The sequence below is a fragment of the Medicago truncatula genome, chromosome 5 (genome assembly GCF_003473485.1).
Source record: "Medicago truncatula cultivar Jemalong A17 chromosome 5, MtrunA17r5.0-ANR, whole genome shotgun sequence".
Lineage (NCBI taxonomy): Eukaryota > Viridiplantae > Streptophyta > Magnoliopsida > Fabales > Fabaceae > Medicago > Medicago truncatula.
In genome coordinates this window covers 30,692,332-30,925,590 of record NC_053046.1, presented here as the reverse complement: position 1 = coordinate 30,925,590, position 233,259 = coordinate 30,692,332, and the positions used below count along the sequence as shown (strand labels likewise).

At 32.7% G+C, this 233,259-nt stretch overlaps 19 protein-coding genes, 2 long non-coding RNA genes, 6 other non-coding genes and 3 pseudogenes across 32 annotated transcripts in view; 15 read left to right on the top strand and 15 right to left on the bottom strand.

Moving 5' to 3' along the window:
* Positions 1-2,599: 2,599 nt before the first annotated feature.
* On the bottom strand, positions 2,600-9,246 carry LOC11409380 (ATP-dependent zinc metalloprotease FTSH 9, chloroplastic). Its single transcript, XM_024785151.2, has 13 exons — positions 8,342-9,246; positions 6,916-6,981; positions 6,690-6,824; positions 6,474-6,539; positions 5,960-6,145; positions 5,781-5,867; positions 5,574-5,687; positions 5,344-5,468; positions 5,137-5,245; positions 4,824-4,949; positions 3,926-4,249; positions 3,722-3,845; positions 2,600-3,210 (listed from the first exon to the last, which is right to left on the bottom strand). Exons 1-13 carry the CDS (start codon positions 9,134-9,136, stop codon positions 3,086-3,088), a joined length of 2,382 nt encoding a protein of 793 aa, XP_024640919.1. The 5' UTR covers positions 9,137-9,246; the 3' UTR covers positions 2,600-3,085.
* Positions 9,247-10,801: 1,555 nt separating this feature from the next.
* LOC11406293 (F-box/kelch-repeat protein At3g23880) lies at positions 10,802-11,917 on the top strand. The gene has a single exon (XM_003615534.2). It carries the CDS (start codon positions 10,802-10,804, stop codon positions 11,915-11,917), a length of 1,116 nt encoding a protein of 371 aa, XP_003615582.2.
* Positions 11,918-24,119: 12,202 nt separating this feature from the next.
* LOC11406291 (beta-glucosidase BoGH3B-like) lies at positions 24,120-29,052 on the top strand (annotated as a pseudogene).
* A 14,193-nt stretch (positions 29,053-43,245) lies between these two features.
* LOC11410915 (transcription factor DIVARICATA) lies at positions 43,246-45,993 on the bottom strand. Its single transcript, XM_003615530.4, has 2 exons — positions 44,899-45,993; positions 43,246-44,419 (listed from the first exon to the last, which is right to left on the bottom strand). The coding sequence occupies exons 1-2, from the start codon at positions 45,315-45,317 to the stop codon at positions 43,915-43,917; spliced, it is 924 nt and encodes a 307-aa protein (XP_003615578.1). The 5' UTR covers positions 45,318-45,993; the 3' UTR covers positions 43,246-43,914.
* A 7,556-nt stretch (positions 45,994-53,549) lies between these two features.
* Positions 53,550-57,862, bottom strand: LOC11409888 (laccase-4). Its single transcript, XM_003615527.4, has 6 exons — positions 57,672-57,862; positions 57,036-57,187; positions 56,549-56,793; positions 56,298-56,426; positions 54,526-55,449; positions 53,550-54,014 (listed from the first exon to the last, which is right to left on the bottom strand). The coding sequence occupies exons 1-6, from the start codon at positions 57,765-57,767 to the stop codon at positions 53,884-53,886; spliced, it is 1,677 nt and encodes a 558-aa protein (XP_003615575.2). The 5' UTR covers positions 57,768-57,862; the 3' UTR covers positions 53,550-53,883.
* A 4,004-nt stretch (positions 57,863-61,866) lies between these two features.
* Positions 61,867-63,048, top strand: LOC11410603 (uncharacterized). Its single transcript, XM_003615525.4, has 3 exons — positions 61,867-62,043; positions 62,172-62,259; positions 62,408-63,048. Exons 2-3 carry the CDS (start codon positions 62,217-62,219, stop codon positions 62,848-62,850), a joined length of 486 nt encoding a protein of 161 aa, XP_003615573.1. The 5' UTR covers positions 61,867-62,043; positions 62,172-62,216; the 3' UTR covers positions 62,851-63,048.
* Positions 63,049-67,946: 4,898 nt separating this feature from the next.
* LOC112422348 (small nucleolar RNA SNORD25) lies at positions 67,947-68,032 on the top strand. Its single transcript, XR_003012710.1, has one exon. It is a non-coding gene; the product is annotated as a small nucleolar RNA SNORD25 (small nucleolar RNA).
* An 84-nt stretch (positions 68,033-68,116) lies between these two features.
* LOC112422296 (small nucleolar RNA snoR31) lies at positions 68,117-68,201 on the top strand. Its single transcript, XR_003012664.1, has one exon. It is a non-coding gene; the product is annotated as a small nucleolar RNA snoR31 (small nucleolar RNA).
* Positions 68,202-68,481: 280 nt separating this feature from the next.
* On the top strand, positions 68,482-68,617 carry LOC112422292 (small nucleolar RNA snoR83). Its single transcript, XR_003012660.1, has one exon. It is a non-coding gene; the product is annotated as a small nucleolar RNA snoR83 (small nucleolar RNA).
* A 539-nt stretch (positions 68,618-69,156) lies between these two features.
* On the top strand, positions 69,157-69,253 carry LOC112422281 (small nucleolar RNA Z157/R69/R10). Its single transcript, XR_003012649.1, has one exon. It is a non-coding gene; the product is annotated as a small nucleolar RNA Z157/R69/R10 (small nucleolar RNA).
* A 105-nt stretch (positions 69,254-69,358) lies between these two features.
* On the top strand, positions 69,359-69,444 carry LOC112422282 (small nucleolar RNA R11/Z151). The gene has a single exon (XR_003012650.1). It is a non-coding gene; the product is annotated as a small nucleolar RNA R11/Z151 (small nucleolar RNA).
* Positions 69,445-69,539: 95 nt separating this feature from the next.
* On the top strand, positions 69,540-69,651 carry LOC112422283 (small nucleolar RNA Z152/R70/R12). Its single transcript, XR_003012651.1, has one exon. It is a non-coding gene; the product is annotated as a small nucleolar RNA Z152/R70/R12 (small nucleolar RNA).
* A 4,087-nt stretch (positions 69,652-73,738) lies between these two features.
* LOC11410601 (acyl-coenzyme A thioesterase 13) lies at positions 73,739-76,868 on the bottom strand. The gene is made up of 3 exons (XM_003615523.4): positions 76,572-76,868; positions 75,393-75,533; positions 73,739-74,014 (listed from the first exon to the last, which is right to left on the bottom strand). Exons 1-3 carry the CDS (start codon positions 76,770-76,772, stop codon positions 73,871-73,873), a joined length of 486 nt encoding a protein of 161 aa, XP_003615571.1. The 5' UTR covers positions 76,773-76,868; the 3' UTR covers positions 73,739-73,870.
* Positions 76,869-78,536: 1,668 nt separating this feature from the next.
* On the top strand, positions 78,537-86,694 carry LOC11409887 (probable anion transporter 4, chloroplastic). Its single transcript, XM_003615522.4, has 9 exons — positions 78,537-79,058; positions 80,340-80,566; positions 81,257-81,617; positions 83,436-83,480; positions 83,580-83,726; positions 85,234-85,371; positions 85,463-85,496; positions 85,991-86,170; positions 86,327-86,694. Exons 1-9 carry the CDS (start codon positions 78,639-78,641, stop codon positions 86,332-86,334), a joined length of 1,560 nt encoding a protein of 519 aa, XP_003615570.2. The 5' UTR covers positions 78,537-78,638; the 3' UTR covers positions 86,335-86,694.
* Positions 86,695-95,209: 8,515 nt separating this feature from the next.
* LOC11410912 (calmodulin-binding receptor-like cytoplasmic kinase 1) lies at positions 95,210-98,870 on the top strand. Its single transcript, XM_003615519.4, has 6 exons — positions 95,210-95,523; positions 95,841-96,085; positions 96,516-96,681; positions 96,917-97,006; positions 97,616-97,911; positions 98,222-98,870. The coding sequence occupies exons 1-6, from the start codon at positions 95,286-95,288 to the stop codon at positions 98,555-98,557; spliced, it is 1,371 nt and encodes a 456-aa protein (XP_003615567.1). The 5' UTR covers positions 95,210-95,285; the 3' UTR covers positions 98,558-98,870.
* A 1,433-nt stretch (positions 98,871-100,303) lies between these two features.
* On the top strand, positions 100,304-104,206 carry LOC11406288 (receptor-like protein EIX1). Its single transcript, XM_003615517.4, has 2 exons — positions 100,304-103,499; positions 103,866-104,206. Exon 1 carries the CDS (start codon positions 100,747-100,749, stop codon positions 103,456-103,458), a length of 2,712 nt encoding a protein of 903 aa, XP_003615565.2. The 5' UTR covers positions 100,304-100,746; the 3' UTR covers positions 103,459-103,499; positions 103,866-104,206.
* Positions 104,207-105,109: 903 nt separating this feature from the next.
* Positions 105,110-106,045, bottom strand: LOC11405791 (uncharacterized). Its single transcript, XM_003615516.3, has one exon. The coding sequence runs from the start codon at positions 106,043-106,045 to the stop codon at positions 105,116-105,118; it is 930 nt and encodes a 309-aa protein (XP_003615564.1). The 3' UTR covers positions 105,110-105,115.
* Positions 106,046-115,816: 9,771 nt separating this feature from the next.
* Positions 115,817-116,436, bottom strand: LOC11410911 (uncharacterized; annotated as a pseudogene).
* Positions 116,437-127,392: 10,956 nt separating this feature from the next.
* Positions 127,393-127,905, bottom strand: LOC11407037 (uncharacterized). Its single transcript, XR_003012267.2, has 2 exons — positions 127,753-127,905; positions 127,393-127,671 (listed from the first exon to the last, which is right to left on the bottom strand). It is a non-coding gene; the product is annotated as an uncharacterized lncRNA (long non-coding RNA).
* Positions 127,906-139,015: 11,110 nt separating this feature from the next.
* LOC11410600 (uncharacterized) lies at positions 139,016-139,712 on the bottom strand. Its single transcript, XR_003012285.2, has 2 exons — positions 139,599-139,712; positions 139,016-139,488 (listed from the first exon to the last, which is right to left on the bottom strand). It is a non-coding gene; the product is annotated as an uncharacterized lncRNA (long non-coding RNA).
* A 690-nt stretch (positions 139,713-140,402) lies between these two features.
* On the bottom strand, positions 140,403-142,699 carry LOC11416516 (transcription factor GTE1-like; annotated as a pseudogene).
* LOC112422142 (transcription factor GTE1) lies at positions 142,498-145,462 on the bottom strand. The gene is made up of 4 exons (XM_024784925.2): positions 145,286-145,462; positions 143,896-144,072; positions 142,625-142,702; positions 142,498-142,509 (listed from the first exon to the last, which is right to left on the bottom strand). The coding sequence occupies exons 1-4, from the start codon at positions 145,406-145,408 to the stop codon at positions 142,498-142,500; spliced, it is 390 nt and encodes a 129-aa protein (XP_024640693.1). The 5' UTR covers positions 145,409-145,462.
* Positions 145,463-146,593: 1,131 nt separating this feature from the next.
* Positions 146,594-151,928, bottom strand: LOC11415514 (zinc finger protein CONSTANS-LIKE 9). 2 transcript variants are annotated; one of them, XM_003615507.4, is made up of 6 exons: positions 151,765-151,928; positions 151,485-151,537; positions 150,018-150,613; positions 148,820-149,053; positions 147,793-148,091; positions 146,594-147,426 (listed from the first exon to the last, which is right to left on the bottom strand). In XM_003615507.4, the coding sequence occupies exons 3-6, from the start codon at positions 150,585-150,587 to the stop codon at positions 147,297-147,299; spliced, it is 1,233 nt and encodes a 410-aa protein (XP_003615555.1). In that variant the 5' UTR covers positions 150,588-150,613; positions 151,485-151,537; positions 151,765-151,928; the 3' UTR covers positions 146,594-147,296. The 2 variants fall into 2 exon arrangements, with proteins under 2 accessions (XP_003615555.1, XP_024640281.1); XM_024784513.2 differs by lacking the exon at positions 151,485-151,537 and having other exon boundaries at positions 151,765-151,926.
* Positions 151,929-169,764: 17,836 nt separating this feature from the next.
* Positions 169,765-182,030, top strand: LOC11409378 (ribonuclease E/G-like protein, chloroplastic). 3 transcript variants are annotated; one of them, XM_039834189.1, is made up of 15 exons: positions 169,765-170,066; positions 171,020-171,126; positions 171,916-172,097; positions 172,478-172,730; positions 172,808-173,074; positions 173,171-173,952; positions 174,066-174,383; positions 174,515-174,556; positions 175,569-175,693; positions 175,894-176,041; positions 177,775-177,847; positions 178,340-178,452; positions 179,891-180,010; positions 180,299-180,454; positions 181,280-182,030. In XM_039834189.1, the coding sequence occupies exons 1-15, from the start codon at positions 169,972-169,974 to the stop codon at positions 181,421-181,423; spliced, it is 2,925 nt and encodes a 974-aa protein (XP_039690123.1). In that variant the 5' UTR covers positions 169,765-169,971; the 3' UTR covers positions 181,424-182,030. The 3 variants fall into 3 exon arrangements, with proteins under 3 accessions (XP_039690123.1, XP_003615550.2, XP_024640129.1); XM_003615502.4 differs by having other exon boundaries at positions 169,766-170,066; positions 172,808-173,952; XM_024784361.2 differs by having other exon boundaries at positions 169,770-170,066; positions 172,797-173,952.
* Positions 182,031-182,607: 577 nt separating this feature from the next.
* Positions 182,608-184,786, bottom strand: LOC11406287 (uncharacterized). Its single transcript, XM_024784055.2, has 3 exons — positions 183,666-184,786; positions 183,366-183,572; positions 182,608-182,894 (listed from the first exon to the last, which is right to left on the bottom strand). Exons 1-3 carry the CDS (start codon positions 184,188-184,190, stop codon positions 182,754-182,756), a joined length of 873 nt encoding a protein of 290 aa, XP_024639823.1. The 5' UTR covers positions 184,191-184,786; the 3' UTR covers positions 182,608-182,753.
* Positions 184,787-185,091: 305 nt separating this feature from the next.
* Positions 185,092-187,541, bottom strand: LOC11405790 (uncharacterized). Its single transcript, XM_024784054.2, has 2 exons — positions 187,273-187,541; positions 185,092-187,091 (listed from the first exon to the last, which is right to left on the bottom strand). Exon 2 carries the CDS (start codon positions 187,052-187,054, stop codon positions 185,354-185,356), a length of 1,701 nt encoding a protein of 566 aa, XP_024639822.1. The 5' UTR covers positions 187,055-187,091; positions 187,273-187,541; the 3' UTR covers positions 185,092-185,353.
* Positions 187,542-191,577: 4,036 nt separating this feature from the next.
* On the top strand, positions 191,578-192,642 carry LOC11405789 (F-box/kelch-repeat protein At3g06240). The gene has a single exon (XM_024784924.1). It carries the CDS (start codon positions 191,578-191,580, stop codon positions 192,640-192,642), a length of 1,065 nt encoding a protein of 354 aa, XP_024640692.1.
* A 4,909-nt stretch (positions 192,643-197,551) lies between these two features.
* LOC11408570 (DExH-box ATP-dependent RNA helicase DExH10) lies at positions 197,552-205,703 on the bottom strand. The gene is made up of 16 exons (XM_003615496.3): positions 204,774-205,703; positions 203,979-204,293; positions 203,788-203,892; positions 203,620-203,688; positions 202,191-202,358; positions 202,034-202,105; positions 201,816-201,929; positions 201,368-201,547; positions 201,097-201,255; positions 200,606-200,695; positions 200,412-200,510; positions 199,930-200,083; positions 199,679-199,827; positions 199,507-199,602; positions 198,569-198,661; positions 197,552-197,865 (listed from the first exon to the last, which is right to left on the bottom strand). The coding sequence occupies exons 1-16, from the start codon at positions 205,701-205,703 to the stop codon at positions 197,755-197,757; spliced, it is 2,904 nt and encodes a 967-aa protein (XP_003615544.1). The 3' UTR covers positions 197,552-197,754.
* A 5,501-nt stretch (positions 205,704-211,204) lies between these two features.
* On the bottom strand, positions 211,205-216,899 carry LOC11408569 (U-box domain-containing protein 15). Its single transcript, XM_003615494.4, has 2 exons — positions 216,548-216,899; positions 211,205-212,370 (listed from the first exon to the last, which is right to left on the bottom strand). The coding sequence occupies exons 1-2, from the start codon at positions 216,865-216,867 to the stop codon at positions 211,638-211,640; spliced, it is 1,053 nt and encodes a 350-aa protein (XP_003615542.1). The 5' UTR covers positions 216,868-216,899; the 3' UTR covers positions 211,205-211,637.
* A 10,107-nt stretch (positions 216,900-227,006) lies between these two features.
* LOC11410599 (DEAD-box ATP-dependent RNA helicase 10) overlaps positions 227,007-233,259 on the top strand; it is a 6,429-nt gene continuing 176 nt past the window's right edge. The window contains exons 1-16 of one of the 3 annotated variants that reach the window (XM_003615492.3): positions 227,007-227,139; positions 227,250-227,374; positions 227,463-227,598; positions 227,683-227,752; positions 227,829-227,891; positions 227,976-228,050; positions 228,182-228,304; positions 228,533-228,574; positions 228,969-229,043; positions 230,557-230,703; positions 230,801-230,938; positions 231,199-231,301; positions 231,393-231,481; positions 231,791-231,841; positions 232,189-232,230; positions 233,041-233,259. The exon at positions 233,041-233,259 is cut by the window's right edge and continues 176 nt beyond it. In XM_003615492.3, the coding sequence (XP_003615540.1) occupies positions 227,260-227,374; positions 227,463-227,598; positions 227,683-227,752; positions 227,829-227,891; positions 227,976-228,050; positions 228,182-228,304; positions 228,533-228,574; positions 228,969-229,043; positions 230,557-230,703; positions 230,801-230,938; positions 231,199-231,301; positions 231,393-231,481; positions 231,791-231,841; positions 232,189-232,215 (1,254 nt within the window). In that variant the 5' untranslated portion in view covers positions 227,007-227,139; positions 227,250-227,259 and the 3' untranslated portion in view covers positions 232,216-232,230; positions 233,041-233,259. Of the gene's footprint in view, positions 227,175-227,249; positions 227,375-227,462; positions 227,599-227,682; positions 227,753-227,828; positions 227,892-227,975; positions 228,051-228,181; positions 228,305-228,532; positions 228,575-228,968; positions 229,044-230,556; positions 230,704-230,800; positions 230,939-231,198; positions 231,302-231,392; positions 231,482-231,790; positions 231,842-232,188; positions 232,263-233,040 lie in introns of all 3 variants that reach the window. The other 2 variants (XM_003615493.4, XM_024784629.2) reach the window with 2 other exon arrangements.

The following is a 233,259-nucleotide window of genomic DNA, read 5'->3' as shown; positions in this document are numbered from 1 at the left end:
TATGAGGAAGCCTCTGGGTACTCCCAATCATGTGAAGACTCCTTATTATAAGCTAGCCAATAACCAGGAGGGGTTACAAGAATTCACTTGTTGATTAAGCTATTTACCTAGCTGACCCTTGAAGTCACAATCCGCAAATAAAATGATTGTGATTCCATGTCATACGCCAAAACGAAGAGCTTCTATCTTTTCCATTATACATTGTTACAAAACCATCGGAATCACTGCCAGTATTGGGATTTTGTCAGTAACAAAGTTTATCATTCCAGCTCCACTAAATGGGATTACAATTTCTGAATTGTCACCGCCACACTTACTCAGTATAGGAGCCTTCACCAACAATCAGAAATTCAGAATTGCAGCAGAAAATTAATTGCATTCTATGATATCCGATGATGCCTACTGCTAGTAAATAACTCGTGTTTCATGTTCCATGGCTTCCTTAACTGCTAGTGAAAGATATTGTTAGTGTACAACAAGAAACACAATAGAAAGAATGTAAATAAGTAGAAACAAGTTAAATTAAATCATTGCTCTTCAAACATGTCTACTTATTCATTCCCATAAATATATATTTCTAGAATGTGTGCTATCTTGTACCAATCCCCCTGTTCCTTCACATTTTTCCTTTAATATTGAGCAACCACAAATTTTCAGAAACTCAAGTGAAGTGGTGTGCCCATACCTTCCGGCAAGCAAGGATCTCAATCCTCTACATTGAAAAATATTCACAGTTTGAAGGGATTGTTGACCTTTCGAAAGTTTCTCCTGTAAATACTTGAGGTCATAGCATCCATCGATAAAAATGCTCCATTCAATGAATTTAGTTGGCCCTTCTCTAACCGTACCACCCTCTCGTAGAAGAAACTTTTTCTTACTTTCAAAAATTTGATCAAATCTCCTTGTAATCTCTTTCAACCTGTTGCAACGTCAATGTGAAACGCAATGTTCTAGGGGTTGAAAGAGGACGGCTCCTAAGTTGAGTGAATTGAATGGATCATTGATCAAGAATATCATCGAGCACTACGTAAACTGCATCCTTGAATTGTTGTAGCCATACCTTTATAGAGCCATCTGTGATTTGTTTGTGCTGAGCATCTTCAAGAAGGGCCTTGATTATATCTAATTTGCTTGAAATCAGAGTGTGTTTTTGGTGCAATGAGCAAGTTGTCCACCTCTATATTTATATAGGTTTTTATAGGGGGTGTGTATCTCTTTAAACCCCTTTCAGGTTTTAAAGAGCTCAATTTGACCAAATTTTTTTCGATTATATGGAAACTCAATTTGACCCAATTACGAAAATATACTCCAACTGGGTTTGCAGAAAAATAGTTAGACTGAATCCGTTTAAACGTTTGAGCAAAAGTAAGTACAGGTAGAAACATGACCTGATTATATACATAAATGCAGTTAAACAGAGATCGCATAAAATCTAAAAACTCAATTTATTGGAAAAATGTGAACTGAATTCGCTTGTACTTCCCTGAACCGAGTTAAAAACTGTTGTACTTAAGTTGGTGTAAAGAATCCAAATCCCTCTTTCCATCGTAAGCCATTTGCAAAGCTCCCCCAATAGTCAGGTTAAAGACAAAATTGGAAATTCCATAAAACCTTATTCTCAAGGTTATTTCTTGCATCATCTCATCACGTGTTATTCTTCTTCACCCTTAGGTCTCTATTTTTGTTCATATTTTTTTACTTTCACATTTTTGGTAAGATTTATTTTTTCCACCAACAACTCATCAAAATAATTTGGTAAAATTTAGAGTTGTGTGAAACACATAAGTAACGCTGTATTAGATATAATACAAAATACACTCAATCTAGTTTGATTTCCACAACTCAATGCTTGGAATTTAATTTATACAGACAGGATACAGGATTGTCATTTATTTTGAGAACTAAAGCTCTTTGTAATGACATATCTCTTTTGATTCTCGATTCTCGAAACTTTTTAAACAATCTCTTGTAAATGCTATGCACATACTAGTCAAGGCTTTATATAGTAGGTTAACCCCTTTCCTGAATGATACTATGGCCAGAGTTTTTAACCATTAGATTGCCCTCAACACCGCCACGACCAGTCGGCTGTCCCACCTATATTTCTCCACATCCAGCTTAATTTGATCAAAGTTCTGAGCATAAGGATGAGATAATATTGATTAACAAGGACATGACTGTGACATTGTTTGTAACTTACCAAAAGAACAAAGAAAACTAAGCCACATAGGACACTGGTTCACCAGATCCACATTGCAAGTTAGCATGATATTGCTTTTTCTTCAATTTAAAATTACAAAAAAGTTGCTACATAGAGAACTGTATGTTAAAATATCAGAAACATACTAATTCATATTCATCCCAATCATTCACACAATAAACCACACGTGGATAAAGGACTAGAAACTATCCACTCTAGCCAAAGTGATAAGATGATGATGCAGACTCAATAAAAGGTGGGGTCCACTATTCCATTATCATTTATTTTCCACCCAAAAGAAGCCAAAAATAAAATCTTTCTCTGTTGTAACATGCTTGCTCCCATTTGGTATGATTATCCGATCAGAAAAATTTACTATGATAACAACAAATCCCAATGTAACTAGTTTGATAGATAAGCTTGATTTGATGGGGGGAATTTGAAAACAGACTCAACCAACCATGTTACTTGCAATTTCAATAAAATATTTTGGTGTAACATGAAGCAGGACCATATATTTCACAGAACCATTAATGTATACAACTACATATTAATTACATTTTGTGACATGACTGAAATAATAGTCTATACAAATTAAATTACCATTACTCATGTAGTTGTATTGAAGAGAGGCACTAATGTTATGTATTTCTTCATTTTTCTATTTTGCCTGTGGCTTCAGTTGAGTGAATGGTGAGTAAATACAAATAACAAGTTGGCATGTGCTAAAAACGATGCCAAAGTTCACCTTACAGGAATATACAATGTTGTAAGGCATGCTATTTTGAGATATAATTTCACCAGCTTTGGTTGAACCATGTCAAAAATCATACCTCAAGTTCCAATTCACACCGGAAACACATAATTGACAACTCTTCAACAGTTTCAGGAACCGGTCTGCAAAGGGAGAAGGGTCTGTTGCTTGCCTTCCATAAAAATTGCAAGTTCTGTTGGTGCAACTACCAATCTTAACCACTTCTGTAACTCTTCACCCTCTACTTTCTCTTCCTCTGAAGAATACAAGTAATAAAACACTATTACAACTTACAACACTATTACAACTTACAAGTTATAAAACATTGGTTTGGCATCATTAAGTGATGAATAATGCCTATATAGAGTTGATAGAAGGATACAACATCAACATTTTCACATCATTTTACTATATAAGACTATAATATTTAGCTAGGGTACAGTTGAAAACCAAAATCTAACTTTTCTATGTAAATTCAATTAGTATCGTGAAACAGTATATATGTAATTAAAAAAAAAACAGCATGCTTGAATGCACCTAGAAGTTATCGTATTTTCAAATTAGCAAAATGATAACATATTCCACCCAGGAATTTAATGTGAATCTTTGCGGGGAAGGATAGAGACAAGAACAACATCTCTTATGAAAAAAGATAGAGAAAGGAAAAATCACCAAAAGAAATGTAACTCAAGTATATAAAATGATGAAAACAAGACAGCAAAAACACTAAACAGCGGTGCTATATATAATACAAAAATTATAGTTACCTTCCAATTGAGCACCAAGACCCTCTACAACAGTAGGATTAGCTCGTACAATGGAAAGTGCTACTTCCAGTGCAGACTGAAGCAATGCTTTCACTTCTTTCTGAACAAGATCAACAAGTTGTCCCTGTTGTTTTCATATTATTAAAATAAGCATACAGAGAATTTTGAATAGAAGAGAATCGATAAGTTAATGAAAAAGTGAACCTGATCCCTTCCCCAAGGAACTGATCTCCCAGACTCATCAGTTCCGCCATTAGAAAGAGTGGAAATTGACACAGGGCCTATTGTCTGACTAAGACCATATTCAGCAATGGCTTTGTATGCCATGTCAGTTGCTCGACGTATGTCATCAAGTGCACCTGTAGACACTCGACCACAATATACAACTTCTTCTGCAGCACGTCCTCCAAGAAGAGTAACCAGGCGGCCGCGCAATTCATCAATGAAAAGCAAGTATCTGTCCTCATTTGTTGGAGGAATATAAGTAAATCCCAAGGCCCCTCCCGACCTAGGCAATATGCTTAGTTTCTGGTAACATACACAAGATAGTAACTTCATAAGGCACTGAAAAATCCCTAAAAGAGATCATTTGGAGGGTGAACTCATTATAAATTCAAAAATGAATTTCATCTCCATCCATATTTTATTTGTTCAGTTTTTATCATAAAGATGAGTTCAGTGTGTTTTATTGTAAAGAAAAGAAAAGAAAAATGAAAAGATGAAGAAGTATCACAAAATTGAGAATAATAAGGAGATTAAAACAATTGATATTTATCAAATTAACAGATCTGTATAATTAATACAAGGAATATTCATAAAGATCAAAATTATTAGTTACTAGTTTGACAAGGAGGAACTACTACTATTCAATGAAAGGTATTTTCTGAAAAGAAAGTATAAATCGGTAGGACAGTAGTAGGAAAAAATAGGAATGGCAATAGGCACGCCCATAAAATGCTAAATGAATAACATTTAACAAGATGCTTTGATTTGTAACTTGTTTTATATTTTCTGAATCAAGCATAAAATCAGCATGTCTTTATTGCCAGCAGCATATTCAAATAGCCAGTATATAAAGAATAGAGTATCTTCCATGATCCACCTGAACACGTGGCTGTCCCGAAAGAAGACTTGCAACTGCAGTGCCTACTACAGCATGACCAGCTTCATGTCGTGCAACTACACCCTTCTCACTTCCTTGTAACTTGGCAGTCTTCTTTTCTATGCCCTGAAACAAGTAATTTGGTTATTTATCACAGTTGGCAAAGTAGGGTCCCATTTACATAACTAAATTTTCCAATTTAACATTGTGATTTGACAGAAAAATCTGACAAAACTAAAGGTGTAAATTACGAGTGTACATGCCAAGAGAGATTGTGGATGAAATCAATATTATCCAAAAGAAATTTACTTACAGCTATTGACCTTTCCACAGCTTCAATGAAATCAATTTTCTCCACAACAACTTTGTTTTTTCTTCCTGCCAATAAAGCAGCCTCGTTTACTAGGTTTGCAAGATCCGCCCTTCAATGATGTGTACCATGTGTCAGGTCAAACTTCCAATCTTATCAATGTATTTAAAGGGAAGAAACAAAACAATATGGAGGAAATAGCACAATTACCCTGTGAATCCGGTAGTCATAGAAGCAATGTCACCAATGTAAACATCCTTGGCAAGAGGAAGTTCTTTCTTAGAAACATGAACTTTCAGGATGGATTCTCTTCCGATCCTATCCGGCGTTTCCACCTAAGGAGAAAACAAGGCATTTTTTAAAAGATATAAAACGTTGAGTTTTTCTTAATATACTATAAAAAACCAAATGAGGAAATGCATTAAAACTTGAATCCAGACCATAACTATTCGATCGAATCTTCCTGGTCGGCGAAGCGCAGGATCTAAGACATCAGCACGATTAGTTGCCGCAAGAACAATCACTGCTGAATTGCTGTCAAACCCATCCATCTCCTGCAATGCAGTTTCGACATATTAACCTCATTGTGGAATAATCCCTCCTCCCTAACAATCACATGAAATAAATAACAGAAGAGGAGTACTAACAGTAAGCAACTGGTTCAAGGTCTGTTCTCTTTCATCATTGCCTACAATGCGAAATTTACCATCACGACTTTTAGCCACGGCATCTATCTGCATACCAAAATAAATTTTAATTTGGTAGAATATTAAATAGTAAATGCAAAACTAAACATCTTACACAATTAAAGAATCTATACTCTTACCTCATCAATAAATATTATGGATGGTGCTTCTTTCTTTGCCCTTGCAAAGAGATCTCTCACCCGGGAAGCACCCATACCAACATACAACTCAACAAACTCACTAGCAGAACAGCTTATAAATGGCACATCAGCTTCTCCGGCCACAGCCTTTGCGAGTAAAGTCTTACCTGTTCCCGGAAGACCTACCTAAAATACAAGTTAAACCAAAAGATATTTACTCCCTGCATGTCGAACTAAAACATTAACAATATGAATGTAGTATAACTTAGGCATAAATAGTCCACATATGAAGTACAAGCACAAACATGCAGGAGAGGTGCAAGTGGAAATTGACTAAAGACTTATTCCTGGAACAATGAATTCAAAGACTTGTGTAAATATTAGAAAGTATGGTCAATATCATACAGCAGAAAATTTAGTTAGATTTAACATACAAAAAAATAAAATCCAGAAGAGACATTTCCTATACTTGATCCCTTCCCCTAACAAACATATATTCCCGACATTGACTCACCAAGAGAACACCTCGCGGAGGACGAGCTCCAAGTCGTGCATATCTATCCGGATTTCGAAGAAATTCCTGGCAAGTGAGCATCATCACAACCAAAATTATTTCCCTATATCACCAAGAAAAATCTGAATGAAAATAGAATATTATTATACAATAGAAAGCCTCATTTCCACCCTAAAGATTTTAAGTGCTAATTGAGCTGAAGAGAGTCCAGCTTACCACAATCTCTTCTAGCTCTTCTTTAGCCTCGTCAACACCAGCAACATCAGCAAAAGTGATTGTTTCACCTTTTTCAGATGATTTTGTACCAGCCGACATTCCTGATTTGCGGCTCCTAAACTGTCCAGGAGTATTCTGCCATAGCATGTGATTACTCAGAAAACTTCATTTCAAAGGTTTAGGAAACATAAGTTGAGTAGACCAAAGGGGAAGAAATCAAACTCACCTGAGAAAAGCTTACGGGGAATCGATGGATAAGCCCCGCCAATAAAGCAACATAAAACATGGCTATCTGTGAAAATGAGAAACATAATTAGCTTGTCACATGATATACTGTTAATGCAACAAACCAAGGAAGTTTATAATGAACTGGAATAGGTCATCAGATATCTTACACAACTGATACGTTTTAGCAAAATACACAAAAGCAAATACGCTGGTAAAAGAGACACTTATCTGGTAATATATACAACTACAACATAGGGAATATTTAGCAAATTTTTTGAAGGTTTTTTATACTCTAAGCAAGTTTACTTCATGAAGCTGATATAAACATTAACTTCTATTAATCAACTTGAAGCATTCAATTCATATATGAAATTATTATTTCAAATTCTCATGGTGCAGAATCTACTGTATCTAACTAAACTTAATCATGTAAATTATAATTTGTCCAGCTTGATAATTTACACCGACAATAATCAGAAATAAGGTACTGTCAGAACTGCATTTTTCAAAATTCGCATCCAAATAAAGAAAGCAAGAAACCAAGAATCTGCCATCCTTATCAAAGTTAAACATAGACACCATTGAAGACAGCAGATGGAGAAAAATAGGATTTCCAACACTTGGAGGGGGTTGGTTATGTTTTTTCAAAATTATCTTTATTAAATGGTATCATAAGATTTGGCACACAATGGAGGTACATCAAAGTTCACAATGGCCCTTCAGAAAGTAAGAGAGACTTAAGGAGATATCGGTTGGTCCATAACCATTGAGCAGTCATACAATTTTAAGTAATTTGATGAAAGATAGTAATCGGAGAAACAATGAAATACCTACAGCACTTATTTCTCCTTTTGGGTCTCCAAAGGTTTGTCACATCTAAACAGCTAAATATATTGGAATTCACATTAAACCTCAAATCACGAGCCTCCTACCAACATCAACCTAAGTAGATTTAAACATTGAGGTATAATAACTAATCATTTGAGCTTCACTTTCCAGCACAATAATAGTGCAGGTGAGCAACATCACAATAATCACATTACATAATTGTTGAGAGCCCCGCATTAGATCATGAAACGGCCTTAACAATGATTATAAGTATTGTACATCCCTCATTTAACAGACCGACTTTTGTGGGGTTGAATTCTAATATTACTGCTAATATTACTAGTATTAGAGTCTGTCCTAAGTCCGTTAAAAAGCACATTATAGTGATTATAAGTAATAAGTGACGGTCATTTTTCATCTTACGGACCGACTATGTAGAGTTAAATTCCTAATGTTACTAGTATCAGAGTCTATCCTAAATCCGTTAAGCTGATCGTTATAGTGATTATAAGTAACAAGTGACAGCCCTCTCTCATCTGTAGAGCTGAATTCAAATATATTAAGAGTAACAAACCACAAAATCACAAGTTTCTTACCAAAGCGGAGTTAAAGAATCCGCCAGACCGTCTATCGGGTGATCTAAACTCCACTTCATTCTCCAACATCTTTTCATAAGGAGTTCTAATATCACTAGGCCTAGTCGTTGTATAAACAATCCTCTTTGTCGGCGCCACACTCTTAACCAAAGCCTCCGATTCCTGCTGCAACCTACCACTACTACCATCACTACCAGCAACCTCACCACCCTCCAAATCAGTCTTCAACTTAAACATAATATGAACCCCATCAACCTCCACCTTCAAAACCTGATCCCCATTAATCTTACTCAAAAAATCACTATAAGGAACACTCACAAACACCGTCGAAGATCGCGACTCCGAACCCGGTAACGGAATCCCAGGTCTAAGCAACCTCATAACAAAAATCACAATCCCTAATTGAAGTAACAAAACCCCAACTTCTTGTGCATTCAACATGGGTTGCCATTTCCATCTCCACCATCCACCTTTCCCTTGCTTCTCCTTCCTCCGGTTCGAACCACCTGAACCCGGTTCAACTTCAACCCCTTTCCCCTCTTCACTCTTCTCCCCAGAATCACTCTCCTGACCACCACTGCTAGCAGCAGTTCTAAGTCCATCGAAATTGCTCAATTTAGTGTTTAATCCTTTCCATAATTCGAATTTTCCGAAATTGTTGAGAAAAATTGAATCTCTTAAAACCCTAATTGAAGGTGAATTGGGAATAACGAAACGACGTGCGTTTCGAAAGTGATGAGAGTGAAGAAAGATTGTAGCGTGTGTTGAAGGTGAGAGATAATCTAAAGCGGACATTGAAAAGATAAGAAAAAGGAAAGATTAAATTAAATTAAATATTTGAATGTTTTGTTTTGTTTGTGTGCATGTGTTTGTGGTTTATGGATTTTATATATACTACGTGTGAGGTTTTTTTGAGAGATAAGCTTGTTGTTGTTGTTGTTGTTTATATGGTGAAGTGTTAATGGTGGGATGAGAGAGAAAGGGACAAGGTGATATTATATGAAATGTGACTCGTTGGATTGGAAAGGTGTGTTGAGATCTTGACCGTTGGTTACTTTAGTTTAATTTGTGTTTTTTTTGTTTGGTGTTTGAATAAACAGAAATAATATTGGTACAATTATATTATTATAACTTTTTAACAAATTTTTTCACATACTCATATTTTGTACAAATATTATTACTCTATATAAGAGATGATGGTATGAGTATCTTATTTTGGTGGTAAGAACAATTTTTTGAGACAAAAACAACTTTAAATTTTTGAAATGGAAAGATTATGAAATTCATGCAAATCAATATGCATTATCAAGAGTAGAAAATGGTAAGTGATCAAGTGATATTTGTCTAAGACTAAACATAAAATAAAAACTAATAAGTTGTCTTTCATGTAGCGTTTTTTTAACGTCATTATCTTCACGTTTCAACTAGTGTTAGGGTGATTTATATAAAAGGAAGAAAATCTCCTCCTCCTCCTCCTTAAGCTAAAGAGAAAAAGTGATGAGATATTTAGTTGTATGCAACCTTTAAACAATTGTAAACATACCATGAGATTTAAGGCTATATTGTTAATTCTTATAATCATCTATAAAAAAAAAAAAAAAAAACATGTCATCAATTTTTATGTGTACGGAATACTTCATGAACCCAATTTGAAGTTAAAGTACTTGGATCAACTCCATGTGCAAGGAGGGCTTGGTCAACATTACGCCTACGACGACAAACCTTCCCTCCGCGAATCTCTCTCAATACTTCCTTCAAATGTTGTCATTCCTCATACTCTTGCGGCACCACATCACTGCATATAACAACATATACATGGTCTCTGATACGATTCAACCTTCCTCCCAGATCCAAGAACATATGCTCTCCATCCTCCTCAGCAGCAGTCTCATCAAGGGCCTCCTGCTCTTGTGGTCTCGGGACATGAACATCCTGCACTGGAAGAATCATACGTGGATGTGAGGTGTTATAATATCATCTGATGTATCCCTCTTCCGCCTCCACACCCTGCAGTGTACGGTGACCCAACTGTTGATGTGTCAGCACATGATTAAGATGGTGCTAAAAGCGGTAGGTGATATCCAAGGTTGCATGGGGAGGTGCACTCTCATGTGGGATGTCTAGGGATGATCTCCAATTAAGCCTTTTAAAAAAGACAAAAAAATTTCTATCCAAAACAAAATTAATTTTTTTTGCCTAAGGTATATTATATATTAGATTTTCCTCTCAAAAAATAAATAAATTATATATTAGATTTTACATGGATTTAATTGCTACCAAAGATATATACACTATATTTAATTTGTTTTTGTCCCTATACTGCCGCATTAGGGTTTAGCAGTCTTCTTCAACTCCAGCAAATATTTGATGAATATCCAAAACCCCAAGTCGCGGAACTCAATCGAGTCATCGAAAACTCATCAAAGAACTCGATCAAGTCATGGAAAACTCCATCAAGTCATGTCGGGCGTATTCCTCCCTGATGAACTCATCGCAGAAGTCCTTTCATTCCTTCCTGTGCAATCTCTGATGCGACTAAGGTGTGTGTGCAAGTCATGGAAAACCCTTATATCTGATAAATCATTTGTCAAACTACACCTTCAGCGACCTTCCAGAAAGAAACACATAGCAGTAATCGAAACAGAAGCAGGTTACAATGTGGTAACTTTTCCTTTGAATCATTTATTGGAGAACCCGTCGGTAACCATCGCCACCAACTCTTACTACCGATTGGAGTACAAGGATTGTAGCCGAGTTGTTGGTTCATGCAATGGATTGCTTTGTTTGCTTGGTTATTCTTACCTAAGGAATCATGATGAAACAGTCTTCTGGTTCCATATCTGGAACCCGGCTACAAGGATAATATCCAAAAAATTAGGAACTTGTCACCAACCTTGCAGACCAGGCAAGCTAACTTTTTCCTTCGGGTATGATATTTCAACTAGAACTTATAATGCTGTGGTTTTGTGTTCTAGGGAGGTGAAAGTTTTCCGTTTCGGTGATAATATTTGGAGAAAAATTGTAAGTTTTACTCCTTATAACCTTCTTGATACCCTTGGCTGTAGTTATGTGAACCAAGGAGTGCATTTGAGTGGCACTGTTAACTGGATATCCATTTATCTGAAGGATGTTACTGTTGAGAAATTTGTGATTATCTCGCTTGATCTTGCTACTGAGACATACAGGAAATTGTTGCCCCCTCCTGGTGCTGTTAATTTAGTGTCACGATATACTGAACCAACTATTGCTGTTTTGCTGGACCGCCTTTGTTTTTCTCACCATTTCAAGGAAACTCATTTTGTTATATGGCAAATGATTGAATTTGGAGTTGAACAATCTTGGACTCAATTCCTTAAAATTAGTTTTCAAAATCTACAGGTAGATAATTTTTCGGAATATTATCTCTTCCCATTCTGTCTTTCTGAGAATGGTGAAACATTGATATTCGCAAGCTATGTAGGACACAAAGCAATTCTTTATAATTTGAAAACAAATAGAGTAAAGAAAGCTATTGGTAGTGCAATAACGTGGTGTTATTCCAAGGATTATGTTGAAAGTTTGGCTTCGATTTGTTGAAAGTAAGTTCTTTAGAATGATTTACTTGTTCGAATTTATTTGAAATCCATGTCATTTCATAGTAAAAGATTGCTTATGTTATTATATTGCTAAATGATTACCTATTGCCTACTCCCAAGTGTTTGGTAATATCTAGATTGAATACAATTGTTTTGTTTTTATATTAATGTAACTGGAATATTAGTCTTTCAAAGGTTAAAGCAGGAAACATGTCAATGGGAAAGTGAAATATTTCCCATTTAGACTTGGAAATATTTGTTTTTGATAGAAGACTTAAAAAGATTTATTATCTATAAATCATTACTGAGATGAGAAAAGGAAAAGCCAGAGTTTTTTTATTTCTTCAAACTTATATTAATTCAATTTGCTTCAAAATTTGCAAATGGTGAGCGTTTTGTATCGTATTGAAGTTTAAATTTGTTTGCACAAATTTACTTCGTTACATACTGAGCTCTTGCGACTGATGCATTCATTATTTTCCTGTATAATCCGGCTCCTCTTTGAATTATAGGCCAACAACCCAATTGCAAGCACATCATGAGTTATTGGTGGCGGATGGTGGCATGATGGGAAGAAAGGAAGAAATAGTTTTACTACGATCATTTTATATTAGATGGTGGCCTGATGTCTCTTTTGGATTTCTTTGAAAGTGTTGACTAATTGAGTTTAATATTGACTTATTGGCTATGGATAAAAATGTACTCCTCTCATTAATTTAGTGACTTTTGGTTATTCCCCAATGTTTTGTTGATTGGTAATTCTCTATCAATCTTTGAATTATTTCTGCTAATTTCAGAAAGCTAAACATCAAGAGAATATAACATGGTTTCTACTTCTGTAGTGTGAAAAGCACATATGCTCTTATTTAATATCTTAACAGTTTCTTTTGTGCTGTTAGTCATATGCTTGCAGTGGTTCATTTTACAATCTAGGTCCACGAGAACCCTAGTGTAGTGACCGAAAACCCGATTCTCTGTACCAAAACCCCTAGCAATCTCAAAAATAATCTTTGTCCTCGATTACTCCGGTGGAAGATCCATGTTATGTATTCATACATGTGCATGTGTTTGACACTATTTGTAAATTGAAGTCCAACGTCCACTTGGACAACCTTAGCATCCCTAGCTTCAAATTCAACGCACCAACTGACCATACCTTTTGTTTCTTTTCTGATTTTAAAACTGAAACTCATAAAAGCCACAACCAAGTGAGATCAACATCCATTTTAATATCCTTCCGTAAAGAACTCAACTTAATAGTAAGTCACATGCTAAGAAAGACACGACCGTGGAGATTGTTGCGACAATTTTCTAAACCCATAAAATACACTTCTTATGAAATATTTATGCTCACAGAATCACCCTTAACACACAATTTTGAGAGATGACTCAATTGCACATCATAGAAACCAATAAGCGCATCAGCAAACGATAGAGGCTTGCCAATATTCTTAGTTGGTGTTTCATTAAGTGTGTTCTAGGGACGTTGGTTAAGAAATCTACAAATAGAATTTTTGTCATGGAAATATAAATTAGAAGAAGAGAATAATGACGGAGAATCTGAGTGCTATGGTCCATGGATGTTTAATTTGCAACACAAAAACAGAAATGGTAGGAAAGTTTCCAAAACCAACAGTAGTGATGGTAAAAGAAGACTAGTAAAAAGGCCAGAATAATTAGTTTCCTACATATAACAAAGGGGTGGATTCTAGCGTGAGGGTTCAATTAAGTCCCTCACCAGTGTACCAGTTTATTTGACCATTAGATTAAATAAGACTATAAGATCTCATTATTTATAACCATACTAGATAAAATATCCTATAACTAGTAGTTCTTTTCTCGCCTATTTGGCCGCAACACAACCACCGTCGGCTCCAGGCTCTATTTGTTACACCACCAGATACAAATATTTACTACTGATTTCACACGTAAACCCTTTCATTACGTTATTGAGTTGTTCAACAATGTTTCTCCTTGGCTTTTGGTTAGGATACTAAGGGTAGAAGCTATCAATTTCATAAACAACAAACCATACATGACTAATACAAAAACAAAAAAAGCCTAAATCCTACGTTTGAATTGTTTTCTCTTATTCCTATTTCATATAAATACTCATTTGAAAACATATTTTTACTTGAATTCATCGACGGAGTAACACTCAAAATCCCTCTTTACTTTCTTCAATTTTTTTCTTTCTTAAAATTTCCCTAAACGTCTTTTATTTGATGTTAGTTTGTATTTTCTTTCCAGTTTTTCGATTGAGTGTTGGGCGAAATAAGACCTATTTAGGCAAGAGAAAGAACTGGGTTGTGAAGATGAAATATTAGATCCAATGTGGTCACAAATAATGAGTTCATATGGTCTTATTTAATCCAATGACCAAATAAAGTGGTACATCGGTGAAGAACTTAATTGAACCCTCACCCTAGAATCCACCTAACAAAGGACATAATAAACAAGTTATTATTGTTGAGAAAAAAATGGAGAAAAGTGAGCAAAGTAAACTACTTGATAAAAAAGTAACATTTAAAGCTAGTTTGGTAGATGAAGACGCAAGGGCTAGAAGTAACATCAAAAAGTAACATTGAAAGTCAACATTTCTTGGCTAAAAGATTTCAAACATTAATATGCTATGTTTGTTATGATTTTTATTTTTAAATTTAAATAATTTTGAATCCAATATGCTTATATGTGTGTGTTACCAAAGATGTGTACACTATATTTAGTGTGCGTTAATTTGTTTCGGCTTTAAAAAAATATATTTTAGGTTAAAAGAATCTAATTTTTTTTTTAGAGATTTTTTTAAAAAATCTAAAACTATTTATGTTTTTTTTAGGGAAAAACTATTTATGTTTGTTTCCTAACATAAAAATTATTTTTTTAATATTTGAGTTTCTTGTATTTAGAAGAAAAAAAAATAGATTTTGTAAAAACTATTTGAAATAGCTTTTCATTTGGAGGCTAAAAATGATTTTTTTTAACAAAATGGATTTTTTTTTTTTAAAAAATTTAAACAAACACTACAAAATTAAAAATAAAAAGTTGTAACCAAAAAAACAAAAATAAAAAAAAGTGAGTTTTTAGTTGAAAAAATAGATTTTTTTTCAATAAAATCTCAAACAAATGGGCCCTTAATCTCAAAATTTGGTTTTGTCCCTATACTGCCGTATTAGGGTTTAGCAGTCTTCACCTTCCACAAAGTTTGGATGAAACATTGATATTCGCAAGCTATGTAGAACACAAAGCAATTCTTTATAATTTGAAAACGAATAGAGTAAAGCAAGCTTTTGGTAGTGCAATAATGTGGTGGTTTTCCAAGGATTATTTTGAAAGTTTGGCTTCGATTTCTTGAAAGTAAGTTTCTTTACAATGGATTTACCTGTTCAAATTTATTCAAATTCATGCATGTTATTTTGGAATCCATGTCATTTCGTAGTATAAGATTGCAATAATATTTTATGCTAAATGATTATATGTTTCCTACTTCCAAAATCAAATTCAATTTCTCTTAATTAGACTGAAAGGTTAAAGGAGGAAACATGTCAATGGGAAAATGACAAGTACATTTAGACTTGGAAATCTTTGTTTTTGGTAGAAGACTTAGAAATATTTATTATCTATAGATCAATTACTGAGATGACAAAAGGAAAAACAAGAGTTGTTTTATTTCTTCAAACTTATATTAATTCAATTTGCTTCAAAATTTGCATTTCATATTGAAATTTAAATTTGTGAGCGTTTTGTATCGTATTGAAGTTTAAATTTGTTTATACACACATTTCCCTTGTCATATTGTGGCTCTGAGCTGTTGAGAATTATGCATTCATTATTTTCCTGTTATTTTGTATTTCAATGTATCACTCTCCTGTATTATCTGGCTCCTTTTCTCACTCTCCTGTATAACATGGATCCTTTTTGAATTATAGGCAGACAGGCCTAAATGCAAGCACATCAAGAGTTATTGATGGTAGATGGTGGCATGATAGGAAGAAAGGAAGAAATAGTATTATTACTCATTTTATATAAGATATATAGTTATGGATCTCTTGATCTCTCTTTTGGATTTCTATGAAAGTGTTAGTGTTCACTAATGGAGTTTAGTGTCTTTTGGTTGTTCCCCTAATTTTTGACTTAATTGCGGTCCACACCAAGCCGCCCTAATTGGAGAAAGTTTATGGGTGCGTTAATTGCGGGATTTGGGGTTGTGTTTAGTCACCTTACAAACGGTTTATTGGTTTGGTCAATCTTCATCTTACAAGTTGATTTTGTAAAGTTGAATTAAACCTATCTCAAACTTTAAGAACATCTTATATAGTCCCTTTTTAGTCGAACAAAATGGATAAGAAACACATACGAAAATTTTGTAGAGTTTAATTTTCCCTTCTTAATTAATATATCTATATACATTTAGTCCCTTTTTAGCCGTTATCAAAATGGATAAGAAACACATACTAAAATTTCTAAATTATAGGATCCTAAGAAATTTTTAGCCAAACAAAAGAGTTCCCAAAAAAAAAGAACTAAATTGCTATACTTCAATGGCTAACCATTTGTTAGGGAAAAAGACAATCAACTTTTTCACTAGTTGATCTATTTTCTCTCTTTATTCTTTCTTTAGCATTTTTTTCATGATGGTTTCTATGGACTCGGTAAAAAACGTCACATAAATTTTCTATGGTTGATCTTCTAGTTTGTTCTTCACCTAGAACACAAGTTACATTTTCATTTCATATTACATTTTTAATTTCAGCTTCCTATCCCAAACCACATTTTTTTTAAATGTTTATTCAATGGGGATTTGTCACAAACATGTTAATCCCTTTTAATTATTACTACTATGATGATTATAATTACTTTTTTGAATCTGGTTATGGCTAATTAAAATACCCTCCATTTGAATATTCCATATTATTGGGTTGTGACATGTGACAAATTCATAAAATACATACAACTACGACCTTAAAAACATTATAGTTTATTCTTTGTACCTACATTCATAGAATCAAAGATGGGTTTGAATGCAAGAGACGTTCAACGTCATTTGTTCAAAGTTCTTCATCTTTCAGTTGAAAAGAGCTATATTTTGATGAAAAAGCATCCAAAAGTTTCATGTGCTTTGTTAGTCTTCATCATCATGTATATATTTCTTTCTTGTATATACAATTTCTTGGTTTTCTTGTCTCCATTTATTGTGTTCACTTTAATTTTGGTTAAAATATTTTGGAGTTCGGAGGAGAAACTTGTTCGATGTGTGGAGAAAAAGGAAGATGAGAAAAAGGTTGAAGCGAATAAACCACCTAAGGTTCCTAAGAACGAGAGACGCGGATTGCTTTATAAGTATCCATCACAAAATGCAACAAGTAGAAGAAGAAATTTCACCGGGAAGAAATTGGATGTATATGGCGATTTAGAACAAAAAGCTAAGAATTTATCAGCAGCGTTTTGTAACGAGTTCACTAGAAAGAACACCGAGATTAGATCAGGATTTAGATATTTTGAGAAAGAAATTGATCCTTTTGATTATAAATTTCCACCAAGAAAAGTTGATGGAATGGATCCTTTTGATTATAAATTTCCACCAAGAAAAGTTGATGCTATCGATCCTTTTGATTATAAATTTCCACCAAGAAAAGTTGATGCTATGGATCCTTTTGATTATAAATTTCCACCAAGAAAAGTTGATGCTATCGATCCTTTTGATTATAAATTTCCACCAAGAAAAGTTGATGCTCCTAAAAATCAAATATTGCTTTCAGAGCCTTCAATGGTTGACCTTGTGACTTGCGGTACAAGTTATTATGATTGTCAAGAGAAAAGCACAGAAAAAATGGAAGATGAGAAAAAGAAAGTTGAGGATAACAGTACTAATAAAGTTATAGATTTAAAAGAGGATGATCATAAAAAGCTAATGGATCTTGGGATTTGTGAGATGGAAAGCAACAAAAGGTTGGAGAGTCTTATAGCTAGAAGAAGGGCAAGAAAACTATTGAAGTTGGAGATTGAGAATGGTTTAATTGATATGGAATCAATTACACCTACCCAAATTGCACCATTGTTTATTGCAGCAAGAATTAACCCTTTTGATTCTCCAAGATATTTCGATGACATAGAAATACCTGGTTCTGCTCCATCTGTTTTGAGAAGTCCATTTGATATTCCTTATGAACCTTTTGAGGAGAGACCAAATCTCAAATGGGATAGTTTTGATCAAGAATTCACAAATGACATGCTATTAGAACTTAGACAAGACCTTCATGTTAGAGAGAATAGAATACCACATTCAAGAGTTAGAAGGCTTTCAGGTAATAATCACTTCCTATTTTCGCTATCCTTCTTTTATATTTCTCCCCTTTGAGTAAATAACAAAGGAAACAAAGGAGGATATGTCTATTTGTGTTAATTTGAGAAATAAGCTCAGTTTGGATAAACAACTTTATATTTTATGATAGATAAACAATTTAATTTGGTGATTATAGTATATGCTATTTCTATAACAAAAGATAAAATAAAGTCAACTTATGAAATATCATAAGCCGTTTCCGTAAGCTCTCCCAAACAGTTTCAATAGTGATTTGGTCAGTTGATAGGCTCGAATAAGTCAATCCGACCAGTTCATAAATTGAATGTATTTTTCTCATGTAGGTATGGGTAATCATGATACGCTCTGTAGGAGAGTTTATGGAAATAAGTTGAAAACAACTTATGGACAAGTCATAAGTTTTGTCCATAAGCTAACTCAAACAGTCTCATAGTGCTTATGTCTGTAGATAAGCTCAAATAAGTCAAGTAAAACAGTCTTTAAATTGAATATATTTTGGTCATGCAGGTAGGCGAAATCATGATAAGCCTGAAAAGTTAAACTCCAAAGAAGGAAGTGAAAGTGAATTACAAGCTCCAAGTCCATCAAATGGAGAAGAGGAAACTACACATGAAGAGGAGGAGAAATGTAAAATTGACATTGATGGAATGAAAGGTGAGGAAGTAGACAATAGCGATCCAACAAATGCCATTTCAGATCATGCAAGTGAACCAAACATAATTCCAACAACAAAAATTGTTGAAGTCCTTGATTTTCCAATATCTAGTACTGATGTTAGTAACATAAATGATTCTTTGTATGATTCTCTTTCAACTCCTGAAGATAAGAATAAGGAAAACACGTTGTTTACAAATGGGCTAATTCTTCATGCACCATCAGTTTCCTTAGCTTCTGATTTACAAGTCGAGTTTTCTGAAATTGGTTCACCAACATTGACAACTGATGAGAGTCATGAAGATCTGTGGGGAGAAAATGAAGTTAGTGAGCAAGATGATATTTTAGAGGCAGACAATTGGAGTGACATTGGTTCTTCGTCTATTTCTTTACAAAACAATGATGAAGAAAATGCAGCTCATGTGAGTTTTATGTCACCAACAACTGATATTCTTGACGACTCTCCAACTTATGCAATGAGTAGTGACCATAACATCCATGGTAATGTGAGACAAACTACTGGTGTATCTCAATATTCTTCGGATGTGTTAGGGCGTTGGAAGCGGTTGATGAGGTTGATGGATACTCATGTTGAACATTTACCACAAGAAAGGCTTTCAGAAAATTTGGAGGTGAGTCGTTTTGGTGATACTATAGTTGTTGAAATTGAGCTTTATAATCAGACATTTTGTGAATTCATACTTGAAATTCATGGTTTATTTGTATTCATTAATCATACATTGAACACAATTGTTTGCATATTTGAACTGTGGTAAACTGTGAGAATACGACACTTGTAAAAAATTTAGGATTCTTCTTTTTCTTATAGGGATGTAACCAGACAGAGAATTTAATGAACAATGCACAAGTTATGAACGATGCGAATAACTCAGCAGTCACCGAGCAAGAAAATACAAAGGACTTAAGGAGGAATGAAGAGACTGGTGCATCAGGAGCGCGGCAAGAAGTGGTTGATGAAGTCTCAACTATCACAAGTTCATCGTCATCATCTTCATCATCACCAAGGTCTGTATTGCCAATACCACATAAGACAGAAGCAGACCAAGAGATAAACCTAGGTGTTCAACAATCTGACATGGAGAATGTGATACAAGAATCAGTAAATGGTGAAGGTTCACTTGAATCCATGTCTCAAAATGTTCAGCCTTCCATCGATGATTCAACTGATGAATCACATAATGGTGACTTGATTCATTCTCAGGTGTGAGTTCTGCTAGATTTTTGTTATTTGTTTTTAATTTATTTAAAAAAATCTCGAACAATGGCATATCATAATTAAGAAATATTTCATTTAATATGATTTATAGGGTACTATGATGCCTATGCTTAAAGGCTTTGTGGCTTATCGAGTGGCATAAGCATTATTGAGACTGTTTAAGAGATCTTTCGAAACAACTTAAGATATATCCATAGGCTATTTTCAGCTTATTTCCATAAACTCTTCAACATAGCTTACGAAAACACTTTATAGCTTATATGAAAACAATTTTCATTATTTTATATTTTGTTATAGAAATAGCTTATACATAAGCACTTATATAAAAAGTGTTTATGCTATAAGCGCTTAATTATTTGTTTATCCAAACAGGGAAACTTAGTGTTTACATATTCGGAAGACACGCCAAAACACAATAAAAAATCACAATATCATTTAAACATGCTTGTTACTTGATTTTCCTTTCCATAATGAACAAAAATAGGAGTGCTTCAAACCTTGACTATAGTTTTATTTGACACTGAATAGGAGGGAACTACTCTCTTGGAGAACTCCATTGAAGAATCAAATATGTCCAGCAACATGAATGATGCAGAAGTTTATTACCAAGAAGATCAAGAGTTAAAGAATAATGAAAACAGTGAAATCAAATTTACTTCCCAGGGTAGACAGGATACTTCAGCAGAACCATATATACCAGCAGAGGTAATGACTTTAGACGATACGGTTGAGAAATCAATAAAATCATTTGAGAAAAAAAATAAAACTTGCATCTTTAAGTTCAATATATTTTAGTAGATTAGCCTTTTCACTAACAGAGAATATATTTCCTTTGTAACTTAATAGGTGCCATTGATTTCTCCAATACTAGAATCATCCTCAGAAAGTCACATAGAGAATGAAGGAGAATCCCAAGCATCATTGAGAGAAGAGGCTATCACACAACCAGTTATCAATGCTGAAGTAGTAGACACAAGTTCTGCTAAAGATTTTGAAGGAAAACACAATGACTTGAATGAAAATCAAACCGAAAATCATAGCTCAAAAGAAGAGAACTATTTAAAAGGTGAATCAAACCAAGTGGTTAAAGATCACATTGAAAAGGATCAGTCAGACAAAGGTGACATCTCTCAAGATCCTTCACTACCAATGGTCAATGAAGTAACCAATTCTGAAGACACATTAGGAGAATCTGACAAGATGGACAAAAATGAAGTGGCTGACGAAGAATTGCACAAAAATAATCAAACCATGGCTTTATCTGAACTAGAAGGAGAAACTGATAAGGTTACCGACATAGTACATATGAATGATCAAGAAAGTACTTCATCTTGAGGATATGACCTTAGCTATGTAGTACTGACACTTCATATTAAAGGCGAGACCCACCTCTGACATTGACATATGTGGTTACATTTAATCACTTCCATTTTCTTAAATTATTACCGGTGTTTACGTGACAGTGCCAATACTTCATAATAGCTGAAAAGGAAGTAGAGTGTTTCTGAACGGGAAAATAGTGATAGTGATGACAATGAGAACTTTCTTCAGCCGAGGATCACCGAGCCAACAATTCCAAGCTAGGAAGAAAAGGAAAACCTTGCTTAGAATTTGTCAAATTGTGCAAAGTCCATTTAGAAAGTTAATTTGCTGCAGCCAAGGATCCCAGAAAGTGAAGTTTGCATTATTTAATTTTCATCATCAGATGACAGATGGGGAAAAGTCATAATTTACCAAATTGAGAAGACTAAACTCAGATATAGATGCACTAATCAATTTTTAGTATATGGTTCCCTAGCTAGATGTTCATAATTGTATTCTATTAGTCACACTGCACATATGTACTCTATCATATTCACAATGTAGGAACTAAGAAATGTAGAAGTTCATTTGTATATCTTTTTACCACATTTTATTTCACTCAAACTCAAATCACAATCATTGTTTTTCTGTGGCTCCTATTATATATTTTTTCCTTTTATGAAAAGCTGAAAAATATTGTTGTTTCTGTTATGAAATTTTAATTTCTAGACCACTGATTGAAAACATATTTGTTGAATGATATACTGTTATATTTTAGACTTTGGAGTATTATTTTTAATTTTTGGGATGCTGAAAATACGTGGTAGACTATGGAGGATCAATCTTTTTTAATTTTTTTTGAGGGAATTAATCTTTTTTAATTAGTAATTTTAGTTTTGACCAATGAGGACTAGAGCTGGATTAGCCCGTCCGCGGATGATAATGAGTCGTGATATGTTGATTTAAGTCCGCCTTGCTGTGATGTCCAAGGTTAAAAGAGTTGGCTATTTACAACGAACAATTCATTCCCGAAAGCATCACGTTGGAAAAACAGGTCAATCACAATCTAGTGCTTAGCAGAATACATGGGTGTGGTCGGACAATATGAATGTCAAAATAAACATCCAATGAAAATAGTCCATTTGCATCGTGATGGATTCACAAGTCTAATAATTCGCGATCAATAGCATTTTCCACGTTAAATAGGTTGATTCGTGGATCATAACAAAATTACATTTTGTGTCAAAACACCAAAAAAATTGGTAATTTAAAAACTGGTGTTTTAGAAGAAGAAAAAAAAATTGAAAACTACTATTGTTATAATTTATGCTCCAACCAGTAATTCCTATGTACAAGATAAAAAGTGTTCAATGCAATTTTAGTGTTCAAATTTTTTTATCAAACCGAAATTCTGCTCATCTTATTTTTAACATTATAAACCAGTAAAAAGAGTACTTATAAACTTTAGTTAGAATATTGTCTCGTTGAGGGCACCAGTTACCAGGTATAGAAGGACTCCGAATCACAGATGTCCTCTTTCAGGATCTCATGACATTGAATTGGTTCAGATGCTAGATTGCATAAATGCCTTATTCGTCAATCAAATAAGGCCTTTTGTATTCAAGGTCATTTTCTGAGGATGGCCTGCATTAGATTGGCAAGCCGTGCTAATCTCACATTATTGTATCTTGTATTGTCCATAAATGTCAAAATTATTGACCTTGTTGGCTGTGAACTTGTTTATTCCAAATTATTGGTTTCAATCAAACTGCAATTCAATTGTGTCATCCAATGGGATATGATGCACCCACTTTCTGTCATTCTTGCTTCTATCTTTAACAAGCTTTATTTTTTCATTCATGCTGTACATGAAGATATGCAGATTTAGTTCAAAGATTGTCTTGTGTTCAACATGTGACGATGTCGAGTCTGTGTATATGTTTATTCACAAAAGTTATGTCCAACATGTGACAGGGTCATGTCCGTGTCTATTACAGAACCTGCTGTGAACACAGGAAAGTGGTAAAGCCACTTTTGTTGAATTGTTATCACATGGCAGTAAAACATGTTGGCATGTAGTTTTTATGTTCACATGGAAAGTTACTATGCAAAGTTGAAAATTCACACGCTGCCATAAATGCAATTGGTTGGGGCATGGCTCTTTCACTATTTGTACCATTGTTCCACACATCATCCCAAATCAGTAACAACACAACAACAAGTAAAGCTTGTCTAGAGTAGTGAGAGGAAAAATATAGAGAGAAAAATTAGTTTCTCCTGTGAGGTTTCTCCTAGTTTGTATTAGTTAGTATTCTCCTATTTATAAGAGAGAGTGGTAATTGTACTCTCTTTGTAGTTAGAGAGAGGTCCTGTAATTTCTTCCACTTAGTGAAAGTTCTCTACTCTTGCCCCGTGGTTTTTTCCCCTTATTTGTTGAGGGGTTTCCACGTAAAATATTGTGTGTTCAGTTCCTCTTTTCTCGTCTCTTATTTTAGCTGCATGATAATATTTTGTTACTCTGATACCTAACACCTGCTTCCCCACAGATTCCCTACTATTTATTCATAAAATAGGTAACAGTATTTTCAGCTCTTAGCTCCACACCACCCAAGTGCTTCACTGCAAACATTCACCTTCATTTAAATTAAATACTATTATATCCTAATTCCCCTTTGTTTAAATACTAATATGTATCCTATTGTTCATATTAATTTTTCACCATGAACCACCTTTTGAGATGGTGGACCATAAAAGTCACTAACTCCAGTAATCAAATACTTACATGCAGCCGAAAGTTTCTTTTTATTAAAATGTTTAATCAAAGTACGTTCCCCCTGAGGCTAAGTTCATAAATTAGAGTTGTTCCATTTCACCATTTGGATATCAAATCTGCAGTAACAGTAACTGCAAACAAGCATCACAGTGTTTATAGCAAGAACTCAGTCAGTTGCATGGATTCTGTGTATATGAATCCCGCTGAACCGGTTGAAGCTCGAATCAAAAACCTTCTTTCTCTTATGACTTTGAAAGAGAAGATTGGTCAGATGACTCAAATTGAACGCTCTGTTACTACTCCTTCTGCCATAAAAGACTTCGCCATTGGTACTCTATCATATCTACATTTTTTCTTCTGATTCCTTTTACTATCATATCTTAGTAACTTGTCTCTAATTATTTTCTCCTTGTCTTTTTTAACTTAGGGAGTGTGTACTGTGCTCCACCAAAAAATGCAACTTCGGAGAAGGAAGTATCATCTGATTGGGCTGATTTGGTAGACGGGTTTCAGAAGTTGGCCCTTGAATCGCGGTTAGGCATACCAATCATATATGGGACCGATGCTGTTCATGGTAATAATAATGTCTACGGTACGACCATATTTCCTCACAATGTTGCCCTCGGAGCTACAAGGTTGGTGGTGTTCCTTTTGTTTTGTTTTATTTTCTTAATACCCTTAAGTTGAATCTTTCTGTCCAAGGTTTTAACTAATAGTCAAAGTCGCGTCATGTGTGTTAATATTGCAAAAATCGTGATCAGATACGACTGATACAACCACAATGGTGGTTGTGTTGCCGTTGCGAAGAAAGACATAAAAAATTATGATGATGCGGTCATGTTTTCGGTCGGAAACCGTCTTTTAAAACACTGCTCTAAATATCGTGTCAAATCCTTCCATGTTTGACAAGTAAATTTGGTTTGTACTTTATGTTAACAAATAATTTTGTTATCTTGAAAAAGCTTTGATTCTACATTTGTGGTGTGCATGTAGAGATGCAGATTTAGTTCAAAGAATTGGAGCTGCAATATCACTTGAACTTAGAGCAAGTAGAACTCACTATACTTGTGCTCCTTGTGTGGCTGTAAGGCATCATAACCAACTTCTGAATTTGCTACGTTGATTAACTACAGCTTTCTGTTAATAATTTTTTCTTATTATATTGTGCATAAGTACTAAAGCTTTCTTGAAAGAAAATTGTTGAGAGAACCACATTGAATATGATATGGCCTAAAAAATGTTTATAAGTGAGAAATATCCCTTACCTTACAAACCGATATTGTGAGGTTGAGTTAGGTCCAAACCAAAATTTAAGATAATATTAGAGTTCATTCGTAATGACACTTGGATTATGCTCCAGATTTTCCATCCTTGGCATCTCTAGGTTTATAGTGATACTCACTCAACTCATTCGCAAAAAGGGATGTACACTCTTTCTATGGGACTTCAACTTTAAAGCTTAAAATTTCCTGGATGATTATGTTATGTGTTTTGTTAGGATTCTTTGAGGCAACAAGAGAAAAAAGGGAATTATTCGTCCCTGGAGTTTGTACACAAGAGAGATTACTCTTTTCATGTTGCGTTTTTTTTTTTTTTTTTTTTTTTAATTTACACATCCTAAATTCCCTGCTTAGTAAATAGATAAACATCAGATATAGAACTTACAATTTGCATATGTGAATGGACAGGTCTGCAAAGATCCCAGATGGGGAAGATGCTATGAGAGTTACAGCGAAGACACTGAAATTGTCCGAAATATGACTTCTTATGTTTCAGGTTTGCAAGGCCAACCTCCAGAAAGACATCCAAGGGGTTACCCATTTGTGGCTGGGAGGTAGGCAGAAGCCATCAATATAACTTCTGTCGGTCATAAAATTTAATGTTGTTTGAAATTTTGAATCATTGAATAACTAATGCTGTTTTATAATGTGATAAACTGATGGTTTCAAACCTTCAAACTATTAAATTAGTTACATATTGATAATCCAAAACAAATATTGGTACACATTGTTCCCATAGGGATTCCTAACTAGTAACCGCTTTTTTCAAAAATCAATACTTAGTTAGTATCCATACATACATCTTTATCAAAGTGATTTAACTGCAACTATTTAGTACTTCAGGAACAAAGTTATTGCTTGTGCCAAACATTTTGTTGGAGATGGAGGCACAGAAAAAGGTGTAAATGAGGGGAATACAATATTATCATATGAAGACTTAGAGAAGATCCACATGGCTTCTTATGTGGATTGCATAGCACAAGGTGTTTCAACCATTATGGTCTCATATTCCAGCTGGAATGGAGTCAAACTCCATGGTCATCATTTTCTGATTAATGATATTTTGAAAGAAAAGCTAGGCTTCAAGGTAAATTTTCTTTGGAAATTGATCTTTGTTGTTTGTCAAAATTGTCAAATTTGTTTGTCAATGATATTCATTTGTTGTTTAAGAATAAAGGTTAAAATCTAATAATGCTCCACTGTAGGGTTTTGTGATTTCTGACTGGGAGGGAATTGATGAATTATGTCAACCATATGGTTCAGATTATCGTTATTGCATTTCCACTTCCATTAATGCTGGAATCGACATGGTAGAAAACTTCAAATCCAATAATGTTTTCTCATAGATTGCTTGATTTCATTTTAAATTTATATATTTATGAACATGTGTGCAGGTGATGGTTCCTATAAGATATGAAAAATTCATGGAAGAGTTGATGTCTTTAGTTCAATCAGGGAAGTACCAATATCCAGGATTGATGATGCTGTTGAGAGGATTTTAAGAGTGAAGTTTATTGCTGAACTTTTTGAATTTCCTTTAACTGACAGATCTTTGCTGGATATTGTTGGTTGCAAGGTAAGTGAAGTTTAGCTGGTTGCAATATATATGCTTAAATATTTTTAGAAGATTATAAATTTAGATTCAAATTTAAATATATTTAAGATTTAAGATAAGATATTATTATGACTTACTCACAGTAAATAGTTGTTTTGTTTTTCCATCAAATTGTGTTGTTTTTGGAATTTGAAAATACCTTGAAAAAATTATCAGCGAAGAGATTATCGGATTGAGTCACTACAAATTCGTTACAATTAAGACGTTTCACGACATTGTCCAAAGTTGCGTAAGATAGACTATCAACCACACCGTCTTCAAAATAAAACGGTTTAGTTCACTGTTACGATTTACTATGCACTATATAAAATCGTTCAATAATTACACCATCAAATAAAGCTATTATGGCCACTCAAATATAGCACGTATACTACTTGAAACCAAAAGGGGCGGAAGAATAGAGAATAAAAGAAAAACTCATTAACACAAGCCAAAGGGAGAAGAAGAAGAAAAGGATTCAAAGAGAGAATAGTTTACAACTGATATATGAGAAACTTAATGAACAAGGATAACTTGGATCATATCAAGTAACGAAACGACTTGGTAAAACTCATGACACATGTTAGAGTGCTTTAATTAATTTAACAATTTTGAGTAATAAAAAATATATATTATTTAGCTCAAGCTCCGGCACGTAAGATATATATTCCGTTCACAAAAGTAGCAGGAATCCTACCATATTAGAGTGCTTTAATTAATTTATTGAGTAATAAAAAATATATATTATTTAGCTCAAGCTCAGGCACGTAAGATATATATTCCGTTCACAAAAGCAATGGAAATCCTATTATGTATTTTCATGACTTTTCATTCAATTCATCACATATTAGATATTCCCCATGCTTATTTTATAGAGTCACACTCCTTCTATATAAACACTATCAATGTATGTGATCTATCCCATGTGGGGTATTTTTACAATTCACACAACACAAACAATTTTTTTTTTATGGGCACACAACACTAACACTAGTTATGCTTCTATCCAATATGTGGGACTTGGTGTTTAGTCTTCCAACTTTCAATTGCAACACTTGTGTTCTAACAATTTGTTTTGACAGATACATAGAGATCTAGCACGCGAAGCAGTTCGAAAGTCCTTGGTTTTGTTGAAAAACGGAAAGGAGCCTAGTAAACCTTTCATACCATTGAATAAGAACGCCAAGAGAATCCTTGTTGCTGGAACTCATGCTAATGATATCGGCTATCAATGTGGAGGATGGACATTTACTAAGTATGGATCTAGTGGCCAGATCACAATTGGTTAGCCTTTTCTTTGCATCTTTTTGTTTTTAATGTTTCTTCATTGTGTTATTAATGTGTTCTTACAACTTCAGGCACAACTATCTTGGATGCTGTTAAGGAAGCTGTGGGACATGACACCGAAGTTATATATGAGAAGTGTCCATCAACAGAATTCATAGAATGTAATGAATTTTCTTTTGCCATTGTTGCTATTGGTGAAGCACCCTATGCTGAGTGTGGAGGTGACAATAAAGAACTTGTGATCCCATTTAATGGAGCTGGAATTGTAGACATAGTTTCTGATAAAATCCCAACACTTGTGATTCTGATATCTGGAAGACCTTTGGTCTTGGAACAAAGTTTGTTGGAAAAAACAGAAGCTCTTGTTGCAGCATGGTTGCCTGGTAGTGAAGGAAAGGGAATCACAGATGTAATCTTTGGGGATCATGACTTCAAGGGTAAACTACCAATGACTTGGTTTAGAAGAATTGAACAGCTTGATGAACCTAGTGAGGGAGTGAATTCATGTGATGACCCCTTATTCCCTCTTGGTTATGGGCTAGCTTGTAATAAGTAGAACTCACATGATTTAAGTACTTTGGTTACCAATGAGTCAATGACTTGCATAAGAATTCAATGTGAAGTGAAGAGATTATGAACATATCATTACATTCACTAACAACAATATATGAATTCCATTACATTCACTAACAACCCCTTGTTCTGAATAATATATGCAGGGACTAAAGGTTTGAACCCCGAACACGCCACTTCTCCATTTCCAACTAGATTTTGAATTCCATAGAGTTTGTGTTGAGTTTGAAATTCCATTATAAACTTCACTTGTAATCAATTATTCTTAGACATCATAAGCACCCAAATATCAACAATATGAATTTTTTGGCATTAACGCTTTCTCCTCTTGAAAAGTTTTTTTCTTTACATTGAAACAAATGTCTATATCCGCAACTAACACGATGTAAATATTAAACAATTTTTTTAAAATAAAATAAACATTTAATATAAACACTAATTTTGGTGATTTAAAAGTGCTCATTAGATTTTAAAAATTTTATGATATAGACAAAACTAACTTTTTTTTTAAGAAACAAAAATGGTATATATATAATCACATAAACAGAGACACCTCTTTGACACAAGGCATACCAGAGAGGACTCTCAAAGAAACGAAGTATTTGTTAAAAAATTACAAACCAAGCAGTCAACCGATACCCAAACAAATGATCGGAAACATTACCCTGCAAAATAACGTTAGAAAGTAATATCCTACACTCCGCTAACAACTCCTCCTCCCATATCCACAACATCCTTCTCCATTGCCAAGCCTCACCCCCTCCCCCCATCCTAGAGAGAACATAGTAGCAACTAAAGACAACATGTTCTCCGCTAGATCAAACAACAGCCTAAAACGCTGACAGAGAAGCACATCTCCTAACCACCTATCAAACCAAAAGAAAGTGTCAGCCCCATCTCCCACCTTACGGGACACCATCTCCGGAAACCACCCAACAATCTCATAGCCCACTCCAGCCCTTATTTTAGCCACCTCCGGCCCCCAACCTCCAACCTCTCTGCCTCCTCACCATACCTAGCAGCCAACACCCTTTACCAAAACCCACATCTGTCAACTAACATCTTCCAACATCATTTCCCTAAAAGAGATAAATTAAACTCCCTTAGTTACCTAACCCCAGACCTCCAGACTCCTTGTTGAGACAAATGGTATTCCAATTAATCCAAAGAATTTTTCTATGATCCTCACTCCCTCCCCAAAAAAGAAAAAATTAAGCAAAGATTCAAAGGAAGAGATTATACTTGACAGAGCTTTGAAGAAGGAAAGTGCATAGACAGGCAGAGAGGTCAGAACAGATTTAAGCAAAGTCAAACGGCCCCCGAAAGAAAAGAAACGACTTTTCCAACCAGACAATCTAGATCTTTAAGTTATGCAACACATGGTTCCAGACTAACCTACGAGGATCACCTCAAATGGACAGACCCAAGTACAAAAAATGCACTTTTCATTACATTCACTAACAACAATATATGAATTCCATTACATTCACTAACAACCCCTTGTTCTGAATAATATATGCAGGGACTAAAGGTTTGAACCCCGAACACGCCACTTCTCCATTTCCAACTAGATTTTGAATTCCATAGAGTTTGTGTTGAGTTTGAAATTCCATTATAAACTTCACTTGTAATCAATTATTCTTAGACATCATAAGCACCCAAATATCAACAATATGAATTTTTTGGCATTAACGCTTTCTCCTCTTGAAAAGTTTTTTTCTTTACATTGAAACAAATGTCTATATCCGCAACTAACACGATGTAAATATTAAACAATTTTTTTAAAATAAAATAAACATTTAATATAAACACTAATTTTGGTGATTTAAAAGTGCTCATTAGATTTTAAAAATTTTATGATATAGACAAAACTAACTTTTTTTTTAAGAAACAAAAATGGTATATATATAATCACATAAACAGAGACACCTCTTTGACACAAGGCATACCAGAGAGGACTCTCAAAGAAACGAAGTATTTGTTAAAAAATTACAAACCAAGCAGTCAACCGATACCCAAACAAATGATCGGAAACATTACCCTGCAAAATAACGTTAGAAAGTAATATCCTACACTCCGCTAACAACTCCTCCTCCCATATCCACAACATCCTTCTCCATTGCCAAGCCTCACCCCCTCCCCCCATCCTAGAGAGAACATAGTAGCAACTAAAGACAACATGTTCTCCGCTAGATCAAACAACAGCCTAAAACGCTGACAGAGAAGCACATCTCCTAACCACCTATCAAACCAAAAGAAAGTGTCAGCCCCATCTCCCACCTTACGGGACACCATCTCCGGAAACCACCCAACAATCTCATAGCCCACTCCAGCCCTTATTTTAGCCACCTCCGGCCCCAACCTCCAACCTCTCTGCCTCCTCACCATACCTAGCAGCCAACACCCTTTACCAAAACCCACATCTGTCAACTAACATCTTCCAACATCATTTCCCTAAAAGAGATAAATTAAACTCCCTTAGTTACCTAACCCCCAGACCTCCAGACTCCTTGTTGAGACAAATGGTATTCCAATTAATCCAAAGAATTTTTCTATGATCCTCACTCCCTCCCCAAAAAAGAAAAAATTAAGCAAAGATTCAAAGGAAGAGATTATACTTGACAGAGCTTTGAAGAAGGAAAGTGCATAGACAGGCAGAGAGGTCAGAACAGATTTAAGCAAAGTCAAACGGCCCCCGAAAGAAAAGAAACGACTTTTCCAACCAGACAATCTAGATCTTTAAGTTATGCAACACATGGTTCCAGACTAACCTACGAGGATCACCTCAAATGGACAGACCCAAGTACAAAAAATGCACTTTTCATTACATTCACTAACAACAATATATGAATTCCATTACATTCACTAACAACCCCTTGTTCTGAATAATATATGCAGGGACTAAAGGTTTGAACCCCGAACACGCCACTTCTCCATTTCCAACTAGATTTTGAATTCCATAGAGTTTGTGTTGAGTTTGAAATTCCATTATAAACTTCACTTGTAATCAATTATTCTTAGACATCATAAGCACCCAAATATCAACAATATGAATTTTTTGGCATTAACGCTTTCTCCTCTTGAAAAGTTTTTTTCTTTACATTGAAACAAATGTCTATATCCGCAACTAACACGATGTAAATATTAAACAATTTTTTTAAAATAAAATAAACATTTAATATAAACACTAATTTTGGTGATTTAAAAGTGCTCATTAGATTTTAAAAATTTTATGATATAGACAAAACTAACTTTTTTTTTAAGAAACAAAAATGGTATATATATAATCACATAAACAGAGACACCTCTTTGACACAAGGCATACCAGAGAGGACTCTCAAAGAAACGAAGTATTTGTTAAAAAATTACAAACCAAGCAGTCAACCGATACCCAAACAAATGATCGGAAACATTACCCTGCAAAATAACGTTAGAAAGTAATATCCTACACTCCGCTAACAACTCCTCCTCCCATATCCACAACATCCTTCTCCATTGCCAAGCCTCACCCCCTCCCCCCATCCTAGAGAGAACATAGTAGCAACTAAAGACAACATGTTCTCCGCTAGATCAAACAACAGCCTAAAACGCTGACAGAGAAGCACATCTCCTAACCACCTATCAAACCAAAAGAAAGTGTCAGCCCCATCTCCCACCTTACGGGACACCATCTCCGGAAACCACCCAACAATCTCATAGCCCACTCCAGCCCTTATTTTAGCCACCTCCGGCCCCCAACCTCCAACCTCTCTGCCTCCTCACCATACCTAGCAGCCAACACCCTTTACCAAAACCCACATCTGTCAACTAACATCTTCCAACATCATTTCCCTAAAAGAGATAAATTAAACTCCCTTAGTTACCTAACCCCCAGACCTCCAGACTCCTTGTTGAGACAAATGGTATTCCAATTAATCCAAAGAATTTTTCTATGATCCTCACTCCCTCCCCAAAAAAGAAAAAATTAAGCAAAGATTCAAAGGAAGAGATTATACTTGACAGAGCTTTGAAGAAGGAAAGTGCATAGACAGGCAGAGAGGTCAGAACAGATTTAAGCAAAGTCAAACGGCCCCCGAAAGAAAAGAAACGACTTTTCCAACCAGACAATCTAGATCTTTAAGTTATGCAACACATGGTTCCAGACTAACCTACGAGGATCACCTCAAATGGACAGACCCAAGTACAAAAAATGCACTTTTCATTACATTCACTAACAACAATATATGAATTCCATTACATTCACTAACAACCCCTTGTTCTGAATAATATATGCAGGGACTAAAGGTTTGAACCCCGAACACGCCACTTCTCCATTTCCAACTAGATTTTGAATTCCATAGAGTTTGTGTTGAGTTTGAAATTCCATTATAAACTTCACTTGTAATCAATTATTCTTAGACATCATAAGCACCCAAATATCAACAATATGAATTTTTTGGCATTAACGCTTTCTCCTCTTGAAAAGTTTTTTTCTTTACATTGAAACAAATGTCTATATCCGCAACTAACACGATGTAAATATTAAACAATTTTTTTAAAATAAAATAAACATTTAATATAAACACTAATTTTGGTGATTTAAAAGTGCTCATTAGATTTTAAAAATTTTATGATATAGACAAAACTAACTTTTTTTTTAAGAAACAAAAATGGTATATATATAATCACATAAACAGAGACACCTCTTTGACACAAGGCATACCAGAGAGGACTCTCAAAGAAACGAAGTATTTGTTAAAAAATTACAAACCAAGCAGTCAACCGATACCCAAACAAATGATCGGAAACATTACCCTGCAAAATAACGTTAGAAAGTAATATCCTACACTCCGCTAACAACTCCTCCTCCCATATCCACAACATCCTTCTCCATTGCCAAGCCTCACCCCCTCCCCCCATCCTAGAGAGAACATAGTAGCAACTAAAGACAACATGTTCTCCGCTAGATCAAACAACAGCCTAAAACGCTGACAGAGAAGCACATCTCCTAACCACCTATCAAACCAAAAGAAAGTGTCAGCCCCATCTCCCACCTTACGGGACACCATCTCCGGAAACCACCCAACAATCTCATAGCCCACTCCAGCCCTTATTTTAGCCACCTCCGGCCCCCAACCTCCAACCTCTCTGCCTCCTCACCATACCTAGCAGCCAACACCCTTTACCAAAACCCACATCTGTCAACTAACATCTTCCAACATCATTTCCCTAAAAGAGATAAATTAAACTCCCTTAGTTACCTAACCCCCAGACCTCCAGACTCCTTGTTGAGACAAATGGTATTCCAATTAATCCAAAGAATTTTTCTATGATCCTCACTCCCTCCCCAAAAAAGAAAAAATTAAGCAAAGATTCAAAGGAAGAGATTATACTTGACAGAGCTTTGAAGAAGGAAAGTGCATAGACAGGCAGAGAGGTCAGAACAGATTTAAGCAAAGTCAAACGGCCCCCGAAAGAAAAGAAACGACTTTTCCAACCAGACAATCTAGATCTTTAAGTTATGCAACACATGGTTCCAGACTAACCTACGAGGATCACCTCAAATGGACAGACCCAAGTACAAAAAATGCACTTTTCATTACATTCACTAACAACAATATATGAATTCCATTACATTCACTAACAACCCCTTGTTCTGAATAATATATGCAGGGACTAAAGGTTTGAACCCCGAACACGCCACTTCTCCATTTCCAACTAGATTTTGAATTCCATAGAGTTTGTGTTGAGTTTGAAATTCCATTATAAACTTCACTTGTAATCAATTATTCTTAGACATCATAAGCACCCAAATATCAACAATATGAATTTTTTGGCATTAACGCTTTCTCCTCTTGAAAAGTTTTTTTCTTTACATTGAAACAAATGTCTATATCCGCAACTAACACGATGTAAATATTAAACAATTTTTTTAAAATAAAATAAACATTTAATATAAACACTAATTTTGGTGATTTAAAAGTGCTCATTAGATTTTAAAAATTTTATGATATAGACAAAACTAACTTTTTTTTAAGAAACAAAAATGGTATATATATAATCACATAAACAGAGACACCTCTTTGACACAAGGCATACCAGAGAGGACTCTCAAAGAAACGAAGTATTTGTTAAAAAATTACAAACCAAGCAGTCAACCGATACCCAAACAAATGATCGGAAACATTACCCTGCAAAATAACGTTAGAAAGTAATATCCTACACTCCGCTAACAACTCCTCCTCCCATATCCACAACATCCTTCTCCATTGCCAAGCCTCACCCCCTCCCCCCATCCTAGAGAGAACATAGTAGCAACTAAAGACAACATGTTCTCCGCTAGATCAAACAACAGCCTAAAACGCTGACAGAGAAGCACATCTCCTAACCACCTATCAAACCAAAAGAAAGTGTCAGCCCCATCTCCCACCTTACGGGACACCATCTCCGGAAACCACCCAACAATCTCATAGCCCACTCCAGCCCTTATTTTAGCCACCTCCGGCCCCCAACCTCCAACCTCTCTGCCTCCTCACCATACCTAGCAGCCAACACCCTTTACCAAAACCCACATCTGTCAACTAACATCTTCCAACATCATTTCCCTAAAAGAGATAAATTAAACTCCCTTAGTTACCTAACCCCCAGACCTCCAGACTCCTTGTTGAGACAAATGGTATTCCAATTAATCCAAAGAATTTTTCTATGATCCTCACTCCCTCCCCAAAAAAGAAAAAATTAAGCAAAGATTCAAAGGAAGAGATTATACTTGACAGAGCTTTGAAGAAGGAAAGTGCATAGACAGGCAGAGAGGTCAGAACAGATTTAAGCAAAGTCAAACGGCCCCCGAAAGAAAAGAAACGACTTTTCCAACCAGACAATCTAGATCTTTAAGTTATGCAACACATGGTTCCAGACTAACCTACGAGGATCACCTCAAATGGACAGACCCAAGTACAAAAAATGCACTTTTCATTACATTCACTAACAACAATATATGAATTCCATTACATTCACTAACAACCCCTTGTTCTGAATAATATATGCAGGGACTAAAGGTTTGAACCCCGAACACGCCACTTCTCCATTTCCAACTAGATTTTGAATTCCATAGAGTTTGTGTTGAGTTTGAAATTCCATTATAAACTTCACTTGTAATCAATTATTCTTAGACATCATAAGCACCCAAATATCAACAATATGAATTTTTTGGCATTAACGCTTTCTCCTCTTGAAAAGTTTTTTTCTTTACATTGAAACAAATGTCTATATCCGCAACTAACACGATGTAAATATTAAACAATTTTTTTAAAATAAAATAAACATTTAATATAAACACTAATTTTGGTGATTTAAAAGTGCTCATTAGATTTTAAAAATTTTATGATATAGACAAAACTAACTTTTTTTTTAAGAAACAAAAATGGTATATATATAATCACATAAACAGAGACACCTCTTTGACACAAGGCATACCAGAGAGGACTCTCAAAGAAACGAAGTATTTGTTAAAAAATTACAAACCAAGCAGTCAACCGATACCCAAACAAATGATCGGAAACATTACCCTGCAAAATAACGTTAGAAAGTAATATCCTACACTCCGCTAACAACTCCTCCTCCCATATCCACAACATCCTTCTCCATTGCCAAGCCTCACCCCCTCCCCCCATCCTAGAGAGAACATAGTAGCAACTAAAGACAACATGTTCTCCGCTAGATCAAACAACAGCCTAAAACGCTGACAGAGAAGCACATCTCCTAACCACCTATCAAACCAAAAGAAAGTGTCAGCCCCATCTCCCACCTTACGGGACACCATCTCCGGAAACCACCCAACAATCTCATAGCCCACTCCAGCCCTTATTTTAGCCACCTCCGGCCCCCAACCTCCAACCTCTCTGCCTCCTCACCATACCTAGCAGCCAACACCCTTTACCAAAACCCACATCTGTCAACTAACATCTTCCAACATCATTTCCCTAAAAGAGATAAATTAAACTCCCTTAGTTACCTAACCCCCAGACCTCCAGACTCCTTGTTGAGACAAATGGTATTCCAATTAATCCAAAGAATTTTTCTATGATCCTCACTCCCTCCCCAAAAAAGAAAAAATTAAGCAAAGATTCAAAGGAAGAGATTATACTTGACAGAGCTTTGAAGAAGGAAAGTGCATAGACAGGCAGAGAGGTCAGAACAGATTTAAGCAAAGTCAAACGGCCCCCGAAAGAAAAGAAACGACTTTTCCAACCAGACAATCTAGATCTTTAAGTTATGCAACACATGGTTCCAGACTAACCTACGAGGATCACCTCAAATGGACAGACCCAAGTACAAAAAATGCACTTTTCCCACTTTACAGTTCATAATGGACGTTGCTTCAAATGTTTACACCAACTAGCAGACTCATGTGAAAATTAACCTTCAAACCAGACAAAACTAACTTATTATAAATACAAAACAAATTAGATGAGAGAGACATTAAAGAATGTAGCAAGTTATTTTCCAACTGCAATCATTTGTGGAAGGAGTTTACATACAGTATATTTTTTTTAATAAAATAACAAAAACAGAAAATTAAAAAAAAAACATAATTTAAATGTATATTACTAATTTGGATTTTGTTTATGGGTCATGCTAACGGATGTCCTAAGCACATCGGTTAAGAATACTAAAAAAAGAAGTTTTTTTTTTCGACAAAAAAGAAAACTTTTTTTTATTTTTTATGAATTGATTATACAATTTTCAATGCAATAAATAATATATAATTTTTCAATTTTAGTATCCTTAACTACGGATGGGAATAGGCCAGGCCGGCCTACAGGGGCCTACGGCTAGCCTACGACAGGCTAGGTCAGGCCAAACTTTATTCTTAAACAGAGAAGGTCATGGCTTTTTTACCAGCTTATTTAGCTTAAAAGGTCAAGTCACAAGCCATTCAAAAAGCCTCTTAGGCCTATTAGGTTCGCCTATTTAAGTAAATGTGAATACTATTATTTCTTATTATATTATATTTTGTACTTTCAATTAAAATAAAATAAAATTAACTTTTTCAGTAATTTAAGTTTAGTATTATACATTAATTTTTTTATCTATTTAAATGTATTATTATAAACTACAATTGAAATATGATACAATATATAGTTAAATTCCCTAAAACTCATCCTAATTATCAAAAGAGAGTTTAATCTTCCTTAAAAAAAAGAGTTTAATCTAATTGATATATTAGTTCGCTAGTCTATTTAAATTGCTTATTTGAAGATGTTCATATAAAATAGGCTTTTAAACGAGCTAGCAGCCCGTATCAGGCTTTCAGAAGGTCAGGTTCAGGCCTAAAAAGTAAGTCTATGACAGACCGTAGGCCAGACTTAAGCCTTCAAAAAATTTGACAGATCAGACTCAAGCCTTGCAAAGCCTACCTCAACCTAGCCTATTCTCATCCATATCCTTAACCAAGGGACCAATGCCCCTGAGACGTCGGTTAGCATTTTATTATTATTATTATGTTAGGGTAACTTCCTGATCAGAGTCGTCAGAAGTATAAACATTTCTTTTCTTTTTTTGGTACATGAAGTATAAACATTTCTATTCATGTAAGTTTTATTATATGCAACAATTAGATTTTTTTTTTTTTTTGTGCGAGGAAATATGCAACAATTAGTTATATTCTTAGAATACCAAGTGGGAACCACACTCTTGACTTGTGATTGGGTTAAAGTGACAGTTTATCGAATTGTTTGACTTTAATAAAGAATTGGGTTAATAACCTTAGAAACTAATTATAACATATACTCTCCATCTCACAATATTAGTCGTTTAAGATTTGTGCACGATTATTAAAGAAATGATTAATTGTGTTGATTTTAATGTTAAAATTATTAGTATTTGCTAAAACACCTTTATTAATTGTAGTTAATGGAATAGTTAAGTTGGATGAAATTCAATAAATAAGAGTATAATAGTGAAAAGAAAAAAATAAACGTTGTATTGGTATTGTAAAGTGATAATTACTTTAAGAAAAAAATGCTAAAGAGATAATAATTGTGAGACGGAGGGAGTACAAAACAAATTGATTTTCAAATTAATTATGTGAAACATTAGTTTTTTTAGATCAGACAAAAACAATGGATTAAAAGGCATATATAATAGTAAAAATATTAATTCTATGATACTATACAGAGATTGATGTGATTATATGGTTGAGCTTATATATCCTACAAATGTGTGACTGCAAACAAACTCTCCCAAGTCCCAACCAACTTACCAAAATCAGTTACACAAACCTCAACAAATCTTCATATCCTCTAAAGTTCAAAAAATTTATAACTTTGCCACTCACACTAACTTTACTACCAAAGTTCAAATTCAAATCCAAAAACAAAAAAGAAAACAATCTAGAAGAACGAGTGGTCTACAGATTCAACAAGAATCCATTTTGATCCCTCACAAACACAAACAATCCATGATTATTCCAACATCATCACACTCACAACAACTCTGTCAAACGCCGTTCACCATCATCATCATCTGCTCACCAACTATCATCCAAGAAGCATTCTTCCGACGCAAGCAATCTCACCCGTAATGGCTTCTCCGCCATTACACTTCCTTTCAGTCTCCGTGGCAATGCTCTTCACTGCTGTGTATCCGAATTATCCTCGTGAACATAGCTCGGTTGATAAGAGACATTGCATAATATATTTAATGAGTGAATTTCAATCTTGAACTTCCCCCTTTGTTCATGTAAATGTCTAACCACTTAATTACTTGATAAAAAAAAATTGACCAAATCAATGCATTTTCATTTGCACATTTTGTAAGAGCCTTTTTTTTTAAAAAAAACTTTTTAACTTCACATTTCATTATATACTTTACCAGATAGTCAAAGTAGAAAGTAACTTGTTATTTTAATTCTAAACTGACATTATGCAATGCAGACTGAAAAATTTAAAGAGTATTTTTAGATGGTTGTGAGGAATACCGATCATTATACGAAAGTTTCACATATTCTAAACAACTGTCATCAAAACAAAGGAGTTCGCGTTAAAATTGGGACGAGTTCGACCAAATACCTACTTAAAAAAATGCTAAATCTGAACATTAATTTTTTACTTCTACCGTACAATTCTGTACTTGAACTAATATTATGATATATATGATGAAGAGTGAGGTCAATTCTTGATATCCTAAGAAGACACTTTCACAAAGATGTTTTGTATGAATGTTCCGAGTTGTGAGATGGTAAAAAATTTCAATAGCCTTGTTCAATGTCCGTGTCCTTTTAACATCAATTTAGAGTTGTGGACAGAAGGGGCAAAAAGATTCATGACCAGCCAGAATCCATTTTGGTTCAAGTTGTATATCTCTCAAATACAAAGCATGTAAAATTTCTTTTCTTTTAAACATTTTGATTGGATTTTGAGGACAGAAAATAAAAATAGTAATAATAAAAATATTAATTCTATGATACTAAATAGAGATTGATGTGATTATTTGGTTGAGCTTATATATATCCTACAAATGTGTAACTGTAAACAAACAAACTCTCCCAAGTCCCAACCAACCTCCCAAAATCAGTTACACTTGAAAACCTCAACAAATCTTCATATCCTCTAAAGTTCAACATTTTTATAACTTTGCCACTCACACTTACTTTACAACCAAAATTCAAATTCAAATCCAAAAACAAAAAAGAAAGCAATTCAGAAAAATGAGTGATCTACAGATTCAACAAGAATCCATGTTGATCCCTCACAAACAGAAACAATCCATGATTATTCCAACATCATCAATGCTTCATCATCATCATCATCACACTCACAAAAACTCTTTCAAACGCCATTCACCATCATCATCTTCTGCTCACCAACTATCATCCAAGAAGCATTCTTTCGACGCAAGCAATCTCACCCGTAATGGCTTCTCCGCCATTACACTTCCTTTCAGTCTCCGTGGGAATGCTCTTAGCCGCTGTGTCTCTGATCCATGCACCTTGCCGGATCAATCCATGCCGGTAAAAGGGCTGTCAACTGCTTTGCAGCCTCTGCCTCCGATCAGTAGATGTATATCTGAAGTTATTGATCCTTCTGAGGTTAAAGAAGCAGTTGCTCGTTATTTGAACTCTGCTGAAAAAACCACCCCTGAATCTGATTCATTGGTATGTGTTGAAACATGTGTTTCTTGCTAAAAAAGTAATCTTTTTTTTATTTTGGAATAATGGGTTTTGTTTGTTTTTTCTTTGTAGAGGCTTAAAAGGATGAAGGATCGGTTAAAAGAAATGAAGAAAGTGTGGGATGAAGTTATGGAAGACAAGGAAGAAAATGAAAGCGAACAAGAACAAGAAGAAGAGCCCTCTCCTGATGTTGAAGATGAAAAAGATGAAAAAGAACAAGAACAAGAGCACTCTCCTGACTCTCTTGTTGCTGAAGATGAAAAAGTCATATCTCAGGTATATGTCTTGAATCTTGGACTGTGACTGTCTTTTCTATTGTAATCTTCAATGAATTTGGTTCTTTAATTGCTACTTACAAGTTATGCTCATAAAGTTATAAGTTTTTCCTTATTGATATGTATCTCCTAGTTGTACTTGCTTGATTATGTAGGATCTAGGAGTTATGGGAAGGTATTGAATTTGATCATAGTTGCACTTGTAATCCTAGTTTATGTGCAACAATTTTAACAACTCAATTATGTAGGATTTGGGATATATGAGAAGGTATTGAATGCTTCCTAGCTTGTTCACATAATTTCTCTTCCGTAGTTAAGCAATAGTCATATACATCAATGCTAGTAAGTAGCAAAGTTGTCCTTCACAGATCACAGAAAGTAGTGGTTTGTTCAAATTCGGATACGCTGCAGTACTGGTAACATTTTGTACTAAATTGCATATCGCAGAATAATATCTATTCACACCTGCACAATCGTGTAATTGGTTATATCAGAATATATCTGCATAAATAATGTAGTAGGATGTAATAAGTAGACTTTCCCTTATCAATATATACATATCTGAAGTAAAAAGATGATTGATCAACTGTGTAGTGTGCTTCCCTCCACTGCATTTTTCCTTTTGTTTTTATTTACCGGATCTAGGTAAGAATAAATACTCTTCCTTTCAAGAATTTTGTTGCTAATATGCTAGAGGCAGCATGTTAAAGGGTTTCCTGTGTAGTGTAGGCTCCTTTATTCCTATGTTAGAATGTTTATTGCTATAACACTACCTAAACTTTTGGCCTCATTACAACTTCAAGTGTGGTGAAGCCACTTTTTTATGTAGGATCTGGGGGTTTGGCTTAGAAGCATAATGAATTGCTGATGTGATCATGGATTCACTTATAATCATTGTTTCAAATTGCTATTGCAGTCGCACTTGTGGTCACGCTGTGAACTTTTACATTGTCGGAAAATGTGGCCGATGTGACTAAAATTGTGTTTGTGACACCCTTGTAGAGACCTCAAAACCCTCTAAAGTGCGGCTGTAAACCGCAGTTTAAAACCATGTTTGTGGTGATTCTTGATATTTTGTGGAAAATCACAAAGTTTGATAAATGCAGCTACAGTTGCGTTTGCGATGTAGTTATATCGACAACAAGTTAAAACTGTATACATAATGACTTTCAGATTAATTGCTTTTTCATACTAAATGAATTCATTTATGTTTTTGCAGGATGAATTGGGAAATGATTATGAAGAAGCTGTTAGTGTAGAATGGATTGATGAGTGTTTAAGCCTTACTTTCAAGTGTCCATGTGGCAAGGGATATGAGGTTCTAATCTGTGCAAACAATTGTTACTACAAGTTGGTGTAAAAGAATCAAAATGTTTTAATTGATTCCTTCTAATTTGGGGATGGATCACTTTTGTTTTCATTTGTAGCAGCTTTTGGTTGTCACTAGAAGAACCAATGTATATATTTGAACATCACTTACATTTGTTATGTAATAAATTGTTATGTACAATCTATCACTAGAATTACAGGTTTAATCATGCATTCACCAAATATTTTTCCACTTTTTTATCATCTGAACTGTAAATACAGTAACATCAGATATTATTTCTTGATTGACTTTGAGACTTATTTTCTTAAAGATGTGGAGAAACAGTAAATCATTTAAAAATTAATGATTAATAATAGGTAGGCTCCGTACATATAGAATCACAAGGACTATGATGCTTTTGGACTAATGTGTACACAGTAGTATTATAAGAATATATTATCTATTTAATCACACTTTGAATCCTTGTTTATTACAATATAATCACTTTTGAACCTCATTCTAATAAAATAATTAACAATCAGTCTAGAAGGAATATTCTCTTTGAGATTCGCTTATAAAAGAAGATCTCATGTATTCTCAATGATTAATTTAACAAACAAAATTTGAATATGACATTGTTTTGCTTGCAATATACAAGAATAGGATTTGAAGTACATGTCCATATCAAATTATGCTTTCACTCTCATGTATGCCTCGCTAGTTTTAAATTTCAAAGTGCATGTATTAAGTTGAAATTCCATAATAAACTTCACTAGAAATCAATTATTATTTAACATCATAATCACCCAAAAATCAACACTATGGACTTATTGACATTGCGGCTTTCTCCTCTCATAAAGTTTTTATTTGTTACATAAAAGCAAATGTGTACCTTCCTATAAGTTGGTATGCCAAGAATTAAACCAAAATTTTAACATATGTTTTTGAGTGGACTTTTGGTCTGACCCAAGCCAAATATTACCTCTTCGGACTATATAAGTCTTAGATCATCGTCAATCAAGGTATGACTCATTCTCAGCTTCTCATCCACCTCAATCATTATACTGACTTGAGTGTTAAAGTGCGTGCAGGTACACTCTCATCATTATGCACCATCAACGCGCCCTACCCTCAATCCACCATAACAGTGAGATCCTACTTCTTTCTTGCATAATCACTGAGACCTTGGGAAAATTCAGACACTCGAAGCAATATTGAGTTTAAGAATTCACTACAATGATCCTTTATGCATGTGAATAATGTTGTGATGAATGTTGCATTTGGAAAACCATGTTATGTGGATAAGAAGACTCATGAACAAGACCTTTATGAAGATTTTGGTCTTGCATTTTAACCTCATAGGAGTTAAAACCATGAGGATCCATGAAAACTTGTTCATGAGTTGGATTGAAAGCCATAGCATTTTGTTGATTATTCCTCCAACGAAAATTTGTCGCAGTCGAAGTTTGTTGTTGCTGCTGCTGGTGTGAAAGTAAGATAGAATTTTGTGGTGAAGTGGATCTATTACTGGTGTCTTCTGAAGAACAAGTTCCAATTTTTTCTGAAAGATTAACTGTTGTTATGTCATGTATGCTTGCTCTCCTCTTGTCTTTTCCTCCTGAAAGTTGTCTTATGAAATACTTTTGAGCATGGCTTGCTACTTGAGTTGGTGTTCTCGTGATGACGAAATTGCGCGAAATATTTCTCCAATCACCTTTGCCATACTTCTTTAGGCCTAGTAGAAATAATCTGCAGGAAATGTATTCTAACTTAAGATGGCAACACAATGTTTTAGTCTAAATCAGCCCTACAAAACCAACTTATATCATAACATATTCTAACGTAAGATGATATTCGAGGATTTTGACCTAACTCGACCTTACAAAATCATCTTGCAGTGTAAGGATTGTCTAAATTTTATAAGCTTTATTTAGACTTATCACTAGCCTATGTGAAAGCTAAAAAACATTATTCCTACCTCCTAGGTCTAAAATTACCTTTGTAAATTCCATCCTTTAATCCTATACTTTCTTAAGCGCACGATGTTTCAAACATACATACATTCTTCTATATCTATCTAACACTAGTAGCTCAATTGGTTTGCGCTAATCGTTAAAGGTTTAGAATTTAAACCCTAGTAAAGAAAAAAAATACTAACATATCAACTAATATACTATTGTTTTTCTTCATAAAACAATAACAACAAAAACAAAAGGTAAAAAAATTACTTGTGTTCCTCTTCAGTCCATGGCACTCCTTTCTTCCTTTCCTGCTCAGGAGCTCTAACTAAAGAAGATCTCTTTCCACTTCCTCTGAATTCATCATAACCTGAACTGTTCACCCAATCTAAGGTAAAGGGTAAAGTAGGAGTGTTATAACCAGGAACTGGAATCAACCCAGCTTCTATATTACAAACATCATCTTCTAATTCCTTATATTGTCTCATCACATCACCGACCGTCTTTCCTGGTATCATTTCAGCTACTTTATGCCATCGATCCGGCGTATCTTTATCATGAACTGCAAGAGCATTTTCAAATAGTTTGTTCTCTTCTGGAGTCCAGTTTGTGGCCATGTTATCTTCCATACACCAATTGGAGTTTTGTGTGTATGATGCAGGAGGTAGAACTTCCATTTCCCACTTCATCTTATCAGGTTTTTAAAAGATCAAACTATTGTTTTATAGAATCAAAGTTGAGACAATTCACCTTGATTTATGGTTCTAAGCCCAAAAAATTCAATGAAAAGTCTAAAATTTGATGAAGGAAACAGAGCAAAACAGAACAAAACAGAGGAAAACAGAGGAAGATAAAGCAGAATTTTTTGAAAGGAATCAGAATACCCTTTTTTTATGAGTGAGAAAACTCATCACTAATAACTACTAAAGAATCTTGAAAAGACCCACTTGATCAAAAAAATGAGAGAAAATTTACCAAATTTAAAGAAAATTATTATCTCTTATCTAATTGGTCTTAGAAGAAAAATACTTAAAACCCTTTTAAGATCTCAAATCAATTAACTTCAATTGAGAAAAATAGCAGTAACCCGAAAAATAAAAAAACTATAAATTGCTTATAATTTTAAGTATAGCAACAAAAAAAATGATTTTTTTAGTGAGAAAATGGTTTTTTTCTTTCTGCAGCTTAACTTGAAAACTTAGCCCAATTTGGAAAACAGTTGAGAAGGAAGAAAAGGATAAGGCAAACACAAATGAATGTGAAAACCAATTAGAAAACAGCAGAGAGAGACAATAATTTATGTAGCAGAAAAGCAGGTTTAAAAAAAAAAAAACTGTTATTTTTCCTTTTTTATACCTTAGCAACAAAAAAAAGAAAGAAAACAAACAACAATAAAAATAAAAATAAAATAAAAAATACCAACTCAGCATACCAAAAAAAAGGTAAGATCTTCAAATAGAAATGAGCCAATAAAATGAAAGTAAGTAGTAGTTTTGAAGAAATGAAATTTGGTAGTAACAAAAAGGAGCTATCAATAAATAAATGAAAGTGATGAAGGTGGTGATGTATGATTGGATATATGATGTGTTTGTGGGCACACCTTACAATTATAACAAAAGTTCTATTAATTAAATAATAGACAGTCTCGGTTTTGTGCATTTTTTGCATAAATATATCATAGAATAATTAACTATATAGTTTTGCTTATGTGACTTGCAATGGTTTATTTATTCAATTCATTTGATTGAATGTGTTTTATTATACTTTTATTTCCTTCATTTTTTTGGTTGTTGGAGTTGTCAACAAGAAACAAACGAGGATTGGCAGCTCATCATGAATGATGGAAGCTCACCTGCTACGCACTATTAGATTCACCTTAGTGTATGTGTTGATTTCTCTTATAGGGTCCAAGCATGTTGAGCCAAAGTTTTGATTTCATTTCAAAGAGCTACTAAAAAAAATTAAGACAATTTATACGGGACACTCTAAAATTCAAGACAAGTGTATATGTGCACTTGATCTTTAAATTAATAGTTAAATTGTTTAACGGTAAGTTTTAATTTAGGAGACCGTAATTTATATGTACATGATGTGTCAGCTTGTAGCATTTAAAGTTGGGTTTAAATCACTTTGAAATGGTTGTAAAATAACTTTTTTTTTTTTTTTTTCTGTCATGAGGATTCTAGTGTCATTTTAATTAGTTAATAATTTAAAGAAATTGTATATACATCTCATTATAGATTTATTTGATCAAGTGATATTTATTCTAGTTAAGATGGAATGGATTGAACCTCTTCTTGATGTTGATACCGGAGAGGCGTTAGGATTATTCGCGGCTTTAGAATGGGTTCATAAGCTGCAATTTAATAATGTCAACTTTGAGCTAGACTCCAAACATGGTGTGGATCATTTTCATAGCAAGCATAGTAACGTCTCAAACTTTGATGCTATTATTAGTAACTATAGACATGCTTTTTCTCTAATTTATGCTTTTTCTACATCCAATTGATTTTGCTAAAACAACTAGATTGTGAGCAACTAGATTACAATAGTTGAACCTTAGATCCATATTTTTGTTGAATTTCCAACATGTATATGCAATATGTTACTCAATGAATCTAAAACGTAAATTGTTTCTTATAAAAAGCAGAAGAGAGAGTAATTGTTATGTTAATATTTTTCTCTTTATCAATAGTTGAACCCTGAACTTTTAACTCATCAACTCCTTTAATTCATTAGTTTCACAATCATTTTAAATAAAATATTGTAAATAAATATGTTATATGGGATATAATATAGGGATTTTTTTCTTAGACTCTATGATGCCTTGTTAATCTTCAATTTCCGTGTTTTTTTTTTTGTCAACTAGTTTAGTGGTTAGAATTCACCTTTTTCAAGATGAATAAGTGGGATGTCTGGGGTTCGAACCCCGGCCCCTGCACTGCATATAACAATGCATGTCCCTGCGAAATGAGCTATGCTCGCGGGGACTTTTGGTTTTTTTTTTTTGTGGTGGTCGGGATTTGAACCTTAGACTTCGCATATATTACACATTATTCATATCAACCGAGTTAAGCTCACGATGACGGACTTTCAATGTTAACATCGTATAAAACAATTTGAGTATTACATGTAATTAATTTATACTCCCTCTATCCCATATTATAAGTAATTTTCACAACAACAAAAAAAATCTCATTTTATTTTGTATAAGGAATCGTTATTTTTATCGACGTGTTTTTTTTCTTTTTCAATGTATAATTAATATAAAAGATAAAAAGATCATATTAGTAAAATTTATAAATAAATAAAAAATTATAAAATCAACAATATTAATTTACTGTCCTTCTAAACAAATATATCTATTTTTTTTACGTGTACAAATATATCTATTTTTTTTCTTTCCAAAAAAAAATATATATCTATTTTAAACTGCTGCGAAGGTGGACATGTTGGTCCCTTCGCCATGAACGACTTGCACAAATGACAAATTTTCTTTTCCTTCAAAAAAAAAAAAATGACAAATTTTCTCAACAACTCTCAATTTCTGTTCCATTCATTCTCCTCCTAGTTTATTTTATTTGAATTTTTTGTTTTTTCATTATATGAGCGAGGTTATTAAATTTCAATCCATACAAAGTTCAGTGTAAGTTATTAAATTTTAAGGTTTGTTTCGGTGAACTTAACTCAATTGGTAACAACAATGTATAATATATGCAAGATTCGAGGTTCGAACTCCGAACACCCAAAAAAAAAAAAATATTGTAGTTTGAATACAAATAAATTTAAAGTTGTCAAAAGAAAATTCAAATAATTTATTTATTTGATAGAAAAATTCAAATAATTTTGTTGACTTTATGGAATAAAATGAACAAAATATTTGAGGCATGCATGAAATTGAAAGGCTGCAATAAAATTATCTATTTTATTTGATCAAGTCCTAAAGAAAATGTATTCAATAGTATGATTATGTGAGTACCCATTGAGGTAGAGAGAGAGAGAGAAAAAAAAAAAAAAGAAGGTATTTATAAAATATAAATCATATAGACCATTTATTCAATAAATCTAAAAAGTTGTTGGGTATATTTGAAACTAAAGGATGTAACATTTACCCATCGTTTATTTTTTGAGGGGATTTACCCATCTTTTTTTTATGATATAAGAAAGGGTCGAAACCTAAAAAGATTACAACTTAACCAAGCATAATAAGACCCCATTTAATCAGCAATTAAAAAATAATTAATTTGAGTTGGACAAACTTCATAAATCATCAGATCATGCCCCAAATTAAACCCAATGTTTACCAAAGCATCAACACAACTTTTAGCCACGGTACAAATGTTTTTTTTTAAAGAACCTCGCGGTACAAATGTTGAACCTTCACCAAGTGGTAGAATATTTGAAACAATCATTGAATCCACATGTAATTCCACTACATTAGGATATACCCATCTTTAATTGATTGTATTGTGATTAACATCAAAACGTGTCTAGATATCACTGAAAAAATGCAGTATCTCAAAACACTAGTTAAAAAAAGGCTTAATTGCATTTATGGACCCCTATCTTTTTAAAAGTTGCGGTTATAGACCCCCTAACTAATTTAAATACAAAACAGCCCCTTATGTTTTGATTCTTTGGCAGTTTTGGACCCCCAAGGCAAAAAAAAAAAAAAAAATTGACACGTGGCATCCTCACTTAGGATGCCACGTCAGCGTTGACCGAGTCAACAATGGACTGGGGATCCAAAACTGCCAAAGAATCAAAACATAGGGGGCTGTTTTGTATTTAAATTAGTTAGGAGTCCATAACCGCAACTTTTGAAAAGATAGGAATCCAAAAGTGCAATTAAGCCTTAAAAAAACTAAAAAATAGTACTCCATTGTTTCAAAATACATGTTGCAGTTAACCACTTCACATTCTGATGAACACAAGGTAGCCATCAAAGGAACGGTTAAAATGCAGCAGTACGATGGGGGTGGTAAATGGCACAGACCAGCGCTTCTCCAAAAAAAAAAAAATGGCACAGACCAGCAAGTTGATGCTGTGGGTCCCATTTACGGTTATAACATAACTATTGTCGTTTTCTGATTGGGTAGCTCCTTTTATAATTGTAGCATTTTTAGTATCTCTAGGTTCATGTCCCTACCCTATTTGAATGTGCACGTGTCTTTCTTCTGCTGGCTTTAATCACTTGACCGCCATACTCCCAACCAACCAATAATAACCCTCTAGACTTATATGGCAAAGTTAACATGAAAATTGTTCTTGAAAATTGTGTATGATCATAAAAATCATCAAACTTGCATAACTAATAAGCAGAAACATGCTTATATTTTTTGGTGTAAAATTCTCTAAAGGACCTTTGTAAATTATATTTTGATTGCAAAATAGTAAAAGTCAACATAAACTATAAATAAAATTTTAGAAACATGCTCCAAGTGAGCATGTCTTAAACAACATATGAACTTGTTATCTTTTACTCTGGTTGACAAACATATTAAGGAGATTATTACACTAAAAAGTTTTACATTACTTGAAAAGTTAGATTGAGAGAAATTTATAAACAACACTCACATTATTCTATCCATCAAGACATCATTTATAAAGGGCAAAATCGTAAGGATTTACACAAGACCCAAAGGAGACAGTAGTTTGGCTCATAAATGTAGTGTTGCGAGCTTGAGGTCGGAAAATGGTCTACCAAGTAGAAGTCAAACATATTTCATACGCTTCATAGCTTACAAACACTCTAGTCCCTTAGATTCGATCAGTAGTTATTGTTCCGCTAGACCAAAACTTTAAGTCTCATATTGTTTAAAAATTAAATGTAAATATAGTTTATAAACAACATTCACACTCCTCTAACATAGCTCATTTTACAAATGACAAAATGTTAAAGCATACACAATGTATATTACTTCGAAAAAGGTGCAACACATATATACTTGAGGTTAAAAGAACCCTTATTTTATCATTGCTAGTAGTTCATGATATCTGACGTATATGTGTCTATTGTGCACAAACTTGAGGATGTTTACGGTGAATACTCCTGCATAATAATAAAAATAAGCATGTTATTTTCTCATCTTGAGCATCCACAAAGAGACATCCATTTTTTTAGTACTTAAATGAATCACATGTGTACACATCACTCATTTACAATTTTTTAATAATAGTACTAATAAGCACTTAATCTCTTCAACTCAGCATCTCACACAAATTTCTTAAATAAGATCTAATAATCAACTATCAATAATTTTATATCATTACATTTTAATTTTTAAAGAAATGTTAACGAATGCTCTAAAGACATTCTTTAAGGACTTTTAATAATAAATTTTTATGAAAAATATGAATCTCACTTAAGATTGAAGGTCTTAAATGAGATATTGATTCTTATATGATTCCAACAACTTTTCTCACTAACAGGGGTACCTGGTAGCTACCAAGTCTTAAAAGTTTAAAACTCCGTTAGAATGGTTTAGTGTATAAAAGTTGTATAATGGAGTAAATTATTCAGTGTCAGTACATGTCCCTTAATGGCCCTGTAGGGCTGGATGGGCATGAATAGTTGTTGGAACGCGGGAAAGAAAATGACCCTATAGAAACAAAGAATAGACCAAAAAATACAGAAATGGAAAAGAAAAGGAATCATAAATAATTAAAAAATTCAGTAAATGCGATTTCTCATAACTCACCACCAAATCATTTCCAATAATGGAAAGATTCTCTGCATAATAATGGGAAATAAATAAAAGTCAGAAAATGTGAACTGGGTTTGGTTTAAAACTTTTGCTTACGTGCAAATCCAGCCAAGATGGACCCATATGCTTGCTAAGCTACTGTCTTTGTCTACCACACTACACTACCAATGCATTGTTTATCTGTTTTGCAAATACTATTTTTAATTTCTTATATCAAATGATTGAAAATAATGACAAAGAAAAAGTCCCATTTTTTCTAACTTTGTATTTTTTTTATTAGGGTTATGTTATCTTGTGCCCTAAGAGCACATGTTAAGGAACCCAAAATGAGCAACTTTGTATTGGAAAACATGATAATTTAACTTTTAAAAATTTAACTACACGACTTTTGATACATATATTTCTATAATAAATTCTTTAACATGCGCGCTTGAGGGTACAAATTAACATTTACCTTTTTATTAATACGATGATTTCACTACTTCTATTGTCTTTCGATTCTTATGGAAGAAATAATGTGTATGGTATACAGTGCAATTGTGAGGTAAATCGACGATATCACTCATATAGAAATCATAAAAGTTCCTTTTATATTAGATAAAACTCGTGTAGAACTCGTAACTTAGAAATGCGTCTCACATATAGCGGTGAGATTTAAATATGTTTCATCCGATGAGTGAGTGAGTATTAGAGTGTTGAAAAAAGGATGTTACTAACACATTTTCAAACATTTTATTCGTATATATAATTTTCAACTCTTATCTCTCATGCTTTTAACGACTAACGCTCGTGCAATTTGTTTTATGGCATGTCTAGTGGTGGAGGGGGTGCAAGGGGGAGCCTTGGCACCCCAATTTAAAAATAAATAAATAAAATTTATACTTTGAAATTTACTATATTGTTTCATTTCTCAATTTCAACCATTCTTGTTCATTACACATTGTTAAATTGAAATTGATAAATTTGTTTCTTTGAAGCATAAAAGTTAAGATGAAGAGTCGAAAAATCGATTTGTTTTCAAGAGGAAGGCCGAAATTTATTACAACTTAAATTTGTTGTATGCAACATGATTTTTATCTTTTGGTTTATTTTGATGGCGGTCACTCCAAACTTTTTTGTCTGGCTCTGCCACTGGCCATGTCATTGATAAAAAGCCTCAATTATTGTAAATATTGTAAAACTAGGTTTATATTCATATTTCTTGTAGTTTTACTATTTTTTTTCAACACGATGTGAAGTTAATTTGAACAAGAATGAAAGCTGCAAACATTGAACTAGAAAGAGGAATATCAAGTCTTCACCCAACCAAGAAAGTGTCTCATCCAACAAACAATGACGTCGGTCTAAACCATCGAACTGAAAACTCACCCAACAAAGTATAGTACTTCACTTGCGGCCATGTACGTTCCATGTATTTCAATGTTTTTATCTTGTGAAAGTGTTGGAAACACTCTCTTTCCAACATAAAAATTCCTTTTATATTAGATAAAACTCATGTAGAACTCATAATTAACATAGAAATCCATCTCACATATAGCGATGGGATTGAGATATGTTTCATCCAATAAATGATTGAGTATTGAAGTATTACACACTAAGCACACAGATGAAACTAATAACACTTAGAGATTGATAACTTGCAATGCAAGCAACCTCTCCTATACTATTAGATTGTACTTTCAGCTATTGTGTAGTACAACTAGATTAGTGTAGTACAATTAGTTTGCCTATATACTGATTCTAACTCTCTCATTTGTTAATAATGAAGATTCATTTTAGTTTTCTATTGTTTCATAATATGAAGTGTTGGAAAAAGGATGTTACTAGCATATTTTCAAACATTTTTTTCTTATATATAATTTTCAACTCTTATCTCTCATGCTTTCATATATGAGTGAAAAAAACTAATTATGGATTATTAGTATCACCGTAAGTTAATAGACTAACATGTTAAAGCTAGATCATTGCCATACAGGGGAAAGATGATATCAATTTAAAATTCTTGAATAATTTGAGTTCATCTTAATCCTTTTCCACATGTAACGAAATATTCTAGCTGATTCTTTTTTTCAGTAGAACAACACTTATGATATTTTCTTTCAATAAAAAAACATTTATCATCTTTAACTATTATACATAAAGTTTGGGGATAATGCATAATATATATAAGGTCTGGGTTCGTACGTTGGACATCACAACAACAAAAATTCTACGTAAAGTCTAAATTTCGTCCACTTTTATTATATTGTATAATCAATGAGAAATGTAAACCAAAATTTTGATTAGCATTGTTTTCAATAATCCAAAATTATTCTTCAAGAAGGAGAAAAAAAATGATATACCAACAATACAAAAATTAAAATATAAAATGAATGGAAAAAAACAGAGAAATTGAGGACATGTTAATTTAATAGGTCTTATTCTCCAAGAAAATCTTGTTATTATCTTTGATAGTTTACTTCCTTTGGATTGGAATGTATATATAGTTTTCCTTGCATGTTTCCACTCTTCCTTCTTAAGCAAAGGTTGTAAATTAGTATTAATCTTCTCAACACTTGGGAAGGTCACTTGGAGGTGGTAGTAAAGATTCATTTGGTCCTTTACCATTGTCCACAACAAATGCCATCTTCAATCCCCAAGTTGTGTGAATTTCCAAATGACAATGCATAAACCATACCCCTGAAAAGATTAACACAATATATCATATAAGAAAAAATTGTGACACCAAAATTCAACTCTTTTTTAAAGAGTAATTACATTAGTTGGTCCTTGAAATTCCAGGAATGTGTCAATTTAGTCCCCAAATTATTAATATTTCAAAACAATTCATGAAATTAAAAAATATTAATGAATTTTGACGCTTGTTTGAATATGTTATCAAATACATCTCTGACATTATTTATTTATTTTCAAATTCATTCATGATATTACCAACGTTATGTCATTCTAGTCTCTATAAATACCATTATAGCGTTGAATTTTTTTTTTGTGGTAATCGGGATTCGAACCCCGAACCTTGCATGTATTATGCATTGTCCTTTACCAACCGAGCTAATTTCAGTGATCATTTTAAAATATCAATAATGTGAAGAGTAGATTCATACAAAGCTACGATATCATGTACCAAACTTAAATATTTACTCTTGTATAAAAAAGAGAAAAATACCCTAGGGTTTTCAAATAACATTACCTGGATTATCAGCCCTGAATCTGATAGCAGTCCATCCACCAGATGGAACACCAACTGTATTTCTCTCCACAGGATCAACCAAATTAAACTTTTTAGTATCCTTTTTAGGATTAAAATTCCCTTGTCCCTTACCAACTACAAAGAAATTGAATCCATGTAGATGAATAGGATGATTCTCAGGAGCTATCATTCCAGTATCTTGCAAAATTAATTGAACTGTTGAATTATAAGCAAGTCTATAAACCCTAGTCCCTTTATTAGTCCTAAAATTTGATGGCTGTTTATTCCCAGTAAAATCATATACTATTTCAGGTTTTCTAGGAAAATCATCAGTAAAAATTCCACTAATGTTAAAAAAATGTGCTTGAAGAAGTGAAATTTTAGGCATGACAAATGTTACATTATTTATAGCTGCAACAACTCTACTACCATTGGGACATGTAGCACAAGGGTTAACACCAAGACTCACAGTAAAAAACAATGAATGGTCAATTTTTTTAGGGACTCTAGCAGGGTATTTATGGGAATTCAGACTTTTTAATGAGTCAGTGAAACTGTTAGCTATTTTTGTTGAATTTATTGGAGGTAGTGAAGTGAGTGTTGTGATTGTTGAACCAAGGGTATTTGGGTAATGTAATGTGGCAGTGGCTGTTACATTGTCTATTGCAATTGGTGCATCCATGAATGTTGAAGCTGCTACCATGTATTTGCCACTTGCATGGTTGGTTTTGAGAAGTACATTTGTTGTTTGTCCTGGTGTTATTACTATTGTGTCTGTTTTGAATGGTTTTGTGTATGCAGCATCAACTTCAACAACAGTAAATTTGTGTCCAGCAATTTTGAAGAATAGGTCTTCATTTAGTGCTGCATTGATTATTCTTAGCAAGTAGGTTTTTCCTGGTTCAACTTGGAATTTGAATCCTTCTGCATAATTGAAAAATGAAAATGTTGTTAAACCTCATTTTATGTTACTTCGAAGAATTAATAATCTTTTTTTTTTTTTTGAAATTTTGTGTGTTTATTTTTTTGTTGTAATCTGGGTATCCTCCACGCACAACTGCAGAGACTAATCTCTTGAGCATTCTGGGACCCAAATGGACGACAAACTCTCCCTAAGAGTTTTAACGCGACAAAGTGTGTCATCTCATATAAGCACCTTTGGGTAAATTATTTGTGTTTTTCTTTTAATTACATAAATTATTCATTTATAATTTATTTCTTGGTAGGAAATATTTTTAGAGTTAAAAAATTAGAGATTGACATGGTAATTGGTATATGGTTTATGTAAAATTTCAATTATATTTCACCATAATATCATAATGTTATTTTCTAATATATTTGTACAAATACTCTTTAAAAGAAAATATATTTGTACAAATACACACACAAGATATAAATGAAATTTTGTGCAAAAAATAGTAAGAAATAACTATAATGAAAATAACATGATTTTTACTAGAAAGATAGTTGTATTTTTATTACTAAAAAAATTATTTAACCCGGTTATAAATGATTTTTATTAAGAGCCCCTTTTACCACCTCATACATTTTCGTTCGAAAGTATACTATTGAACAAGCAATTTTTTGTATTTTTATCTGAAAGTTTTTGAAAACATACTTCAGAAGTAATTTTTGGGTGGGAAAAGAAGTTCCTTTTTTCTCTCTCAATGTTGGGCTTTGTTGAATTATACATGAGAAATAAAAATGGAGTTTCTTTTCCCACCCCCAAAATCCGAAGTATTAACATTGAAGGTTAATTTTGTAGATTTGACCTTGTGAAGCACAATGTTGAACAGGCCCTGGATGACCATTGATAGTGTGAGCATCAGAGACATTTGGGGCCAATCCAGATTTCAAAGCTTCATTTATTATAGCCTCAGTATCTGATTTCCACCATTCACCTAAACAAAATTGAAAATTGTAAGGTTTATGAACCATGATCCCTATACCATTTAAAAAAAAAACTCTATGAAGTGATGTATTTATTAGCAAAAAATATAAAGGAAAAGGTAGAAGAACTAACTCAATATGATAACTTGTTCCATGTGGGGTCTAGGAAAAGGGTAAGGAACTCCAAGCTTAGGCAAAATGACAATAGCACCATGTACAGTTGCTCTAAGCCAAAGTATATGTGCATGCCACCAAAGTGTTCCTCTTTGTCCTGTGAGGGTAAAATTGTACATATAGACCTGGCCTGGTTGAATTGGGCATTGGGTTATGTATGCTGGCCCATCAGCCCAACCTGTTCTCAACTGTCTGATTCCATGCCTATCGATCAATTTTAAGGGCAATGGTTAAGGAAACTATAAATAGAAAATTTGTTTCGTAAATATAAATTTTGACATTTGATTAAGTAATATTACACTATATTTTATAAACAAATTACTTGTTTTGATTGTTTAACCAATGCATTGAGGACTCTGTTTAACATTCATATTGTATAAGATTAATTAAGGTTAAATAGCATATTTAGATAATGTATATGAAGTAATGAATTGTAGCACACTCACCAATGGATGCTAACATTGTATTTGACATGGTTAACCACCTTAACAAGAACAGTATCATCTTCTCTAGCATAGATGGTGGGGCCAGGGAAATTCCCATTTATAGTTACAATGGGTTTGGTTGAACACAATCTTGTGGCATTCTTCATCACCACCTGAATTAACAATAATAATAAAACATTATCAACCTTAATGGTCATGAAGTAGATATAGGAGTCAACAAGAACAAAAATAAAGTCTAAGTGCATGACATGTAACATCTACCAAACTTGAGTGCCTTGCATTGCTCAAAAATTAATACAATTTGAAGATGACAATTGGTAGACAAACTTAACAGAACAATGGTTTGGTACATATTAGTATAATTTTTTTTGAAAAAAAGTTAATGATATTTTTATACAGACAAATAGATAAAAAATAGTAAAGAGAAACCAAAACAAAAATATCCCTAGGATTCTTGTATGCATGCATGTTTTTCTAAGCATATATGCAATTTGATGTCGTATTTATTTTCTCTAACTTCATCAAGTTAATAAATTAAACTTGAATATTAATATAGCATTATCTTGTTTTTTTTATCCCTGATAATAAAACTATGACTAATAATAATAACACCAGAATTGTAAATAATGCACGTACGTTGAACTTGTAGTGGCGAACCATGGCATCCACAGATAGAGGAAGCAAGCAATAAGCAGCTAGTAGAAATATGATTCTAATACACATAATCCCCATAATCACTTATTTGAATTGTCTCTGCCTCCACACAAACACAGAAGCTCTATATATACCTAGCTTTCCCTTTTGTAGCTAGCTATACTTTGTGTGGAGCTCACTATGCAAATTGAGGAGAATGGAACAACCTTATATATGGTACTCTTTGTTGTCAAGTCCTTTTAATAAGTTGGTTGAAAAATATACATAACATATTATAACAGTGTTTCGAATTTAACAGTGTTTTGAATATAGGCCACGATACAGAATCGTTGCAATTGCATCGTGATTTTTAACATTGCGGAGAATTTTGGTCAAATGTGATTGATGTGGTTAGAATTGCAGTCGCAATGCGATTATTTATTTAAATATGTCGCGGTTAATTATATTTATTGAAAACCTGAACATATTTAAAAAAAATATATCATATAAATAATGGACACTTTAAAAATATTGTACACTACTAGAGAAAATAAAAGTAGTAACAATTAGCTATTGAAAAAAAAAGAAACATCTCTCTAATATTATTTTTTTGAAGGGAACTCTCTAATTTTATATATTATCATAAAACTAAGTGACTGAATTAGAGAGATATTTTACATGTTTTATCTCTAAATTTTACTCGATCATTTAATCTTTTTTTGGTAGTGTCATAAGCACAAACAAAAAGTAAAATAAACGGTCTACACAAAAATAAAAACAAAAAGAAGCTGGCCAGAAAGTTCTAATATTTTTCTTGTTGGTCACATAAAGTTGTTATCCATCAACCAAAGACACTTTTTGAAGCTAAGATTATTGAACTTCACTTATTAATGTCACAATTTTATTTCCTTTTTCTCTCTTTTAGACTTGGTGACCACATCAGATATTGGGTTTGGTCCAACTATTTTGTGTAAAGTACAACGATTCCATCTAACATATGTACCAATTAATCAATGGATTGGATGCACAGTAATCTGAATCTACCTGTTTTAAGTCAAAGAGATGACATATACGCCACAACAAATTATGAAGAAATTGTAAACTTAAAGTTTGTCTTTGGAATTTTGGTAATTGGTCATTTGATTGGTTGTTAGCAAACTTCTCCATCACAAAATTCTTCTACAATTTTAAAATGAATGGTATGTTTGTATAGTTTGTAATTTGTCCTCCATACGTGTGTCTTTAGGATATATGTTAAGAAATTACACGTAATAACTCTACTATGAAGAGTGAGGGTGTTTAAAATATATTAAAAAAAAATAAAGAAGTTTTAAGGCCGGGTAGAAACTACTAAGAAATCCGATAAAATCGGGTGCTTGTCGTGATAGAGAATTTTACATTGAAAATGGATCATGACTAATCTCTGAAAAATTTATACTTTTATCATATATTAAAATTATTTAAAATAATAATTTAATTCGTATATATTGTGTAAATTTATACGTGCATTCGATCATATTTTACTATCGTACGAAAAATATCATAATATTTTACTATATATAATGTCATTTAACTTGTTTTATTAATTCATAAGGTATCTTCATAAGTCTTGACCAACAAAAATGTCGTCACGATTATTAACAAGCTATATGTATTAATTGTTTAGACTAAAAATAATTAAAAGGGTGCTTGTATTTTTTGTTAGATCGACGAAATGATAAGTAACCGTTAAAACTCACATACATAAATGGAAAGATCGAAGTTTGAGCTTCAATCATAACATCCGTCCTAACAATTTCAGTATTATCATCGGTTTAACTATAATTTATGGTCAATGCTTGCATGTTTTAAATGAGATAAAATAATCGATAGCTTTTAATTATCAACAAAAGCACTCACGATAGGACGAAAACAGTGGAGATGGTAAGTTAGCCCAACAAAAGTTTACTGATGAAGAATGGTTTTCAGTAATTGCTGGTACTGGTGAGAGATTATTTGATCAACAGAAGCTTCCCCTACCTAGCCAAAAATTTGAGGAGTTGGTAGCAGTTCATCTCATTAAACTACTCAGGTATTTTATTTTATTTTTTTGAATAAAAACTACTTAGATTTATGCACTCCTGTTTTGTTTCCATAGTTTATTATTCTTTTTGTGGTAAGAAGTTCCCGTTAGTTTGCAAGTGTGAGTTATATGTTCCATATCAGATAAAATAGTAAAGGATGAACACCATATAAGTAAGAAGACCCATAAACACATTACCTTAAGGTTTTGGATAAGAGTGTGGCGTCTCTCTTGCTTATGTGGTTGTTCAAAATTCGATGCGAGCGGTCGCCCGAGCTCCCCAATGACCCAGCGGTCCCATAAGTTCATCTTGTTGAAAAAGACTTGTAGGTTTATTAATTCATTTCAATTAACGCACATTTTACTAACCCCTGCCGCCATTTTATTACACAGCCTATTCCATTTTCTCCTAATCCCCCAAAGAAACTAATAAGACATCAGACATTTTCATACATGACCAAAATTATGACATTTTTAACTAAATAGATTTATAAAATGTCATAGTTTTGTCTTTTTTTTTAATTTTTAAATCTAGCCCTACTTAAGTCAGTCATGAGTTGGTATTATAGGTCTGAAAATGTTATCTTATACTCTTACATTTACATTTGTATCTTCACCTTTACAAATTATAAAAAATGTCAATTTTGTCATTTTATAATTTAACTTTTTACACTTTATTTTTCACCTCACTTTCAACCTTTTTCGATCAACTTTGAATTCACTCCCACATGAGATTTCTGAATGCACTCTGATTTCCAGTTTCATAATATTCCCAAAAAACGTTTAAACACATATCCGGTTTGTAATTATATTTTTAGATAACATAAATATAGTTTTTCGGTTTATTTTTATGTGATAAGTGATGAACATTAATCTTGTTGGATTCTAGACTTTTGAATTTTTGGGTTTATGTGATGAAGGTGATGTTGAAGATTATGACGACGATAGAAGGAAGAGGATGCAGATTGTTGAGTTTATGAACAAAATAGTTCTTTTTTTATAATGTGGACCTACCATGTCAGTACTTAACTGCTACCTCAATTTTTTTTAACGAAAAGGGTAACGATGCAAACAATTGATGAGTTAAAAGATTTATGTGTGAACAAAATAACTTCGAGGTGATTGGGAGCATTTGATGCTTAAAGTTTTGTCTATAGTGAAGAATATTATTTGCCGTGTGTGCATGAATGTGTTGTTAACTCGTAGATTACATTTGAGAGAACGCAGTGTTGAAACTCACCTTTGTGTGTGGAAAGAAATGGGAGAAGATTCTTTTCACCTATTTTCAATGTCATAGGAGTGCAACTTTCTAGCAAGAAGGGGGTTTATGGGGTGAATTTTTAAATTTTTCGCAGGTCCAGGAACAAACATGCATGAGGAGTGCAACTTTGGAAGAGTCACAATCTACATGATTGAGAGGATTACTTTGAGGCTTACCAATAACATTTTTGAGCGCTAGCTACTCATTTAATGAACAAATGGTGGAGCATGACAGTTAAATTTCATAATTAATTTTTGTTTAAAAACTCCATAATTTTTTTGTGTCTTTATGATTGAGAAACAAAATTTGATTGTGTATACTTTTTTTTTCGGTTAAGATTGTGAATATATAGTTACTTGGAACAAAATTGTTATTTTGCACACTTTAATTCAAAAATCAAAATTAACCAAGGCGTCTTCGAAAATGCAATGAAACTTTACATCCTTTATGTATTTTCACAAAAGTTACAACTAAGAATGATGGTCTTGGTTGGTTACCTAATAATTAAACTATGGTAGACTTGATTATTTTTTCCGGCTTTTGTCGGGGTTGAGTGGTGTGAGCTTTGTCGCGTTTCTTGTGGTGTCGAAGTTTTGTAAACCGATTGGCCTTATTCTAAAAACAATGTAACTAAGAAGAATCAGAGCATTCCATTAAAGTGGTTATTGAGTTTCTTTCACTTAAATCTCTAACATATTATATGCCATGTCATTGTTAAATTTGTGACACATTATCACTTAATAGAATTATTTAATGTCAGGGACTAAAACTTTTTTGGAAGTAAAATTTACTCGAAATATGTTAGAAGGAGTAAAATTTAATGTCGGGAGGGAGTAAAATTTTCAGTGAAGTGATCAAATTAATTAGCTTATGAAAACTTTGGAAGTATATTTACTCGAAATATGTTAGACAGGGAAGGGATGAAAATAGATCTCAAAGACAAAGGGGTTTGATAAAATTTGCTTCGACTGTAGTTCGTATTCCCCGCGTAGCAGCTTTTATACAATTCCTTTGCAGAAACACTTCTCATTTTCACTCATTCCCAATCCCAGGTATCTTTATTTCATTTCAATGATTTCACTATATACTTTGATTCTATTCTAATACGTAGTAACTACAATAATCTTTCAAATGTTTTTTTCTAATCCCTAACTTCAAATTCAATCTTATTTCCCTGCAGTAAAACACCATCATCGTTCCATATTTACTTCACTTCGTATTCTCGATGCCTCGTAAACGCTTCTTCGAAACACCGCAACCCAAAACAGGTACGCACCTTTCTAACTATCTTAAAACACTTGTTAAACCAATTACACTTACTATTACACAATCCAACATTGCACACAAGGTGTTCGATGAAATGTCTCATCCAATAACTTTTTACATTTTATATAACTTTTATGCATCTTAATGCAGGTTTAGAACATGCCCAATATTTTCTGAAGAAAATTGGGTTGGGGCCGAATAATTACTACTTCTGGAAACAAATGGGGAAGGCTTTGGCATGCACATATGCAGTGATGGGTGCAGCATGGTTATTCAACGAGACATCGCCGTTGGGTTGGTGGACGTTGAAGCCAATGCCGAAGGAAGAGAAAGAGCTGGAGCATTTGTATCAGCGGCGTGAGTTTCCGTATCCGGGAGACGAGGAAGCTATGGAGGAGTTTATTAAAAAGGGGGGGATGATTGGAACAACTATTGGACCTAAAGGGATGGTGGAGAATGATATGGATGAGAGTGATTATAAGAAAGAGCTCAAGGATAAGAAGTTTGAGCAAGAGGCTCAGAAGCTTTGGTTTAGGATGAGGAATGAAGTTATTGGTGAGCTTCAGGAGAAGGGTTTTGATGTAGATCAATGAGTGCGTTGAATTGAATCCTTAATGTTGAGGACTAAAATACTACATTTGTGTTGGTAAATAATAAATATTGAATGTTATGTTTTTAATAAATTACAGTAGACTTAAAAGACTAATATATTTGTTGTTCTCGGATATGAGGTATTAGGTATTATTTGTATGTGACTTATTTTTTCTTATCGGATTTGGCTTTTTTGTGAATATTTCCATTTACTATCTGAAGTTTTGAATGAAATGCCTACTGGCATCTATCATGATTTTGAGATTCAATGGAGTTTGGGACCTGAGTCTTTCTTTTCTGTGGTGCATGAAAAAAAGATTCAGGTTTAAGTGCTTAAGTATTGATAGCTAAGAGTACCTCTGGTCAACTTGGTAACATGTCTTGCATGAATGATCAAGGAATGTATATTGTCTTTGAAGCATAAAACACACAAAAAATCACCTGACCATACAACAAAAAGTTTGAAAGCAAAAAAATCAATAGAAAATGTGGTTTTTTTAGCTGGTTTACTTTCTTTTTTTTTCCCGAATAACAAATGTTTGTATACCTTAGTATTTATGTTGGGGTGGGTGGGAGCCGGTTTACTATATAGGAGGAACTTCTTTTTTCTTTCATAGCAGTCTGAGTATGCACACACCAGCTGCTACCCAAAAATGTGATGCATATGAGGGTGATGGGATTGTTTAGAGGGTGATTGTTGCTTTGTCTGTAAAGATCAAGAGCACATTAGCCAACTGTGTTTATGTATGTGTTTTGGAGTAGTTTATTTGTGTGATTAAGAATTAAAACAGTTACTTATTGTTTTGTCAAGGATTCAAACAGCTACTATGGTTGAAAACTGTTTTTGCTAACTAAATATATAGTAAAATTAAGCTTAAGTAAATGTGTACAGTCTTAAAATTTAATGTCAATTACAGAAAAGCTGCATTATTTTTTTACCCAATGCAGGGTGCTGCAGGAAAGATATGGCAGGGTGGATTCTTGCATGAGCTATGATCTTAAGATATAGTAGTAGTAGTAGTAGACTATATGTCAAGGGAAGTTTACATACAGTAGAAAATTTCTCATGTTTAGATTTTTTGTTAATCCTCGACCCTTTTGAGTAGGATATATATGATCTCAAATTTTTGTTTATTATCTTGCTATACAGCTATTTTCTGTAGCTTTACTCTTCTGCATTTGCAAAGTTTGTTTTCGTTAGTGTAGAGGAGCGTGACCAAGATCTACCGACGTAGGTGTCAGCATCGTTTTCCAGTCCAAACGTGCAGTCCCTGCAGTCAATTCTACTTGTATGATTTGCATCTGTTTGTATGGAAAGTAGTGATGAAACTGAGTACACACACTGGCTTTTGTTTGGTTTCCCCATCAACTTCATTGTTATGATCTGTTTTACTGAACTCTAATCACCTTTGGGTAGCTGATATTTGCTAGTATTGCGTACATCGGTTTTAATTCTTTTATGTATTCTCTCAAATGTTGTCTATTCTGGACAGATTATTTTATAGGGAAATTGAAGTATATATATTTTTGGCTGTACTATTTTAGTATTTTGTCTGGTTTTAAGGCATTATAATTTAAAACTTTATAACTGAGTTTGGTTACAACATGAAATTGGTGATGAAAATTCAGGATGGGTTTCTATCTATTTTAAGAAAGTCTTTTTCTAATGACACGTGACGGAATTTCTAATAGAGAATCATATGATAAGCAATTATATACAAATTTGATTTTTTAAAATTAGTTTTTTTATTAAAAGAGACTAATTTCTAGTTAATCCTGCAATAGAGAATCTCATGATAAGAAATAATTTCTAGTTCATCCTGCTATAAAATAAATGCATAAACATATATCAATGTGCATATGATTGCAAGAATGCACGTTGATACACACAGTAAAAGGAAAGAGAGTTACTAAGTACAAAGAACCCAATTGATGCACGTCGATAACTTGGTTGTACTTGTGGTACACAGAACCCAGTTGAACATTAAGTCCGAGGTAAAGCCAAAAGCTTAGAACAGGTTCTGCGTCAAGTGTTTGCACTAAATACACATCAAAGAACAAAGTACAAAGCTTGAAGTAACCATAACAAATGGGTATACCATATCTTCACATAAGAGACATTAGATTGTTGCAGGCTATATAAGTGAGTAATCTTAACAATATTTCAGGATCATCATACAAACTTTCTCAATGCTATTGGTATAGAAACTAGTGTACTAAGTGTGGAAATGGTAGATAAGATGCATGGTTTAAAAATAAATATGAGATTAAATATTAAAACCGTGATTAACTAACAATTCTATTGAATCATTTGCTATTTGGTAGACCATTACAGATACATGGACAAACTTTTCATCGGTAGAAGGAACTTGCGATAAAAGATACTTGTGATTATTACAAAATACAGTAGTTCTTTATGCGTATCTAATTCCACATGTCACGTGTTGGATTTTCATGAAAAGAAAATTTGAATTTTTTTCTTCTCATCACTTGTTAGAAAAATACTTTGGTGACATTAGGGTGCCAATAAAATAAGTATGAAATTAAACATTAAAACATTTGCTATGTGGTGGATGTAAGTACATGAACAAAACAAACTATGCAAAAATTTGTGTTGTTTGAAACCTTTTTTCACCATGAAAGGAACTTGCGATGACATATGTGCTTATTGTAAGAGGAATCAACTCTTTATATTAAATTATGAAGGATTTTTAAATTTGGACATTCAAAAGTTATATATGACGGTGAAACATTTAAACATATCCAACAAGCCATTTTTGGGAGTCAAACCGAGAACCAAGCTCTTGCTAAACAAATGTTCTTCCACTAAACCGTTGTAAGTTTATATGTAAATAGGTGATGCGCTAAGTATATACTCAATATAGTTGTAAAAAAAAGGTAATAATCTTGCGTGGTTATTTCTTCAAAAAAAAAAAAAAATCTCGTGTGGTTGTAGCCACGCCATGTCTTATGGTGGGCCTGCCCCTGCTTGTTTTGTGGTGGACCCATTAAAATACATTGATAAACTTTTTGTATATCTTTTAGGGTGTGTTTGTTTCAAGTTTACCAAATTTATTCCTAGGAATAACATTCCTTGGAATATAAAGATGGGAATTTTATTCCAAGGAATTTAGAAAAAATATGTTTGGTTAGCTTTATAATATTCCTAGGAACCATAAAAATAGGGATTATAATAGGTAAACTATTTATGAATTTATTCTCATCTCCATGGGAACTTTATTCCCACCCTTTTTCATGGGAAATTTTTTCTATTCCCAGGAACATTTTATACCCGGGAATAAAATTTAGTAAACTTGTAACAAACATAGACATATACATTCCAATCATTTTATTCCCAGGAATCAACAATTATAACTTGAAACAAACACACCCTTAGGTTTTTGAAAGAATTATTGTTGGAATATTTAGAATATTATAAGAATATGTTTAAAAAAATTTAACATAAATTAAATATGAATTTTTAAATATAAAAAATATAAAATTCATATTTAACTATTAATTAATGTTTTATTAGAAAAACTATTTTTTTTAGAATATTTTTATAATATTCTAAACATACCACAACAAAAAAATTCAATATTTCATTTTGTATACATGAGTTGATTTAAAAGACCAAATATTCAATATTTAAAACTATACACATGAGTTAACTTAAAAACCAAGAAGGATGATAATTCTTTTTGGAGGATTAATAGTCATTTTTTTAAAGAGAATTAAAACAAAAAATGAAAATATTTATGCCTCTGTTTGGTTTGGCTTTTGCAAAGCCAGAATCAATTCTGGAGCATTTCAAAAGCAATTCTGCAATATTTAACATGTTTGGTTTGGCTTTTCAAAATAGCTTTTATCCTCCAAAAGCAATTCTAGTTGAAGCTACAATTCCTAGCTTCTTACTTTCCTAGAATCAATTCTACACCCTCAATTCTATTAATTCCATCCCTGCCCTCATTAATTTTTCTAACCCTTCTCCAACCGAATTTTTTCTTTCTGCAGTCTTATTAAAATAAATGTTGGTGAAGAGAATAACATTTATTTTCTGCAGTCTTAACTCTCAATTCTATTAATTCCATTCCCCCTTCACAGTCCACTTTTCTCATGATGATAGCTCATCTAACTTGGATCAATCACAAGTTTTAAATGTAGTTTCATCGTCAGAGATGGATCGCGTTCGAAACATAATCCGCAATGAAATTATTGAGCACAGGCAAAATAATTAGTATTGTACTTTAAATTATTATATCAATATTTTAGTACTATAATACACATTATGTTAGTTTTGTAATAATATTTTAATACTCTATTGCACTTTAAATTCTATTATCTATTTGTAATTTTTATTTTCATGATGTTAGTATTGTAATACCTTATATTTTAGGACTATATTGCACTTAATTATCTTAATTTAGTAATTTCTATTTATTTGTATTTAACTATGTCTATTTTGGTAATTATACATTCAAAAGTAATTTTGATCAAAACTATCCAAACAACAATCATTCTGTTTAATCAATTCTGCATTATTGCATCCAAACATAAATCAATTCTGTCAGAATCAATTCTGTCAAAATCAATTCTTTCAGAATCAATTCTGTCAGAATTAATTCTACACACCTCAGAACCAAACACACACATAGAGATGAATCAAAATCTATTTATTTATAAAAAAAATAAAAAAATAAAAAAAAGGGAAAATCATAGATTCATTCATTATATAAAGAGGCACACAAGAGCTAATTTGTCATGCGCCGTTTCCATCCACTTTTTCCTTCCCCCATTTGAAATCTAGGGTTTTCCAATTTTCTCACAATCTTGTTCATTTCTCTTGTTAATTTTTCAATTCATAATGTAGTAGTAGTATGCTTCACTATCTAGTCATTGCGGATTAATTCAATTCCCATTAGACTCGTTCCCTTGAAGCAATATTAATATGTGTTGTTCTTTCAATTCACTTCCAAAACCCCCTTTTTTTGGTTTTGGGAGAACGCAAGAACAACTAAATTCTTAATTTCTCTTAAAAATCGTTTTTTTATTAATGGGTTTTCGCTTTTGGGTGATTTGATTAAATGGGGCTTCACTAGTTAACTGTGATGAGTCTTTAACAGACCTGTAATGAATTGCGGGTATGATCGCATTTTTATTGAACATCTAAGGGACTGAGTTAACTAGTTATTCTTCCACTTTTCTTAATTTGATGCTTATATAGTTATTTTGTTGTTTATAATTTGATTTGAAGTGTTTTTACTTTGGTAGATAATGATGAAGCAAAATATATAATCCAACACTTGATCTGATATAGTGATGCCAAATATATCTATTACGTTTCTGAATCTACATTTTGGGCTATAATGGCAATGTTTTGCTTTTAGATTAATTTTCATCAAATGTTGTGTTAATTTATAATTTGTAAATATTTGAGGAGTTTGAATTTGCACTATCATGTGATGAGTTTGGAATAAATCTTAGGACACCTTCCTACACAACATATGTTGTGGATGAGATGAACTTTCCATTCTGATGATGTGCATAATTCATACTTGTCTTTAATTTCTTATTTTCTAACATCATGTTAAATTTTGATTAGCCCTATGTAACTTTTTTATTTGGCCTTCATAATCCCAGTTAAGATTGAATATTGAAGTTCTTAAACTGATTCATGGGAGGCCAAAATTAAGTGTTGGAAGTTTCGCTGATAAATGCCATATTTGATTATTACATCAAGGTGTTTACTAGTAACTATGCCGCATATTCATTTTTCACTCATCTCTTAGGTCCCTTTAGGGTTGGTTTTCAGTTTTTATCAAAATTGATTTCTGTTTGTTTGATTTCATGCTTTTCTCAAACAATGTTTGAATATCTGTTTTCTGTTTTGTAATTGTATACATATGTTTCTGATATTGTTTTCTCAAATGTTTTTGCATTACTTTGATTTCAAACATAGAAACCGAAATTGAAGTGGATGGGGCGATGGAATTGACATTATAGCAACTAAAATATCATTGGACTTTGCATAAAGTTGGAACATCTTGAAGCAGGCTCTTCATCTAACATTCTGGAACACTTTTAATCTCTAAATTGTTTAAATTGCATTTGAGGTTTAAGGTGTTTGAGAATGTTAGATACGGAACCAGCTTACAATTATGTTAGTGGGGTGGGGGTCTCTGATAAATTGACCTAGTTTTGCGAGCTGCATCTTCCTAACAGTGACTTTGATTATCAAATTATGAATCTTAATTTCAATTAATTTTCTTTTTGTTGTTTTTTTTATTGTATTTTCTGTTAAATATTAGTATTGTGCTGTGATGATACTTATGTGGACTAGAGTTTCTGATCTGGGAATCTTCACCCAGAATCTGATTACAACCCCTTGGCTGTCTGAGCACACAATTTTCAAATATCATGATAATTTGATCTTGATTCTTCTCTGTTAATTTTTTTCTGAAATTTCGTTATTTTTGCTTTATAATTGCGTCTAATAGGTGAATGCTTATTTGGCTTATGATGATAATATACTTTATCTTAGCGGATTTCAGTGAGATTTTATATCTATGATCTGAATGTTACACACACTGAAGCCATTCTTTTATAATTTTTGTTTCATAGTTTGTTTTCTATAATATTGTAGCTCTGATTCATTTGTTTTTGTTCCTCTGATTTAATTTATCTATTAATTGGTGCTATGATGAGATAAAAACACCAAGGAAGTGTTTATGGGCAGTGGACAAAATCGTAAAGGTTTTGCCGTGAGCTTTTTTTTAAAACGACTTCTCCTTCCACTGAGCACCGTAAAATTTCAAATTTTTTTGGTCTATCAGCAGAAGTATTTAATATGATGCATATTGAATTTATTATTTGTTTAGCGTCCATTGCTGATGGTAAATCAGTGCAAATTGTTGTTGATAGGAATGCTAGTAAATTAAAATCAATTATACATCATGATTTTTTATTATTTTTTCATTGAGTATGTATTACAGGTTCTGGATTCAATATCTCATAGAATTACAACATGGATTTTTCAGTACAAAGATTCATTCTTTGCACTAAATAGTCCATGCTTATACATCTATGTTGTGGAAACTTCAATAATCAATTTAATTTACTTTCTCAGTCATTAGAAACAATTTGCACAGTTTTATGTTAAAAAAAAACCATTACTTTGAAACTAACAATCATTCAGTTTTGCTTAACAATGATCACTTGTTGTGTATGTAATGTATTGCGTCCATTTACCAATTTTGAAGGAAAAATTCAGTTTTGCCAAACTGATTGTGTTGTGTCCCTGATTGATGGGTTTTATTCAAGGTGCCGTTTAGCATGGACTTCTGTAAGTATTGGTCCATAATGGACCAATATTTTTATAGCCATTGGATTATATGCAAGCACAATAACACAATACACCTCACACATCTAATTATTTTCATTACTCTATAAAAAAATCTTGTCATCTCTCTTTCTGTAATATCTGGATTAAATCTTCTTCAATGCTTTCTAAAATAAATTCATGCCTTCTCTCTCTTTATTCAAATACCATTTGGTCTAGGAAACGCCTCATTCATTCCTAATTAAATATATAGCTTTTAATAAATAATTGTTGGTTTTTAATGAAAAGTTACTTCTTTTAATTGCATTAACATTTGTACTATTGCATATAGACAAACTCTACTTTTGGTCCTTTTAGTTTTACAAGATTTCCAAGTTAGAGTTTTGAAAGGTTAAATTATGTCTTTTTAGTTTTACAGAATTATGTTCTTACTAATTTGGAAATTTTGTAAAATTAAAAAGACCTTATTCTGTAAACTAAAAGGACTTAAATGTTGTAAAATTTAGTATTTTGACAAAATTTTGGAATACCTCATTTTTTTTTATTTAATTCACTTTTGTTTTATTTTTAACATTTCTTTTACGCCTTTAGGTGTTTTATTTTATTTAACATTTCGTCCATAGGTCCTTGGTCCAAATTTTTTCTCCAAGGCGTGTTTTGCTCTCATTTTGCATTGGATCCCTTTATTACATATTTTTGTCTTTTCTCTGAGAAATTTGATTTTTAGTTGTATTTAATGCCCCTCCTATTGCACTCTCCAATCAGTCAGTAAAACGTTGCAGATTACAAACACGAAATTACTTCTCTCCTACAGTTTTGGATCAAATCTCACCTTTTTTTTCAAAATTTGGGAGAAATTGTTAGGTATGATTCAAAACTGTATCAGAGATGAATATTTTTTCGTGTTTGTAATAATTGCTGCTGCTGAATTCTGAAGCCTTCTTTGACTTATTTGGACAGTGCAATAAATTGGATTTTAAATACCACTAAAAATTAGGGTTTCTCTGATAAAGATAAAAGACCAAAATATCCCTCAAGGGATCTAATGCAAAATGGCAGCAAGTTTGGACCAAAGACCAATAGTATAGTGACACATGGACATAAAGAATGAGATCAAAGACTAAGACTAAAATAAAACGGCTTAAAAGAAAATAAAACAAAAAATGAAATATAATTTATAGTTAAATAATAAAAAACGAAAATACAAAATAAAACCTTGACGACCTGCCAAAGGAAAATACTTGGATGACATTGGTAACCTAATTCTTTTAACTTTCCTAGGGTTGAGAAAACTACCAAACTCCCATGGATAACACACTCAAATCGTTGGTCCATCTATTTTAAACCATTAATTTAAGAAAGGAATAAACCTTAATCAAATATATGCACAATATTCGAAAAAAAAAAGGCTCATAGACAACACAACAGTATAAAACCCTAGTTTGACTAACATACAGACAAAAATTGCCTTAATCCAAATCCATGCATACAGAACCTTAAAAGGTAAAAAAATCGTTGAAATGTTCAAAACCCTAATCAAAACAAACATTCATTTTTGAACTTGCGATTCGTGACGAAGAAGAGGAAACCTACCTGGATTTGAGTTTCGAGTTCTTCTCCTTGTCTTTGTCTTCATATTTCCTTTCTTCATCCTTTCATTTCTTCTTATTCTCTCTCTTCGTTTTATTCACATTCTCCCTACATTTTCTTCTCTGTATCCTCATTCTCTCTCTAACTTCTCAGTAATGTAAGGGTTATGCCACGTAACAAAGCCACCTAGACAAACTTAATGTTTTTTGAAGAAAAAAAACTAATAGAAATGACCATATTTGTAAACGGAGGAACACTTATGAGACTAAATTGTGAAAACTTAAAATAACTTAGGGAATCAAATGATGTATTAAGCCTTCAATTTATGTGTATGGGTATGTGAAAGTAATTTCCATTGAAAACTAAATTGTTTTGTAACACAAAAAAAAAAACGAAATTTGTTCCCCAACTTTGCCCTCGTTGTCGAATTTTCATTACCTCCTCTGATATTAAATATTTTCTTGCGCAAGGTCCATGTGTTGTTGCACACATAACTCAAATTCTGAACATGAGGTCCAACATTCAATGGTGACAGACACTTTAGTTTGCACGCTTGTGCAAGGGTGGTATAAGGAAGAATTTCAACTTATGTTTTGCATTGCCGTGCGACCCGAGTAGCTCGCATGTGTGAGTGATGTTTACGCGGAACTCACGTTTGTATCATGCATCATATGCGCTGCAATGTGATTGACCTGTGTGATGGCGTTCATAATTGCACACTATTAAGGGGTTTTAAACGATCAATGGTTTTCCTTAAACCTTTTTTCTAAAATTTTGGAGTGCCAAGCTCGCCTCTTACAACTCTCCCTCAATCATCCAAAAACTCTCTTTCCCCAACTCCTGATCAACCTTTTGCAACCTCAAGTGTTAAAAAAGTGATTTTAACCTTAGAAATTTCCCTTTCCCAATTTCCAACAATTGAATAAGCCTCTTTTCACTCCTAATGTTCTTGATTCTTGCTCTAAATTCTATTCACTCCTAATGTTATTGATTCTTGCTCTAAATTCTATTTTGGACTTCAATTTTGATTCTATCCTTCTTTGGTAGAGTTTCACAATTGATTTGTGAGGACTCAATTCAAAACTCTTTTTTGTGAGCAAATCATGTATAAACCAAGGTAAGGGGTGGATAGTTTGATTGATTCATGTATTTAGCGATGTGTAGGACGAACACGACTGTCTAAATTATAGTGCATTGAATCCCTCATGTAGGAAACACTACATTTGCGGTGGTAAATATTGAATGTCATGTTTTCAATAAATCATGGTAGATGGAAAAGACTAATCAGTTTGTTGTTCTTTGATGATTGGGTATTATTTATGTTACTTGTGTATGTTACATTGCACTTTCTTTTATTTAAGTAATGGAGTGCAACTATATCATTGTTAATAGGGTGATTGTTGCTTTGTATGTAAATATCAAGAGCACTTTAAGGAAGCTTGCTTATTATGTATTTGGAGTAGGTTCTTCTATGATTAAATTAACTACTTGTGTTTCAGATATAACTTCTGATTGAAAAGCTGTATTTGCTGAATAAATAAGTTAAAATTAAGCTAAAGTCAATATGTACTGTCTCGAAATCTAATATCAAGTATAGAAAAACTGCAAAAATTTCACTCAACAGGGCACAGGAAAGATATAGAAGGCTGGATTCTTGCATGAGCTATCTGAAGATATAGTATATATTTTTTATTACATATTTCTCATGTTTAGTATATATTTTTTAGTTCTTGACCCTTTTGAGTAGGACAGGATCTCAAATTTTGGTTTACTATATTATTGTTCTGCATTCGGAAAGCTTGCCTTCAACAGGGTAGAAGAGCTCTGTGTGAAAACCATGCATTTCTTATAAAGATGTAAAATCAATTTTCTTGAGAACAACAGATGTAAAAATCAATTTTTACTTCTAGAATCATCTATCACAAAAATGAATCCAAACATACACTAAACACACCACACCATCATCACATGGAAATTTTGTTTCATTTTTTTATATACAAAATGCCAATTATGTGCTCATCCATTCCAAATATGTTTCCAAAAGAAAACCCTGATATTATTGCGTATATTTATGTACATCTACAATATAAGAATTACATTTTGCTATTATGCCTACCAAATAGTGAATGTCGGCCTTCTGCTATTGATTCTCCAGTAGCTTTATTTTTTAGAAGAACAATTGTTCCGGAATAACCTCCTTTCCTTCCTAATAGCCTAGAAGTAATTTCTAGTTCATCCTGCAATAAAATAAATGTATATATTTAACACACAACAATTAAAGTATGCAAAAACATATATCAAGGTTCATATGATTACAAGAATGCACGTTGATAAACACAGTAGAAGGAAAGAGAGTAAAGAAGAGCATATAAATTCGTAATTGGGTTTAGGATTGTAGTTGTGGTAAAAAGAACCCAGTTGAACATTAAGTCTGAAGCCAAAAAACAGAGAACAGGTTTTGTGGCAAGTGACTACAAGCAGCACACATTAAAGAACAAGGTACAAAGTCTGAAGTAACCTTAAGACGCAGGCTAACAATAATTTGGAAGGAAATAAAATACTACACCGTTGGATAGTATATCTATAAAAGCATTACATGCAGGATATACAAGTGAATAATCTGAATAATATTTCAGAATCATCAATTCACAAACTTTATCAATGCTATTAGTATAGAAATTAGAAACTAGTGTACTATGTGGTGGCTTACTCAGGGATGAGAATGGGAGGTGGATTAGGGGTTATACTTATACGCGCAAGTTGGGACATTGTGAGGCATTAAATGTTAACTGGGTTGGAACTCACTTGGGAGTCTGCCAGTCTGGCTTCAAGCAAGTTTTGGCGGAAAGTGATTCTCAAACTTTGGTGAGTTTGGTGACTAACGGGGACTGTGATTTATGAGACTACTCTTCCGAAGTTGGGTGTGAAGATTAGGAGGCTAATAGCTCACAGTTGGAGGATTCAAGTGAAACATATCTGGCATGAAGCTAAACGGAGATCAGGTAAGCTGTCATCTCTCAGCTTGTCCAACATTTCTTTTGTTACTCTAGTGCTTAATGAGCTTGAGCATGCTTTAAGTAGTTTTCTATTTCATTATTTGTCAGGGTCATCCCTGTCTAGGAACATTATTTTAAGTAGTTAGTTAGTAAGTTTGTCTTGTTTGGGTCTTTGACCCTTTTTTATAACCAAAAAACAAACAAACTAGTGTACTAAGTGTGGACTTTGTGCATAGTTTGATACAAAGTCATTTTTATATTTTCAACTTATAATGTACTAACATGTCTACCCTAACAAACAGTTTGAGAAAATGAAAGTGACTGGATGTAACCACGCATGTCAGTGTTAAACACCAACAAATGTCCAACACTGAACACACCTTCAATCTGAAGTGTTTGTGCTACAGAGTTTCCAACTTATACAACTTGTAAAAATTATATATGTATCCTGATGGAATGCAGGGTTTAATTCACATCAACTGTTGATTTTCACCCTTTAAGTTCACTTTCACTATTTTAAGTATAACCAAGCTCAACCTGGCAAAAATAGTATATAACCAACCTAGACTACAGAGCATGACATAAAATCACCTAAAAAAAGGTGTTTCGACAGACTTACATTAACATGAGCAGTTGAAAGAAAAGAAATAGACATGTCGACTGAAACATTCATGGGGAGACCCTCTTGATGGACTAAAGCACCTCCAACCTCATCCACAAGAGTTGCAATTGCACCATTACCCATCTTCCCAGTGCTGTCCTGTAATAGAAGCAAATCCAACATGTTCATACAGAAGCATATCACGCCAGAAATGGAAATCACATGTTTTTAGACCCCCCTTTCGCTTCCCCCTTAAAAAGATAACACCTAAACAAATAAATAAATTTTAACGAGAAAAACAAAGACATGCGATTTTATTCCGTAATACCAAGATGTGATAGGTGAAAGGAACAAATTTGTTCATCCTATATAGATTAATCATGACTTGTTTTCCTTAATTTAATATTGAACATCCAAGTAAGACTGTATGACCTCTCAGACTCTTAGTAAGGAGAAAATTCTATTTCTCTAAACTGTAGACCCTGCTCGCTCACACGAAAACTATTTTCCTTAACTGTTTCATACTAAAACATAAGCATAACTACCAAGTGTATGTTTGTTTGGCATCACGGTGGCACCATAATTTTGCCAAACTCACGGCGATACCAAACAAGCACAAGTTTCACAATTACCATGAAAAGAGTATATACATACTTGACAAGATATGTGTTTGAAACATCCATTTAAAACTTTATACATACAAAATTAGCAATTTCAGTTACACCGTGCTTTCTCACTCTAAGTTTATACATTCCATAAACGCAGGCGTGCCTGCACACGTTTAGTTATTGTAGTTACATATCCAATATTCTCTATGATCTCAAATGTAAATAAAAAAGACTCATATATGATGGTCTCACATATAAGTAAATTTAACTACTTTCACTCAATAACCAACTTGGGTTGGTCCGGTAGTGTTGGCTTAGGATCAAAGTCTGCTCCTCTCGAGGTCTCATGTTCAATTCTCCCCGAACCAATTTCAGTTTGCTGGTTTGACTTTTTCAAAATAAAAAAATAAAACTACTTTCACTCAATTTATTAATGTCATTCTTAAAATACTCAGCAACTAATCTAAGTTTCATAAGATTAATTGTACTAAAGATGATTAAAACAAAGTTGTTAGAATGAAATTAAAAGAAATGATGATGATGAAATTAAGAAGAGATGAAGGAAGCAGGATTGAGGTGAGTGAGTTACGGTGAGACGAGGAGGAACTATGAAAGAGCATGAGATGAAACCAGGTTGGACTTGTTCAACTTTGATTCCGGTGAGAATGAAATGTTCATAGAAGCTTGAGTTATCGCCGGCTCTTATGGCAGGAACCGATTGGAGTCGTGACAAGGCTTCCGTTTCTTGTTGGCTTAGCTTCCGTTGCAGGATTTCCTTCGTCTTCTCCATCTTTGATTTGATTGCGTTTCTTTCTCTATTCAGATTCAGGTTATTACTTTCATTTCATTACCCATTTTTAGTTTCTCTGCTTAGTGGATTTACCATTTTCATTTTTTTATTATTCAACACATTTTATATGAATAAGTATCTATTTTCTTTAGTAAATAAAATAAAGGCGAGTTTTGTACCATAAAATAAATAAATATAGGTGAGTTTAACTTTAGAGTTCTGGTATTTTAACAACTAGTTGTTTAACAACTTTTGAAGCACTACATCGATGATTATTATATTGAAATAACAAAGTTTTAATTTATATTAAAATAAAATAAGGTTAAATTACATCATATGTCTTTAAGTTATTCAATTGTAACAAATTGAACCTTTAAATTTTTTCGTATCACTTAGCTTCTTTATGTTAATTAACTGTAAAAAGTTGGTCATTTAAGTATTTTTTGTATCAATTAGGTTTAAGTTAGTTAACCGTAATAATTTAGAATATTTTAAATCTTAAAAATTAAGTTATTCGGGACCTAAAAATTACAATTAAATAACTTAAATGACGTAAATGATACGAAAAAACTTAAAGGACTAATTTATTACAATTAAATAACTTAAATGACATCTCATGTAATTTAACCAAAAAATTAATATGAAATATGTATTGACTAATCTTGATTTAATAACAACTGATGTAACGATAGTGTGGGAAATTAAAGCAACAGTTTTTGCTTTAAAGTTTAAACAAAGAAAGTGCATAACGATAGTGTGGGAAATTAAAGCAACAGTTTTTGCTTTAAACAAAGAAAGTGCATCTGGTTTGAATGGCTTTGGAATGCTATTTTATCAAACTTATTATTGGGTGATAGTTCAAGATGTCATCAAAGTTGTCCTTGAACTTTTCTACTTTGGGATGGATACTTCCTCGTTTTAACTCAAACATCGTAGCCCTCATTCCCAAACTTCCAAATGCAACATCAATAGATCATTACAGATCTATAGCAATGGAAAATTTTAAGTTTAAAAATCTTATCAAAGAACATTGCAAATAGACTTGCTCAAGTTATGCCACACATAGTTTTTAAAATATATACTTTTATTCCTTTAAAAAAATTACTTTTAACGCAATCATATGATTTTTCCATTATGTAACAAGTCATTTATATATTTATGTTATCATTTTACTAATTATTATTAGAATAAACAATAAATGATCGTTATTTTACTTTTATTTTATATACAGACAAACTAAAATACATTAAGTTGATAAATAATTTTGTTATATGTTTCGACAATAATTTATAGATAAATTAATGTACCGATAATTTTTATTAATAGTTAGAAATTTAAAAATTGTAATCAAAATTATACAAACAAACGTAATGAAATATACAGTCTTTCTGACAACAGTCGTAATAATAATAATAATAATAATAATAATAATAATAATAATAATGATAAATTCTATAGTATCATCTTAATTTTACGTAATGATGCATATGTTTCTTTTTTCGGCTACATTCATCGTTCATCTGTAACCTAAATTATATTATGTTTATTAGGATCTGCTTCTTGTCAAGGACTTGATTTTTTTGTTGTTGTTAAGTAGCCTAGTGGGTAAAGAAATTCACCATTAAGATATAAATGTGGTGTCCGGGGTTCGAACCCCGGCCCCTGCACAAATTGTGCATTATCCTTTGTTCCTTTCTTATCCTTTTCATTTTGTTGTTTTTGTGTTTTATTAGCTTTGTAACACCAATAATATTTTTTGCTAGCAAGGTCATTTCGGTAATTCAGAACCAGCACACCATCCTAACAACCCGATACCAGTGCCACAGTCACAGAAAAACCCGTCAACTACCGCAACGAACTCCGTCGATGTCCTCCGCCATCATTTTCGGCGGAGCAACCGCCACTAAACCACCAACATTACCCAAAAACCACCGCACCATACTCTCCAACTTCCACTCTCCCAAGCTCAACCTCACCCGTTCACCATTTCCGAATAAAATCCAATTTCCCAATGGCGGCTCTACCTCTCTCCGCTCCCTTCTCCGCCTCCGTGTTTCTTCCAACGACGCTCAGTTCAACTCACTTCCCGAAAACAACCACCAACACCAACAACAACAACTTCAACCGAGTTTCACTGAGTTCATCACTTCTGAACGAGTCAAAGTGGTGGCGATGCTCGCTTTGGCTCTTGCTCTCTGTAACGCTGATCGTGTAGTTATGTCTGTTGCCATTGTTCCTTTATCTGTTGCTAATGGTTGGACTCGCGCTTTCTCTGGAATTGTTCAGGTGTGTTTTTCTCACACACACACACCAACTGTTTGATGAATGGACTGTGTTATTGTTATTGGCTTTAAATATGATTTTAGACCTTGCAAATTGTTGCATTTATAGCGATTTTTGGTTTTAGGCTTTTAGCGCTGTAAGTTTTTGTTTTTGTTTGGATTCAGTCCCTGCAAATTCAAGAACGTTGCTTTTATGGTTTGTTTGTGTTGACATACTTGAACTTATCTACCGTCATATGTTTTGTGATACTGCTTGGGAGAGTTTGTGAAAATAGCTTATGATAATTTTCTTAAGTTATGTTCGGCTTATGTAAGCTTATTCATTACTAGTGTTTATGATGATAAGCGCTTGTGCTATAAGCCGCGAATAAGACGTTTATCCAAACAGACCCTTAGTCCTTGATGTCAGCTTATTGGGCCATGTGGTTTGATTTTATTGGGCTACGTATGACGTCACGGATTAAAAGCTACATTTTTGAATTTGCAATTACGGAATCTAAACAGAAAATGCTTAAACACCTTTTTGGTCCCTTATCTTTATTTTGGTGTTCATATTGGTCCCTTATTTAAAAGAAAGTGCAAATAGGTCCTTTAATTTGTTTCATTGGTACCGCATTAGTCATTTTCATCCATCAAAGACTAAAGACGTTAATTTCGGTATACTTGGCATATAAGTCAACATCTCCTCCTTCCCAGTTTACCAATTCCCCTATAAATCAAAATTAGGGTTCATTGAAACCCATTTTTTTCCCAAATTCTTCACCCCAAATTAGAGTTCATTGGAACCCATTTTTTTCCCTAAATTCTTCACCCCAAATTAGAGTTCATTGGAACCCATTTTTTCCCCAAATTCTTCACCCCAAATTAGAGATTGCAACAAATCTTCTTCCCCATTTGAGCTAACATGTCGAATTCACGAGGTTCCTCATCAGCTTTCTTTTTGAAATCGTTGAACAATGGTGCAAAGGGTGCATCCAACATAAATTCACATGGATCTCGTACTTCAAAACCACGAATTCGCATGGAAAGGACCAACGTGGTACCAATTAAACAAATTAAAGGACTTACTGCACCTTTTTATTTTTATTTTTAATAAGGGACCAATATGAATCCCGAAATAAAGATAAGGGACCAAAAAGGTGTTTAAGCCAACAAAAAACTTACAAGGACTAAATCCAAAAAACACTGTAATTGCAGGGACTGAAATCATATTTAAACCTTGATGAATAGACTGTGTTATTGTTATTGTTGCATGATGGTTTTGTGGTTTTTGATTTGGATGCAGTCTTCTTTTCTGTGGGGGTATTTGCTTTCACCTATAGGTGGAGGAATGTTGGTGGATAACTATGGTGGCAAAGTGGTAATGGCTTGGGGTGTGGCATTGTGGTCACTTGCTACTTTTCTTACTCCCTTCGCTGCAGAGACTTCTCTTTTGGCTTTACTTGCCGTCCGTGCTTTGCTTGGTCTGGCTGAAGGTGTGGCTCTTCCTTGCATGAATAACATGGTGGCCAGGTAGTCAAATTTTGGTTGTGTTCTAGCAAAGTTTGACCAATGACATGAGTAGGGTTTAGAGATCAAGTCTAGCCACTAGCTAGTGTGTAGTTTGTCTTTCCATGCATTATTATAGCTGCTGCTTTTAATCTGTGAAAGACGTGAGCCTCATTAATGTTGGGTTAGGGTTATGGAATATGTTGGCTTGATTTCATTTGGTATTATTGATTAGGGATATTAAGGTACAAGTATGTAGTAGCTAGTGATTCTCCATATATGCACCAGAAATGTCTGCGTGTGATTTATTCCCTTGACTTAGTTCCAGTTGGTTGTGTGTTTGGCATATCATATTTCCAACGGTAATCACTCTAGCTCTAAGCCATTAGGCGAAAGAGCTCAAAGCCTCAAATTAAGGCTAGGGTTTAGACGGATATATCTTGGACAGTATGGTATTGTTTGTACAGATTTAAAGTTTGAAATGGTAACTAGAAGTTTCAATATGGTTTTTGTTTTGGACATATGGCTTATATGTTTTTTTATTATGCATACATATATATATATATATATATACGACATGCCCTTTGGTTACCATTATTATTTTAAGTTGCTGGAGCAAGAACGGATTGATAGTTGAAATTGATATGACTAATATTTGAGTTTGGCTTCTTCAGAAAAATAAGGACATGACTAATATTTGGTTGTTCCGTATAGATGGTTTCCTCAAACTGAACGGGCAAGGGCTGTTGGAATTTCGATGGCTGGATTTCAGCTTGGATGTGCGATAGGGCTCACACTTTCTCCCATTCTCATGTCGCAAGGCGGTATATTTGGCCCGTTTGTGATTTTTGGTTTGTCTGGGTTTCTTTGGGTGTTGGTCTGGTTGTCAGCGACATCAAGCACTCCTGACCGAAGTCCTCAGATATCAAAATATGAGCTGGAGTATATATTGAATAAAAGACAAACATCTTTTCCGGTGGAGGCAAAGAAAGTTAATGTCGTCCCTCCTTTCAGACGCTTACTTTCAAAGATGCCAACATGGTCTCTAATCGCTGCAAATGCCATGCATAGCTGGGTAATGCTTCACATTCATAACATCTGTTTAATTAATTGTCACTGATGTTGTAATTGGAGCTGACAATAGTAATATGTTAGTAATAGGACTCCTAAGGGCAGCAGTTATAGAATAATAGTAGTTTACTTAATAATATTATAAATAAGTAACTGTTTTGTGTGTAGTAATTGCTGTCTACTAAACTTCTATGTAACAGCTATTGGACTTAGTATTTTAAATAAGATGCAGAGGAAAAGAAAGGTATTCAGGGATTGGGATAAAGGATTGGTAGGGAGAGACCAAGCTCTTGAATTCTTGGAGGGGGAGAGAACCAAGACTCTCGAATTTCTTGGGATTATATTGTAATCTTACTATTAGTTTATATTTTGATATCTGTTCCTATCAACTGGTATCAAAGCAGTTCTGATCCAGGGCAAGAAATTCACAGTAGAGGGAAAATGGACATGCCACAATTTGATGGCAGCAGTGACGCTTATTGGTGGTTGATTTGTATTGAGAAACATTTTGATGTCGTGGGAACACAGGAGGGTGAGAAGTTGCTGGAGGCGGTGAAAGCCTTGCGAAACCGTGCTCTCGTATGGTGGCAGTGGTGGAGTTGATGCCATCTGCATGCGAGTTGGCAAGCATTTCACATTGCACTACTTTGGCATTTTAAGCCAGAGTATAGAGACGTTCTACCTATATCTGATGAAGAAGAAGAATCTGGATTGGAATGGGAGTCATCGACGCCTCACACATTCAGCCTTCAATCAGAAGAAACTGATCAAGGAAATTCTGAACTCATTCAGACAGCAGAAGAGAAAAATGAGGAAAAGGTAGAGAATGCAGAAGAAAGGGATGCGGAAAATTCCTCCGTGAATGTCATCATTGTGGAAAAGCAACAAGAGACCAAAGCAGATCTGCGCAAATTTCTTGGTATCGACAGACTCTTTTATGAACATGGTATGAGTAGTGTGTTCGAATCGAGGGCGAAATTGCCTAGAAAAACTATCGGAGAGGGATGGGTTTCACTCGAGTTGGGCGGCCTACCTCCACCGCCGCCAAAGCCGCCAGATCCAGACGTGTTTGTGGTGAAGGGTGGATTATCCTCTGGTTTGATCGAACTGGCACTGTGCCTATTGCTGCCAAAAATTCCTCCCCAGAAGAGAGTGTCTGATGCATGCATTAGTTATCATGTTTCACACCTTGCTCTGACACTCTACTTCAAGTTATGGGACCCTGGTGGACACTTATGTCATCCTTCACCTTGAGGACAAGGTGAATCTTTAGGGGGGGAGTATTGTTAGTAATAGGACTCCTAAGGGCAGCAGTTATAGAATAATAGTAGTTTATTTAATAATATTATAAATAAGTAACTGTTACTTGTGTTGTGTGTAGTAATTGCTGTCTACTAAACTTCTATGTAACAGCTATAGGACTTAGTATTATAAATAAGATGCAGAGGAAAAGAAAGGTATTCAGGGATTGGGATTAAAGGATTGGTAGGGAGAGACCAAGCTCTCGAATTCTTGGAGGGGAGAGAACCAAGACTCTCGGATTTCTTGGGATTATATTGTAATCTTACTATTAGTTTATATTTTGATATCAGTTCCTATCATAATAATTGATAACAAATTGCCATTTGTTATGCCCCAACTGGATTCACTTATCATATTGCATGAGGTAATGCTCATCTTCTATTCCCATTTCTCGAATAGGAAATTTAATGCATGTTTCTTAAATGCGACGCAGGGATCTGTATCATGCAGTGTTGCCATTATTATTCATGCAAATTCACGTTTGTTTCCATTTTTAACTTCATTTTTCATTATTTCACAGGGGTTTTTTGTTGTTCTTTCTTGGATGCCCATATACTTCAACTCAGTAAGGCTTATTATTTATAACTTTGTGATTGTCAAGTTTCAAGATCTAAAAATATTTAGAATCAACACATTAACGTGTATAAAAGAAATCCCATTATAGGTATATCATGTGGATCTCAGGCAGGCAGCTTGGTTTAGTGCTGTTCCATGGGTTGTGATGGCTATCATGAACTACCTTGCTGGCTTTTGGTCAGATATGATGATACAAAGTGGTACAAGTGTTACATTGACTCGTAAGATTATGCAGGTATGTTACACACATTGGAAAAAAAATGAGAGGCTGTAATTCAAATTTATCCCTTGATTTGAGGAATTGTGAAATTGTTAGTTACAAATTATGTCAGATTTTGGCTGTGTTTGGTAACACAAAAAAGCTAGCTTATAGCTTGTTGGATTAGCTTATAAGCTCGTTAGAAGAAAACGTGACGTGTTTGGTAACAAGCTTTTTTCATGAGCTTATAGCGTTTTTTGAAAAGCTATTTCAAGTAGCTTTTTAGCTTATAGCTGGTAGCTTTTTATATTTTCTTCCAACTTTAACCTTATTAATTTAATTAATTATTTTTTAATTAAATAAGTACCCATGTTCATCTTTATAACCGCCCCATTTTTTCCTTAAATAAAATGCCGTTTTTTTTAAGGAGCACTTTATATATATATAATATTTTTTTATGGAAATGCTTTATATTTTGTTATAACTAACATGTCGTACACCACACAAAAAATAACTAGCCTATTTTTTTTTTAAAGGAAAAAATAACTAGTCTATTGTACGTTGTAAAATTTTATATATTCTACCTCACATTTTGTTTCCACATTTCTCTTATTTTTGGGACTCATTAAGCAGAGATCAAAATTGTTAGTGAATTTTTTTTTAGGATTAAAGGTCGAAGAATTTTTTTATGGAGACTAAGACCAAAAGTTTGAATATTTATAGGGACCAAAAACATATTTAACTATAATTAAAAATATTAAAAAATAAATACATTACAAAAAAAATGTGTGTGTCTATATGTATATTAAAAAAAAACATGTCCTTTTATGTCATTTTATATTTATCAGCCACTTCAACAGCTAATTTTACCAAACACATTATTTTTAATAAGCAAGCTTTTCAGCTATAAGCTATCAGCTATCAGCTACCAGCTATCAGCTAGCTTTTCAGCTATCAGCTAGCTTATCAGCTATCAGCTAGCTTATAGCTTCTTTTTACCAAACAGAGCCTTTGTGAAAAATAAAATCTTTACTGTTGTAATGTTGAGTTGTGAAAAACTGTACGAAGAGTATCTTTGGGAGAATTTGAGATAGAGGCCAACCTTGAGTGGTTATGTATCTTTGTCGTTATCTCAATAGTCAATTTTAACTTCTTCCAAGTTCTGACGTCATTCTTCTTTCTTAATCTGTAAAACTTTTAAGATTGTCTTTGCTTAAATTTCATCTTTTAAATGTAAGAGCATCGAGAAATAATCTGTTAAAGCATCAGTTTTCTCGGCTATTGGTTGTTTAAAGCAATGGGAATTAGGTACTTCCGAAACACGAGAGCACTTGGTTGTATATGTAATATGTTAAAAGTTTGAGTCTTTGGTTTTGGACGAAGTACAGTGATGTCTTTAATAATGTAACTGACTTCACTTATTAGAGTAAAGCTTTGGTTGTTATTGTTCTAGTTTTCGTTACTCATTTTACAGTCTCGCTTTGATTCTTCTCACTGTGTATTAGTTGTAGTGGATAATGCTAATTCTGCTCATTCACTGCAGTCCATTGGTTTTGTTGGTCCTGGAGTTAGCCTCATTGGTTTAGCTACTGCAAGGAACCCCTCTGTTGCTTCTGCTTGGCTAACATTAGCCTTTGGCTTGAAATCCTTTGGTCACTCTGGATTTCTCGTGAACTTTCAGGTTTCTGATTTCAGTCATGTAAAATTTATCTATATATAAAATTTTCTTTAGAAGTCTTGTCGCTCTAATTTATATTCATTTTTCATCGCAGGAGATCGCACCACAGTATTCTGGTGTTATACACGGTACGATTTCCACTTTATCTTGCAAACCTCCTGATACTGTATCTAATGTGGCAAATACACATTTAATAACTTTTGCAGAACATTTTTCATCGGTAAACACTTAAAATTGTTTTGAACCTGTATTATGTTATCTCTGTGTGGCAAGTGGTAAAAGATAAATCTGGTAGCTATATGTTTGGTCTAGAATTTAGTAGTTCCATTTGCTAGTGTGGGAACTAAAATTGATAGCTTCTACATTGGACTTCTGAACCTATTTGAATTTAATTGGCCAAGCTGTGCTATGGTGGTATAAACACCTGGCGGCGAAAACGTTCATGGAATTTTATGAAACTGGGGCTAATACAACACTTTGGATTTGACTATTAAATTAAATGGATTTTTTTTACTTCTTGGTAGTGGGATGTATAACTATGGGTATAATAGGGTGAAATACCTGTCTTTGTACCTAGATTAAGATTTCTTATGATGAGTACTTTCTTGATTTCTTGTTTTAGGAATGGCAAATACTGCTGGAACACTTGCTGCTATAATTGGAACAGTTGGAGCTGGCTTTTTTGTTGAGCTAGTTGGTTCATTCCGAGGATTTTTGTTGCTTACATCAGTCCTATATTTTCTTGCTGCCCTTTTCTACTGCCTATACTCTACAGGAGAAAGAGTAAATTTTGATGATCCTGGTGAGTATAAATGTACACACACATACATGTTTTACATAATGCTCTTGTTATGTTTAAAAAATGCTTTACACCGGTTTCCATTTCACGTTGTAATAGTTGTTTGGTCCTGTTCATTTATATATTGCTAATGAAATGCATCTCTAATTTTATGTACAGTTGGTTGACTGGTACCGGAAGCTAAATAGAGTACAATTGTACAGCTCGATTACTTGTATATGAGAGGAGGTTAAAGTGACAAATGACAGAGATATTTTACATTTTCTAACTGTCATGTTCTGTTGTATAAGAGACACCAGCCATCTATATTGAGTGTAAAATTGATGTATTAGTTTTTTTCTTTTTTTTTCATGTACATTGAAGGTCTCTTCTACTTCCATTTGGACTTTTTGGTATTCTAACCCGTAGAGAACGTATTAAAAGAATAGTTCTTATTGTTACGACTTACAAAAGAAATTTCGCAAGAACTGCAAGAATCTTATGTGACAACATGTAACACTTGCAAATAATAACTACTTTCTCTTCCATGTATGGCGAGCCAGAATTTGATTGGAAGATTGGTCAAAAACCTCATTTTTATGCATGTCTTGTGTTAATCATTCGTAACAAATAGCGTTACTTATATTGAAAATAGAAAGAACAAGGACAAAATATGGGAGAATATGGGATGGTTTAAGGTGCACCAGATTTAAGTGATGCAACGGTGTACCTTTAATATTTACTTTTAGGAAAATGATAAAGAGTGTCCTTAAAACACTAGTTAAGAAAACAAATATATAACTATTGTATTTGAAAATGGTGTATTCAACTTTGTAGAAGTTTAAATATTGTTTAATAGTGTTCTTGGGTACTTGTTAGCATAATGCTTACTTTTATATCACTATTCTCCCACCTCCTCTCATATTTTGTCCACTCTTTCTAGAATCTTCCGCTTAAGAAGAACCAATTGCAGTTACAAATAGGAGGGAAGACGCGATACTTGGCGATTTTTGTGGTGTGGTCAATCAAGAGGAAGGCAAGTTAAGGAGGAACTTGGCGGTTGACTGCGGTGGTTGAAAGAGAAAGTGGTTGAAGCAACAATCGGTTAACTGCGGTGGTGTGGTTGGAGTAGTTGGTCTTAGTCGTTGCTGCTTTCTTGCAAATCAAAGTGAGCTTGGCCCTCACTTTGTTAAGGTGTGTGAAGAGTCGACCTCAAGTGTGATGATCTTAGTTGCTAGAGTTTTCGTGATTTGCAAGTCTCACAATTGATGTGAAGATCTTGGTGTCTTTGTTACAACCTCCAAATAATGGAACTAAAGTGCAGGTAGTAACATGAGTGCAAAATATAAGCTCCTGATCGTGTGTTCATGTGTTGTTTGCATCCAAACATACAAGAGAAGAGACCTAGTTTGAATTGTTTTCTACAGATCATTTGTTGCAAAATAATTTGGGAATTTTTTTTTTATATTTTATTAATAATATATTAATTAACAACTGCAAACTTTAACTCCCCTTAATTTTCTTCATTATCATTATCATCTTGAACGCCCATCAATGCATCTTATTTCTGTACACCTAAACTATAAAAAAAAAGCAACAAATTTACAATATTTATGCATCAAGATTCAAGACCCAATAAAAATAAAAAGGGTTAATAGGTCTTTACCCTCTTGTAAATTTTTTTTTTTTAGATTCCGTCCTTGTAAAATGAAGATTCTTCACGATTGCCTCCTAAGCCCAATGACTCAGCAGAATCTTTGATGTGGCACCTACATGGCTTTTTATTTTTATTTTTTTTTGCTTGCCACGCGTAAAAAATAGTTTACACGTCATTTTTATTTAAAAAAATTCAAATATAAAATAAAATTTAAAAAATCGAAAATCATTTTTTAAAAAATCTGAAAATTAATTTTCAAAATTTTAAAAAATCTGAAAAAAATTCAAACTATTTTTTTTGATCGAAAAAATATTAGATTTTTTTTCCAAAATATAAAAAAAAAATTAGATTTTTTTCCGAAATAGAGAATTGTGTTATATTTTTCGAAATTAAAAAAAATGCAGATTTTTTTTTAAATAAAAAGGTTTTTTTAATTTTTTCTACAAAGAATGAAAATTCTGAAAAAAAATTTAATTTTTAAAAATCTACATATAAATGTTTTTAAATTTTTTAAAAATCTAGATATAAATGTTTTTAAATTCCAACTATATAATCTGAAAAAAAATTGATTTTATTTATATTTTTAAAATCTTAACTTCAGATTTTTTTTCGAAAATTTTAAATTTAGAATAAATTCAAATTTGTTTTTGAAATTTTTTATAAAATCTTGAAATATTGTCTTAAATTTTACAAATTTTAAAAATCTGAGAATATTTTCCAGATTTTAAAAATTTAAATAAAATCAATTTTTTTTCTTCAGATTATATAGTTGGAATTTAAAAACATTTATATCCAGATTTTTAAAAATTAAAATATTTTCCAGAATTTTCATTCTTTGTAGAAAAAATTAAAAAAACTTTTTTATTTTGAAAAGAATCTGCATTTTTTTTCATTTCGAAAATGATAAGACAATTTTCTATTTCGGAAAAAAATCTAAATGTTTTTTAATTTTTGGAAAAAAAAATCTAATTTTTTTTCGATTTAAAAAAATAGGTTGAATTTTTTCAGATTTTTAAAATTAATTTTCAGATTTTTTAAAAAATGATTTTTGATTTTTTAAATGTTATATTATATTTTAATTTTTTTAAATAAAAATGACGTGTAAACTAGTTTTTCCGCGTGGCAAGCAAAAAAAATGAAAAATAAAATGAAAAAGCCATGTAGGTGCCACATCATAGATTCTGCTGAGTCAATGGGCTTAGGGGGCAATCGTGAAGAATCTTCATTTTACAAAGACGGAATCTAAAAAAAATAAAATTATAAGGGGCAAAACCAAAAGTACCCTATATTACAGGATAAAGATCTATTAACCCAAATAAAAATAAAACATATAAAGTTGGCAATGTATACACACAATGGCCACTTGTTCATTATGAACTCTAATTCACAATGAGACTATACTACTTATTTATAACTCGTTTGCTTCTCTAAGTTTACCAAAACCTCCAATGTGGACTTCAAGACTATCTTATTTTTTTTACTTCTCTTCAAGATTAAACTTAAGTTCAATTGACCCACCACTTAATCCAAATTGCCTCTCACGTCTGTTATGTGCACCTTTCTACTGGTGGTGCAAGCCTCAACTGCTTCTCAACCTTCTCCGGTTGTCCTCTTCGACGTCGTCGATTTTACACCCGGTAGATAGTTGGTCTCTCTTATACAACACATGACAATTAGAAAATGTGAACTTTAGTTGTCATTCTTCACTTAATCTCCCACCAAGTAATGGAGCTATCCAATACTATTCATCAAAAATATAATATCCCCTTTAAGGCCTTCACTGTGTATAGTCTTGGAATACTCAAACCCCGTGTGTGTATTTGATTGCATTTTTGTATCAGACAAAAATGATTTAAGAGGTGTAACGTTGATTTTAAAATGTTTGATTATTATATAGTAAAATTGATTAAAGTTTATTTTTATTGCACTAGTTTATTTTAACTTAAAGTAAGAATTATAAACTTTTGACTTTAGAATAGTATTTTTAGCATAAATTTTATTCTTCAACTCATTTTATGTTTCTGCCTTGGTCACTTAAATTATTACGCCACCATCTCGTTCACAAATATTCATCCGGAATTTGGCGGTTAAAGAGGAAGGCAAGTGCTTGAAGCATCAAGAGGAGTCTCTCTCCTCAACCTTTAATGTTAAGGTATATTTTATTTCTTTTTGTATTATGCCTTTTATTTTTACCATGAGTAAGTAAATACCTTTTCATTAAGATTTTAAGATGAATATATTTTTTTGTTGGATTTTATTAATGCAAGTGTTTTATTCAGTTAAGATTTGAGATCTATTTAATTATTATATGTATCATGCAATTTAATGCTTTCATGTCTTAAGGTGACATATCTTGTCAGCGTGATTGATCATCATAGATTAGGGCAGATTGGTGTCAGGCTTATATCAGATTCGTTACAAATGAATTATATCCTTCTTTCTCTAATAAACTAAGGTTATTATTATTTCTTTAATCAATTAGGGTTAATAGGGTATGTGGTGAAATTGTAAGATTTGTAAGAATTCCAACTATGATACATTTCAATTACATGTAGCGTAAGTCCCTGCCTTAATAACTATCCAACTGTGTACGAAATTTTAGAGGATTGACGAGCTTGTACCCCGTATTGCACGTATGACCTTTAAGGTTATTAGGGGCAACATGACTTCTGAAAGGACGTTAGATCCCACCAAACTAACAACTTAAATGAGAATCCTTATTTAAAAACTGGTAATTGTATTTACATTCATTCCTAATCGTCGCTAAAACTCTAAATCAAACTTTTTATGCCCCCCCCCCCCCCCCCCCCCCCCCCACACACACACACACATCAAATTTATTGCTTTTAATAGGTTTAGCTAGTTGCTTCGTCGAAACGACATCCATGTGGAGACGATTTTACTTACTACTTTATTACATGGAAACAATTTGGTACACTTGCCAAATTTAGTCATCAATAAACGCGTCCTTTTCATACTTAAAAAATAAGATAAGCGCGTGTTCGTTAGAAAGATGGATGCTTTGTGCTAGCAAAGACTATTTGTTTCTCGCCGCTGTGTTAAAAGGACGTTAGGGAAGCGTTGGGACTTTATCATGCCATTTTATAGGTGTCTGACCTTCATCAGGATAACATACATTTTGTTCTAGATTCAAGGAAAGTGGCTGATTAGTTTCAACATGGAAACAATGATATCACTGAATTTGAAAGAACTATGTATGGATTTAAACAAATTTTTTATTTTTATTTTTATAACTTCCATGTTTAGTTTAATCGAAGGCAAACTAATGAGATTGTTCACGTCTTAGTGAAGATAATCCCATCTTTAGATAGCTTCCATTTGATTCTTATGTACCACCATATATTTGCGATTTGATCGCTAATAAAATCATATAAGCAAGTTCCCTTAAAAAAAAAAGTTTAATGGTAATAACACATCAATACTTAAAAAAATAAAATTCAAAAAAGATAAATGACAAATCTAAAACTTTAATAATTATTATAGGATGTATATAGTACCGCAGTGTCTCTGTTAACCTTGGTAGCAAGTTTGTGGTTGGAATCTTGCGTGGTTTGGGAGTTTGTTCTAGCATAATGGCTGATTTATGGGCTACCATTATAAGTAATGAGTTTGTTCTCCTATGAAATATCACATGTGTCATTATTGAATTAGTTTTAAAGTTACTGGAGTTCTCTCTAAGTTGTCTCGATGCAAGTTAGAATACGTTTTTTGATAGCCTAATCATGTTGCTGACTCTTTACCAATGTTTTATTTCCACCAAATATGTACAACAAAATACATAGATCGAGAAACTCCTTCAAAAAAAAAAAACATAGATCAAGAAATTATAATTTTGGAACATGAAATTTCCTCTTTATTTTCCCCTTTATTTTAATCTAAATAAATAGTTTTTACATAGTTCAAATATCTCTTGTGTTTTTTTCCGTGATTTCATGGTCTGAGTAAATCTTATCTAATTTTTTAGATTGTTGTAGTGTTCTTTTGGTTGGTTCCTATTGAAATATCAAATTTGATTAAGTACATATTCAATTAATGATTTGTGCGTCAACATTGTAGATTTGAAAGTATGATTATTTGATCAATATTTTTTGTTTAAAAGAGTACAAAAACCCAATATTTTAATAATTTTATTATTAACTTGAGTATTGTGAGTTTTTTGCAGATTAATATTTAGATCAATTTGATTGAATAAGTGTGTGTGTATGAAGCCTCGTGTGAATTTATTTTACTTTTAAGTTATTTTGTATAAAAATTGAATTAAGAGAAAGAAAAAAAAATCTATTTTACTTTTTATACACCCCCTAAAACTATCATATTTTCAACTTCTAGCTTTCCCTCTCACACTCTTCTCTAATCTCTCCTATCTTATTTTACTTTAACTATCTCTTTCTATTTTCATGGTTTAGAACTTTGAAGCACCAACACTTTTAATTGAAGGCGTATCTATTGTCTAACTGTGTCATGTCCGATGCCAACATATGTAATTACATTCACTTATGTAATTTTTTTTCTTCAAATTATTACAGTTGTTGACTTGTTAGTGCCGTGTCACATGTTTGTGCCTGTGATTTATAGTATGTTTTTCTCTTTTGAATAGCTAAAATGAGTAAAAAAAAAATTCTTGCCCTTAATATGAGGTTTTGATTCTAGCAAGTGTTCAATGAATGTGTGAATTGGGTAATTATTATAGAGAGCGTTCTATGAATTACTATTCATTGGAGGTATTATACATTTTCCACATTCTAACTCATTGTGCTTATATTTGATCAATTTATTCAGCTGGGTCCAATGATGGAAGTTGCGTTATCTGGGATTTTGAAACCAGGGGCATTGCTAAAGAGCTTCGAGATAATGAATGTTCTTCTCCCATGACAAGTATTTGTTGGTCAAAATGCGTTAATCGGATTCTTGTATCTGCTGCTGACAAGTCGCTATTACTGTGGGATGTTATGAATGGTAAAGTTATAAAAAGAAAAGTTTTGCAAAAAAACCCTATGCAAGCTTGTCTTTATTCAGATTCCAATTTACCATACAAATGATGCCGAGGGAACACAAATTAAAAGAAAGCGAAAACCTTCGAAGAAGGTGTTGGAGTTGCAAGTAGAAAGTGTAAAGAAAGCCTCAAAGTCTAGCAAGTCATTAAAACCAAAAGGTAAATATTTAATCTTCTAAGTCGTAAGGCGTTGACAATATTTATTTTGTAATTTGTTATTTTGTTGTTGTGCACGTGGTTTGTGTTTGTCAACCTCATTGGAATTAAGATTTATTGTACTTGCTTATATTATTATGAGGGAAATACATCAGAAAGGGTATAATATAATTTAACCCCTTTAGGTTTTCATGCAACTCCCAATTTAGAATACTATGTTCTTATTGTCTAAGACATTTATTTATGCTATCTGTTGTGGCGGACTTTGTTTTATGTTTTCTATATGTTATGTTTAAGATAAGTATGTAATTTATCGTTAAGTGTGAAATTGTAGACTTGATATAATGTATCTATATCAATTTCTGACACCTCAAATAAATTAAGAAAGATATTATATTTGGTATCAAAACATGGTTTCGACCGAGGGTTCTGTGGGTTATGGGCCCACCACACTTTTGTTGTGCATTTGAAGCATTGTATAAGGCATGAAGTGCAAAATGCCTTTGTGTTTGTTAGAAGTCGGGGACAAAGAAATACTTCTACCTGAGATAATTCAAGAGACTACTAAAAAGATAAGGTTAATTCAAGAAAAAATGAAAATATCTTTGAATAGGCAGAAGAGTTATGCAGATAATTGACATCATTAAGTACTGTTGATCCTAGTGACTTTTGTTTGGAGAAAATTGAAGCAAGCGAGGAAAGAGAAAAATGCGAAAAATATATGTGATTTAATGTGATTTGATAGAAGTGAATATTCGATTTAGATCCTCTACTTCCTCTAATTCTATCATTCTCCCTCCTTCACCAAGTTGTATCTATCTCTCTCTAAATTAAAGAGAGAAGATCAAGAGAGAAAGAAAATAAAAATATAAGATCAAAATATAAAGAAAAGATTAAGAGAGAGGGAGAGATAGACACAAATTGAACAACAAAAGAGAATGGGGGAATGAGAAAATCCAAATTGGAGAATATGAGTGGAACCACGAGATCTAGTACAAATAATTGATGCAAACAATAAAATGTGCATCGTAAATTTTGGAGTATCAATTTGATTCATACTCAAGAACAAAAGAGCAAGTGATAAGAAATAGAGAAGACAAAACTACTATATTTTTGAATTAGACACGGACATCGTCCAACACATTCACCACATTTCTCAGCAAAGATAAAAATAAAATTTTATCATAAAGGATCATAAAATATATAAAAAAAAAAAATTGTTAGAAATCCTTTCAAATTTAATTGCATCTTAAATTAATGTCAAATAGTCACTCCAATTCTTCTCTTCTCTTCTCATTCTGTCTCTCTCACCTAACTACTCTCAACAAAGTAAGGAGAAATGACCCTATCGACTTGTACAGCCGTCCTTAGCTGTGGGACTGAAATAAATGATCATATTGGCCAAGGAATCACAGTTGGAGATATGATATGTCGGTATTTATTAATGATGTCCAACTACTATAGCATATTGACCTGGTATTCATTACAGCAACATTGATTTGGTTTTTATTTTTTCCCACTTTGACTTTGTGCCTAAGATTAAAAATTTGGCACAATTTAGAATTCCTCGATGATTAAAAACACTTTATTTTTTTGAAGGAAAATGTTAAAAACACTTGTTAAGAAGATAAAAAAAACAAAATAATTAATGAAATAAAAATTAATCTTTAAAGTTACAATAAGACAAATGTACGGTTTATTTCGTAACAAATGCATTTAGTAGTATTTCTCTTTTTTATTTTAAAGAAAAAACCAACTTTTGTTTCTATTCTGTGTTTAAATATTAATTAACTTTGAGTAAAAATATTGAATTATAGAGAACATTCCACAAAATCTATAGTACAATTTATAGTTTATTAACTTATTTAATTAAATTTCTATGTGATTTAATTAAATTATATAATTCCATTTTTTTTAATTTGATAATAAATTTAGGAAGTATCATCTTTAAGGTGATAAATAATTTGAATAAATTAAAATATTAAAATTGACAACCATTTAAAAAAAAAAGAATTATAAGGTGACAAAGTATATTTTGCTTCTATTAGTATATTTGTCATGGGGGCCAAAAGCTATAAATATTTGTACGACTTTGACTTGTAAAATGTTACCTAAACAATAACATAACATTTAAAACAAGTATTGCAAGCAACTCATTTTGGTTGGACTGAAACAAAATCTCTTTGAAGAAATGGTCTTAGAGAAATAAATTATAAGGGAAGAAAAGACCAAATGCAATGATTGCATTTATCTTAAATTTTTGGTACAAGAAATGATCTTTGGATCTTCAACAACAGTTTTGGCATCAACAAATGAAGAAATCAGCAAGCACCAATTTGCAATATCAGTCTAGTCAAAGAACAAAGAATTCTAATTTTCAACATAGTTCAGAAATTGATTCAACAAAGAAGCAGAATTCAGCACTGAAAAGTTTCAAATCTGTTGTCAAAATATTTGCTTTGATTTTCTCTGGCAGAAGAAAAACAGCTTCAAAAGTTATTGGAAATGATGACAGAAAAAATACATCAAAACCAAGATTGATGTTATCATGTAAGTATGATGAAAAACAATATTTTTTTGCTTTTTAGTTTATTTGAAATGTTTTTATTGTATTCAACCTCTCGGCTGAACTTTGGATTATCAAGGTCATTTTCCTCTGGCACGAGAGGTTTCAGAGTTAAGACCAAAAATAGATTATGCTCAATCCTTTATGTAAAACTATGATCAAATCATGGAAAAAAGTACATGCATGCATAGTCATTTCAATATGTACACTACCATAAATTAGTCATATTGTGACGGTATATAGACCGGAAAAAGTAAGTTGAGATTTTCCAATATTGATTAAGATGTATCTTAATTTGCAGCTTCAACTGATTTATCATCCGAAAGTAGTAACAAGAATTCTTCAAAATGGAGATTTTCTTCTTCCTATGCATCATCTAGTACTACAAGTGAACAGCTTGGAACTGGGAATTTCACTTTTGAAGAAATTTACAAGTCAACTGCAAAATTCTCTCAAGATAATCAAATTGGAGAAGGTGGATTTGGAACTGTCTATAGAGGAAAGCTTAATGATGGAACAATTGTCGCTGTGAAGCGCGCCAAGAAGGTATTTAGCATTGCATAATATTCATCTATTCAGTTTAGTAATCTCCATAACTTGTTCCATTTGTAACTGTAGATGATGAAACTATGCATTTAGGTAGATACCAAGACTCTGTCTGCTTAAGTTATAGCGTCAACTCTAATCATACAAGTGCTTATGAATAAATATTTCTATAACAAACGATAAAAGAAAGGCAAAAAGTTTTCATGTCGCTGTAAACTATTTTCATATGCTATCCTGTATAGCTTCTTTAATAAGCCTACAAACGTAATAAGTTGTTTCAAAAGTGTTATGTCAGTAGATAAAGTAAAATAAGTTAGTCAAAACAAACTCGAGAATTTTACTAGCATATGTCATTAGACAGACATTTTGTGTGTTTCTTTTGTGGAATTTTTTCCAATGTAGTGAAGTTTGTTTCTGTGTTTTTATACAGGAAGCTTTGCAGAGTCACCTATATGAATTCAAGAATGAAATATACACTTTATCGAAAATTGAGCACCTGAATCTTGTGAGGTTATATGGATATTTGGAACATGGAGATGAGAAGCTTATTATTGTTGAGTATGTTGGGAATGGAAATCTTAGAGAACATTTAGATGGTAAGTTCTGGTTTTGTAATACAGTACAAAGGTGTTAGGGATAGCTCATAGTTACTGATAAATAAATGGGCAGATTTAATAAAATATGGACCGTAGTATTTACTTAATAATTGGCCGAACTTAGTTACCAAACATCGTGTGCTAACTTTTTGCATTTTCCGTATTTTTATTCTTTAAACTGGAGTTATTTTGTTCCAACAAAAGGAGACCTAAAAGTAGTCAATTATTGATGCAGGTATTCGGGGTGACGGACTAGAAATTGGTGAGCGTCTAGACATAGCAATCGATATAGCTCATGCAATAACTTACCTTCATATGTACACAGGTATGTCACATAGAAAACAATAATATGTTACAACATATCTGAATTGTTTATAAATTTTAGTGTATCTGACTGTAATATCTGGGAAGGCTATTAGCAATATCTGTTCAAGTAACCTTACATTGTCTTGTTCATTCTATCTCAATTCCTAAAATTGTTAATATAATGGTATAAATAAAATCTTAAATGGTTATCAAATGTAGATTCAACATATCGTGAATCGGAAGAACTATTTTCTGAATTGTGAATAGAATCTTATTATGAATAGTAAGATACATTTGTAAGTAAACACTAGTGACAGTTATATAAAAATTCGATATATCATGTATGAACCTCAAAGTAATTGAAGATACAAAGTTGAATAAAATAAGTGGCTGAGTACCTCAAGTTTAAGTAGTGATTCATATTGGAATAAATCGAGATACATCATAGTGACTCGTTATTCGCCATAATGAATTGGGATTCAATATGGTATTCATGTTAACTATCAATACACATTAGGGATTCATATAGATTGAGTTCGACTTTGTATTGAAACAAGATAGAACTCACATGTATAGTAAGATGCTGATAACCATTGAATGTCTGAATTTTGTGTTGTTTAATTGACAGATAATCCAATTATACATAGAGATATCAAAGCATCAAACATCCTAATTAGTGAGAATCTAAGGGCTAAAGTGGCAGACTTTGGTTTTGCAAGATTGTCCGAAGACCCTGGTGCAACTCATATTTCAACTCAAGTTAAAGGAACAGCTGGATATATGGATCCTGAGTACTTGAGAACTTATCAACTCACAGAAAAGAGTGATGTTTATTCATTTGGTGTATTGCTTGTTGAAATGATGACAGGAAGACATCCAGTTGAACCAAAGAAGAAAATTGATGAGAGAGTCACAATCAGATGGGTATGCATGTTAAATCTCCCAAAAACATTACAAAAAAATATAATAGTACTTTTACAACATTTTTTATATGATTAGAGATCAAACCTTTTCCTTCGGTGAAGTTTTATCGATTGCGGACCATGGTGTGGCGGGGTGTGTGGAGAGTCCTATATTGGATAATATATGGCTTCGAAAATGTTATAAGTGTCAGACATACTTGACTTTACAAGCTAGTTTTGTAGAGTTGAATTAGCTCCGAGCCAAATTTTAAAAACTAAATGGCTGCATTTATTAGATTTTATCCAAACATAATTTGCATGTATGCATGCAGGCAATGAAGATGCTCAAGAACGGAGAAGCTGTGTTTGCAATGGATCCAAGACTGAGAAGAAGTCCAGCCTCCATCAAGGTAGTGAAGAAAGTTTTCAAGCTAGCTTTTCAATGCCTGGCACCTTCAATACATTCAAGGCCACCTATGAAGAATTGTGCAGAGGTTCTGTGGGGAATCCGTAAAGATTTTAAAGATGAAACCACTCCTCTTCCTACCTTACCTTCTCATCAATCTGAAAACTTTCCTCAAAGAGAAAAGAATAAGCATATAACATTTGGTATTGAAGATGATGACAGCTACAAATTTTCCTCTGCACCTAATCACATTCGTTCATGAAATTTGTTTATTGTTTGAATTGTTCTGGTTTTAAATTGCGGTTGCAGTCGTGGTTATGCTGTGTACCTTTATACTGTGGTAAAAGGCAGACGTGGCCGTAATTGCGGTTGTGATGCCATTGAAAAGGCCTAAAACTGTTATACTGTGGCCACAATTGCAGTTGCAGACCGCAATTTACAACCATTGTTTTCATAGTCAATGGTGTATGCCAGTTTGGCTTCAATATGATTGTAGTTTTTCTGACCTTTTGATTATACCCTACTGATTGATATCAAATATTTAATAAATAGAAAAAACATGAATTTTTTTATGAGGTTTATGTGGAACAATATGGCATATATAAGAGGAGAGATAGTTGAAGGTAAAAGACTGATAAACATTGGGAAAAATGAAAACCTTCTGACAACAAGTTTGGATAAACATTTCAATGAACACTTGGACAAATTAGTAAAAAAATAGTTGAAATCATAATGAATATAAGAATAAGGATGAATATGACATTTTGTTAAACTTTCTGCAAAATAATTGTCTTGTGAGTGATGCTAAAAATACATGTTCATTGTGGCTATACGCACTTCTTGAATTTGTTGGTTTGATCAGTTAAAATTTCATCATTTATATGTATTTGCTAACTGACTGCAGTGGCATGGACATGATAAGTTGGTATTTAACATGTTGGATATTTTGTGAATCCATTGTGTCTAATGCATTAGAAAAGAATAAACATATTTTCATTGTTGTTCATGCTTGTACATTTTTTGAACAGATGGATGACTTATAGCCTATGAAGCACAAACTCTGACACGAACACTAGACACGACGTGTAGGCACCATGGATCATTAGTACAATCTCATCATTACTAATCATTAGTACTATTACCTGTTAACCTATCAACAACAATCTCATTATGTCTTTTCTTCTCATTAAACCTTGCCTTTGTAGAGAAACTTTTCTTCCAGAAAATGTTTACTTTCTTCACAAGAAACATCGCCTTGACAAGTGCAGGCCTAGATTTTGTTCTTTTCTATGCCTTTTTCTTGAAACAGCGGAAACTAACGCTATGTAGTAATCGCTACTCGGTTCAGGACTACCGGTGAATTTCGTGTACCGAAGATCCCAATCAACATCCACTTGGTTTCCTTCGACCTCAAATGTTTTGTACCTTTTTTAACTCCAGAAGGGCAATGGCTTCACATCAATCTTACAGCTGAATTGTGAATCGCCTCTTATGCTATCGACAGTGACGTATAACAGATGGTTGATACGATTTTTGCACCATAAAACCGAGACATTTCTTCAAAATCCAGCTACAATTGCTTGGTAGAAACATGTGACCGTTCTTTGTGAAACTTTGCCTGGAACAAGCACCTCTGTTGTTTTCTGTGCTAAATCATATGATCCTTATTATTTAAAAAAATTTGATTTTGCAAAAGTGGGAGAATGTTAGAAATTTTGCTGATATTTTGTGGGCTACGATCAATTATTGGTTATCTTTTGCTGTCATGGAAATAATAATGTACTTTGATTAGCAGTGTGCACTACACCCTTTTGACCGTTTGATTATACTTAGGATGAATGCCTATTCTTATGCACTAATTATAAAATGAAGGGAATTTATTTGAATATTTCCTGTGACTGTCTTTTAATAGGCATTGAGGTTTTGTAGTTTTTCAAAGCAAATGATGGCGCTTCTGTTCTGCTATCAAGTTAATCCATGTGATGCCTGTTACAAGCCTATCAAAATAACTATTAGATTAGTCATAAGTCATTTAATCTTTCTTCATTTACACAATTCTAAACCAATTATGTTATTGGTTTTTGCAATTTACTATGAAATGGGTCCACAACAGACCAATGACCCCAACTTTTCCAAATTCGGCCACCACCTTCTTTTTAAAGAAAAGTAGATGCTTTCCGTATTTGGATATGAAAGGACCACTTCACAATATGACTTCAAATAAGATGGAAATAGTGCAAGAATTTAGAACCTGTACATGTGCAATGTACCTTAAAAAAAAGTGTACAATTTCGTCAAAAATTGAATAGCAGGAAGCAGCTTGGAAACATCGCGGAAATGACGTAGTGCTAATTGACCTCACGCATATTATTCTTATTTATCTGTGTGTGTGTGTTCTCTTCAGAGTATACTTTCTATTGAGAAACTCAGTTTTATTTTGTTGGTCAAATTATGATGAGAAACTATATGATTCTTATGTTCCATGCATTGTTTGTGTTATTCTTCATTGTTGGGTTCAACTCTGCAATGGAGAATGATGAAATGAAGTGTGAAGAGAAGGAGAGAAATGCACTCCTCAAATTCAAAGAAGGCCTTCAAGATGAGTATGGCATGTTGTCCACATGGAAGGACGACCCAAATGAAGATTGCTGCAAATGGAAGGGAGTTCGATGCAACAATCAAACAGGTTATGTTCAAAGACTTGATCTGCATGGTTCGTTTACATGCAATTTGAGTGGTGAAATTAGTCCTTCAATAATTCAGCTTGGAAATCTCTCACAATTGCAACACCTTGATCTCAGAGGTAATGAACTCATTGGAGCAATTCCCTTCCAACTTGGAAATCTCTCACAATTGCAACACCTTGATCTCGGCGAAAATGAACTCATTGGAGCAATTCCCTTCCAACTTGGAAATCTCTCACAATTGCAACATCTTGATCTCAGCTACAATGAACTCATTGGAGGAATTCCCTTCCAACTTGGAAATCTCTCACAATTGCAACACCTTGATCTCGGCGGAAATGAACTCATTGGAGCAATTCCCTTCCAACTTGGAAATCTCTCACAATTGCAACACCTTGATCTCGGCGAAAATGAACTCATTGGAGCAATTCCCTTCCAACTTGGAAATCTCTCACAATTGCAACATCTTGATCTCAGCTACAATGAACTCATTGGAGGAATTCCCTTCCAACTTGGAAATCTCTCACAATTGCAACACCTTGATCTCAGCAGAAATGAACTCATTGGAGCAATTCCCTTCCAACTTGGAAATCTCTCACAATTGCAACACCTTGATCTCAGCGAAAATGAACTCATTGGAGCAATTCCCTTCCAACTTGGAAATCTCTCACAATTACAACACCTTGATCTCAGCTACAATGAACTAATTGGAGCAATCCCTTTACAACTCCAAAATCTTTCATTGTTACAAGAGTTAAGGTTATCGCATAATGAGATTTCAGGCTTGTTACCTGACCTTTCAGCCCTTTCATCTTTGAGAGAGTTGCGTCTATATAACAATAAACTAACTGGAGAAATACCCACGGGCATCACATTGCTTACGAAGTTAGAGTATTTGTACCTAGGCAGCAACTCTTTCAAAGGTGTCCTCTCTGAATCTCATTTCACTAACTTCTCCAAATTACTAGGCCTACAGTTGTCTTCTAACCTGTTGACTGTGAAGGTTAGTACTGATTGGGTTCCGCCTTTTCAATTAAAATATTTGTTACTAGCATCTTGTAATCTCAACTCTACCTTTCCTAATTGGCTTCTTAATCAAAATCACTTATTGAATCTTGATATTTCAAACAACAATATCATCGGCAAGGTTCCCAATTTGGAACTTGAGTTTACCAAAAGTCCTAAAATAAATTTGAGTTCAAATCAACTTGAAGGTTCCATTCCTTCCTTTTTATTTCAAGCAGTTGCACTGCATCTTTCCAATAATAAATTTTCAGATTTAGCTTCCTTTGTATGCAACAATAGTAAGCCTAACAATCTGGCAATGTTGGATTTGTCAAACAATCAATTAAAGGGTGAGTTGCCTGATTGTTGGAATAATCTAACCTCATTACAGTTTGTTGAACTGAGCAATAACAACTTGTCGGGTAAGATTCCATTCTCAATGGGTGCTCTTGTTAATATGGAGGCTTTGATTTTAAGAAATAACAGTTTGAGTGGACAATTTCCTTCCTCCTTGAAGAATTGTTCAAACAAATTGGCTTTGTTGGACCTTGGAGAAAATATGTTTCATGGTCCAATACCTTCATGGATTGGAGACAGTTTACACCAGTTAATAATCTTAAGCCTTCGACTCAATGATTTCAACGAAAGCCTGCCTTCAAACCTATGTTATTTGAGAGAACTTCAAGTCTTGGATTTGTCACTAAATAGCTTATCAGGAGGAATCCCAACATGTGTAAAGAATTTTACTTCAATGGCTCAGGGCACCATGAACTCAACTTCATTGACGTATCATTCGTATGCAATCAATATTACTGATAATATGGGAATGAATTTTATATATGAATTTGATCTATTCTTGATGTGGAAAGGTGTGGACCGACTCTTTAAAAATGCAGATAAGTTTTTAAACAGCATTGATCTCTCAAGCAACCACCTTATAGGAGAAATACCAACAGAAATTGAGTACTTACTTGGATTGACATCCTTAAATTTGTCAAGGAACAATCTTAGTGGGGAAATAATTTCAGACATAGGAAAATTCAAGTCACTTGAATTTCTTGATCTATCAAGAAATCATCTATCAGGCACAATTCCTTCCAGTCTAGCTCATATTGATCGCCTCACTACGTTGGATTTGTCAAACAATCAGCTTTATGGAAAAATTCCAATTGGAACGCAGCTGCAGACTTTTAGCGCTTCAAGTTTTGAAGGAAATCCTAATCTCTGTGGAGAGCCACTTGATATAAAATGTCCAGGAGAAGAAGAGCCGCCAAAACATCAAGTGCCAATAACTGATGCAGGAGATTACAGTTCAATATTTTTGGAAGCATTATACATGAGCATGGGGCTAGGATTCTTCACTACTTTTGTTGGCTTTATAGGGTCAATATTGTTCCTACCATCTTGGAGAGAAACCTATTCCAAATTCTTGAATGCTTTGATATTGAAAGTGTTCATGTGGTGGAAGCAGTGAATACATGTCTAGTTGTTCTAAACTGGATGAATGCTAAGCAGGTACTTCTGTTCTTTCCTACTTAGTTAGTTTCACTTTTATGGTTTAACTGAATCATGAAAACTTTTAGCAATGGGATAGTTGCTTTATTAACTGCTGTAATTCGTTAACCATGTGACTGTTGATATATGTGTAACTAAACATTTTCTACAATTTGTATTGCATTTCTCAATGTTCAATAATCTGTCATCAAAGACAGTATCAATCTCATAATATACATCATCGTAGTTTTCATAGTCAAGTTAATCTATACATATCACATGTCCTGATCAAATGATTAGTTACTTGTGTTTATGTTTTTTCTTGTACTAAAATTGCACTGATTTTATGACATTTTCAAGTACTAAAATTAATTCTTATTTTTGCAGGATCTCGTATTCCTAAAGCATGGGATGATTACATCGTTTTCTATTATAGAATAATTTAGATTGGTTAGCAGTGTGGAGTTCACACTCTTGACTGTTTGGTTAAGAGTAGGAATAGGAAAGGATGAATAAATGACATTTTGTTAAGACTTTAGTGTTTTATTGTGTTTGTTAGGCTTTCAATTTCAAGTTTGACAGTTTTTGTATGGAAATCTTCTGTTGTCAACTTAATAAAAGAAGGTTTTCAAATTAGCTTTTCAATACCTTGCACCTTCCATACATTCAAGGCCACCTATGAAGAATTGTGCAGAAGTTATGTGGAGAATACGAAAAGATTTTAAAGATGAAACCACTCCTCTTACTGCCTTAACATCTCATCAATCTGAAACTTTTTCACAGAAAAACGAATAAGCATATGTTATTTGGTATTGAAGATGAGGACGGCTACAAGTTTTTCTCTGCACCTAATCATATTCACTCATGAAATTTGTTTATTGTTTGAATTGCTTCAAATCATGGTTTTAAATTGCGGTTGTGGTTAAACTGTGGACCTGAATATTATGGTAAAATACGATAGATGTGGCCACAATTGCGGTTACAGTGCTGTTATGGAAACCTCTAAAACCGTTGCATTGCGGCTGCAAATTTGATTGTAGTCCACAATTTAAAACCATGCGACACACATTTCTTGAATTTGTTTGCTTGATCGGTTAAAATTTCATCATTTATGTATTTGCTAACTCACTACAGGCATGGACTTGATAAGTTAGTATTTAACATGTTGGATATTTTGTGAATCCATTGTGTCTAATTCATTAGAAAATAATAAACCTATTTTCATTGTTGTTTTAAACAGATGGATGACTTCTAACCTACAAACCGCAAACTCCGACACGGACACTTCACACGACACGTAGACACTGCTGATATACATAGAACACTGACACCAACACATATATTGAATAGCATTGAAATGATGTAAAAAACAAAAACTAACAATTAGAATTTTCTCATTCTGAATGGATGAATGATTCTGTCAAATACATATCATGAATCACTTCTATGATCGATCTTACTTACATCGTCTGCAACAAAAACATACAATGTAGCAAGGTCTTCCAATTAAATTAGCAACAATAGTTGCAATAATATCCATTCCAACCTACTCAAAAATGAAACTAGCTAAAAAAAAAAAAATCATGCTACTAATTAGTGACCCTCCACTATCATACATTTTTGGTTTCTTAACTCTATTACTCAATCTTATAAGCATATAGAACAAGACAAAACTCAAAAGTAGCATTATTAAGAGTTGAATGATAACCAAGACTACCATCATCACTTTCGCAACTTTGAACAGCACTACCTTCCTTTTCACTTTCATCTTCAACAGGCCCTGGTTTAAAAATGAAAAGTCCAGGTCCTGAACCAGAACCACTAAACAACCAATCATGAACATCCCAAAAAACTTGCACAGGTTGTTTATTAACCATAACAGTTTGATTCCCTCTAAATTTCCACTGCAAATTCTTAACATGAATCAAAACAATTCCATCAATGCTAATCCACATTTCAGGATCATTAGTACTATTACCTGTTAAACTATCAACAACAATCTCATTCTCTTTTCTCTTCTCATCAAACCTCGCCTTCGTAGAGAAACTTTTCTTCCCAAAAACGTTTTCTTTCTTAACAAGTAACATCGCCTCGACAAGTGCAGGCCTAGATTTTGTTCTTTTGTATGCCTTTTTCTTGTAATCTCCCAACAACAAAACAACCTCTTCGTCCAAAACTAACGCTACGTAGTAATCGCTACTTGGTTCAGGACTACCGGTGAATTTCGCGCTCCGAAGATCCCAATAAACTTCCACGTGGTTCCCTTCGACCTCAAATGTTTTGTACCCTTTTTTACTCCAAAAGGGCCATGGCTTCACATCAATCTTGCAGCTGAATTGTGAATCACCTCCTACGCTATCGACCGTGACATGTAACGTATGGTTCATAAGATTTTTGCACCATAAAACTGAGACATTTCTCCAAAATCCAGCTACATTTGCTTGGTATAAACATGTGACCGTGCTTTGTGCAACTTTGCTTGGAACAGGCTCCTCTATTGTTTTCTGTGCTAAGTTATACGCTCCTTGTGTTGATACTGATTGTGATCTAAAGGCACGAAAAGCCATTAAAATATTCTCTCTAACAAGATCAAATCATCAAAATAAGAATTCAGATTCTAATGTTCTTGTTGTAACTCTCATTATGGTGATGTTAGGTTCTATGAGTGAATATGATGAAATTTGATTAACTTGCAATGGCGATGGTATTGGTTTTTTTACAGAGAAAAATTTGTTTGGCTGAATTTTGGGGTGAGAAAGAGAAAGTTTGTTGTTTTGGTTTCTTTGTTTGGAGAAAAAGTCTCCATCTAGAGGCTAGAAACAGTATTTTACCCGAAAGATAAGGGAGCATAAGGAATGTCCTTTTAGTTCTCAACTCTCAAGCTATCTTTTTACTAACTTTCTTCTAATCTTATTCTTGGAGATAGAAAATTATAAGTATTTATTTTTAGGGAGAAATCTGAAAGTTAGTTATCTTATAAATATGAAAGTTAGTTATCTTAGAAATCTGAAAATCAAATCACACAACAAACACCAATTATAGCACAACAATATATTCATCTTCATACAATACAATTTATGACATCAAAATATGTTCTATGAAAAGAAATCAACAACAGCTGCCAAGTACGTACTATAAAAAAAATTGAACAACAAATGCATAAAATATTCAACAAGAACCAAGTACGGTTCGACATGCTAGCATATCTAATCTAATCCTTAAAAATGGAAAAGGTTAGTATTCATTTTGGTCTTGAATGTGTTAACAACAAGTAGCCACAATAATCTCTTAATGTATGAGAATTTTAAAATAGATTGTGTACTTCGTTGGTCAAAATATTTTTTTTAAGGAATTAATCAATTAACATTAAAATATTTCGTTAATATTGTCGTATTAGTTTTTCAATATACTTGTTTATTTTCATACTGTCATATTAATCTTTATATAAAAAGAATTATAGTGAGCATTGATGATTATTTTAGCGTTAAAGACAATTTGGACTAACGTAGTGTATAATTAAGGATTATTTTAAAAAATTTGATATATTAAAAGACTATCGTGGCTATTTGTTACACATTCAGGAATTAAAATGACTATTAATGTTACCATATCTAAATTAATGCAAAATAATTTTGTTCTTCAGGTTTTTTTAATGTCATACATTTTATATTTTACACTAGGAAATGTTATTGAATATATTATATCTTTATATGACATTCTATTATTTAAATTGTAGTTTTTCAAGAGTCTATAATTCATTGATAGATGTATGTATTATGAGTCCTCGTAAGCTTAATTCATTTAGTTGGTATAGTGCATAAAATATGCAAGGTTTGGTGTTCAAACCTCGATCACCGTCAAAAAGATGTATGTATTACCAACCGAGAATAATTTTTACGTGGTAAAGAACTATTGTTTGACTAAAAAGAACCGACAAGACGTATGTCGTCCTTAATTTTGGTCGTATTTTTAAAACAACTCTGTGTATTTATCTAAAAACATATAAAAATTACTTCTCTAAATGCAGGACAATGAAAAAAGCTCCTGATTCAAATAATGTTTTTGATCTCCCATTAAACAATATTAAGGATGACAAAATATTAGGATTAATGCCAAATATTTTGTTGGGGAATATTTGAGTACATTTTTTTCAAATGTTTTTACAATTTAGTTTGTCGTTTTTCGATTTGGTAAGTAGGGTGTTTTGATCTTGGTACTTTGTTCTTTGTATTTGGGGTGTTCAAATCTAATCCAATTTAATATATTAGTAAAATTTTAAACTGCTAAAAAAAACCCGTAAAAAAAAAACTGAATATTTTTTAAAGCGTTTGGATGGTGTTTTGTAAAAACTATTAGGATCAAATTAGATTTCAGATCACTTTTTTTTTTAAAACTAAATTGAACCGCAAAAGTAAATTTTAATGTTTATTTATTATTTTATTAGTATTTTTTTGTTTTGTTTGGATAAGACAAGAAGTAGGGGAGGCATCAAGGAGCCCAGAGACATCCCAACTACGTTGGCACCCCACTGGAACTCCTATCCTATACCAACTACTTCATATATATTAAAAAGAAAAGAAAAATATAAATACAAAGAAGGGGGACTAGGCCGTTACCTTCAAAAGAAAAATATGAAAAAAGGAAGCAATAAAAAATCAGAAATCTTAAGGAAAGCGGTAATTAGGCAAGTCATTTCTATCTCTAGAGAAGTCGAAAGCCAACAGAGGAGGTAATTTATCAAACCAGGAGTGTCAGACTATAAGTTTTATTAGTATTGACTGAAACTATATAAGTTTTATTTGCAAACGAAAATTTAACCAAAATAAATGTATATAAGGTGAGTTATTATTTGCATTTAACAAGTAAAACATGTCTTAACATACATTTTTGTTAATCGATGAAATAAGAAAAACATTAATCAAATGCAAATTATATTGAGTGAATAGGTAAAAAAAACTCATGAAATTATAATTTTCGTCAAAAACTCCCCATAACTTTTAAGAAAGTTCAAAAAAATCCTTGAAATTGTCAAACGTTAGTCAATTACCTTCTCCGTTTGTTTTGGTTGTTAAATGACTTTTTATGGCTTTCTTCATCTTCTTCCTTCCACTTTTTTCATCATCTTCATCAATATTCATAAAAAATCTAGAAAAATATTTAAGAAATAACAACCATTAACAACATCATCATCATCTCATTACTACACATCCACCACCATCAACAACAATAACACCTCCCAAGTTAAAGTTATAAATCTAAAGTTGTTTTCTCATAGAAAGCTTGTTTTCTCAAAAGTATTAAAGTTGAATGCAAGGGACATGTTCACTCATTCACTCATAAGAACTTCACAATTTTCATAGAAAGCCTATTTCTTTAAATTAGAGTTGGAATGTGACCCTAGTCTAGTGTTGTTAGATATAGAAGCAGATTTAATTTTTGTAGAAATAGCATAATCAGTTCTTTAAATTAGCACATTTATAATTAGTTCTTGATGTATATTAATGAGATGATGATGTTGTTAATGGTTGTTGTTTCTTAAATTGTTTTTGAAATTTTTTATGAATATTGATGAAGATGATGAAAAAAGTAGTAGGAAGAAGATGAAGAAAGAAAAAAATATTAAAAAATAGTCATTTAAGAGCCAAAACAAACGGAGAGGGGTAATTGACTAACGTTTGACAATTTTATGAGAGGTTTATGAAGTTTCTTAAAAATTAGGGGGATTTTTAACAAAAGTTATAATTTGAGGGTTTTTTTTTTGTGCCTATTCACTCAAATTATATTAGTATATAACCAATGAAAAATGATATTTGTACAACCAATTTAAAGTTGGTTAGTTAAAAAAAATAACAAAGGTGTCACCTGATGCACATTGCATTGCATGAAATTATGGTCCCACAAAATAAGATGGGACCCATACAATAAACTTATGAGGAATAATATTTTGACATCCGATTTTCAACAACTTTTGTGACAACTCTATTTTATACTCTCATTATACTTTTATTATTTTTCTTCCTTTTTCTCTCTCTATTGTTATCATCCAATAAGAATTGAGGAAAAAGATTATCCCTAAAAATTGTTAAAAATTGGATGTCAAAATATCATTCCTCTAAACTACATGCATATTTCAAGGTTTTTGTTTATTGGTAGGGATAACAATAAAAGGGATGGAGTTCATGTGATTACAAGTCACGGTCCGGAGTAGTTACTTTTTACCTTAATTGGCATTTTTATATGTTGATTCCTTAGTTATTTGTTACTTTGTTTTAAGAATTAATCCATATACATGTGAATCAATTATGAATGACGTCACTGTTTCCTTTTTATCAATGTTTGCTCAACCATAATTTTTTTACAACAAACCATGTGTTAAGATAAACAATGTCTCTATTAGAATAACTATTAACTAATAAATAATTGTTTCTTTAGGTGCAAAATCCTTGAGATCCAAGTTTATCAATGATGTTTTTTTTCTTCTCAAGTATCCTAGTGGTTAGAGCTTACACATTTTAAATATGGAGAGGTAGGGTGTTTGGAGTTCGAACTCCGACCCCTGCATATAATATCTAATATCTCTACCAACTAAGCTAAATTTATGAAGATTTCTCAATGATACTTAAAAATTAGTCTTTCACGGAGATTTCTTAATGATACTTAAAAATTAGTCAAATTCTAACAGAATAAGAACAACTCACTCTGGACAAAATGAACACTACAAAAAGTTTATTTAATTTTATCTGTTAAACATATTTGATCATCGTATGTGCCGAAATTGGTATCAATGCAATTAAGCGCAATATAAAAAAAAATAGACGAACATTGTACCAAAAAAAAAAAAAATAGACGAACATATTAGTGTCTTTTTTTTTTACAGGAAATAAGCTTCATTCATTGAAATGTTAAAATATCAAAACTGTAATCAAAATGATCATGGGTTGGAACATTCCCCATTCATATTTTACTATAAGCTAGCAACACTCTAATGATACATTATTGAACTTTTAGAAGACATTGAGTCATTAACAAAACCAAATTAAAATTCTAATAACCAAACTAAAATTTCAATGACCAAAGGTCAACAATAAATCAAGATCCACAACCTTTAAATTCATCCAACTTCGAAAACAATATTTACAAGTGTTCGTCCAAATTGATTATAGGTGGTCTTTAGAATGACCAATTCCATCACATATGAACAAGACATTTGCAAAGTCAAGAGAATATTAATGTCTGTCTTTCTGTTTGTATCAATAAAAATATGAAAAATAGCTAAAGACACGATCACATTTACAAGAGCACAAACAACCCTATCGATTGGTCTCCTAACAAACTTAAAATGGGAGTTTCTAAAGGAAGAATTTAAAACAGGCCGACAATAACCAATTATGTCACCTAATTACAAATTTAGATAAATAGACACATTTTTTTCTTTTTAAAATATCATTACAGACCAAATTATCTTATCAGTAATAATATTTGAACAATCATTTGAGACAAATTTTATGACAACTTATTTTCTCTCTCTTTTTATTAGTCAAAAACAATAGAAAATAAAAATAAAAACATAATATAAACATGAGAGAGTTGTCAACCAATTGTCATAAAGTGGTTGTAATATCACCATTTCTCGCATCATATCATATAAGGAGTACGAAACTGCCTTTCTGCCGGTGACATGTGGTTAGAATAACTAGAAGCTTCTTTGTGTCAGGTGTAACAACTTAATCCCACATTTTATTTTTATAATAAAAATGTATTCAAAATAAATAAACATGCAAGGGTGTCACATATCTTCATAAAAATTCAAACAATTTTATTTATAACTTCAAAAATATCGCAGCTGAATAATTCTAGAAAGAAAAAAAAAACATTAATAAAATTGTCACATCATTAAGAATCTTCAACAAAGCTGAATTCAAATTGAATTCTAAAGCAAAGGAAAGACTAAAAACAAAAACAAATCGTCCCGACTCCGGTGTTACTAATCAGAGCATTTGAATCTATAACACTCCAACAATAGTGACTAAATAAATGGGTAAGCGCCAACGACGTCTCCAACTACTCAATGCTACTTAGCTTCTTTTTCCTGCAAATCTACACCACAAGTGTGTAGGCGCCCAACCCGCCACTAGAGGGTGAGAATATATTCAACATAAGAAATGCATAAACACATGTATAGATCCATAACAAAGAACTCATCATTTACATTTAGGCATGTATACATCACATACGAATAATATTCACATTTAAATATAAACCTTCGTTTTATAAAAATCAATATGCATGAATCAACATCTTATACAACATACAAGTATCAACACCATTTAAGTATATCAAGTACACATTTAAAAAAATACAGATCATTCACACATAATCATATAGAAGCACATCATTGAATATCACATCTTAAAATAGTTACACTTATTTAAATAGAACATAAATTAATTTCACATCTTTAAATAACAGATCAATTACACATCGTTAAATGCCACATTATCAAATAATTTACAAATTACACATCATTAAATATATAATCAAATTCACTACATCTTTAAATATTTTGGATATCAGAGGTATATTATTAATTTATATCCACTACATCTTTAAATATACTATATCTTCAAATATGCTTGACAGTGAATACAATGTCGCTAACTCGACTATATATGCATGTGGTACCAGTTTTGTATATCAGAGGTATGTTACTGATTTATCCCGATCTTTAAATTAGACTGACCATGAATGCATGAACACCAAGTAATGACTCAACAATGCACATCTTTATATGACTCGACAAATACACATCTTTAGATAACACATCTTTATATGACACATCTTTATATAACACATCTCTAAATCACACATCTTTAAATAACACATATTTATATAACACATCTTTAAATCACACAACTTCAAATAGCACATCTTTATATAACACATCTTTAAATCACACAACTTCAAATAGCACATGTTTATATAACACATCTTTAAATCACACAACTTCAAATAACACATCTATATATAACACATATTTATGTCAACACATCTTCAAATAACTCATCATTAAATAATACATCGTCGAATATTTTATCTTGTGCACATCGTTAAATAACACATCGTCAAATAACACATCAATACACATTATTAAATAATACATATGATAATAACACATAATTATTTATGCCAATTAAAAAGAGAAGAAAATTCATAGTAATGTGATTAAGATGAATATACCAAAATAGAAATGTGGTGTGGTGCATCATTCATGTGACTGTTAGCAATAGAGTTGAAGTTGAAAATAACATAGTTGAAAATGAAATGATGATCATTGATGGCCCTTCCAAATTGTTTCTATCATTTACTTATCCTTTTTTGTTGATTAGTATGTTATTTTCTTTCACTATTAGTCTCTTTTACTTATCCTTGCATTAAAAATTAAATGGTGAGAAGCTAAAATATAAATTAATGTAACATACAATCTTAAATTTCTAATGAAACAAGATTTTGTGAGCTACGAGCAAATTATTTTATACAAAAGTATTTAATACACACATCTATGGTTATAAGACCAGCTAAATAGTCTTTGAGCGAACACACGTAAATAAATTATTCTAAAAATATTCAATCATTTTTTTTATCAATTTCATTTTTACTATTGAAAATGCTTCTTTATATGTGTGTGCAAACACTATTTATTTGGTGTTATGACCATATTAAAATTCCTCCTACCTCAAGAGCTAATAGAATAAATTAATTTAACCAAAAAGAAAATAACTTACCATTGTCAAAACTAGGTTTCATTACTTCTAAAATTAATTAGTCTTGTCCAAGCTAGCACTTTATTCAATCCTTTGGAACAATTGTTATACCAACCTCTTTTGTGGAATCATACATATGTAATGGTATGCGGTCCTAAGGTCTTTCTTATAGTGCAGTCACATGTTTATGTTTATATCTGGTCCCAACCTCTTTCTTGCCTTGCAGTCATATGTTATGTTATGCACACAAATCGTTTTCTCCGGTCCTATTCAGTCCAAGTGATCTTTGGAATAATAAGAAACTTCCATATATTGTGTTTTCTATTGTTTATTACTATGATACAAAATTTTATTATTATTTTCTTAAAAGCACAAACTAATTCACTGAAATTAGTATCGGAAAAAATCACTTTGTTTCTTACGATTTGTGTTGTTCCATACGATTTGAGTTCTACTAACGCAAACTAACTCTCATAAATCGTATTCATGTTATGACTTGTCTTTTAGTGAAGTTCATTAACCACTTAACTCTAATCACTTTGTTTCATTAATAAAAACCCACTAATTCATTTTTTCTTAATGGTAAGAAACAATAGAGAGAAAGAGGAACATGATATGAGTATAAAAGATAAAAATTGTCACAAAATAATTCTACAAAAATTATTTTTCAAATAATTTTATCATGTAGAAATATGATTTTCCAATTTATTTGGTATTGTCTCTTTTTTGTTTTTGTTTTGTTTATGTTATTAAATAAATGCACAATAATAATAAATGTAACAAAGATTAAAAAAAAAAACAGAGAAACTGTTCCATTGAAAGGGTCTCACAAAACAAAATGGGACCGCCCATGCATATATTATGACTCGGTTAAGTTTTTCATCTTCTTTCTTCAAACAAAACAACACATACCTCTCTCTCTTTCCTCTCATTTTTTGTCATTTTTCATTCTATCTGTAACACACCTCCCCCCATGCATATCCTCTCACTCAATCTCTCCATTTTCTTTCTTTTCTTCAAATATGACATGAAACTCACTCACTTACTCTCACTTTCACTCACTTATGTTCATCAACGCCTTTTTTTTTTTTTCTTCTCATTCTTCTACTTCCTCTGATTTCACCATGTGAACAAATCGGTATTTATTTAAGTTTTTTTCTCCACAACTACTACCGGTTGAGTGTGGTGTTGGTTGCACCATCCTTCCTTCACCCTCCGCCTCCGTCGCCGGTGGTGGAAGTGAGCTACTCTCCTGCTAGAATAGAGAAGCATGGTGATGGATATGGGATAATGAAATTTCTTAATTTTCTTCTGATTTTCTCCCTTTTCGTACAAATTACTTTCATGTCTCACCGCCTATACCTTTTCTTATGTTATGTTTATTAGCCTTTTTCTTATGTTATGTTTATTTTATTAACTCTAATTCGATCAATGACAATATAACCATCTATTAGTTATGTTTATTAAGTTATGTGTTTCTTAAGGTTACTTGAACAGATATTGCTAATAGCCTTCCCAGATAGTACAGTTAGATACACTAAATTTTTTAAACAATTGAAATATGTTCTAATATATTATTGCTTTTTATGTGACATACTCGTGTACATATGAAGGTAAGTTATTGCATGAGCAATATCGATTGTTATGTCTAGACACTCACCCCGAATGCCTGCATCAATAATTGACTACTTTTAGGTCACCTTTTGTTAGAACAATAACTCTCATAAGCTTATGTTTTTCTTATGTTATGTTTATTAACCATAATTATCTGTTTTAATGTGACTTCAACACTATATTTCTATGTTATTATTTGTAACTGAATTACTAAGATTCATGTTTTGTTGGAATAATTTGATCTTGGTCACATTTAACATATCAATGGGAGAGGACTAATAGGAAGCAGATCGAATTCCGTCTTTCACACCAATATATATATATATATATATATATATATATATATATATGTTTTTCATTCCTAATATTTGGTTATGTCTCCTTACGTGTCTTAGTTGTCGATGAGAAGTAAATAAAATAAAGTACAACTATTATGAATTTTATAGTTAAAGAAATGAACTTAATATACTGATACATATATGTGTGTGTATGTTTGTACATATATGTGTGTATGTTTGCGTGCGTGCGTGCGCACATGTATTACTTAATATTTCATATAGTTTCATTTATTTTTGAAAGATTTCTTATACTTTCATAACTCTATCCTCCTTCAATCCTAAATAGTAAAAACAGTTATCTTCTTTGTCTTAAAATTATAAGCAAAAAATACAAATTTTTACCCTATTTAATCATGTTTAGAAAAACAACTTTCTAATTTTTTTTACTTATTATGATAAAATTGAATGCAAATTATATTCAATTTACACTCTCTCCTATTTTCTCCATAACCAATAATCAATAAAAATTGTTTATACTTATTTGTGTGAAACTAATTCAGAGCAGAACACAAAAAGCTATACTCCAAATTATTATGTTTTGGTATTTTTATTAAGTGATAATTGATTGCTTTTTGCTTATAATTTAAAATGGAGGGGGCATGTTAACATAGAGAATGAACAATGTTTAACAGTTAACACCCTTTGAGTTGGTTGTGTGTTTTGACCGTATGAAAATGTAATATTTGTTTTCTAACTTCTCATCAAACCTCGCCTTCGTAGAGAAACTTTTCTTCCCAAAAATGTTTTCTTTCTTCAGAAGTAACATCGCCTCGACAAGTGCAGGCCTAGATTTTGTTCTTTTGTATGCCTTTTTCTTGTAATCTCCCAACAACAAAACAACCTCTTCGTCCGAAACTAACACTACGTAGTAATCGCTACTCGGTTCAGGACTACTGTGAATTTCGCGTTACGAAGATGCCAATAAACTTCCACGTGGTTCCCTTCAACCTCAAATGTTTTGTATCCTTTTTTACTCCAAAAGGGCCATGGCTTCACATCAATCTTGCAGCTGAATTGTGAATCATCTCCTACGCTATCGACCATGACATGTAACGTATGGTTCATAAGATTTTTGCACCATAAAACTGAGACATTTCTCCAAAATCCAGCTACAATTGCTTTGTAGAAACATGCGACCGTGCTTTGTGCAACTTTGCTTGGAACATGCTCCTCTGTTGTTTTGTGTGCTAAGTTATATGCTCCTTGTGTTGATACCGATTGTGATCTAAAGGCACGAAAAGCCATTAAAATATTTTCTCTAACAAGATCAAATCATCAAAATAAGAATTCAGATTATAATGTTCTTGTTGTAACTCTCATTATGGTGATGTTAGGTTCAATGAGTGAATATAATGAAATTTGATTAATCTGCAATGGTGATGGTGTTGGCTCTCAAGCTTTCATTTTATTAAGTTTCTTCTAATCTTATTCTTGGAGATAGAAAATTATAAGTTTTTTTTAGGGAGAAAATTGAAAGCTAGTTATCTTATAATTGACTAGAAACAGTATGTTACAACATGTGTATTTCTATCCGTTTTTTCTACTATCCTTAATTATATACTCTTTTTGTCCCACATCGAATCATCTAGTTTCACTATGTGTATTATTTACGAGACATACATTGACCATATTTTTTGACTAAAATATAAAGATAAATGGTAGCATATAAGATATTGTCAGATTTGTCTTCATAAATATTTTTGAAACATCAAATTTTTAATAATTTTTTCTAATAAATAATTAAAAATATTAAAGATCAAATTTGTGTATTGGTATATATGAAACAGTCAACTGAGTCGATCATTATAGAACGGAGGAGTATCTATTTTATCGTATACGCTTGTTATCAACGCTTAAAATTAGTGATACGCACTAACACATGTTGAGTCTAGCGAATAAGGCTAGTCTCTCGTGCCGTCTCAGATCATGATTTGAATCCCAACCTATAAAAATATCCATATATAATGTCAAACGCGACTTGATTAAGATTATAGAAGATACACTTTCTTTATAGAAAATATATTATAAAATAAACGTTGTCTAACAAGCATAAACAAAATGGTCTTGCATCATGTGTTTTTATCACCATTGTATCAATAAGCCACGTCATATTTTATTTAATTAAATGGAGAGATTTATTGATGTATTGATGGAAACTAACTTATTCATGATTCAAGACTTTGTCTCATTTGTGCACTATAGAATTGACCTATAAAATATATAAATCTTTTATAAATTAATTTAAAATTTCTACACTCTTTAAAAGAATTGTTATTACATTTAGAAACACCCTCGTTTTTCGATAGATAGATTAAAATCAACAACTTTATTTGAAAACAGATTGAAAAAATATTTGAAAACAAATTCAAATAAAAGATAAAACACTTATTTGCAATTTTGGCATCTCTATTTTATCATATTCAAATGAAACTTGATTCCCATTTCAAAATCAAACATTTTAGTCCCTTTACTTTAAGATGCGGAGCCAGGATTATTGTAAAGCCCGGGCAAAAAAAAAATTGCAACACATTTATATGTGTTTGCATAAGAAATTGCAAGCAAATAATCAAAAAATTTAAAGAATTGTCCAATTTATAGGGGTTATATAAGAAATTCATAGAAATTTACATAAGAAATTGCAAAAGATTTGGGCTGAAGCCCGGACGAGTGTCCGGGGTCGCCGGGCCATCGAACCGTCCTATTTTGACCCCAACCTTAAGTTTGGTTCCTAAACACTATGATGTGTCACCTTTTTTTAATGAGTTGACATGAAAAGTGTTTATGTTGTAATATACATGTAGAGATATCACTGTCCACGTTGATTAAATAATAATTTTAAAATTGGAAGAATAAAGCTACTGAAAAACCTGTTTTTTTTTTTAAGGAAGCTATTGAAAAAACTGTTATTCACTTAATGTGTAAGTAGAGATGACAAGGTTTAATTTCTAAAAAAAAAAAATATTGAAATAGCATATCATGTCTCTCGATATGAGCTAGATGTCCATCAGGAAATTCTAATCTGGATACGACCTAGGTGTACATCATGATAAGATAAGAAAATTATTTATTTATTTACCCTTATAATCCACACAAAAAGTAGTTACATGTTTTCTTCCCTGCATTTCCTAAAAATAGTTACATGTTTTCTTCCCTATAAAAAAAATATGCACGTGGTTTACTAGTTTTTAAAATTGTCTCTCCTTTAAATTTTAAATACGCGTTGACTTAATGAGTATCACATTGAATATAGAATAAAGATAGGTTGACATCTTAATGTGTAAACATCTTTGTACCGCTCTAAAAAAATTTGGTTAACCAAATGTATGGTATGTATCACCATATTTTTTTTAGTTGCCGTTAAACATAACCAAGTTATAATCAAATTTCACAATATCGAACATAAATTAAAGGGTTTTAGCTCTTAGCGAGCAAGGCATAAAATAGACACAATGAGCTTAGATACATATCCATTACAATAATATTAAAGTAAAAGATAATAACCTAAGAGAAAACTGATTATTTTTTAAGGTGCTTCGGGGTGGTGCAATTCCTCGCGTCAGTCTGCATTGTACAACAATGGTGACAAATATAGTTGGGAAGGATACTTCACAATCAGCTCATCAGTACACAAAGATATCACAATTCTTCACAACTTGGCACACATTTGTCTCGTGATGCGACACCATACATCACCACAACTAAACCTTGCACACAATCATGTTGTGAATTCGAACTATAGGTTTATCAATCCATGTGGAGGTTTTGGTTAGGTCCCTCCTCATTTGTGAACCACCTTTTTCTTTAGGTTATATATTTAGGAGAGCTTTAGCACACTACTAGGTTTCCTTCTTTGCTTAAAAAAAATAGACGGTAGGACTGAAAATAAAATTTAATATGCCTAAATTGAAGGTCATTTCGATATATTTGAAATCAAAGATACAAAAGACAAAATTTAAATAAGATTATTTGCTGCCTTATTTCATTTCAATATCATAATCTTAGAGTACAAAGCCATAACTATATGGTTCATAAAATTAGAAAGAAAGAAAAAATCAAATTATTAGTTGTCTACACAATAACTAAATGGCAACTCATGAAATATTCTTGCATGACATTTGTTTGCTCTCTTGGTTTTGGCACTAAATACATAATCATGTGCAAAACTTACTCCTAACACATGCACATTCACCGTAAAAACACATCCTTTGCATGGGAGGCTGGCATATATTTGCTGGACAATCAGAATCTTCAACACATGTCCAACCTGACGTAATAAAAAAAAGAATAAAAGAATGTAACTAAAATGGAATAAATATTGTGTGCGAAGTAAATAGGAAATTAGAAAATGATAAAAATGGCCTACCATTGACGTTCTTTGCAACAAGAAAAAGGGAAAAAAAGATAGCCAAAACATAAACAAACTTGATAATTTTAGCCATATTTCCACCCTATGCCTATAAAAAAAACGATTTTATCACTTTATAATTTATAGAACGTATCCTCTCCTTTATCAACTAAATAATTTTTAGTGTTTATCAAATCATAAAAGAAAAACCCTTGTAAAATTATAATAGTCATTAAATGTCTCTTAAACACATCAAACGTCATACAAAAATTTTACCAATCATAAGAGATCATTCTCGTTTTATTTTTTATTTTTTTTTACTAAATTTCAATTATTTATAACCTTTCATGATATGAAAGGGAAAATAAAAGAAAATAATAATATTATTTGACAATTGCAAATTTTTTTTTAGAAATAATACAACAAAGTGACAATATGTTTACCCATTAATTGAGTGTATTATTGGATACAAAGTTACTTACCAAATGAGATATTTCTCTAAAATCTAGCTACATTTGCTTGGTAGAAACATGTGACCATGTTTTGTGCAACTACTAGATAAATTTCTTTTCGAGACCAAAATATCATTCTAATGGTCACTAACTTGGTATTTATAATTGGTCCATAAATCGGTCTCTACTTTATGTCATGCCCAAATTAATCACACAACAAAAAAAGTTACATGTTTTAAGTCCCTACTATTTTTAAAAATTGTCTCTCCTTTAAATTTTAAATACACGTTGACTTAGTGAGTATCACATTAAACATAAACTAGTTATAATCAATTTTTTTTTTTTAAGAATAAAAAATAGAATATATTAACACTGGCGATGGATCCTCTAAAGCACAAGGTGTATTAAAGAGACCACCCCAAAAACAAATAGTCACTGTATAATTACAAAGGAGAGGCCAGTCGATACCCAAACATAGTACGAGTCCGACCACCAGTTATAATTGCCATAAACAAAATTGGCGTTTTGAGCATTAAGCCACCACAGAGATTGATATTTAACCTTTTCTAAAAGATCTGTCGTGGTAGTTTGAGTATTCTTGAATATTCTGTTGTTGCGTTCATTCCAAACTATCCACACACACAATAGCCACAAAACTGCTTAAAAGAACGTCGTTTTCGTGACATTCCAATAGAGTTAGTAAACTAAAAGAAATGATCATGTAGAGTAAGCGGATCAACTCCTGAAATGCCCAACTAATTTCTTATATGCTGCCATATGGAACCGAAAGATGCACAATAGAGAAACAAGTGTGTTGCAATAATCAAATTCAGCTCTTGATACATATCTATTACAATAATATTAAAGTAAAAGATAATAACATAAGTGAAGAACCAAAGAGAAAACTGATTATTTTCCAAGGTGCTTCGGGGTGGTGCAATTCCTCGCGTCAGTCGGCATTGGACAACAATGGTGGAAAATAGAGTTGGGAAGGATACTTGACAATCAGTTCATCAGTGCACAAAGGTATCACAATACACAACTCTGCACACATTCGTCTCGTGACGCGACACCATACAATGTCACAACTAAACCTTACACACATTCGTCTTGTGAATTTGAACTTAAAACCACATCAATAAACTTTAAATGTGTGGAGCAAAAGGAAATAACATCCCAATCAAAGTAGCTTTAAGCAACAACAACAACATAACAAAATATAAGTGTGAAGTAAAACCACAAGCTTATTCAAACAACAAAGATAATAGAGAAGAGAAAACAACACACAAAAATTTGTTAACATAGTTCAACCCTCAAATCGAGTGATACAACGAAATTACAAGAAATTAGATCCTAAATCACATAAAACAAACCCTAATTTCTATCCATTTTTCACTAAGAAAATGAGAGAAAACTTTTTTATCCTTTCTCTAATGGGATCTCACTATCCAAATTGTTTGTGAAGTGCTTCTCAACCCAAGAATATAACCCAGAGACATTAAATCGTTAGTCTAATATGAGTTTCCTCCTTTGGTTTTTCAAGAGTGTCAAAAAAAAAAAAAAAAAGCCTACGTAATGTCATTTCGACGAAGTCGCACCGCGAAATAGCATCACGCACGATCTACAGTTCATACACAATATTGATGAAGCCGAATAAACAACTTTTTTCAAAAGATTAACGCAATTGGATCTTATAGGGCTATATTAATTAAGGTGTTCCCTTTTAAAAGATTTGGGTTTGTGCTGTACTTTTTGCAAGTGGATCAAAAATATCTTCATCATAATTTAGGAAAAACTTCTTCATTTCATAAAAAAAAAAAAAAAAAAACTTACAATTCATAGAGTTCTTTGCTCTAATATCATTTTTAGATTTGAAATAACAACCATTAAGTCAAATCTAAAAAGATTTTCAATTAACATATTATAACTAAATTTAAAAGAAAGCAAATAAACAAATGCAAATAAACAATTAGTAAATGACTGATAACCCCAAAAAAAATAAGTAAAGGACAAAAAAAAAAATCTCGTGAGCCTGTTATACGATCAGCAACCATCTCATATTAGACATGGTGTATATTTAGCCTTCAAGCAAGGACTAATTATTATCAACCAAAGTCAAGTAAAGTTGTTTATTATAAAAAATATTACATTTCGATTAAATCTTAAGAAAAAAATTGTTTATTATAAAAAACAATTAAAATTATTATTAACCAAAGTCAAGTAAAGTTGATTTGTTTCTATAGGATATATCTTTTCTTCCTCGGTAAAGTTTTGGTTCATTATTTTTTGAGAAATATAGCAAGTATGACACGATGAAGTCAAATTAACCTGCTAAAATTGACATCACTCCAAGGTTTCAAGTCAACACATGTTAGGGAATTAAATAAAAAAAATGAGATTGTACCAAAAACAAATGAGATGATAATTTGTACAGAAAAAACCAAATGAGATGATAATATATTTTCATTTGCTTTAAATTTTTTTGATGACTTGCTTAGTCTTAAGAAACTTTGCGGTAAATAAAAAAAGAATATAATTTTGAGTAAAAAAATCAACTTTATATTGCATGAAGGAATCTAGAATTAATTGATACATGGATATAGCATACAGATATGAAAATAACTACTCTCTCCGATCACTATTATAAGCAAAATCTGACTTTTTAGATACATTGAATAATTAATATATTTAGTCTTTATCATAAACTAGATACATTAATTATTCAATGTATCTAAAATGTGAAATTTTGCTTATAATAGTGATCGAATGGAATATGTTCCTACAAAATCATTGCTTACACAATTTTCTTAGTATGTTAAATGCTAATGTTGTTTGTAGCATATATTTCTTTCACCGACATGGTATTACAGTTACACACTTTGTGTCCAACGTCACTCGTATTTACTCATAAAATGGAAAGTGGGTTTAGTATATTACTTTTTAAAGTTTTCGTTAAGTTATTTATCAAAAGTCTATTTTTCTTTTCATTTTAATTAAATACATGTTAAGAAAAAGTGTGCAGAACATTCCAAGTAAAGATAAAAAAGGGAAAGATTTTTTTTTTTACTTTTCAACTTACCCAAACTTGAACCCAGGGGACACTTGGGAGCAGGTGATAAAAGGGAAAGATGAAAACACACAATTATTCCTATATAAGTTTACAATTGAAAAATTGCTACATCCAGTACTTCCATAATAAAGAGGTTTGTTTTATGTCTTCGTGAGTTTAACTCAGTTGATAGGTACAAAAAAAGAGGTTTGTCTTATAAACTTGATGAACTTAATCTATTAATTAATGAATCAAAATTAACCAACTCGCCTAAAATGCCCAAAAGCACCAACTCGCATAGCCAATGCTCTTTTGAGCAAAACTAAATCCCGAGAATACTTGAATCCAAGCTAGCAGGACCTAAACCAAGACAGTTCCTTGGAGAGCCAACAAAACACTGATGGATTCAAAAGAATAATGAGTACATGCACCAGCCAACCCAGTCTTGAAATCAACCTAGACCGGAGCGAGTCTAGTTAATGGAGAGGTTCCAAACCTAACGCCTCACAAACAAGGATCAACAATTTAAAATTAACCAAACACCATTGGAACATCGATAGTTTGAATAGTCGTGGTGAAGCCATCGAAAACCCCAACGTGGAACTTAATCAAACAACAACTGAATCCAGAACCCAACCTAGATTGAAACCAAATAAGCAATGAACCACGACCCTGCGATGACGACCAAAGGCATAAACGATCAAGAACAAGGAACATGACGTCGTTTCAAATATCTCTCATCAGGTACAAGACCCATCCTGGTTTGAACGTGGTGTCATGAATCCAACTGAATCGATCGCACCACCACGGAATAACGTCTTGACAGTGGTGGCATACGAGATGTTGTCTTAGAGAGAAGGGAGAGGAGATTTATGAAGAGAGTGAAAAACTGATAAGGTTAAACATTATGATAATATAAGAAAATAATTTCCTCACCCTCCCTTAAAAAGTTTAATTTAAAATATAAATAAATAAAATATACTTTTATATTAAATAAAAAATACTTTTTTGTTAAACTAAAAAATAAAATTATTTATAGTGTTAAAAATATGTATAATATATCACAAGGTAATTTTGTTATTTATAGTATAAGAAAAATATATAAATATATATATATATATATATATATATATAAACTAGAATTTTAAAATAAATAATAATTAAAAAGTTATGAGAATTTGAATTCAAATTTTAATGAATTAAATATATTTTTACAAGAATAATTTTGTCATTTACATAAATTATAGTATATCTTATAGTTGGCATGATTAATACATGTATAGTTATTGTAGTAGATTATTATAGTTTTGTAGTAAAATTCTAGTTTTCCATATTTTTAAAAAGCGAACAAAGCTTGTGTAGCTTTTAAAAAATTAAAATGTAAGAGAAATATAAATTGAAGTATGAGAAAAATCATAAATGTAACAACATTATGATATAAATATAAAATTGGACATAGAAGTAACATAATAACTATTTTTCGACTTTACTATTAAAGATATATTGATTAACTTGAGGGTTGGAACAAAAACTTGATATCCCTGAATTGAAGAAGACCATGTGGATATCTTCGAATTTAAGAGAGTAAAATAATGTAAATTATATTATTTGCATACTTTTTCTAAAAAAAAAAAAAAATATTTGATGACTTATTTCGTTTTATTACCATCATTTTGTAGTACAAAGTCGTAACTACAAAGTTCGTGAAATTAGAACAACAAAAAAAATCTAATTATTGGATGTCAAGACAATAACTAAATGATAACTCATTGAATATTCTAGCAAAATATTTGTGTACTATATTGAATCTGGCGCTAAATGTAACACCCCGAATTTCTATTTTATTAAATTAATGATGTTAAATAGGTAGAGTTTTAAATATTGTTATGATGATAGTGCAATCAAGTATTATACTCTTATCAAGAAAAATAGGATTGTGATAGTGATTGATAGGTGATGCGGATTAGTATGATGAGAAAATAGAAGTGGGAGGTGCAGAGTAGAAGTAATAAAATAAGTGGGGAAAGAAGAAGTAAAGTTATGGTAAGTTGAAGAGAGGAAAATAATAATACGTGAATAGCCCAATAATCTAGTATAAATAGAGAGATAGAAAATCAGAATAAACATTCTTGTTGAACATGAGAAAAGAATTGAGAAGAGGGGGAAACCCTAGCTAAGGAGAAGAGAGCCAAGCACCACAAATTTGGATATTTCGAGGTAAGGGGGATTGCTTTCACTTTATGGTACCTTATTCTATGATGGGGGGTTGTTTTAGCCCTTTAGTTGTTAATGTTGTTATGATGTGAATTTCGATCAGAAAACAACGATGAAGGTGCATGATGATGATGTTGAAACATTAGAATTGAAGAGAATTAGTGTAGGGTGTTATTTTTGGAATTGGCCTTAAAAAGAGTAGATAATCCGATAGGTTAATGAGAAATTAGGGTCAGAATGATAGGGTAATCTTACGGTGATGATTTAGGACGAGTTTAGGGTCGAAAACAAAGTTAGGAAAGGTTCCCTAAGAAAATTAGAGAGAGTTGTAAAAGGATTACTCGTGAACTAATAAAGATGAAAACAATAGTAAACTAGAGTAAAGGGTAAATGTAGCGACAAGACTATGTGAAGAGCGTGAACTTAGGAAAATTGCAAATTAAAGAGAAAATGAGTCAAGGTAAATGGTAATGATGAAGATACGATGAGGCGTAGGTAAATGAGGATAGAGAGGAGTAGATGAAATAAAAGGATATGGTGAGAGATGTTAGTTGCGGTAAGGATGAATGTAGAGTTACTTATGAATAATGAGACAAGGCCATAACGATGTAAATAGCGAGGTCGAACTTAGAGATTTGATGACGATAAGGGGATTGTCAAGGTGAAATGTAAATGAAGATAGGGAGTTGTGTATGAAGTAAATGAATGACATGAGGGGTAGTAAGAGAGGTGAGTCATGTTAGGAATTGATTAGAAGAGAGTGAGATAAATGAGAAAAAAGATAAGGGATAAGTGAAGAAAGGGGGATTGTTTTAGGACTAGTTCATAAACAAGAGACGAAGATAATAGAAGAACCGTAGATTAAAGATTGAGTCTAATAACATAAGTTAAAATTAAAGAGTAAAATACCTAAGTAGAACGAATATATGATGTTAGTGGCCTAAGGTAATAGACGACGATGAAGATGAGTCAATATGTGAAGATAGGAATTTATAAGTGGAAGTAATGATGAGGTAAGGGATTAAAACTAAGACGAAGCAGAGAATACACCGCAGAGGGTAAGGTGTAGTAAAAGTGGAGTGAGGAATTCTATAGGTGAGGATGAACGAGCAAGGGATGAAAACGTTATATAAGAATGCATATAATATGTTGATTAAAAAGGAGATGTTATATATGTAAGATGGGAAGTAAATGGTGATATATTAATTCATGTAAGATGATGATAAATGAAGAACTAGATGATGTTTGTTAAAGACGACTAAAGACAAAAGATGTAGTTAAGACGAATAAAGACAAAAGACATACTTGTTCTATAATGACAAGTAAAAATACGATGATGAATTATTTGTTGCAAAGATGATATGTTGAATGACGTGTTGATGATGTATTTTCTATATGGTGATTAGTGAGTCTGCATGCATCATATCATATTGCATTAAGACGAAAGACGAAAGATAGGTGTATGTTCAGAAACACAACCCTGGCATAGATCATAAAGACGATAGGTTCCGGTATCGGTCTGCATATAGGTCTAGGAACAAAGTGTATTTGCATATGGCTCATGTTAAGTGTATATGATGTATATGTGATATATGTGGTGTATGTGATGTGTATTGATGATGTGCCTATGATGTATATGTGTCATATGTGATTTATGTGCTAATGAAAAGAACTACTAAAGCCAAAAAATGTTGTAGTGATACTTGCTAATCATAAGTGTATGATGTATATGTTGAAGATGTGTAATCTAGATGAAGTTATGAATAAGAAGTGAATGGAAATCAATGACGATATGAGTGTTTATGTAATTGATTAATGTATCACAATTAAATGTTATGATGTGTATTCTTACCCCTTTGTTGTCGTTGTATTTATGGTGTTTGTATCCATGGGGTACAAATACTCAGGATGAGAAGTTCTAGTTGCGGGACGCGTAAGAGGTGGTGACGGGGATTTAATTTTGTTGTTTTTATTTAGTGAACTTATGTAGTTGATGAATGTATGCTCTGATCTGTAACACCAGGGTTGAGGTTAAAATGTTGAAATTTAATTTCCATTTGAGTTAGAGTCTTGTGAAACTTTTGTCATTCCCATTGTTGATGTTGAAGACATGAATATTTTTCTTAAAATGACAAGTTGAATTATTTTCCGTTGTTGAAGTATGAATTATTATTGCTTTATTGAATGACAGATGATGAGTTTTGTAACATCCTTTTATTTAATAAATTAAAGTCTGGATTTAGGGTGTTACACTAAATACATAATCATGATGTAACAAAAAAAAAATACATAATCATGTAGTCACGTAATCTAAGCAATCGTATCCACACCACATTTACACTGAAGGAAATAACACATTTCTTTTAAAGGAGACGGACACATCTCGTCTGGACAATCAGAATCTTTAAAACAAAAAGAACCTGATGAAAAAAAAAATCAACTAACATGGGATAAATATTGTCTATGAATAAGGAAATTTGTAAATAATAAAAGTAACTTACCATCGTCATTCTTTACAACATGAAAAAGAGAAAGAAATATAATCAAAACATGAACAAACTTGATAATTCCAGCCATGTATCCCCTCTTTGCATGTAACAAATGATTTTATCATTTTATAATTTATAGAGTTGGCATTCTCCTTACACCAACAAAATAGTTTTTAGCCTTATAAAATTGTATAAAAAAAAAATAAAAAAAAAACCCTTCATAAAATTAGAATAATTATGGAATCTCTCTCAACTACATTAAATTATTGTGTTTGTCACTTTAACACACTTTGTAAAAAGATCACATAAAAAAACTTATCAATCATAAGACTTCCTTCATTTTATTATTTAATAAATTTCCACTATTTTATAACCTTTCATAATAGAAAAGAAAAAATCACAAAAAAGGAATAATATTATTATTGAAATTCTATAAGCATCTTTTTAAAATAAAATAAAAAAAGAATAATATTGTTGTCCCTTGGCAAAGTTATTTGTAGAAATCATGCATCATTAATAGATGACAAAATTTATGCATTAATCGAGTGTATTATTGGATCAAATCAAAGTTAACTACAAATGAGACATCTCTCCAAGATCAAGCTACATTTTCTCTATAGATACACATGACGATGCCTTGTGCAATTTTTCTCTCAACAAGCTCCTATGTTATTCGAATTATATGATCATTGTTTTGCTACTTAAGGTTATGAAAAACACAAGAAATGGATGGTTGAAACTATGTTTTTACTTCTAACAATTTTCCCTTAAGTTATTTTTGAATATATTTTCTTCTCGTTCAATTAAAACGTTTAATTAAAAGAACTTGAAGAAAATACATAACTCAACACTACCTTATTAACTACGTCTTCATTTGGGATAGTTTTACCTAAACCATTTCACTTGTTCACAAAGTCTTACATGGGGAACACAACAATATATTCATGAGCTCGATGTGTGATACGTAAGGAATGTTTGTCTCATTGTATTAGTTCTTCCTTGTTTATTTGGCAGAATAATCCATCATCTTGAAATCCACAAGTAATTCTTGTGTGACAGACATGATGGTTTTCTACTGCCTTCTTCAATTGAGGGACATGGAAAATAGAATGTATGTGTGCTGATGAATTAAGGACCAAGTAGGTACCATAATGTCTTGTTGATGATTTAGGATTATTCCTAGTATAGTAGGAATGAGTCATGCGATCTTGATTGATGAGCCTAGCTCTGATAATAACTTATAATTATTGAAACATAATTTATATTTGTTTTCCTTTTTATGATATATTTTTGAGTTAATATTTCAAATAGTCCAAGTAAAGGATTAAAAAATGTATAAAAATAGCCTTGTAACAGGTTAAAATATGAAGAATAAAAAAATTATACCATTGAAATTTGTGTCTTTTTACATGGCCTATTTTTACACCTTGCCCAAATTAGAGGGGTTATTTGAGGTATTAACCCTATATTTTTTAAATATAAAATTATTTGTCATTAAATTTAATTTTTCTTATATAAAGTACACCAACAATCATGCATTTCGTATCATAAAAAATAAACAATCATGCATTTCAATTAGTACGGGTTCAACTAGTGACCCACTACCTTGACAGGATCGATAATTGACCCTTTTCTTAAAATATAGAACTGAATAAGAGCTAATCTTGAATTCAATTGAAATTTAAAACGTGCAAATTTAGAATTGTACCTCAGAAACAATTGCAACGTAAGTTTGAGTATTTTGTTCATCAATATATTAAATTATTTTTTCAAAATATTTATTTAAATTGGAACGTGGGATTTCTGTTATTATTTAAAGAAAATAATAACAAACATGATACATAATTAAGATTTAATAATTTGAAAACCATATTATTACAATATTTAAGATAGTGTTTAATTAAAAGATAGTATTAAAAATTAATAAGACAAATCAAATGAACTACGATGAGACTTAACTTGTGATCAAATAAGTTGTGGTTAGTTCATTGGTCAACAAAAGTTTGATATTTTTTATGAATCGGATGAACTAATTTAAGGCTTAACTTGTGATTGATTAAATTGAAGTTAGTTCATTGATCGATAAAGATTCGACCTCTCCTCTAATTCAGATGACCTACAATTAGACTTAATTAGTTATTGCTAGATTGAGATGACGAACTATTGTTACTTTACATCTCTATTGGCTTACTCAACAGAATGGGGTGGAGGGTAACATGCATGGAATCAAAGTGTGTAGAGTGAAGTCTATCTTCTAGGTGTATATCATATCATAAAATTTACAATAAACATTGAATGAAGTAAAAAACACAAGAATCCATACATTAACATACACATAAATTCGGTCAAAAACAAAACATACACATAAATTTCCACAAATAGTTGCAGTTCTTTAAAAGAGGGTTTGCAATTGAAGTACACAATACAAACATTGAACCAAACAATACCAACAAAACTTCTACCAATACACGTTCAACCTATAATCATGATAAATTACATCATATTCTTTACATAACCTTCAAATGTACAATTTTCATCTAAGTAACTATTTAGCAATTACAACTCCATCTACATGTATGCAAAACAAAACATTATTTTCTACAACAGTGACACTTGTAACACCCCGTTTTTCCAATATACAAATTTCTTAAACATTTATCAGAGTAAAAACCATAAACGGGATATCACATAGAAACGTAATCCAAAAAAACAGTTAAATAATAATTTAACTTTCACATAATATCTTAACATAGCAGCGGAATATTAGTTCATTAACCATAAATCAGTTTGGCACGCAGGCCCCAATAAAGTATCTCAAAAGAGTTAATCAAAACAGAAATTATCATAGCAGTTCACGTAAAAGAATGAAGCATGTTATAGCATATAACCCCATCCCGTTACGTATCAGAGCGACCTAGACGACACAGAGAAGGCAAGGCCACTCACGACGGCAACTGCACACTAAGCACGATCACCTGCAAGTTACCCATACGAAGAGCAACATTTTCAAGCAGAAGGGGTGAGATTTCATAACAAAATAACATTAATCAATGTAACTGCGAATCATAAATTAACATCATAATCATTTCTTTAACAACATTGCATAATTGCTAAACAGTTATTGCGTAATCATATATCCAATTATCATGAACAACATAACATAATTGATAAACACTTATCACGTAATCACATATTCAATCATTATCAACAAGGCATCTTAATCATGCCAATGTGACAATGCTCTTAGACTCCTTATATGCATGTGGTACCAATCGTCATCATAAGTATTAATATACTTTAATCGTGCGGAGGACAAAGCTCCTATAAAACGTGCGGAGGACAAAGCTCCTAATAAACGTGGTGAGGACTAAGCTCAATGATATGTTATGCATGGACTCTTAACAACAAAACACCGTAATTCAACATATCAACATGCATCCAATAATTTGGAGCTAAACTTCATCATATACCATATGCACTTAGTTAAATAACGGAAGCAGCATAAACAAGTCACATAACAAGATGATATCATTATATCAACAGCCAATCATTTGCATCATAATTAACTTTCATATCTTACATGATTGTACAATACATTAATCATGCTTAATTAACGACAACATGTCTTAAAGGCTTTACAGATTGCATTAAACGTCATCATTAGGTTTCATTACCAATTAGGGGTTCACTCTTGATCAACACGTGCGACACAGATCGCACAAACACTCAAGCATCTAAATTCTAGTTGTGCTCGCGAGGCGAGAGTTCTTACTCGCCATGGCGAGTACCACTCATCTCCCAAACTAGTGTTGTTATGGGTTCAATCTGATCCTACATTCATTCCTAATCAAAACTAGGTATGTTCAGGCACTCTAAGGCATCCAAGGTCCAACTAAAAAGGTCGAAACACAAAATATGACATGCTCTCTGCCTAAGCTCGCGAGGCGAGGAAGGGTTGTTCGCCGTGGCGAGCGATGCCAGAAACGCTCGCGAGGCGAGAATCATCCCTCGCCAAGGCGAGCGATGAACAGAAGCTCGGGCAGAATACGGGTTTTCTCGAAAATCCATCAAATAACATGGTTCAAAGCCTAATATTGATTCCATAATCCATCCTAAACATGTTCTAAGATTATAGGACGGTTTCTACATCAATCTAATCAAGTTTTACCGTTTGATCATCAATTTTTAGGGTTTTGACCTAATTCCAAAACTTTTCTAAATCAATCCTAACTTTGTCAATTAATCATCAAAATTACAACAATCAACGTTATTGAATTATTAGTCTCACCCTTACCTTGTATGAAGAAATCGCAGCCCCCTCTCTTGGTTTCTCTTCTCTTGGCTTTTTCTCCAAAAACGTACGTACAACAATGTTTTTCTAAAAATTAGGTCTTCCCTATTTATATCTCTTCTTAATTACTTATCTTATCTCACTTTCTCCCCCAAAACTATCTAGAATATCAAAACAGCCCTTAACTAAATATTTTATATTATTTTCAAATCTTTATTTTATTTAACAATAAAATAATTCTCATATCCTTATCAAATCTTCCAAAACTCATAACTCATCACGTCATCGATCAAATCATCATAAATCATCAAAACATATCAAAATCATGCATATATTATATAATTATAATATAATCACCTAAACTCGATTAAATAAACGATTAAACGAAAGTGGGCGTTACAACTCTCCCCCACTTAAAAGATTTTCGTCCTCGAAAATTTACCTCAAGCAAACAACTCTGGATAAGACTCCAGCATCTTACTCTCAAGCTCCCACGTCAAGCTTTCACCAGTCGCTCCCGTCCAAACGACTCTCACGATAGGTATCTCCTTGCCTCTCAACGTCTTCACTTTACGATCATCAATCCTCACCGGTAAAGTCTCTACCGTAAGGTTGTCTCTAACTTGCACATCGTCACTTTGGATTACATGAGATGGATCCGAAACATACTTTCGAAGTTGCGACACATGGAAAACGTTGTGCAAATTCGAAAGATGCGGCGGTAAACCCACTCGGTAAGCCACCGTTCCAACTCTTTCCAATACCTGATATGGACCAATGAACTTCGTGGTCAACTTCTTTGACTTCAAAGCACGTCCTACATCCGTCATAGGAGTGACTCTCAAAAACACGTGGTCTCCTTCCTGAAACTCAAGATCTTTTCTACGCTTATCATGATAACTCTTTTGTCGATTCTGTGACGCCTTCATTTTCTCTTGGATCATCCGAACTTTTTCAGTAGTCTGTTGAACAATCTCTGGTCCTAAGACCACTCTTTCACCTGACTCAAACCAGCACAACGGAGTTCTGCATCTCCGACCATATAAAGCCTCGAAAGGTGCCATTCCAATACTTGAATGATAACTATTATTGTATGTGAACTCGATCAACGGAAGATGACTATCCCAAGTTCCTCCTTGCTCAAGAACACAAATTCTCAAAAAATCCTCTAGCGACTGAATTGTCCTCTCCGACTGACCATCTGTCTGCGGATGATACGCTGAACTCAACCTCAACTTCGAACCCCAAGCCTCTTGCAAACTTTTCCAAAATCTAGAAGTAAATCTTGGATCTCTATCTGACACAATGCTCGAAGGAACACCATGCAACCTCACGATCTCCTTAATATAAATCTCTGCCAATTGGGCAACAGGGAAACTAATATTAATCGGTAGAAAATGAGCCGACTTCGTCAATCTATCAACAATAACCCAAATTGCGTCGTTCCCTCTAGGAGTATTTGGCAAACTCGTCACAAAATCCATGGATATACTATCCCATTTCCATTCTGGCACATCTAAAGGTACCATCATTCCAGCAGGTTTCTGATGCTCAACTTTCGACTTCTGACAAACTAAACATGAATACACAAACTGTGCCACATCTCGTTTCAAACCAGACCACCAGGAAATCTTCTTTAAATCATGATACATCTTCGTAGCTCCCGGATGAATACTCAAGCTACTTCTATGACTCTCTTCAAGAATCATCTTCTTAATCTCTTCATTGTCTGGGATACAAATTCTTCCTCGGAATCTCAACACACCTTGATCATCGATTTTAAAATCACTGTCTTCAGTCTGATCTCTAGCAACCAACAAGTCTACAAACTTGACATCAACTTTCTGCGCTTCCTTGATACTTTTCAGAAATTCACTATCAATCTTCAGCATACCCAGTTTCACACTCTGAGGTGACCATTCGCAAACCAAACTCATATCTCTAATCTGTTCAAGCAATTCGAACTCTCTGACCATCATAGCGGACATATGCAATGTCTTCCTACTCAAGGCATCTGCAACAACATTAGCTTTACCTGGATGATAATTCAAACCAAAGTCATAATCTTTCAACAATTCAAGTCATCTTCGCTGTCTCATATTCAATTCCTTCTGATCGAACAAATAATTCAAACTCTTGTGATCACTAAACACCTCAAATCTCGAACCATACAAGTAATGTCTCCATATCTTCAATACAAAGACTACGGCCGCTAACTCGAGATCATGCGTAGGGTAATTCTTCTCATGAATTCTCAACTGTCTTGAAGCATAAGCTACCACTTTACCTTCTTGCATAACTACACCTCCTAAACCCAGTTTGGACGCATCACAATAAACCACAAAAGGTTCATCTGACTTCGGCAAAATTAACACTGGAGCAGTCGTCAAACGCTTCTTTAATTCACTGAAACTGTTCTCACAATGGACGTCCCACACAAAAGTTTTACCTTTACAAGTCAACTGCGTTAGCGGAAGAGCTAACTTAGAAAACCCTTCAATAAACCTTCTATAGTAACCAGCTAAACCGAAGAAACTTCTAATCTCAGTAACTGACTTAGGAGTCTCCCACTGTGATACCGCTTCAACTTTAGACGGATCCACTGCAATACCATCACCAGAAATAACATGGCCTAGAAAACTCACTTCTTTCAACCAGAATTCACACTTCGATAATTTATCATAAAGTTTCTTCTCTTTCAACACTTGCAAAACAATCTTCAGATGCTCAGCATGTTCTTCTTCAGTCTTGGAGTAAATCAAAATATCATCGATAAACACAACCACAAACTGATCCAAAAATGCATGAAAGATGCGATTCATATACTCCATAAACACTCCAGGTGCATTGGTAACACCAAAAGGCATAACTTTATATTCATAGTGACCATAACGCGTTCTGAAAGCTGTCTTCTGCATATCTCCATCCTTTACTTTAATCTGGTGATAACCTGACCTCAAATCAATCTTGCTAAAAACACGTGCACCCACTAACTGATCCATCAAATCATCAATTCTCGGAAGTGGATACCTATTCTTGATAGTTACCTTGTTCAACTGCCGATAATCAATACATAACCGCATACTACCATCTTTCTTCTTTACTAACAAAACTGGCGCTCCCCAAGGTGAAACACTTGGTCTAACAAACTTCTTCTCAAGCAAGTCTTCCAACTGTTTCTTCAACTCAGATAACTCGGAAGCAGACATACGATAAGGTGCCATCGAGACCGGCTTCGTTCCAGGAACAAGATCAATAGAAAACTCAACTTCTCTCTCTGGAGGCACATCAGGAATCTCATCTGGAAAAACTTCAGGAAATTCACACACCACCGGTAACCTATCAATCACTGCTTGATTCTCAATAGATAAAGTAGCCATTAACGAAAACATCAAGATATCGTCGCGTTCCAGTTGCTTCAGCTGCTTAGTAGATAAAAACTCTGCACCACTTTCCTCTTCGACGGAAGAGAAATGCACTGACTTGCTAAAACAATTAATAAGAACGTGGTTGTACTCTAACCAGTTCATACCCAGAATCACATCCATACCGCTCAAAGGTAGACAAACTAAATCCATTTCGAAATCACGACCAAACATAGACAAAGGACATTTCAAACATACGAGAGAAGTAGTCACCGAACCCTTAGCTGGAGTTTCGACAACCATTTCTCCATTCATATCAGACAAATCAAGACCCAAAGCAGAAACACAATCGAAAGCAATAAAACAATGCGTAGCACCAGTATCAATAATAGCAACTAAAGGAGTATTATTAATATAGCAAGTACCTCTGATCAAACGATCCTCGTTCTCTGTCTGAGTACCAGTCAAAGCAAAGACTCTACCAGTAGTCGGCGCCCTCTTAGGCTGAGTACACTGTGAACTAATGTGACCCTCTCCATTGCAGTTAAAACACACAATGTCCGTACGCTTGCATTCAGCTACAATATGACCTTTCTTGCCACATCGAACACACTTCTTGATTTCTTCAGGGCAGACATTGCTTTTGTGGCCTTTCCCACCACAATTGAAACACACAATCTCTGTAGCATCCTTCTTCTTAGGCCGCCTATCATCGACCATCCTCTGTTTCCCTTTATCAGCGGGGACACTGTACGGCTTAGGACGACTCTGCTGTCCCTTGCCCTTCCTCTCATTCACTACCTTGTAGTGAGCATTCGTATCCTCTTCATAGATCCTGCAGCTATTAACCAAATCCGGAAAAACTCTTAGCTGTTGGTACCCAATCGCCCTCTTGATGTCGGGCCTCAAACCGTTCTCGAACTTGATGCATCTCGAGAACTCAGCATTCTCAGCAGTATAGTGCGGGTAGAACTTTGACAGCTCCACGAACTTGGCAGCATACTCTGTCACAGACATGTTTCCTTGCTTCAACTCAAGGAACTCGATCTCCTTCTTCCCGAGAACATCTTCCGGAAAGTATCTTCTCAGGAACTCTCTCCTGAAAACAGCCCAAGTCACAACAGCTCCCTCCTGCCCAAGGGTAGGCAGAAGAGCAACCCACCAGTCATCAGCTTCCTCGGCTAGCTGATGAATACCAAACCGCACTTTCTGATCCTCAGTGCACTGCATAACCCGAAAAATCCTCTCAATCTCCTTAAGCCACGTCTGGGCTCCATCAGGGTCATAACGTCCTTTGAAAGTTGGAGGGTTCTTCTTCATGAAAGTCTCCAACATCCTAGCTTCAGCATTCGCACCAGCATTTGCGTTAGGTTGTTGTCCCACAGCTTAGGCAACAGCTTGTAAAGCAGCAGCTAACGCAGCATCGTTTCTTCCAGCCATTCCTGATATTCTACAAAAGTAGCAACAACAACATAAGATAGTAATATAAATATTACTAAGACTCGACACGACTCTCTAATTGACCGGACGGACCGACCTGCTCTGATACCAATTGTAACACCCCGTTTTCCCAATATACAAATTTCTTAAACATTTATCAGAGTAAAAACCATAAACGGGATATCACATAGAAACGTAATCCAAAAAAACAGTTAAATAATAATTTAACTTTCACATAATATCTTAACATAGCAGCGGAATATTAGTTCATTAACCATAAATCAGTTTGGCACGCAGGCCCCAATAAAGTATCTCAAAAGAGTTAATCAAAACAGAAATTATCATAGCAGTTCACGTAAAAGAATGAAGCATGTTATAGCATATAACCCCATCCCGTTACGTATCAGAGCGACCTAGACCACACAGAGAAGGCAAGGCCACTCACGACGGCAACTGCACACTAAGCACGATCACCTGCAAGTTACCCATACGAAGAGCAACATTTTCAAGCAGAAGGGGTGAGATTTCATAACAAAATAACATTAATCAATGTAACTGCGAATCATAAATTAACATCATAATCATTTCTTTAACAACATTGCATAATTGCTAAACAGTTATTGCGTAATCATATATCCAATTATCATGAACAACATAACATAATTGATAAACACTTATCACGTAATCACATATTCAATCATTATCAACAAGGCATCTTAATCATGACAATGTGACAATGCTCTTAGACTCCTTATATGCATGTGGTACCAATCGTCATCATAAGTATTAATATACTTTAATCGTGCGGAGGACAAAGCTCCTATAAAACGTGCGGAGGACAAAGCTCCTAATAAACGTGGTGAGGACTAAGCTCAATGATATGCTATGCATGGACTCTTAACAACAAAACACCGTAATTCAACATATCAACATGCATCCAATAATTTGGAGCTAAACTTCATCATATACCATATGCACTTAGTTAAATAACGGAAGCAGCATAAACAAGTCACATAACAAGATGATATCATTATATCAACAACCAATCATTTGCATCATAATTAACTTTCATATCTTACATGATTGTACAATACATTAATCATGCTTAATTAACGACAACATGTCTTAAAGGCTTTACAGATTGCATTAAACGTCATCATTAGGTTTCATTACCAATTAGGGGTTCACTCTTGATCAACACGTGCGACACAGATCGCACAAACACTCAAGCATCTAAATTCTAGTTGTGCTCGCGAGGCGAGAGTTCTTACTCGCCATGGCGAGTACCACTCATCTTCCAAACTAGTGTTGTTATGGGTTCAATCTGATCCTACATTCATTCCTAATCAAAACTAGGTATGTTCAGGCACTCTAAGGCATCCAAGGTCCAACTAAAAAGGTCGAAACACAAAATATGACATGCTCTCTGCCTAAGCTCGCGAGGCGAGGAAGGGTTGTTCGCCGTGGCGAGCGATGCCAGAAACGCTCGCGAGGCGAAAGGAAAGGGCTCGCGAGGCGAGCGATGAAGTTCATCACTCGCGAGGCGAGAATCATCCCTCGCCAAGGCGAGCGATGAACAGAAGCTCGGGCAGAATACGGGTTTTCTCGAAAATCCATCAAATAACATGGTTCAAAGCCTAATATTGATTCCATAATCCATCCTAAACATGTTCTAAGATTATAGGACGGTTTCTACATCAATCTAATCAAGTTTTACCGTTTGATCATCAATTTTTAGGGTTTTGACCTAATTCCAAAATTTTTCTAAATCAATCCTAACTTTGTCAATTAATCATCAGAATTACAACAATCAACTTGATTGAATTATTAGTCTCACCCTTACCTTGTATGAAGAAATCGCAGCCCTCTCTCTTGGTTTCTCTTCTCTTGGCTTTTTCTCCAAAAACGTACGTACAACAATGTTTTTCTAAAAATTAGGTCTTCCCTATTTATATCTCTTCTTAATTACTTATCTTATCTCACTTTCTCCCCCAAAACTATCTAGAATATCAAAACAGCCCTTAACTAAATATTTTATATTATTTTCAAATCTTTATTTTATTTAACAATAAAATAATTCTCATATCCTTATCAAATCTTCCAAAACTCATAATTCATCACGTCATCGATCAAATCATCATAAATCATCAAAACATATCAAAATCATGCATATATTATATAATTATAATATAATCACCTAAACTCAATTAAATAAACGATTAAACGAAAGTGGACGTTACAACAATTATCATGCCATCTCTGGCGGTTCTACATACATTGGCTTCAATTAGTGTGAAATTAACATACAAACCGTGAACAATATCGTGGCCAAAGGACTAACAATGAATTGTGCATTAGACTAAAATCAAGAACCATGATTTGCCACATAAAAGGAATCAAAATTCAAAGCACAATGCTTGAAGGGGCACTCTGTTACATGTTCAGCTGACATCACAATTTGGATATCCTTCACGGTGAAGGACGCATTCCCTTCCAAGTTTCAAGCTTACTTCCAATTCATTGGATCATTGGATTATGGCTTTGGTACAACCTTCTTTCTCTTATAGGCCCGTACACACCACATACACACTTGATGAAATAACACATTTCTTTTAAAGGAGACGGACACATATTGTATGGACAATCAGAATCCTTAAAACATAAAAAACCTAATGTAAAAAAATAAAAAATAAAAATCAACTAACATGGAATAAATATTGCGTACGAAATAAGGAAATTTGTAAATAATAAAAGTAGCTTACCTTCTTCAATAAAAGATAAAAGTAATTTATTGTCGTCATTCTTTGCAACATGAAAAAGAGAAAGAAAAATAATCAAAACATTAACAAATTTGATAATTATAGTCATGCATCCCCTCTTTGAATGTAACAAATGATTTTATCATTTTATAATTTATAGAGTTGGTCTTCTCCTTACACCAACAAAATAACTTTTAGCCCTTATGAAATTGTAAAATAAAAAAAATAAAAAAAAAACCATCATAAAATTAGAATAATTATTGAATCTCTCTTAACTACATTAAAGTATTGTGTTTTTTTTTTTAAGGAGTTAAAGTATTGTGTTTGTCACTTTAACACACTTTGTAAAAAGATCACATAAAAAAAACTTATCAATCATAAGACTTCCTTTTGTTTAATTTAATAAATTTCGACTATTTAACCTTTTATGATAGAAAAAGAAAAATTATAAAAAAAAAAGGAATAATATTATTAATGAAATGCTATAAGCATCTTTTCTTTAAATAAAAGAAAGGAAAAATTATATAAAAAAATAATAATAATAATAATAATAAAAGGAATAATATTGATATCCGTTGGCAAAGTTATTTGTAGAAATCATGCACCATTAATAGGTGATAAAATTTATGCATTAATCGAGTGTATTATTAGATCAAAATCAAAGTTAACTACAAATGAGACTAATTTGAACTACTGTTGGTTTTGTTATCATCAGTTTTGGTTGCAATTTTGATTCATAGGTCTTGCATTTAGTATATTGTAGTGACAATTTCTTCAAAACTTGTACATGTGAAAGTTCAAATGGTATTTCATTTGGTCAAGGAATGTTTGTCTCATGGTATTAGTTCTTCTTTGTTTATTTGGCCCAATAATCCATCAGCTTGAAATCCACAAGTAATTCTTGTGTGGCAGACAGGATGGTTTTCTACTGCCTTCTTCAATTGAGGGACATGGAAAATAGAATGTATGCGTGCTGAAGAATGAAATTGTTGTTTAAAACCGGTGACAATTTCTAAAAGTTAATGAATTTCTAAGAATGCATCAACTATTTCAATATTTATTTTCCCTCATCAAGTGGCATAAATTTCTCTACAAATATGTTCAATATGTTCAAAAAATATTGTCAAACAAGAAAAGGTTAATGTTGTCTTCATGCCTCGTTGAGCTTACAATGAAAGGTTTCAAAAGACCTACCGGCATGTCCAACCTATAAAGTTTTTGAGCATCAACCTCGACCAAAACTAAAACACTACCTTATTTCTCGCACAGCTGAATCACAAAGTATGTAATTTTTTGTCCTTATTACATGTCTTCGGCAAGAGAATCACACAATTCTCCTCTTTTTGGCATTGTTTTTCATTTCCTCGATGTTGTCTTCATGATTAATAACGCTTGTTCCTTCTTGAACTTCTAGTGTGTTTTTAACAAACATATGCAATCTAAACAATGTGTAGTCGCTCTGTAGTATAATATGCTAATGAAATTAGTAAGTAGCTAAATAACACTTGCTAAACAAAATCAAAACTTTTATAGATAAGATAAGACAAACAAAATTAAAAAATTAATGAAAGCAAACAACATCAGTAATTCAGTATCAATATATAATATGACAAACCTGAGAATCAAGGTCAAGGGTCACCATATCAATACGATCTTTGAAATTTGGATTGCTCTCTTTAACTATCTCCAATGCCTTGACGATGTTATCAGGAGACAATTTGGTGAAGGCATTCGCAAGTATTAATTTCTCCGGATGTGACAGTTTCCTGAAGTATTGTCAACCACCGAACAATGCATAATAAGCAACATAATTTCATAACATCACCAAAAGGAAATCAATAACGAATTCTCAGTTGTCTTTAGAGGAACAAACTAATGGGAGACTAGGTGCTATAAAACTCATCCTGATTTCTTGCAACAAGAGAATCACCTATTTGAAGCAGTCATGCAACCAGGACCGTCAGATCAATCATAGTTTCAACTCTGTAATCCAAGACTAAAATATAGAGTTGAAATGAGGACCGCCTGATCTTAGCTAGACAATTCAAATCGATGACAGCGTGACTGTGTGGATGCATGAAATCTAAATCCACAAATCTCCTATCATAAGGGGGTTCAAGAATCATTCATTGCGGGACTAAGCACTAAACTAACAGATAATATGTAGCACTAAACTATCATTCATCGAGTGACTCTTTACAGACCTGCACTGTGAAATCGCTGTTGTTTTGAGACTTCTCAAAGCCATATCAACCTTAGACAGCTGGAACAACAAAAGTTAAATGCACAAATTAACCGTCTGAAATACTTCTTCCAAGTAACATACATCATTAGATTTTAAACACAGCTCTGAAAAAAAATAATGAACCAACCTCAGTGCTTAATTCCCTAGTCATATTGGCATAAGTTGCTTCTTGAGCAAGCCTTTTATTCAATTCCTCATGTGCTTCTTCCTTTGATAGGTCACTCTCCTGAAATAATCAAATAAAGCAAGTTAATATAGTTACAGAAAAATATTGCATAGGATGGCTGAAACCACTGTTATTTCTATAAGTGCAACCTCTAGAATTGTACATAAGCAAGTTTCATTCATCAAAAACAAAGGAAAGTATTTGGAAAAAAAAACAAATTACCGCCTTAGCAACTTTAGGCAAAAAATGCAGCCATTACTTCTCAAATTTTTCCAGCAAGGTCTTAGCCATCACATGGACATCATTCTTTTCATCATTGTACTTCATTGCATTCTTAAAAATCAGCCTTACATCAGCATATATCTCCCTCACGTTCTTATAACCAGAGCCATCTTTAGCCTCCATTCTTATTTTTATAGTACTAAAATCCATAGGCTTCTCAATGATCTAGGAAAAGAAAAACAAATGAATTGTTTTTGGTATAAGACTGATCAAGAAAATATCTAAACCATTTCTCAAAAGATGTTCAAGTTTCAAATGTCATTTATGTAATGTAATCAAGATGTCTATAGTCCAAGTCAATGGAAAAGCTTAAAAATGGAATGAAAAGAAAATTACCTGATAATAGTCATACAGCCCAAGACCTTCAACATCTACAGGATCCAAAAATGGCCACGCCCATTTATCCTTAGCTATCTGAGAAAAAGAAAAGGCATCGCTATTGAGATTTTAAAGAAACTAGGTGAAATACTTCACAAGATTCAATTGAAAAGAGAAGGTTAATCATTGCAAGTGAAAAGTTAACAAATCCCTGCTTTATTATTTTTAATGAAAGTAGCATTGTAGAAGATAATAATCTTATCCATAAAATCAATATATCTTCTTGCAATAATTTATTTATTTATGTACATATAATGGTAAATCAGCGTTGTCAATCGCGGATCCTGGAAAATAATGGTTTGTTCAAATTCCGCTACATAAAAGTGCTATACTACTATAACTGTTATTTGACATATTTTGTACTAAATAGCATATCACAAAACGATGGTGATATGTTCAAATTCCACTCCACTATAGCTACTATTTAACAACACCGGATAAATATAGCTGAATGATAGAGGCTGAAGTAATATATAATTGGTCATGGCAAGCAGCTTCACTACTGAAGATTTTGTATGCAGTGGACAATTAGGTGATCAACGAAAAAAAAAAGATACTCTAAAAAACTCCTGATACATTTACACCTTAAACTAACTTGCTCATATATAACCCTTGTGACATGATAAACCACAAAATGCTGTCTACCACTGAAAGCTGGTCATAGTTCTTACAATACATCATACAAGTTTCAAATGTCATTTATTGAAGTAAGGTTTTTTCCTTTCAATTCTGAGATATTGAAAATGTCAAAAGTAATCAGTACCGTTTAAACATAAAAGTTTGAGTCTGTTAGGAATCCAAGAATTGAATGGAATAGAAAGAACACTTTATTTAAGAAATATGATAGACGAAAAGAGAATCTCTCCTCCAACCGTTTCCCCTTCACAATAGAGAATACTCTATTCACAATTACCATATTCCAATCATGCTCTCTGCCATTTGTGTTATAACAACCTCAACTAGCTAGCTAGCTAACTAACTTCTATAACAACTCTTGACTAATTTAACTACTCTAATTTCCTTTTGTTCTATAATCCTAACCAAGTCCAATTCAAGAATTCAAATAGAAGGAAGAGACATAGGTTAGATCATTTTGATCAAAGTGAGAGTGTACCCAATTCATGCCTGTGGAGACACATGAATCAATCTTAATCTGAAATAATAATAATAACAACAGCAGCAATAATAATAATAGTAGTAGTAGTTATTGCAGAAGTACTTGCACTTGCCTCATTGAATATTTTGTTAAAATTGTGCCTCATCTCCGCTTGCATATCTTCTGAAGCACGTTTCAACGCCTTCTTAGATCCGGTAGGAGGCTTCTCCCTGCCTTTGTATTTGCAATCATTCTGTTGAACATCAGTGGATTGGTAAAACTGCTCAACATCATTTACTTGCTTCCCAAGCTGCATTCAATACACGACACATTGTTCAAAATTCAAACTTACACACACGACAATCACAGCAATGCATAGCAGCAAATTTATTCTGACGAAGTGTACACTAACTGTGTTATAGAAATTAGAATGCAATTGGTGAAAAAGCAAATGAGATATTGTAAGAAAGAAAAAAAGGATGTTGATTCATTCCCCTTTGGATCAGAAATGCTAGATTGGATAACAAGATTGCAATATGATAAAAATAAAATCCCAAAAAGATAACAAAATTACCATACTTGCACATTTGCAATACCAATTTAACCTAAAATCTATAAATAAATTGATCAAAAGAAAACTACAAATAATTGCTTAAAAAGAGGGCAAAACTTATAATTAAAACTTAACACCCCCAAGAGTTTTTGAATCATAATTACTATCAGAAAAAATTATTGATGGACTGAGTTAAGAAATTAGAACTCAATTTTTACACTGTCATTCAACTTCATACAGGGAAAGAGAAAAACTTACTGACATGGTTCAATGGTTTGGTTTGTTTCAATGTCGGTTAATTACTTGGTTCAACAACATGATCAAGTAGAGCAATCTGTCTATAGCAATGAAATTATTTGCAAATTTATATAATCAAGAATGTTGGTTTGTTACGTTTGTCAGTGGAAAAAAGATTGATTACAGTCATGAGAGAGGATCAACACAATGCTTGGTCTGAGAGCACCAATTTGAATGTGGTGTCTAGAGAAGAAGGATGGCCATAAAAATGCCCACAGAAGTGAGTGGGCTGAAATGTAGACTGACTTGTGTCGCAAGGGAGCGCGATGGCATCAAAAACCTGGCGGAAATCCTATCAGATTGACAACTGAGAATATGAAGCCAGTCCCCAGGCTTCATATTCGCAATGATTTGTTTCGACGTCGGTTAAACATTTGTTTCTTGATAGCAGTTTGCTTTGATCCAACGTGTTGGATGGAGATCAAATAACCTAATTTTAACTTGACGAAATCGAAATGAAAATATGAGTTGTTTAATTTTGGAACAAATGCCGAAACCCTAGGGTTTGTACTGAGACAAGAAACATTAACAATAAAAACATTTAGAATCAAAAAATTGAACAAATAATTGAGCAATATGATCCAGAGCACATTTTGTGCAATATTGATGAATTGGTGACGACGATAAAGAATGATGAAAAGAGAAAAATAAATGAACAAGAAATTAAATTGACCTTGTTAACTTGGGAGTCAAGTTGACTGAGAAAATGTCTATAGCGGTTTAAATCTTCAGTTGAAATATGTTGTTGATTAGGATTCATAGCCATATTGATTGATTGATTCAGTGATGATTGCATTGGTGTAACTTAATATAAGTGCTATATATCGGTTTATTCAATAGTCGCAATCAAAAGACCGCGTCCAAGTTTTGAACCTCGGCAACTAGATTAATAGTACTAAACCACTTTTACATGTTTTCACTTGTCATGTATACGAATACGAATTTATTGAAAATATAAATTGGTACACATTTCCCTCAAAAAAAAAAAAATGGTACACAATCTCTTATTTTTAAAGTAAAATTGTATACGATGTTATTATATTTACAAGAAATGTTTGAAATATAAATCAAACGATTGAGCTTAAGTAGTTAATGAGCTCCATCAAAAGATCCGAGTTTTATTTTTGGATGGAATAATTTTGTCAAATTTTACTTACCTCTTGGTCGAACTTCGGATTATCAGACCATGGATTAAGGGGTTAACATCGAAAAAAGGAATTATTTGAGAAAAAATTCCTTTATTATGATTAAAGTAATTTATTATTTCTTCGTATTCTAAAGTATTCAAAATAGCCTATGTAAAAGGTTAAAATATAAAAAATAAAAAATATTGATATCTTTTTATATTATAACTTAGACATTTGCACTAAACCTCTGTTTAAATATGCGATTGTAATCCACATTTTTTTCCAAAATCACGACAAAAGACAGTTTTAACATAGAAGCTCATATTGCTTTAGAGGAGTGTTATTTGAACAACCATTTTTGTTGACAACTTGTGGGACAACCTAAATATACAAAGAAATATGAGTATTGGCACAAAAATCAAAGCAATAGAGAGAGAAAATAAAAACAAAATGTGAGTATGAGAGAGAGAAAGTTGTCACAAACGTTGTCAAAAAATTGTTGTTCAAATATCATTTCTCATTGCTTTAACATATAAGTTCTTATTGCCTGCTTCTTAAAATCAAGGTAGAATTGCATTGGATACTGCGCTGATGTCCTTTTGGGGAAACCAACACCACATCTTAAAATACTCAAGTGTTTTGGGAGACACCAATACGTACGTTCATTTTTCGTCAAAAGTTCGACATCTCTTCTAAATCGAAGGAACTACAATGATGTTAAGTTTGTGAACCTTTTGCATTGCATTAAGATAACTTTATATTTGAAAAAGTACAAACATAACTTTACTAGTTAAAAAAAGAACTAAACGTCAAAAGAAGTAAACACTGAATGAAGTAAAAAACACAAGAATCCATACTTTAACATACACATAATTTCTGACAAATAGTTGCAGTTCTTTTAAAGAGGGTTTACAATTGAAGAATACAAACATTGACCCAAACAATACCAACAAAACTTCTACCAATACATGTTCAACCTATCATCATGATAAATGACATCCTATTCTTTACATAACCTTCAAATGTACAATTTTCATTTAAGTGACTATTTAGCAATTACAACTCCATCTACATGTATGCAAAACAAAACATTATTTTCTACAACAGTAACACTTATCATGCCATCTCTAGCAGTTCTACATACATAGGCTTAAATTAGTGTGAAATTAACATGAATAATGCAAACCGTGAACAATATCGTGACCAAAGGACTAACAAAGAATTGTGCATTAGAATAAAATCAAGAACCATGATCTGCCTCATAAAGGGAATCAAAATTCAAGGCACGTTGCTTGATGGGGCACCTTGTGACATGTTTAGTTGACATCACAATTTGGATATCCTTCGCGGTGAAGGACGCGCGTTCCCTTCCAAGCTTATACTGCCATTTCATTGAAATATGACTTTGTTACAACCTTCTTGAAGATATTATAGGCTCCTGCGTTAAATCAGACGGTTTGTATTTGCATCAAATTTCATCCATTCTTTAGAAGAATATACTACTCTTTTTGCTGAGTGTTTCTTTCCTTTCATAGGACATGGTTAAAAAGTGTGCACTCAGCAGCTTCTAGTTTGACTCAAAGGGTCATAGTCGTATGTTTCCCCAGCTTTGACGAACCGGCCTTTCACACGTTTTCTGACATCAGCCCTTGCCTTCCGAGAAGCATATCTTACTTTCTTATCAAACCTAAAACGGCATTCATCATAACTGATAAATCAACTATATAGCAAGTAGCAACCAAGCTTTGAGATTATAAGTAAATCTAACATACTATTTGCTACTTTTTCTGTCGCGTATTACGTGTCTCATTTGGAATGTGCACACTTCTAAAGAAAAAGATTACTTGTACCAATTTTAAATGCAAAAAGGTAAAACAATGAGAAAAGGTGAAACAAATTAACGACGACAACTACTAAAATTAATAATAACCACATGCTGAGACCACAACAAAAACATGAGCAGATGACAGCTATCGTTACTTTTACGTCAACCACAGGTAAAATTATATCAACGCCGTTGGATATGTAAATAGTATCAATACAGTGAACTTACTTTCGATTCTTTTTCTTTTCCTTATAACGCATGACAGCATTGCTGCGATTAGCAGATTGAATAGAATTCTCGGGGCAAGGAGGACACCAGGGAGGCTCCCCTGTGAGAAGCATTGAAGAAGTACCACACTCTTGATAGTCACCAGCACTAGCATCTTTGTTAACGCCAGAAAATGAAAGGTTTGATTGTCTTTCCGTAAAATAAATAACCGGTTCAGTTTTAGTACTTAATATTGAATCTGCAGATGCAGCATTGCTGCATTCTGGTTGGATAGCACTAACAAACCTTGCTGATGACCCCTAAAAACAGAAGTTTAGGTACGATAATAAGTATAAAATGCAAGAAATACAAAACCTTTAAACTAGGATCCCAAAGGAAACTAAATGTTCTCTCTGTCAAATATGACTTTCACATTGTAAACATGAAATCACTTGAAAGTGATACTCGTACTCGCTTAAATGCATGCAGTTTATGTGAGTGAACATAACAAGTAAACCTTCAAACGAATATAAAGGACTTAAGGAATTGAAATACAACGATAACTTAAGTTAATATACTCACTATCACCAGAGATTGGGAGATAACAAGAATTAGTATACACAGACGATGAACAGACTAGAAAATCAGTCGCATAGAACTTGATCTCTCTGCAATGCACAGGTGCACATCTCTATAGGTAATGGGATACACAGTGTTGTCAATCACAGATTGTTGAAATAGCAGTTTGTTCAAATTCCACTACGCTAAGTGCTATATCCACTATTTGACAACACTTAATACCAAATAGCGTATAGCGTATAGCAGAACAATAGCAATTGGTTCAAATTTCGCTACACTATTGCACTGGTATTGGACAACACTATGAACCAGTGGCAATTTGTTCAAATTTTGCTACACTATATCACTATTGCACCAATATTGGACAACACTGAGGACACTTTACTCAGTTATGTGACATGTAACGGTAAATCTTCGATAATAGAAAAGCCAAAGTTATAGCTAACAAAGGACGATGAGATTTGAGTACCTCAGCAGCAAAAGCACCTTGACAATTTGAATCACCAGCACTAGCAGACATGTCTTTTCTCTCAAATAAGCTATTGATACCACCATTTTCAAAAAACTCTTCAGAGTGGTTGAGAGCAAAATCAAAAAGTTCCGAATAGTTCTCAAGTTCAAAATCCATCTCATCTATGTTGAAATCATCAAGCAACTTATCATCTTCACATAGTGCTGGAGCCTTTCTACTGGGACATAGTAACTGCAGATTCAACATGACAGGTTAAATAAGAAAGGTAAAACTTGTGTAACTCATTTCACTAAACAAGACAAAAGAGAGAAAAATCATATAAAATGTCGTCGTCATTAACAAGTGACCGTCAATGCATGTAAGCCGCAAGGCTATGGTTTCTTTGCAAACATATCATTATGCCATCTACTGTCATCAAGCTGCATAGAGAAAGAGAGAAAACATAGATACCAAACCCAAGAACAATTATACATGTACGTAGGTGACGGAAAAAATTGCATATATTTTGCGACCACTTAACATTTCATTTCACCTATCAACAAAACCCAAAGACTACAATTTGAGATGACATAATTACCGTCACCCGCGAAAGAGAGATCCTCTTAGAACGTTGAAATGCAGAACTGAACAAGACCATAATTACAGTAACTAATTCAGCCTAACGAAATTCATATAAATTACATACTGGAGCATTTAAATTATTTTCAGCACAATCAGACCATACTTTTTGAATCGAATTGGCTACTCTCATAATCACATGGACTGAAGGTACTAAGTTACTAGCATGCAAGCTCACCTGTTCCTGCTTTGAAGTTCAAGCTACTGATAAATCAGGAGTGCTGAGAATTCTGTGAACAAAATACAGACACAAAACGATAAAGGGGCAAAACTAAGGCATACCGCAAAAAGAATCATTTGACAAGAAACTACTTAGATATGTATATTGTAACCATTAAACAACTAACACATAAAAAATAACTAATTCCTTGCAAGCCTGCAATTTAATTATTGTTCAGTTGTTAGATTGTCCATCACATCTAATTAATAGTTTTGATATTATCAATAACTTAGAGGGAAAAAAACAAACCGTCAAACAAATTTCCACAAACAATTCATTCAGAGAAACTTTGTAATTTCATTGAATGCCGTTGTGCGACAAACATATTGCAGTTAAAAGAAAATCATGAAGCTATACCTTAGGCATAAATTCATTGGAAGATCCGGGCGCCTGGTCCAAAATACGGGGTTTGGCACTTGACTCGGGTATTGAAGATGTGTCGACGCCAGATTTGTTTTTGCTTGGAAGGTCGGCCACTTGAGCTGAACCAGACACATTCTTGCTTTCTGGAGGAACCCTAGCACTGTTGTCACTGTTCTCATTAATGCTCATCAAACCGAGTTTATGTTCACATGCTTCACCCGTAGAAGGGATGTCTGAGAAAAAGGGCCATATTGAAGAAAGCTCGGAAGCTGAAGGACAGCCAGAGAAGCAATTGATTGATTGCCTCTTGTGTGTTGAAGAAGATGGATTGGTACCATGAGCTGACCAATCACAGTTCTGACAAAGTGAAACTTTCTCTTCAACACACCTCACATATGCAGGTTGTAAATTACACCTCTCGCATACAAGTGTTCTTGAATGACGCTTAGAAAGTTCGTTAGCAGAATGAACATTTCGATCACACGACAAACATAAGGAAGCAGCATCAGAGCGGCAGTACACCAAAGACCTCTGGTCTCCGCAAAAATCACATAAAGAACCCATCTTTAAACCACACGCTGTGCTTGCTCCTTAATTTAAACAAAACAATTCCACAATTAGTAATGACCAACACCGAAAAATTATCCTTCTTATCCCAAAATATAAAATATTGAAGCTGAACTATGTGGTGAACTTTAAAAGTTGTGAAACAATGTGATAAAAAGGGCAGCATAATTTAGTTCTGAAAATTCAACTTCTGCCAAGGGATACTATTAATAAGTTAACAAACATGATATGAATATATATACTCAGAAATAACTGATATATGCATGTCATTACATTCAATCTCTTCCATTTTCTCAAATTATTACCCGGAGTCAATGATGTCCCTCGTGTTTGTGTCGGTGCTTCATAGTAACTATAGGTGCTATGTCGCCTAAACTAGTAATTTATGTTATTGGGATCTTCAGTATGGAAACAAGCAACCAATATCAAACAAGAACATTAAAGAGACATCTCCAGAAAGAAAATATGATAAATTAGTATATGTTTGGATTGACGATGACTTTACCAAAATCACTTTATTCCACCGTGATTTGGTACAATTTAAGCTTCAACAAAACAATAACATCGCTGTAATTTTGTCAAACTCACGATCAATCCAAACATGACTAATTAAGACCTGATAGTATTCATGTAAGAACTCCCAAAGGAAAACATGAATTTATATTTTGAAAATAAAATTAATTTCATAAAACTAATTAATCATTTTCAGGAAAATAAACCAGAGACTTTTTTCCTCAAATAAAAATGCATTTCCATCATTATAGTAGAAAAAAGTCCACCAAATAAAAAATACAACCACAATTTCATTACAACATCTATCATCAGACAAAGCAAAAATAACAGATCAGTTCTCAACAGACCAAAAAAAGTCAGAAAGGTTAATAGAACAATTACCCTTTATGGAAAATTTCAACTTTTCCTTATCTCAAGCAAACTCCCATAAGAATCTTCATGTCAAAAAAAAAAAAAAAAACACATAAACTTCAAAACAAATATTTAAAACATAAATAAATAAGAACACGTGTGTATTTGTACGAAAAATGAAAGAGAGTACAAGATCTATAAGGAGGAAAAGGGTGTTATTACTTTTTTAAGAAACTTTATAAATTATATATTTTTTTATTACTACAGAAACTGAAAGTATAAATAAGAACCCTAGAGAAGAAACACTGACCCTATTGTTCTTCTTTGTTTATCTCTCTTCTGTGTGTTTATGTTGAGATGGATTGGATAGAAAATAGTTAGATTATAGATTAGATATGGGAGGGTTGGTGTAGGTGTGAGATGAGAAGAATAATGCAAATTATGGAGTTTGTTGTTTGATGTGTATGTGTTGGTAATGTGACATGTCACATTATGTAAGTAAAGTTGATAAAAAGTGCAACCAAAATAGTTAATGAGTGGGGCCATGTCTTTTTCTTGCTGAACTTTTTGCTTTTTCTTGGTCCATCCCATAACAAAAGCATTAAAATCACGGTTATGTTACAACTATTTTAATCGAGGGTTTTTGTTAACGAGTGCTCTTGGGAGGATATTCTTTAAGGATTTTAAAGAAATAAGTTTTTTAAATGTATTTATTTAAAAAATTAAACTTTCAATTTCCAATGCATTGAATGCGCATATTTTCATAAAATATTACTATTTTAAAATTTTTAAAGAGTGCTCTAAAAATATTTGTTAATATTTCCCTTTAACTAATTACTATTGATTGATTATTTGGTCTTTCACTATGTATTATTGACCAACATGAGGTAAATCGTGTTTGGTTACTATAAACTCAAATTATTTAAATACATACTCAAAAATAGACATAGATCAATATTTTCAATTAGGGATGAGAATGAGTCGGGCTTTGCTTAAATATGTCAGATCTAATTGAAAAAATTAAAGTTTAAGTTTGACCTATTAGCAGGTGCGGATTTGGACTCAAAATGTTACAGGGGCAAAAAAAAATTGTCAAATTCAAATAATTAAATAATTCTAAATTTAATAAGAAGTTATATTAAAAAATAGTTGTAGCAATCAAAATTACAAAGAAAATAATCTATTTTCCATTTGTTAAAAATGAACTAAAACTATATCGTTACTAATTATTTTAAGAACATCTATTTCTATATAGGTTACAGGAGATGAATAAAATGTTCTAGCATGATACCTTGCATAAAGACGGGTGAACGTGTTGCGCTTTTTTTTTAAAAGCAAGTCACAATTGCGTACAAATTATATTAGTAAAAAAATATAGACACGTGTATAAACATTAAACAGCTAAAAAAAATTGGAAAAAAAAGCAAGAAAATGACCTAGGCTGGTGTGGCACTTGCCACACTAGGCCTTGAAGAGATCCCTCCCTGCCTATTAGGGATGGCAATTGGACCCAGGCCCAATGGATACCCGCATAAAATATCCACAATGGGTAGGGTAAAATCCCGCTATCATGGATCTGGGGACGGGTCCGGGTAATACCCACGAATTTTAATGGATATGGGCACGGATAAGGATACTATACTGCCCAGCCCCGCACCCCGCATATACATATTTATTTAATATCATAACTAATTTATTTATTTTTAGTGTATAGTTAAATAATTTATTTAGCTATTTAAGCCTAAACTAAAATCTAAACCAAAAAACTGCTTAATACAATAACAACTCCATCCTGCTGGTGTACAATATTTTAGAGATATTTTAAATGTTTTTAATTGGACTAAATACTACAATTCATATTATTTTATAAGTTAATTTTAAAATATTTTGACCATAGTTTTATTTCAATTGTGATGTTTTTATTATCTTTTCATAGTTAAAGTGTGGGTAATGGGTGCGGGTATGGGCACTTAGATACCCATAAGGTATGGGGAAGGGCACTAAAGTTGTTGCCCACGAGGGTACGGACACGGGTACGGGTAATTTTTAAAAATGCGGGTATGGGGATGGACATTATAGTACCCTACCCATTGGATGCCCATTGCCATCCCTACTGCCTATTAGCCTATCAAAGGCTTTATTTTAAGCTTGATATGGCCTGCTAGCCTGTTTAAAAGCTAATTTATAATAAATTAACCTGTTTATAAAAAAGGTTAATAAACATATATTGTTTTAAAAGGTTAATAGGTCAATAAAATTTTGTAAGGCATGTACATCAATTTTTCCCCTACTTTATATATATATATATATATATATATATATATATATATATATATATATATATATATATACACACACGATAAAATTTGGTAGAGCTATCACATCCATTTTGTAGAGTTGATATGTGTGTATTGTATACTGTAGTATATATAATTACACATATATGAGCCGGCTAGATAGGCCTAGTATGCTTTTCTATAAGCCTTACTCTAGCCTATTTAAATTAAGGCTTAATTACACCTTTGGTCCTCGTGTTTTGGTCTACTCACGAAACTGGTCCTGCCCTTTTAAAACAGAACAAAATGGTCCTTCAATTATCATTTTTGTTGCATTTTTCGTCCTACCCCCCATTTTATTCTCCAAAAACGTAGAGAAATGACAGTTTTAGACATACCTCATATGCTCAACCATGAAATAAATAAGGAATAAAGCATGTGGGTACAAAGAATCCACTTTATTCAACACACTAACCAAAAAAATCCTAATTTCTAAGATATGTTTCAAATTAGAATTTTTTTGGTTAGTGAGCTGAATAGAATAGATTCCTTGTGCCCACATGTTTTTTTATCCTTGTTGATTTCATGGTTGAGCATATGGGTAGGTCTAAAACCGCCTAAAACTATCATTTCTCTGCGTTTCTGGAGTTTGAAAATAGGAGGTAGGACGAAAAATGCAGCAAAAATGATAATTCAAGGACCGTTTTGTTCTGTTTTAAAAGGGCATGACCAATTTCGTGAGTAGGCCAAAACACAATGACCAAAAGTGAAATTAAGCCTTAAATTAATGAGCTTTTTAAAAATCTTAAGTCTAACCTGTTTAATAAACGAGTTAGGTCGAGCCGAGCTTTAAGTAGACCGGGCCATAGATCCCTGACGGATGGTCTGGCCTATTCTCACCCCTATTTTCAATAATAATAAAATTATTTTTTTCTTCTTTTCAACTTTTTTTCATTTATGTGTCTATTTAATTTAAAGGTTTAAATGAAGTTTTTGTCCTTATATTACAGGGAACCCTCAGTTTTATCCCTAACAATAACATAATAATGTGTCAAGTAGATGTGGCATTATAGTACTGACTTGTAATTTGTGTTTAGTGGACTGCTAAATATAAAGCTCAGGTGGTATTAAAATTTATTTTTAAAAAATATCAAATTTAAGAGTTGCACTCAAGCCCTTGCTATAGCGAAAATAACATTTTCTATAGAAAATCCTTTTAATTTTTTTTATTTTAAGTTAAATGTGAATCATTAAACATCAAACATGAGAGAACACATGAGAGTTTTTTTTTTTTAAGAAGTCAAAATGGAATTATATTACCACAACAATCAGCAGTTTCCAAGCATAAGGTGTGTTTAGGAGACCACTAACAAATTACAAGATGTCAGAAAATAACTAAAACGGAGAAAACAGAAAAAACACAAGTTAGCCAATGCCCAAACAATCTAGCGGGCTTGACCACAGAACAGATGAGAGTTAATGATAAAGAAAAACAGGTCGTTGTATTTTAATTTTTAATGGTGGGGAAAGTATAACTCTAAAAACAAACGTTCACCCATTGTTATCATAATCTGTATTCGTTGCATTTCAGCGCACACATCGTCTTCTTTGCAATTTGGTTTTGAATCTGTAATCGGGTCTGCCAGATTGCACGGTGTGTAGTTGTTTGTTATGAATTTAGATTTGGATTTAAGTTTTATGATGTTTATTTACCCTTTGGAGTTGTTTTTTTGTCTGGATCAAGTTTTATGTCCCCTTGTTTTATGTATTTCTTATTTTTATTTTATTCTACTTAGGGTGTTGCATTTGTTTTGCACTCTTTTGCTTAAAAAAAAAAAACTCCAAAAACAAAGATGATTAGAGAATATGAAAATTATAAAGTTACGATAAGAAGGGTGATGTATTCAATTTCGTTCCAAAAATAGCACCAAGTTATCGTTGGGTTGGCTGATAAATGCATGGAAATAACTAGAATGTTAAAAGCACAAACTCCAAAAAAATTATCAAATAAATGTATAAAAACTAACTTCGTTAGAGAGAGCGGGTTTGATTAAGTGAAATCAATTAAGTTGATTGGTGTCGATCATAGAATCTAAAAAACTTTTATTTAGAAGATAATTGAGTTCAACTAATTAATCTAATTCATCCTACGATTGAGGTTCTAGTAATTTAAAGTTCGATCTAAAGGTAAGTAAAATCTGACCAATAATTGTTTCATCATATAATCGAACTCAGATTCTCTTAAATAGCTCGTCATTTGGTGAAGTTCATTAACTATTTGAGCTCAATTGTTTGGTTACTCAAAATATATTTTCATTTTAAACAGTTTTAAAAAATTTATTATCTAAAAAAGGTTGTAGCAAAAAAATGAAATACTTAGAATGATTTTTTATGACAAATTATATATTCAACCAATTTCTCATCTAAAACTTCTCTATTAAAATACTTTTAAAATCTTGTCAAAAACTAAAATATCTTTTTCTTGTCAAAAAAAAAACTAAAATATCTTTAAAAAAAATAAAACAATAAAACGAAATACTTCAAAAAAATCATTTTTAGAAAGAAAAACAAATATGTAAAAAACGAATCCATGATTAAAACATTATTAATCTTTTTATCTTTTTTACAAATCCAAAACATCTTTAATTTTTTAATTTTTTGCTGTTTAAAATTACATTGATAGCTAAAATACAATTCGAGCTTTATCTAAATTTCAAGAGAAAAATGTTAACGAATATCTCCAATACACTCTTTAAACACTATAAATTAATAAGATTTTATGAAAATATATATTTCGTACATCAGAAATTGTAGTATTTAACTTTTTTAAAAAATAATTTTTTAATGTGAATTATTTAAAAAGTGTCCCATATACACTCGTTAGCTAGATCCATTTTAAAATCATGTAATTTTATCCATTGTTGCTCAAGGACTATTTTCTTGATTTTAAAATCCTATATTGAAAAAATAAGTTATGCGATACGATTGTGAGGGAGGGTGTTATACTTTTCTTTTTGTATGAAGGTCATACCCACACCCATGGACCATTATCTTAAGAGTTTGTTTTAAAACCACTAAACTAAAATTATAAAATGTGTGCAATGACTAAGCGTGGGCATGGTTTAGTTTGGGATGAAAATTAAATCAAACTAAATTGAAATGTTTGTTAAATTTAAAATAACTGAACTGTTTGTATTTCGAATTGAACCGAATTGTTCTAAATCAAATTAAATTGTTCCGGACTGAACTGAACTATAATTATTGATAACCAAAATACGTATGTAATTTAAGTTTCTCCCCTTCTCTTCTCTCTATTCAAATATCTCTTTTCTCCTCCATCATTGAGTCAGATGGACCCTAAAATTATGATTTAATTTATTCTTATTTTCCCTCATTTGACCTTTGCAGGTTTCTATCATATTTGTTGATGTAGATAGGCATAACTAAAAGTAAACACATGTGAAATAACATGAATAATACTCCCTCCGATCCTTATTATAAGAAACAATTGATTTTTTGGTTCATTGTGTAAGTGATGTATCTAGTATATATTTACAATAAGATACATTAATTATTCTATGAATCTAAAAAATCAACTTTTTCTTATAATAAGGACCGGAGGGAGTATAATGTATATGCTTTAGAGACCCTCAAAATATTTAGAATATCAAAGCAATATAAATTGAAATGTGAATGCATCATAAGTTTTACACCATTAAGATGTTTAAGTTGAAATATAATATAATGTATATGCTTTAGAGACCCTATAACTATTTGGAATATCAAAGCAATGTAAATTGAAATGTGAATGTATCATAAGTTTTACACCTTTAAGATGTTTAAGTTGAAATTATAGGCTTATTAGGAGCGATAATTACAAACTTATTGTAACCATCTTTTGCATAAACAATGTTGCTCAACACAATAACCTTTGAAAGGAAAGGGACAATCTTCATCACATTGTTTATCGTAATGACAAGAATAATAGTCTCCTGTGATGTAAAACACAATGACAGGAATATCAACAATATATGATAAAAGAAGTGTATAATAAAGAAAATTATTTGAAAAGGATGAGAAAAGGGGTTTACCGGCAATTACACCATTTAAAAAACAAAACAAAGAAATAAAGAAGATCATAACATAAACAAACTTAAGAATTTCAAACATATTATTTCTTTTTTTTTTTTTACAAACATTAAATTTTTATATCAAATTATAAAGATTTTTTTTAGCACTTAAAGAGATGCAAGATCTCCTTTATTAAATTAATATCGTTATAAAAAGTCTTTTACATATAACCATGTGTTGTGTTTGTCCCTCGAGATCAATATATGAAAGATCTAACATGAATAATATTTACCAACCTTTCATTATACTTTATTTCTTTTATAACCTTTCTTGATAGATAGGGGAAAACCCAACACAAAAATATAATATTATTGAATAATAAAGTTTGTTTTTATAATAAAAATGGAATGATAACGAAGTACAGTAATGAACCAATGAGATGATAATACATTAATTTGTGCGTAAATCGAAAGCATCATAAGATCAAAGTTAGCGTGGACCAAATTGTTTTTTTAAACATTTAATGTATATCAAATATGACCATTGAAGGTACAAGACATTGTTGTCATATTTCCAATTTTAGAATCTTTACAACCCTTTGCCAAAGATGTAAGAAAACACATGAAAAGTGCATAGGGTTTGAAGTGCGTTTTGTCAGACTTTACAATTTGAACGTTTTTTTGAGCAATAAATAGGTGGAGATGGAGACAAAATTACACAACTTAATTTAGATTAGTTCAAAACTCAAACTAGTTGCTACCTTTAGTCCTCTCTTAAAGAGAGATTTATCTTTGTTCACTCAAATGACTTAATCTATTATTTTACAATAACAATGAGTATTGTTCTCTGACCTCAAGTTGCAACCATTAGAAGAAGTATAAAGTCTAGTCATCTAAATAACCTGACCAAGTATTCTCCATGCCTCTTCAAAAAATTCAATGGAAGTAGAGTATATAGTGTTCTCAACAATCTGGCTTAGTACAATTGAGCACTTTGAGGAACAAGTATTCTTTATCCCTCTCTAGAAAGTTTACCTTTGAATCTCGAAATTAACAATCTTATCTTAATCCAAGTTATAACTCTCTAATAAGCCACATAAATGTTGTTTATTACCATTATTTATCTCCAATTTAATATGATCCTTGAGTGTATGGAATGCCTATTTTTCTTTAACTTAGATTAATTAATCTTTTATTGTTTTGTTTCAATTTTTTTTACATTTATTCAAATGTTAAAAACTTTTTTGTTGGTAAGTGATTGTTCTTTGACAAGTTGTATGATTTGTTGAAAATCTGGATGAAGGTTGGAACCTCGAGTTAGAAGTTACAACACTATGGTGCAAGTAGAAGTGAACGCAAAATTGGCCCAATGGAAGGAGGCTTGCATCTCAAGTGATGGCAGTCCTCTAATGATCAAATAATACATTGAATGGATAATGAGTAGACTATTACTTTTACCACCCTAGCAGTTTCTCACGCACCCTACTTTTTTTTATCCAAAATCACCCTTTGTGAAACAAATTGTTAGGTTTTTTGGATTATATAATCCAAAATATGCTTTGCCCATATTCTTAAAGAGACGATAATTTAAATTATTTTGATGACATAAATATAAATGACAAAAACATAAAATAAATGTAAATGTAAGGGTTGTTTCCTTTCTAAGGCGAAAGAGACCTTGATGGTTTAAGGTTATAAATATTTTTGCATGCTTCAACAAATTCATTCATTTTTCACTTCCCATCATTTATTACTTTTTCTTAAATTTTTTTTTTCTTTAGTTTTTTTAGGGGTTTTTATGATGTTATGGTCACTGCTGACCGTTCATAGAATCCCTGCAATTGTTTTGCAGTTTTATGTTGGGATTCTACGACGGTCAGGAGAGACCTTTTATATCAAATACAACACAGAAAATGTAGTCCGTTTTCTTTCGGATTCTAAAATCCGAAAATATCTAACAATCTGTCTCGGATACTAAAATCCGAAAAGAGGATATTTTCAAAAGAAAAAAAAAAGGCCGCATGAGTAGATGATATGGTGAAAAAGGCACAAGCCTAATGAATATTCTTGTGCTTTCCCTAAAAAAAAGAATATTCTTGCGTTTAACACTTGGTGAAAATGACAATCACATGAAAAAGACAAAAAAAAAAGGTTAATAGTGTTTTTCATAGGGCCCTGTAATATAAGTCATTTCCGGTTTTCGATCCTATAAAATTTTCGGTTTGGTTTTTATAACGCCCTCTTTGAATTATTTGATTTATTTGATTGTTTTAATAGGTTTAGAATATATTTATATGATTATGTGATTTATTAAGTGGCTTATTTTAGTATTTAATAGAATAAGATTTGAAAATAGAATAAATATTGAGATAAAGGATGTTTTGTGAATTTAGAGAGTTTTGTGGAATTAAAGGAAATAAGATAAAATAGATGGGAAGTGATAAATAGGAGAAACTAGGTTTAGAATTATTTTCACGTACAACCAGTTTTTGAGAAAAGGGAGAAAACAAGATAAGAGGAGAACCAAGAGGGAGAGAGACCACCGATCATCAATACTAAGGTAATGATGAGACTAACTTTCTCTAATTCTAAGTAATTTAATTCTGAAAACTGGATTTAACATGATGTAGGTGGTAATTTTGATGATTAGAGAAATTAGGTTTTGGTTTGGAATTGATTGTTAAAGAGTAGGTAAACCAATGAATTAACATAAGAATTGAAGTTCAGGCTGTAGAATAAACATAGGTTGAGTTTCCTATCAAATTTGAGATTTGAGTTGATGAAATTGGGGCTTTTGGAGTGAAAACTGGTCTGTTCCCGTAGATTTGTCCGTCGCAACTCGCTACAGCGAGTAAACCTACTCGCCTCGCGAGCTGCACTTTGACAACATCCCCTGTTTCGCGTTCTTGCGTCTTTTTCACACGTTTCTGTTTTGAATTGGCCTTTGGTGTAAACATGAAAGTTGTAGATAATTGTGTTAGCTTTCCGGTGGCTTTAGTTTGACTTGAAAATGATTTTTGGTGTTTGAGATATTATGAAAATACTCCAAGGAGGTCTTAGTGAAATCTTATGAAAATTCAGCATAACCATTTCTAAGTTAATCCAAAACTTATGGGATAATTTCAAACCTCAAAACTAGAAGTAGTATGAGTTCAATTAAGATGTTTAAGAGTATTTAACCTATGTTATGAGTTGATCCTTGGGGTAGGAATGGAGGATGAATACTATATTAATGATGATTTGTGAAGTTGTTATAATATGATTTGATGTTGATAATAAGGTGATGTATTTGTATATGCATTACATGAATTACGTATGATGTTTGAGATGTTGTTGATTTGCATTTGATATTGTTATATCATGAGCTGTTTTATATACTGCCTATGTTGCTGTTGTTGGTTATGTGAAATAATTATATGCCTTATGTGGAAATGTATAATGTTTAAATTGATTGATGCTTTTCATTAATATTGTTATGTTGTGAATTGCTTGTGTTGCTCCTGTTGATGTTGAGTATTGATTAAGTTGCAGGTGTTGGTCTAAGTTGTAAAGTTGTAAGTTGTCTTTCCAAAGTATTGGAGTCTTAAGTTGTTGATGTTGTCTAAGTTGTTAAAGTCGTAGTTGAAGCTGATGTTGGTGACTGTTTATGTTCAGGTGTTTTGTGAGAGGTGGTGTACTCTTACGTTGTTGTTTATAAGAGGTGGTGTACTCGTACGTTGTTGTTCTATAAGGGGTGGTGTACTCTTACGTTGTCGTATTATAAGAGGTGGTGTACTTTCACGTAGCTGTGTTGTCAGGTTGAAGTTGTCGATGATGACAAATCATGGAATATTAATGAGTATGTTGTGTTGTTTATGTGATTATGAGGAGATGAGTATGTTGTGTTGTTTATGTGATTATGAGGAGATGATTATATTGTTGTTTATGTTATTATGAGATGATGATTATGTTGTGTTGTTTATGTGATTATGAGGAGATGATTATGTTGTGTTGTATATGATTATTATTATTAAGTGATGATTATGTTGTGCTGTATATGATTAATATTATTAAGTGATGATTATGTTGTGTTGTATATGATTATTATTATTATTAAGTGATGATTATGTTGTGTTGTTTAAGTTAATATGAGATGATGATTATATTATGTCGTTTATGTTATTGTGAGACGATGATTATGTTGTGTGTTAAAAGATGATATTTATGATGTGATGATATATGTTAGTTATGATTTGGTTATTATGTGCTATATGATGATGTTTATAATGTGATGAGTATGAAGTTAATGATGATTAGAAGTTGGTTAAGTTATTAAAGAAGTATTACATGAAAAATTATTATTACTAATAGATGAAGTTTAAGTTGTTAAATGCATTTGATGGATTATATGCTTAATATTATTGTTTGTGAAATCTCACCCCTTCTGCTTGGAAATGTTGCTCTTCGTATGAGTAACTTGCAAGTGATCGAGTTTAAGTTGTTGTTAGATTGCTGTCGTGAGTGGATTATCTCTCACGTGTGTCTTTAGGTGCTCTGATACGTAACGAGATGGAAACTTTGTTGCATGCTTTTCTATTCCTTACGCATTGCTTATGAATTTACATGATTAAGTTGTTAATTGAATTTTTATGAGATGTTTCGATGAGGCCTTCGTGCCAAGACTATTTTAGATGTTTGAATAAATTCCGCTACGAAGTATTAAATATTATGTTATTGAATTTTGAAGGATAATTAGTTAATTATTCCGTTTATGATTTTAAGAAAACAAGTGTGACATTCCGTTTATGTGAATTACTCTGATTAATTAAATGAAATTTTTATGTTGGGAAAACAGGGTGTTTCAGTTTTCGTCCTCATAAAAAAAAATTCGGGAAACCCCCCTTCCCCATCCAACTCAGCAGATTTGCTTATGTAGCGCTGAGTTGGCATTTTTTTTTCTTCATTTTTTTTAATTGGTCACATGGAAAAAAACATTTCCACATAAGATTTTATTTTTAAAAAAATCCAAAAAATATTTAGATTTTTTTCAAAAAAAACTTTGAATTTTTTTTCGAAATTTGAAAAATTAGTTTTTTTACGAAATTATGAAGATATTTAAAATTTGTGGAATTTAATAGGTTTTTTTTTCTGAAAAAACAATTATTACCAATTTTTTTTTTCTAAAATTTTAAAAATCAGAAAAAACTATAATTTTTTTTTCAAATTAAAAAAATAGAAATAAAATATTCTGGAATTTAATTTTCAAAATTTAAAAATATAATCGGAATTTTTTTTGAAAATTTTTTCTACAAAAAAAAAATTATGGAAAATTTTTTATTTTTTAAAAATCTGGATACAAATTTAGAAAAATATTCAATTTTTTTTTCCAAAATTTTATAAAATATTTTTCTAATTTTTGCAAGTTTTTATTTTCAAAAATTAAATTTTATAATATAAATTTAAGATATAAATAAAAAAAAAACCAAGTCAGCGCCACATAAGCGAATGTGCTGAGTTGGATGGGTGAAGGGTGTTTTCCGAAATTTTTTTTTTTACGAGGATGAAAACCAAACCGAAAAATTTATAGGGACGAAAATCGAAAATGACATATATTACAGTTGTGAAAAACACTATTAATCCAAAAAAAATGCACAAAAGGATGAGAAATGATGGGGTTAATAAAAATTTATGGGAACTAAAAGAAAAAGTAAAAATATTTATAGTGACCAATAATATATCTAAACCTAAAATTAGATGGTCTTTTTGTTGCATTTTCTTCCTTCCTTCACGCTTCTTCTGGACAATGCTCAAAAGAAGACTTTGTTACGAAGAACGATGTTGTCTTTGAGACAAATGTTAAATCATTTGAAAAAGTTAGAAAAGTAGAATAATTCACCTTTCTGATCCAACGTATGGATGAGGTGATTGGTGACTTCCGATGAAGTAGCAACATTATAAATCCTTCTATCCTCAAACATATCATCATATGTTTGAGATAGTCCTTCCCATAGTTCTTTTGTTGTTGAGGTCATTTTTTGGGTGGGAAAAAAAATCGAACTGAACTGTTGAATTGAACCGAACCAAACTGAACTATTACTTACAATTCTGAAACTGAACTGAAACAGTTAGGTTCAGTTCAAAACAGTTCAGTTCGATTCGAACAGTTCCATTCAGTTCGGAACAGTTCGGCTCAGTTCAGTAACTAAAATTCAATTTTGTTTATTTTTTTTTTTATATATATATATTTTTCAATGTTATGAGAAAAGGGGAGGATAAATATTTTAAGGGTTAATATCTCTTTTCGTCCCTGTAATATTAGCGAATTCCAGTTTTAGTCCTGTAAAAAAAAAGATTTAGATTTTGTCCTTGTAATTTCAGATTCTTCCACTTTTGGTCCCTTATTCCACCACGTCAGTAAAATTTGCATACATGACACGTAAAATGAGGGACAAAAAATGTAGGAATTTGAAATTACAGGGACCAAAACTAGGAGGAATCTGAAATTACAGGGACGTAATTTATGCAGATTCTGCTGACGTGATGAAAGGAGGGACCAAAAGTAGAAGAATATGAAATTACAAGGACATAATCTAAATCCTTTTTTTTACAGGGACTAAAATCAGAATTCGTTAATATTACAGGGACGAAAAGAGATATTTCCCCATATTTTAATTACTTATATTTTTTATTCATATGAGGAGGAGAAAGATTTTAAAACTAATATACATTTTTATCATTTCATAATTATAACCTCACATAATACATAAACATAAATGGGAAATGCTATTTGGCACGACAAATTATTCATGCAAATCCAACGAAGTGGTGATATAAAGCTATTTTGACTTTTCAACAAGTGAATTTGTTAAATAATTTACTTAAAAGTATATCAAAGAGAACAACTTGGAAATTTATTCTCCTTGGTCATGATTACACAAGTCATGCATCCTGTATTTTTTTTCTTCCTTGTTATGTAGGTCGCTTCAAAGTCAATACCGACAAAATTATAGAAGAAAGAAGACGTCAGATAACATGCAACCATGATTTTATATAAATAGTTCTTGGCTTAAAAGACACGACATAATTAAATTGGTCCTTAGTCATTTTAAATCAAATCAAATACAACAGTATAGCAATTGTTCGTGGGATTTGCACGACAACATGTTTCGTGTACATGAGCATTTCCCAACATAAATATATGGTAACTTTCCTTAAAAAAAACATGTCAACTTAATTATCTTTGACAAAGCATTTGAATAACATATAATACGCAGAGCATAAGAGTTGCACTATAGCTCGTCGACTCAAATCAAATCATCAATTACGATCTTGATATTCCACTAATCCACTAAAACTTATATAATTAAATTATATATAAATGAAACTTATCAATATAAATGTTAATATATAAAATATAAAACGATGTATAATATTTTACTACCGCTACTTTATACAAAAATAAAAAATAACCACTACTTTATACAAAAATAAAAGGTAAAAAAATAAAAAATAAAAGTTGTATTAAAATAACGTAACAAATATAAGAATGTTTCTTTAAAAAAATATATAGAAGAATGTAATTTGCAAAAAGAAACATTAAAATAAGGTACAAATATCAAAGAATATAACTTAAAAAAAATAAACTGAAAAAAAGGGAGTAGAATATTGAAACGTCCAAGATAAAATTATAAAAGAACAAATGAAGAAGTAACAACAAAAGAACATCATCAAGCTGATCCGTAAAAGAACAAAAAAGAGTCACAAATTCCATTAATATATATATATATATATATATATATATATATATATATATATATATATATAAAACCAATGAAAAATATTTGTTATTGCTACGTAATAAATAATGATGAAAATTTCATCAAAAAATATTCTTAATAATTTACATGCATTAGTTGGCCCTAGTTTTTTTAGTGAGAGAAACTCCACATTCTCTCAAAATTCTCTCTATTTCACTCTTTGAGCAGGGGTAGTTTAAATCATTTTTTGACCCAGAATCACCCCTATTGAGGAGGGGCACAAATTTGTTATTGATACATAAAAAAATATTGTACAAATTATTTCTATTATTTTACGGGGACAAATGTTTGTCGATAAAAAATTATTTAAAATTAGTGTTTTAGTAATATATTTCACAAAATAAAATCAATTATAATATAACAACTATACATTAATAAGAGTAATTATTGTTATATTAATTATAAATTAGTGCAACATATAATTAATTTTTCAAATCGTAATATGATATTCAAATTCAAACAAACAAACACGCTTCAACGCACAACCTAGATATATTGCTAGTAAAGAGAAAAATCAAACCTATAATATTATTTGAAATTTTTTGCTAGGGAAACATGTTATGTTAGGGTTTTCACCCTTGCATCAAGGCAACCTTCTATTTTGATTGATCCCATTGGCCATTTGCGCTTTATTCGTGACTTGTACCATACTTGCATCTTCCAAAGAGGATATCTTGTTAACTTTTCTGGTAACAGTGGATGAAGTATGAATGAATTTTGTATTCAAATCTCCATCTTGATACCAACTCGTATTCACTCGTTGCTCCCAATACAAATCCTCTTGGACTAAGAGACGTGACATTTTCTTGTGCAAAGAATTACAATGACCAACATCATTTGTACTACTATCCCAATTTAGCTCCGCACGACATTCCTCAATATACGTCTTCAACTTGTTACAATGAGTTTTATTCCAATGTACCACCAAATCCTCGTCACATCCTTCCAACTGAGGGGGTTATATTGCGATCAAGATTATCATGCCACTGTTGTTTCACTACCTCGTTCAAGTTGGGATCAACTCTCCATGCATTTTAGAACTTAAACTTGTGACAAGTCATTCTAGGCCGTGTGCAAGGAACATGATGAAGTAGAATTGAATATTGATATGAGGCGAGAGTAACCAAATTTTCTAATTGACCATTTAGGAACAATTGGTAGTAATCTTTGTTTGATGTTGCTCTGTCTAGTCGTTCATCAACAACTCTATTAGTGGCTAAACTTTTGAACAATGTGAATTATAGCCTTCCGAATTAATATCAAGCAACCCAGCCTCATGGAGAACTTTTTTGAATTTGTTCATTAGCCATTGAGGTCTCCTGGTCATGTCTTTCTCTACATGTGCATAATGCCATTAAAATCATCTATCATACACCACGATAATGCAGAGTTTCACAACATCTGCTTAATAAAATCCAAGACTCATTTTCAGGCACTTGTTGTTGTCATCACCATCCCTATTCACACTCATCATATTGAGACAACACAAAGTGATCAAGATGGAATAAACCACACAATATCAATGGAATAGAACAAACGATTAGAAAACCAAACTCTCACAAGGATAACAAGAATGTCACTCAAAATTGGAAAAACATCCTTAAATCCTAGTAGAAGAAAACCTTGTTCCCCTAAAGCCGATAACCCAAACAAAATCTCACGGTTGTCTGGCTTAATTTCCAAAACTCTCATCAGTTTTTTTAACAAATCAAACACACATTTAAATAATGCTCCCTCCCTCCCTCTCTCTCTCTCTCTCTCTCTCTCTCTCTATATTAATTTTTTTTTTTGTCTAGTAGCCTAGTGGCTGGAGCTCATCACCTTTTTACACCCTTCTCTGATCCTTACACACTTAGTTTCGAGTTCAACCCTAGCGCGCCGCGTTCACTTAGTCGTCGAATATTTTTATTAACGTTGACATTAAAGTATGCAAAAATCTGTAATAGATAGATTTTAAGAGAGGTTTTGTGGTTTAGTTGATAGAAATTGAGTCTTATAGCCAAATGATTAGCTTAACTAGTTATTTCATTTTATGAACAAAATCTAATCTAACCTAGCTGAAGCTTTTGAATTCTAAACACCTTCAGTTATTGTTTGTTCAATGTGTAACTATTGAATTGATATATGAAACAAGGCAAGATTCTTGCTCACAGTCACCACCGAGAACACAATTGTACCATAACGCTTATTATTCTTCACTAATTGTAGCAAATAGTAGTTAGTTGTTGTACTGATCGGTCGTTATTTTGACCCATTTGCTTAGACATGTAGCTTACATTAATCACGATATGTATTGATGGGATGGTTGAAGATATGACATTGATTTTTATTATGATTTTATATTTGAAATATGATATGCACATTCTTTTTAGTGCTAATTGTTTCTCTCATTTTGTTTGTCTTTATTGCACTTATCTGTTAAAATATTGGGACATGCATATATTCCATCATGCACCACTACACGGAGAATATAGATTCATGTGTTGTTTGAAGAACCATAAATCAGTTAGAAGATTAGCTTCATTCACAACAACGCAAAAAGGTAATTCAAACATCTTTTTGTAAGCTCTTGTTCATTTATTTGTTTATGACTTCATTTTTTAGTTATATGGCTATCTCTTTTCCATAACCTAAATATTTCATGCTTTAACTTGTTTTGCTGGATCCTTATCAAACAAGTGAATTGTTCACGATTTAACATCTAAATATGCAACTTCCAGTTGTATTTCAGTAGAATCTGATTTGAGTTTGGTTTATCTCATGAATAAAGGACCGAAACTCAGCAACTCAAGAATTGTATTATGTTTTTTGTGTAAAAGTTTTTTGTTCTTGATAATACAATTCTTGAGTTGCTGAGTTTCGGTCCTCAAAAATACAATTCTTGATAATCAACAACTAACTATCATTATCTAACTATCAAGAATGGTATTATGTCTCACCACCTTTTACTTTATTCATTTGTACTATATCATTATCTATCACCTTTTACCCATCAGTTTTCCTTAGTTTTTAAATTGTTTTTCAATTAGTTCTAAAGTTTTTTTTTTTTTTTTGAGAGGTAGTTCTAAAATTGTTAACTATTGAAAGTAAAGAATCAAAATAATATTAATTACATTTTTAAAGTTGGTGATCGATGTGAATCGAAAAAAAAAGTTGGTGATTGACATTTTTAATCAAAATAGTATTAATGATATTTTTAATCTAAATTATCAATTCAAAATACTTTAATTAGTAGTTTAAGTTGAATATAGGCCAAACACCTTCCAGGTCTTTTAAGTTTCATATTTGTTTTAGATAGATCCTTTAAGTTTTTAAGGTTTCAGATATGTTTTTTAAGTTTGGAGTTTGTTTCGGATAAGTCCTTTAAGTTTCGAGTTTGTTTCATATAGGTCATTTCTATCAACCTCCGTTAAGCCAAAGTTGATTTAATAGAAGGGACCTATCTGAAACAAATTTGAAACTTAAAGGACTTATCTGAAACTTTGAAAACTTAAAGGACATATCTAAAACAAACATGAAACTTAAAGAACCCATGAAAATATTTGATCTTAAATATACTACTTATACTTTATTGTAAAATTCATGCATGAGACAAATGTTCCACTGAGCTATACTCACGAGATCTTCACTTAACTACTTTAATAACTACAATTAATAAAAATATTCTGATAAACTATTTTAATTTTACTTTTAAAATTAATTCAACTAATCATTTTCTTAAGAACGAGGATTAAAATGAGACGGAGAAAATATTCTAAGTAGCCTAAAAATCGTTATCTTGTGGTTGCCTCTCGTGTCACGACCTCCTATCATATTTTGGATCCGGATTCCATAACTTTAGGACGGGAAGAGTCATGTGACTTTGCCTTGATTTCCATCCTTAGATTAATCACATGGTGGATATTTTGACATATGTCCGATCCATTTTTGTGTTAAAATCCGTTCCTCAACAGATCCATCGCCGCTTCCAAGAACCACCGACCTTCAACTTGTCGTCGACCGCCACACACCCACCGTCCTGGTTGTCGAGCGCCACCCTTTTTAATCAAAATCTTAAACCTCCATTTTCATATAAAACACTGCAGAAAATCCAAACGATAGAAGAAGAGGTCGATAGCGGAACGACAATTAACAACATGTTGAGAGGAGGAAGAAGACGACAAATACTACAAAAAAGTTGAAACATGTGTCAAAATCTGAACCAAGAGATTAAACCAATGGTGGATATTGAACAAAGTCACATAACTTTTCCCACCCTAAAAGTTATTGAATCCGGATCCCTATATTTTATCCAAACCTCTTCATTTCTTCACACACTCCACTCTTTGTGCTAACACAAACTCATGAACTCGTGTCAAATTCCATTGTTGTCTTCATGTTAATGGAGTTTATTGCTGAAGTTGGTTTTTTGCACCACCCTCATCACCTTTTCACACCCTTCTCTAATCCTTACACACTTTCACCAAAGAGGTTTGTTTTGTTTCTCTCATTCTCAATTTCTTATTGCCATTTTTTCATCTGGGTTATTGTACCACCATGAAAAAAATGTATACCTAATTCATTGCATGTGCCTTTTGTACTTTTTATTATTTTTTGGCTATGATGTTTTTAATTTTTTAATTTAGACGGAAAAATTGTTCCTTTTCACCATTTTGTTTTGATAAAAAGGGTTTTTTGAATTTTGTTGTAATTGTTGTTTGGTAGAGAGGGTGAAATTATGCTGTACTATGTTTCATGATATAGTGGCAGTAAGGGTTTGTATTGTGGATTGTGAATGATTGGCACTTCCCTCATTTTTGTTGTATGATGAAGATTTGAAGGGATTTTGTTAAGATTTTCAAGGTTTTCGAGTTCAACCCTAGCGCGCCGCGTTCACTTAGTCGTCGAATATTTTTATTAACGTTGGCATTAAAGTATGCAAAAATCTGTAATTGATAAATTTTTAGAGAGGTTTCGTGGTTTAGTTGATAGAAATGAGTCTTATAGCCAAATGATTAGCTTAACTAGATATTTCATTTTATGAACAAAATCTAATCTAACTTAGCTGAAGCTTTTGGATTCTAAACACCTTCAGTTATTTTTTGTTCAATGTGAAATTCTTGAATTGATATATGAAACAAGGCAAGATTCTTGCTCACAGTCACCATCGAGAACACAATTGTACCATAACGCTTATTATTTTTCACTAATTGGAGCAAATAGTAGTTAGTTGTTGTACTGATCGGTCCTTATTTTGACCCATTTGCTAGACGTGTAGCTTACATTAATCACAAAATATGTATTGATGGGATGATTGAAGATAGGACATTGATTTTTATTATGATTTTATAGTTGAAATATGATATGCACATTCTTTTTAGTGTTAATTGTTTCTCTCGTTTTGTTTGTCTTGATTGCACTTATGTATTAAAATATTGGGACAGGCATATATTCCATCATGCACCACTACATGGAGAATATAGATTCATGTGCTGTCTGAAGAACCATAAATCAGTTAGAAGATTAGCTTCATTCACAACAACGCAGAAAGGTAATTCAGACATCTTTTTGTAAGCTCTTGTTGGTTTATTTGTTTATGACTTCATTTTTTAGTTACACGACTATCTCTTTTCTATAGCCTAAATATTTCATGCTTTAACTTGTTTTGCTGGATCCTTATCACAACGGAGTTGTTCAAGAATTAACATCCAAATATGCAACTTCCAGTTGTATTTCAGCAGAATCTGATTCGAGCTTGGTTTATTACATGAATAAAGGACCGAAACTCAGCAACTCAAGAGTTGTATTTTGTTCTTGTACGGATAAAATTACATTTTTATATCTTGTCCTCTGTAGTTAAAGAAAATTAAAGTATTACCCTGATGGATTAATAATTTAATAAGATTCCATTGATATGTTCATAACAAGCAATGCAACATGCCACTTATTACTTCTTTCAATTTTTTGAATGATTCGAACTGACATTATGAATTGTGAACAATTTCTTCATTTTTTAACTAAATGAAGCAGGAAGTCGACTTATTTTAGTTTAATTCTATTGCACAGCTAAATGCTGCAACTAAAACTGCAACGACTTTCTTCATGGTGTTAGCTACATTAATCGTTAATTTTTTTTTTAATTCTCTTCATTATTCTATGAGGCAAGGTTACTTTTTAATTCTGCAATTTCATTCACTATCAAATAAGGCATCTTTTAGTAGTATGAGTTCTGTACAGATGCAAGTTTTCCTTTTGGCGTTAGTGTTCCTTACCATGCTTTCTTAATGAAATTTGCTCTTGTTTAGAATGAATGATGAATCTGGCCTGCCTTATTTATTAGGAAATTCAACCACCAGTGTTGATGATCTATGCAAGATTATTTGGACTGTAGAAGCTGATTTAGAAGATGGTCATCTCCTGTACATAACTGGGGACCCTGCTGTGTTAGGCTGCTGGAAACCCAACATGGCTGTACTAATGTCTCCTACGGAGCACACTAATATTTGGAAAGCTGAATCTCAGGTAATATCACTGGGCTGTCTGTATATTTATCTAGTTGTACTGAGCTGAGTTTTGAATAGGGTTTTGTACACCAAGTGAAACATATAAAGCAAACCTACAATACATTGTCAATGATATAAAGAAATCTCCCATGTTATAGAAGAGTTGTGCGTCTAAAGCTTTTTTTATCTCCGGAAGGAAATCCGCAACACTGTAGTATGTATTCTATGGTAAATGATAGGAGGCTTGTTGCTACAAAATTATGCATCTGCCAAATCATAGTGCTCCTTTCATTAAAGTTTAGATTATTATATGAAAGCTTCAATATTCTTGAAATACCGTATAAACGTCAAAAAAAAAAAAAATCAATACAAGTGACTCGGTTGTTATTTTCCTTGCAGATTGCTTTTGGCTTGAACTTTAAATATAACTATTTCATTAAGGAAAAATCAAGGTCCTCAAGTGACATTATTTGGAAGCCTGGACCAGCATTTTCTCTTTCAGTACCTCTCACAGCTCTAGCAGATAATGAAATTGTGGTGAGGGATTTATGGATTAGGTCCAATTTCCATATTTCTTCAGCTCATGCATGGAACCCCTGCACTGAGGAAACGTATCTTCTAAAGCAGCCCTCTATTTTTTTTCCAGTCAAAGGTATTATTTGATATTTTTACACTACTCCAGAAATATGTTTTCCTATGTTTCTGAACACTCAAACAGTGGTTTGACAGATGAACGAAGGAATATGAGTCTCCTTGAAAATGATTTCCTGAAGACCGAGACACTCATTTTGGAAGATCAATTATTTTTTGACAGTGAGGACATGGCGATTTTGAGTAATAAGGATTCACATCCTATTAACGTTCTTTCTGAGAATTACCAGCCTGTTGAGGAACCCTGGTTACTGCATTCACTGCGTTCAGTTATCTCCGAGGATAAAACAGAATCAAATGAATCTAAAACTAATGACATTGTGAAAGAACAGGTGAAGTTGGTAGATTCAGAAGAGTTGTTACCTGAAGAGAGCAGTAATGCAATTTTAAAAGACCCCGTTTCCACCATTATACTTATAAACTCATCCATGAAGTCGGTAGATTCAGAAGAGTTGTTACCTGAAGAGAGCAGTAATACAATTTTAAAAGACCCTGTTTCCACCATTATACTTATAAACTCATCCATATGTACCATGCAAAGAATTGCAGTTCTGGAGGATGAAAAACTGGTTGAATTATTATTGGAACCAGTGAAGACTAATGTGCAAAGCGATAGTGTATATGTGGGGGAAATCACAAAGCTTGTTCCTTCTATGGGAGGAGCTCTTGTTGATATTGGCAATTCTAGACCCTCTCTTATGGACATTAAGCCATACAAGGAACCATTTATATTCCCTCCATTTCGTCGAAGGACAAAGAAACAAGAAATTGTTCTTAAGGGAAAAAATGATCACATGTCTCGTGCTACTGACATTCCTGGTGGAATACGTGACATACATTCTGAGGATGATTGTTTGAAATCTGTACACAATGACTATGATGAACATGAAACAGATGATGATTTTTGTCTTTCAGAAGTTCTTAAGGAAAATGTGAATGGTAGTGTGGTTGATGATGAAGTAGAAGCTGACTTTGAGGATGATGTTGAGGGAGCTGATGTTCATACAGAAGGAAAAATGAATAACGGTTCTCTTTCTTTAGGCATGAATGGGTCTATCAATTTTCATATTCTGCCAACAAAAGATACAAAGAGAGAAATGGGAGAAAATAAATGGATCCAAGTTCGTAGCGGAACCAAAATAGTTGTCCAAGTTGTTAAAGAGGGTCTTGGTACGAAGGGTCCCACTCTGACTGCTTTTCCTATACTAAGAAGTAGATTCTGGGTATGTGGTATTTATGCCTGCAACTTGCGCAAAGTTGGATTGTGTATGTTCCTGTTCTTTCTCATAAATCATCTATATGGTGTTTCATCTAAATTAGACTTGCTGACCTGTAGGTTTTGACTACACGTTGTGATAAAATTGGAGTCTCCAAAAAGATTTCTGGTGCCGAGCGCACAAGGTTGAAAGTTATAGCAAAGACATTGCAGCCAGAGGGTTTTGGCCTCACCGTAAGAACTGTTGCTGCTGGTCATTCTTTTGAGGAACTGCAGAAAGACTTGGAAGGTTTGCTTTCGACTTGGAAAAACATTATGGAAAATGCAAAGTCTTCTGCTCTTGCTGCTGATGAAAGGGTGGAAGGAGCTGTTCCTGCTATTTTGCACAGGGCAATGGGTCAAACTCTCTCAGTGGTCCAAGATTATTTCAATGAAAATGTTGGTTCTGTTATTAATTTTAGTTCACTCCAATGAACTCTAGGATGTTTAACTTAGCAATATCTAATTAAATTATAGAAGAAACCTGTGGTATAATATCTTCTGATTACAGTTTATATGATATGCTTCAGGTTAAGAAAATGGTGGTCGACTCCCCAAGGACATTTCATGAGGTATGTGTAACTTAATTGTAGAAGTCTAAGTTGAAATATTAAAACTGGAGAATTTTTGTTTCCATATGTGAACAACATTGGCTTTTGTTCCCCTCATAGAGAGGTTAGCAAAAACAGTAAGGTATTTAATTCACTTTGACAAGTGGTATTGAACCCGACTGTAGGATAGCCTGTCACACATCGGTTTACCACTTTCTGTTAGAAAATGCCACCCAAAGCCTGCAGAATCTTATCTTAGACAAGTACAAGATTTCAACTTTATTCCTATATTAGCATGCTGATTCAGTTTTGTTGTAGCAATGTTTTTTCTTTAGAATTTGTGGTTGGACCTAACACAACCCCACAAAACTGACTCGTGAGGACTGCACCCACTTATAAACACTTGTTCTGGCCATATCATTTCCAATTTGGGACTCTTTACACACACCCCTCACACCCAGAACTGGACATCTAGAGTGTGACCCGAGTGGCCCGATAGCGGAACCTAATAGCATGTGGCCCATGGATCTTGGATAGGCTCTGATACCATCTTAGAAGTTATGGTTTGGGCCCAACCCAGCCCCACAAAACCGGCTTGTGAGGTGAGGACGGCCCCACTTATAAACACATGCTCAAACCCTATACTTAACAGTTTTAAAAATCGAACTGGTGAGACCTACTGATAATGATTCAATTAGTTAAATCATAGTTGATCCTGATGAATAAATGATTAAAAAGGTAAAAAAATAAAAACTGTAAAAAAATAAAAACCCGGATCAACCAACTGTGGTTCAACAATCAGACTGTAGTTTAAGTGGGACCAACCAAAAAACTTGCTGGCTCTCGGTTGAACCAGCCAGTTCGGTCTGTTTTCTAAAACATTGATATGTATGAAAAATACGATATGAACTGTAATAATTATTTTTTTGCAACTACAAATATTATATCAGCGACAAATTTAAAATTTAGTGTACAAAGTACAAACTGACATCACTTCTGTTCGATAATTTCAATATTTTTATTTAATTTTCAGGTGACGAATTACCTTCAGGACATTGCCCCTGATCTTTGTGATCGAGTTGAACTATATAATAAGAAGGTTCCCCTTTTCGATGAATACAACATTGAAGGAGAGCTTGACAATATCCTCAGCAAAAGGTAGATTTTGTTGCTTCTTTTGTTCTTAATCTTCCATCTCTTGCTTATATTGTGTATTATCCATGTCTTTATAGTAGTCTGTTTGCTGATATTCTTATATAAAATGTCTACTGGTATCTTGCTTTATAGGAAACTTGATAGTAAAATTTGTTACATGCAAGTTTTTATTTATTTTTATTTTTATTTGGATCACTTTTTAGGGTTCCACTTGCTAATGGAGGTTCTCTAATCATCGAGCAAACTGAGGCGTTAGTTTCTATTGATGTAAATGGAGGACATGGGATGCTTGATCATGATACTTCCAAGGAGAAAGCTATTCTAGATGTCAATCTTGCAGCTGCAAAACAGGTTGGTTGATGTTGCAGTCTTTATTATAATATATTTGTTCATCACTTAGGCTTTAATAAATAAACTTGGCATATTTTTTACTTATGCAGATAATAACTATTATATTTATTTTCATGAAAAAACTGTTTATTCTTCATTATAATTTAAGAAATGCAATATTAAATTTGGAGTTAAAATTTAGTTTAGTATCAGCATAATTTTTATACACTATCTAGTTTAAGAAACTCCGTGTCAAAATAAGATATCTCACTTGCAACAACGCTCTTGAGTAATATGTAGTGTCAGCGTTCTATTGAAGTTAAGTATGTTTCATACTGACACCGAATTTAACTTAAATCCTATTTGTATTACTCCGTGTCAAAATAAGATATCTTACTTGCAACAACGCTCGAGTAATATGTAGTGTCAGTGTTCTATTGAAGTTAAGTATGTTTCATACTGACACCGAATATAACTTAAATCCTATTTGTATTACTCTGTTGGTTTAGAGTGATTAATGATTTCATTTTGGATTAAGTAGTTAAAGTGTGAATGTGTTAATGCAGTTGGTCATTTAGGTTCCAGTAGCAGTTTATTGAAATTCAACAATATCTCATTTAAAGTTCTTTACTACATGCAATCGAATTTGTCTCATTTTTTGCTTGTAAAGAGATAGTCAGGATTTTTAGGAGGGAGTGTATAGAAATTTGTGGCCTAACTCATCCTTACAAAACCGGCTTGTAAGGTGAGAAGTGCCTCCTCTTTATAAACTCTTATCAAGAGTCCTATCTAACCAATGTGGGACTAAATCCACCCCCTCAAAGCCAACACGAGGCAACTCAAATGTCGCAATTAGGCGACTAAGGGAGGATCACAATAAAGGCAGATTTCCAACAGAATGTGAATTTCATCAATGTACTGATCTATAAGGATCAATAAGCAAAAGATTGTTAAACAGGGTTCCTACTAGCAGATTAGAATAATACTAAAGTTAAAGGGGCTTTGAAAGTGGGACCCATCCCATTAGGAAAGGGGCTTTGCAAGTGTACGTTTGTAGGAATTGGAAATTGTTAAGTGGTCTTGGGTCTCACTCACAGAAGGAAGCTCACGAGACACTCTTCGTTAATGCCCAAGTCATTCATGAGTTTTCACCTAACATCATTGGTTTTAGGAGAGTTGATCATTGGCGTGCTATTATAAGCCTTTGACCAAGTGATCAAGATTCAAGTCTGAATATCTCCATTCTTCTTAGACGAGGTTGAGTTTTGGTGTTCATAAAAGTAGACCTGTCCCCTGTGTATTATCCATGCTTCAAGCTTAGAGGGTTCTTGCATGTGGGGGTACTGCTATGATAGAATATTTTTTTTATAGGATTTTACAATTCATATTATGATCTCACAATTATGATCTTGAGACTCCTTACCAGTCCTAGGTAGGATCTCGATTTGAACTACCTTATCCCACATTGACAAATATATGGTCAGAGTAGTCCATACTTTGTGTAATGATTAGGCAATTCTCATCTGTTGAGCTAGCTTCTGGGTTGAGTTATCTAGGCCAAATTCTGAGATTATTTGTATTTTGACAATCTTGTATGATAAGAAGTTATATTTCATTGTTGACGATCAATTCTATTTCTGTTTTATATATCTTAAAAATAAAATTATACAACGTTCATGGTTTGTTTTGTCCTGAAAGAATAATTCATCAGAATCATGTAGTTCAAGCTCGTTAATGATACTAATGTGTTACAGATTGCAAGGGAGTTGCGACTACGAGATATTGGTGGCATCATTGTGGTAGATTTCATTGATATGACAGACGAAGGTAATAGAGATCTACAACTTGTTTGTGTAAATGGTTTATATGGTTGTGAATTATCTTGCCTGTTTGAAACATCTTTAGTGTCGAATAAAAACTGGGAAGGGCTTCTACAAAGGCTGAAGTGCAAATATAAATAAATTTTTGCAGAGAAAGCGTGAAACAGAACCTTTTAAGCCTCTTCCTTTTATGTGTTTATGTATTTCCACCTAGTTTAGATTTCTTGACATGATATGATGATTTTACCCAAAGAAAACTATCCTTAATGAAAAGGTAGGGACTGAGAGATGTTACTGATTAAGTATTCTAGCATCGATATAAACAATCTTCTGAATGTTGTAAATATAAGTTGATGCGATGGTATATATCCTAGGGACAAAATTGTTCATATTTTTTTTATGCCAATCTGAAATGGTACATCCCTTGATGTTATCAGAATCAGACTTAAAAGTTATTACTATTGTTATTTATTGAATTTTTTTCATTCTTCTTAATCAGCAAATAAAAGATTGGTCTATGAAGAAGTCAAGAAAGCCATTGAGAGAGACAGATCTGTGGTGAAGGTCTCTGAATTGTCAAGACATGGACTCATGGAAATAACACGAAAGAGGGTATGTTTGTTGTTTGCTGTGGATATATTAGCTATGTGTTAGTTCATGAAACAGTATGTTGCATTAACATAACCACGAAAACTGCTGTTCACGCATGTTATAGGGATGAAAAACACCAGTAAAATACCAAAATACCCCCTCTGCAGTTAACTGCCGAGGAAAAATAAAACCGGCTGCAGTTAACTGCTGAGGAAAACCTCGGCAGTTAACTACCGAGGAAAATGAAAACCCAGAATAGTCTTCTCGAATTTTCAGTTCTTCCTCTTCTCTCTGTACCTCATAACCCTCGCTTCACGATCCATTCCACATAATTGTGTTGCTCCTTGCACCCCTTGGTTACTATTCACATCCCTTTAAACCATCGATTCCGATCTGAAATTGTGTGATATCTCTGACATGGTGTTTCCGTCTGGCACCACTCCTACGTCAAGTGAAGATGACGAAACCCGCTAATAACAAATCAAATCATTATTAATTAACTTCTAATGGTACTTATGACTTAATTAATTACTTGATTAAACAATACTTACGCTATGGCTAATAGAATGTGATGGATAGTTAAAGGAAGATAGCTTTGATCTGCAAAAATCAATGTCAAAGCAACCTTCTGAGTTATGATTCATCATCGGCGCCGGAGTAGAGTAGGTTCCAGAGCATACATGTATGATGATGATGATAATTCTGGGTTTTCATTTTTCTCGGTAGTTAACTGCCGAGGTTTTCCTCGGCACTTAACTGCAGCCGGTTTTATTTTTCCTCGGCAGTTAACTGCAGAGGGGGTATTTTACTGGTGTTTTTCAGCCCTATAACATGTGTGAACAGCAATTTTCCATAACCACTAAGCTTACATTTAGCTTTGTTGAAATGGAAAAAATGGACACAAATGTGGAAATAGGTTGTTGTTTATATGAATCGTAGTGAGTTTTCTTCTCTTCTTTTCCTATATAAACTTCCAATTGTTTTATTCAAGCATATCTTCTGAAATGGTGTTCTAATTTTACTTCATTTTATGTTATTGGGTCATGTTAACTTGTGCCCTTAGGGCACATGTTAAGCAACCCAAAAGTAGAAATTGTTTCTTAAATTTTGTGCATTTAATTAATTAAAAGTTGGAAAATTAAATTCAAATGTATTAATTACAACAAAATATTTCCACTTTTGACTCTTTAACTTGTGCCTTAAGGGCACAAATGTATTAATTACAACAAAATATTTCCACTTTTGACTCTTTAACTTGTTATTTTATGCCATCGTCCTCTATGCTTTTCTTACCTCAAACACACTACAATGACAAACGAAAATATCTATAGATTGAAAAGAATAATGCTTGAACTACTGTTATTTAAGTTGCATTCTGGTTGATTGTTGGCATATCACTCAATCAATTTTAGTAGGACTTGTCACAATAAATTACAAATGTTTTACCAATATTTGACAGGTTCGACCAAGTGTGACATTCATGGTTAGTGAACCATGTGACTGTTGCCATGCCACAGGCAGGGTTGAAGCTTTAGAGACTTCCTTCTTCAAAATTGAACAGCAAATTTGTCGTATTCTTGTAAGTAGACACTTTCTATCTCAGAATTTTGTTTTGGCAATAAGATCATGAGGCGAAAAAAAAAAACTTTCATTAAAGTTTTGTGTTCTGTAAGATGAAGTTTAGGCTCTCATTTTAAGTTTGCTATAGTGCATATTACCTACCACAATAAATGTTTCTTCCTTTGTTTCTCAATGTTGTTGATAGCTCATTTTCTTATATCATAACAGTGTTTATTCGCTTCATTTTCGTAATTTTTGAGGCAATTTCGTGAGTTTGATTTCTTGTTTGTTTTTATTCTTATTCCAGGCAACAATGAACCATAAGGGAGAACCTCAAAAGCCTAAGTCCTGGCCAAAATTTATTCTGAGGGTTGACCATCATATGTGCACGTACTTGACTTCAGGGAAAAAGACAAAACTTGGAATATTGAGCAGTTCTCTCAAAGTCTGGATTCTCTTAAAGGTATAACTGATCAACACATATTTCTCTTTGATGATTATGCTTATGCTGTTATTCTAATATATATATTTATTAAATCTAGTTACTTTAATTTTGTACCATATGCTTTTTTAACTTTTTTATCCATTCTCATTTATCAAAATTGCTTCCATAAAATTGTGGTTGTGGCATTACTTCAGCTCCTTTCTCCATAGTGATGCTATAGTATATTTCTGGTAGAATATATTTTGTAACAGTTCACTTTGGAATAATTTTAATTTTGAAAGAATGAGTTTATAAACAAAAATGTTCATTCAGAAGTAATTTTGGGTATAATGAGTGAAGAGATGTCGAAATTACTTTTGTTTAGAAGTAACAATTGAATAAATTTCAACCCAAAATTAATGTTGGGCATAACAACATCCAAAATTAATATTACCACAGAATTACATTTGGGGGTCCAATACTAATACTGATTGTGAACCCTTATAGAATTACATTTACAAGTTAAATGCTACTGAATTAATCCTTTAACATTAAAATGATATAATGTTTTGAAAATCTGAGAACAAGCAGAAAACAATTGTAATATGCAAAGGAAAATGCTCGAAATACAATCTTTATCAAAACAGACACAGCTTGTAGTGAGTAGTTGGAATTTTTTTTACTGGTGTTGGTTTTTGTCTTATAATATTCATTATTATAAAGCCTATATAAAATTGATTTTTGATTGATAAAACATACTATGAAATTGATTGATATATCATATATGAATTAATATTTCTCTAAGGCTCATAATCTTCAAGTCCTGCATTTCTGAGCAATAATTAGCTGTTTCCAATTCTTCAGGTTTCCAGAGGGTTCACCAGAGGAACTTTTGAGATCAAACCATATACTGATGACAAAGTCGGTAGAAACCAGCATCAAGTTGCCGTTTCGAAGGCCAAACCAAAATCTACTTTTGTTCGAGTGATAAAATCAAAAGCTGGGTGAAATAGAGGATTTTGTTCCATTTTTCTTACCTGAATTTTGTATATGCCATACATGGCTTAGAAGAGAGAAATAGTAGAGTCCAGGGTGGAAGTTGGAAGAGCAAAAATAATCTGGTTTCACTTTTGAGAGTCAGAGTTAGAAATCGGCTGTTATAGGCGGATTAATACCGATACCACCCAAACCTCATAAAAGGAGCATTTTGTTGTGAAGAACTAAACTTTCTACAAAGTGATTAGCAATCACAGCTTCAAAATTAATAATACAAAAAAACAATGGCAATGAAAGGATGAAAAAGTGAGAGTGGTGTGCTCTAGCAGTCATTAGGTATTGGCCAGAGTAAGCATTTTTTACATCAAGAATCTAAAACAATGATGGAAGGATTGTTTTCCTGTCTGAGGGAAAAATGATACTTTTTAGAGTAACATTGCAATCATCATAAAGAACAATAGCATGAGGAGAACCAACCTTAGGCTGCCAATCCATTGGCTTTGACATTTTTATAATTTATGAATTTGTTTAAGTAGTGCTACTCTATGAAAGTTAATTACATATTACTTGTGTTAATACTATTTATTTATGAATTCAAATATTTTATTGGTTACTTGTACTTTTTATTCCACTTATAATCAGTGTTCTATTTGTATTATTCAGCTGGTCTAAAATTAAAACTAATGACACGTATAATATCCCACTTCAGAGTATAATATCCCTCCAAATATCTTTGTTTGATGATAAAAAATAGTAACTTAGTTCATTTTAAACTAAATTTCAGAACAAATTCTCTTGTAAAAACATCAAAAGATAAATCAGTTCGTATATAATTTTAATTCAATATAAATTTCATTTAAAATTACATATGCAACTGCTCGCTCAAACACTAAATAATTTGTATAAATTGGCCCTTGTGATATTTACCTAAGAATCAACAAGGTTATTGTATTATATAGGTCTTCTAAGTTGTTTAGCCCTAAAAAATCCATATAGGACCCTTTGATTATTAAACACTTAGAAACCATAGCCACCACATATATATAGTTGTCAAATTAATCCAACTATGCAGTCAATTGTCTGAAGGCACTAGTAATACATACTTCACAAGGCATTGAAACAATCCATTAATGACACTATTTTAGACAGATATGGAAACAGAAAACAGAAAAGATTATTACACTAATAGATGGTACAAAAACAACTTTCATTCATTTCAAATGCAAGTGATGTTCAAATATATACATTGGTTCTTCTAGTGACAACCAAAAGCTGCTACAAATGAAAACAAAAGTGATCCATCCCCAAATTAGAAGGAATCAATTAAAACATTTTGATTCTTTTACACCAACTTGTAGTAACAATTGTTTGCACAGATTAGAACCTCATATCCCTTGCCACATGGACACTTGAAAGTAAGGTTTAAACTCTTATCAACCCACTCCACACTAACAGCTTCTTCATAATCATTTCCCGATTCATCCTACAAAAACATAAATGATATGCGATTTAGTACAAAATGTCACCAAATATCGGCTATAGTACTGCAGCGTATCCGAATTTGAACAAACCACTACTTTCTGTGATCTGTGAAGAAAAACTTTTCTACTTACTAGCATTAACGTATATGACTATTGCTTAACCCCAGAAGAGAAATTATGTGAATAACCAAGGAAACATTCAATTACTTCCCATAAATCCCAGATCCTACATAATTGAATTGTTAAAATTTTTGCACACAAATTATGATTACAAATGCAACTATGATCAAATTCAATACCTTCCCATAACCCCTGGATCCTACGTAATTAAGAAAGCACAACTAGGATATACATAAAAATAAGAAAAAACTTATAAATTTATGAGCATAACTTGTAAGTACCAATTAAAGAACCAAATAGATTGAAGATTACAATAGAAAAGACAATCACAGCTGAATATTCAAGACATGTACCTGAGATATGACTTTTTCATCATCAGCAACAAAAGAGTCAAGAGAGTGTTCTTCTTCTCGTTCTTGTTCTTTTTCATCTTTTTCATCTTCAGCATCAGGAGAGGGCTCTTCTTCTTGGTGTTCTTTTTCATTTTCTTCCTCGTTTTCCATAACTTCATCCCACACTTTCTTCATTTCTTTTAACCGATCCTTCATCCTTTTAAGCCTCTACAAAAAAACAACCAAAACCCATGATCCCAAATAAAAAAAAGATTACTTTTTTAGCAAGAAACACAAGTTTCATAATAATCCAACACATACCAATGAATCAGATTCAGGTGTAGTTTTTTCAGCAGAGTTCAAATAACAAGAAACTGCTTCTTTAACCTTATAAGGATCAATAACTTCATATATACATCTACTGATCGGAGGCAGAGGCTGCAAAGCAGTTGACGGCCCTTTTACCGGCATGGATTGATTCGGCAAGGTGCATGGATCAGAGACACAGCGGCTAAGAGCATTCCCACGGAGACTGAAAGGAAGTGTAATGGCAGAGAAGCCATTACGCATGAGATTGCTTGCGTCAAAAGAATGCTTCTTGGATGATGGTTGGTGAGCAGATGATGATGATGGTGGTGAACGGCGTTTGACAGAGTTGTTGTGAGTGTGAGGGATCAACATGGATTCTTGTTGAATCTGTAAATCACCCATTCTTCTGAATTGTTTTTGGTTGTAAAGTAAGTGTGAGTGGCAAAGAGTTATGAAAAAGAGGGAAGGTTTGATTATATATATAAGGTATACTTTGTAGATGCAAAATCCTTTATAGACCCATTGTGCCCTTCTCATTGTTTTCTTTTCCAGCTAATAACTAAATGGAAAGTATTGGAGACGATGTTTGTTCAGTTTAACTCTCAAAGGTAAATCACCCCTTTTCTACAACTATTTCTTTACAAATAATGCATTGTCTGTGTAAAAAATGGTTTACATATGCAGCCAATCCAATCACATCTTATTGCACTGATATTCGTCAAGATATTTTAGGAACTAATATTACAAAGTGATTTATAGTAGTCAGATATGATTTGATGTAGTGTTGGACAAATTGCTGTTGTTTAGTACCCTGCTTGTCTCATTTGAGTTTTGCACGTTTCTAGAATAATGATTTAATTAGTTAGTGAAAGCCCGGTGGTGAAGGCTTGGAACTCAGAAGCGTGCTCATGTCTAAATCTTAGGTTCGAATCTCCCTAGTGCCAACAATTCCTGTCTTGTGTCAGTCTATACAAGGTTTTGCTCCTGGCTTCAAGTGGGCCCCCGCTAGTAAACAGTGGGATTGGACCCCAAGTTTAGTCGGTACTTAAGCCGGATTTGAGTTTAAAAAACCATAAAAATAGTAGTTAGGTGAGTTGAAATACAATATATATAGGTATATTAGTGAAAAGAATTAATAAAATGTTGCATTGATATTCTGAAGGGACAAATAATCCGAGACATAGATATTGTAAAAGGGACACATATAATGAGCGGAGGGAGTACAAAGTGTTGACAAACAGTGGTTTTAGCGGCTCTATTTGAACAAACTGCTATCTCAGCATGAGAAACACAATCAAATACCAAAAATAGCGTAGCCAACACCCCCAACATGTAACAACTGAAATGGCTATTATGGTTGCATAAAACTTAGAGTGAATTGGTGTGAAGAAGCAGAAAACTAAATCAACTTATGAAAATTAAACTAAATAAAGCATCATTAAAAATAATAATAAATAAAGCAATTTTGTTTCAGCCAATAATTAGATACATGAGATTTAAGCATAAAACAAATATTAATTAAGAACACCAAAACCTCCAAGGTGCAACACTACTCTTACAATACAAAACTAAATGATTTTACTCCTCACTGCCACAACTAAAGGTTACTAAAACTCAAATGCAACACATAAGAACTAAAAGTACAAGTGAGTATGTTTTCTCAATGTATGAAACATTGGAATTTCGAATCTTACACAAATTTAGTTTTCAGCAACATTACATGTATTGATACCATCCTTGCAATCACTGGTCAAATCATTGAAAGTTTCAAGTTGCTTCTTACCTCTCAAGAACACTTCTGTATCAATGGATACTCTCATGTAACCATCAAATTCTACTGGAACGCCGTTATTGAGTTTTGTTGTCTCAGAGTACCATTCACTAGTCTCATCCCAAAGTTCCTTATACTCGTCGAGAAAATGTGTTGAATACTTATCCTTCAGAGGATCAAAGAAAGATGCATCAGGTTCATTTGTAGCAATGTAGAGGTTTCTTCCTTCGTCAACCTTGTCCCGTAAGGTTGAGAGAAGTGCATCGGGGGAGGTATGTGCATCAAGATTTGGCCAAAGCTCTTTGTTCCTCGCCTTTTCTCCTCTCACAACATGAACTGAGTCATAATCCCAGTTTAACCTTGAAGCGATTGCAGACACTATTTCCATCAACCGCCTCGATTTCCATATCAAATGCCATGGCCTTTGAACAACAGATTCTGTCTCTCCTTCACAGACTCTATACCAATAGTTATCAGGCTCGACATCTCCAAACTTTCTCATGATTAAAGCATCTTTCACGTCTATAAGTTTCATTGGTGTGACCCTGTAATCCTCCACCAGATGAAGATTCATCCCATCTTTTTGTTGCCACTTACTCCAATCTGCCCAAAACTGATCCTTGTCCAACACAGACGCCGCCTCCTTCAAATGCTCAAAATCAAAGTAAAACCTAAAATCTTTGCCTTCCTCATCCTGCTTCGATGAAGTGTAAATCGAAGACAGACATATGCTCAAATCCATAACCAATGTTCGGTTTAGGTACTGAGCTTCTCCTAGAGCACACAAGAAACTCCACAAGAAATGATTCATGCTCTTACACCTATCTCCACCACCCACATAAACCAAGTACTTACCTTGACTAAATGAACTTTCCGACTCAACTACAGGGAGGCTGTCATTCACAAATTCTCCAACAACCGGCAACGCATTCACCTGATCCAGATTCGAGGATGTCTTCTCTAGTCCAGCCTTCTGATTCTTCTTCCTCTTCCTCGCATTCATACCAGTATGATAATCCCCCATACTAACAACACTAAACGTACAATTCTCATACTTTTCAATCACAAACCTCCTATAATCCTTATAAAACGCCGCAGCCTTCCCATCCTTCGGCCTATACCTCCATGCCATATCACAGGTACTATCATTCGAACCCGGAACAGGTTTCCCAAATTTATAAAAATGAACATCCTTAAACTTCTCAATAGTAGCCCTCATCATCAAATGAAAAACCTCAGGGTTCTTACAATCAATAGGACCTGAATTCCCCTCACACTGAGTCACCTCAGCCTCATTAGTCTCGCCGCTAACCGAGTTATCAACATCAGTCATATTAAGAATAGAGCCAAACACAGACTCATTAGTAGCCATAAAATCCTCACCAGTTTTCACAACACTGTTATCAGACTTAAAAGTAGCATTGGACTTAGAAGTGAACAATGTTGTAATCTTAGTTGAAGGATGAAACAAAGGATCTTCAGGTTCATAAGTAGCAGCCATAATAGTGAAAACCAAAACGCCAACAACAAACACGGAAAAACAAACATTCCCAATCATGGCCATAGTATTCTGACCTAAATTCTCTGGTCTGAAACCTCCAGGTCTAGAAAATGCAGACCGACCCAACATTCTTAATCACTATTAAATCAACCCCAAGATTTATAACCTGCATAAAAATGAAAAATTAAAGATACCCTTTAAGCTAAAATGGATTAAAATAGTAATTAGAGGTATAAAGTTTCGATTTTTATGATTATTAAGATGTAGGCAAGTAATGAAATTTCGAAGATCTAGGAAATACCCTTTTGGCTAAATTGCAAGATCTGAGTGTAGAAATGGAAACTAACCTGATAATCTTGGGATCTATGCAAATGAGGAATCAAGTGAAAGGGAAATCACTGACACCAACGTTTGTGTGTGTGTGTGTGTCACAGTGACAAAAAGTTTATGTATGTGTTGTGTTTCATTTGTCAACTCAATAATAGAGGTTTTTGTTAATTAATTAATTAAGTAGTGTTTGAGATTAAGAAATTATTGATTAAGGAAGAGAAGAAAGTGTGAGATTGAGATAGAAGAAGATTTGGGTGCAATACGCACCTTGGATGATGAGGTGGGGAGGCATGAAGGAGACAAAGGTATGACGTGGGGAAAAGGGACACATGGGTGTAATAATATAAGCACTAAAGTCATGATAATAGACAATTTCTATTCACTTAATTAAAATTTCAGTTAAATCCAATTTAATTAAAATTTAATGTGATATTAAAATAGATTTTGTTAAATAAACTAAGCTTGCTTAAGTGAATTGAGCTTCCTTAGAAAATAGAGTTCACTTAATTCACATTATATAATCAAAGTTTATGTATTCTTTGTACACAAAATGAGTTTCCATAAGCTACATAAATTTAATAAAATTTTCGTATGTTTACATGCAATTCGTAGGTTTAATTTACGTACATAATGTAAATTGAGTTTGTGATGAATACAAGTTTTTAGATATAGTTAAAATATATTTTATTTTAAAGGTAACTTTTTTTTAACAAGCCAAAATGAAATTTATTAATAACTCAAATATGCTTCACTGCGCACAAGGTGTGCAACGAAGAAACACAAAAAAAAGAGATACAATTTCACCGGTGCCTATTACGCAAGCGCCACCAAATAAGAAAATAAATTGATGAAGGGGCTAAATAACGACACCCATACAAAGTAGAGGGTGTCACCACCAATCATAATAAGCAAAAGCGAAAGATGGCAAATGAGTCTTAAGCCACAAAAATAAAACAAGCTTTACTTTGTCTAGGATGATGAAATGATCAGATGTCTTGTTGTTGAAGACTCATTTGTTTCTTTCCTTTCATATGATCCAGACACAAGTGAACCAAATAACCTTTAAGAATGAATGAGATGATTGCGGAATACCCGCCATGTAGCAGAACTGATAAAAGTGATCATGTATCAAACAAGGGGGAAACTGATGTAATCTGTAACCACTACCAAAGAAGAGGCCACACGCTCCCCAAAGAGGCACATACTAAAAAGAGATGCTTGGGTGTCTCATGGGAACCGCAACATGTCGGACACTGATTGAGGTCCTCATTGATAACTCCCCGACGTTACAAATTGTCTTTGGTAGGAAGACGATTACGGAGAAGACGTCATGCAAACAAGGAGACCTTCAAAGGGATATGATTGTGCCAAACATCATGAAAGCGTTCCCTATCTAAAGGTACTTTCGTGTACATGAGGAATTGATAAGCCCCACACACAGAATAACCTTGAATAAGATCTAACAACCATTTCCACCTGTCATAAACATGAGTGTACAAAACAATGTTATGTAATAAAACAAAGCACTCTCTCACTTCCTCATCACATAAACAAACGACGTCTCTACACCCACGCTCGTCCTCCCTCCTCCCACCCCAAGTAGATATACTTTAAACATAGAGTTTTTAATATATAGATGTGAATGTCTTTTATATTGGTTGCCATGTCAATTTAAAAGGTGTGTGATGAGAGATATACTTTTTTTTTGTATTATTCTTGGTAATTATATATATTTTTTAGAGAATTGAAGGCAATTATTGTAATCTAACGAATTATGAACATAATGATAATTTTTAACATTATGTGACCAACAAACTAATTTTTTTTTTTGCAAAAACCCAAAAGAGTGTAACAGACCATTGCTGTCTTTTATCTTTTTGAGAGATTGAAACTTGTCTTTGAAATTATGAGATTTGAATTATGTTAGTTCTTGAATTTTTTGAGTAAATATTAGTTTTTTAATTTTATGAATTTGCAAATACATTTTTAAATACTTGTATTAATATTTTTGGATTATATTAATAGTTCTAAAGTACTAGTGAGCTTTTGTTTAAAATTTAAGTAAAAAATAATGACCATTTAAGTTTTGCTTTTTTTTTTTTTTTTTTTTTTTTTTTATAATAATGACTAGAGGAGTAATTTTATATCAACTTTGAAGTGTTGAGAAGTGAGAATTTCCCGCAATTTCATACGTAATGTAATTTATGTGGAAAACTTATAAGTGTTCAACAACAAAATATATATACATCCCTAAAAAAAAAACAAAATATATATACAGCTAAATTTTTCCTTACGAAAGCAAAATATACACAATAAGAGTTGTAAAGTTCTTTTATAAAAAGTGTTGAAAAGTTGGAAATCATATCAAATCTCTCTATATATTTTTTTACTAGATGATATATTGTGCCATTTAGGGTGGGAGACCACTTTAAATCTCCTATTGTAAGAGACCTTTTTTTTCTTCTTGCAACTAATATGATCTCTTTTTAAATGATACTACAAGTTCTACTACGTTTTTCAACAATTAATAAAATACATGTGTTTTTGCACGGATCATGTGATATATATAAAATGAAAATTAACAGTATTAATGTAATATTTTTCTCCTATATATAAAAAAAAAAATTAAATAGTCGAATGTGTCAATTGTAGATTTTATTTATTTATATATGCGAAAATAAATTTAAATACATTTTCCATGATATATATATATATATATATATATATATATATATATATATATATATATATGACTCGAGGTGTAGGTCTAAAAGACTTGCACCAAATCTCAAATGTTATGATTGATTGATCTTCTAAAAACATTCTCTTTTTTTTTCTTTTTTTTTGTCTCTTACACCAGAAGTAGGGATAGAGATCCCAAAAAAATAAAATAGGGATAGGGATCCCTTCAATTCGCATAACTCCATGGAAGGCACCCTTAATTGTTTATTTCCTTCATCCACAATCATCTTAGCCTCTCTAATAAATCAAGCATATCAGACTGATCAAGTTCGGTATGAGACAAGATTTCTTCTACTTGCCCAAAAGTTGTAGTATTGTTTTGTTTCAATGATTTATTTAGGGATGCATCCATATTTTCCCTCGTGCAGCAGACTTCTCCTGGTGTAACCATGTATGTATATACAATGATTGCTTATGCAAATAAATATGTCTTTATGTATTATTTATAAGCATGCTAATGTAGTTTATGAAAAAACAATTTATGAAGGTACAATTTTCGTTAGTGAGAATTTATAAATTAAGATAAAAACTTATTTATTTGCATAAACTTTTTTTCATAAGCTCAAAATAAGCTCAATCCAAATAGGGCCTTAAACTCTCGGCAGATAGTGTCTTCAATAAGATTAGCTCTCACTAATATTTATTTATTTTTAAAAAATCATCTATCACTAAATGAAACTTATAAAAAATATAATTAATTTGTCTCAAGGTAATTTATAGAAATAATTTTTTTTTAGAGTAATTTAATGTTAATGGTCACTATGTATGTTGTCCGAGAGAAGATGACATGCAAGATACCATATACTAAAAAAATTGGTCACCGACCGACAGTGGCGAAAAGGTCCAATCAATTGAAAACATCAAACATTTTCATCTTGGGATGGTTATCTTACTGATGATACATTTTAGTTATATTCTATTTTTGATGAGAGATTTGAGAAAAGGGTCAAATATTAAATTAGATTCGATATATTAGTACTGGGGGTATGATTCTTGCTTTAATATTTTAGATTTCGGTAGTGTCAACAAAATTCTTTATCTTCTTTGTCCATTTGAAAGGAATATTATATATTATGGAATCCAGCCACTAAGGAATTTAAGCTCATTCCTCCCAACCCTTTTGATTTTGGACCTAATTGGCATGTTTTGCTTGACCATAGTGAATTCGGTTATGATTTTAACGACTATAAAGTGATTTTCCATGGGAAATAGTTGTTGACGAAATTAATTCTGGCCCCCATATGTGGGAGAATAAGTTATAAAAAAAAATAAAAAAAAAATATTTTAATCCTTTTGACTTTAACTAAAACCCTAACGTGAATCTGAAAACCCTAACTCTTCTTCCCTTCCCACGAAACCAGCACTGCACCTGATTGAAGAACAGAAGAATGGAGAGATGTGTGGCTGCGTTCTCGTCAAAGTCAAATAAACAAAATTGTAAGGTAAGAAGAAGCCAATCACATATTCCTAATGATCTTTCCTTCTCTATTCTTTCCAAATTACCTATAAAACCATTGAAGCGTTTTGGTTGTGTACATAAATCATGGTCCCTTTTATTAGATAACCCTTATTTCATGACCATGTACCGCTATCATTTCGTAACAAAGGATCATTCTTATTATGATAATACCTCTCTCCTCCTACACCAAACATTTTGTCCTTCTTATGGCTGTCATCCTTTCGAAGAAACATTTGAGTTGTATTCTGTTTCCGGTTCGAGGTTTGAGAATAAGGTCAAATTAGATTGGCCGAATATCAAAATAGCGCCGGCATATCTAGGTCAAGCCAGATATGATTCTGGTTTTAGGCTTTTAGATTCAGGTAGTGTCCATGGAACTCTTTATCTGGTTTGTGCACCCAACAGGAATTTTATATTATGGAATCCATCTACTAAGGAATCTAAACTTATTCCTCCTAGCCCTTTTGATTCTGGACCTAATTGGTATCTTTTTGTTGATCATCGTGGATTTGGTTATGACAGTATTCGAGACGACTATAAAGTGATATGTCATGGAAAAGTTTCAAAAAGAAATTATTATGGAGAAGTTAATAAAGAAGTTGACTCCTATTTATGGGAGATATATAGTGTAAGAAGAAACTGTTGGAGAAAACTTGATGTCGGCGTGCATAATAAGCATAAGAGTTGTGAACGGGAACAATTGTACATCGATGGACTCTCACACTGGATGTGTTATGGTGAAACACGTTATTATGAAAGATATATGTTGTCATTTGACTGGAGCAACGAGATTTTCCTTACAACACCCATACCCCCTGTCTCCAACATAAACGGTTGTTTTGAATATTTTTTGGGGATGATACAGTTGGTCCTATTAAATGGGTCTATTGCTTTCATAATAAGTTATATAGAGACAGGTACATTTCACATTTCAATTTTGGGAGAACTCGGTGTAAAGGAATCATGGACTAAGATCTTTATTGTAGGGCCCTTTCCTTGCCTTGAGTGTCCTATCGGAGCAGGAAAGAAGGGAGATATGTTGTTCATAAAGAAAGACGGCGAATTAGCTTGGATTGATTTAAATACCCAAATAATTGAGGACTCGGGTGTTATAACAGAGAGGAGTCTTTGTAAGATAGCAATTCATAAAGAAAACCTTCTTCCTTTTGGAGGAAAAAGTATTTAATAGGCTTTTTTCTGGGTTTCACTTTGGATCTTGAGCATCTTGTGCTAGGATGTGTTTCTAACTATTTGTGTCATTGAGCAAGGATGTTTAATTTTACGTCATTATTAGATTATGTTACTGAGGTAGAATCATCTGTTTCTTGTGCATCTGTTAATGTCATCTGTCTCATGAAAGTATCATTTTCTTTTTATAAGTGAAGATTTGATTACAGTTCTGTTTTTACTGGTTTACTGTTCTATCATTTTCCAACCAATGTGAAGTTCCATTCTCATCAAAGTATCACTAAAGGAGGCACCTACCTTAGTGTTTGTTTTAATTTGCCTTCTCTTCCAACAAAAATTTGGTTTTTATCTATGTTTTGTTGACTTTTCAGTTTTAATTTTTTTCTTAACTCTTTAATTTTTATTTAATTAAGTTGATTCCACATAACTTATTTTTGTGCCACTGAATTAAACTATTTATGTAATCCTCAACTTTAGTTACAAGGGCCTAAGATTGGCTTGGCTGCAGTCGTGAATTCACCAATAGCGAATCTCAGTCATCAATCTACAATCCTAGAGGCTTTGTATACGCAATGTGGATCTCAGAAGTTTCACACACAATTGAATCTCGGCAGTTCATTTCATATCGGTCAGTCCAGATCAGTTATTCCCAAATCCTTTAACTAAGGTAAGGGTAATAGCTGAAAAGATTGTAGAGTATAAGCTTCATCCTGTCCGCATAGTCTTTATTTAGTTTTTGCCTCGACGTTTCGTGTTGTATGAAATTTGTTATATAACTATTAGATCACAGTCCTCATACAAGAAAAACTATGACAGATTAAATATGCCAGGGCCTCCTATATCAGTTATTTGGCATCTCACTTTTTAGAATTCACAATCTGCCAAAGACTCCTACATCACAAAGAAATGTTATCAGTGTGTCATTTAGTTACATGCATCTTGCATGACAACATCATTACTGTTAAATGTGTGTGTGTCAGATCCTTGTGAGAAAACACAATAGATACAACATTTTGCTAATCCTTATGATGGAGTGTGCCAGATCTTTAGGCTTGTTGTGATCGAAACTAATTGACCAAAGTAGGAGTGGAATTATGTCAAATAAACAATTGAAAGAGTTTAACATTTTATACTGAATTAATATTCCAAGTCCCAACACAAGGAATCATCATCCCCTCCTTTGATCTCTTCGATTTTAAGGCTAAGAGAAACCTGATTTTGTAGTGTAAATGTGTAATTGTATTTTATATTGTTGATGTCAAACCAAAAAATTGTCATTTTTGAAGATTAAAATGGATGTGGTGATTGAAAAGAATATCATTAACGAGTAAACCCTCAATTTAGACCCCTCTTTTGTCTAGTCTTTTAAATAATGAACACACAATGTTTTATGATTTCCGCCTTTAAATTTTCTTTTCTTTTTAAATTATCTTTACTTCGCCTTCCGACTGATATTTATGCTATAATGAAGTATTGAAGTGTAGGCCGAACATGTGTGCCGATTTAAATAAAAAATATATAATATTAATTATGTTTTTCATGTTAGCATAATAGTAGTATAAGATTTGAGAAAAAATGGTCCTCGTGAGCTTAACTCATTTGGTAAGGAATAATTCATAATTTGTGCAGGGGCCTGATGTAGTATTTTTGCATCAAACAATTGTAAGTATTTGTATCGTCTCCTTAGGGACTAGTGCGATATCGCGGACCGTTCAACACCAAATATCATTCTAAGTTAAAAGATAATTTGTTTGTTTGTTTTAGTAAGCAAATATAAAATTGAAAGTCGAGAGTAATAGGGCGTAAAACTTATTAGGATTAGAATTTCTTGATCAAGCGTCACACATAACCTAATGACCATACATGGATTCTAGCTTTTCTTTGATATTATCACGTATCCCTCGACAACATCATTCATGTTCAAACAATATTGTGAAATCAATTGTATCATTCAATTATCGATGTCTCAAACTATTGAATGATTCAAGAGTCGATCTTATCGTTCAATCGATGATTTCTCAATCTATTGAATGATAAGAAAGCTTTAGGGTTGGATACACAAGGTGATTATCAAAACATCGATTCCATGTCTAGAACCTATGTTTTGATAGATGGTTATTCTAAACCTAGATTCAAAAGTATTTCTCAATCACAATTAAATCAAAGATAAACATTAAAGTGAAAGAATAACATCAATATCAAATCAAATGTTAGAACCATATATTTATAGATCAAAAGATTACATGTTTAAGCTAAGATCAAGTACCTCTAATCCCAACAAAGGAAATTTAGCTACTCATTGTCATGGAAGCCTTGCAAGAATGAATTGAAGAAGAAAGATTCATTACAACTTGTGATTTCTCAACAAAAGATGAAGAATCCACTTTCTATCACTCTCACTCTATGAAGCACAGGCCCTATCTCTCTCTCTCTAAGAATATTACCAAATGAAAAGTATGAAAAAACTAAGATAAACTAAGTATATCAATGAAATGGTTGAGTGGGCTATTTATAGAATTCTGATTCTGCATCCACTCGCCTCGCGAGCTCCTTCATTCGCCATGGCGAGTTGAGGTTCCTTCACCATTGGGTTTGTGCCACGTCATCTGTGAAGAGTTAAACCGCCCTCACTCGCCTCGCGAGTAGACACGTTCGCCATGGCGAGTTTGCTCGCCTTCCACTCGCCATTGCGAGTTGGTGGCGAAGGATCTTTGATGCTTACTCGAATTGCTCGCCTTTGAAGCTCGTCATGGCGAGTTGGAGGCGAGTGATCTTCATTTTTCAGCCTTTTTGTACTTTTCTTCATTTTTGCTCTTTGGTTGATGTCTTGAGTTCAAATCCTGCGCAAATGGGTGAAGTAAGATAGATAAAGCGTAAAAGGGCAATAATCACTTATCTCTCGACTTTTCCTTCAATAACTTGCAAAACAAGTAACAAAAGTGCCTAAAATATATCATGAATTTAACACTTCCTAGCACTTATCAGGGCCGGGGTTCAAACCCCGAACACCCCACTTATTCATCTTAAAAGGTGAATTTCTCTAACCACTAGACTACTTGATAAAAAATAAAAAAAAGATTTAAAAACAAATGACAAACACTACTCGGACTACCAAAGACTAATTCCATTGATGAAAATATGATCTAATTAGAAATTTATATGCAAATTGATTAATTAGAAATTTTTAATCGAGACACACATACGATAGGGCTGAAAAACACATGTAAAAGGCGAAAAAATGTCTTTGCGGCAGTTAACTATCGAAGTTTGAAATTGGCTGCAGTTAACTACCGAAGTTCCTTCGGCAATTAACTGTGGACGAAAAAGAAAAAAAAATGAAAAACACTACTCATCAATGTTTTGGTTTTCGCCGTGCTTTTGTCCACCAGCTGCTGTTTATTATTGATAAAAGCGAAGAAGAGACGCAGGGCCAGTCACAGAGAAAACCGTAATGTCAATAAACCCATCATCTATAATATTTAGCTTAATCAATGCCTGTGTTTTAGTATATAATATATAGTTTTGGCTATGAATATTAATTTGAAAAGGCTATTCTGTGAACGGCGATGTAGTTTTGCTTGAATTTAAAAACTCAGAGTCATTGGAATTTGATTTTGCTACAATTGAAATAGCAACAAACATGTTTTCTGAAGAAAGCAAAATAGGCGGTGAGGTTTAATATGGGAATGGGAAGTTCTTTCCCATGATGAGAAAGTTTAATCACATCCATCAATTTAATAGTTTTTTATTTGAATGGTTGAGATCTTTTACTTGGTAATTGTTGCGACTTTTTTAAATATATAATATATAATAATATAATTTCCCATGATGAGAAAGTTTAATCCCATCCATTAATTTTGTTTATAATTAACCCATTTCACTGACAGAAGAATTTGACGGAGGGGGTAAATTGATTAACGTTGTGCAATTTTAGGGAGGTAATTGACGTTTTGTTAATTTCAAGGGGGTAATTAACAAAACTTACAATTTCAGGGATAATTGACTATTTACTCAATTAATAAATAAGGATGTGTGTACTGTATTAGATTTTTATTTTGTTTTGAAGGGTGTTAGAAAATTGTGTTTATTTATCATTGCTTTGTCAATAATATATGTTTTTTTACAATCATTTTTTACTAATTACTAAGAGATAAATAACCCCTTCGTCTTATTTTAATTGTCACTTTAATAAAATAATTATCACTTTAAAATATCAATTCCATATTTATTTTTTTCCCCACTAATATACTCGAATGTATTGAATTCCACTTCATTTAACTAGTCCACAAACTACAATTAATAAATGTATTTTATTAAAGGAAAAAGTTTTATGGTGCGGCAAAACTAATGACGAGAAACAACGAATTAATAAGCGCCTTAGGATCCTTCATGAGATTGCAAATTATTTTAGCTTTAATGTATTTTGAAATTATAACACCACTACTCCATGATTCGTGTGATTGTCTAGCTATTGTTTCTAGCACTACGTAGCAATGCTCTTTATTAAATCATACTAATTTTACCATTAAAATCAATCGAACTAATTATTTTTTTAAAAACCGCACACTACTCAACTACTCAAAAACAACAATTAAAATGAGATAGATGGAGTACCGAATAAATAAACAATTTGAAGTTATTTTGGGACAACAAAAGTTCAGTTCACACAATGACAAGCCATGACAATTACGTTATGACCACCTAACTTTGCATGCAGCCTCCTCTAAGTAAAACCAAGTTGGGTTGAGTAGCATTTGAAGATACACAAACCTAGTAAATAGGTAGTACGAATGAAGGTAACCTAGTTGTTTAATTATTACGCTATACCAAAACAAAAGCAATGGTTAAAATCCAAGTTGACATTAAAATGGTAGAAAGGAATAAATTGATGGTGGGGGATTGTTGTTAAGTAATAAAACTTTATTGTTGCTTCTCTTTTTTGTGGCAATTGACAAAATAGAAGAAATATCTCATTGCGATACTTAATTTCGTGTCCTAGTTACTCCATACAAATATTAGAGAAGTGCATAGTTGTCTGAAGTGGAGCAAGCAAAAATTTGAAATGTTAAGCAAAATTTGACATTTTTATGCTGCTCTGCAGGAGAACAAGTCACAGATACAGAGAATCTGTAAAAATAATACCCCGTCGAATGCTTTCACTCGCTGCTGTAAATTTCTTCGCCAAGTCATTTTCTCCAACTGCCTCGGCACCAGCACGCAACTGGAAAGAGTCAAAGACGGTCGATCACAAACTCTAAACACTCATGTAAACAGAATTATATACATGTTTTCACCAAACAATTAATTTGACCTAAAACAGGTCTTATAGAGATAACTTCTAACATGGAGGAAAAACGAAGAATTTTCCGATGGTAAACATAATTACTGAAACACAAACAATGGCTACTTTAATCCATACACTCTAATTTAGCAATTAAACAACACCTCAAATACCGTAAAATTATAAAATCTAACAAATTGTAAATGTTAAGAATATCACTTTTAATGAGTCATGTTTAACCAAACCACCCAAATTATAAGGATATGATCTCTCAATAGTTTACTTTGCAATATCTTCTATTTTCTCTTATGTCCTTTAGCTTACTTAGGTCAAACAGCTATAACTAATTATAATCAGTAACTTACTTCAGTTACAGCTGTCAGCTATAATCAGCAATGTAACTGCAATGCCAAAAATCAATCATATACAGTAATACTTGTAGAGCTCAGATTATCAAGGGATAATAATTCGGATCTATGGTTTCTATTCAGCTTTTCTCTGAATCCCGAAACACTAGTACAAATCAACAACCTACGCTAGCTCTTTTCCACTTTATATTCATAGAAGGGTGTATTTGCAATTGCATTTTGCAACTTGAAATTACAAGGAAATTCAACCATCCAAAATGAAACCATGTGGTTACCTGATTCAAAAACCCAACAAGCCTTCTAGCAGCCGTAATGATACTCCCCTCAAAGATGTCAGTCATTTGAGTAACATCAGCAAAACTTGATCCCTGGGAGAAAATAAGAAACAAAATACAAACTAGTAAATAACCGCTCATTTTCACCCACTCATTGAAGGATGCATAATGCTGCGTTAGGATGCCTACATGTGTCTATGAAATCTAAAATGAGATTTAGTATCACAATCAACACAGAGGAGTCTACTTTGAAGACTTCTCGGAAATGAATCAAGAGTGACAAACCGTGTGTGAGTTTAGGTGCATAAAGTGTATATGATTATAGGAAATTTCAGTGACATGCCAGCGTATATGCATGCGCGCTTTAAGTTGTTATTTATCTTCTAAGCATGAGCTTTGATTCCTTACAAGTAACTAACAACCATGGTAACCAACGCAAATGACTACATTTCACAAATTTTGATAATTCAATTTTTTCTATTTATTATATATCAAGGCATGCTCAAGGGATGATTTTAGTATGACAGTTGAATAATATAAGAAAATATCTAATTACCCTCAAGCCTTTTATCTTCTTCTACCTGGGATGTCAAATACTAAATTTCCTTAAGCTAACTCTTCTCAAACTTGTATTCCAACTTAAAAGAAATGCTAAATTTCCCGTCTATTCTTTATTTTCCTTTGACTAAATCAGCAAGATGACCAGCTACAATCCCCAACTTCCAATCGAAACAGCTAACCAGCAAACTATGTACTACTAAATTACTCCAGAGGTTTCTCATGTTTCAAATAGCAATCTATGTAATTTCTAGTTTTGAACTAGTCAACCCAGGAATATGAATAACAACTCATCCAGTAATAGAAACTTCAACCAACAAATCAAGCAAACAACTTAAGAGCGAAGTAGGTATTCAAGTAAAAAACATGATATTACGAACCTTTGACCAAGAGTGTATTGCATCCATAATGACTGGCCTTTCTGTTGATTTGACATACTTGTTCACATTTACCCGCAATCTGTATTTGCACTCTATCTGTAACCATAGAGTAATCCCATTTATAGTTTAATTCACAAATTCACAAGAAATATCAAGTTAAATGATAGAACACCTCTGCTATCCTTCTTGCACTGTCTTGAAGCTGTTGTAGAGGTCTCTCAAGCAGTGATGTCGGCTGTATCTTCTTAGATGATTTATCTATTGGCATAAAACAACTTGCAAGGGCAGTAACTTGATGATGATCAAGATGATTAAAAGTGCCTAATGGGGAAGGGAAAATGAATAAAAGAAAAAAAATCAGATTATGTAACACAAACTGCAAACCATACAGAAAAAACAACCAACAAACGCATATTGATTCACCATTAAACAATAATTCGGTGACAAGGAGTACATCGTCCATGTCAATCAAGCAAGCTGCCTTTCCTTTCAATTGAACTACACTATCAGCATCAATATGACCAAGCTCCTTTAAGACCTGCGAGCGATTTTTAAGTTCTTCCCGAAATTTTTGCAGCTGAAACATTGATAATTTTCCCCAATAACTAGTAAGTCCATCAAAACAATCATGGAATCATACAACATTTTAGAAAAATAAATTAAGGAGTACAGATATTCATTGTCCACATTCATGTATGGTGCACTCGAACATTTGTCATGGTCTGACTCATTGATATGATTATCATATTAGCCTTCCATCAAATGTTAAAGTTGTTCACATAGGAATATATTTAATGCATAGCACAACACATGCTGTCTTGGCTCCCATTCAGTTCCAAACTCCAACTCCTAATTAGCTTAATAGTTAGATGTAGTAAATAACGAGGCCTCGGCATAGTCAATACCTGGGAGTACTGCATTTTTTCCTTCAGTTGTTGAATTTCATGATTCAGATCAGCTTTCCTCTGAAAGTGCGTAATATTATTCTTTTCCACATCTTGAATCTAACTTACAGCAAAGTGTTGTGGAAACATTCAAACCAAAGACCAACAACATCACAAATATATAGAGAATATGGACCAGATTCATTTTAACAAACCTTATGCATAGGATGATCTAACAACTTCTTCTCTAAATTTTCCATTTCTTTGACAAGTTCAACTATCTCTGAATCTTTTAAAACATTGTCCTGGAATGGAATAATACATAAATAATGGTGCAACTCTGTTTATGATCTCACTAAAACTCAGCTATGAGAATGTCTAAAATAATCTTCTTCGCTAAAAAGTAAGACAATGAGATAGAGAAGTTAAAAGATTAACATTGATGAAGAGGAAAAAATATGATGCAGAAAGGCAGTTCAAGGCTTTCACTATGCAATGCAAACTTTAAAACATGCCCAAATACTGGGAAGATACAATGTTGGAGACCAATAAATTTGCTACAGCTTTTGCCATATAGTTTACATAAAAATTGTGTCTCCATTATCATGCGAAACATTAAAGAGCCTAGAACGGCCACCCCTTAATTTTGATACCAAAAGTAGTGAACATGCCACAATTGATGATAGCTGAGTGTGGAAAATTTTACCTGTGCAGGGTTAATCGTTGGAAGACCTTGAGGAAAACGATCACATATCTCCTGAACACCAAGGAGTATATCTTGCCGAGCTTTCAAGGGCCGGATATCATGAGGTAGAGAGATCTTTACTTGACTAAGGGCATAGATTAATGTTAATTGAACAGGGACCTGTTGCAAATGGAAGCAGTCAAGAGAATGCAACAGTTTTTTGGATAAGTAAAGTGAAGTGAGCGACAAAACAAAGCCCTGAAGTAGCATGACGGTCAAAATGGCAGCTTACCACATGCATTTCACCTTTCTCTCCAGGGAAGGGTGGACATGGTTTTAGTTGTAAACTGTTTTCGTTTGAACCAGGTGAACAATGAAGTAAAGTGTCGACTATATAATCATCAACAGGTTCCTGAACAACATCGACTACAACACCCCAGCCCCAATCTGTTCCACGTTCTCTTACTTTAATCTGCAAGAAAACCGTCTATTTCAGTGATGTTTGATGTAAGTTAAAAAAAAAAAAAAAAAAAAAAAAAAAACAGAAGACAAATTAAACACAGTAGAAACTAAAAATAGATATGAAAAAATGTGTACAAAATAATTGAAATTTAATACACACACATACGGATGGATTTACGATTACATAAACTCATTTGCATGCTAATGCTCAGGATTAATTAGAGACGCAAAAGAAAATTCATACTTAATTCCAATGATAATTGATAACTATCACTTACCAGTCGACCAGGGCAAAGAAAGGGAAGAATATTATCAGGTCTAATTTTTTTTGACATTTTCCTCTGAAGCTCAGCTAATTTCAATTTCAGCTTATGATATTCCGATACTTCAGCCTACACAAATAATGAATAATAGAAAATAGTAAATCAAATATCAATATATAAAAATCCACAGAAAATATAATTAACAAAACAGACGGCCCAGGGATAAAGATTACCTTCTCTGCAGCATCAAGCAAGGCTAATTTCTGCTCCAGCATAGACACCCTTTTTTTCATCTCAGGTAAGGTCTGAATTGAGTAACGAGCTCACAAGTTAAACATCACAGTGCACTAAATACAAATAAGGTTTTGAAGGAAATGGTTGGATACAAACCTTTTCATATTGAAATTGATGAAATGAATTGCTTATAAGGTGTTCGGCACTGAACTGGCCGTCTGCACGGCTCATCAAATTTAAAATGGAATGGTAGCGAAGCCTGAATGTACTAACTAAAGGAGCGGGTTTACCCAGAACGATGTCTTCGAGGTTATTCTTGTTCATCTGTGCAAAATCAATTCGTTTTAGTTTCCCATCCAAAGTCAAACAAGAGACTTTGACATACTAATATAACTAAGAATAGAATGTGAACAAAATATAAAGCAGCTAACTTTTGTAGCCATACCGTGTGAATTCCCATCCAAAGAAACAAACAACAAACCAACAAAATTTATTTATTATATAAAGTATAAGCAACAGAATTTTCAAGCACATGCACAAATACATGTACAATATATTACTAAAAAAATGCTTTTGAAAGCCTAATTTACAGGTTCTGTTCATAAGCACGTGAAGGGAAAACAGAAGGATAAAAAAAAAACAATTACATGCTATTGCTAATCGAACAGAATATCTCCTTGTTCATAGGTTTTATCATAATCTTGAAAGAGTTAAAATACCTTACCCAAAACTAACTATTATCATGTTCCATCTCATTTCAATAGAATAATATTAAAACAAAAAATAAGCTATTTAACTTGTCTCTAGTCAAAGATTTAAACTTCAAAACGATAAGAAATCAAACCCCATTGGCTTGGTTTATTTAAATTCGTTATTAGATGATTACTTTCTGAGAAGATGTTTGGTACTTGGCCCAGGTATCAGAATTTAATTAGAAATTATAACAGCCCAGTAACAGTTATATTGACAGTTAGTACGAATAGTAGATAGTTCATATAAAGAATAGGATAAAATACTAAAGAGGGTGTTCGATAAGTGGAGAAAAAATTGAGAGTAAGAACGATGCCTTGGACTCTTGTTTTTCCTGAGACTGGGAGATAAACATTTTTACACTACTTTTTTCCCTTCGATTTGGCAATCCCATTTCAAAAAATATATCGATAGCTAAACAAAGTTCCACTTTTAATAAGTGTTTCCTATTTCTTCCGACGCAGTTCTATGTGATCACTTTCAAATTCACCACCTTATTCTTAAATTTTGTTTCGAACACTTTTTGCAAGTTGATTCTGAAATAAACTAAATCTTAAATGTATTGAATCATCATCTGATCAACAGTATTCATTCATCAAAGCATTAATGGTATGGATACTTTTTAAAGGAAATACATTAAATCATATATCAAATCCATTTGTCAAAATAAATACCAAATTGACATTTCTAAATTATCTGGTTAAACTTAAGAAAGGAGGGTGACTATTAACATATACTATTTGGAAAACGGTCGACAGAAGAAGCATGGGTGTATTATATTTCATTATGCTGCATCAAAAGTACAGAAAACAAAAATGACTAGCAATACACTCACCTGCTCATCAATCATTATGATACAAATCCCATGCTCATCTTTGCCACGACGCCCTGCCCTTCCACTCATCTAAAGTACATATCATTAATTGTGGGTAAGAATAGTGATACCTCGATAGAATGAGAAACACTTCAACCACCATCACCAAAAAAATAAAGCATCACTCACCTGTATATATTCACCAGATCTAATATAACGGTGTTCATGTCCATCCCACTTCTTAACAGAAGAGAACACGACAGTCTTTGCCGGCATATTTAAACCCATTGCAAACTGTAGAAAAGCGCATCTAAGAATCCTTCAAAAAATATATTATCAACAATTTAAAAAAAAATAAAAAAAACTTGACAAAATCTTACTGTCTCGGTAGCAAAGAGGGCCTTTACCAGACCTTCCTGAAAAAGAAGCTCAACCAATTCTTTGATGACAGGAAGAAGACCGGAATGATGGATACCAATTCCTCGCTGAAGATGTGGCAACACCTCCTTTATAGCACATAAGCTCCGATCTTCTTCATTCAGAGTCAGCACTGCCATCTCAAAAATATCCAGCACTCTTTCCTTTTCCTCTTGGGTATTGAAGTCAAGTTTAGATATAGATTTTAAATTGTGCTCGCACTCTTTCTTACTGAAGCTAAAGACAATAATAGGTTGGAATTTCTTTTCCATGATCATCTGTAAATTAAAAAATATACCAACCAAAATAAACATAAAACTACGTGATTCTTCATAAAATAGAGAAAATAAAAGTGCACACCGATGAATAATAAACATCATCAGTGTAATAAAACTACCTGATTCGTCCAAAATATGAGCAAAGAACACTTTTAAAAATGTCATTAGCTTTACATGTGCCTAGTGCCTATTCATATCCAAAAGCATCTGCTTATTTGTAGATACTAGATATCCTCAAAAGTGCAAGAATTACACTGCTCTCGAAATCAAACGCACCAAAGTATATCAAACATTGCACATTGCCTCAAAGCTTTGGCGTCTTTACACATTTCAGCAATACTAATTGCTTCCTAATATATGATTTCAATTTTCAACAAAATCCAGAGTAAATGAAAGATGTATTGACCAAAATACCCATCAAAATGAACAAGATACAACTAGTTCCACAAAAAAACAACTAGAAGGGTAAAATTAACAGACCTTAACAATTTTGAACATGTCTCCCTTATTCCCTTCACCGAGTTTCTGCTTAAGAAAAGTATTTTCGGCCATGACAAAATTATCACCCATAAACTCCTCATTCTCATCAACAATCGGGTACAATCTCCTACCTCCAATAGGAAAAACATAATGCTGTATAGGCGTCGGGCGAAAATTGGTGCATATCACATGACAAGGTTGTTTACGTAAAGTAGAAATCCACTCCGCAAACTCTAGAGCATTCGACAAAGTAGCCGAAAGAAAAACCATTTTAACTGTAGGTGGTAAGAGGATAATGCTTTCTTCCCAAACCACGCCTCTTTCACCATCTTTCATGCAATGTATCTCATCAAAAATTACCCAGTCAACTTCATTCAAAACTTCAGATCCACGATACAACATTCCCCGAAGAATTTCTGTAGTCATAATCAAACATTTCGCCTCCGAAGGATAAATTGTTATATCACCGGTTATCAACCCTACATCTGTAAATTCCTGTCTCAATTCACTGTATTTCTGATTATTCAAAGATTTTAGAGGTGAAGTGTAGAGAACCTTTCTTTTATCTCTCAAAGACATTGCTATAGCGTATTCAGCAATAGCAGTCTTTCCGGCTGATGTGTGAGCAGACACTAGAACGGACTCGTTTCGTTCGAGACACGCGATCGATACTTGTTGAAATTGATCGAGAGTGAATGGAAATGTTTTAGCCATGGTACCGTTGTGAAGAGGACTGGAGAGTGTTCCGTAAAGTGCTTCGTCTTTTGTTGAGATGTAATCGATTGGTACTGCTACTTTGTGAACGCAGGTGCGTTCTGAACTCCGCCGTTTCTTTGGAAGTGCAGAAGCGTTGCCGCCGCCGTCCGTGTTGGTTTCCGATTTTTTCCGAACTGTTCTTGATTTCTGGTTCTTCGCTGTTTCTTGCTCCATTTTCGATTTTGAAAGTTTGTTTGTGATTGAGCGGGGCTGAAAGTTTGAGCGGGAAATAGAGTACGATTTTGATTGTTAAACAATAGCTCTGTGGTTTTGTTTTTTTATTTTTTTATTTATAGCGTTTGCGTTTGTACTTCTCCGTGTAGGCATGGTAAAACCAAAAGAATAAAATTGGTAAACGCTTATACCTGTTTTTATCTCAAATTTTAGAGAGTAATATAAAGAATAACTGTCTACTTATCATTACTCAAACCAAAATATAAAGAAAATTGCTCCTCCCATACAAAATTGTTAATTCACATGAAAACTAAAGAATATACCTCACATGATTTAAGTCATGTAGGTTTTATATCCGGCATGACTTAAATCACATTGAACTTTAACGTGAGTTAACTCACGCTCATTACAGGTCAACGTGACTTAACTCACGCTCTATAATAAAGATTGTTGTTGGTGTCGTTAAAAAAATAAAAATTTAGATTATATTTTTTGTTATGTTGTTGGTGTCATTAAAATCGACAATCATGATTAGTGTTGTGAAACTATTAGAAGAAGAACAAGATTAAAGAGAAGTGGAGAAAGAGAGAGAACAAAGATGATAATATTATTCTCTTGTTACGCACAGTTATGTTACATTGATCTCTATTTATAGGATGCATAAATATTAAAAAAACGAGTTCTTGAAAGAACTATATAACATATCTAATCAATTATATGTGCTATATACATCAATATTGTATTGAATTCTTAAGAAATTCACGGATAATAAAAATGTTCTTCAGAAACTATTTACAATCCTTTTATGCAATCCTTATCAGTGATACTTAACGAGCAAGTTTCTGAATCGTGTCACGATTTCCCAAGATCGTGCCACGATTTGGCGTCCTGCAAACTAGCTCATGGCCACTTGAAATCGTGCCACGATGCCAAAATCGTGTCACGATTTCTCTGTTCTTCCAGACCACAAATTTGAAGCCAATATCAACAATATGCATAACAGTTAATTTGGAAGCAAAAAACATTTATATTTTTCCTTTTAATCAAAATCAAAATTTCATAAAAAAAAATACCGTATATAATTTTCAAACGTTAGCGTAGTAAAAATGGCAGAAAGACGACGATTTTTGCTAGTACGAAATTACGACCTTAACATCACTTGATTATATAAAAAAGAGTGGTGATGTTTGAACAACCATGTGAGACAACTTATGTGACAACTTCTTTTTTCTTTCTTTTTATTGGTCAAAATCAATGGAGAGAGAAAAAGGAAGAGAAAGAATAAAAGTATAATGTTACTATGAAAAAGAAAGTTGTCAAAAAATTATTACAAAGTGATTGTACAAATATCATTTCTCTATAAAAAAAAATGAAAAACAAATGGAACATGATTTGTTTTTGGTAGATAGACGAAATGACAAAATCATTATAAACTCACACACAAGTGGAGGTACCGGGGTTCGAACCTCAGTCATGGCGTGGAGGTACTGGGGTTCGAACCCCAATAATGGCGTCTGGCCTAACAATTTCAACATTTTATCCGTTGAGCTATGACTTGTGGACAAATGGAGCATGATTTACTAATGAATGTTGTCATTTTTAGTGCGAAGCGAAAACAAATTCATTATGTGGCAGCCAATTTTATTTTTTTTAGATAGAAGAGATGACAAAGTTATCGTAAACTCACACACCCACACACCGAGGTTCGAACTCTGATCATGACGTTTGACCTAACAATTTCGATATTTTTATCCGTTGAGTTAGAACTTATGAGACACGTGGCAGCCAATTTATACCACCACCGTACTGCCTTTATTCCATCCAATCCGGAATTATAAAATTCTCCCACCTTGCGAAACATGTATGAGTTTCGTAGTTTTTCGTTTGTATAGCTTCGTACTATAAAGCATAGCTGCAACGAATATCATGTGTTTACCCTTGGATATATTGTAATTTTATTTAAAAAATATGTTATAAAGGTTTAAAATAATCATACACACCCTGCTCAATTCGAGTAAGGTATTGCAAGTGTGAATTCTGTAGGTGATAAACCACAATGATCTATGGTGGAGATGGTTGGTTACAAGAGATTTAAAAAAAGGACGGGGGTTAACAATAAAATTCAAAAAATAAGATAGGCTTAATTGCACTTTTGGACCCCTATCTTTCCAAAAGTTGCGGTTATGGACCCCTAACTAATTTAAATACAAAACAACCCCCTATGTTTTGATTCTTTGGCAGTTTTGGACCCCAAGGCAAAAAAAACAAAAAAAATATTGACATGTGGCACTCACTTAGATGCCACATCAGCGTTGACCGAGTCAACAATGGACTGGGGGTCCAAAACTGCCAAAGAATCAAAATATAGGGGGCTGATTTTTATTTAAATTAGTTATGGGTCCATAACCGCAACTTTTGAAAAGATAGGGGTCCAAAAATGCAATTAAGTCAATAAGAGAAAATTGATGGTAGAGCCCATTGTGGTGGTGGTGCATGTTAAATAAAGCCTTTTTTCCTCTATTTCTTTATTTTGTACATTGATTTGGAGTTTATGATAAAAATATGTGGGCGCGTGTGCACAAAGCACCTTAAGAGCTGAAAATTTTCAATTGAAATCTCAATTGCAGGTTTATGACACCATTGACAGCATATGCGATCCTTGGTTGGACAAATCTAGATATGCAGCCAATGAACCTAATTTAAACACTACTATACCTTGCTATCTCACAGATTCCCTTGCCAATCTTACAAGTAAACACACCTTTATTCATCACTTAAATCATAATTAATTTTAACTAATAATTTAAATATATGTTGAATTTGACGATGACATCTCTCATTTTTTGTGATGGAAGCTGAGCGTAACGGGATATCCATAGGTCCACAGGTACGTACAAGTGTGACCAAATCAAATGAAGTTTTATCATTCTGGTAAAATAAAAATATGAAACCTCCATGGTTATATATATCTGCAGGCTGCTTCAGATTGGTTTTATACTATTGATCTACATTAAGGAAAAGTACAACAGTCCATTGATTTATGTTACCGAAAATGGTAAATTACAACAATCCTCGATAAATATTGCAAAGTAAATCTATGAATGTGTGAACTACTTATTTGCTTTTGCTTAGGTGCATCACACACACATATCATATACAAGCATATGGATAATGGACTTACCTTCTAGTAATGCATATGTGGATATTAATAATCTTCTAGTATGTATGTGTTAGTACTTGGTACATGTACAAGAAATTTTGTCTCACATAATTAACTTGATTTGCAGGTATAAATGATCCAGCACTTAACGACATTGACAGAATTAATTATTATCATGACCATCTCTCGTATCCTCTGTGCATATGCTTCAATACACATCTTAATACTTTCTATTTTGTTTTGTTTTTTGTGAATATATAAGGATCGGCGTAAATGTAAAAGGATATTTTGTGTGGTCATTACTAGACAATATTGAATGGGGTGAAGGGGTACACAGTGAGGTTTGGGAATGAACTTCGTAGATTACAACAATAACTTGAAAAGATATCAAAAGCTCTCAGCACAATGGTTCAAGAATTTTTTGAAGAGACTTTAGACGTCCTAATATTTGTTATGACAAATAAAGTAACGAAACTTGCCAGATATGATTGTTCCTTCTCACAAGAAATTATGTGATTCTATAAATCATGGTTTTTTTTTTTGTGTATATATGGTCTTTTCTCTTATTATGTTTCAACCATAACCTTATCACACACCCTTTACAACCTTTACCATGAACAAACTGACATTTAGATGTTATAAGAATTTTTGCATGTGAAAAACAAGTGATTTCACTTATCTGGATGGGATAAAAACAAAATCTGGATGGGATAAAAACAAAAAATCAAAACCCCTGTGAATAGCTTTAGTACACCACAATTCTCCCAAGAGGACTCGAACAACAAAATGCTTTCAGCTAGGTAACCTGATTGTGTTGAATCTATATAGTATTAAAATATGATAGAATAGTTAATATATGTGGGTCTCTTATAAATGACCAGACCTAAATATATGTGGGAGCCCTATAAATGACTTTGCCTAATGAATTATTTGGCAAGTGTAAGTATGTGGGTTTCCTAGGTGTGTTCTCTAGCCACTCATGACCTATTCTATCATCGTTATTTTTTTAAATCATATTTTTGTTGTTGATATATGCGCTGGTAAATATTTGGGTGCAATTGTTGATACTGAATGGTAGTTGACGTGCGTTTGATTTTGGCAAAGGATGCATATGCGGTTTGTTGAAAACGAATACCAATTGATATGTAGGTACACGATAAATCGGTTCGTGTGTTCACGTGTTGGTGTTGAACACTCATCGACGTGTCTCCAGTATCGAAAAACGCATGATTTAACGCGTGCATATACTGTTTGTGATGCCCAACGCGTGTGCGCCTGTATGAGTGGGGGCGATGCGTGTTGTGCTGCCCACTACGTGTGTGTACGTACACGCGGGCCAGCGCGTGTCGTGCTGCCCGATTCGTGTGCGTCTCTACGCGCGGGCCGATGTGGTGTGTGTTGTATGCGCTGGCCGACACGTGTCGTAATGTATGTCGTGTGTGTGTTGTACACACTGGCCAACATGCGTATTTGATGTCATACGCGTGTGTGGTACTGTTGTAAATCAAAAATTAAATTAACATGTGCGTCCGCGCACGAGTTGCACACTAGTAATTGACAACGAAGGAAGTATACATTATGTGAATTAAACTGATTGCCATATGCAATACACAAAAAATAAAATTAAAAAAATAAAATAAAATCACCCTCCTTTGATCTCTTCGATTTTACAGAAGAATCCTGATTTTTGTAGTGCAATTTTATTTATATATTTATTTTGATAATAAAGTGCAGTTTTATTTTATTCTAAATTGTCATCGGAGAAAATGTCAAACCGAAATATATGTCGCTTTTAGATCACTCTTCTTCCTAGTCCTTAAATATAAAATAGTTATAAGTAATCGATGTTATAATTAGAACAACGATGAACATGCGATGTATGGTGACAAGGTTCGGCCAATTTCACTTACGTCTCCGACTATAGAGTAGTTTGTATTAACCTAAAAAAAAAAATTAGAGTTTACCTTTGTATAACTGTAATTTAAATAGTGTCACCCTTGCCATGTGAATAGTTTTTCTCAGCTCACCAAATGAATGCCTTTGTTGTCAATTGTACATTTCGTTATAAGCTGCCAAATTATTCTGTCAATCAGATTTGCATATACTTTGAGGGAACTAGGATAATTGCACATAATAATAGAGAATAAAAGATATTACTAATTTTCTTGGCAAATCTAATCTTCCGATCTTATTAAAAAATGAGGGAGCAAGGGTACTTCTCAGTCCAATCCATTGAAAGCAATCGCAGTGAATAAAATTATTAGAATCATAATAATTGTCAAATTGATTTTAAATACTTTTTTTTACTCAATGATTCAAAATACTTGAGATTGTTGATTGCTTTAGGCCGGGAAATTCATGTCTAATTAAAACCTTGACAAAATCATAACTCAATTCGGGAGGGAAGGTGGGGTTTAGTACATGCAACTGCATACTCTTTTATATGTGCACTATCCTGGCTGAGATATACAGTGTAATTATGAGGTCATGAAAAATCAACAGACCAACCCCAAGTTAGACTGGTAAACATCATTAGACACCATTTGAATGGTTATCTAGCTTAAACACTAACTGGCCCAAAGAAAAAACAGAGTCAGAGAGAGAAAAACCACATATATACAAGTTGAAACTCATATGTGCACAGCTTCTTGTTGAGCAAAAAAAGCACGACTTATCAAGTAGAGTGAATCATAGAGTAGGGCAAGATACAGCTCCATGCAATATGCAGTTCATGCTGTGTTTTCCATACTCCTTTGAACCATATCTTGCAACAATCATTTGGATGTTTCCGCAGCTTTATCTACCGATACTCTATCTAGCCTTTCAGCCATGTCGTAAACAATTTTCTCCAAAACTGAGGAGTCTAGTCTTTTTTCTTTAGGAGAATCTCTGAGTAAATCCAGAAGCATGCGAGCTCTATCTTGAGCTTCAACTGTGCCCTCTACTGTCAGCCGTAACAGGCCCGGAATTGCTCCTTCTTTAAGAATCAGTTCCCGATACTTATCCCGGCAGCTCAGACATAACGATAGCAATGCTCCAACAGCATATTCTGTGCTGACAAGCGATCCATCTTCAACTGTCTCTACTAGTGTTAAAATTCCACCTTCTGTAAGTGAGATCGCAATTCGTCCCTCTTCAGAGTTGGAAAGGATTTCAAGGAGCGATGTAGCTTTTTCTGCAAAATTTGAATACTTCTTACAGTCTTTAAGGAGGTTGATAAGAGGGGAAACAGCGCTGGCATCAAGAAGTTCAATGGGATTCACGGTGCTATAGGAGAGATTGTGGAGGGTTGTAACAGTATCAACTTTGCCTTGAACACTTCCAGATTTGAGAATCTGAACAAGGAGAGGAGCAGCTCCGGAAGCAGCAATAATGGGCTTGTTGGGTGCAGCAGATGAGAGTGTCAAGATTGCAGCTGTAGCCAATTCTCGTATACCGTTAGATTGCATCTTGAGGAGCTCTACCAGAGGAGGCACTGCACCAGCTGTCACTATTTGGACCTTGTTTCTAACAAATGCAAGTTCCACAATGTCATAAACAGAAAACTTTATTGAAGAGAAACATAACTTAGAAAAGTAAAGAATGACAAGAAGGACCCAAAACATAAAATCACAAAGTAATATATCCCTTGATATAAAAGGAACTCTAAAAGTAACTACAAATTTTGGTCAGGCATTTTTCTGTACAATGTTTCCATACAATTTTCCCCTTAACAACAAAGTTATTTGAAGCTGAAATTTAGATAAGTGTGGACAACATACATATCATGAAGTGCAACAGAAAAGCAGACAAACGGGCACATCAATGTCGTCTTCCCGCTAGTATAAAAAAAAAGAGTTGCAAAACAATAAATTAAAAATAGTGCAAAATGCTTCACCTACTTTTAAAGTCCTATGAAGCAGAGGTACGAGTGTTAGCGGCCAACTCTCGGGTGGGATTTAGTCCCACATCAGATAGATAGGAATCTTGAGAAAAGTTTATAAAGAGGAGGCACTCCTCACCGTACAAGCCGGTTTTGTACGGATGAGTTAGGCCTCGATATTCGTTACAACGAGTACCGGTACGAAATACGGAAAAATTTAAAAAACGAAGGTACAGGTACATTAATGTAAAATATCAAAATGATTATTATTTTTTTAGTGAATAACTACCGTTGTTGTAAAAACATGCCAAGGAAAAAAATTCAATTATAATAAAAAATAGTGTAATATTGTTTGTATTTTAATGATGTATTTAGCCACACTTTCATCATTATGTTTCAGAGATTTACTTTTTTCTTACAACCATCTCCACAGATTTCATCAAAAGCAAGAGAGAGTTGAAATACAATAAAAAATCAAAATAATTTCTGCTATTTTTCCACAGCCAGTATGTTTTTGCTGTATTAACTGCCGCAAATTAATCAAGTAAAAATGGGTACGGTTGGGTACGTTAGAGATACTGGTACTGCGCGCATACCCGGTACAGGTACTTCATGTATGCAGGAAAAATGCATTTTTAGAGTTAAAGCAGAAAAATAATTTCCGAGACATGACAAACCCCAAAAAGGTGGCCTGAGTCATCATCAAATCAGACAAAATGGCCGTCAAATATAAGTAGAAGCATGCATATCAATGATCATAGTGGATCAATAACTAACAACCGGTATTCTCCATCGTCAATACAGTATCACCATAAAACCAATATTTATGCACATCAAGAAAGAATACAAATGAGCATGAAAAACATTAACATCACTAAGATCTTCTGTTTGACAACAAGCCATTGGAAAAAATAGTCCAACACAAGAATTAGACAGACTCACAAGCAAAATAAATCAGCCACCCCAACGTTTAATATTCATCAATTACACCCTAAATCTTGTTTTGGTTACTAATACTAATTAGGAGTAAAAATCCACTCAACCTAATTATAAAGGGAATGAAGAAAGTAAAGGATGAATAAGTGGTCTCTTGCCCTGAACATAAAATTGCTAAAAAATCAAAATGATAAAGCTAAAAAATCAGATTAGTGAGTAGTTATTCCCTGTGCATCAACTTGATGACATGCAAATAAAGTAATTTTAGGTTCAACAATTCCAGCATTCCAGAATACAAAAATCATCGTTTATTTAGCGATGGTTCATGACACTTTCTGATTGGAAAATCAAACCAAGCCATGAAGACATTACAGATAGGTTTCTTATTCTCAAACATCAAGTTGCTCAGCATTGAAAAGATCTAAAAAATATTGGCTTCTACCTAAGTTACCCTTTTGAATGTGGAAGCCACTATATAAGTACACTAGTATCAATTAGAGACTTATGGTTAAGATCCCACTTCAGAAAGCAATGGATAATAAAACACATATGTTGGACACCAAGCTTTAGATAGAACAGAGACCAAAGGAGGGTTGTGCTGTGATAAATAAAAAAAGGCTTGGTAAGAACTAGGAAACATTGCTAGAATGCGGTGGATTGACTGGAAATGCAGTCAGATGGCTGGGTCAGTGGGTGGAAAGTGGGAGGTGTTCAGCCTTTGTTGTGTTTTAGGTCTCAAATAACAAGCTGAACGGTGTATCCAGTTTTGAATCATAAACACGAGTTTGCTTGTGTAAAAAAATGGAAATATTGCAAAATATACCCAAAGAATAATCCACAAAAAAGGGCGCATCAACATGGAACTTCTCCATTTGAAAAAAAGCTGATGAAAGTGCTGGCAATTATACAGGGTAGCAGCTGCTCTCCCACTACATAAAAAACAGTCCATAGCAGTGAATGTATCGAATATTGAGGCCACTCTGCAATAGCTTTAGCAGGCTATTGAGAAATATTGACGCTAGGACTTTTACATGGAATGGAGAATCTAGGACTTGATATGGAATTTTTAAATTAATGAAGGATTTGTAACTTCACAATTGATGACCCTTGCTTGAAACTTGGAGGGAGAAAGGAGGATGAACTTATGAAGGATCTTGACTTTGGGAAGCCGAGGAAGAAGTAAGGAGACAATTTGTACAAATACCCTAGTTAGGAATTTTACTAACTTGGGTTAAAAAGATAACTATGGAAACCTATTAATTCTTAAATTTTTAATTTGATGTTGTAAACTGATTGAGTAAGCAAAAATTATTTTGGTCAAATACCCTTAAAAGTGTACTCAGCCGTGGCGGCTTTTTCGACAAGGCAATTTGTGAAAGGATGCCCAACCATGCCGACACCATAGGCCGTAATGGCATGTTTATATGATGGATTTTTGGCCATCTATCATCAACAACGCTGAGTGTATTTCATTGGTCAATTAGTTCATGCCTTAGATCCAGTTAGTTCGATGCTAACGCTCTCTATGACATGACATGTTGGATGATGACGTAAACAATAAGTGTCCAAATGAATGTGAGAAGGACTAAATCAACCAAAATTTATAGAACAGTCACTCCCACGTATTTGTCTTCATTCAAAATCCCATTTTGAATAACAAGCCCTAACTGTAGAAGACAAGGTCTAAATAGCAGAGACTGATGGGCAACAGAGGGCTCTATCACAGTTCAACAGCACCGAGAAACTTCAGACAGTAGCAAGGGCAAAAGTTATGTAGCAAGAGTGGGTCAGCAAGTTCAAGGGTCAATGGTGGCGAATGAGACAACCATCTCGTCACTGATTCTATCGGATACTCTCCCAATAAAGAGTACACAAGTCAGATAGATGTTGGCTTGAGAAGTAACAAAATTTTCCAATCCATCACAATAATCGTGAGCAGATCATGTAGTACGCATGACAGGTAACAATGTCGCCTTGGAGGAGGCATGTAAACAAAGGGGTACCAAACGTCACATGAGTTAATTTCTAGCCTAGACACTCTAAACTCTGAATCCGTCGATTGAAACACTAACACTAGCTTTAGAGAGTCAATGCATCCTGCCACTGAGGCAGATTGAGCCTCAACACACTCCTACATGATTTCAACAATCCCAGACCGTCTTCTACATTTCAGGAAATAACAGGTAGTGTAGTTAATTTTTTCTGTTTAATCATGCTCACTACTTACTACTAATAATAAATTGAAATCATGAAAGTTAAATCAGAAATACCATTGTGTTGTTGGAAGTGGAACAGCATAGGATCATACAGGAAGTATAGCTAATATTGTTAGGAGTAAAAAATCCACAAAATAAAAAATGAACATCAACGTAATAATAAAATTAAGAAAGGGTAGCCAAATGCAAATGTGCTTCTTAAAAAGAAAAATCATTTAGAAACCAAAAATCACTAAAAAAATCTCAAGACAGATACATCTCAATTATAATGAAAAATATCAATATCTACTCAACAACAAATTCCAGTATTTTTCGCATTACTTGAACAGAAAAAATGCAAAAAAATATATTTTTGCATCTCAATTATATGGTTGTTTTGTGAATCCAAACACAACAACCATATAAACAATTCAAAAAACCGTTCCTTCCAAAAACCAATTTAAGTACGACATATTCCTTTAACTCAAATCTCATCATTCCATAAATTCCCCAACAAAGTCAAAATCAATGTGATAAACAAACAGAACAAAATCAGCATCTTCATCGGAAAATCATAAATTTAAAGCAATCCATTTCCCATTGCACAAAGAAAACACAATCCAAACAATACCCAACCAGGAAAATCAAAACCCGGATGAAAAAAAAAATGAAAAAGAAGAGATCTTTTTACCGTTCGTTGCGAACAGCCAGGTTGAGAAGAGCGAGAAGAGAGGATTCACGAGCCTCAATATTGGAAGAAGAGAGCATGAAGATGAGTGGTTGAATAACACCAGAATCAGCAAGTTTGGAGCGTGTCTTCGATGATTTTCGAACCATTCTTCGAATTTCTCTTGCAGCTTCGATTTTTGTGTTAAGGTTTCCGTTTGTTAGTTTTTCTGATAATGTTTGGAGTGTTTGGTTTTGTTTCCATGTTGTTGTTGTTGTTGTTGTTAATGTTATTGTTGATGATGATGTTGTTTCTGGTTCCACCATTCTCTCTCCCTCTCCCATCTCTCGCCTGAAAATGTGTTCTGGTTCTGGTTTCACGCAGTTGGACAATGTAGTGGGTCACGGAAATAAGAACTGAGTAAAAAGATAATCTACTTAGGGTCTGTTTGGGAAAACAAAAAAAAAAGAGCTTTTAGCTTTTAGCTTATAGTTTATAAGCTCGTTTGACAAAAAAGCTCTGTTTGGTAACACTTTTTTACCATGAGCTTATAGCTTATTTCACGAGCTTATAAGCTATTTTTTAAAAGCTATTCCAAATAGCGTTTGAGCTTATAGCTTCTCACTTTTTCTTCCAATTTTACCCTTATTATTTCATTTAAATTGTATTTTTATCCATTATAATTTTTATAATAAGCTACGTAATAAAGACTACTATCCCTTTATTCCAATTTTTGTATATATATCAGATGGCCTTTTTTTTTTTTAAATATATACCTTCGTTTTTTTTTTTTACGAAACAAAATACTATTATTCTATTAGTGTTACTTTTTATTTTTTATTTTTTATTTTTTTGAGGTAAGTGTTATTTTCTTTATTCTCTGTTATTAGTATTACTCTACTAGTGCTACCTTTTTTTTTTTTTGAGGTAAATGTTATTTTCTTTATAAAGTAGAAACACTTAAATGATAATAAATATAAGATAAAATTTTAGTGAATAAAATTTAATTTAATTTATAATACATAGGATATATTAAATTAATAAATTTAAAGTATTTTTTTAAAGAAAAATTAGTTTACAAAATTACAAATACTTAAATTAATGATATAATTTTTATTATGAATTAAGAATACCCTTTATGTCATTTTACATTTATCAGCTAGTTGAACCGCTATTTTTACCAAACAATTCAGTTAGCTTATCAGCTCAAAGCTATCAGCTAGCTTATCAACTAAAAGCTATCAGCTAGCTTATCAGCTAAAAGCTATTTTTACCAAACAGAGCCTTAATCTTGTACTATCGTCCAGACGGACACTCCCGTGCCCGTTTGTCCGCTTTTTCTATTGCGTTGATGTATGTATGTATTTATTTGAGTTTCTTTATATAAATTAGGCTTAATTGCACTTTTAGACTCTTATCTTTCCAAAAGTTGCGGTTATGGACCTCTAACTAATTTAAATACAAAACAGCCCCCTATGTTTTGATTCTTTGGCAGTTTTGGACCCCCAAGGCAAAAAACAAAACAGAAAATTGACACGAGACACCTCACTTAGGATGCCACATCAGCGTTGACCGAGTCAACAATGGACTGGGGGTCCAAAACTGCCAAAGAATCAAAACATAGGGGGCTGTTTTGTATTTAAATTAGTTAGGGGTCTATAACATGTGAGAACTAGATTACCCTCTCTTGTTTAGAGGGTATTTTACCCTTTCAAGATTTCAACCAATCAAAATGCAATATACAAATGTAACATTAAATGTCAAATAAATGATTCATTTTTTTCTTTTTAAATAAAATAATCAATTTTAATCCTAAGGTAACTTTTAATTTTTATTTAATTATATTTGGGTATACAATCTTAATTAATTTACACTATAGGGCTTGTAACAATTAAAATTTCACATCAAATTCAACCCATGGTTCATAAATTTTGTTCCAGTCCATAACCTAGAACAGACATAACCTGTAGTTTCTTCTTCATTCTTCTTCTTCCCATCTTGATCGATTGTTCAATTGCCAATGTTTCCAATTATCGTGAGAATCGTTGCCGCTCGTTTGATTTCAGACATCGTGAGAATCGCCGTTGTTTCCAAAATCACATCAGGTATCACGACTTATATTTCTTATTGATTTGATTTACACTATCGTGAGAATCCTATCGTTGCTAATCTAGGCCTAGATTACAAATTGAATCCTAGTTTTTTGATCTGAAATCAATAATTGAATTATTTAAACCAAGAAGGACAAAGTCTCGCAAATTAGATCTATAATTGAATTATTTAAATTTTCGGGTGGGCCACTACACCACTTTGCAGGAATTTGGATCAACCAAAACATAAAACCAACACAAAATTGCATAAAATCTCGTAAAATACACCTATAATCGTTGATTTTTTAATTTTTCCAGGTGGGCCGTGGCCCACCCCAGCCCATGAAGGGCTCCGCTGCTGCCTATAGCGCCCAATTGACAACATAGCTTCAAACAACAACAACAAGAGAAATTCATGGTTTCATTATGATCATGACGAAAATGTGTCTGAACCTCACATTTTAAAAATGATTGGTAGACTAATAAACCAAAAGAAAGACCATTTGTATATTCCATTAAAGTCCACACATCAGAGAGCTTGAATCAATGATGCAGAGTCAATATATACGCCTTTGCATCATCAGTTCAACCATTCTCGTCACATCATTCACTCAATCCGATGACTCTCACTTTACAACAAGGGAACAATTAGTAGGCTTTAACTTCTTGCATGTGCCTCTAAATTGAAGATTTTAAATTAGAAGACTCATCCAACACAACTAAACTAGTATTAACTCCTTAGACATTTGTTGAAGAATAATACATTAAGCTAAGAGACCAGATGTGCATTGAATTAAAGCCAGATGATTTTAAAGGAAAACATTTTGAAAGATCTCAACTGAGTATTTACATTGAGACTGACATTCTTCCTGCAAATGTCACATATCACATGAAAGCTGCAAGAAATATGGTTATCAAAATCATAATGCAAGATGACAATGCATTATAGTAATCGAAATTGTAAAATAATATAACATGGCTCTATAGTAATCGAGTTCTGTTGGATTTGATCAAAGTGAGTGGATTGATATGTTGGTAATGGCATGCGAATTTGTAACAACCATTCAATTTAGCCCCTAAATATTTTGAAATAGCACTATAGGATTCTCACGATAGATTTCAGATCAAGAAACTAGGATTCAATTTGTAATCTAGGCCTAGATTAGCAACGATAGGATTCTCACGATAGTGTAAATCAAATCAATAAGAAATATAAGTTGGTGATACCTGATGTGATTTTGGAAATAACTGCGATTCTCATGATGTCTGAAATCAAACGAGCGACAGCGATTCTCACGATGATTGGAAACGGTGACAATTGAACAATCAATCAAGATGGGAAGAAGAAGAATGAAGAAGGAACTGTGTTACGTTGTTCTAGGTTTTGGACGGGAACATAATTTATGAAAGATGAGTTGAATTTGATGTGAAATTTTAATTGTTACAAACCCTATAGTGTAAATTAATTAAGATTGTATACCCAAATATAATTAAATAAAAATTAAAAGTTACATTAGGATTAAACTTAATTATTTTATTTAAAAAGAAAAAAAGAACGAGTCATTTATTTGACATTTAATGTTACATTTGTATATTGCATTTTGATTGGTTGAAATCTTGAAAGGGTAAAATATTCTCTAAACAAGAGAGAGTAATGTAGAAAAAACTACACAAATATAATTATTTAACACCATGTAGAAAGAGTAATATTTGAAGAGGTTATGAGGTAACCGGTGTGTTTTTTGAAAAATTATAATTGTACAATCATTTTAAAATAGATTTTAGGATTTCTCTCTCACACGCACACCATTGCTCTCTCTCATGCTCTTATTGTGTTTTTACTCTTTCTTTTTATACTGTTTTTGTTATAAAAAAAGTTGAATGAGAATCGATAAATATCATTACTCATATTTTTTAAGAACCATGAAGTGAAGGAATATTCATATCAACTAACAGCTGAATTCCTATTTACATCAAATCATTTTAATCATTCTCTTTATTTTATTTTTATCTTTCTCATAGTGCCTGTATTTCCTCTTCTTTTGTCCCCGTCTTATTTGTGGCGGGATTATCTGCATGATACTAATTAGAAATAGAAGTTGTTCCCCTAACTAATTTAATGAAGTGTCACCACTCGTGTCACCACTCACAAAACATAGATTTCTTTAAAAAATTTGTTCTCTGTACATCTGATATGATCACAAATTTTCCAATAATCATAGGTCGTTACCGTTTTTATATCAAATATAAAAAAGAGGAATTAAACAAAAACATGTCAAATTCGGCCTTTTTTAAAAGAAAAGAGAACAACCAATATAAAAACAAATAAGCTTCAAATAAGATTAAAAAAAGTAATAAAAAAAGTATTTGAAATGTATTTAAACAAATTGAAAACTACTAAGAAGCAAACATTGTATCATTTAATAAGAAGTGTATCAACGGTCCTCTGGGTGCATTCATTCATTCTAAATGTATTTTGTAGATCCAAAACAAAATAAAATTCATCGAAATATAATTAAAAAAATATGGAGCAAGTGTTAACTTCAAAAAATTATATAGGAGGCGTTTGTTTGGGAGATAAAAAGTACATTCCTGGGAATAGAGAATGGGAAAAAAACATTACTGTGTTTGGTAAAAAGGAACATAAATGATATATCCAGAAATGAATAATATCCGGGAATTTATTCTACCTAAAGTTTAGCTATTTTTATTCCCATGAAAAATGTTGGAAAAATTGAATTCCCATAAATGATAACCCACGTTCTACTCTTTTTTTGAGCAAAAACCCACGTTCTACTATATAACCAACTAATACCCCTATTTTACCATTTAATCTTCCCACGATGACTAAAAAATGTAGCTAATGATTTTTCTTTTCTTTTTTTTAATTAAAAAACATTTTATATTTTGACAAAAATTCCAAGGGTTTAAAATGGTAAACAAACACTATTTAAAAAATTCCTAGGAATATAATTTTCATTATTGTATTGCTGGGAAAGTTCATTCCAAGGCTTTATTTTTTCATCCATATAACAAACACACCCATAGTATACAAACATGAAAATTGTAGTATAATGAGGCTGTTAGTGTTGTAGGATAATGAATACTGTACAACAAAAATTCACTATTAAGATGTTGCTTTTTGCATCCACATTCTATAAACACGAAACTTCATCTACAAATACAAAGATTTGTTAAAAAGAAGATATTATTTCAAGTTTTTGAAAAAAAACGATGGAATATCAATCTGAGTATAAGAAAAAAATGAATGAGGTTTAAAAATCAAAACCAGCAACTCACATGAAAATTTAATAATAGCCAGAACCAATGACAAAAATTGAAGAAGGAAAACTGTTGAACAAACAATTGATCAATATAATCACCTAAGAGCTAATCAATGCATATTGAATCTAAAATCAAATAAAAAAAGAGGAAGAGGAAAGGAAAGCATGCAATAGGATAGTTCAACAACAATTGTTAGTGTTGGATTTGTTTCTTCTTGATCGTCGAAACAGTGCGAAATATGTAAAATGTGAAATTGAATGAAAATAATATGGACAATAATCGCATCATTAACGTGAAATTAACCTGATAATCTCTTAAAAGATTGGTTGTAAAATATTTTAGATATTGTAAGGAGTTTATGAAAGATTAGTTGAAGTTTAAACTGTATAAAAACACAATGCAGTTAGAAAATGAAATGTTCTAACTACATTATTTTCAAAATTACAAATTGGAAGTAAAATTAAAGAAATGAATTTGAATTTTGATGTGTAGTGAAATAAAAAAAATATAAGGTCCTCCACTATGAAGGGAATTTAGATTTTAATTACATAGAATCATAGAAAGTATGATAGAAAGAACATTTTTAACTTAGTACTAAAATAAGAATTCATGGTAGTGATTAAAACATGAGTCACTCAGTTACGTTCATGAAAATGCTACACAAAGACAAAGATGAAATGTGTTGTCTCCTTCATGAAGGAAATTGCCAAACTCGTAACTCTGTTTTGATTGCCGTCGTGACCTACTTGGTAGATGGCCACCGTATACCCACCATTTACTCAATGCATTGTTTCCGTCACAACCTATCTACTCTATTTTTCTTTCTCTAAATTTTCCTGACCCCTCCTCTTTGTTGCCGGGCGCTCATCTATATCCCTTTTCCTTTTCATTTGTTTCTTCTTCTTTCTATTATTGATAAATAGAGCAAATAAACAAATGAGATAATAGTAACATTATTAAAGGAGACATGAGACAACAATGACATTTTCTTTGAATTAAAAATAACAGTTAATTAAATTGGTGGAAAATTAGACTAACATAGATAGTTACCAAAGGCCAATAGTAGTTTCAAATGGCCTTTTTCTCAACCATTTCCATCATGTCTTCTTCTTTCTTCCTTTGCCTTTCCACGTTTTTATTATAACCATCTTTTAATTGGGTTATGTGGGAATGGGATGTTGAGTGCTTTAGAAGGCAGTTTTGAAAATGGAAGAATGACTTGTTAATCCCCAACCATAAAATATCCACTCCCCCATGGATATTATCTCCAGTGCATGCGGTTGTTTTTTAATAAGAAAGAAAAGAACAGTTACATTTTGTTTTTCAAATTTGGTAACCTACACAGCCAATTCCACATGTAAAATTTAGTTTAAGAACGTCATATAAAATGAATTTAAGAGTGTATGTTTAAACTCAAGTTTGATTAGATTATGTAAACTGGGTTTAAGTCTACATAATCTTGTTTTAAGTATGTACATATAAATTCAGTTTAAGTAGATTCGTGAATCTGTTTAATTTAAGTTAACATTGAACAAGAAGAAAAAGTTGAAAACTAACTTTATTGAAAAAGAATAAGAAATTCACTTTTAATTATATGCAATCAAGTATTAATGAAAGATGTTTTAATTCACTATTTAATCTTCCATAAAGATCGATTGAACATCAGATTGATTGATCGTTTCTAGAAAAAAAAAAAGAATGAAACTTAGTGACAATGAATAAAATCAGGTTTTAAGAAAATTTTATATAAAAGGACAATTTTGTTATTATAAAAAAAAATTAAGAAAATTTGGGTGTAATAAAAAATATATGGGGTGTGAATAGAAAAAGTCTTGATATATAGCTACTAGAAACAATTTTATTTAAAGAGGGATGATATTATCCTATGTCGGGTAGCACTTGGGTGACATTGTGGTTGGTGACATTGGTGACATTGGCCAACCACAATGTCACATGTGGCTTTCTTCTTTTTCTTTCGCTAGATTTTTTTGTTGTTTTGCACACTTGTAACATTGTGGTTGGTAATATCACTAATGTCACCTAAGTATTATCCATCCTATGCCCCATGCACAGTTGGCTTTCTGAATACTCTAATCTTTTTAGTATCTTATATGAGGGAGAGGGAGAGAAACATATTATAAATTGTTTTTAAATATTTAGAAGTTGAATTATAAAAAAAAAAAAATTGATTTGATTAGGATTAAGATTAAGTTTGTTTGTTCATTAAAAATCATTAAATTAGTGTGTTTTATCGGTTGAATTTGTTTTAATTTGTTTCTAAGAGAGAAAAATAGAGGGAAGTTGAAGCAAAAGACAAAAAGATATTATCTTGATGACGTGTCAAAAAATTAAGAAGGGGTAAGATTGTATTTTTGGTAGACATTAAGTTTCATATTTAGAGAAGGGGTAAGATTTCTTTTGATTAAGGTACCGTTTGGCTCGGCTTTTTTTCAGCTTTTCTACGTTTTTAAGGAGAAGCTAGGCCAAACACAATATCAATAAAGTACCTTCGAAAAAAAATACTTTTTTTGGAATGCATAAAATTGAATGGAATGAGCTTTAACCAAAAGTTGTTGAATGCTACTTCAAAAAACTATTTCTCCGCAATTTATTTCACAAGCACCTCTCTTCAACTCCCGCCGGCAACCTTTTGTTTTATTTTTTCAATGTGCTTTTTTCTTCCATTTTTTTTTTAACCGGTCCATTTAATTTTTTAATGAGGTTCCATTTAAGTTTATTATCTATTTTTTTAAGAAATTTTATTATCTTTTTATCACTTATATATTAATTTCAATATCTTTTGATCATCACAACCTCACAAATATTTGTATTCACGATGTCAATGAATGACACCGAATATTTTTATTCCCTTTCTTCAACCACGGAAATACACACACACATTAGCGTTTAGAGTAATACTTTATGTTCCTCTTTCTGTTTTTTTTTGTTATGTTAATGCGTATAATTTTTGTTAGTGTTGTGTAATGCGTATAATTATTTTTATAAAATTTTGATTTTAATTAAAAGTACAAGTGTAGTTGCCTAAAAAAATTATACTTATATATAATTTACACATTTGTATTGTAACAAACTATGCATATCTTTTTCTTATTAAAAAAACTAAACATATCTTTTTCAATGACACCAGCAATGTAACAAATATAATATTATATAATATAAATTCTTATCTTTTTGACCAACACTAAATTATATAATATAATATTATATAATTGGAAAAGAAAAAACCAATTATTCTCATTATATATACACACACACATATACATATTATAGATGTTATCTTTGAATATATGATTGAGCGTGACGAAGAAAGCAATATATTCATGTTACACAAAATAAACGTCGTTGAGTAAATATAGTATTGGTAAAAATATATCTTTTATATTTTAAACATTTTTTCCCTTCAAAAAATATTTTAGACATTTTTTTATTTATTATGTTAATTCATAATGAATTCAAAGTTTTTTATTTATAGACAATGCATAAATATATGCAAGGTCCCGGGTTCGAACCCCAGACACCACCAAAAAAATAATAAATTCAAAGTTTTTTACAATGTTTTGTCAAACAGCTTTTAACTCAAAAATAACTATAGAACTAAAAAAAAATAAAGAAACCAAACAACTTTAGCCTTTTTCTTAAAGACCTTTATTTTAACTTTGTTTTAAAGTAGCTTTTAGACCGAAAAAAAGCCTGGCCAAACGGTACCTAAGATTAAGATTAAGGTACCGTTTGGCCCAGCTTCTCTATATTTTTAAGGAAAAGTTAGGTCAAACACAATATCAATAAAATACATTCGAAAAAAATATTTTTTTTAGAATGCATAAAATTGAATGAAATGAGCTTTAACAAAAAAAGTTGTTTAATGGTACTTCAAAAAACTACTTATCCGTAATTTATTTCACAAACACCTCTCTTCAACTCACGCAGGCAACCTTTTCTTTTATTTTTTAATATTATTTTTCAATTTTTTTTTTTGAAAATAAATATTATTTTTCAATTTGTTTCTTTCTTCCATTTTTTTTAACTGGTCCATATAATTTTTTTTTAATGGAGGATCAATTTAATTTTATTATATATTTTTGAAGGAATTTTATTATCTTTTTATCACTTATATATTTAATTTTAATATCGTTTAATTATCACAACCTCACAAATATTTTTATTCATGCTGTCATTGAATGACACCAAATATTTTTATTCCCTTTCTTCAACCTCACAAACACACACACACACACACTAGTGTTTAGAGTTATTTTATGTCCGTATGTCTGTTTTTTTTGTTACGCTAATGCGTATAATTTTTTTAGTGTTGCGTAATGCGTACAATTATTATTTTTATAAAATTTTGATTTTAATTAAAAGTACAAGTATAGATGCCTAAAAAAATTATACTTATATATATTTTACACATTTATATTGTAATAAACTATGCATATCTTTTTCTTATTAAAAAAACTTAACATATCTTTTTCAATGACACCAGCAATGTAACAAATATAATACCATATAATATAAATTCTTATTTTAAACACAAAAAATATGATATTCTTATAACAAAATTTGTTATACAGTATAATTGAAAGAAAAAAAAACTATTATCTAGTTTAGCTCAGTTGATATAGACAATGTATAAATATATGCAAGGTCGCGGGTTCAAACATCGGACACCACCAAAAAAATAATAAATTTAAAAATTTTGTACTATATTTTGCCAAACAACTTTTAACTTAAAAATAACTTTAGAACTAAAAAACTAAAGAAACCAAACAGTTTTAACTTTATTTTAAAGTAGCTTTTAGATAAAAAAAAAAAAAAGTTTGGCCAAACGGTACCTAAATTTGTTTGTATTGAGATTAATATTAAGTTTGTTTGTTCATTAAAAAAGATTAAACTAGCGTGTTTTATGGTTGAATTTGTTTTAATTTGTTTTTAAGAGAGAAAAATAAGGGGGGAAGTTGTAGCAAAAGACCAAAAGGATATTATTTTGACGAGTGTCAAAAAATTGAGAAAGGGTAAGATTGTATTTTTAATAGACATTAATTTAAATAAGAGGTGTTTTAAATTAAAATATTGTTATAAAAAGGAGATATATATCAAGAATACGTTGCTACATAACCAAAACACGACTTAGGCTGCGATAGGGATACACAATAGAAGATTGAGTCTCGCTCGCTCGCCCAGAAAACGCAGCAGCAATTGTTTGTCGCCCGCCATAAACTTGTTCGGATTTTCCTTCTCCAGTTTTCAATAATCATGTATGTTTTTTGTTTTAAAAAATAATCATGTATGTTTTAGTTATTTATTGAATTGGTTTTGATTTTTATTCATAGGTCAGAAGAAATGAAATCATTTACGGATTTGGGCTTATCTGTTCAATTGGTGGAAGCTTGTGAAAAAATGCGTTGGTATAGTCCACTTAAGATTCAGACAGAAGTGATTCCCCTTGCTCTACAAGGTGGGTTAGATGTAATCTGATTTTTAAACTCAAATTTTCCATGTTTATTATCATTAGCGTTCCTTTGCATTAATTCAATTTCTGACAGGAAAAGATGATGTGATCGGAATTTCACCACCGCGTTCTGGTAAGGCCGGGGCTTTTGTTCTTCCTATATTGCAGGCCCTCTTAGAAGCCGGACCCAACCTAAACACGTCCTTTGCTTGTGTACTGTCTCCCTCAAGGTACTTCTTAGATACATAGATACCCGATCATAATCATTTATCTTATCACTCATATTTATTTAACTAACCATTTTCTTTAACCAGGGACCTTGTTTTTCGTATTGCTGAGTATTTTCAAGTTCTAGGTTCTCAATTTGGTGTCAAGTGTGCTACCGTGAGTTCTTATACTTTTTCCTTAAATCATGAATTTTATGTCACTGGTTACTAATACAATCATCTATTTTTTATAGCTTGTTGAAGCGAACGACATCATAGATCAAACCAACCAGATTTTACAGCAACCTCATCTTATTGTAAGTTTTACTTTGTTGAAATTTTATTATTTCAACTTACTACTGCTGCTTCTCCTTCTAATTGTTTATTTCTTACTCTTCAAGGTTGGAACCCTTCGACAAGTCTTTTATCACTTAAGACTAACCCAAGGATTTTCTCTTGCTAGATTAAAATACCTGGTACGATTACATTTCTATGTTGTGTTGTTTCATTTTTACATTACAAAATGAAATATTTAATATACCTTGTTTTCTACAATTTCATATATCTGGTGTTTAGTCAAAGTTTTACTACCTTGCATTTTGAGTAGGTCATACATGAGGCAGATCTGCTGTTGAATGACCAGTTCGAGGAACAACAACTAAATGATATTTTATCAATAATTCCTAGTGAGCGGAGAACTTTTCTTTTTTCATCTACAATGACAGAGAAGGTAAATATGTAGGTTTATACAACCATTGTTGTTACTATTACCGAGTCAACCTATTTCTATTATTTATAACGAAATTTGATAAAGCCTCTCAAGCTCAGAGTATTTAATCATATTATTCTTGGTTGAATATCATATATTTTGTTATTGTAATTCATTTTCCATACAATTCATGACTCCGTAATTTCTTTATCTTCAAATTTACATTTGTCTGTACTCTTGTGATTTCAGGTCCATATGATCCAAAGATTGTCTTTAAGGAACCCTCTAAAGGTACAACCTAATCTTTACAAATACCATATTCATAAGGAAAATTACCCCCTCCCCCGCCCTGGAAGATTAATATTTGTTACACTTAGTTGGTTTTAATGCCTTCTCTTGGACTATTTGAAAAATACAACAGTCCAATATGGACAATTTTAATTACTATTGTCGAAGTTAGTTTTGAACTTTATTCCTAAGCAGATAAAATGGAAGTTAGGGGATTTAGAAAATGAAATTTTTAAAAATGCGCTTAGGTGGTTTGCTAACCAGTTGGTTTATGTACATTAAGATAGACTGTAGTGTAACATATTATTTCATCCAGAAGGAAGTGTAATTTTAAGCATCTTTTACCGGAAGGAGCTGTATTTTACTTATATTCACGATATTTTTTTATTCTGTATAGATTGATGTATCTTCCAAATATTCTACTGTGGTCACACAGCTGCAGCAGAGTTGCTTTATGCCAGCAATGCTTAAGGTTTGTCTTCTCCTTTGTCCAAAAACTGTTGAATTTCTTACTATTGGATTTTAACCCAACAGAGGCTGTTTAAAGGCTATTTCATACTACCCTTGTTGAAGGGAAAATTCTTTGAAACTAGACCATCGACCCGTGCGAAAGTAATATTTGGCAGTAACATGTAACAAAATAGTTTAGTTGAATGTCATAATTGTTCTAATTAAATTCATAATATTAATTATCATAGACATTGGTACTGTACCATATCATATTATGTCCATGACATCGACCTTGATATTGTAACATGACATCGACCCGGCACAGATTTTGATCTTTTAATTGGAATGAACAATAAATGCGATTATCATTGAAATTTAAATCCCAACATTCTCCACAATTTACGTTAATTGGTGTATATTCCCATCGTTTTAAGGGGGCACATGAGAACCAAACTCCTTTATCATGCAGGAAAACTTTCTGTAATTTAAATCAATCAATGGCATGCAGAGTCAACAATTAACAGAAAATACTCCAAATTACACGTGATATTCACAAAGCTTATTCAACGTTAATGAAAATGTACCATCTTTAATGCAATTATATTATGAAAAATTATGGTTGGGAAATCTGATTTGATTTTAGAATAACTAGGGAGGGGCGCATAAAATATGGCAAAAAATCATTGAAGGAAACATATTAGGCTATAGATGTGGATGAAATTAAGTTAACTGTTTCAATTAGGTAAATTATTATTTGACTTTATAATTGCAACTGGTTAGGGCGGGCGACATGATAGTAAGAAGGATTAAATTGCAAGCAGAGTTATATAGGGCGGGGTAATTTCTTTCCAAAAAAATAACATAAAATTAGGAACATAATTTGAATTTAGATAAACATTAAATGTAAAAAGTGTGGAGGGAAAAATTAGGTTAAAATTAGGTTAAGTATAGCGAGACGGGTTAAACTTTATTAATAAGAGAAGAGATAAGAGATAAGAGATGTCGAGTCAGTTTTTTTTTTAAGGTTTTTAACACATGTTTTAGTGTCCTGCTTCAAATGAAATTGTTCTATATTATTCTTTTACCTAAAGTGAGTTATACTTTATAAATGTGTCTTGGTGAGGCTGTCAAGGATGTGATACTACAGAAAAATTTATGAGTGGATGGTTACTATGGTGGTTTGTTAGAAGAGAACAAATTAGAATGAGCTTTGTTTGATGTTTATTAAAATTAGTAGAACAGATTGAGTTCCAGTTTGCCTCTGTTCCAAGTGTTACCTATGTAGATGTAGATGTTACCCATGTAGATGTGAAATTCTCATAAGTTGGCATAATTAGAATATAACTACTGTTTGCTTTGTACTTGGCCAGAGATATACAATAATACAATCGAGGATACATGACACAAATACAATAGATTTAGAAAAGTAGAAGTTTTTTATTTAGTTTAATACCGAATAAGATTTTGTGAATAAGAAACTATTATTATTTATGCTTTCACTGATTGTGTTCATCAATTGCATGCTTCTTGCATAGGATTGCTACCTTGTATACATTCTCACTGAAATGACTGGAAGAAAATCAACGGTATTCACTCAGACTTGTGGTTCAGCGTTTCTTCTGGCTTTAATTCTTAAGAATCTTGATTTCAGAGCCATCCCAATTATTAGTTATATGAGCCAGGTAACTGTACTAAAAGTCCTGTGTTATAATTGTAATTTCTTCTAAACCACCAACAAGAAATATGCCTAATTCTTTATATGATAACTTTTTTTTATAGGCAAAGAAACTAGGAGCCCTGAATGCGTTCAAGTCTGGAAAGTTCAATATTCTCCTTTGTAGTGAAGCAGCTAGGAGGGGACTAGATATTCCAGCGGTAGATATGGTGATTAACTACAACATACCTAGAGATCCCAATGTAAGATGTGCTATATAATGCTTTTATACTTTTGTTGACGTGTTTTGGCATATTAATAATTTTTGAATATGAATATTTTTCATTGATTGAAAAGGTTGAAAACCAACTATTTATATACATGAGATATGATCAAAATAGGAATGCAATCCTATCATAACTCGTAAAGATACTAACACATTATACTAAAATAAATATCAACAATAAAACTAATTAAAAGTTCACAGCTGGCTTTAATTAGTTCCTGACCTTGTGATCTACAGGATTATATGCATCGTGTGGGATGGACTGGTCATGTTAATGCTGCCATTTCTTTTGTGAACCCATATGAAGCGGGACAACTTGAAATGATAGAGAGACATACAGGTGAGGAGTGTATGCTCTCTGCCTTTTCTTTGCAATTTTAAAGAACAAAAGTGTCATAGGAAATAATTAGTACAAGTATTTTATTTTTCAGGCAAGAAGCTACCGGTGTATCCGGCACCATGTGAGAATGTTTTGCTTTGGAGAGGGACTGTTAGGGAGGCCGAAAGATTAGCACGAAAGGTAAAATTTTTGCATCGAGCATAGTTATGCTTTAGGCTACTTTTAGTCTTCTTGTCTATTTGGTTTTTTAAATAAAAAAGTTAAGTTTTGGGATTTTGTGGCAAGTTGAAATTGTGGTGCCCTTGCCGATTTGATGTTTCCGCTAACTAGATAGAAAGGAATGTATGAAAATATGTATGAATTGTGATTATATTATTATTAGATATATTAAATTATGATGAGTGATTTGAAATTGGTCTATTCTCATCTGATTTAACTTATTTATTACTTTTCTAAATACTTAATTGTTTGTATTTTTTATTTGTGTAGGAAATCAAAGAATCTGGTTGGAAGAGTGGAGGATATTTAGGAGACGAGGAGGTACCACTGACTAAATCAATCAATCTTTTACTTATATATTCACTTTACATATAGCTATCATTTTTTTATCTCTACTTGTATAATTTCTTTTTGTTTCTCTTTTATTTCGTCAAACTCTAATGAACATAAATTTTGGTTGGTGGTTTATACTTTGTATATTTTTTAACTTTTAAATTATATTTCAGAAAGTATTTAACCATATTATACTAGGTTGAATATCTTATACTTGTTATAATAATACGTTTTCTATGCAATTCTTGTATAATTCAGATGTTTGATGGTGCAATTTATTTATCTTTAAATTTGCGGTTGTAATAATATGGAAAATTACTCTCTTGTGATTTCAGGTCAAAAAGATCTCAAGTCTGCGTTGAAGGAATCATGTGAAGGTACAACCGTGATATTAACAAATAATATATTCGTAAGGAAAATTACACACTCTTGCTTGAGAGATTAATGTTTGTTACACTTTAGTTGGTTTTAATCTTAAGGGAAATTTTAATCAGTATAAATTAATGTCAAAAAGTGATTTTGAAGACTTAAATTGATTTTTGGATTCTTCATTTGAATCCACCTAGCCTCTAGATTGATTCTAAAATGATTAGTCTTATTTTAAAAGATACTTTTTTTTTTATGCTTGTGTAAGAATTTCATTTTTATGCTTGGTCTCTCACAAGCGCCACCCTTTCAAAGTTGCCGATGTCAACATGCTTTTATTGAAAGATCTTGCAGAATTTTACGTATTCTTTTAAATATGGTTGTTTAAATATTTAAAATTAAAACATGAAGGATTTGCTTTTCCAGCTGATCTCCTGATTTCATTTGTGTGGATCGTGTTGGTTATGACAGCAAAATGTTGCTTAGTTTATTAATTGTGTTGGCTTGAAAAACACATCTCTATGTTCTTAATTTAGCACTTGTATTTTCAATTTTTCAAAAGGGTGTCTGAAATAAGCAACACACTAGGACTTGGTGTTAAATTCAGCACATCAAAACTTGTTCTAAATATTCTTTCAAAAGACATTCTTTGCAATCAAATTTTAGATCAATGATGATGGGTGTAACATTACAAAACTCTTTTGCTGATAATGGAGAATACTTGTACTCTTTTTACTTTTTAGTTATATGAAATTACTTATTGGTGTTTATTTTTGTTGTTTCTAATTTTAGGTCAATGACGTGCTTTTTTATATTGGCAGGATCCAGGTTCAATATATTGCACATTATCTTAATGTGGAAGGAACTTTCATTAGTAGTTGGTCATTACGAAGTTACATAAATATGCTCCTCAGCTCAAACTTGTTTTTCTAATTGTCAATCATTTCCTTTGAAATGAATTGGGCTTTCTAGTTGTAAAGTTGTCTCTTTGAGGATGGTTTATAACCATCTACAACCTTACTCCTACAACTTTGTTTCTC

What these genes read in the sequence shown, in the direction of transcription:
- LOC11409887 (XM_003615522.4), top strand. Translation starts at nt 78,639, where the DNA reads ATGTCCTCCGCCATCATTTTCGGCGGAGCAACCGCCACTAAACCACCA. An exon ending in CAAATGCCATGCATAGCTGG is followed by an intron (nt 81,618 to 83,435) that starts GTAATGCTTCAC and finishes ATTATTTCACAG; the next exon opens with GGGTTTTTTGTTGTTCTTTC. An exon ending in TGCCCATATACTTCAACTCA is followed by an intron (nt 83,481 to 83,579) that starts GTAAGGCTTATT and finishes ATCCCATTATAG; the next exon opens with GTATATCATGTGGATCTCAG.
- LOC11410603 (XM_003615525.4), top strand. Translation starts at nt 62,217, where the DNA reads ATGCCTCGTAAACGCTTCTTCGAAACACCGCAACCCAAAACAG. An exon ending in AACACCGCAACCCAAAACAG is followed by an intron (nt 62,260 to 62,407) that starts GTACGCACCTTT and finishes ATCTTAATGCAG; the next exon opens with GTTTAGAACATGCCCAATAT.
- LOC11409378 (XM_003615502.4), top strand. Translation starts at nt 169,972, where the DNA reads ATGTTAATGGAGTTTATTGCTGAAGTTGGTTTTTTGCACCACCCTCAT. An exon ending in TGGAAATAACACGAAAGAGG is followed by an intron (nt 178,453 to 179,890) that starts GTATGTTTGTTG and finishes AATATTTGACAG; the next exon opens with GTTCGACCAAGTGTGACATT. An exon ending in AGCAAATTTGTCGTATTCTT is followed by an intron (nt 180,011 to 180,298) that starts GTAAGTAGACAC and finishes TTCTTATTCCAG; the next exon opens with GCAACAATGAACCATAAGGG.
- LOC11405790 (XM_024784054.2), bottom strand. Translation starts at nt 187,054, where the DNA reads ATGTTGGGTCGGTCTGCATTTTCTAGACCTGGAGGTTTCAGACCAGAG.
- LOC11410601 (XM_003615523.4), bottom strand. Translation starts at nt 76,772, where the DNA reads ATGGAGAAGACGAAGGAAATCCTGCAACGGAAGCTAAGCCAACAAGAA. An exon ending in TAGTTCCTCCTCGTCTCACC is followed by an intron (nt 75,534 to 76,571) that starts GTAACTCACTCA and finishes CTTCTATTACAG; the next exon opens with GACAGCACTGGGAAGATGGG. An exon ending in TTTCAACTGCTCATGTTAAT is followed by an intron (nt 74,015 to 75,392) that starts GTAAGTCTGTCG and finishes ATTTTATTGCAG; the next exon opens with GATGAACTAGAAATTACTTC.
- LOC11408570 (XM_003615496.3), bottom strand. Translation starts at nt 205,703, where the DNA reads ATGGAGCAAGAAACAGCGAAGAACCAGAAATCAAGAACAGTTCGGAAA. An exon ending in TCATAATGATTGATGAGCAG is followed by an intron (nt 202,359 to 203,619) that starts GTGAGTGTATTG and finishes GATTTTGCACAG; the next exon opens with ATGAACAAGAATAACCTCGA. An exon ending in TTGTTGGGTTTTTGAATCAG is followed by an intron (nt 197,866 to 198,568) that starts GTAACCACATGG and finishes GACTCTTTCCAG; the next exon opens with TTGCGTGCTGGTGCCGAGGC.
- LOC11408569 (XM_003615494.4), bottom strand. Translation starts at nt 216,867, where the DNA reads ATGGGAGAGGGAGAGAGAATGGTGGAACCAGAAACAACATCATCATCA. An exon ending in CTGGCTGTTCGCAACGAACG is followed by an intron (nt 212,371 to 216,547) that starts GTAAAAAGATCT and finishes TGCATTTGTTAG; the next exon opens with AAACAAGGTCCAAATAGTGA.
- LOC11409380 (XM_024785151.2), bottom strand. Translation starts at nt 9,136, where the DNA reads ATGTCCGCTTTAGATTATCTCTCACCTTCAACACACGCTACAATCTTT. An exon ending in CTCCGCGAGGTGTTCTCTTG is followed by an intron (nt 6,146 to 6,473) that starts GTGAGTCAATGT and finishes CTTGTATTTTAG; the next exon opens with GTAGGTCTTCCGGGAACAGG. An exon ending in TCTTGGTGCTCAATTGGAAG is followed by an intron (nt 3,211 to 3,721) that starts GTAACTATAATT and finishes TGTATTCTTCAG; the next exon opens with AGGAAGAGAAAGTAGAGGGT.
- LOC11405789 (XM_024784924.1), top strand. Translation starts at nt 191,578, where the DNA reads ATGTACCGCTATCATTTCGTAACAAAGGATCATTCTTATTATGATAAT.
- LOC112422142 (XM_024784925.2), bottom strand. Translation starts at nt 145,408, where the DNA reads ATGCAATCATCACTGAATCAATCAATCAATATGGCTATGAATCCTAAT. An exon ending in TTGACTCCCAAGTTAACAAG is followed by an intron (nt 144,073 to 145,285) that starts GTCAATTTAATT and finishes TATTGAATGCAG; the next exon opens with CTTGGGAAGCAAGTAAATGA. An exon ending in TTAACAAAATATTCAATGAG is followed by an intron (nt 142,703 to 143,895) that starts GCAAGTGCAAGT and finishes TCTTTTTCTCAG; the next exon opens with ATAGCTAAGGATAAATGGGC.
- LOC11410915 (XM_003615530.4), bottom strand. Translation starts at nt 45,317, where the DNA reads ATGAAGTGGGAAATGGAAGTTCTACCTCCTGCATCATACACACAAAAC. An exon ending in TGGACTGAAGAGGAACACAA is followed by an intron (nt 44,420 to 44,898) that starts GTAATTTTTTTA and finishes CATTTCCTGCAG; the next exon opens with ATTATTTCTACTAGGCCTAA.
- LOC11406293 (XM_003615534.2), top strand. Translation starts at nt 10,802, where the DNA reads ATGTCGGGCGTATTCCTCCCTGATGAACTCATCGCAGAAGTCCTTTCA.
- LOC11415514 (XM_003615507.4), bottom strand. Translation starts at nt 150,587, where the DNA reads ATGGGTTCTTTATGTGATTTTTGCGGAGACCAGAGGTCTTTGGTGTAC. An exon ending in CCAATGAATTTATGCCTAAG is followed by an intron (nt 149,054 to 150,017) that starts GTATAGCTTCAT and finishes TTGAATCTGCAG; the next exon opens with TTACTATGTCCCAGTAGAAA. An exon ending in GAAAAGAAAAAGAATCGAAA is followed by an intron (nt 147,427 to 147,792) that starts GTAAGTTCACTG and finishes ATGCCGTTTTAG; the next exon opens with GTTTGATAAGAAAGTAAGAT.
- LOC11405791 (XM_003615516.3), bottom strand. Translation starts at nt 106,045, where the DNA reads ATGGCTTTTCGTGCCTTTAGATCACAATCAGTATCAACACAAGGAGCG.
- LOC11409888 (XM_003615527.4), bottom strand. Translation starts at nt 57,767, where the DNA reads ATGGGGATTATGTGTATTAGAATCATATTTCTACTAGCTGCTTATTGC. An exon ending in TTCGCCACTACAAGTTCAAC is followed by an intron (nt 57,188 to 57,671) that starts GTACGTGCATTA and finishes TTGTTAATTCAG; the next exon opens with GTGGTGATGAAGAATGCCAC. An exon ending in GGAACAAGTTATCATATTGA is followed by an intron (nt 56,427 to 56,548) that starts GTTAGTTCTTCT and finishes AATTTTGTTTAG; the next exon opens with GTGAATGGTGGAAATCAGAT.
- LOC11410912 (XM_003615519.4), top strand. Translation starts at nt 95,286, where the DNA reads ATGAAGAAATCAGCAAGCACCAATTTGCAATATCAGTCTAGTCAAAGA. An exon ending in ACCAAGATTGATGTTATCAT is followed by an intron (nt 95,524 to 95,840) that starts GTAAGTATGATG and finishes CTTAATTTGCAG; the next exon opens with CTTCAACTGATTTATCATCC. An exon ending in AGAGAGTCACAATCAGATGG is followed by an intron (nt 97,912 to 98,221) that starts GTATGCATGTTA and finishes GTATGCATGCAG; the next exon opens with GCAATGAAGATGCTCAAGAA.
- LOC11406287 (XM_024784055.2), bottom strand. Translation starts at nt 184,190, where the DNA reads ATGAGAAGGGCACAATGGGTCTATAAAGGATTTTGCATCTACAAAGTA. An exon ending in CACCTGAATCTGATTCATTG is followed by an intron (nt 183,573 to 183,665) that starts GTATGTGTTGGA and finishes GTTTTTTTGTAG; the next exon opens with AGGCTTAAAAGGATGAAGGA. An exon ending in ATGAAAAAGTCATATCTCAG is followed by an intron (nt 182,895 to 183,365) that starts GTACATGTCTTG and finishes ATGTTTTTGTAG; the next exon opens with GATGAATCGGGAAATGATTA.
- LOC11406288 (XM_003615517.4), top strand. Translation starts at nt 100,747, where the DNA reads ATGATGAGAAACTATATGATTCTTATGTTCCATGCATTGTTTGTGTTA.